The sequence below is a fragment of the Mastacembelus armatus genome, chromosome 16 (assembly GCF_900324485.2).
Source record: "Mastacembelus armatus chromosome 16, fMasArm1.2, whole genome shotgun sequence".
NCBI lineage: Eukaryota > Metazoa > Chordata > Actinopteri > Synbranchiformes > Mastacembelidae > Mastacembelus > Mastacembelus armatus.
In genome coordinates this window covers 5,601,284-5,883,490 of record NC_046648.1, presented here as the reverse complement: position 1 = coordinate 5,883,490, position 282,207 = coordinate 5,601,284, and the positions used below count along the sequence as shown (strand labels likewise).

Here is a 282,207-nt window from a genome sequence, read left to right as displayed (position 1 = left end):
CAAGTTTATCCTCCACTTCTTTAATCATGTTCCTACTTCTTACTTTCTCTTCGTTTACGTTTTCCTTTCACTCCACATTCATCTGTTTTTTGTTGTTACCTCCTTTTGCTTTTTAGTTCATTAGTTAAAGCTTTTTGATTTATGATGGGTGTCACCAACTAGCAAATCCTCACATCTGGACCTCTGCAGTACCTCTGTGTGCACACATAAACAAGAAGCACACACAACACTGAGCCTACAAGTTCACGACAGCAAAGCACAGCAACAAAATCGTACAGATATACAATAAAAATCTACAGATACACTGATATGCTCATAAACATACACACAGCATAACCTTCTGAACACACTGTAAGGTACATACATTTTCATTTACTGCAATGACAGAGATCAATAACATTTCCTTCCTTTCTTCTATGTAAACCCTCTGAAGTCTCTCTCTCTCACACACACACACACACACAGACATATGTGCGTGAGGACATTCACTGATATAATACATTTCCTAGCCTCATACCCTAACCTTATCCATTGCAGTGAACTATCTAAGCCCAACCTGTACCCTTAACCCTAAAACCAAGTCTTAAACTTTAAACAGTCCTTTGAAAGGGTGAGGACCCTGGTGTAAAACTCAAACCTGTCCTCACAATGGAAGAACACACACATACACAGGACAATGGTGCCATTACAAACACCACAAAGTACAGACCCAAGACCTTATACAAGAAAAACAAGCATAATAATGGTATATTGTGTTGCACATTTATGATGAGTTACCATTTAGTTTGTTGTTTATGCAGGATTTTACACTTTCTGCCTGAAGGAAAATGCAGATTACCAAGGCCCATAAGATTCATCATCTGGGAACCATGAATGTGATAATATTAATATTTCTCTATCAACCAAATTGGTGGACCAACAGACTCACAGTGACATCCATACAGCTAACAGGAGATGAACTGCTCCTTAAAAATTACATGCTTATTTAATCAATGAAGCAACACACTGACATTAACTACACCGCAGTACCTGGAAATGTAAAATTAATAATATGCCTCACATAGTCAATGTCATTAAATAAGATTTAGACAAACACCACGTCATGAGAGTTTAGACTGAAATGTGTGTGTCATGTTATTGAGCTGATTTAATCTCAGTTTTATCATCTAGGAAATATTTCCAGAGTTAGATCAGTTTAGGAGTTTGGACAACCCAAAATATGTGGGATAGATCCACATTAAATGAAGTCCGAGGTCATGAACTCTATAGCTAGACAGATAGTTTATTGTCTTCATGGAGAAAATTATTTTCCACAGTGAGTTTTAAAGCATTAAATATGTGCTAAACAAACATTTTGCAGCCATCAGCATGTCAACTATTTTTTGTTGTCATTTTCTATTAGATTTCCTTTTTGTATGTTTCTTTTTGTTTCTTTTTTCTTCAGAGACCTGGTTTGCCCCCATGAGGGAAACCCAACCAGTGTAGTCCAGCTTTTCTTTGATTGGTCCTGTCTGAAACTGACTTTAGGTCATTCAGCTCACAGTTGCCTGCATTATGATGGTGTTTGTGTCTTTATATGGGGTGTGCTAAGGTATGTCTAAAAATACAATCTAGACAAAGATAAGACCTTCAGATTTTTTTTCCTCTGGGGCTTCACTGGATGGGGGTTTGTAGTTCTCATCTCATTTTTAGTAAGGTCATATGTTGGAATCATCTAGTCAGTGAGAAAACATCAGCTCCACTCTGTACAGCAGGTTATTGGAGGACATTTATTGTATTAAACACAAATAACACCAGAGAGACTGTCCTCCACTGTGCCACTCTCTATCAGTCATAATCTGTCTTTATCTTTGTTCTTCCTCCCTGTTTCACTCTTCATCATTCATTTCTTCCTCATGGTTTGAACTCTGCCATGATAAATACATTGTTGCTATGGATATGTTTCTCAAGGAAAACACAATAGAGCCGCACTTCTGAGAAGGAGAGCCACTGAAAGTCCCTCAACTAGAAAAATGGTTACTCTGTTTAAAAGGCCTGCTTTTGGGTCTCATCTTTATTTTAGTGGGAGGGGAATTTAACAAGTAATACTTCTGTTGTGTTAATCTTCTGTCCAGTGCCACAAAATACTTTCTTCATTTCCTAACAGAAACCCTAATGTTTTCTCTTACATCATGCTGTGTCCTTTATGATTTTACCAGATGAGCTCACCTACTTTCTGCTCCCTAACACCCCCTGACCAAGGCTGTCGTCTGGTTAACATAACATACGTCAAGTGTGTATGAGGGGTTTGTAATGATGAATGTGTGCGTGTGTGTGTGTGTGTGTGTGTGTGTGTGTGTGTGTGTGTGTCTCAGTCAGAGAGCACAAACCTTTGATGTCAGCTACTGAAATTTACTTTACAGTGCATCATTTCTCACAAAATCAGTGATATATCAATGTACATACATGTGTTTGAAGCACCTTGTTTTCATGTATGTGTATGTGTGTGATGTCTGTGTGGTTGCAACTTCCGTGGGGTGCTGAGTTGAGGGGCAAAGGTATGGCAGGGTTAAGAGGTTAAAGGTCGTCTTCTATGCTAACCACTGTCTCTCCCTGAGGAGTGCACCATCCAAACTGCATAACCTTCAGGTCTAGATGGTAAAGATATTCATAATCCCCAGAGGATAAATCCTACTGACTCTGCTGATTCCCTGTCTTTTCCATTTGCACCACCATGAGTTTTAAATTTGTGGTTCAGAGTAAAATATATTGACAACTATTGAATGAGTTGCTGTAAAATTTGCTACAGGCATTCATGGTTCATAGAGTATAAATTTTACTGACTTTGGTCCCTCTGAGCACCAGCAACAGGTTTTTATTGCTTTAGCATGTGTCCATCCATTCATATCCGTTTATACCACTTACCACTTATCTTAGCAAGGATTGCTCAGAGAAGCAGTATGTTTTCAGAAACGTGTGTTTTCAGACCAACCCCTTGGGCAAGTGGGCAAAATCATCCAGGGGTGATACATATTGAGAGAAAGATCCATTTATAAAGGATAGAAAGGCTTTAACTTGAGCAAAAACCCTGTTATATCAGTGCTTTTTGAACCTGCTTTGAAAACAACATGGCCTAAAGGAAAATGACAGAACTGGTTCAAACACACACACACACACACACACACACACACACACACACACAGAGCAATGCTTAGATACAAGCACTTGTACAGTCACACACATATAAGTGCAATACACCAATGCATATGCAGACATTTGGCCTTTTCAAAGTTACTATAAAAGCGTATACGCACATTCTGTCAAGCCAAGCTAAAGCAAATACTGCTCACCCCAGAGCTCCTCTCTGGTCAAACCTTATAAAATGTGACATCGTCTTTAACAGACTCAGCTGAAACAGTATTAAACGCAGCAGTCAAAAGCTGAGTTTCTACTGGGGCTTAAGTAAAGATTTTACTGTAGCATTTGTGGAAGCCTTTGAATTATTAACCTATTTCATCAGCAGATGTAACACTATAAGCAGCTCAAGTCTCATCAAAGGCTGGCACTCGCTTTAGCGTTGCTCAATGAACACAATCTAAACACAAACCTAAATTACAGCCAATTGCTGAATGATAGGTTAATAAACAGTAAACCGTACTTTCCAGATTCAGCCTTTGAAATGACAGAATAATGGTTGCAAGGAGGACAGTGGAAACTGAACTCGTGTGGCGTTAGGAGAAGGTTGACATGAGGTTCAGAAGTATTTTGGAAAGGCTGGTGAGCTAATGGAAAACCTTTACAAAGAGCTGAGACAGGGTTCCCTTTAATGGCTGAATCACAGGATGGCAACAAACTACTGAAATGTATCTGGGGGCAGCAGCAGCCAAATGATTAGTACAAGAGACATTTACGATTTCAATTCTCACAATGGTCTGTGTGGTGGAGTAGAAAGTCCAACGGTTGGTGTCCATCAGCAAACAGGTCAACAGCTGCTCAAGAAGATCAATATGATGAATAAATAAGAAAGTTTACTGATTTATCAAACCCATGGTCAAATTTAATCACTTTTGATATTAAATACAAACGACATATACTGACATATGTACTGACATATTCTAATAGAATTGCTGGATGTTTTTAATCGAAATAAGTCATATTACAAATCATCAAAACTCAAAAGTAATCTGTATCTCAGTGTATAACAGGTGACAAGACAATAATGTGACATCAGACAGTTCTGGCCAATAAAATAACTTTGATTCGAGTGAGGGTATAAATTTAGCTCGTGTTAGCAGCACACACAGGGCAGCATTAGAATTAGCAAATTTTACTTTGTCAGAAAGTCAACAATGGTTTGTCTTAACTCCTCTTGGGGGGGCCTTAAATTTCATGGGTCAGAGATGCACATCCAAAGTATTTACTAGCTGTTTTTCCATTCCATTTACTTATACAGTATGAGGAAGTCTCATGTTTTTGAACATAGACAAAGTGTTTACATGTCTCTTACCATGTATCTTCAGAGCTATGAGGTGTGTTTTGGGACAAATTAAAGGGAGTGTTTACTGCTAAGCAGTTTTGGGCAGTGACCCACTGACCCAGAGGAGAGATGTAAGAAGACAGGAGGGATGGATGATGGGCAGAGACTTAATAAGAATTAAAAATGTATTTTGGCTGTGAAATAAACAATGTACTGTGACTGACTAGTGACCTGTCCAGGAATGGATGGGTGAAAATGGATGGATGGGTGGATAAACAATGTATAGCCCATCATAGCTAACTAATGCTCTTAAGCCACACAGTATGTGAGGTCCAGAGGTGCTCAGCAGGACAATAAAAACTCTACTTTTGAGGACTTCGCTCAGTCCTCCCAGTGTAACAAACTGGTCTGGGGTTAAATGTTGGGATTTAAACTGGGTTAGGGTTTGTATATATTTCAGTCTGTTGCTATGTGTAAGTTTCCACTACTTCAAAGGTCTCCTGTGGCCCCTGAGGCCCTGGTAGACACAGTGCAGGTGTTTCCGTTGAGTAGACACAGACTGTCAACATTCATGTCGGAAGCCAAAACTTCTCAAACCATAAACCCTGGAAGGATACCCACTGCTCAAAGCATAAAGGTTCTTCAACCAGCGAGCACTTGAGCTTTAGCTTACAGCGGTCCACATCTGCTGCAGTGCTAGAGGTGGCTCCTGCTGCTGCTGCTAGAACACATGAAAGCCTTCTTAAAAGTTCACTGCTTAAAGTTATGCGCTGTCACAGCCTGTTGCTTTGATAATAAAAGCATTCTTACAGACACACTTTCTAGTTACTTAGCTGAGAATAAATGACACAACAGTTTTTACAGACCATAAGACAGACAGTTACTGAAATAAGAAAGAAATGAGTGAGAAATGAGTGAGCCTTTCTATCTAAGCTCCCTGACTAGATTGCCCTGTCATGTGGCCCCAACGATGGGGTTATCAAGCCATGCCTTCATAAACCTGCTGTGCTCTGAGTCATTTTTTTCTGTTAAGGAAAGTCTGTGTGAAGCACACATTAATGGGAATGGGCTACTGACCTCTTCCACCTGGAGGGTGAATTCTAACAGGGCATGTTGTCCGTCTGGTCGTCAGGGTGGATGATCTAAGGTTGGCTACTTGGCAGTCTGTCTGCCCACGTCTGGCTCTCTAACTCAGTTTACCCTGTCATTCTGGGTCATGCTTTCTGTCTCATGGTACATTTATATAGACAGGTGATGAGAAAAGAAGTTGTTGTTTTACAGAATTTCATTAATGATGGTTAAGCCACCTACAGGGAAAGTCCCCTGTTACATTTGCCTGTGATAAAGTTTTGGTGCAGTACAGGTATAGCTACTGATCCACAGCCACACAATATGTAAAATATTGCAGTTAAATCTTTTTTTTTTTTTTTTGCTTTTCTGGAGAACTGATTTATTTCAAGTTTAACGGAATCTCTTTAGCCTGCAAGTATGGAGAAATCAAAGAATGAGTCATGAGAGGCTCATTACAACTGTGTGATGTGTGGGAAGACATGACTCGGGCAAACAGTCAGCTCATATCACTGTCAAGTGATAAGAAGCTACATCTCGGAAGCTGATTACTCAGAGTTGACCATCGGTGGATATTTGGAAAATTGAAAACTACTAAAATGTACATGTCTTGACTCCAAAAGACACGTTTGAAAATGTTTCATACATCTATGATACAGAAAAGATGAGAGAAAGAAAGGAAATGGTGAAACTGAAAGGAGACAGTTTTGTCTAGAATTAACCTCTGGATCTAAAATATGCTCACAGCCTAGATCGTGCACCTCTTATATTGGAGTTGACATCACTGAAATTCACATCTCCAACAGGTATAACAGACCTTTGAGGGTCTACCTATCTTCTTCTTAAAGTCTTCCCAGGCCTGGATGTGTACTGGAATACCAGCACCTTTTGGTCAGAGGTTTACCCATATAGGATCTAGTGAACTATTTGAGAGCCCAAACTGTACAGCTGAGTGCTTCTGCATAGAGAAACTCAGGCCCAATCACACGCTTTAACGATAACATTGCACTGGTGACATCACTAAAGGATTTCCCTCAAAATCATTCACAGACATTTGATATTTCACCTTTGGAACATTTTATTTCAAAACAAAGTCTTGAGGTTAGGATGCAAAACCCAAACAGTCTGTCAATCCTGGCACTCTTTCTTTCCCACGCCTTGATGAAGGCCAACTGGCACTGTTTGTTCATGGTGACATGGCCAAATAAACTCCTCTACCTTTGGTGTTATTGCTTGAATACTGACGGACAATAAAATCTGCACAAGATTCAATATAGAGCCTATGGTAAAGCATATATACAGTGATGACAGTGTATGTTTTACATCAGTATGTATGTAGGTGTATGTATGGAAAAGTCATTTAGCGCACTTTCTTTTTTCACTAAATAGACCATATTATGATGCAATATTCTATTTATAGCGCACATTAGTTTTTGGTTATTTTAGTGTATCCCAAAGGTGCTTGTATCGCCAAACAGTAAATTTTTCAGTTTCTCCCTTTTGACACTCATGTTTTTTTAAGTGAATAATGAATGCTTGTTAAGGGTCATGAAACCTTTTGTGCTCACAACAAATTCCAAGCAGTTGTTTGCAGACCACTGAAAAGCAAATTTTAGTTCCTAAGCAAATAAACCCTAACCCTAATACAAATAACTGTATAACTGTCACCACACTTCATAACAATAACATATAAACAGATTTGATTAGAAATAGCAGTGAAAAGCATGTTGTTAAAATGTTGTTAAAAATGTTTTTTAATTGAAACGGTGAAGTCAACTGGAAATAAACTGGTGGAAATCTGTAAAATACAAGAACTTTCTCAGCTCAGAGAACATGAATTCTGTAGTGCTGTGTGGATGAACTTACTTATGGCAGTTGCCAAATTAATTACAGTTTTTCAAACAGAATTAACAAATTAAACAACACAACTGATTTAAATCATTTAAGATATTAATCACTGCTCAGATACACTTTTTCAGTGTTAAGTGCTGTACATCTGAACAAATGCCCTGTAGTTTTTTAGCCTGTAATGTGCATGGGACAAAAACATTGCCTTTATGACAGCACAAGCTTTGTCTCATTGAAGCTACATGAGATTTTCTAATGTCTAATTGAAGTAATCTCTATTCAAATCTTTAGTTTTTAGTCTATAACACTCTAGGCAGTCTCCTACAGTGTCTCTGTAACTATAATACTATACAATAGGTTTATTGGCCTAGATGCACAGAGGTGATTGAATTTGTCCATTTTAATTGATGATTAAGTTGTGAATGAGATCCCTCAGATACATTCTCTTACTTATGTCAAGACCTTAGCATGTATAACACATGATTAGTTTAGACTATAGATGAATATGAATTTAGTTCCTTCAAGCAACAGCAAATATTGTGCTACAAAACAAAGTTATATCTACAGTATTGTAAAAGACTTAATATACACCAATAACCAAAAATACATTGGGTAACACAAAATCACATACAACACACATTGTATACATTCACAAAGCTTCTGTCTGGGTTCTCACACTGATATTTCCTGCGCTCAAAAATAGTTCAAGCGCACAATCTGTGGTGTCATCCATTCTGCATCTCTGTCATAGCCAAAGAGAGTGAGCCCATAAAGTAACCTCCTCTAAGACATGGTCCATATTCCCCCTATGGTTTCCATCCAAACCTCATGCTGTCTTTGCAGAGAATGCAACACAGAGAGGTGGGTTGTGTATAGACAGTTATAAGAAAATTAGATTTGCTGCTTTCAAAACACTGTGCCAGACAAAGTCTGTACATATGTGTGTATTTATGACACATGGGTTACAAAGACAGGAAACAATAGAAAAAAACAGGGTACATGAGCAGGTGACTTATGAGTTATGACACATGGATTATACACAATTAAAGATAAAAGAAATAGAGAGAAGGGGCAAACCATATGCACAAAAAACATAATGGTTTGATTCCACTGTCCAGTGAAAAATGGCATTGTTCGGTTTCTCTGGTTTCCACACTGCTACCCACATCTTCTCTTTGCAGGGATTATCAAAGCCTGTAAATATGTGTGCATGAAAGAGTCAGAGTATTGACCATGTTCTAAGAAACATCAGTCCCTATGACTGATATCTTCTGTTCTTTGTGCTATGGAAAAGATAATATGTCCATGCTGTTTGCATGGACATATTATCTTTTCCATATATCTTTTCCATAAATATATATATTTCCAAATATCTTATCGTGGCACATGACAAGCTGCACCTCTTCTCTTTGGGTGAAAGGCAGGGGTCCACCCTGGACAGGTCCCCAGTCCATCACAGGGCCACATAGAGACAAACAACCTCACACACTCACACTCACTCCTATGGGCAATTTAGAGTCACCAATCAACCTGACATACATGTTTTTGGACTGTGGGAGGAAACCAGAGTACCTAGAGAAAACCCACACAAGCACAGGGAGAACATGCCAACTCTAACCAGCAGAGCTAACCACCAAGCCGCCCCACACAATTTCCAATTTTGTAATACAATGTCCATTTTTAGTGGCTGCAATATTCTTCAACTTTTTTATGATTATGTTTTAATGCTCACTGCACTTGGTGAGTTGCAGAAAGATTTTGATCTGGTTTAATACAGAAAAGGGTTTCAGAGTGACTTCAGACATAAAAATCTTACCTTAAGCAAAGTGCTTTTGTTGCCTGAACCTAATCACATGCAGGGCTGTGGATGTAGACCCCAGCAATTACTCACTTCCAACTGCTCCAACCACCTCCTGATAACATCACTGCTGCTAATAAATGCAGATCTGGGTTGATTATAAAAAAAAAATTACTGGTCATTCTAGCCAGTGACTTTAATGCAGTTTATTGGCCATAATATTTCTTTGGCCTTAACTACTTGCCATGCAGAGATATTGCACAAAGCAAAAAGTCTTCATGAATGTTGGCAATACATATTTTAGACCAGTTATGCAGTCACACTTTATGTGCAACATTTTAGTCCAAAGCCCATGTCCATTTTGATATTTCCCTGTTTTGTCCTTGAATTTCTAAATACCTGCCAAGCTTTGTTCTCACTGTGAATATACCACTAGGCCTCAAGTGCTTAAATTTGAGGATTATGTGTGTGTGTGTGTGTGTGTGTGTGTGTGTGTGTGTGTGTGAGGGTGTGTGTGTGTGTGTGTGTGCGTGTGTGTGTGTGTGTGTGTGTGTGTGTGTGTGTGTGTGTGTGTGTGTGTGTGTGTATAGGAGGGGGATAGTAATTGCAATAGACATAGAGGAAGAGAATTAAACAATTAAACCATCTTTGAAGTCACTGTCTAACTGGTTAGATCCTACAATGTGGTTCCCATCAGTTCCAAATGTTCCTCTGCAGGGGGCAGAGACAGGGAGCAGTGGAAATTGTGGTAGCAACAGCAATTACAGAAGTGCATTATCAGTCAAAGGCTTGGCTTCTGTGAAGTCACAGGATAGAGACTGACTTTATATTTATATTAATATCCCAGGTAAATCAGCAGGAGCCAGAAATAGAGAAAGAAGAGGGCACAGAGAGCATGCAGTGGCTGGAAATGATTAAGTGATTTAGCATTTTATATTATACACACTGTTTTTGCTCTGGGAAAGCTCTGGGAGATACAAGGTCAGCACAGAGCAAACTATTAGCCTTAATCAGTCCTGATCTACTGGCTCTGAGGCATTTTAGTTTCATGAGTCACAGTACGCTTTAATGAGTCCTGCTCAAACCTGAGCCATGGTATGACCCTATATGTGGCCCAGTGTATGTCAGGATATTCCAAAAAAAATCCCTTTATAGAACTTCATTATGCACATTTTGATTTGACCCATTATTTCATGTATGGTAAAATTAATGCTCATCCTCAAAATGACACAACTTAAAATCTATTTGCAAACACATTATTGCATGAACTACATGTTGAAGGCCTCTATCCATATACTGGATATCATGTATTTCACTTGCTGCAATTATCAGACTGTATAAATCTGTTACTACTACAAGCTCAAGCCTAATACACATGGTTTCACTGAAGCTGATGTGAACATGCTGATTTTCTGATTGTTTATATAAGAGACGTGTGAAAGTGTGAGTGCAAATTAAAATTCATATGCTCTTAAAACCTGAAATTACTGTGCAGAGTTTATGAGAAGTTATCAAAATGACAAAGGGAACAATGTAACTTTATGGCACATTAGGGTAACCTGGACAGAAAGTGGTATTAAAATGTCTGTGACTGACTACCTGAGAAAGATTTTGTTCCCTCTGTAGTTGCTATTGTAGTGACCCTCCCTGAGGTCTGTCCCTGATGATTCACTTACTTTAAAAACACACCCATAGGCTGGACTTCACTTATGTGCAAACTGACTTGTGTGCATGTGTTGTTACATGCACACAAGTATGGGGTGTTCTGTGAGTGTTGGGACTGGGCGACCTGTTTTGACAGGCAGCTTAAATTCATTGAGCGCAGGGGGGAAAAGATGAGAAGAGGCCAGCAGTTGATTTAGTGTGTGTTGTGAAAATGGGACCATGTTGTGTTTGTGCACAATCTGTCCCTGATTAGCACAAGTGGATTTGTGTGTATTCATACAGATAGAATATGCACGTTTTGACCAATCTTTGTCTGAAGACCTTATCAGGAAATCATTTTTAACAACTGAAAGTGCCACAAAGTGCATGCATTATGGATTAAATGTTGCTCATTATATATAATGCTTGCAGTTTAGCTTGGTTTCTGCAATGACATATCATTACACAGCATGTGGTACAATACTAAAATCAAACCACTTGAGGTGGTGATTAAATATAACAGAGAGGAAATGAAAGTAGCTGAAACACAGTCTTTTAGTTTATGCTAACAATTTCATGCTGTATTTGGTCACGGAACAAATGCACCTGGGCATGGACACATATGCGGTTTAATGAATAGTAGATGAAACCTTGAATGCATCATTCTGTGCTGTTTCAACCATAGCGCTGTCACATACGGCTCTTTTTAATACAAGGACATGAGAAGATTATAATGTTTCTTTGTAATAAATAGTGCTATATATATCAACTCGAAGAATCTGTTAAATTACACACATCTGCTGATTTTAATGATACCATATATTGTATTTACAGTCATCTAAATGGAACAGTATCTGTGATCAGATTAGTCACAAAACCGGCTATGCAGCTCTTTAAGGATTTTGAGGGAAATGCACTAAAATGAAAACCATCTTGATTGATTTTAACAATGCAACATGTGTGTGATTTGGGAACCCTGCAGTGATGGAAAGCCCCAGAATATAATACACTCCAAAGGGTATCCAGTGTGATGTAAATGACTGTTTTGCTTTATCTAGCTGCCCTTCGACCCTTCTGGCTAATGTTTATCAGAGCATTGAGAAATTTCATTGAGAACATTTTTGCTTGATTTGAATTTTGGATTTGGCTTTATGTCTACCTGGGTTAAAAAATGTTTTGTTTGTTCTTTGCAGTCTTGTCTTGGTTCTCTTTCAGAAAGCAGATTTTAGTAGATTTTTCTTAAAATGAGCAGCTTGTCTGTGACAGCTTTCTGGGATCTTCTGCAGGTACTTTTCTTGTGGGTCACTGAGTAATAGCACAGGAAACATATGCTATAACTAATACTGACACAAAGGAGGTTCCACTCACTTCCAGTGAACTAGAAAAACAGAAACCTGAAGGACAGTGGCACATGACAGCTCCAGTTATCAGAAATTATGCTGAAAATGTACTTACACTGGGATCTCTCACTCCAACACTAATCTTCCTGACTTTAGTTATCACGAACTTGTCTTTTAATAAGGCAAAGCTTGCTAAATTACCTCATTCTCGTCCAGACACTTTAAAGAATTTTTGCCTTATGATTTTATCTGTTTATAAATTTTCTACCATAATAAAAGAAATGATGCAACTCACTTATCCTGTAGGCGTAACAATGGGGCTTTCACCTACACTGTCTGCCTGTCTTTGGAATATTACATTTAATTAAGGGGTCAGGAATACAGATTAATATGGCTGGTTCACTAACAATTGGAACCAGGGTGGTTTCTCCACTAAAACTGTTATGAATGAATGAAGTTTTGTTTTATTCTCAACCATGAAATCTGCGTATATATACCACATGTCGACATGAAGTGTGTTAGTCCTCTACCTTCTTCATATTCTTAATGTCATTTTTTCTTCCTAGAAAGAGATTTAGCAGCATCCCCAAGTGCTGTGCTACTACACTACCCTATTGCGTCAATAAGCCAAATGGCAGGTTACAGCGTTTATCTGATGGTGAAAGGCTGCCAAAAAATGACAGATACTTTGTCTGCAGTGTGTCTGCAGTGTGCTAACAGAAAACTGATGTCATTTTCATCACCTTTATTTTACACTGGAAGGATATGGATTATTAGTCAAACATTTTGCAACGTTTAGAGTTCACAATTACAGTAAACTAGAAGCTACAGTGACGAAAACATTTAACAGTAACGTGAAAGTGGCTAGTTGTGTAGTTACAGTGTTTTTCCATCTAACTGAGTGATGCAGTAAAAAAAAATGAAGTGCTAAAACACAGCAGGCGCATGTAGGGATGCATCAGTCATAATGACCATTTTAAAGGGTAAATCAACACAGAAACAGGACATCTGAACACACCCAGTTTAACATGGGGCTACAGGTGTTTCCCATCTGCTGTTAAAGGAAAAACACCTGCTGTGACATCACTGAGGTGGGGTCCTCAAAGTTTCAACCTTTAACATATGATGTCTACATGAGGTCACTCACTGAATTGTTCTTTAAAACATACACTCAAGGAGTGTTTAGGTAGATAATTGGTCACCTTTCTCTGCAAAATGTAACATTTTTCTATTATTATCTATGATTTTGGATTATTATTATTTTTCTTTATGATAATAATAGTGTATTAATGTGTTAAATAGATGGAGTAACATTTTTAAACGTAGGACCAAAACTCCAGTTTTTGCAGAGCTAATTTAATTTTTAATTCATGTAACATCATTCAGATAATAGTTGTTTTTTGGACTCTAATCAAATCTATTGCAGACAACTAGATTACAAGTCAGACAGGATAGATCATTATGCTTTGGCAAGAAATTAATGTTTAAAACATTATATATTAAAACAAGTAGTTAAACCAAGTTTACCGTGTGAATTTGTTCTGATAGAGTACCTAAGCCAAGATATACAAAGGGTGTATTCACACTAGGTAGTTCGTACTGTGCCCAGGCACGTTTGACACCCAAAGTCCAGTTCATTTGACTAGTGTGAGTATTCTGTGGAATCGGGCGCAGTACGCACACTGTGGTCTCTAACGCTGCCTGGGCATGAAAGATCAACACTACCAGCTAGAGTGCTTCTTCAACTGTATTTTGGTGACATAAGCTTGCTCTACCTCAGATCGTTTTAAGTGAAGTTTGATTACAGGCCAGCGGGGGAGTAGGGAGGGAGCAATCATGCATGGGCATGGCAAGCGGAAACCGTGCCTAGTGTGAGTACACCCTAAATCTGGTCACACAATTCTCACAGTCTAGATGAGTCATTAATTATTCTTGCAAAACTACTGACTATTCTGCTATTGACTGGAACTTCCTGACCTGTGAACCCCAATGCTGCACCATGAGAACTGGTGCAATAAAAATTTACTGTAATAAGCTTATGAGAGATTCAGACCAACTGGACAGAATGTAAAGCTAACTGGAACTTCACATTAAATTTGTTTTAATTTTCTGGATTATTTATTAAATGAATCACCAAATGAACCTTTATTCTAGGGGAGGAATAAAGATTGAAGTGGACTTGAGGACTTGGTTATTGTCCAAAGTTGTGCACAGACTTCATTGACATTTTCTGTAGCAGTTCCTGAATATTGCTGTTTTTCAACTCTTTGGCACCTCTCAACAGAAAGAGGTTCTGTGCAATATCATGCTGCAGTTACCATAATTACACCATAATCTTGTTTAAATGTTGTCTGTGTGAAAACATGCAGTTAGGAATACAAATTTATTCTCACAATTGCCAATAACACTTTCTTTTTCATCACTAATTACTTCTAACTAAACATTGGAATTGATTTTTAAAAAAGTGTAACTGATGACGTTCAATAGGGAACATTAAATTATGTCCTCATGTTTGCTATATCCAGGAAAAAGGAAAGGAGCGTATGTTTCATTTAGTGATGTTCTGTCATAAATCAAACCCAGCAAATCCATAAGCTGTGGGGGCATCCAGTGATTGACCATAGTGCAGTGTGGTTTGTTGTTTTAAGGCCTGGCATCCTTTGTTTTGTCACTGTGGTCTCCATCACAAAGAAGCCCAGAGCTGGGTTACTACTCCCTGTGTGATTTGTTGCTCAACATCTGTTCAAAGTAACGACACTGACCACAAAACTCTGGGCCAAAAGGCTGGTTCGGTCTAAGTATATGTAAAGCACCGTGCAAGTGAAAGTCTGCGGAGGATAAAAACATGCAAATCATGTCATTTTTTAAAAAAGATTTCTGCAGCTATACATCCATACTGTCCTTTGGCTCTGTATTTTACACTGCTGTGCTGAAAAAAGCAATTGCGTAAAGCATTTTGTTTTACTTAAGCACTCTATAACTATATTATACAGATGTAAGCACTGCATATCTTTCTTGTATTGTCTATACTGACCTCCTCCAACCTCACAAAGGATTTCTTTAGAAAATCAAATTGTGTTGAAGTCTCACTTGGAAACACATTTGAGAACAGCCGACATGTCACTGAAACTCAGCAGATGTAGGATTGGCAGTTTGGCCATGGCTGCCATAGCATTTAAATTGATTACTGCACCAGTAGTTACATCAAAACAGCATTACTGTGAGCAGCCCTGATGCACAGGAGTGATAGTGCTGTAGCTCACTACAGAGACTTACAGAGAGCGAGGGGAGAACAGGGGTTTTCCATTGCCCTAGTTTCCATGAGCTTGTGTGTGTGTGTGTGTGTTTGTGTGTGTGTGTGTGTCTGTGTCTGTGTCTGTGTGTGTGGATTAGTTCTTTGAGAACAACGACAGCTTTAACTGGCTCACATTTAATAGAGAAGAGTGAGAGAGAGAGAAAATGTGAGGAAGATGCAAAAGGCAATGTGTGTGCATCTGTGTCTGAGTGTGTGTGCTGTCTCACAGGTGGCCTGATGCACATCATTCCTGTGAAGTTACTTTGCAACCACAAACTCTCTCACGTTACTTCCAGCATTGTAGTTGCTGTAAAAATCTGCAGGCATCAAAGAGTATTCCCATAAGCGCACTAATACAGTGACAGTGACTGATGCTGCCGCTGGTGAGGAATACAGATCGGCGGAAACAAAAGAGTCAGGCCTGGATTTTTGTGGTGAATATTAAAGGTTTTAAATTCCAAGGAGTAAACTAAGAACCTCTTCCTCAGTTCTCAAAGCCAAACGATTGTGACTCACCGGTTATGTACTAATGTACCTAACCATAACATTGTCTTCAAGCAATCTAGAAACCTGGAAACACCATTCATTCCCATATATAGAAGGGCATTTTAGCCCCTACTTTCTATCTGGTAACAGTAAAATTGAAATTAACGCACCAAAATCACACTTGGTCATGTGTTCACAGGGGCTTCGACATTACTGTACTGTAAAAACCCCATTATGAGCTTTTTGCTTTAACAGAATTTTTACAGCTGCTGATACTTGCACTCACAGTTTCACCACCACTTACTGTACCTCTTTTTGTTCTCTATTGCATGGTGTCAAATCAGATAGGACCCTTTCTTTTTTGTGACTCTTTGTGTTGCGTCACACTTTTCTTTCTGTGTTTTAGTTTATTTGCTTATGTCTATCATTGGTGGAACTTTTCACTTTAGAAATTTCCCTGTAAAAACTGAAAATGTAACTCTCAGCATAAAGCAAACCTGCACTGTAGCAGTGTTTTATCAGCTCATGTACTGCCCCAGCAACCTGATCTGCTCTGTTATTTTAGTGAGTAAAAAATATATTCTATAAGAATACAGCTAAACCTAAAATCACCCTCTGTGCCTAGAGAATTTCTGTCTTTCAAACTAAACCCTTTCCACGGTAAAATATATGCTGTTTGTTAAAAAAAAAAAAAAGCATCAGGCGCAATGTGAGGTTACCCTGTTGACATCCTCACAGTCGTTTTCTCAAATTTCTGAAAGCTTTCTCCAGAGCCACAGCTGGCCTGCAGCCTACTGCTCTACACATAACACTTGTTCCACATTCATCATGTCAGCCTCCTCTACATTGCTGTGAATGTGTGTATTATGGTTTTGTGCATCTTAGGTTGTCGAAAACTGCCTTGTGCTGAGCTTTTAGAAGTAGGAAATAAACAAGAAGGTGCCTATAACCCCTTCAGAAAACAGGCTAGTTGATTTATAGTCAGCTTCTTGAGGGAATGTTCACAAAGAAGCCATTTACTTTAGTTTACTCCTGGTTTCTGTAATTAAGGGTCAAGACCCCCAAAAATTAGGTACTCTACATGACAAGAGTCACAAGTCACTTTCAGGATAAAATCAATCTCTTTCATAGCCCTAGAAAAACTAAAATAAAAAAGAGATCATGCTATAAGGGTGGATTTGGGTTTGGGGAGATATAGATACAAAAAAAATAAAATTAGCAAAACAGAATTCTATTAAGAAAATTTGTCATTTGAAGGATCAAGCTGCTTCTTTAAGATTTGATTCACGATGGTGGCCACCACTTACTGCTAACTATGGCTAAACTAAAGTAACAACACTCTACAGACTCTGTGAGGCTGTGCATATTCTAATATGACACACAGGAGGTTTTGCAGGTGGAGCCACTGATAAACTGTTTCAAAATCCATCCATCCATTTTCTGTACCCGCTTATTCCTTAACCAGGGTCACAGGGATCTCCTGGAGCCTATCCCAGCTCTCTTTGGGTGGAAGGCAGGGGTACACCCTGGACAGGTCACTAGTCCATTGCAGGGCCACATAGAGACACACAAAGACAAAGAACCACACACACTCACACTCACTCCTATGGGCTGTTTCAAAATCACTGATAAAAATAATAAAATAAAATAAATACCTAACCCTTATATGATGTAACAATACTATGGTTAATGTTTGGTTACAATTAGGAACCTAAATAATAGATTGAATGAAAAATGGTAAATGGTTTTGGTTTAAACAAACCATTGTTTAGCGTAGAGGATGTTTGTTGCCACGGTTACAGGGTTAACATAGAAAGGTTGAAAGGAACAACTCAAGCCAACGTTTTGTCGACTCCAACCTCCATCCACCCCAACCTTCTCCCAACGTAGACTTTTAGCTCTTTAACACCTGACTCCCTCCTTTGTTTGTATTTGCTTCCTCCACTAAAGGCCTTGTCCGTTAAATAGAAACATCTTATTGGGCCATTTGCTGATGATTTACTGATGCCACTGGATGTCTCTGAACAATAAATTGTATCAAGGGCAGTGAGAGATGCATGGATGACACTGACATGTTTCTTATTTCTGATTTTTTTTAAAAACTGCATTAAGTTAACTGGTTAGTTTAAATTGTTCTTACATGTGAAGGTGAGTGTGAATGTTGTGTGTCTCTATGTGTCAGCCCTGTAATAGACGCAGAGCCTTGTTTGTATAAATGTCTTCTTCTTTTCCTTTGGGCTGCTCCCTTCAGGGGTTGCCACAGCGAATCATCTGCCTCCATTTAACCCTATCCTCTGTATCCTCCTCACCCACACCAACTATCCTCATGTCCTCCTTCACTACATCCAAGAACCTCCTCTTTGGTCTTCCTCTAGGCCTCCTTCCTGGCAGCTCTAACCTCAGCATCCTTTTACTAATGTATTCATTGTCCCTCCTCTGAATATGTCCAAACCATCTCAAGCTTTTTCTCCAAAACATCTAACATGAGCTGTCCCTCTGATGTCCTCATTCCTGATCATATCCATCCTCATCACTCCCAGAGACAACCTCAACATCTTCAGCTCTGCTACCTCCAGCTCTGCCTCCTGTCTTTGTCTCAGTGCCACTGTCTCTAAACCAGACAACATTGCTGGTCTCACCACTGTCTTGTCCACCTTTCCTTTCATTCTTGCTGACACTCTTTTGTCACACATCACACCTGACACTTTCCTCCACCCGTTCCAACCTGCTTGCACACGTCTCTTCACTTCTACTTGTTTGTATAAATGTGATTTTGTTTTGTTTGTATAAATGTGATTTTATTATTTTTTAGATCTTATCTTATGGGACACCTTTGGGTGCATTGTTAGAGCTTCTGGCAAAGATTGTTAAACAAAACCCAACCCTGCTCATTCATACCAAAAGTGTATTGCACATTTTGTCGAGGTTGTGACAGGATTCATTTCTATAATATTCTATTAAACTAAGGTGAAACAGCTAAGGTGAATTACATGCTTTTTACAACCAGCCACCCAACCACCTCTTGCATCAAGATAACATCAAGCAAGTCTGCTACTGAGAGAAAACAGCCAGTATTTACACAATCTTAAGAGATCACTTCTTAGGAAAATATAAACCTAGATTGTTTTATGCATTTGAACAAATGGCCAGTCCTGCTGCCTTCTTGGCTGGACTTAGTTCTCCCTCACAATAGCTTTGGGGTATTACCTCTGGATCGGCCCCAGTTTTTTTTGTACATCCATCTGTCCATCATTACACATAAAATACAGTATATCTTAAATATGACCAGACTAAATCTTACATTCTTGCATTACAGTACTGAGTTTGCTAGGTTTAGTAACTCACACGTGTCACTCGGGACATCCAAAGTGCTAGTGTTCCAGTTTTGATAAAACCACAGAAATAATGAGTTTCACCAGTGAATCCCAGCATTTAGATAGCACTAAATGATGAAAGTTCAATTACTGTGCATTTCATACGTTTACATATTAGTGGTCCACATGAAGACTTAATTAATGCAAACAACACTGTTGGTCACATACTGTAGTTTTCATTTCTTCGAGACACATGAGTGTAAATATTAGTATTGCAAAAGTCAATTTCAGCAAATGAGGTGATTCTGTTCTTGTGTGACATTTTAGGGGTACGCCAGCTTTTTTTCTTTGTTTATAAAGCATCCATTTCCATAGTGATAAAAATAAAGATTGTCCAAATCCAGATTTGATGTTGCAACATTTAATCTTCTGATTGAATTACCAGGGAGGAGCAGGGAGAGAAGGGGAAAGAGGAGCTACTCTACTTTTATAAACATTTACCCTGGCAAGGTTGCATCTAACAGTGTGGAGGTTCCAGCTGTCACTAAGGAGGGTGCACCATTATCAATACCAGTGAGATTTTACAGGTTCAGCTTTGCTGTCATTGTTAATAGAGTTCCTTTATTATTACGTCACCCTGGGCCTATTTTATCTAATCCAAAGTGAAAGCCCTTTGTGAGAGTACACTGAACTAGGGAAAACTGTTTATATAAAGCTTACTTTGTTGGATTTTAATGCAGTAATAATCAACATTTTACGATGTTTAATGTAGACATGGTAACTCCTAGTAATAAAGTTTTAAAACAACCACCCCTGCTGTTTTGAACACAGGTGAAACAGAGGTAGTCAAAAAGCGGAATATTAACGAGAAGAGCTGTGCATTATTTATTCAGGATTTTGCACCATCACCAACCATGCCATCAGCCCCTGTTGATTATCTTCTAAGCAGTTTCAGCTCCAAAGTTATGACTGTTATTGATTCCATTGCCCCAATTAAGACCAAGGTATTGTCAGCAAGAAAAAAGTCACCTTGGAGAAATGCCACAGTGGTTAAAAGTCAGAAAAGAATATGCAGACAGGCAGAACGCAAGTGGCGAAAAACCAAACTCCAGGTTCATTTCAACTTGTACAAAGAGAGTCTTCACAACTATAACCAAAAATTAAAAAATGCAAGGCAATCATTTTTCTCAGAGGTTATCAATAGAAGCAGCATTAATGCCCGCACATTGTTTTCTGTTGTAGACAGACTCACAAACCCAGCACCCTCTGTTCCTTCTGAACTGCTGTCCAAAAAGTCATGCAATGAGTTTGCAGCTTTTTTCACAGACAAAATATCAAAGATAAGACAAACTATATCTAGCTGCAGTCCAAGGAACATGACAATATCACCTGTGCCTCCTTGTTCTCCAGTGAATCTAGAACATTTTGATCTCCTTGATCACAGAGCTCTGGCAGAAACGCTTCTACAAATAAAATCTACATCATGCTGCCTTGATATTTTACCAACAAATTTTTTTAAAAATGTTTTTAACAGCTTAGCTCCAGATGTATTGCAGATTGTCAATAGTTCTCTTCAGTCAGGGCAGTTTCCCCAGGCCTTAAAAACTGCTGTCATAAAACCTCTTCTTAAAAAGCCTAATCTAGATGCTTCAGCAGTAAGTAACTACAGCCCAATATCAAATCTTCCATTTTTGGGAAAAATAATTGAAAAAGTAGTTTTTCCACAAATTCACAAATTTATGGTGCAAAAAAATCTTTTTAATGCACTTCAGTCTGGATTTCGCGCACACCACAGCACTGAGACTGCACTTATTAAAATTTTAAATGACTTACATTTGAATAATGATGAATCCAAAACCTCTGTTTTAGTACTACTGGATCTCAGTGCTGCATTTGACACAGTTGATCATGATGTGCTGCTTGATAGACTAGAAACGTGGGTGGGAGTTACTGGCACAGTGTTAAATTGGCTAAAATCTTACTTACAAGATAGAGACTATTTTGTCTCACTTGGTAATTATGAGTCATGCTGCCCCTTGCTCAGATTATGGAATACTACAACATTGATTACCATACCTATGCAGATGACACCCAACTTTATATATCAGTATCATTTCATGATTGTAGTCCTCTAATTTCATTATGGATGTGCCAGAATTTTCTCCAGCTCAATACAGACAAGACAGAAGTGATTGTTTTTGGCCCCAAAACCTCATTGCTCACCTTGACTCCATGTCATTGAAAGCTACAAATCAAGCCAGAAACCTTGGTGTAATCATTGACTGAGACCTGATTTTTAACAACCACATAAAATCCATCACAAAATCTTCCAATTACCACCTGAAAAACATTGCCACAATAAAAGGTTTTCTGTCTAAACAAGATGCAGAAAAACCTGTTCATGCATTTATCTTCAGTAGGTTAGATTATTGTAATGGCTTGTTCACAGGTTTTAGCAAAAAGTCAATCAGGCAGCTGCAGCTAATCCAGAATGCTGCTGCCAGAGTCCTTACAAACACCAAGAAACTGGGCCATATCACACCAGTTCTTAGATCACTACACTGGCTTCCCATTAGTCAAAGGATAGATTTTAAAATCTTATTGCTAGTTTATAAAGCACTAAATGGTTGTGGACCAAAATATATTCAAGATGTATTAATTCCCTATGAGGTTTCCAGACCACTCAGGTCATCTGGGACAGGTCTACTGTGTGTTCCCAGAACCAGAACCAAACAAAGTGAAGCAGCATTCAGTTACTATGCTCCTCACTTGTGGAACAAACTTCCTCAACACCTGAGGTCTGCTCAAACTGTCAGCTCATTCAAATCAGGACTGAAAACACTGTTGTTTACTGCTGCCTTCAAATAATTGTTCATCCTTGTTTTCCTAATGTGCTTTTATGTCTAATTTTAATTTACTTTATTTGATTTAAATTTATTTTATGTTAAATGTCTTTTGTTTTTTTTAAATGTTTTTTTGATGCTCTTTTCAATGCTTTTAATGTAATTATATGCCTTGTAAAGCACTTTGAATTGTGTAGTGTATGAATGGTGCTATACAAATAAATTTGCCTTGCCTTGTCTTGCCTTACAAATATTTATCAAATAAAACAGCTTTGTAATGCTTGTAAAATGTGTCAGAAGATGTTTACAGGTTGCTCTGCTGTCCCCAAACAGCATACAAATTCTGGTCTCTTTTATGAGATTTTGCAGAATGACAAAGTTGTGATTGCTGAAAAGTGATGCTGCCACCTCTACTGGGAGAGTGAATAGGCTCGATAATGTGGAAGTGAAGGTATATTTTTAGCGGTAAGCATATGGGAGTAAGATATTGTGTATTGTGTGATTTGCAACTGGCCACGTGGTGGCGCCACTGATAACGTGTTAGGCACTTCCCCATGGGGCATCTTCGTACCAAGCCAACTTCTTTAATATATATACTTGATGGTTACATGAACTCTGTCAAAGACCACCATTCAAACTAAATATCAAAATATTACTAAATAATCATACCCAATATGACCGATCTGAAAATATATCATGTCCAACATATGGCCAATATGTTGCAAGTGAAAATATGTTTCTGAAGTTGTGCTAATTAGCTGAGTTGTGTTAATTGTAGCAATTAAAATATTTTTGAATATAGTGCCCCTTAGTGGTGAAACTAATAAATGAATAAAACTACAGACTCATTCAGCATCCCATTCTGGTCATATGAGCCAAATTCAGTTGGATGAAGCATTCAAAAGTTATACAATATATTAATTCCTTTTGATAGCCACGATAATCAGATACCACTCAAGCTCTTCAGCCTTGTCCACATGTATAAAATGATAGCCTACACATAACAGCACCTAATGTTGAGATTGCAGAGTTGCAACCTTCTGAACATCCTTCCCATGCGTCACCTTGTGTGTGTTGAACATGATGATTGTGACAACATTTCCAAATTGACCAAAGTCAAAATTATTTTCATTTGTATTACAAAGTATGAGCTGTTAGTTAGATATGGGGTAAATTATGCCATGAGAACAGGTCAGACTGAAATTTTTATATAAAATCACAGAAATATGCTTCTGATACCAAAAGTTGTCTTCATCAATCACAGCAATTATGTTAGCAGAAAATACAGAGCTAACTACCAAGCAACAATGTGACAGTACCTTCGCCTTATTTGGCTGAGTGACAAGGTAACATGTTCTTTAATTCTGTTTTTCTAGCAATTTAACTCTCTTTCGTAAGCACACACATTTTACACCCCCTCTTTACATCCTACTCTCTCTGTCTCTCATTTTTCTTCCACTCAGCCACTCATCCCCCATCTCTGAGTAGGTTGTACACACAGTGTGGTTGCAGTTTCCTCAGCCAATTAAACTGTATGGAACCACTTCGAGTCCCTGTACTGGTGCTAGTGAAGGCCAGTCCTCTGAAGATCTTGTGTGTTATCGCACAAAGTAATCATCATTAGGCAATCATGGTGGAGCACTCCAGTGTGGTTTAAATACACATTCAGAGAACGTACATACTTGAGTAACTTTGTATGTGATCTGAATGTGTGACGTGACTGCATTTGTAACGGTTGAGTGTAATGTTATTGTTTTAGGAAATTGTTCAAATATGTAATGGGATAGCCCTGGAAATATATTGATATGCTTTTCTTTTATTCTGACAATTAGCAGACACAAACACCTAAAAAGTGAAAAGAACATTGTATGTAGCTTTGGTTCTGTAAGTCTGTTGAATACTGTATTTTATACAGCCAAACCCTTTTTTGTGCTGATGGCGCAATAGGACCATTGCGTATACAAGAGCTGACCAAAAGCAGACTCTCCAGAGCTGTAAATGTAAATGCGTATTTGATTAAACAACCAGTTGACAGACTGTGGCTGCAGTAAAATGACCAAAAGAGACACTTTTTGTCTCAGTTCCAAGTAGTGAGGAATTATTTGGTTGATGGAAACCATAAGGGTAATCCACTGCACAGCACCAGTGCCTTTTCACTACCATAATAACTCATGCAAACATGTTATCATGGATTAGAGAACATGAAAATCAATTAGAAATTTGAACTAAGCAAGCTAAGTGGGAGAGAAAGAAAAGATAGATGACGGACGTGTTGGTACACAGGCCTTCCCCACTCTAGCTACACAGTGTTCATGTGTAAAAGTCTTCTCATCTAAGACTTCCTGAAAGCTCAAACCACTTCTTTGATTGCAAAGGGAAACTGAGCTGAATATGCTCTTTGAGTGTAGGTTGGTAAAACTACAAAGAGCCACAGGAATTCTGCAATATTTTACATGAGTCACCTTTTGAAAAGCCTCAGTATCTACACTCTTGTAGACCGGTGAGCTGTCAAGAAAACCATCCTTTAAATTACAGCCCTGTCTGACTGCAGTATGGTTAGACAGTAGCTGAGTGTAAGATACAACTGATTATGGGTTGGAAGTTAAAAATGCAAAGACAGTAAATTGAGCAGGTTTATCTCTGCAGAAGTGCATTTAAAACTGTGGCATATATCCACAAATCTGACCTGTAAATGAAAAACAAACTGAAAACACTTAAACCACATTGGTCACGCCTACTGTACAACAATACAGTGATTATGAAAAAGAAATTGAGCTGTAACTCTAAATGTTGTTGAGAAGCCAAACGTTACCTCACAGACCCAAAATGTTGTTTGTAACCCTTTACATTACCCCTCCCCATGATAGTCCTGGCTTACTCTATCTGATAGCTTCATACAGTGGCCTTTGCTTCTACCCAGACCTGCGTAATCTTCCACAATGCTGCACCACACACACAAACACAAAGAACACAAGAGAAAGTATTCTGCCAAATAGACTGTTTATTATCTCACTCACATTATTTGTGTTGTTTGTCTTTGAAGGCTATTCATAGAACCACAGCTGCATGTAAAAAGTTATTGGCGTTAAATGAATATTAATTAATATATTAATATTAATATGAAATTATAATTCTATTTTTGTGTTTTTACATAGTAACTATGACAATGTAATGCTCACTGATTTAAATGTGTAACTATATTCATTCATTATTTCACTGAATTACTAATAAGCCTGTACAGTTTAAGTACGAATAATCACAGCACACACAGTCAAATGTTACCAACCCATTTAAATGCTGATCATCAGCTGCCATATTATCAATTGTTATGTTGTATATGGGGGAAAATGCAGTTACAGGCCAGTAGGGGCAGATTGATACGTGCTGCAATTATGGCAATATGTGACTGTAATTGTAACAGAAGTGAAATTTGGTGATGTTTATAGAAGTGATGGACTGATGGGCAACAAAACACTTTTCTACGTTTTTTTTTTTTAAATCTAAACCATGATCATTATAACCAAGTACTTTTTTTGTCTAAACTTGGTATGCTCTTCCTACTGATGACCTCTGAAACCTGGAAGTGTTACTTTGGGAATAAGAGAGTAGACCACACACAAAGAGAGTCACAGTCACACACACAAATACAAATAAATACAATCACATATGAAAGACTTTGTCCCATGGGAAAACAAACTACCCAAATGGCAAAGATTAGTAGTATCCTACCAATCACTACAGCCCTCTTCCAAACTTTCTGGTCATAATTTAACAGCTGTAACTAGCCACTGTGGGCCTGTAAAGTGCAACGTGTGTAGTGAGAATAATACCTTTTTTAGTTTTGTGGCTTTTAGGATGCATTTTATCGGCCACATAAAGCATCTGTGCTTACAAGAGAAAATGAGAAAAATTTTGTCCTGGTTTTGGGCGTCCTAATGAAAAAAAAACCCAAACGGAATAATATTTCAGAGGGAATTTATCGTACTCGTTTTACTGTTACAAATGTGTTGAGTTTGATTTATCACAATAAGTAATTGTCCTTTTAAGCTGACATGAAGTAACTGCTGATACTAAGGTAAGCTTTAAAATTGTAATATTTCAGTACGATGCTAAAATGTTTTTATTTATAAATCAGCGGTTTTGTTTTTGTCCTGATTGTGTAGGTTACCATAAGATATATATATTTAACCCTTTGGAGTTTTATGCTGTTTTGGCCATTCTGAATACTTTTACTTTCAGCTTTATATACCACATTACTAAATGTTTACAATGTCAGTGTTTTACTTGGTTTATCCACATCAAACAGAAAGAAGCATAGCATTTCAAGCCTGTACTTTCATAACATAAGTTGAAGCAATGCTCAAATTGACTTGTTTGTATTTTGAATTCACCAAGTGATTTGATCACACCAGCGTGATTAGAGACTCCTAAGGGTTTAAAAATAGGCATGGATGGCAGCACTGAGGAGAAAGTTGCCATTCAACTGTTACACTCAAGTTCTACACAGCCCTGCTGATACTTACTTAATTTGAGAGCCCAAAACATTAACTTAAGGGCACAAACTAGTTTTTGTATCCTCCATGACACCTCCCAGGCTGATGCTGTCAGATGAAGATGATAAGCTACCCATTAGAAGAAACATGCTCATTCACTGTCACTCGTAATTATAAACACAGATGCGCATGCACACTCACATGCCCTCACACATACACAGTCCTCTCTGTCTGTGACCACCCACCCACTCCCTTGATCTCAGCAGGAAGTTACTAATCCCTTGGTCAGACCTGATCATGATGTAAACACAGACGGTGTGCTCCCTCTCCTAAAACCTCATGCTCCTGTTTCTGCCTTTTAACAATATGGTTGCCTGTCATTCTCTTTAGTAGCAAATTACTGGCATCCAAGAATTATCTTACCCCCCAGCCCTAACTGCATCATTAACTATGGTCATTAGTGACTTATTTGCAGCGGGGCTTAGTGAATCCTGCTACAGCCAAAACAAGCTTAAAAAATTAGAACACAGAACAAATGCATTATTACTTAAGTCCAACTAAACCATGCTGGCAATGAAGTGCATTATAAATGTGACCATAGTGGTTTTTTAATAAAGCCATTTCTGCACAAAATCTTAATGCTGCATTCTAAGGTGTGTCAAATTATGTGTTTTGTTAAAATACATCAGATTTCTCATCCCCTAGAAATTTGTCAATTGCTCCAAGTTCACTAAATGTGCAGTCTCTGGCAATAATGTCTCCAACATAATGGCATCTGTCTTAAATTGTACATCACTGTCTCACCACTACACAGCCTTTGGTGCCTGCACTCATTAACATACTCCCACAAGTTCTCCCATCACCCGTCATGGGAAGATGTTGGATGTAGTGGGCATGTATCAAAGTCAGCATGTTCAAGTACATTTGTGCACCCACTGTTCACCCTAATACATTGTGGACAAATTAAATCATGTTTTTTAGAGAAGCTGTTTTGGACCAGAGTTAAGTAAAAGGACGGATTTCAAACTAAAGAGATTTTAAGTGGAAAATTGAAAATTACAAGGGAAATGAGAAGCAACTCATTAGATCAGCATGGGTCTTCTTTGCTGACTTTGCAAATAGCTTGACAGAGGTGATTTCCAGTGTGTACAATATTATTGGTGTTAAGTCAGAAGGCTTACACTTTCATTGAACCTGGTATATAACTATAGTGTAGTAAGCACTGTCTTTGAGTCAGCCACGTCACCTGGTTCACAGGCCTCCTGGAATTAAATAGTGTAACCAGGGACACACAAACCTTATTTAATGACACAGATGCAATGGGAACTGTCAAAAACTTGGCCAGACATAATGGTCCAGAACCTAGTTCTTGGCTGTGAGACAATGTTATGCTTGATTTAGTTTTCATCAGAGCAACAGTACATACAAACATTTGGATAAGCGTACTGTTAAATCCAAACTGGTTGCAAATGCTGCTCTTTGCTGTTTGGTAGCTGTGGTTCGTCATAACAGAAGTGTGGTGTCCAGAAATAAGTGACTGTGATTGTGTGTGAAGACTGATAACACCAACAGTGATAATAGTGGACCTTACCCATCAGTGGCACCAAATTTCAATTCAGTTTCCTGACAACCCAAAACTTTTCAAAATACTGTGCATCATGTCCAAATAAGCTTCCTGTTGATCTACCAATGCACATATATAAAACCTTGACTCTGCTTTTACTGCCAGTAAGAGTGTATGTCACAAATGAGTAATCAGTGCCTCCAAAAAGGATATCAGTTTGTTAAAAGCCAGAAAGATTGCAGCACTCATGATATAATACATAATCCCACACACACATACACATGAATACAAACAGGCATACAGATGTACATCTGTTTTGCTTTGTTTTATTTTTTTCTTTTCTTTTGTTTTTTTTTAAAACTAATCAATCACTAATAATGCCCTTCATGAAGTTTTCCCACAGGAGACTGAACCTTCCAGACACACTCAACATCAACACTTGGCTTCAGTCTCTAAATGATAATACATTTCATTTCTGATTCTTTTATGATCTCATCACTTAGCAGCTGGAAAATAACCCATACTCTGAAAAACAAACCCCCCAAAATCTTTAAAAAGATTAATCAGTTGTCTTACATTTAATACATTGAAAGGCAATGAATCATGAAGACCCTTTTTGTTATCACCTTTACTACTTACTTTGTAATTTGCATTAGAGCTCAGGGGAGAAATTTATCCCATATGTTGAAGCTAATCCAAGTGTTTCAGTGCTGAGCCTGTTCAGAAGTACATTTAAACTTTGGCTGAAACATACTATTTCACATCAAGAACCCAATTCAGTTTCTTACCTGGTGTCCTCTGTAGGTGACAAATTCAAATTCAGTGCCTTAAGTTTCTGAACCTTAGATAATGTGACTGACAGCTCAGATTTTGTTGTGATTGAATTGCATTGAAATGTGCAAAATAAAGGTGACGTTACTTTAGATGTCAATTTTATTAGTAGACTATATGTAAACTGATTAAAAGACTACTGGTTTGTGATGCTGTAGGCATTTCACTGTTCATTCTATGCTCCTGGTAAACAGTAGGTTATCTAGTTTTCATTCCTTTCAGTTTAATTTAGATTAATTTACTTGAGACTTACCTTGATCTTAACTAAAACCACTTTATTCCTTACCCTAATTACAACTAAACCCTAATCCATACCCTAACTATAAACTAGCCCTAAATATAAACTAATCCTCAACCTCATCCTAACCTTAAACCAAGTCATCCCTCTAAAATTCAGTGATTCACATTGGAACCAGCACGACATAGGCTGAGTCTCCCCATGTGATGTGAGTAATAGTTGGCATGTACACCCACACATGAAGGATCAAACAGTAGGCACACAAACACACATAAAGCGTCACTTTTTTATATAATTTGACAGTTTTCATTTAGCCCCAGCGGGGTATTTTGTATAGATGTTCTGTTTGATTTGGTGGCTGCACTCCACTGCTCACCTGGATCATCAGCTCAAGCAGGTGGATTATGCACGCCTCTCTGGAATCCCATAGCATTCCTCCACTGTGTGCACAAGCTTACACTGTGTCTGTGTAAGGAAAAATGTGTCTGTTGTCTGATTATGTGCCTGTATTGCTGCCTGTTCTTCCTCATCACTTAGAGTCTGCCACAATTAAGAGCTAGTGGGCTAATTAGTACTTGGCCTTTGTCTTTTCTCTAATGACCCCATGTTGCTCTGTCGCCTGATTGGCTCCGACACTGCAGGCAGCAGTTAATTGGATCAACACAATTACTCACATTGTTACCATGTTGAAATGTTCTTTGGTTCAGATACTGAATAGTGAAAATACACAGACAGACATGTATTTGCTGCATACAGTACATTCACAATCTTACTTATGTAGCCTACACATAAATAAATATGTGTACATATAAATTCTTATCCTGCGAAGATTTTTGGTAGACAATACGGTTCTGTAAACAGTTTGCAGGAAGCTGTGATTGTGCTGTATAAGGGTGTAAAGACAAAAAGTCAGGTAACTCCTTTGCTGACAGCTGGAGCTTATAGGAAATCGTGTATGAACTCCTGTTTCATAACTGTAAAACCAACATGTCAAATATTTCACTACCTCTCTGTCTTGAATGTTTTTACAACCTCCTAATTACATCTTGCATTTACCAGTCTTTCCCAAAGTTTCCCTTTCCCCCTCTTCCACATTTTCATGTTTTTGTTTTTCCAGTGGGTTTTGGGAATACTTATAAAATCAGCAGATTTAAAATTATATTTTAGATTTAGAGACATTTACATGTCACCACCAGTAACATCCCATTGCTCTTTTGTCCCTCCTCATTATTGGTTTGGATTCATGATTAAACATTTCTTTTCTGATCCTAATCTAATGTATGTATTAAGGTATATATGTTGCCATATAAACCTTTATATATCCAAAGCATCCGACCAGGCTACTTCAGTTACTACTACTTAAAAGGTTCTCTCTCTCTCCCTCATATCTTGTCTATATTCAGGTTCCATGTGGTCTCACAGCAAGAAGGTTCCTGCTCAACCTGGGACTTTTCTGTGTGGAGTTTGCACGCTCTCTCTGTCAGGACTCGGGAAACTAATATAAGTTTCGGACCAACAGATGCACCCACGCTGGTACTTGATACTTAACACGAGGCTTTATTTACAGAATGAGGAAAAAACCAAAACTACAAATTAGGAGGGAAACGTTCTAGGTCGGGAGCACAAGGACATGAGACAAACATGACATCAGGAACCAGGGCACGAAGTATACATGAAGACATGAACAGAGGACAAGGGCACAAGGAGACACAGTCGGAGGGATCCGGGTCACACACACTTATTAAGGGAGACGCACCAGATCAACACACACCGACACAAGAACATGAAAGATTAGGAAGGGAGCATGAAAGGTCTAGACCACAAGACACAAGGACATGAGCAGGGAGTCAAGGCTTGAGGGAATCTGGGTCACACACACAAATTGGGGAGACACCAGATCACACAAACACTTGCACATGAGAGACAAGGAACGGGGCATGAAGGTCTAAACCACAGGGGACATGGACATGAGCAGGGAATCAAGACTAGAGAGGATCTGGGTCACACACACACACATTTGGGAGACGCACCAGATCACACAAACATTAGGACAAGAGAGACGGGGGTCGGAACATGAAACATGACCGGAGGCAGAACACACAAAGAGGAGACAGGAGGAGGAATCAGGAGATAGACCAAAAGAGACAAATACTTAACTTAATTCCAAGAAACAAAAGCCAGTCCATAAACCAAACAAGACTAACGAGAACTCAAACACTGTCTCGGCCGTACATGAAATCATACGTAGCAGTTCGTTGCAGATCCTATTGCAGGTTCTATGGCTGCTGCTATGGCAGGTTCTAGGGCAGCTTCTCTGGCAGCTTGTAAAGCAGCTGGTAAGGCAGACAACCCGGCCACAAGACAAGGGACAAAACAAAGTATATAAAGCCGGGGAGCAAAACTAGGCACAGGTGAAAACACTCAAGCAAATTAGACTACATAAAGAAACAGAAATAATCCACAACCAGTTCCTGTCAGGATCCTTCAAAATAAGAAACAGGAAGTCCATAGAACATGGATCCTGACAGTACCCCCCCCTCAAAGGCCGGCCCCTGACGGCCTCCAAAAAACGTCCAAACACAACTGGGTGGGCGGTGGGGGTCCCAGGAGGAGGGCTCCTGAGGGCGGGTGGGTCGGGCAAAACAAACATGGTCTCAGGCGTCACTCCGGAGGACAAAAGTCTGGAATCGTTCTGGTGGACGACCTCTCCGGCGGGCGAAGGTCCGAGACCGCTCTGGTGGACGGCCTCTCCGACGGGCGTGGACTCGAGGTTGTTCAGGCGGACGGCCTCTCCGGCGGGCGTGGACTCGAGGTTGTTCGGGCGGACGGCCTCTCCGGCGGGCGTGGACTCGAGGTTGTTCGGGCGGACGGCCTCTCAGGCCGCCGAAGGGTCTGGACCGCTCTGGCGGGCGGCCTCTCCGGCGGGCGTGGACTCGAGGTTGTTCGGGCGGACGGCCTCTCAGGCCGCCGAAGGGTCTGGACCGCTCTGGCGGGCGGCCTCTCATACGGACACGGGTCTGAGGTGGAGACTGTGGAGGCACAGGAGGCACAGGAGGCACAGGAGGCACAGGAGGCACAGGAGGCACAGGAGGCACAGGAGGCTGCTGCGGTGGCTCAGGAAGCTCCGACAGCTGAGGCGAAGGCTGAGGTTCAGGGAGCACAGGTAGCTGCTGCTGCGGGTCAGGAAGCCCAGGTCGAGGCGGAGCAGGAAGGAGAAGCCAAGGCGGATCCGAAAGCTGAAGCCGGGGCGAATCTGGGAGCAGGAGCCGAGGGGAATCTGGAAACTGAGGCTGGCGCAGATCTGGAAGCTGAAACTGAGGCAGATCTGGAAGCTGAAGAAGACTCGGGAGTTGAAGCCGAGGCGGGTCTGGGAGCTGAAGATGAAGCTGAAGGTGAGACGAATCCGGAAGCTAAAGTTGAGGCTGAAGGTGAGACGAATCTGGAAGCTGAAGTGGAGGTAGATCTGGAAGCTGAGGCGGAACTGGAAGCTGAAGCGGAGGCGGATCTGGAAGCTGAGGGGACTGTGGTGATTCGGGCCAGTCCAGTAGTTCTGGTAGCTGAGACGCCGGTGGGTACTCTGGAGGATCTGGCTGCTGCAGAGGAAGCTCTGGCAGCTGAGGCGGCTGTGAAAGCTCTGGTGACTGCAGAGATGACTTAAGAAGCTGTGGAGGAACTGGCTGCTGCAGGGGAAGTTCTGGCAGGTGAGACAGCTGTGACCGCTGTTGCGGAAGCTCGGGCTGATGTGGTATCCGTGAATACACTGGTACCCCTTGTAACTGCTGTGGGAAGACAGGTGGCCCTGGAAGCACTGCAGACTCTAGTGATGGTGAGTCGGGCGGTTCTGGTGACGGGAGGAACTGACAGTCCAGGAAAATCTGGCAGATCTGGATACCATGGGGACTGCAGAGATTCTGATAGCCGTGGGAGCTGTGCGTTCCTTGGTGGCTGTAGAGTTGCAGACTGAAGGTGAAGTGGAGACTCTGGGGGTTGCAGATCGGTGTCCTGGGGTGACTGGGGATTCAGAGGTGGCCCTACTGGTCCGGACCATTCCGGCAGCAGTGACCATTCTGGTGGTTCCGGTGGTACCGGCCACTCTGGTGGTTCAGGCCATTCTGTGGGCCCTGATGGCTCGGACTCATCTGGCAACTCTGGCCATCTGAGTGGCACTGGAGGCTCCGACCCCTCCGGTAGTTCCGGTTCGGACCGCTGTGGTGGTACTGGGTGTGGAGACCGGCGAGGCGGCACTGGAGGAGCTGAAGGCAGTGACTGGTGAAGCGGCACTGGATGCACTGAGGGTTCTGGTAACTGCAATGGTGCTGGATGAGACGGCGCTGGATGAGACGGCGCTGGATGAGACGGCGCTGGATGAGACGGCGCTGGATGAGACGGCGCTGGATGAGACGGCGCTGGATGAGACGGCGCTGGATGAGACGGCGCTGGATGAGACGGCGCTGGATGAGACGGCTCTCGGACTGGTCCTCTCTGGCGGCGACTCCGCTGCTGTAGTCGAGGTAGCCGGTCAGGTGGACACTGGGGCGAAGCAGACTGCTGAGGCCAGGAGGGCTGTGACACTCCTCTCCGCGGCGGCTCTCCGGACCTAATAGCCAGCCGGGTACCGCGGAAGGAATCTCGGTGGAATCCCCAGACAAAGTCGTCCTCATCGAAGGACTCCTCGTCCTCTTCGTCGAGGGTCTCCCAGTCTGAGTCGTTGTCAGGGGGCTGATCCAGGATCTGATGCCGATGCCGGCGGTGATTTCGGCATCTGTAGGTAAGACGTGGAGCTGGTGAACCCCAATGGCCTGGATAGTCTGAAGAGTGCCTTCCAAAATGCACTGTGGGATTGAACACGACCGGGTCATCGTCGGAGGAGTACTCGCTGTCCAGCGGATCGTCCAAAAATGACCCAACTGAGTACCTTGGATCGTACTTCTGGGCCTGTCTGGCAAACCAGGTGAGGATGTCTACTTGGTCAGGGTCTCGGGCGTGACGTGGTGGTGAGGTGGGAACGGGACTGACGAGATAAGTCCCCATCCTCAAACAGTCCACGGCTCTGGACAAAGGAGGGCAGGAACGGAGCTGCTGCATGGTCTGTAGGTGAGTGACTATGGCACGAAGAGTACATGGTGGGAAGGAAAAGAGCGAGGAGAAAAAAAACTCCTGGGTCTGCCTACGTGACTGAAAAAAAAAAAAAACTCAAACGGGGAACGTGGTGATCAAAACTACTAAGAAAACTAGTACCAGGAAGGGAAAAAGGGCGTGGTCCGATTAATTTTGTGTGGCCGGGTTGTACTGTCAGGACTCGGGAAACTAATATAAGTTTCGGACCAACAGATGCACCCACGCTGGTACTTGATACTTAACATGAGGCTTTATTTACAGAATGAGGAAAAAACCAAAACTACAAATTAGGAGGGAAACGTTCTAGGTCGGGAGCACAAGGACATGAGACATAAACATGACATCAGGAACCAGGGCACGAGGTATACATGAAGACATGAACAGAGGACAAGGGCACAAGGAGACACAGTCGGAGGGATCCGGGTCACACACACTTATTAAGGGAGACGCACCAGATCAACACACACCGACACAAGAACATGAAAGATTAGGAAGGGAGCATGAAAGGTCTAGACCACAAGACACAAGGACATGAGCAGGGAGTCAAGGCTTGAGGGAATCTGGGTCACACACACACAAATTGGGGAGACGCACCAGATCACACAAACACTTGCACATGAGAGACAAGGAACGGGGTATGAAGGTCTAAACCACAGGGGACATGGACATGAGCAGGGAATCAAGACTAGAGAGGATCTGGGTCACACACACACACATTTGGGAGACGCACCAGATCACACAAACATTAGGACAAGAGAGACGGGGGTCGGAACATGAAACACAGGGACAAGAAACATGACCGGAGGCAGAACACACATAAAGAGGAGACAGGAGGAGGAATCAGGAGATAGACCAAAAGAGACAAATACTTAACTTAATTCCGAGAAACAAAAGGCAGTCCATAAACCAAACAAGACTAACGAGAACTCAAACACTGTCTCGGCAGTACATGAAATCATATGTAGCAGTTCGTTGCAGATCCTATTGCAGGTTCTATGGCCGCTGCTATGGCAGGTTCTAGGGCAGCTTCTCTGGCAGTTTGTAAAGCAGCTGGTAAGGCAGACAACCCGGCCACAAGACAAGGGACAAAACAAAGTATATAAAGCCGGGGAGCAAAACTAGGCACAGGTGAAAACACTCAAGCAAATTAGACTACATAAAGAAACAGAAATAATCCACAACCAGTTCCTGTCAGGATCCTTCAAAATAAGAAACAGGAAGTCCATAGAACATGGATCCTGACACTCTCCATGTCTGTGTGGATTTTCTTTGGATTCTCTAGTTCCCTCCCACAGTTCAAAGACATGCAGATTGGGTTAACCATGGACTCTAAATGGCCCAAAGGTGTGAATGGGAGTGTGAGTGTCTGTCTCTGTGTGTCAGCCCTGTGACAGACTGGTATATACCCCACTTCTTGCCTAATGTCAGCTGGGATTGGCTCAAGCCCCAGCCCCACACCACATTGGATAACAGGATAAGCAGTAGATAATGGCTGTGGATGAATAAAGGGTCCTATGGGTTCACATAAATTTCTTCATCTGTCCACAACTGCACGCAACTCTGCAGCTGTCCCATCCAAGTCCATCCTGAAGTCCATCTGATCAAAGCTTTAGTGAGTAAATCATTTAGCACCTTAAGAGAAAAAGTCAGTGGTGACCAAATCAGAGCTACAATGAGATGTGAATGTTGGACCTGCCAAAAAAAATAATCTACAAATGCTGAAGTAGCTGCATGTCTGTTTGCTAATGTATTCATTGGTGCATTGTTCAACACAATTCACTGCTGTGTTTATAGCTTTATGTCCTGTCCTACGGAGGCCTGAAAATAATCATTTTAGGTGTCTTTAGTTGCACTAATCTGAGCCCAAGAAAACCTTTGGCCATGTTCCTGTTATAAGCCGCATAGGTATAGGTCAGTATATCATATGGGTGGAGGATGAGAGACAGAGAAAGAGGAAATGTAGATATAAAGCACAAACTAAATAGAAATATGTTAAAGAATAGAGAGTAGTGGTGCAATGTGTGTGTTGGAGTAGAGTGTGTGAGAGACAATGAGTGTTCAGACTACATAGCAAGCCACTTCAGTTCATCTGCTGCCCATTTGTCTCCAATTAGCATGCAGCCCCCTCTAGCTCCAGCTTCCTCTTTCTCCACCTCCCTCCTTCCCTGCCTGTTTTCTCTTTGCAGCTCCCCCCATCATTCTGCTTCCTATACCATGCATCTCTGACACAATTACCTCCAGTAGCCTTTCTGATCACACTGCCTGTTTGCGTAAGAAGAAAAAAAAGAGTACGTGCCTGGCTGCACATGTATCTGCGTCCGTTTTGAGGTACATATGTGTGTGTGTGTGTGGCTGTGTATCTACCCTCCTGATGTTTTTTTCAATAACAGGCCACCACTGAGGCAGAACCCCCCTGTCTGTTTTAAAACATAAGCACACACTCTCATAGACTGAACAAAGCCCCCACAGTTACTCAGTTAGTTCAGTGAACTACGCAGGGGTTAGGCTTTGTAAATGGTTACATATTCCCTTAGCTGCATGGTCATAATGAGCACTTATGGGGATTTCAGTATGTTAGATCCAAAGATTGCTTCATGCTGATCCATTATCACATGTCCATGCTGCCCTGTCCAACAGTGGCTATCTAGACAATGCAAATGCTTGTTCATTTTCTTAATTTGATGCCAATATAGTTTAGTACACATTTTGAATGGTTTACACTTTTATTATCATGTCATGTCTTTGTGCATTTTATCAGTCATTGTGACATCATACTCAATTAAAATATCAAATATTATCTAAACCTGAGTGTAGGGGAATGTGTTTATTTTACAGAGCATGACTCCATAAGTGATACATTAGTTGGGTGTTATGACTGCTGTGACTTTTCAAGTTGAAATCTCCCTATATGAACACACACCCACACACACACACATACATAGGCAAGTAATTAATTCGGGTTCTCTCATGGTCACTGGTGTTTGCCCTTACTCTGATTGAGGTTTCTTTGAGAATGAGCTCTTACTGAGTCATTTGGAATCTATATCCTGTGAGACCACCCAATGATGAATACTGGAAATGACCCCTGACTCCTGCTGCATATTGTGCCCTTTCTCTCTCTCTTTCTCTCTCTCATGTCTTGTCTACATTCAAAATTTAATATAAAGAGAAGGAGTCATTTAAAAAGACATGAAATATCATATAACCTGAATCCAGTCCCAAACCCACTCACTGAATCCAAATTCTTTTAAATCACTTATTGAATCTTATTAGCTTGAGTCTCTGTTTAAAAAATAGTGTTATGGTTTTAAGTACGCAGTAGCAAAACAAAATTCAACTATTTTGTGTATTTTGTGGCGTGATATTTAAGAATCAAGCTTCATATAATCAACTGAAATAATTAATACAATTTGTCCTTTTAAGTGTAGTTTATGGGTCAGTTACCAGAACAGCCTAATTAATTATCACACTAAATCTGTGAACATTTTACTTTGTTGAGTGTCCATGTTTTTCACTTTGTCATGTTTTAACCCTTTCCTGCCTCATATTTCTTTTTGCTGTGTTTGCTCCACACTGGAGGTATGGTGCTGCTATAGATTCAGAAGCCATAGAAGCTGAAGTAAATACAACACAGTAGAAACAGTAATAATTCTACTTTATGGTTATGTTTCAGTTTCAGCTAACATTATATAATTTTAACAACTCAGAAACTCATGGTCTGGCAAGAGTTTACTCCTCACTTCCAGGTATTTTATGTAGATGGAAGCATATACAGTATATTCTCATTACCCCCCAAGAAAATCGCAGTTTAATTAATAATAGCTTTTTAGATGTGTGATTGAGGTAGCCAGTAGTTTCCATTAGTTGTAATAAAATATAACAATAATCTTGCATTGCAGGAAAAAAATCTGACCTCATTTTCAGAACACAGGCCAAGATCAGTGTCAGCCAGGAAGAGTCCAGTTTGTTCATCCATGTGTCACAAAGAGTTTGTGGTTATGTCTGAGTTAAGGAAAGAACTGTGAGTGGCTCAAGCAGAATTTGTGGCATAGAAACAGTTAAGTACTACAGAAAGCCAGTTATAGTCATGCATTGAGCGCTACATCCACTTTGCTATCCAGTGACATCATTTGGTTTTAACAAAAAATATATACTGTAAAGCTCAGGCTCTGTTTTGTCATTCAGAAACCATGGAATTGCCTACAGACAAGGTTAACTCAAAGAGACCACCAAAAGGCATAAAATGGTCCAACCTGCAGAGAGAAAGTACAGCACTGTGGTTCACCTTCTGAGAGTCGCCACAGATGTACAGATGTTATATAGGGTTAGTGTGGGGACAGAGGCTAACCAACAGACAGTTAACAAATGGTCTCTCAGCTTTTATAGAGGTGGGGAGAGGAAACCAGAGTGCCACTTAACTTCCACTAGCTGCTACCACACACACATACAGAGAGGCTCACATACATTCTACTATAAAAGGGATGAGGAGGTGATTGACTGTGGTCACATTTACAAGAAGGCTCTACACGTGAACAGCCTACAACCTCGGTTTCACAGGATTTACGAGAGATTATGTTTCAGTTTTGGCTTAGAGAGTGTCCTAGTATGTTCAAATACTCTGATCTTACCAGCTTTTGTTCTTTTACAAAGTATGTATGTATATGTCTTCTAAGGATATGACAATTAATGTTAAAATACATAAATGATGTCAAACTATTCAAAATGGCTGTAAGCCTGATGTAAATGGATATGCATAAATTAAAATACTAATTGTTAATTACACACTAAATACTGTCCACTCACCTTTTCTGGAGCGTTTGACCTCATGCCATAGCAGAGGGCCTTTTATGCAATAAAAATCAGTTACAGCTGCCAGGATCTCAGGGAGATTGGAGTGAGGCTAAAGGTTAACCCCACAAGACCTGCTCTCTCATCAGTCGTGTTGGCAAAAGGTAGCTTCACTAGACAGTAAGTTGGACAGCAGGGTGGTGTAAAACCACAAACTTTTCCCTCAACACAGTGAAAACAAAGGATGTTATGATATGTCCATATCATATAATCCTCAACAGCAGAAGACTATAAACTTCAATCACTTTTAACTGTACTTCTGTTACCTTCGCCTGCCTTCAGATCTTGGCCATGCCCAGTACACCCTGAATAGATACTACTAGATGACATGTCTAAAAAATCAAGAAAAATGAAATTGTAATTGCCAAAACAGGATGTGGCGATGTCCTAAATGACCAGCCAAACTGAACTTGTTACAAAACACTAAAAGGAAACAGCATGAAATCAGTAGCACTCCAGATCCCATGCTGGACATCAAACAATGTTCTCGGGGCTCAAACAATTTTCCCCCTCAGTGACCACATATCCATTCACTTCTGTTCCCATTCATTATTCAAGGAAGCTGTTTAGCCCGTGTCTCTGATGACGGGTCGGTCATTCAATTAAACCAGTAAATCTGAGTGAATCAAGCTGGAATAAATCCTACTTCCAAGGTGAGTCCAATTCAAATTGACCGGCTCAGGCTGCGGTCGCAGCAGTGCCTCCATTCGTTCCTTTGCTGGGTTTGGTTCACTTGGCTGTAAACAGACACCATTAGCCTGTAGGGCTGTTAAGCCACTTTAGGCCAATTAACTTTTCTTTACACGCAACACACCCAGCTGGAAGGCCCATGTTTGGGTTTTTGCAAAGAGAAAAGGAGACACAGACAGTAAGGAGAACAAGATGTGGAAAGATTTTCTTTTCATGTTTTTACAGTTACATCTTTTTATCTTCCATTTAGCATAAAGCCTGTTATTGTGTGGTGCTGGTATACTAATTAAAGACTGACAAGACCATCTTTTGATATAGAGGTCACCACAGTTAGTGCTGTGGTATAGACGAGAAAGCCATAGGGAGTGAAAGGAAGGACAGGGAAATGAGAAGACACAGAGAAGGGGAAAGGTCAGGTGAGGTGAGATCGAAACATTAACATGAGTTAGGGAGGAGTGGGAAAGGAAGACGAGAGGAAATGAGGCAGTGAAGTAAAACTCTGCTGTCGTGTTGAATCCCACAGCAATTTGAAATCTTCTCAGTCCTAATGGAGGATTTCTTTCAGGATTCTGACATACCTAAACTGACTAAATGTACACCACTGTTCATATAATACATAGTTCTGCTTGTGCTATGAAAACTCTGAAATCAGATGTGAAAGTTGAAACTTTAAAATGGATTGAAGATATCTGTAATCAGCAACCACAATGATAACACAGAAAGACAGATAAATTACAGAAAAAATGTTGTGGCTTCCAAATAACAGACGAGAGAGGAAGATGGAGAGAGTGAAAGAGGGAAGCACTTTAATGACTCAGGGAGAAATACAAAAACAGGCATAATCAGCGAGGCAGGCAAATGCTATGAAGATATAGTGTTCTTCAGGAGATTATAGCCTCACTCCCAAGCCCTGCAATAAAAACTTCATCTAAACTATTTACTGAATGTACGCAACACACTGTTTACAGTCCTGTCTTAATTCTACTGCTGCATGCATGTTTCATTCCTGCCAAACAAGCAAGAAGAGGCTCTATATACAGAAATGACAGGGGAAACCCTGTAAATAGCCAGCACGTTGCAACAGTCCTTTGATTACAGACCAACAGCCCAAGTGCATCATGTGCATGTAAACCAGGCAGACACACACTGAAACCAAAGAAACACATACAGATGTCATGACTGGGAGCTTGAAACAGTATCAGTGGATAACTGTCCAACACAATAAGGCACCCATTATGATTTGATCTAACACAATACTTTGATCAAGAACTGTTTTTGTTAGGCATGTTCATACTGCACTGAAAGAACAATGACCCCTACTGACATAAACTTACAACCTCATTATTTCTAGTTTAGAGGCCTACAAAATGTGCACGTGAGAACATTATTGTTCTTGTTGTTTGTTCTCTTGCTCTTTCTTTTGACTTCCTTGGCCTTCTTTGATTACTTTCTATAAGAACCACCTTAATGACCAAACCAAACACGACAGGAACAGACTCCAGCAGACAGTCGAGTAATTGCTGCCAACCTGCCCTCCGCTGAGAACCTGTAGACCTCATGGGTCAAGAGGAGGGCAGAGAAGATTTCTGCAGACCCTTCCCAATCCCCAGACACAAATTGTTTGAACAATTCACCACTGTACATTAGAACAACCTGACACAAGGACAGTTTCTTTTGCCGTTCTATCACTCTTATGAACAGTCAATCTATGGTTGTCAGTAGACACCCAAAAAGTGCAATAACTAAATTGTAAATATACAAAACTCACCTGAAAGCTCTTCATCTTCACTTATTTTATTTTTCTTTTTCCTACTTACAAATACATACAAATACAAAGTCCTTGTATGCGAAACTTACAATAAAGCCGATTCTGATTCTGATGACTTACTGTACGTCCTATGCACAGATGCAATAGTTCTCCTCCTTGTTATATCTTGAAGGGTGAGCCAAGACACAATATGATGCAAACTCATTTTGGCCACTAATATCTGTAAGCTATCTCTTTTTGCCTTTACTCAGAACTCCTGACCACAGCAAAGGACTGGAAAGTCCACTGAGTGTTAAACTAAGAGCCCTGCCTCCAGGCCCAGTTCCCTCCTCACCATGAAACTAGGTACAATGTTACTGTTGGTCCAACACCAATTCATCTTTCAACCACTTTTATCTTAAGGCACTGGTATGCACAAAATGAAGTGTTTGTTGGATGGCTAAACTGCATCTCCACCAACACCTTTCAGACGTCAGCATTGGAAGGGACTGCATGCAAGCCTGCAAGTATCTCAGAATACCTGGCCTCAGTTTCAATTGGTGGTGATGGAGAGAAATAGATCAGCAATATATATACCATATATTAAAACATGAAGTAACAATCCAAAAGTGAGGGAAGAGATATTTCAATACTTTTCACCCAAATTTCATTATACGCAAGATAGTACAGCAGAGACAAATAACATTTTTTAAAAATCTATACAAATGCGCACACACAGTGCACATTTATGCCACTTAATTAAAAGATGGCAGAGAAAGTGAGACAATTTTTGCTCTTCATTGTCCAGACCTGAAAGTATATTGGTGATTTAAAAGAGAAGCTGCCTACCATCACATTTCAGCTTATATGGATATTTTTTTCTTTGTCCTTTTATCTCAATATTTCAACTCCAGTGGCTTCACTTCTTCGCCTTCATCACTCTTTCTTTCCCTTTCTGCCCTTGTACCTCCGTCCATTTACCTCTCTTTCTAACTTCACTATGTTTGTTTTGCCTCCACTGGCTCCTTTCCTTTTTCTCTTTCCTTCTGTTACTTGAAGCCATATGGCACAATTGCAACCATGTGTGTTTTTGATGATTACAGTGGTAGCTCTGTCACTCTCTGAAAAGCTGTACTATAACATATAAAAGTGGTGCCGGCAGACACACACCTGTTCACATACATGCTGGATGTAGACGTGCATCATGCCATTGATGTTCCCAGGCACATTTCAAACACTCAGAGGAAGCAATTTCAAAGCATCTCCTGCCAACTGATGTCATTGTGGTAAATATTTTCATATCATGGTTTTGTGAAGTGACAATACCCTAAACCACAAGGATAAGTGTTTCACAGAAATGGAAATGGGGTGATGAATCGTTCAATAAATGGCCCACTTCCTCTTCTTGTGCGCCTTGGGGAAACATAATACTGCCAAGCCTTGTGCATTGTGCTGCTGCCTTGCCCAATTAGAAAGAATGCTGTTTTTGTCTTGCAAAACAAAAGAATTATGTTGATTTAAAATCAAAGAAAGCGGAGCCCAGGCAGGAGCAGGGGACTGAGAGAAGAGAAACAACAGTGATCTCAGGAGTGTCTTCCTTGTAATGACTTATAGAATTTCAGGCTGACAGAAAAAGGATTTTCTCCATCACATTAATGGACTGTGATTTCACACATGATATAAAATCATTTTGAGGTCAAAGGAAATGATCTGGGAACTGTTGATCCTTTGAACAGTGAGCCATAGAGTTGGATTTAAGCTCTTAACATGAACAAATATCTCGCCTGAAAAAGAAGAAGCCTGCTGTAAAAATTGGTTAATCCAGCTTACAGCATGGTCATTTTCTGTAAAACTAGCCCCAGTGATTATGTATATTCACCAAGTCTACCAGCACAGTGAACTTAATTGACCTCCTGAATCTCTGGACTTAATTAAGCACTTATCTCCTGTGACTGCAAAAGAGTTTGTGCAGCAGCCTCTTCCAAAAACGCAGTCTGCCATACTTGTCTGCTCAGCTCTTCATCCTGTTTGGTTTTTAGACACTTAAGCAAGCCACTTTGCCAGAACACCATGAGAGAACAGCTGCAGCAGGATGGTCTCTCTAGCCGCTAGGTCATGCCTTCTTATACTCTTGTGACACTTAGAGAATAGTCACAATCATTTGTACTGTTCTTGGTGGTAATCCTCTTTTCTCTCATCATTTTACGTCTCTCTTGCTATCCTCTCTTGTTTCCTCGCGACTCCTATCTCCTCCTCTGCACATGCTGTGTCATGGTTGTGTCACCAGCTGTCTCACGGCCGAACCTGAACATGGGAAGTGGAGGGGTTTCAGTGGAGATAACAAGATTTATAAACCCCCAGTGGATGAGCTGTCTGTGAATGCATTGTTACCAAATGCTTCTTGATTATGTTCCAACTGTCTACTGTCTGAATGAGCCAAAACTGCTCACCGGGGAAGTACATACACACTCTGAAGACACACATATAAATAAACACATTCACAAATGCTCTCCAAAAGTAATTTGAACTACAGTACTGCCATTATAGAGTGCAAAATCTCAACCATTAAAGCAGCAGTAAAACAGTACAAGAGGCCAATTACAAGAAACACTAAACTATGTATTATTTTTGCAATTGTAGAACAGGTCAAGGAGGGTCCAACTGCAAACCTCATGTCTGGGGACCCCCATGTCTGTGAGCCAATGAGAAGAGACATTCCCAGGCATGAGGTGCGTCACTTCCTTTTCTGACAAAAATAAACAAAAGCAAAGTGAAATTAAGTCAAAGTGAAATTTTCAGTCATATCTGGGCTGATATAACTTTAATTTCAGCTTTGAAATATGATTTTAAATCACTAACATTAGAATTTTAACATTGGTAAGGTTATGAAAAAACAGAATAGAATGCAATTTATTTTCAACATTAAATGTAAGCCGCTGTGCTGTTAAAACATTTTTATCCTGAAAAGGAAGGTGGCTTAAAAAAATAATTAAAAAATACCTGAAAGTATGTTTTAACTTTTATTTCTGTATCCAACCTCTATGTTTTGTTGCAGTGGTAAAGCACTAACATGAAAACCTGTCACTAACAATGCCGGAGTGGCCCAATGAAAAGAACTAAAAAACAGCTGGAGGGTTCACATGCATGTCATCTATTATGGAGTAAGCCAACTTCCTTCTGACCACACTGACACTTCAACACTTATGCTACTGTGAGTCTTTTCTAATTCAATCTTCATTAATTCTCTTTTCCTCTTTCTCTCTCTTCCTTTATCACTTGGTCACATCCCCAGCTCTTATTTTCAAACTCGTTTCCACGTCCTGGCTGCTCTAGTGATTTTAATCCTGTCACAATATGCCATGTTGGTAAAGCAAAGCAAAACAGTTCTATGTTTCTACAAGAAACAACAGTTCAACAAAGCACACATTTTTCTGTGTTTCACACACAGCATACTACAAATATAAGCAAATGGATTAATGGATCTACTGAAAGCCAACAGCACTTCAATCATATCAGCACATTTATTCCCAAGTATACAACCAGTCAGATCTAGGAGGCTGAGAATTCTACACAGGAGTGATTGTACAGCTATTTGGCGCCATTTAGTGGCCATTTATAGCTATCACATTTATCCTGGTAGGAGGCCAGGCTCTGATATTGAGTCAGAAAAACCTGTGTGATATAGCATAATGTAGAAATGCATATAAAAAAGTATAAGCCTGTCAGTCAGTACAATTATACTAATTAATCAAGTTCACTCTTCCTTCCGTCGTCAAATAATCAAAAAAGCATCTAATTTTTCAAATTATTTTTATGAATTATTTGGAAATTATTTTCACAAAGTAAATTTTCTGCATGTGGGGCAGCATGGCAGGTTAGTGGTTAGCACTGTTGCCTCATAGCAAGAAGGTTCCCAGCAGGGGCCTTTCTATGCAGAGTTTGTCCAAAAACATGTATGTCAGGTTAATTGCACCATAGGAGTGGGCTGAGTCAGGAAGGGCATCCTGTGTAAAACTGCGCCAAACAAAACATGCTCATCAATTGATCTGCTCTGGCAACCACTAATTAGGAGCAGCCGAAAGAAAAAAATTTCCTGCATGTACTTGCACAACTATAACTCTGTTGTTAAACACATTTAACTTCTAAGCATTTGTTCAATTATTTTAATTCCGTTATCTTGAAAAGTGCAGCATTTACATCATTTCCTCATTGTTACATGGTTTAGCAATATTTTCTGCATGTAACAGTTAATTTAATGTCTGGAAGTGCCAGCAACAGAATATTGAATTCAGTGACTGCATGTCAGCATAACTTTGGCTTAAGATCCAAACAGTACTTCAGTGTGCACACACAGAGACAGTTTAGCTAAATCTGATATTATTAGACCAATTTACATTTTCAAGCCATGTAAATATCATGTGAAATATGGTGACAAATTTGTGTCTGGTCTGTGGACTTAACATCTCATGCCTGTCTGCTTTGACCTGTGGAGGCGTAATCTGCCCTTCAGCTACAGAGTAATTGTTTTGTCCTTATTAGTGTTAGATGAAGGTCAAGGTAAGGAGCTGCTACTATTGTGTCTGACCTACTTTCACAGACCAGCTGAGATTTACAAGAAAACATCTCCCTTTCATATTTTATTTTCTAATCTTCTCATGGATATTTCCTGCCGAAGACAGCTTGTGACAGCTTGGAAGTTCAAATGCTTTCATCTGCTTAGAAAAAGTGTCATCTAATATACCCTGAGTTTTTAAAAAAAAGCTGAACATCCATCCATCTATCATCTATACCTGCTTATTCCTATTTAGGGTCACAGGGATCCGCTGGATCAGCCCATCCCAGCTCTCTTTGGGTGAAAGGCAGGGGTACACCCTGGACAGGGCCCCAGTCCATCACAGGGCCACATAGAGACAAACAACCTCACACACTCACACTCACTCCTATGGGCAATTTAGAGTCACCAATCAACCTGACTTACATGTTTTTGGACTGTGGGAGGAAACCAGAGTACCTGGAGAAAACCCACACACAGGGAGAAAACAAGAACACAGAAAGGCCCCTGCTGGGTTTCAAAGTGCTGAACATTTGCATGTATTCAATGATATGCATTCAGAGTCCTAGTCATTTGGTAAGACGTAATTATAGATCAAAACATATGTGGTATAAAGTTCAGCCACTGCAGAGAAGGATTAAGCAAGCAGAAAAAACTGAGAGTCAACTGACATAAGAAATAAATTGCTCACTCTTCCTCCACAGCTTAGAAAGAAGCTTTGTGGGGAAAGACCTGAGCAGACAGTTGGACAACTTCACAAAACACACAACTCCTCATTTCCTCTTAGCCCATTTCAGCGAGCTGAGAAATCCAAAACTAGACACACCTCGTATGTTTAGGTCATGGTTGCGACACGTTCACTGTTTGGAGGAAAAGTTTAGCTAACTTGGAAATCTGCATTTTTAAATTAAACTGGTCTCATTTGAGGCTCAAATGTGAATCATTGCTAATTTTCACGGTTCAATGTTGGGACAAGAAGGTATTGATACAAGTGAATTAGTAACACAGTAAAGCATTCTGGAGATAAATTAGTCCTTCAGAATCGGTTGGAGAAATACAGTGCTCTTTAGTCATTTGTGGTTGATGTTGGCAAAGTGTACCAAACCAGCTAACCTCACCACAAGCCTCCCAGCAGCCAAGGATGGCACTACAGAAGAGGAGACTGTGCACTCTGTGAAGTACATATTAGAATAAATTAAACCAGATTAAACCTCACTAGACTGGCAAATGCCATACAATACAGTGTTTTACACTGATTGACTATGGGTCAATCAGCCATCAGTACGTCTGGAGAAGGGATTTCAGCTTGTTTTTTGCAAGGCCCCAGTTAGTGAATCCACTTTGTTTGTTTTGTCTCCTTAAAAAAAAAGATGTTTGGTTGTTTTTGTGTTGCATGTCTGTGAAACAGAGTTTATAATGTGTGTGGTCTCTAAGTGCTAGAAAGATTGTGACACCCCAAAGAAACAGAACACCTCTGTCCTGGTAAAGTTTTCTTTATGAAGACAAGGAAAACTCCAGGCTCTTCACTTTGACGTTCTGTCTCTGTGCAGGTAAGAACAGGCTTCTCACTTTAATAAAAACACTTTTATCTGTGATCATACATTTTCTATTCCTTTAGTAGTTTTCTGAGCATGTGCAGTACAGTGTTTTTGCATTAGTCCAATCTGTGTAGTCAGTTAAATGAAGGGCGTGACAGTACATGCATGGGCCAAGGTCATGATCAGTTCTGAAGTGGATCCAGTGGAGGTCACTGTTGTGTGTGAGCTCGCTGAGCCATCGGTGTCACTTCAGGCCAGTCTCTCAGCGCTGGCCCCAGACGAACCAGGATGCGGGTTTTCTATGTGCGATGCAGGGCAGGGATGTGCTCAGGTTCCCCTGCTCCACGGAGAACGACAGCCTCCACTTGAGCAAGCACTGCAGCAACTGCACACCTCAGCTCACACGCACAAGCATTCAGGGAGGCAGGGGAGAGAAGTGGGCGGAGTAACACACGCCCCCGAGGTACTTTAATATGCAATGAGCTCCAAACAGGCAAGCAAGCAGCAGCGCAGGGACAACTTCACGGCAATAACACGCAGTTCATTCATCTTTACAGCAGCAGACATGCCTCATGGAGCCCCCAGCAGTCCTCCGCATGTCTGGACGCAGAGTTGTTTCACTTTCGTCCGTCTCTTTCTGAACTTTTCTCGGATAAAATACCATGGACCCGCTATGGACGGACACCGGCGCTCCGGTACGGCATGCAAATACGTACTCTGACGTCGGTGATCATGTGGCTTTTGGCGTAGATCCTCCTTGTGATCGCCAATTTTTCCTTTCCTGTCGCCTGTTGTCTGCTCGGCTATTGGACCGCCGTGAGAGCGTCTGAAACAAAACTGGCGTATTTCTTGTCTTCGCACTGGCTTTGGGCTCGGCCCCGCACTACCTGAGCATCGCGCCAAAACGGTGGGCAGGTAAGAAATGGAGAAACTCTTCCCCTGGTTTTGAGGCGGCTCGCCGCGGCTGCCCTCCCAAGTCCCCCAAGTTAAAACTGCATGTAGTTGTTTGTTTGTGCCTCTCTCTCCCAGCCTGCTCTGCCTCACGCCTCTGGTTACACATTTTAACTTGTCCAGCCACAGCAACTTTGCGCGGCCCTGTCCTTTACACCTGCGTACCGACACAGTGAGGCCGCTAAGTTGTTAATTGGACGTTTTCGCCCGGGTGTTTGTAAGTTTCACTTAGGCACGAAGCGACCATGGTGGACGGAGGCAGCGAGGAGAAACACCGTGTCTACTTTTCCTCCTCCCCGTGTCGACATAACCAGCAAAACATGGCCGTCCTTTGCCGACATGTTGTTACGTCGATGGCGAGAGGGGCACATTTGGGGAGAGTGTTTTTTTTTTCTGCGCCCCTCTGTCACATCTCGGGCTGGCCGGTGGACGCCAGCGTCAAACTCCGCACCGCCGCCGGTGTAGCCGCCCGCTCTCAGCGGTACTGAGGTTTGAGCGCAACTTCTGGACTCCGACGTTGTTTATACACTTTGATTTGTGCGACTCTGATGGAGGCGTAACGGCGATGTCTCCTCCCCTCCGACACCTCGGCTCTGCCTGCAGACAGCCTGCACCGTCGGAGCCCTCCAGCCCGCTGTCATCGCAGTAGGCCTGTAAGTGTTGGAAAAAGTCAGGCGTGGTTCGTTTTATTCTCAATATTAACTTTGTTTACGAACCCGGCGCTCCAGACCGGAGGCAGCCTGTGATCCGCACACTGAACCAGGGAGAGTGTGTTCTCGGTGGACCCTGTAAAAGCCTGTGCGCGGTTAGTGGTTGGTTGGTGTCTCACTGTACTGCATGCTTTATGCTGCACTGTACAGTGTAACATGTGTGAAGTCACTGAGAGTGCGGTATGAAAGTGGGAAACATATAGGCTGTGCATCAGACTTAGCACAGTCAGTTTTTTTTTTTTTTTTTTTTAGTTCCATCAATATGTCATATAATAATGTGTACTATGTCAGATGGGATAGGAAACATTTGAGTAATGTGTGTTGCATTCACCTGTACAATAATGTGGGTGTCACATTACACATTCATTCCTAAGGAATGTACCCTGTTGCCTTTTGGGGATCTGACATTATTCGGGTTGCCTATATACAACTTCACTAGAACTATGTACTATCCAGACACACAGGTGGTACCACAGCCTTTCCTACCTTACATAACCACGACTGCTCTGACTTCCATACAGTAAGGTATGAACATCTGCATTTGGAGAAGAGCACACTGGTATCAGATTAGTGATGATGACTATAATAAGAAAAATGATTTAAAAAAGCTTAACATTTCCAAGAACGGAGACGTGCGGGGACAGTAACGCCAGCTGGCTCTCAGTGCCAGTTACAATTAGATATTGACTCTGTCAGGATGGAGGCTGTGATTAAAGTAGTGTTTTATATCTACCCTACTGTAGTATTGGTCCCTGGCACAGATTTACTATGCAATAATTCAGTGCACCTGTTCACTAGTGTACAGTCTCAGACATCTGACAGGTCTGCACACTCAGTCCCTACAGGTGGGCCAATTAATTGGAAAGCATTTAGTGCCTGTTACGGATATTTCTTTTCTAAGTAAAGCTGTCAGTGTCTTGTATTCACTTAACTTGCTGTGCGTGTGATGAAATAATGCATGTAGACCATTAGATGATGTTCTCTCAGCATGGGGACGACCTGTTATGTTGTATTTCTAAACACTGTGTGATCAGCAGTCTCAACCTCTGTGAAAGATGTAAGTGATTTTGATCACAGTGCAGTTAACCCTCCTGTCATACCCGTTACCAGCAATTCCTCTGTGTGTAAACGTGTCTTCGCTCACTAAGCCATGCACTTTTGCTCTTTACATGTGAAGAGAAATTTGGCTCATGTTTTGTTCTTCACATGGTTTCGGCTTGTGATCTGCCAAATCACAGATAATGTTATATAATTTGTAATGACAGCCAGCTCGTTTTTATTGGTGGCTGAGCAATCAAAGGGTTTCTGATAAAAGTAAACCATCATGTATCAAATCAGACACAGACAGTTGCTTGCTGTGTCAAGCATTTTTGCATAACAATGTAGGGTATACATCTAAAAATAAGTGATATTAATATATGTTTTCTTTCACTTAAACCTAATAAAATAGGTTTGTTTTTGAACTATTATTTGCTTCTTTCTTCAACTAAATTGATGAAGAAATCAGTAGTAGAAAGAAGTGGTAAATCTAAAATCTAAAATTCCTATTATTATGTAGTGTTGAGTATATAGGATATTTTGACAGATGCAAGATTAAGTCTGTGTTTAGATATGATTTTTGGGGAGATTGTTATTTCCAGTATTGCTCAGGGGATTAGAGGAATGCACAGATGTCACATCCTACCTTGTTGTCCATAGCATTAGTGATTGTTCCATCATTTCTACATGGCAACAGGGCAAGAGAGAGCTTCAATATGTACAGCCTAAAATTATTTTGTTTATTTACAGTAAGATGGCATCTATTATTTTTGAAGAAGTTGCATAGAAAATAAGTCTACCCTCAATGAATCATCTGTTTTCCCAGCCATAGTTTTTCTCTATGTACTGTGACCTCCTGAATGTCACAGCTGAAACATCCAGCTGTGAAGCGATCCGCTCTATTTGTTCCTAGAAACAGTTATTTGCTACTGTAGTCAGACAGTGGAAAATGGACAAGATCTAGACTGTCGCCTTCATTTAAAAAGAAAATTATAAAACATCAAAAATTAGTGTGAGATTATAACCCGATAATGTAATAAAAAAAAAAAAAACACAAGGATGTTACTGTTTAGCTAGATTTAATCAGACAGCAAGTACACTAGTCATTTCAATTCAAAGCAGCAGGTATGGTTTCGTTCATAATGTCAAGTTTAACTAATTATGTTTTTGGAAAAGTCAAACATCATGTGGCATCAGAGGCAGTTTTATTTATCTGACAGAGAAACAAGCGCACTGTAGTCAACTATCATTTGTATAATGACATGTGAGATCTGATTGACAGTCATCGTACCAGCTGATGCTTCATGTGTCAGTCATGCTGGAGAGAGCCATTGAAATTATCTGATGCAGTTTCCGACTGCCAACTGGAACTAACCTGAGAAGAAGACTGACAGTAGCACATTTGACTGAGAAATTATATTTGTCCTCAGTAATTGAAAGTGGCCATTTGGCAAGTAGTATATGTGGTCTGCGCCCTGCTAATGTTATAGACGCGCTACAAAATAATCTTGGAATATTACAAAAGATGAACTGGGGCATATGAGGGTCCATGGGGCTCACTGTGACTTTACTGAGCCACTAGAAACATTTTGTCAGTATGTCACATTTAGTCATCTTCAGGACAGATCTAGACATCAGGACTATTTAGTGTTGTTCACATGTAATGACTGCAGTGCCAAAAATTACTCTTTTTTTTTTATTCAAAGATGGCACTGTATGACTTTTAGCAAAAACTGGTACAGGAGTGCAGGTTTACTAGATAACAGCCAACAGCTCATTTTGTAGTTTGGTTGACTCGCAGAATAAATGTTTGTGAAGCGTGCTAACTGGAGCGATCCTGCCCAGACAGTTGGGCACAGGGTGCTTGTAGTAATGGGCCATGTTTAAATTTAGCTTTTAATTCACTGGCACGGTGGCGCTATCTTGCTCAAACCCTGGCTGTTCATAACAAACTTTGGTTAATACTATAGGAGTATATTGGTGTGAAACAGAAACTCAAGTTCCTTATTTTAAACTCTCACTGTTGTAGTCTGTGTGTGATATAAGAGAGTCTGTTGACTGGCCCTTTTATATTTGACTGTTTGTTTTGGCCCACACTATATATGGCTCTTATTTTCAGTTGACTTATGGTTGGTTTCAACACATTTTTGTTTTTCACATTCATCAGGAACATCCAGGCTTTCCTGCCTGCACATCACACTTCCACATCCATCCCAGAGCTGTATAATGGCTCCCCATTCTCTTGTTGAAACACTGGAATGAGTCATCATTGGTTGGAGGATGGAGGTTGTTGTCATCATGGCCCGTCGTGCTCAGCTTGGCTCTGTGATGACATCACCAACATCTACTCTGTGCTTTGTTCCAGTGTTTTTTCGGTTCAGGTCCTCTTCTCTGCTGTGCCTCCGCCGGCTTCTCAGACGTGTTGTTAGGTGACTAAGGCAACCACAGAGATGAGCTCATCACCTGTAGGTGGGGCTGAGAGGGAGAGTGTGATGGAGGGGTGGAGACAATTAGAGAGGCAGAGGAGTTACACAGGGACAGATGGAGGGGGAGCATGAAATAAACACTGTATGAGAGTATGTGTGACGTCTGAGACAGAGTGGTACGGAGGAAGAGACAAGTGACATGGGATGAGAGTGACTAGATAGGAAGACGAGTGAGAAGCTGATGGAGACTAAAGCTCCACCAGCACCTTAACCTGTAAAAGCAGCTTTCTCATGTAGGTGTTGTGTTGATTTTGGTGTAAAAAGTCTGCAATGTTACTAGCTCAGATTCCTAGAAATCTCCACCACAGCTCTAGAGGAAACTGAAGTATCAACATTTCCAGGTAAAGCACACAAAAGGTCACAGCATTCTTGATTGTAATGGTTTTATGTTTCCACTCAGGCAATATGTGTCTCCAGTAATGTACTTGATGTGAGGATGCCATTTGGCAGCATTGAAAGTCTTATTGGAAATTTTAATTTTAAGGATTGAATCTAGGGCTGGCGTGTTGACCATGTCGCAACCAAACCAAAGGATTCACCATAGAAAAGGTAGCTGCAGAGCAAAGAAAGAACACAGTCACATTGTCTAAGCAGTGTGAAAGAGAAACAAGAGACGACACAGCAGTGAGAGCCTGAAAAGATCAGTGTGTGTGTATGCGTGTGAGAAAGCAGGTACACTCGACCCCACTATTAGTGTCTGCACTCAGGCAGTTCATAAGATTTCACTGCTTCATTGCTGCATTGATTATTATTTAGGTTTATGGTTGCATAGCAGTTTGTACAGCAACGTGCTGCATTTGCAAGCATGAAGCACCGTTCACAGGGCTTGTGTGTGTTCAACATACTTGGCCTGTAAAGTTGATTCTGGTTCTTGTAACCACTGCAGTCTTTTAGAACTTGAAGCTGCTTCTGCAGTCGACAAATTATATCCTCTGGTTAAATCCGAACGTAACAACCACTACATGCAACTGTCAAAAAAGTTAGTCATACCAATTCACACGGTCAGCATCTCTATCTCATATAGGTCATGAGTGCAGTCACTCCCTGCTCCCCTTCTCCCATCCCGATGTGTCCTCCAGATTTCAAGTTTGGAGTAAAAAGGGAAAGAGGGAAAATGGAGAGAGAAGGCTTACCAAAAGGCCTTCTGCACTGCACCACGTCAGCCACTGGCAGAGCTCAGGCACGCCCCTCCTGCCAGCATGAGACCAATGAGCAGAGGCTGGAGACAATTCACAAGCCACACCCACTGCAGGGAAGGCAGAGATTGACAGGTGGGAAATCTGGTCGCACAGGAGCACCGAATGCTCGCTGAGACTCTAACAAACACGAAATAAAGAACTCCAAAGTCTCAAGGCTGTCTGATTTGGACTCTGCAGGACAGTTAAGACCTAAATCCTTCTTACCTACTTATGCATGCACTCACACATAGATAAATATAGATACTGTGGATAATAATATAAACCTTTCCCCTAAACATTATTTTGCATTATGATGTGTGTCGTTTGTAGTGATTATAAGATGGTAGCTGTTAGACTCAAGTTTAGCTGTGCCTCTCCCTTGTCCCTTGTCATTGTTGACCTAATTTGTAAGCTGCTGGTGGGGTCCAAGATGACCATTGCCCCACTCCACTGGAGTCCCTCAATTACCGCAACTACAAAAACTCACATTTTACCCTGCTCAAACAAAAAAGCACTTTTTAGCAGCAATTCTAGCTCTTGAAAGTTGACATTGTGGAGTACAAGGTTTTCATGAGAGTCATACACAGTTAACAGCTGACTGGCTGTGCACAAGGCCGTGAGGGAAAGAGAGAAGCTAGACAGCAGGAGTGTTAAAAGGACAGGCGAGCATTATTGTGGAAGTCATAAAAATGAAGAAGGATACTTTACCCCTGTATTAAGTTAATTTGCTGGTATGAGACTCTGCCCTGCAGTCCATCTACTTTTCATTCCCACTTGCAGTGAATGCATGCGATTTGTTGGCCTGTGTCACTGCGGTAACTTTGACTGTGTAGGAGCTGCATCAACAAACTGAATCGAGACAGACCATCAGTGCAGATGTTCCATGACGACAGTTTGGCCATTGGACATATGTTGGTTCCATAATAATATCAAGCACCGCAAAAACTGCTCACCATAGTGCTCACAGTTATGTAAATATTCATGAATGTGTTAAAGATATAGTGCAGCTGTAAGAGATGTTAAAGGTTAATGCACAGTCACTTGCAAACAAAAGTAGAGTTACTGTGTATGCCCTTAATACAATTGTTTTTTTGTTTTTTTTTTGTTTTTTTTCCTGGATTTTAAACATTGCTGCTGTCGTGACACTGATTGACCTCTGCAGGGTTTCTGCTCCTGGATGCAGGCACACACGCTTTCTGTTGGCTACGGTGTTACCATGGTAACGCTGCCATCAGCTGTGGAGTGGGTGACACTTGGATATTTTTATAGTTTGCCCTTTGTGTGACGGTGCGTATGTGTTCAGTGTGGAGACAGGTGTGGTGGTGGAAAACTTGTGTGTTCAGTGTTGTGTGAACCAAATTAAACAGAAAACTGGATTTTTAATTGAGTGCAGTGGAGCCTGCCTGACAGTATCTCTGTAATGTAGACCACTGTATCTCTTGACAGTGTTTGTAAACTGATTACAGTCCCAGTAATGATTATGGGGATACTTTCCTTGAAATTCCATGTGAAAGTTTGGAAACTTGTCACAAAAGCTGGTCGCTGCAAATGTAGTAGATTGATTAAAGTATCAACAATTTACAGCAGCTAAAATCTGCTGATGTGACTAAATATTTCTAAAATCTGTTATGCCACTTTTATACATACATCACTATCAGTGTATAGGTACCCTGATAAGTAATTTTATAATAAAAATGTTTGAGGTAACAGCCTGCCATCTCAGCTTAGCATAAAAACTGTATACAGGTAATGTGGAACAAGGAGACATCTAGCATGGACCTGTCCAAAGGTAACAAAATCCATTTAAAAACATTATATGTTGTTTAATCTGTAAAACAGCAAATCATATAAATGATAATTTATCAAATTGCAGGGGGTTTTGAAGAGTTGAGAAAGTTACTGCTTCAGTATTTGTTCATTAGTGATCTTGGGAGGTGCTGGTAGGCAGAACCAGTCACTCTTACTCCATTTGTCTCATTTATACCTTGGGACAAAAGCAATTACGTGTATTTCCCAAAAGGTCAAACTGTTCCTTTTGGTGGATCCTAAATGTTCATATTTGTTGTCTTTATGCAACATGCATGATGTACACACACTTCAGTATCAGTATTTGCATTAAACCCAAAACAGTCGCTATTGGTTGGAGAACAGTGACAGTATAATTTATCTGTGTTTAGTCTTTATCCCAGCCTAGTAAAAGTAGCACTTGCTCTGTTGCTATGCAGAACATAGCAAGCTCTCAAACACAGTGCAGCACTTTGCTTTGCTCTAGAGGAGCTGTGTGATGAGATTTAAATTAATTCTGCGACGGTCCGAAATTTTGCCTGGTCTACCCCTGCTGGGACATGTTTTAATGGTAGTGGTGCCTCTCGTCCCCTACACAATCTAGACACACACGTTGTCCTTCCCACTGCAGTGTCTGACTTGTGGAACAAGCAGTCAGGAGGGAAAACACACTCAAAACAGCCGGCGAGAGAGAGAAACGCACCCCTTATTGCAGTGCCAACAAAGCTTGATATGCACTTTCTCTATGCAGTATGTTTCCGTGATATAAAATGTATGATGGGGCTTCAAAGTTTTAGGTAATGTGACAGGAAAGTCCTATCACTGCTACAGCCAGTGCCTCTGCACCTTGTGGTTTCTAAGCTGCTTTCTTGTCTTGTTTTGTTTGTCTTTTCACAGTCCCTGTGTAACTGGCTGGTTTGTACTTAATTCAAGGCTTCCAGTGCAGGAGGCGCAGAGGTTGCCATTCACATGCCTTTGTGATTGTGATGACTGTGTGCCTGAAAACTCAGGCACCAGGTTCACAGCGTCTCTGAAGTACACTCATTTCTCTCACCTTTTTCAGCAGTAAAAGTGAACCCCACCAAAATCTGCCAGCTGTTCAGCTTGGTCTTTGTTCGTTGTCTGTTGTACAGGAGAGAGCTGTGGCACAGGACATGCTATTTCATACGTCAACGCAGGCACACCTGATCAGTCTGGCTGCATTATATTATTTCATATTTACTTTGCTTACTACTAGTTTAGTAAAAATACAGCTGTACCCATTTACCTTTGCTCTATTACCATAGTGAGCCAGCTGTTTGCCAATAGTTACAAGTCTTTATAAACACCAGTCATTAAAAGTTTAACTGGGGGCATATGCATTTTTTTCTTTATATCAGATAGATGTTTTTAACAAGATATCTGCAACAAAAAAAAAGTGCAACTTATGTAGCTTTTCCAGAATTCCAGTTTTTGAGCAGAGTGTGAGCCATGTTTTTTCCCCCTACTACATTGATTACGCTAATGATACCCAGAAATAGGATCTGAGTGGAGTGTGTGCTGCTGTGACTCATCTGCTCAGTGTCATTTCTTCTCACTGCTTTTTGAATAGGACTGTTCTATAGCACCACTGTGTTTCTGTCGTGTTAGATCATATGTCTCTCTTCATACGTTAGACAGGCTCAGTGGTACTGAGGGTTTGTATCAATCCCTCCCGCACTCTCTTCAGTATGTCTGCAGCTTAAACTGATTACTGCTAGTGCTGATAAATGTATTTGGTGCCTGGCAGCATTAAAGGGAACTCCTTCAAAAAGATGGCTCCACTATTATAATGCAGCAATCAGACAGACAGCCAGACAACAGTCAAGTACAGACAGACGGGCAGGCAAGGGGCTGCCAGGCTGAGTATTCATACAAGTTTAATGAGCATCCAGACAGTAGGGAGTTTGTGGCTCCAGCACTGTGCTCACTGTGCACACACAAGCGAACAGGCTGACTAGGTTAGACACACTAACAAACAGGTGGGAGACTGACTACTTGACCCGGGTTATGAAATCAGCCAAGTTCGATATTCAAAATAAAATGAAATCTATCACATGGAAAGCCCAGGAAGCAGCCTGAATCATTATTTTGTACATGTTTTTGTCTGTGATGCTTACAGCCAATGAAACGGAGAAAAAAATTCTTCTCTCAAGGACACCGACTGATTACCTTTTATTTGTAAGACTGAAGCCTATTAGTAAGGTTATCAACCAAGTTATTTTCTTAAAGTTTCTTAAGTTGATTATGTGACTGTACCAGTTATCTTTTCCATGTGGGCATTCAGTGCTCCCAAGCTGCCAGCCAAGACAGCAGGAGAGCAGCTCCTCCCTCCTCTAGTGAAATGATAGTGCAGACAGAGGAGAAGTCTGCTGGTGCCAGTGTATCCTCCGGGTTCAGCACTCTTTACGTTTTACTATCATCTTCGTTTGAGAGAGTCAGGGCACACAAGTTTAACCCAAACTGCTGCAACCCAAACCACAGAGCTGCCTGTATTTATATCAAGTAAGATAATGTTCCATTTTCTCACTCAGCCTCTGCCTTGTAGTGAGCGCTTTTTTTCTGTGACTCAGTAGGCAGATTAATAGGCAAGCTCATGTCTGATGTCATCCATCGACTTGAACGTGATTATGGAGGAGCCAGTGGCAGGGTTTGTGAACAGCAGAGGTATTATTTAAGTTCTGTAGCAGTTGTGTTTACAGCTTACTAATATGGATGTTGCATAAATGGTATTGCTCATCCTCCCCCCCCCCACTTGTGTGGGTTCAACACACCAGTAGGAGGTAGAAGCCTTTCTCTTCTGCTTTCTGCAGCTTTTGCTCATGAGTACATCCAAAAAGTGTGCAGGGTGTGTTATAGCAGTGAGGCAGCAGAAGTTCAGCAGGTCATATAAAGAGGCACTTGAGATGCAGCTGACAGATGCATCTTGAATTCCTTCTTACCGGATCTTGGCTATATTCCTGCGTTTTGGGCAAGAACTGACTTTGAGAGACAGAGCCACAGTGAATGCTGCACTATGCCACCTTATTTACTCTGAGGTGTTTACTTCATATGTACCCTTACAAGATATTTATCAATGCAATACCCACTACAAGGTTAATTGTCAGGAAGTTTGCAACTCCCTAAGAAATCTTTGTAGTGCTCTTTATGATTAGCGTGGTTGTTCTGATGTCTGGAGCCTTTTCCGATCATTGTGACTGTTCCTTGACATTCCCCATCGACGTTTCAGTTAGTGGAGAAATGTCACAAACTCAGCACACCACTCTGCATCCTAGAGGAAAAGCTTTTAAGACACACAGCTTGTCTACTATTCCTGCCATATTCCCATTTTCATCAGGATATCTGTTTTTTTCATGTTGCTAAAACACCAAATATAGACCCACATGCAGTCGGGTCATCCCTGTATATACAGCCTCTGTTGGTGACACGGATGGAGCAGCTACTTGACTACAGCTCTACATCCATGGTTGCTATAGCGACGCCATGGTAATGAGCCTGCATTCTAATGATGCCTCGGTGGGTTGTTCGAGGAGTTGAGATATCTCGGGACACTGAGTCGAATAGCGATGACAGCCTTCAAGCCTTGAAGGGTACAATAGCATGTGATTAATGAGTAGCTGTTGGACAGGTTCAAATTAAGTCAGACAGTCCTAACCTGCTACAGGGAGAGAATAACCTAAAGATTTACTTTTCTCATATATACTGTTGTTCCACCCATGTGCAGTATAACTGTACATGCTTAGGTATTTTCACCCCATTAAACGGGCTCTTTAAAACATTTTCTTTTGTCAGCGTTTGGGTAGTGTTGTATACAGGGGACTGCATTTGAAAGAGGACCTTCCCTTGTCCTCTGTGCTGACTTAGTTTTATGGAACCTCATTATGTCCTGACAGAAGAGCTCTGCTGCTGCATTGACCCATTTGATTTTTACTCATGTGAATATGAGTATGAAGCTTTCGCATGAGGCCTCTAGAATATCAATAGACTTTCAGTGAGATAAGCTTCTCCCTCTCCTCTCATTACAATATCACCCTGGGAAAGTTTTCTCTGCTTTTTTTTTTTTTTTTTTTTTTTTTGATGGTGTCATTTACACAAAGCCCAAATAAAGAAGCTTTTGCCATTTTAGGCGATGTATCTATTTTGTCTCTGGTTCCTGACTATTCTCACACTGCAACACAGATTCATGATTACTCCATATTTCAACTTGTCTTGCTGACAGCCTCAGACCTGTCAACTGCATATATTTGCATACCAGCTACATTGTGAAACTGCTGTTATCAAACTGTGATGATGAAAGTTTTTAGTCTACTTAAAAAGACACTGAAATATTGCTTTTAAGAAACTTGTTTTATAGAGAATCAGGTAAGTTCATGTCCGCTTTAAATCAGTATGAAGCAGCAAAATCGAGCTAATCTTAGCCCTGTAAAACTGAAAAACTATCTGTCAGAAAAACTGAAATACATGTTTACACCGAGTTGATATAAACGTTCTGTTTACTGATCAGTGAATAGTTAGGTCAAATTTATCTTAAGTATATGCTTAGCTGTTTCTTTTTGTTTTTTTTTTTAAATCATTTTTAATATCGTTATATTAATACAGATACTTGAGGTGGCACCCGAGGACATTTTCTAATGTTGGTAGTTTTGCAGAAATCACAACAAAGAACATAGAAATTAAGAAGTGGTGCAAACAATGATTATCTTCCTGATTAGTCTGTAAAATGTTAGAAAATAGTGAAAAATACCCATAAGATGTTTCCAGAGCCCAAGTGGACATATTCAAATTCAAATTATTATTATTTTTTTGTCATGGTAGAAACAGTCACATGTTCACACTTGAGAAGCAGAAGCCAGTCAACTTTTGCTTAGTAAATTACTTAAAAAAAGGACTTTTGACTATCATTCAGCTCATTGTTGCACAATCACTGACTTGTGTATTGTCTCATTTCTATTCCATATCTGTAACGTCGTCCTTGAGATTTTCTCGATCATACATACACACTGAGGTAAAACATGAGAATTTTGCCTTTTGTCCGTTTGCAATGTGTGAGGTTATGGACTCATCACAAGGCTGAAAGTTCTGGTTTGCTGTTCTCTGCACACACTGTTCTTTCCATTCATTAGCACGAAACAACAAATACTCATTAGACACGGCAATGCTTTTTCAATCCTCCACTGTTCAGTAATTTCATTATTAGTCAGCTGCAATTAGTTTCTAGTTCTTTGTGAGGTCGCTTTTTAGCACCGGCAACAGTGTTCTGTCTGCTGTGCTTCCACTGTTTGTCAGGCTCGTTTGACCTTTTTTTTTTGTGTTGAGACGTTTTTGCCTACTGGCTTGCTGTTGACTCTTTTAGGTGGTGGCACACTGCTGTGCTGAAATAACCCAGCAGGTTGCATTACTTAAAACGCCTCTTTGAAAGAGTGCCTATGTTTCATTTGTTGATTTTCCTTTGCAGATAATTTAATTTCCCAATTTCTGAAACAGACAAAATAAATCTAAAATCATTTACATCAATTATTAAAACCATCTGCTCTCTATGTTTCTCTGGCTTGTACTGTCATGCAGGGTGATTCACTGATTAAATGCACTTAAGTCAAAATAGCAGAAGTAGAGGAAAAGGTGGTTCTTAATCAAATTTAGGCCAAAATTAAAATGTCTTTCTAATATGTATAATTGTGTGTGTGTGTTTTTTTTTTTTTTTACTCTGGTTCTTGTCTTCTTTATCCCAACCAGGTAGAGTCCTGTCATGTAGTTCGAGGAGGCTGACCAGCACCACAGCTGACGCTGTCAGCAAGCCCAGCCTAATCAACACTAGAACAATCCCATCTCTATCAGACCTTCACTTTCCACTGCCTCCATTCTCCCCAGCCACTAATCTTACCCCAGGGGAACGCTTCAGGCTCCTTGGCTGCTGTTTCCCCACAAACTGCCCAGTGTTCATACCCCTCTCAGGCCAGTGCTCCTGGCTGTCTATACACAGGACTCCTGAATCTTGGGCACCTTGTTTATAGTCTTCTCAACATCATCCCTGGCCAAGCACAAGCACCAAGTGAGGGCACCTGTCCACCAGGACACAACCAGAATCTACCATCATCATGTCCAGTCGACGGAAGACTTCTACTCCCTGTATGATCCGACCAGAGCAGACCATGGTGGAGCTGGATGATGAGGCAGAAGAATCGCAGGACATGGAGGTATACTTCGCATATGTTTGGCAAGAGCACCTGGCTTTTCTTTAATAGTGGCTCTTGTTATTTTACAAATAAAGCACCCTGCTACATTTGAAAAAACAAAAGGCCTTGGATGAAAGTTGTGAATTTAAATTTGCACACAGAGTGGAAACATGGGTTGACCTTTTTCTTTTTTCTTTTTTAAACACAGACAATCATATAAAAACATTGTAAAAACATCAGCCATAATGCAGTAATTTTAAGTATTCTATATATATATAATACAGTTGTTTATGTATAATTCATTGGACGTACTAATCTTAGAATTCAGGTTCTAAGTCTAGTGGATGATTCAACAAATACATTGTATCATGTGCACATATTTGAAAATGCCATTTCTAGTCATTCCCATGAGAAAACTGCTTTTTCCCTCTACCAGACAACAAGTGAGAACCATACTCTCGAGGGGCCTATGGAGACAGATCTCTCAACAGACACAGAGCCATCTATGGACTCACATCATCCCTTCCCTACAGTGGATCCATTAGGCAAAGCAACAGATCCCACCACAGCTCCAGAAAAACCAGCAACAGAGCCACCAGACCTTTCTAAGCCTCAGCGGAGGCAGCAAGGTGGCTATGAGTGCAAATACTGCCCCTTCTCCACACAGAACCTAAACACTTTCAAAGAACACGTAGATGCCAACCATCCTAACGTCATCCTCAACCCTCTGTATCTGTGTGCTGTCTGCAACTTTAACACAAAGAAGTTTGACACCCTGACAGAACACAATGAGACGTGTCACCCAGGGGAGAGCAACTTCAAGTTCAAACGTATCAAAATGAACAACCAGACAATCTTAGAACAGACAATTGAGGGGTGCAGTAACAATGCAGTCATTTACAACACTTCAAGCGCCATTTCTGGCAAAGGGGACGAATTAGGCCCTCTGCCACCAAGCAAACCCACAGCAATCAAGATTGGCAAACCAAAAATTATTCCATCAGATAATAAACGGACAGACTCTCAGCTGGGTAAAATGACACAAGACCTGGTCAAGAAACCAATCACAGCAGTCAACGTGAACGGGACAGTCATCATCCCTGAGTCAACTCTCCTCAAAGCTGATGGCCTTTCTCACATCATGCCTTCCCTACAGCGGCCTTTAAACTATACCCAGGTAGGACATGCAGTGGAGGGAGGATAATGTTACCTGTTTTATGTACAGTTTTTGTGCTATTAACTGGATTTTTTTTTTTTTTTTACAATTCAGTTTTTGTACAAATTAAGCAAGAGCAGGAGCTTTAGAGGTGCTAATAACCATTAGAACCAAGCTAAGTGTATCCTTTTGGTTGCAGTTTTTATGTTACCTAAGCATAAATACATTAGACTGGTATTGATTTAATCTACCTCATGATGAAAAAGCAAGCAGTCACGCTTCCACAATGTCAAGCAATTCTTTTAAGAGACTTCAGTAACTTAAATCCATTTATTTTATAGTATAATCTGTCAGAACACAGCATGTCATCCCAACCTAAAAATGTAAAATGCATAGAATTTAACGTTTTAACAATTTCAAGATAATAAATGAATTAGAAATCGCTTTTTATTTGGGTTTGAAGTAGCATCCTGTTACTGGTGCAAAATTACCACCATGCTAAATTTCATGCTTTTGTATGAACAATGCAACACAAAATACTACATAGAAAACATTATTTACATTGTATAGGAGGAGAAATAATTAGTGTTCACTTTTCATTGCTTCCATTCCAGGTTCCTAAGATCGCAGTGCCCCTCAATACAACCAAATACAACCCTTCGCTGGATGACAACCTGACCCTGATCTCTTCCTTCAACAAATTCCCCTACCCAACACAGGCTGAACTCTCCTGGCTCACTGCAGCCTCAAAACACCCAGAGGAGCAAATCAAAGTCTGGTTCACCACACAGAGGCTCAAACAGGGCATTAGCTGGTCACCTGAGGAGGTGAGATTTATTGTAATAATAATATTTTTTGTTTTCAATTCTCTCCTCTTGAGTGTATTTTGCTGTATCTTTTTTATGACTCAAAGGCAGTTTAAGCTTGAAAGCAAATGCACCCCAAATCACAGGTATACTCATTTCTGCCATAATAACCAGAACTTTTGGGCTTTTGATTTTGTACCAACACGTGGTAGATTCTAAGTAATTTTACATTTCCATTTTGCAGTAAATCGTACAGAACTGTAAAATGAACAGAAAATTGTTAGAATGTAGTGCATATATTTAAGGAGAGACATCAAATTATTTTAGCGCTCTATTACTAAAGATAAAGATGATGGTAATGTTATATAAATGTTTAAGCTTATGAGACATATTTACGTGATATTAGTGTTAAATGTACAAATTTAACAGGTACTTTCTTCCTGACAGGTGGAAGAAGCAAGGAAGAAAATGTTCAACGGTACCATCTCCTCTGTGCCTCAGACCTTCACCGTGGTTGCTCCTCAGCTTAACTCCCAGTCATCCACCAACCCATCTGCTGTCACTGCAGTCTCCAAACCCCTGCAACCAGCAGCTTCTGTCCTCCAGTCCCTCCCTTGTCAGCTCCTGGGGCAGACCAGCCTGGTGCTGACTCCTGTTGCTAACGGCTCTACTGTGACTTGTGCACCACTGGCACTCACAGTGGCTAACCAGGTAGTAAATCCCTGGGTGGAAATATAACTCCCTCAGCCATTAATGTGACTCAGCCAAACAATCTGAAACTTAATGAATTTTAAATTTTCTACCATGATTATCACAGGTAGCACAGTCCCTCAAGCGACCCCTGGCCTCTCCTGTGATCGCCACAGAGAGTAAACGACCATCCATCATTCAGACCATCTCAGCGCCCATGGCCTCATCCAAGCTGGCATCACCCAAAGTGCTGAGTTTTACAGTTGACCCCAATAAAACAGCCGAGCAGTTGTCGGTACTGAGGTCCAGCTACACACATTGTCCTTTTCCTGAAGAAGATGAGGTAAGGCAGTTTTTGTGACTATCGCTGATAAACATTTGCTTATTGCTTATGTTGTATAATATGTATAATATAATATTGTATGATATGATGATGTATAATATTGTATGATAGATCTACAGACTGATAGAGACCACCGGGCTGTCCAGAGGAGAGATAAAGAAGTGGTTTAGTGAACAGAGGCTCCTTAATCTTAAAGGTATGTGCTGTGATCAGACATCCAAAATTATGAAAGAACATTCATCACACTTGTTTCCATCGATTTTAAACAAGCTTATTTTTGTTTTAAAGAACAACCATATAAAAGAATAAATATAGAATACTGAGAAACTAATGTAGTATATATTTAAAATGCATGTTATAGTTCGACCCTCTCTCTTGGTCTCACTTGAAGGCGTCCCTCCACCTCCAGTGCCGGTAAAAGCAGAGGTGACCCCAGCACCAAAAGATGGTCCTGTAAAGAAAGCGGTTCCCAGCCATTTTCCCCTGTTGGAGAGAGTGAAGGGAAAGTCTTCAGAGCAGCTGAAGGCACTGGAGGAGAGTTTCCAGAGAAGCAGCTCGCCAACTGAGGCAGAGCTAGGTACAGATCCTTCATCAAGCCTCTCACAAACTAATGCACTAAATCCATGTGACCTCAATCCTAGGATGTTTTATTTTCTTTGATTATATCATTTTGGTTCATAGTTATATAGAGTCGGTGCGAAAATTACAATAGGGAAATGTGTTAGAAGGAAATGTCTAGGGCTGAATTTAAAGTATCAGTAATAATAAATTTATGTTTGAAAGCAGTAAAATATCTTTAAATTTAAACAGACATCAGTATAACAACCCAAGAAGAAATCAAGCTACAGTTATAGCGATTCCTGTGATGAATCATCTGTACATCTGTCGGTCCGAGCTGCAGTCCCTCATTCAGATGCTTAACATGAGCCCATTAGTTTTGCCTTTGCTGACAGAAATATCTTTTCTGTACATCAGCTAATGAGGCAAAGATCTGCTTATTAGATACATTTTTAGATCAGTTTCTGTTGTAAAGTCAAGGAGAAAAATAATTACAGAACTTTTAAACTACCTAAAAACTTAAAGTAGGATAAACAGGGTGACATTCAGTTGCTTGGCTGTGTTTGTGGCAGATTTAGTATTCTAATTTGGATGTTTAAATTAGGTGAGTTTAAGAATTTCAGTGGTGTTTTCTTCTGTTTATACAAGTTCACAGCATGTGATTTTAGTTTTCTTTCACCCAAAATGAGCTGCAGGCCCATCGCTGGTGTGTGTCTGCCTGACAGGAATTGCAGAAATGTTTTTAATGAGCCCAGGTCCCCTGGAGTGAGATGCACTTTTCAGTTCAAGGTAATGCAACTCATCAGATCCATTGAACTCTGTTCTGCTGCAGACCAGCTGGCCCAGGAGACCAGGCTGTCCAAAACAGAGGTGGACTGCTGGTTTTCAGAGCGCAGGGCACTGAGGGACAACATGGAGAAGGCTTTACTCACCATATCCTCCAAGAACACAGAGGATAGAATAGACCGGCCCAGAGTGCTGCTGAATGGAGCATCTCATCGAGAGCAGGATGGGAAACCTCCACGCTCCTCTCCTCACCCACCTGTGCTATCCTCTTCCTCCTCCTCCTCCTCCTCCCCTCCTGTGCTCGCGGCCTCCTCCCCTCACCCACCAACCCTGTCCTCATCAGCGTCTCCTCCCATCCTTACTTCGTCGTCATCCTCGTCTCCCCATCCTCCCATCCTGTCAGCCTCAACCAGCCCAGCTCCCATCACAAGTCGTTCGCTCACTCTGCTCCGAGAGGTAAGAAAAGGTGATGAGAATGTCAACATCAAATATGACTAGATGACAAACTTATAATATGCGACAAGTCAGATGTTTAACATAAGCTGTAGTTATATAAAGATAAAGACTTTTAATTGCAGAAATTCTGCTAATGGTGTCAACTTAGTAATGAGTTGTGATTTTGAGATTAGTTGAGACGGAATCTTTTTTTATTATAATCTGAAGTGAGATGCTATGTAAAAATAAAAATTTTATCTTGAGCTTGTGTTGTACTTGAGGGGAAGCAGTTTGATCGACACGACACGATTAAACTGGCTGATACCTGAATATTATTAGTGAGATAAGACACTAGAGGACTACAAGGTCAGATCTGACAAAGTAAAGAAAAGACAGTGGTGTTGTGCATAGAAAACAATAGGATCCCTATTGAATAAGAAAGTCTTTAAATGGAACATATATCAATGAAATGTCTCTTGAACATTTTCTTGAACATACTTTTTTATGTTGTGTAAGTCAGGCACAGGCTACTATTTAAAGATTTATACAACCCATATGTTTCCATTACTGGTGGCTGAGTTTAAATCAGACAAAAGCCACAGATTAAGCCTTAAACAGTCAATATATTTTAACATATAGGTGTACCTGTACTGTATATACTACATAAAGGAAATTTGAGAAGCTGTCTTAGCAGTAAAAAAAAAAAAAAATTTCTGAACAAGATGTCCAAATCCAAATTAGCAGCAATGCTTTAACAGCTGTAATATTTACCATTGTTATAGTCATGCCTTATGTCTATTAGAAGTACTCGGTGCCAAAAAATGCCTGTTTGTGGTAAACTATTATTTATCATGTGATTACTAATACATTTGGCTATTGTAGTTAATGTTATACAACTCTTACATGTAAATCAAGGTCTATATTTTAAGTCATCAAACAGATGTAGAGGTGTAGAATTGTAGAGTATGTTTCAGTGGAGTAGAAGTATAAAATAGGTCATATATTTATAATGTAGGTGAGTTACATGTTTCTCAAAATTGTAATTTAAGCAAGTACTTGAGTTAATGTACTGGTATGTGCCTTTTATGGAAAGTATACAAAGTTGCAAAGTCCAGTTGCTGTTCCTGTGTGTTCATTACACAGGCTAAATAAAGCTAGTTGCTTTTGCTATATAACTGTGCATTAAATGTTTTTGTGGTGTAAAATTCTGCCCTGTGTCTCGTCATGTAATGTGTCTTGACAGATGTTCTCTCGGACCCAGTGGCCATCTCCTGAAGAGTATAGCCAGCTGGAGGTCCAAACAACCCTGGGCCGCACCGACATCGTCCGCTGGTTCAAGGACCACCGCTCGGCACTGAAGAATGGTGAAACTCTGGAGTGGATGGAGGGCTTCCAAAACCAAAACCTTGCTGAGCAGCTGAAAGCTGGCCAGGAACAGAACGGGCAGAGTCCTGAGAAAAGCCAGAATGTTTCCATGGAAGTCAAGGCTGTGAAAGGTGAATTTTTGCAGAGGAACATGGAGTAGTGTTTCTTTACCTCTAATATCATCTTGCAAAGTGTCTTGTTTGACTTTTTGCTTTATCTGTTTCTGTGCACATGCATCATACATATCATCATGTGTCATACAGTTGGTGGTACACTGGAGGCAGACGGTGAGAACACAACAACTCCAGAGCCCTCCAAGCTGTCTGATCAAGACAAAGTCCAGTGGTTGAATGACAGATTAGCCCACAGTGTGACGGACCTGAGCCGGACCAGACCGGACCAGACCAGCTCTAGCTCTGCTGACAAAGGGAGGTGGGTGGAGAAACAGAATGTCATTAATGATTTTTCTGGTCAGGGAATTAAAATCGACCAGCCAATAATATTTATATTTATATTTATTTCGATTTTTTAAAAGGAATATGTGTAAGTGATGTATGCTTAATGACTCAATTCTTTGCACTTGTTATTTGTTGAAGCAAGTAGATTTCACGCAAGGGCACATTTCACAGAACCATTCAAGGTGCAAAACAGAAGAAATGTTTCTATGATTTTTGTTTCCAGTTCCTGGAAGGAGTCTGTTTTGTGTTTAAACATCTGTTTTCATGCCAGGTGGGTAAAGGTGACGGTGGCTGTGGGGGAGGATAGTGAAGGAGCTGTGGAAAGACAGATCCTGGCAACAGACTCTGATGTTTTGACCTCACAGGTCACAGGCTGATGGTAGGTTAAACTGGTAAAATAGACTAGTATGAACTTATTTTAGTAACAGCAGCAGAATTGAGTGGGGCGATGCAGACAAATACCATACGGTGGTATTACACTACATGGACAAAATGCAAGGGGCCACTTCTTTCCTTCCTAGCACTGGTGAGATTAACAGAATGTAAAGCTGTTTCCTTTCTTCTTGTTCGGCCACTTGGGTTCAGAAAAACACACATTTGGTATATTTTTATGGCCTTGTAAAAGTTATATGGTTATCATGTTTGCAAACTATTACCCATTTACACACCCAGCAATATAAAAAAAAGGGTTGTTGGCCACCTGATGAATGTCTGGGAAAAAATATGTGGTTTTTAAGCTAGCCAGATATTTCACTTTGCAAGTGTGTGTATGTGTTTGCTAGTTGGTGGTATCATTGCATGTCTGCAGCATGTTGCTGGGCAAGTAATGCAGAGCCCTAAGTCTTTGAGAGTTTTTTTTCCAAAAAACAGCTGCCTGACGTGGCTGAAAGCAGTTGGAGTGAATCAGAACAATAAGATGTAGGTTGTAACAGGAAACCAATGAGCTGAAAGATAGACAGCGCTCCATGAGCTGGGGGGCAACTGCAGTCAGATAATGTGAGGATTCATCTCCATATAACATTACACACAGTCATTCTTTATACAAAATATTTAGTGCTGCTTTGAAGTCTGAAAATTTGATTACAACTAGAGAAGCCACAGACTGCTGCTTTTCACTGGCTTCCTCGCAGTGCATGCTGGGATAGGCTGCAGCCCTATGTGACTCTGACCTGAAAAAAAATTGGCCACAGAGAAGGGATTGATTCGTTGGTGGGGGCTGGAGTGTATGTGTGCCTTGGTCTGAACAAAATAGATAAATAAATGGTGAACTGTTCCTTTGAGATGCTACAGCTGCAGCCTCCCACTACGCAGGAAGTTATTAGTTTGTAATTACCTCTGATTGGTGCTTCAAAAAGATGGCATGCTGGGACAGCAGGATGATATTTGGACCACACCATCATTAGCATTGTACAACAGGCCTACACACACATCATTACTGTCACAGGAAGTCAGAGCAAAGTGTACAAATGGTAGCCAGATTTGTTTTTCACTTGGAAGTGCACCACATCTCCCATCTTCCCACTGGCCGCTGCAACATAATGAAATGCATTTCCTTAGAATATACAAGTGAGAAGTGACCTTCCTCTTATTGAGCCCTGATGGTGTTTTCTTCCCGTGTTCCTGATTCTGTTGCAGATAGGGAGTCACCAATAACAACTTAAGATGACCAAATGTGGATGACCCAGAAATGTAACTGTGATGTCATCACAAAGCGCCAGGGACTTTGAAGTTCCACTGTTAAAGGACTAATATAAGGTGCAGATGTTGGGAGGAGTGCCAAAGCTGGACTTGATTCATTGTTCTTACTATTAATACCCCTGCTTCCCCTCTTTTTTTTTTTTTTTTTTTTTTTTTAAAATAAGACACACCCATGTAAATATTTTTCTGTATTACAAAAAAGTTTGTACAGTTTTACCAGGAGGGCAAGTTTTGTTACATTTTTTAAAAAAGGCAGACTGCTGCCCTAAAACCTGGAATGTTTTTTTGTTGTTGTAAGATCAAAGTGTATGATAATCTGTTATTCGCTAAAGATCAGTCCTATTTTTTTGAAAAACACATTTGCACGCTACTCATCACGAGTAGTTTTTGATAGCACTTGCATATATCCCTGCTGTAGTGATAAGATATTCTCATGTTAGGAAAGTGTCGTTTTTTTCTTTCTCTCCTGCAGCATCACAGCATCACCATGACTCTTTTACTCTGAGTTACGCTGGTGAAGGTGGAAAACACTCAAAAGGGCTTGAGTGGCATTTAGGAGGAATGACAGTGTTTTGGACAATCTGAACACAGCTACAGCCTCACTGCTGAGAGGCCAAAGAATGAACAGACCAAGACTACCAGCATTAGGGCGAATGAACAAATGCACTGTACTTTTGAACCTCTAGCTTCCTTTCTAATCAGCCGGTTGTTGCATCAGTACTTGAGGCATGTTCAACAAACAGTATAGAACATTCCTTTTTTGTTTGTTTGTTTGTTTGTTTGTTTTAAAGGTGGCACTGCCTTGTCAGCTCTTTTCTCATGTCTCCTGTCTGCCTCAGAACTGATTAGAGCACAGACTGTTAGTATTTCAGCTTATCGGCTGTTTTGAAAACATGACTGAACATGCGAAGAACATTTTGGTGGAAGTGTTTTCACGCATGATAAAATAATCAAAGCTTCTTTATTTGAATCATTTCAGATTCCGATGTTGCTCAGCTATGATTGGTGAACACACCTTGTCTGCTCTTTATGCTTTCTGGCTTTAGGTAGGTCCTTCTGTTCAAAGCAGGGTTTGGTTTAGTTGAATTTTTTTTTTTTTTTTTTTTTACAGTCAGTTCAAAATGAATGTATGAGGATTTTATATTTGAGTCAAAACAAAATATTTGGACCTTTTCCAAAAACCAGCGAAACTAGTTGGAATCTTTGGTAAATATGAACTGTTTGCATGTGCTTCAACAATTATAATTTTTAACAACTTACCATTTAAAAAGGTTTCTGTGATTTCAGGGTCAAACTGCAAGTCCCTGCAACATTTGCTTAAGCAGGAAAAAGTTGAGTTGTTTGGATTTGACGATAAGCCTGGTTATAACAGCAGGCTGATTGTTGGCAGAACGTCTAATGCTGCTGCTTTAGGTTTTTGTTTAAACGAGTATCTGGGATACTGTACATTTGGTTAACTTCTATGGAAAACGGCTTACATTTTCATTTTCTACTTTAAGTCTGCTGTAACTCAATAAACACAACTGACGGTAAAACCCTTCCCTGTCATCCTGTTTGAATGATGTGCATCAAATTAGAAACAAACTGAATGTAGTTAAGTCCATTACAAAGTTGTTTCTTGTCTTTGAAGTGATGTTTAAGGGTAATAGTTGCTCTAGGACGTGATTAACAAGCTTACCAATTATTTTATCGATTAATGAAAGAGTTTTAGCCCTAAATGATGTATCGCACATATATATAATTATTAAAGCGTTGTCTTAGATTTGCAGTATGTTTAGCTATATAGTGAGATAATCAAACACTCAGACTCTGTCTTTTCAATAAACAACTGTTATATTTACAAAAAAAAAAGACCAAAATCGTATCTTTACATCATTTTGGTTAAGATCTGATATGATGGAGAAAAATGAGGTCTGTGCCACAGAGGCTTAGAAAACCTTTTACACCAATGTAAATTCAGACCCAGAAACAGTGTTCTCTAAATAGCTGTGTCCATGTTCTGTGAAGGGATGGCTGAAATCACACTCCCACTGCGTTCGTAATTACAACGTAATCTGATATGGCATCACAGAGAGAGAGAGAGAGAGAGGGGACAGGAACACAAGAATCAAATTCAACAGCATGTTGGTGTGCAGCTGCAACATCTCGTCTTGACAGTCCAATGACAGGGTGTGGAGAAGGGATAAGAAGAGGTAAGGTGGGGGTGGGGGGGCTCAAGAATCATCACTTTAAAAGAAACTGATTTATTCATATTTTCTTCTATCTGCTTGACATGGACACATCCACGGTAGTTACAGCAGAGCTGGCTTCACTTCACTGAACAGAGCCTATAGCCACAGTCTGTGTCCTGCTGGTTGGTGTCTTCTTGGTTAAAATGTGTGCTTTGTTAAATTTCTTCCTGTTACATACTTTAAAACTAAATGTGAATTAACTATAAAGTCAAGGCTTTCATTCCCTCAAACAGAAGAATGAAGAAGCAAACATTTTAACCTGAATTATCAGCCACACAGCCATCTGTTACTTCAGCTGAGGACTGGGCTGTAACTTTCTTTCACCTCATTCATCCCCCAGGCGGAAGCCTTGGCCCCAGTTGTGACGTCCTCCCCCGCCTCCTCCCGCCTGATCTTGGGCAGCTGGTCTTCGGCTGGGAGGGACCCCAAAACCCGACACGCCTCCCCTCCTGTTAGGGAAGAGCCGATACCTGGGAAGACAAGGAGAGAGGTGTGCACAAGGATGAAGGGGGAGTTGTCAGAATATGATCTTTCCAAAAAACAGGGGACATTGAAAACGTTGAAATTAAGAAATTTTAAAATTATAAGAATATTGTTTTTGCCGTTCCTTCCTGAGAGATAGAGACAACATGCTAATTCTGTGGCTAAAAAGGTTTCTGAGCCACACTAACGTCCTCTGTCTGTTGAGGCTGTATGTTTTTCCTGTGTTGTCAGATGTGCTCTATCTGACTTGAGCTGTTTTTGTTATCCAACACTGAACATAGGGGACAAAACTAGTTTCCCCTCCCCCAGTTTGACTCATATATCCAAACGGTTTGGAAGTAAAACAAAAGCAAATGCAAATCTTTGTTTATGTTTTCGTGGAAGTGAGTGCAGGAACTGCATGCAGTACAGATGAGCCAGAAAGTTTCTCTGCAAGATCCAACGAACATTTGGGGTAATAATATTGCCCTTCCTTTTTCCATTTGTTTTCTTAAACTGGTTTAGGCATTTCAGACGACTTCATCCTGTCCGCTAACTGTACTGGCCCCCCCCCCCCCCCCCCCCCGTGCACAGAATTGTAGAGTGAATGAATCTTTAGCTTAACAGCAGCCATTGTGGCCACAGATGGAAATTACAGTACAATGGCTAACTGACTCAGCAACAAATCAAAATCTATCTAAATTTGCTAATATAAGCTACAGTAACAGAACTAAAGCCCATGCTATGTGGGGGGAAAAAAAACAAAACAAAAACTCACAAGAACTCTGGTGTGGTGAGGAAGGAACGTCCTCCCAGGTCCATGGGGTATTTGAACATGAGAAAGAAGTAGAGGTGACCCACCAGGTTCCCTGTCAGTTCATTCACAAAACTGCACAGTAACAGCACAGAGAAGATAAAAAGTCCATATTATATGGTAACATGTATGCATTTAGGTATAATTTGTAAAATATTATTAGGCTATCCCCTAATTTGGAATATAGAAACAAATCCTCCATTTTGCAGTGTGAAAATATAACAATAAATAAACAGTGTCTTCAATTCAGCTAATTAGAAGCAGTTACTTACGAGCCTCCAATGATAAAGTTGAAGCCCAGGATGACCCAAGGTAGGTAATGTGCCTAGGACAGAACAACAGAAAATATTATAAATATTGGGCTTATCTTCAGTATGAGTGATAACACATCACATTCAGGTAGTAGACGTTAGAAAACTGTTTACTACATAAAATGTGCTATTTGTGATGTGCTGGATGCTAAAGGCACGACACCTTAAATCGTGTTCCAAACCAGAAAGACACGACTGTGTCTTTGTTGAACTGAGCCCAGACGTACAACACAGACATGATCAATGGGATCATCAGCAGCTGAAAACATAAACACAAGACCAGAAAAAAAAAAAAAGCATCAGCAAAACAATTGTGTACATTGTTTTCCACAATCATTTTTTAAAGCCCAGGGTTTATTTAAATTTAGGTCACATCAGAACTTGGGGCTTGTATCATGAAGAAATGCATTAGAGTCACGATTCCTATGGAATCCTAACATTGGGGGGGGAAAAAAAAAAAAAAAAAAAAAAAATCAGCAACAAAAATGAGCACAAAACATAAGAAATTTTGTTGTATAATATTCCAATATGCTTTGGCAGCAGATGCAGCATTAATTTGCTATTACTGTTTTTAAGTTCATAACTTATTCATGAAATTTGTTCATCATGAGGCAAAAAACACCAACATGTCCCAATGGAAAATAAACAGACAATCCAATTACATATAAACTACTGAATTAGCTGAAGAAGGCAAGCATATTTTAAAAAGCCTAACAATTTCCACACTTCTTTCCAACCTTGGTTTTTATTATAGCTACACAGGGTAAACCTGAGTCAACTGGTAACCAGTTACATTATACCAGTTATTCCAGATCACCATTGTTAGGCTGAAGTTGCCTCTTCGTACAGGCTCCTGGTTTGAAAGCTTAATTCCACAAAATATCAGATCACAAAGGTAGTAAATTAAACTGATATAACATTTATGTACTAGGCCTGTGCAGTGGACATAATTTCACATCATGTTAGAAAAAGAGTGAGGAGGATCCTTACCCGCATGTTCATCAGCAGTCCAGTTATCTATAGCTACAGAGTCAAGGCCTATAAACCTCATGGCTCAATACAATCACAGCTATAGCTTTAAGATTTACACAGCTTCAGCCTGGAAGTTTGCCCGTTCAAACCCCCACATCAGCTGACTCTCGCCCACCACTTCTGCCTCTTTCCCTTGAGCAAGGCATCTGACCTTGGCAGATCAGACCTCACATTCCCTCCCGAAGCTCACTTTTTTTTAGCCCCATTCATCTCCACAATGTGGCTGAGGTGAGAAACACTGTTGTGACAAAACCTTTTTGGTTTATTTAAAAAGAACAGGATTTTGTTGGAATGTATCGTGTCATCAAGAAATGTCTGTGACTCAAGCTGAACTCCTGAAAACAAAGACACTGGGATGGGATGAGACAAGACTGTGGTGCTGGTGCCTGCTTGCGACCTAGTTTAGGTTTCACGGCTCTGCAGGGGTAGACTGACACTGGGCCACTGGCACAGAGCCACCCTGACATGACACAGTGCTGCAGAGAGACAGAGCAGGGTGCAGCAAAGACGGATGAAAGATAAATGCAGAAGGGAAAGGAAGCAGCAAAGTGTAAGGTTGATGGAATAATTAACTGTACAATTTATAGTAATAATAATTTTGGCAATGTTTAAATTGGTTTGTCATTTGTGAGGCCAGTCAAAAGATACAACAATGCAGATCCAGTTGAAGAGGAGCATGAAGACATAGTCTGCAGGTCTGCCATCAAAGGCCCCTGGAAAACAATACCAGGGGAAAGATTAGCACAAGACAAGCATTTATTGTGACTGCATGTGTTTAAACCACTGCAGTCAGTAGTCTCACCTGTCTCTAGCCGAGTGGAGTAGTGGTAGAGGAAGTACAGGTTGACGAGATATAGAAACCCAGTATTGGGGGTTATTGGGAAATACAGGGTGGCTGTCACTGGTCTCCAGAGCTGAAACAGAGAGGAAAGATAGTCACTAATACACAACTGCATTAAGATGTGAACCTGTGCTCATGCACAGATACAGACTATCAAGATTGAGCTTTTATATTTATATTACGTTTCACACCATCCCACTTTCTACAGGAAGTGTTATGATTGTTAGGATAACCATTCAGACCCTAATACAAGTGCAGAAAATGATTCATCTTAGACTAAGTTAAATGGCTATTACCATATGTTATAGTTGGGTAATGTGGAGCATAAGGTTTGGTAGCTGATTGAAATCACAAAGTATGCAGTATTTCTTTGCACATCGTTTTTCTCGGTCACTGCAAATAACTAGTCGGACTGCGGCTGCTTTCTTCAGCCGTTCAGACTAACCCTGTATAACCTCAGTTTACCTGGCTTGTGGAGTTAGTGACATACCGTAAAAAAAAAACACCCCTTAAGGGCTCATGTCACAGCGGGGACAACCCGCCCTCCTTTATAGTAGGTCCAAAGTTCTTTGGCCTTGTTGCAGGAGCAACAGCACCAACTACTTAAATAACAGTTTGAATCAAAATGATTTAATGAAACCTCCCAGTCTAAATCTTAACATTTCGCTCTCTGGTAAAAATATCTCTGTTATATTTACACTTCACGGCAGAGTTGCTAAATTAAGTAGCATTTTGACAGTATCCGGAAGTCCGGAGCTCCTACGTCTCGGGCTGTGATTGGCTGTCACACAGCTCCGGCCTGCTCAGTGTTAGCCACCTGCTAACTAACCGAGCGCATCCAAAACACGACGACCCCGTCGTTTTCAGCTACTCCAACGCACACAGGTGAACCGAGACAAATCAGACTTACATGAAACCTGCTATAGACCAACTCTGGGACCAGCACGAGGTGTCTAAAGTCCACCAATCCTAGTTTCCCAATAAAGGGAACAGCAATGGAGGCAGCAAACCAGGACCGGGTGACGAAAGGGATGCTTTTAAACCAGTCCCCGATATCCGACATCTTTTTATAGAATTACTGCTCCTTTATAACAAGAGCTTCTCTCTGAAAAAAAAACTAGTATTCCCCACAAAAAACTACAACTCCTCGCTGCCTTTCTATCACAACTGCTCCACTGCTAACTAAGTTTACATGACGTGGCTAATCATAGGGAGCTAGCTCTGTGTTTGATGAAGTGAGCATTCACATCCGGCTCAGCTTTTCAAAGTAAAACACCATGGACATATTCTGTGGCTTCTATTAATCAAAACTAACTAAACAATGAAACCAACCAATGTATTCAAATGAAGAAAATATTAAAAAGACTAGACAGAAGAAATAACAGAACAATTAATATAAATGGAAATTATTATTACTCTATATGCCATGGACATACATTACACTAGGAAAATAACAAGATAAAATACTGTTTTTTAAGGTCAGGGAAACTGTAGTACTATTACTCACAATTTTAAAAGTCATTCAGTTTGTTACTAAGAAACACCCAGTGTTGATTTATTTTATACAAATGTTAGAGAACAAGATCATGTTAAGTGTAAACTAAAATGGCCTACTTTTTACTTGGGGTTTATTCTTCTCATACTGGACAATTACACATGTAAAATAGTCATTGCGTTGTTCATGTTATTCAGGATGTTGACAGTGCATGCTAACTTGCATGATGATGCAGGCTTATTTAGTTGAGCTGGTTTATTAATTTATGTTCACTATATACCATACTCTTAGTTTGAAAGGGAAGTACTAGAACCGGATGTGGTGTGTTAATTCTAACACTAACATTTTTTGGTTTAGCTTTGTGTTATAGTACTTCCTGTGAAATTTGCAAAAGCTCCCACTTGACCATCCAGATGCAGCCAGCAACAAGCAGAGGCGTGCCAGTACTTTACTTGTCATATACTGCAGACATTTGTGTGTGGAGAGCATTGGTCGAGCCAATAAAGCAGGTGGGCAAGCAGCAGTATGATTTGGAGTGCAATGGCATTCATTACAGAGGTATGGACAGAATGTAAACATTTAAAAGCATAATAAGTATTATGAACAATGGTGCAAATGATCTGTTTTTAAGTAATGTTGTGTTCACGCTCCACAGCTCTGCCAGCAGATAGCTCATGTTTTGGGAACTGAAATCATTTCTCACCTATTTCAAGGATACTGTGCATCTTCATACATAGAAACTATGTAAAATAGAAAAGATGCCAGATACAGACTGGTCTATATATGGGAAGAGGAGAGGGAGTTCTGGCAGCATGGATAGCTTCTGTCAGGGCAAAGAAGTCTGTCTTGATTGAGTGACCCGCTTTAAAACTTATTTGGGATCAGGTTGTTCTTTCTGTGTTGGTTATAAGAGCGGCAAATACTTAAAGACAACATGCTCTCATGTTTTGGAAAAAAAGTGAAGAAGACATAACAGGTCTGATTTCTGGGTCCACTGTTTCTATTTTTTTCTATTTTTCTCAAGACTAAGATCCTGAAAAGTTGTCATGGTAGTTAGGAGTCAGGTGTTACACACTACTTGATTTATGTGTCCAGTCTGCTATCTGTATCTTATTTGTTGTTTCAGATATGGGATGTGAAAACCAGCATGAAGATGATGGATGTTAAGTGTTAAGCAAGAAGGCTGCTCAACTCAGCAGAGAGACCATCCTTCTGATATTGCCTTATATAATGAGCAGCACACTTCACAGTTGAAAAATGAACTTGTCAATGCACTCTGGTGGACAAATCGTGCAATGACAATACTTTTGCTAAACAATGATAAATATATTTATGTCATTCCTGTATATCAAACTTACCAACCAATATATACACTGATATTGATATATCAGCAATGGTTTACTATCAGGCAGTTTACTGGTTTATATCTAGTTAATTAGAGAATGTAACTACTCAATTTGAAGTGTAAGGATAGGGTTAATGTAAAGTTTTTCAAGCCATCCATAGAGATCATCTTGAAGAAAAACATGTTTATTTCATTTCCTTTTGAAACAAAGTATTTACAGTTACAGAAGATAGCTGTTCAATTGATGAGTGTGATCATAGTCTGTTTTTAAAATAAGTAATATGATGAGAAGCATCTAGGCAGCCTAGCTATTAGTAGTAGTATTTCTTCCTGCCAATGAGACTTTGCATACAGTTTTTACATGTTGCATCACAGTAAGTTGTGTACAATCTACTGAATTTCATAAACTGCACTATTAATTTAATCTAATATATTATACTATATATATACACATTACTATATACACACACATATACATACATACATATATAGAGTTTCTCTCTGAAATACATACATACATAGATAGACAGATTCCATATCAGAGATTCCACATTATATAACACAAATAGTACAATTTTAAAAAAATGAACATTTTGTGATAAGACCATAGGTTTATTTCAAAAGTACAATTCAAAAATGTGAAATATATGCCTGCCTATTTTATGTAGGCTAGCTAAACTATTAAACACCAGTAAAAGTTTTAAAAAAAGCTTACATTTTGCTGCTAAAACTATCCTTCTTCTGTTAACTGGAGACCTTAGTGTTCTCATGTTCACCGTATTTTTTTCTGAAATACAATTTAGACGTTTATGTTCCATGAATTACATTCATAGGGGAGAAAAACGTCTTTGAACTACAACTCCCATAGTGCACGCCTCTGTTTACGTTTTACGTCGATTTGGGGCGACAAAATAACGTCCTCGCAAAAAAAAAAAAAAAAAAAAAACTGAAACTGCAGTTTGAGCAAAGCTCTTGTATGCTATCGGTAAAACTTTTAGGGGACTGTCAAAGACTGACCAGTGCTAATTGATGCTAAATTTTAAACTAACATTTTATCGATAATTTTTACAGCCTCTCTAACTTTTAATAACTTAATAAACTGAGTGTTGCGCTTTCAAATTTCGCGCTGTTTGTGCCGCCTGTACACGGATTAGACGGTTAGCTAGCCATGGTACTCTAAACTGAGACGTTTACGTTAAAGTAAGGATTATTTCTGTCTTAATATATCCTCTTAGTTTCTACAAACGTTAAAATGGAGGTGACAGACATCGGAAACAAAGACGAAGGAAAAATCTGGCATCGAAAGCTAACAACAGGCAAGGGGTAGGTTTGAAACGACGCTTGATTAGTGCTCCTTTGCACCTGATGCTGAGGAGAGAGCTGGATTAAATGTTTGTGTGACATGTAACTAAAATAGATAACTGTTTATCATTTAGTTACGTTGAACCACACTTGTTGCACGTTTTCATGTCCAGTATTTCCCATATGTCTGAAAAGACACGTGAGCTTTCACACAATATTTTGATTTATTTGATATTTCACTTAATTTTACATATCGAACCCCCAACCCTCCCCTCCAGCTATACACATGGGCAGAGTGAGGCAAAGTCAGATTAGATTAAAACAGTCTGTGTGTATTGACATGGCATTGTTTGTCAGAGCACCTAATCTTTGCCAAGGCAGAGTTTCAATGCCCGACCCTGTGGGAATGCCCCAGGTGCTGGTTCATTTATCAGTATTGGCAGACATGCAGACAGGTGCTCCCGTTTTGAGTCTGTCTGTTCAGTCTGTCATCACTTTTTGGTCTGAGAGGCAGGGCACAGGAGCACTCAGTGTAAATGACACATCTAGGCCGAGTTCACACTGAACCAGTCTTAATATCTCACTGAAAACACAACACAACCCATTCTATCAAATGCATTAATTTCCACCAAATGCACTATATTTATAATATTGTGGTCGTGGTCTTTTATTACCAAGACATATCATTTTAGCTCTATGTTAGTAATTTGATTTTTGTTGGTCTAGTCTTGGTCAAGTCCTTGTTGTGCACAGTTGTCAAGGGAGAGTCTGCATTACTGGATGGCAGGTGTGGTTCTTTAGTGAACATCTAGAGGAATATGTAGATTGTTGACCACCAAGTTGCTGTTTGGTGAAGGTGAGTTGTTGTATGGCACCATCAGTGTGAGTGAATGTTTAGTGTAAAGTTTTAGAGCATAGAAAAGCACTTTATGTCAGTTTCTCTAATTGTCAGTGGTACAGATACATTTACTTCATAAACTCATTACTTCCAAAAAGCGCCAACGTTTAGTTTAACAGCTCTGACATCAGAGTTTTGAACGACAGAAATTTTAAGCAGCAAAGAAAGCTTTTATTGTACAGTATCTACAGTTTGACTTTGTATTAGGTCATTACATCATGTCCATTTGTCTGTATTTTGAATTGCTGTTTTGCTTGTTAAAAAATGTAAAATATAGATGTCATTTTCAAATGCTGCTTTTTATTTTGATGTATTCTTGTTTTTTGCATGACATTTTAAATCTCACTTAGCATATAGGCAAGGCATAACTTTATTTATTTGAGGTAAGAGAATAAAGATGAAAAACTTGTAATAATTATATATTTATCATTTTTTCACTCACTTGAAAGAAGAACAATATGTATAGAAGTGTGTATAGAACTGTTTCCCAAAAACATGTTAAAGATAAGATAATCTTTATCTTAATGTAGGTAATTATATAGGCAAAGATCATTTTGGTCTTTTTGTCTTTTTGTCTTTTGGGTCTTGCCAGTAAAGACATTAAATATCAGAATCCAGTCAGTACCTTTAGATCACTATTGTGACACAGTCGCCACATTTATATAGCGTGAGTGGAATCTGTGTGATTAATAAAGATGTAATACTCAAATCAAGTCCAGATGAATGTACTGTATGATGTCACTGTTTAAAGACCAGGAAAATAAAAGTAAATAAAATCTTCTCTGCATGAGATGATAATCAGACAGTTGCAGGTGGGGCTTCAACTGTTATTTGATTCATTCATTAGTCAGCTTTGCAGCTGAGCTGGTGTTATTGATCATGAGAGAAGCTGTTGCAGGAAAACATTTATTTTTTAACTGCTATTTTTAAGATATATTATAAACACAAGAGAGTAGCCACAATCCACGGCATTGTGTTGCTTATAACCTCAGGACAGTCGAGAGTATGTGGCACTTTTAATGTGTGGTTTATTGTCCTCAGGGTGTTAGTGACAGTGGTGCGCACTGCTCAGCAGGCCAAGACGGTTCGCTTCCTCCATGTGACCTTTGACACCACAGGAGAGTCCTTCCTGGCTGGAGATCACCATGGCAACATCTATGTCTTTGACGTCAGCAGAAACAGGTGATGGGACTTTGTTTAGACATCTTAAAATAATGTATTCAATCTTTATCATTCAAATTATATTTTCTTGGTATGTACTCTGTAAAGGTTCACTAATTGTAATTATTACATGTTCACAAGTTACACAGTCTGCTTGCTGTCATTACTTCACTCAATTTAACAAAAGAGCAATGTAAATATCTTCTGGCCCTTACTAAAACTTAGCCTGCTTTCTCATTTAACTGATCTTATTGTTTTTTTTTATTGTCTCTTTCTTGGGGCAGGTTTCGTCTGGTGCAGAAGACAGGACAGGCATGCACAGCTCTGGCTTTCAACCTCCGAAGGACCACAGAGTTCCTTGTAGCTCTTGCTGACTACACCATCAAGTGCTTTGACAAAGGTAAGATAGACACATCCAAGCATTGTATTGTTCTTGTTATTATAATTACTATTATAATAACATATAATATATAATAACATTCTTTATTATGGATGTTCTTTATTTTGTGGTTTTGTATTTTCATTACCACTGTTGCTCTATTGTATTGTGCAAATGATATCTTGTTTTGTTCTAATGCTAGTCTTAGTCAGCTCTATCCTTCCTTCAGCTACAAGCAGCTACATGCAGAGCAAAGAGGGACTGTGTCAAACACTTCTGTCCTCTCCTCTCCACAAACTATGAATTAACTAAATTAATTCTCGACTATTTGCTGTCTGTTTCTTTGGACAGACACAAAGCAGCTGGTGAGTTGGATGCGAGGTCATGAAGGAGCAGTTTCATCCATCTCCATCCACAGTTCAGGCCGCTACGCCATCACCACATCGTCAGACACGGCTCAGCTTTGGGACCTGGACACCTTCCAGAGAAAGAGGAAGCTGAACATTAGACAGTCTGTTGGCGTACAGAGGGTAAACATGTAGACATACCAAGTGAAAACAATATTTATAAAGTGTGCTCGGTCTTACACCTTAGGTTTGAGGTTCATTTTAAATTCTGAATTATGTATGCACTAAATTTGTTCCTTTTGTTATTAATGTCATGGCCATGGTATACTGTGGATTGTGTTGCAGGTGTTTTTTCTGCCTCTCAGTAACACCATCCTCAGCTGTTTCAGTGATGACTCTATATTTGCTTGGGAGAGTGAAACACTGTTCTGCAAATACCAGCTCCCTGTCCCTGACTACGGGCCCAAAATCTCCTACAAGGCCTTTGCTGTCACACGGTGAGTCTCTCACATCTCCACCACCTCAGTGACTACGTAGCTGTTCAGTGTATTTCTCTATGATTACTAAACAACATTTCATAAGCACAGTAAAAGTTGAAGTAAGTAGGGATCTGAAGGCTCCGCCAAGCATTGATATACCTGACTTGTATTGACAGTGATGGTAAGAGCCTTGTGGCGGGTGGCCGCTCCAACCTGCTGCACTTGTGGTGTCTGGACAACAAACAGCTGATCAGGGTGATTCAGATGCCCACACAGGTTCGAACCGTCAGGCAACTGGAATTCCTGCCTGACAGCTTTGATGGAGGAGCCAGCCAGGTACACAGACACCAGGACCAGAGAACTTTGAAGCTATTTCAAAGAATTTGTTAGTGGTTTGTTAGCTCCCACTCTCATATCTCATTTTAGTGTGCGTTGAGTTTGGTGCCACTTGTTTGGAAGAATCCCCATCTGTGTATCTGTGTTTGTGCCTACAGACTGTTGTATGTGAACATTTCTGTGGAGTAACACTTTAGTGTTGATGGCATTTTGTTTTTGTCTCTGTAGACGCTTGGTGTATTGAGTCAGGACGGCATGATGCGTTTTATCAACATTCACACCTGCAAGTTGCTTTTTCACATGGGTTCCCATGACGACGCCATCACCACAGTGGCAGTAAGCCCTAACGGCAGACATGTTGTGGCCATCATGGATAATGGCAGCATCAATGTGTACAGTGTCCAGAGTCTCACACAGGAATTAAACAAGGTAACAGCGAGTTGTTGTGATAATATGTAAAGTTGCAAAAATTGTTTGATGTGTTGTTTATGATGATATTGTTCTTTCTGATATTGTTTGGCCCCAACCAGCCTCCGCCCTCTCAGGTGAAAGTAGTCTCAGCTGGTGAAGCTGATCAGGATTTGTCAAACCTAAAGGTCCATGTCAGATCAGAGGTTATTCAGAGACCAGCCAAGAGTTCAGGCAGGCGGACACAAGTGAAGATACTTAGACCTCCTCCTGGGTCTACAGCTGAGGATAAAGAGGTAAGAACAATACAGACCAATATTTTTAAGTGTTTTTTTCACTATATATTTCTCAGATATCCAACCAAAAATACCCACAAAGCATTTCACTTACTCTGACTAAATGCAATGGGATCATAATTTTTTATTTGACTGGCTTTGGGTTCGTCTAGAATGAACTACCAGCTGGTCTGAATAAGAAGAGACTGGTGGCTCTGCTGAAGGCATTTGGAGAATATCCTGCTAAGTATAGGTAAATGTCACTGGCATATGAGGCGGATTCATGAGTGAATCAGATAACTGAACAATGCACATTTCTTTTTCAAACACTTTGAACATGGAGTTTATATCACATGTCTGTGTATGTGTTTTTCAGGATGTTTGTGTGGCGGTCTTTGTTGTGTCTCCCAGAGAACCATGCGGCATACAGCAGTCTGACTGATAAAGGCCTGCATTCAGCCTATGTCACTCTGCATGATAAATACCCCATCAAAAGTCACAAGCTGGAGAGGGGACTGCAGAGGTCCAGTCACATACTTTCTTGAGCACATTTGACCACAGAATTTGGCAGATTTAACGTCTGAGGGTTTTTCACTTCTTTGAAGCAAGTCCAGTCATCTTTTTTTTTCCACCCGCAGGGTTTTGTCTGCATTAGCTCAATGGGCTGCCATCTTTGGAGAGGTGGAGTACCTTCCGTTGATGGCCTTCCCTTTTGTCAAACTCTTCCAGAACAACCCAATGCTCTGCTTTGAGGTGGTGGCCACTGTCATAGGTACATGTTAATTTGAATTATGAGATGTAAGTTTTTGAATAAACACATCATTATTGCCTATTGCTACAATACTTAATGAAAGCTTTTAAGATTCTTTTATGATCGTTGGTCCTATTTAGAGGAACATTTTAGCAGGGGATTGATTGACTCATCCCTGGCTTCCTCTGTAGTCACATGCAAGTTAGCCTAATTGGTGACTCTAAACACAACCACCTATGGGCACTCTACAGAATTAATGAATTTATTGGCTCTAATGCTGTTTTTCAGCAAACTGGTGCCAGCATTGGTTTGAGTACTTCCCCAATCCTCCTCTGAATGTCCTGAACATGGTGGAGAACGTTCTTGCTCATCACGACAAGGAGCTGTTGCAACACCTGGTGGACTGTGGTATCACTTCCCAGGTACCAGCTTCAGACAACAGCCTGAACACGTCTCTGCCCTGTTTAAGTTTGTACAGTTTATTTTGCATCTCTTTGTGTCTCCCAGCTTTATGTTTGGCCCCTGTTGGAGACCTTGTTCTCAGAGGTTTTGACTCGTGATGAGTGGCTCCGACTCTTTGACAATATATTCTCCAACCACCCATCATTCCTCATCATGGCCAGCGTGGCTTACATCACCTGCTGTCGTGAGCCTCTGCTGCTCTGCTCCCAGAAACACGACTTTGAGGTAACTGCCTTACCCTTTCTTTTCCACTCCTCTCCAACAATAAGAGTAAACACAGCCAGTTAATTTTTCAGCTTCTCCTCCTCCTTTAAATTTTTCTATCTTTATCAGTACTTTTTTCATCATCGTAACAACCTGGATGTGGGCGCTATGATAAAGGAGGCTTACCGGCTGATGAGTAATACGCCAGCTGACATCCACCCCAAGACCTTGCTGTGTGACTTTACACCACTGACCAAGGGTCAGTACCCTGTGTTCAACCAGTACCCAGAATTCATAGTGGAATATCAGAACCGGGAAAGGGAGAAGATACGATTGCAGGAGATGGAGTATCTCCGTGAGAGGTGAGATTTAAAGTCATAATTAGACAATAAATATAAGTGTATATATTTATTTAGGTAAATCCCATGTTGTATTGTTAAATTTGAAGTGAGTGGTAAGCAAAGATGCTTTATATACATGTGTACATGTGCTGTTAAACAGGCAGGAGGTGTCAGCGCTTCGTGCAGATTTTGTGCGTCGTCAAGCTGAAGAGGAGGCATATTATACTCAACAGGTAATTGGGTTTTTCAGCATTGATTTAAAGCAAATGTTATTGTAATGCATATTGCTGTCTTAATCATTTAGTGCACGTGAATATAAAATGCAAGCATGGAAATGAAGTAAATTCATTGTCTGAATTTGAACACAGGAGCTGCTACGGAAGGCAGAGGAACAACGTAGAATCATCCTGGCACAGGAAGAGGAAAAACTAACACAACAAAGGGCAAAGTAAAAGCACAAGACACACACAGTTCCATAATTGAGTTATGAGGAAATGGTTTGCTGACACTGCCACATCTTTTGCAGATTGGCAGCCATGAAGAGAGAGCTGAAGGTGAAGGAGTTACAACTGTTGGATGCAACTAGAAGACGCTTCCTGAAACACCAGCAAGACTTGAGAGCCTCGCAGATTCAAAGACTGGACCAGGAGATCAGCAGAAAGGTGTCAGCAGTCTCCTCTGGCTACACAAACAGAGATACAGTTTATAGCTTTTTAGTGCCTGTTTGTTTCAGTTTAATCACTTATTTTTTCAGATGGCTTATGATGTGAAAATATACACACATTTTAAAACTGCACCAAAACATACCAGCAATATTATAATAAAGATTCTCAATTGACATGACAAACTAAAAGGGCTCAACAGAGAAATGTGTTTATTTCCATATGTGAAAGTTTCTACTAAAAGATTCAGTACCTGGACAGAACATGGCATTTAGCAAATGTAGGCAACATTTAGTCAGTTTCTGTCTGAAGTATAGTATTTTAAAAATTTTGCTTCATGTGTGTACAGGACAAGTGATTACACCCCACAAGTGACTGCTGCATCACTTTGTTGTTAGTTTGGTCAGTAAAGCAGATGTTAATCACATGCAGGATCTTGAGTTGTACCCCCATGTGATTCTTAGGTCAGTCACAGGGATCGTTGTACCTGCTGATATTTCTGAAAACTATCAGCAGTTTCCCAATAAACATGCCTCTAATTTTATTTCTGCCACAGATGGATCTCCGGGAGCGAGAAACGGCCACAGCAGTCCAGGATCTGGAAGTCAGACAGATGGAGCTGGAGGCTCAGAGGAAACGACTTGAACAGGTAACATCCCATATTGCACTGCCCTCCTTCCTCTCTAGTGTTTGTGTTGCTTGTGTTTACGCTTTTTCCTAAACAGGGCCTCCTACTGACATAGACAGCTATTTGTAATTGTAATACCATCAAGCTATAATATGTGACACCACTTTCTTACTGGATACTGAATAAATGAAAATGTTTGACAGTAATAATATGTGAAGTAGTTTTTGTTTCTCATTGTATCAAAACTGAACAGAGCAACCAATCTATCATTGCAACCCTGACAGAGAAACAGTTTGATGATTAGCTGTTCTATTTACATATGACATGTAGTTACACTGATGGTAATGTCCCTTTATAAGTGGTGAATTTTGCTGCCTGTTAACTGATTGAGGGCATAATCTGACCAAATCCTTCATTTAATGACCCTTTTCCTTCAGCATCTACTGAAGGAGCAGGAGCGCCTGGGATGGGAGGTTGAGGAGGAAGTGGAGATGAGGATGAGGGAGGTTGAAAGGAAGGAGGACAGTTACACAGAGCTGGTGCACGACACAGAGACCAACATGCAGGTTTAGTGAAACACTCCAGTGTGGAGGCTGTCTTGAAGACTAACATATGTCAACACATGATCTTGATGCACTCATACATCCATCCAAACTACAATTTTGGCACAGGTACCTGTGATCTCTCGTATCTGTTAACACATTCTACACAAACAGGCTCTGGAGGAGTCCCTGGCGGAGGCGTGCCAGCTGGGCTTGGAGTCAGACTGGCAAAGAGAGGTGGCGGAGCGCCTGCAGCAGGTTGACGCTGAGCAGGAGAGGAAGAGGCAGAGGCTGGCAGAGCTTCACAGGCAAATGTTGGCAGAGGAGGAGAGACTGGCTGACACCATGAGAGATGTAGCAGGAAGGAAGGTGGGAGCAACAACAGTATGTTTGTCAACACATCAGTTTACATGTTGTGTGGGCTTGTCTGTTGTGTCATGTGAATTTAATTACTACAACATTTCTGAGCTTTTCTGTTAAACCTAAAATCAGTAAAACAAAATACAGCTTAATAAAACAAAATAATTAATTTGCATTACCAGGCTTGTGCCAGTGCCTGAAATACTAATAATGAAACAACTGTGGACAGATTATGGGATTTGGAACACAATGCTTACTGGTTGGTCATTACTTCATTCATTTGCAGTGGGATGAAGTGATAACTACCAGAGCTCAGCTACAGGTGCAGCGACAGCCCATATCTTTAGCAGACACAGGTATTATTCCCCACACACACCACTTGTGTTTATGACTTTTGAGCTGAACAATTCATTATCCACATATAGATGTAATACCAGGTATTTGCTTTGTGTCAGAGGGCCACAGACAGGCGAAGATGAGGCCACCGGGCTCGATCAAAGGACTTCCTCACAGACCCAGTGCCGCCTTTGCTGTTTATCCTGGAACCAACAACACTGCTGCAGCAATCAAACCCAATGCTGTCACCACCCCACGACAGACACGAACCAACATGATGTGTCTGAACAGCAGTTCACCTTCTGAGAGCACCTCCACCAACTGTAAGTCATTGTACATATGATCTTGTTCTGTTGGTTTAGTTTTTAAAAACGTGTAATCTTGTGAAACAAGACGGAAGAACTCTTTCTTTTGAAATCTTCTCTGTTGAAAGTACTATTTGTGTGGACGTATTGCTTAAAAGCTAATCCGTGTTGTGGCAATGTGGAAAGATTGTGATCCATCACATATTTGGATGTCCTGGCACTGCCGCAATATAATAATCAACTCCACTAAACAACGTCTGACCCAGAATGAGTAATTTCATGGAAAAAATTTCCATAGTGGCTTTCCTTCCACTGTTTCTGAAAAGTGCAATTCACAAGTCCTTTTTTTTTCAAGAATATGCATTAAAGTACCATTATTTTATATTTTCACGTGAACAATGTTCCTGTTTGTCCTTCTTTCTCTTTATTCCATCAGTCTCCCTGGATCGAGGACGTACCCAGCTGGACAGCAGTGAGAGAGAACTGCTGAAGGAAATCAGAGAACTAAGACAGAAGCTGGCAGCCAGAGCCAGGGAGGGCAGCTCTGCCTCCTCACAGTCTGTCCACACACTGTCCTTTGTCTCCCAGTGACCACAAACTGTTGTCATTCCTGACTCCATGTCAGGAAGACATATACTCTCTATCAAGTGAGCTAAAACAACTGAAGCAATGACTCAGAGGAATATGCTGACTAGCTGCTATTTGTTTATCCATTCATATGGATTCCTTCTCTATTTAATGTTCTGTTGCATATATTTAAGGTTTTCATTGAGATACATATATACAAAATGACTCAATGTGTAGTCATTTTTCCCATGTACTCATTCTCCATGCTGGACTTTTTATTTCAGTGTTTTTTAAGGATTTGTCATATTTAACACCTGTTTTGGATGAAGTATTTTTAAAAGTCTTGAATTCACCTTTTGTCTCGTACCTTTTTAAAATGATGCATGTATTACTTCTAATATTATCATCTTATTGTTGCTAAGTAACAGTAGCAATAATTCATTTCTAATGCAGCTCTTTAAACAGTTTCATTATCCATTTATCACATTCAGATTGAATTAAGAAAGGAATGGAAATGGTAACACATAGGACGAATTTGTTCTGTTTCTGCTTGTGTCAAGACTGTAGGCATGGATGGTTTGTGAAAAGAGTGGAGAGAGAGCACCCAGGTTGGAAGACCAGCTGGAAATGTATAGTCACTGTAAGGCACATGAAGGTTGTGTGTTTCAGCACTGTCAGGGTGTGCCCATGATTATTTTTGTTTTGATCCCGATGTTTGACACGAGCTGTTGTGACAGCCATCCCCATTCCTGTCACTCATTCATTTCTGTCTCTCCGCCCATCTTTTCTTTGTGCTCAACAGCTCTTAAGAACTCTAACGCCCTGGAAGGAAACCCATAATTTTTTTGTTTGCATTTTGGACCTAGTTAAAGAACCATAAACACACTCAGTGCTTTGTAGAAATATGGTGGTGCATGTCTTGAAACTAGATTCCAGTAAACCTGTCTTCCCTCACACATGATGACATGCACTTACCTCTGAACGTTTGTTTTTACAGCTTGGAAAAGTCACATCAACACCTAACAGCACGAATCTTACTGTCAGTTCCCACCTGTCACCTCTCATCACTTGTAAAACTATCTTGCCCTTAGCAGGGGTGTGTCTTCCATTTACACCTTACCTCTCTGTCCCCAGCCAGTAATGTTTTCATGGTTAGTCTGATTCGGGCTCTGAGGGTCATGCACAGCTGCAGCACTAACCTATTTGTGGTGTTAAGTCGTGAAGGGGGTGCTCGATTTTGAACCAAAATTACCGCCATGGATGGCAGCAGCGTGGCCGTGCTATGGTACAGGAAGTTCAGACCTATGGGGAAGGTGAGACGACGGGTTCAAGACCTTCGCATCCCATCCTCCCATCACTGTGACTTTATACATGCATCAGACCTGAGCCACAACGAGAGCACTCGGCTGGCGGTGGACTGCCTGCTCAGCCAGGGCCTAGACGGGTATCACGAGGTGCTGAATGCAGAAGGAGAAGTAGACTTTCTGTCAGAACCGGAGAAGAATTACATCCTGGAAAATGGAAGAGATGGCAACACAGGTTGTACATGTTTATACATTTTTATGCCATTTGCCTTTCTTGTTGATGCCAGTTGTATTTGAAAACATAATACTGGTTTATCGTATTGTTTCATCATAGCGTTATTCATTTTTTCATATTCCTTTATTTTGTGCTCTACACAGCTAATCCTGATGCATCTGATGATGATGGCACAGACTTTGAGAGTTTGGCTGCTGGCTCACACTCGCACACTCAGTGCTTTGCACTGGCCACAGACAGTGAACCCATTGTAGCAGGTTTGAACCACAGTAGCCAAAAAAGTCATGTACTTCCCTCAAATTTTGTATTTTCTTTATCTTTTGTTTTGTGCTGCCTTCACTAATTGTATTTATTTCCCTTTCAGATGTGACGGACAGTGATCCTGTGTTGGACCAGCCCAATGTTGAGGTTTATTTCCAGACTGACAGCAGGGCAGCTGGCATGAAAGACCTGGTCAGGGAATTCATCAGAAAGGCTAAAATGGTAGGTTTGTGTGTTTGTTGTATTATAAAAAGGAATATCATACCCTCAGATACAGAGTGAAATATCTGTGTTGGTTTGAGTTTAGTGATTGACAGGTTTAGTGCCATGTGACTGTGTGCAGGCCCTGGTCGTAGTGCTGGACAGCTTCAGTGACGTAGAGCTGCTGTGTGATCTTCTAGAGGCGAGCAGGAAGAGGAACGTGTCTGTTCATGTGCTGCTGGATCATCTCAACTTGAACCTGTTTGTCAGCATGTGGCAGGACCTCAAGCTCAACAGCAAGAACTTCCCTGTGAGTGTTTTTCTGCTTTCCATCCACCTGCTAGTCACACCCTAGAGATGGAAAATACCTTTGGCCACTGTGCACGTCTGCTTTTTTCTTTCTTTCAAAATCTGCGTCTTGCTCATTAGCATGGTGTCTGTGCAGTGCCTGGAGAAGCAGGGGGCTTTTTCTGGGATACTGATACTGATCTGTGTAACCAGAATGAATCAGTTGGGTCTTTATATGGGTTAATTAGAAGTAAATAAATGGAAAGTAAATACATTTTCCAGTGTGTCACAGATTTTATTGCACTTTAAGAGTCCCATAGGTGTGATGCTCACAGTAAACATTTGACTTAATGAAGCATAATATTTAACATTTTTATTGATGTTTTAGATATTTTAATGTAGTTTGTTTTGTGCAAAATAACTGGCTGCTAAAGAAAATTCATATTTTATCATCTAGAAAACAAATTATACAGCATCTTAGACAAGCACACAGATACAGCAGAGGAAGTTAAAAAGTAAGAAATTGCACAACTGAGTAACTGCTGCCTTGTGTGTGTCCAGAAACTGTCGGTGCGGAGTGTTGATGGACAGACCTACTGTGCCAAGACAGGCAGGAAGCTGAGAGGTCAGATTGCAGAGAGCTTTATCCTGACTGACTGGACTGAGGTTCTGACTGGCTCATACAGGTACACACAAAAATACAAATACTAACATACATGTACTAAATTTAGACACAAACAAATTCAAATAGCTACTTTTATATAAATGTTTGCTCTCTTAAGTGCATGCCTGTGTCCATTTTATTGATTGTGTAGTAACTTTGACATTTTGGCTGCTTATAACTTGAGATTATGTCTATAACCCTGGTTCTCTGATTAGCATGAGTGAGTGTCTCAGTATGGGGAATGCCTCCAGCGTGACCTCATCAGAAGCTTAAACAACACTATGCCAAGCTGGGCTGACACCGGTGATGACTGTCAGAAGGGGCGGGGAACATCCTCCTATATAATAGGCTGACATAGCGTCAGTTGTCATTTAAACAAGCTCACCTATTCCTCGCTTCCATCACAAGGAGGGTGGTCTGGTGAGACACTCACTAATCGCTAATCAGTGAACCGGGGTTATAGCCATAATCTCAAGTTGTCTTTCATAGCATTCGTTTTGTGTTTCACTATGGGAGATATACCAACTCCCGGATTGTCTGTAAGAAAGACAACTGTCCCTGGTGGTGCATCACATGACGGGGGCCGTACTCTGAGGTCCCAACACCAAGGACAGAATGGGCTGGATTGGAGAGGGTTGAATGGGTTGGAGCTGTAACAGCTGTAAAACCACCCAAAAGTGTAGGGCGAAGCCCAACATGCAGTGGCACACAGTTTCTGAATAGAGGCCTCTTTAAAAAGAGCCCAGGAGGTTGCCATACCCCTAGTGGAGTGCGCACGTAGACCACAGGGAAGCAATAGCCCTCACAATCCAATGGGAAAGACGCTGTTTTGAGACAGGCTTCCCTAGGTGTGGCTTCGCCCAGGACACAAACAACTGATCCCCCCGCCTGAATCCTGAGTCCTGTCCATATAGGTCAAGAGGGTGTTGGCCTACTGTCTTCCCAGCAAACCCAACATGGCAGGCAGAAATAGCCATCAGGATTTCATCCATCAAGCCCAACAGCCTTTGACACTGTCTGAGTGTGACCATGTTGCCCCTGCGAAACAATGTCATGCTGGCATGCATGGCCACGACTCTTTCTGGAGACAGAAAAGCTTTGGCTTGGAGGGAGTCCAACATTAGCCCTGTGAAGGCGATGTGCTGAGTAGGTGACATCAGACTTTTTTCTATATTCAGTTGGAAACCCAGACTCGCCAGAGGTTTTATGATAACAACAACGCCCCCAGTTGCATCTCTGGGGATCCGGAAAGCAGGGGCTGGATGTGACTGGACTGACGTGACATGCCAGGAACGATGGGAGCCTTCATCAGCAGACAAAGCTTCAGCGCCTCTTCATCTCTCTTTTTCTCCTCACATTTCTTCTGCATGGAGGCACCAGCCGCGCCAAAGAGACCAAGGAGTGTCAAGGAGTTCCTCTCTCTTCCCTTGGTCGTGAGGTTGGTGACCCCAAGCCAGCGCGCCCTTTCCTGAAGTACCATGAGACCCGTGGCTCCACCGATGGCTTGGATGGCCACCTTGTGGAGGACATGGTCTGTCATGATGCAGATTTCCTCAAACTGTCTTCACCGTGGTCTCCCACAGTGCACTATCTGGTTTAGCCGTCATGTTTTCTTCTAATTCAGCTTGGTAAGCCATCAGGATCAAAGGAAGCATTAAGGGTTCTTGCTTTACAGAGCCAATGCCTTATAGCACTTCTCAGTGGTGCCGAGGACGACAGAGCGGTCTTGGGGTGGAGGTGGGTCGCGACCCGTGGCTCTAGGCACTGCATCTGGCAGAGCCCGTGGTTCTCCATTCTCTAACAATCCAATGGGATGCTTCTTGCTTTGCTTTTCCATGTTGCCGTTATCTCATCCAGCAGCTCTGAAAAGATTGGCAACATCTGTTTCCCCGTCTTCTTCACCTCTGGCAGTTTCTTTCCATCAAAGCTGAGATTTCACTGCCTCAGCTTGAATAGCGGGCCCTGGGGTGTTAAGCCTAGCACCAAGCCTAGCACCAAGCCTAGCCTATGTACATATCCTGCATGTCATGATCCAGAGGGGATGATGCCTGCAGGATTTCTCCCACCATGGTGGCGAGGTTTGCAGCCTCACCCGGGTAAGTGTTCCAGCTAGACATCTTATTGCCGCAGGGGCAGAGCTTCAGGCTTTTCCTGGCTTCAGCTGGGTTGTTAGCTATGGCCATGACTAGCAAAGGGTGTGGGGACGCTAGCAGCTCCGTGAGTCAGCCTAACAGTCTGTGCAGCTGTCGGATGGGGCCAGAGAAATGTACTGTTCTCTTGGCTTAGGTATTGCTACCTTGTGTGGGGTGTTAGCGTGTGGTTATTGCTACCAGCCAATACCGCTAACTACTGCTACTGTCAGCAGTTAGCTGTCGAACGGTATCGCTACTGCTTGTCAGCTACAAAGCAAACGTACCGTTAAGCACAAAGCGTTCACCCGAATGGGTGGACAGTTTAGCTTTAGTGCCAATAGCACAGTTGTCTGCAGACTTCTGTGAGAAGCAAGAAGAGGTTTTTGAATGACAACTGACGACATGTCAGCCTATTTTATAGGGGGAGGGTCTCTGCCCATCCATCCGTCCATCTTATTCAGTTTATCCAGGGCTGGGTCACAGGGTCAGTAGCCTAAGCAGGGATGTCCAGACTTCCTTTTCCCTGGACACTTCCTCCTCATCCAGGGGGACACTGAGGCATTCCTAGGCCAGCCGAGGGACATAGTCCCTCCAGCGTGTCCTGGGACATGTCCGGAACACCTCCTCAGGGAAGCGCCCAGGAAGCATCCAGTACAGATGCCAGAGCCACCTCAGCTGGCTGCTCTCAATGTGGAAGAGCAGCGGCTCTACTCTGAGCTCATCCCGGGTGACCGAGCTCCTCACCTTATCTCTAAGCGAGCGCCCGGCCACCCTGCAAAAGAAACTCATTTCAGCCGCTTGTATCCGAGAGCTTGTCCTTTCGGTCATGACCCAGAGTTCATGACCATAGGTGAGAGTCGGAACGTAGATTGACCGGTACATAGAGAACTTCGCCTTTCGGCTCTCTCCGTCTGTCAATCTCACACTCCGTCCTTCCCTCACTCGTGAACAAGATCCCAAGATACTTAAACTCCTCCACCTGAGGCAGGATCTCTCCTCTGACCTGGAGATGGCAAGCCACCTTTTTCTGGTTGAGAACCATGGCCTCGGACTTGGAGGTGCTGATTCTCATCCCAGCCGCTTCACACTCGGTTGCAAACCAGCCCCAACGCACGCTGGAGGTCCTGGGTCAATGGAACCAACAGGACAACATCATCTGCAAAAAGAAGAGATGAGCTCCTGTGATCCCTGGACTGAACTCCCTCTGCACCCTGGCAACGCCTAGAAATTCTGTCCATAAAAATAGTGAACAGAACCGGTGACAAAGGGCAGCCCTGGCGGAGTCCAACATGCACTGGGAACAGGTCTGACTTACTGCCGGCAATGCGAACTAAGCTCCTGTTCTGGTTGTACAGAGACCAGATAGCCCTTAACAAAGAGCCCCGGACACCATACTCCCAGAGCACCTCCCACAGAATGTTGTGAGGAACACGTTGGATGCATTTTTCAAGTCCACAAAACACATGTGAACTGGTTGGGCAAACTTCCACGAACCCTTGAGCACCCTGAAGAGGGTATAGAGCTGGTCCAGTGTTCCACGACCGGGACGAAAACCATATTGTTCCTCCTGGATCCAAGGTTCTACCATAGGTCGGATCATCCTCTGCAGCACCCTGTAGCCTCCGATTCCCCAGCCTATGCTTCCTGTATGGAAGGCGTGTCGGTGGGGTGGAGATCCTGGAAGTATTCCTTCCACCGTCTGACAATATCCCCAGTTGAGGTCAGCAGCTCCCCGCCTCCACTGTAAACAGGGAAGGAATAAAAAAGGTCTCCGCCGCTCCTGACACTGGTGCCAGCCCCCCAGGCTTTTTTTGCTGTCACATAAAACGAATGCTATGAAAGAGAACTTCAAAGGCAGTTTTAGTGTTAATGTTAGAATTATATTAGGGTAAGGGTTGGGGTTAGGTGTTTAGCTGTGATGGTTGTAATGGGTTAAGGAATGCATTATGTCACAGCAACATGTGTGTCTGTTGTCTCTGCAGTTTCTCCTGGCTGTCCTGGCAGGTCCATCGGAGTCTTGCTGTTCTTGTAAAGGGCAGCGCAGTCACACCTTTCCAACAGGAATTCACCAGACTCTACTCCAGCTCCAAACCAGTTCCTGGATTTGTTACTTTTATCACCGTGCCTCCCACTCTACCTTTTTACAGCTCATCTCATGCAGCCCAAAGTAAAACCACTGGTATCAGGATATCAAAATCCAGCCAAACTAAAGCAACATACCACTGGACTTGGACTGATGATGTTCGAAACAGTCAGACAAAAGCAAACATGCAAACTTTTTCTAGTCCACAGATCCCAGAACAGGAGTGCAGCCATCACAGAGCAGGTATAGGTGCACAAAACCCTACTAAACCTCCACAATGGTACCTGAAACCTTTGGTTCAACCAGGAGCAGTGCAGAGTGTATCTGTAAAGAAGCCTAAGCAAACAGTTGGCAGAGTCTCTACCCAGTATGATGTACAAACCTATGTGGAGAAGGATCAAAACCAGATCCAGAGTCATTCAAGCCTTCTTGGTCAGACCCACAGCTGCAACATACAGTCTCAACTTGCCAGCCTTTGCATTGGCACCACAACTGAACAGAATACAAGAGTTCAAGAGTCAAACCGTTTACGCACTGTAACCCTCACACACAGAGCACACAGGACTCTATGCTATCAATCAGCTTTGAACAAAGATTCAAATCCTGATCAAGTGTGTAATGAAGGACTTTTCTTTCGGCGAAGGAATGGAAACAGACTGACAAAGCCTTCAGGTACTGCTGCAATCCAAAACACACACAGAGGACAATGGAACTACTCACTAAACTTAAAACCAAAGGTGGAACTTCAGTGTGATTTTCCCAAACTACAGTCTGTGTATACAACACAGCACGAACAAGCAAAGACAAGCCTACACTTCCCTTTTAGCCATTCAAGAAGAAACACATCTGACTTAGAAACCAACGTGTACTCTCTAGGAACCAGGAGACATGACCACTGCCAACCCCACCTCCAGTCACACCCAAACACAGATTCTCCAGGATTAAATTCAACATCAGCAGCCATAGGGACTCATCTTAAACCTCAGCTGAAGACAGACCTTCGTGAGCTGTTCTTATCAGATACCAGTTACCTCGTACCAGGTACGAGAGCCAAGCTGCAGCCACAACCCCTAACCTCCCAGCAGGCAAAGCCCCCTCCACGGCTAAACTGGACACCACAGAGTCACACCACAAGACCCAGACCAGTGACCCGAACCAGCTCCTTTGACACCACCTACAGGACAGAACAGAAGAGCTGGAGGCCACTTCACAATAACATGACATCGTTGGGAAGGAGCAAGAGCTTGACTGAAAGATGCCAAGGAAGAATTAATCCAAAATGTTGATTTCAATACTGCAACAATACCGTGATCAGTGCTTTTGGTTTATTAAATATTTGGGGCTGAAAATGTTCTTTTCAAGTAAGGGTTTAGGAAGGTATTTAGGGTGCTTTTGTGCTGGGACTTAGGTGTTTGCCATGAGACCAGAAGGGGACAAATTAGACCTGTGTAATCTCCATCTGCAGTGAAAAATGCAACAGAATTATAAATACATCATTTTAATGTTTCATGAACATTTTAAGGCATAAGTTACATTTCAGGTGGAACATTAAAAACATAAATACCTTACTTTGTTTCCTGTCTCAGTGCAGAACAGAATCACTGCCATAAATGAGCTTAAGATAGTGTGAGGTGGGCGAAACATTTGTGGCTGTTTGCTGTTGAGGCATTGCAGTGACAACTACAGTCACTACACATTTTTTCTAATGTGCTTAAAGATGAACGTGAAAATGATACATGTTAACGTTTGTGTAATTTGGCCATAGTGTAGTTTGGCATATTTAAACTTCAGCACTAAAAGTTAACATCTGACCTGTAGCATCATGTGCACTCCTGTTTTCAGTTTGAACTGGCTTTCAGGTCATTCAGTTTGTTTCTTCTGCTTGTTGATGGGATCTGACCTGCTACTGAACCATCTTCAGTCTGCACTTCCTCTGGAAATATTCAACATCAGGACTCCATGTCCGCCTGACGCTGACGTCCATCAGTCTTTAACAGTCCGATCAGTAAGATCTTGTTCCACCAGCGCTCTCTAAAGCTCTGCACATGCACACTGGCTAGACTCTCGCCATCCTGGTAGTCCTCCCTCATTTTCTCTGGGACCAGGTCCTCTGACATCACCTGGGAGATCAATAAGAAACTGAGCAATGTAAAATCCATTCACTGTCACCTTGGCTCGTTTTGACTTCCAGCCCTTGACACAGCATGTATACGCAAAACTGGGAGTGTCCTCACCTCAGTGAGAGTCTGCACTGTTGTTTCTTTGGGATTTAGCCGCTGTAACACGTCTTCTGTCGTCTGCAGGGCATTTTCACTGCGCTGCAGCACAAAGGATGCCTGCTGCTGCTGAAGGATTCTCAACAGGAGTCTGAGGGAGACAAAGAAATGAGACACTGAGAAGCTGTGATTTATACTTATGCTCTTCATAAAGATAACTAGTCTCTACTTCCTGGAATAATTATTGATATTTGGTAAAACGTGTACGTGAGCTCAGTGCTTAGAATCACATGCTATACCTGGTCCTGATAAAACAAGTGCACGCTTTCAGCCAGACTCTGTCCTCATTGAGCTCCTCTGCCTCCTCCTGTGTCTCCTCAGTCTCTCTGTCAGTCTGCTCCCCTGCTGATTCACTGCTCTTGGAGGAACAGGATTCTAAAAAGGTCAAAATACCAGAGCACATCATGATCAACAGCTCACCTGGATAACTGACTTTTACCAAATAATTTGGCTGTTAAACAAGACAAATAAGGTCAAGTGTACCTGTAGTTTTGTTGTTCTTATCAAGCAGCTGCAGACACATCTGGCCCAGACTGAACCAGTGCCAGGGGTTGAAAGGCAACAGGCTACACAACTGCTGCAGAGATGACATCTTGGACCCTACAGCTCCAAAATGCTGGTAGATGCTGACCTTTAATAAAAATGTTATGTTTATGACATTTCCATAGAGTGCTGATGAATGGGTGAAGTGTGTGTGTGTTCTGGCTACATCACCTTAAGCAGCAGGAGGCTGGACAGGTGACAGGTGTTGGAGGCTTCTTTACTCTGAAGAGAGATGATGCTTAAATTACTTCTGAGGTCTGCTGTTTTCTGAGCCTAAGCCTTTACAATCATTTCATAGACTTAAAGAGACATCAGTTAGAACATTTCAATTTATGTTTTTAGTTTGTGGATGGCAAAGTCTGCAGATGTGACTGTGAGACACTGACATCCACAGTTCAAGAGACAACACACAGGCCACTACAATTTACACCAGAATGACAACAAGCCACTAAAGGCTCTGATATCTTTGTGTACTAAAAGATTCATTTTAACAGCCCACTTGAAATAGATTTTACTTTTTTAAACAATCTGCATGTTCAACATTATTAGCACATATAAATAAATGATAAAATGATGAGGAAGCGGTGAGATTTGGCAATCTGACTTTCACAACATACTATTGATAAAAACTAAAAACTCACTGAAAATCATCTGCCTGGGCATTAAGTAAACTTATTTTCCTATGCTGTTTTTAATGTAACATTTCTTATAATTATAGTCAGTTATAATATAATACAAATATTGTATATAATTAATCACAGTTAGGCCCATAAGGTTTTGGACAGCAAAAGGTTTTGGTGATTTTTCTGTCTACACAACCACATGTGTGGAAGTGAACTGAAGTCAGGATGCTGAGGTGTAAATTTTGACCCTTAATTCAAGGGTTTTAACAAAAATATTGCATTAACTGAACAAACTAACATCATACTATACTATACACACTATACTATATATCATTTTTAGCTTTAATATTTGGATGCAAATCTGTTGCAGTCAAGGACAGTCTGAAGTCAGAAACCCATGAACATCTCCAAGAGTTTCTTCTCTTGAGATGCTTTGCCAGGCCTTTACTGTGGCTTCCTTTAGTTGGTAAAACCCTTGAATTAAAGCGTCTACACTTCAACAACATCATCAGTGTTTCATTGTAATCTGTTGTTGGGCTTTTAATTCTATATGCTGAATGAATAAAGAAGATAATAGGAAGTAAGTCTGTGTGGGATACTTTTCATTATGTGTTCCTTAATCCTTATAGGGTTGAGGTGCCTTTTTATGTAATGTTGTGCCTGTATGGGACACTGCTCTGCATGGAAAATCTTTGAACAAAAACTCATAAAATAATTACCAATAAATGGGCCAGGTCCAGCGCCCTGTCTTTCTGTCCCAGTTTGGTGCAGCATCTGGCCATTCCCTCCAGCACATCTCTTCTGATGGTCAGGTTGTTGTCAGCGATCCACTCCAGGCAGCTGCTGTATGCTTCATAGGCTTTCTACAGCCACCACAGCACAAGGACAGAAACACAACAAGGATTAACAGCAGCACACTCCTCTGATGGACAATGCAAAGAGAAAAACATTTCAGATTGTCAGGTTTAGCAGGTCAGCAGACTGTGTTGGTAAATACAGCAGTTAGAAATAAAAAGCCATTATGGTTTTTGATCCAAGGACACAGTGTTGAATGCACTGGCTTTTGCTATAGTGGAGACCCACAGGAGTATTTATCAGTATCTGTAGTTAGAAATGACTTCCTGTTTATTTACCTGATAATCCCCTTGTCTCACAGCCAGGTCACCTCTAAACTTAAAAACTTTCTGCTTCTCCAAAGAATCGTCTGTGTCGAGAGCAGCGTTGTCACAAAACCACTGCAGAGACAGACAAGAGAGGCTGCTTTAAGCAAACATCCGGCATAAAAAACACTGAATCATATTAATGCTCAGTTTGAAATACACACAGGTCAGTCTGCAGTATACACAGCCAAAATATGCGACTATACAAATACACAGGGAAATGCTGCTTTGTGTATGTAAGTAGGCCTCTGTTATTCTGCCCTAATGTTACAGCCCATATCAACTTTTCACTGTTTATTTCACGAGCTTGTAGTCGCCTCATGGTCACAAACAAACAGAATTTGTCACAGATTTCTCGACTTAAACTCAAAAAAACATTCATTATTATTGAACTATTCGCCTATCCACTAGCTCATTCGGTTTGCGTATATGCTCCTATTGTTTCTTGTGAAGGTTATTCATAAGAATTTAAAAGAGTTCTTAGGAGAACTGTGATAAAAAAACCTACGGATCCTACGTGTGTTAGCCTAAGCTAGCTAAGGGCAGCTAACGGCAGCTAACAGCGTATATCTGTATAAAAGCTTCATGTGAGTGTGAATATTGTTGATGCTCTTAAACAGGGAGGTCAGTAAGTTACTGAGACTTTCACCTCTGGCTCACACACTTTGGCGCTGTAAGAAGACAGACACACACACACTCGGTCTCTGGCCTCCGAAAACACCGAGTCGTCAAACGTGCTTCCAAATATCTCCATCCGGAGCACACACAAACGAACAATCCCCAGTTTTCAACAAAAAAACAACAAACAAACAGCTAACTGCAACTCAAAGACTTTGTTTACGGTTAGTCTAGACCCTCGTGGTTACACAGTCCGTAAGTGTATTCTGCACAAAAAATATGGAGTCCGATGATTGTGGTTCCGGGCAGAAAGGTTCCTACGGATCGAGAAAATGAACGAGTAACATATGCAGCAACACTCAGTTGTCAGGGGCAACAGCTTTTGCTGCAGAGCCTATAAACTAAATGTTGTAAAAGGGCTGATTGTTTTCATAGTTTCTGCCCTAAAAACACAGATTATCCTGTGCAATTACATACAGACCTGCAGTAAATGACCTTTAAACAAAAATACACATTAGTGTCTTCAATATTTCATATTTTCCAAAATATCTAGTATGCAATTTCAATTTCTATAAATATCCAAAACATCTAATTCATTAAACACACAATGGACAGGCCATGCCAAACATCTAAAAAAAAAAGTATTATTCTGAAATTCACAATTACAAAAAATGCACGCAAAGGTCTTACAAAAACAAATAATTGTAGTGTCATAGAGTCATCATGTCGACGTATCATGAAAACCTCTACATATCCTAAAAGTGAAGTGCACATTTGGCCTCAAGCAGAGAGGGAAAACAATCTGCTCTGTGTCATTCCAGACATGTTCTCTGAAAATCTGATGCACCAGGAAGCCATCAGCTACATGAGGGGGGAGTTTGTGACACAAAAAGACCATTTCTCTTACTTTCCACAGATGAAATTAAACATCTCATATTCAGACTTACTGAACCAGTGATGGCTGTTGCTTGTATCCATGGCAGCACTCATAGAGCAGGTTTTATTCTGCTCTGAACCCCAGCGTTCGAAGTCTAAGCCATGATCATCGACCCAGAACCAGAAATCCAGGGTGCAGCGGTAGTGAAGACCCAGCCACACAAAGGGAGTGTCAGCCTTCTGGGCCTCCAGGCCCACACAGGCCTGGCTCTCTTCATCAAGAATGGAGACCAGGTCCACAGTAATGTCCTGTGTCCATTTACACTGCCCACAAAACACATCCTGTGTTTTGTGATGCAATAAAAGAAGGAAAATAAGTATTTTGTTGCCATGACACTTTAAGGCTACTTAAAATTAAATTTCATTTCATGTTTTCATTCTCCTGTATGCTTACAGTTCATCAAAATTGTATGAACACATCAACACACAACTGCAGATAAGACCTTCTAGCCCACATACTGTAAGTTTGAAGCTAGAAATGTTGGGGTTATTTTTGATTCAAACCTGAACTTTGGGAAACGTGTTTGTGTTCGTTTGGTTGAGAAGCATTAAGACTGAGATGTCTTTCCTTTCAGTGTCAAGTCTGTGTTGCAGTTAGCTGCAAATGAAAACAGAAAAAAATCATTCAAATTATTGGCCCTTACATACTTAGTTTTTTTTTTTTTTTTAAGTCATAGTCAAAGTTACTGACAGTTACAATATTACTGCTTGGAAATACAGCAGAATATCCATCCTTCAATACTGAGTCAGTACTTGAGACAAATACTGACATTTATAATTTACATAACTCACAGCAAACTATCAGCTCTACATCTCATTCTGTACATCAATAACCTCAAAGATGATTAAAACGCATATGAAGGCAGATACGTACCAAACAGAGATGAGCAACAAGCTCCACAGCATCATTCCTGCACAGGAGAAAATACAGCAACATCAGCTGGCCAGGGACAATTTTAATGAAAAAGACAAACAATCACAGACCACTAAACTGGGATCACAAGTAAATCCTTCTGTACATGCATCCTACTAGATCTAAGAAAAGACAAGTTTGAGTCTACTAACCTCTTTCCCTTTGTTGGTAATCGTCTCTCTTCACGGAGATTTTGATATGTCTTGTCCCAGTTACGGCTGTATTTGCATTTATCTCCCTTCCCTCTCGGCTGCCTGTATGAAAATGCACTAATCCCAAACAGCATCCTCCTTACTGGTTACCACTCAGAATCCAGGGGGCATTTCAGTAGCCAGAGCACAAACATATTTGCATGTCAGCATATCAAAACGGCAGTGCTTCCTCCAGAGTAAGTGCATGTTCCACCACATCCAAATATCAGCTTCATCTCAACATTTGCTTTGACAAGGGAAGTTTGTGTGTCGAACAAACTGCTTTTGTTTTCATTTGCACATCTACCTCCACTGTTCCTGGAAAAAGTGCTGTCATTTGTATAAAGCAAATTTGATTATCAGTTCCATGTTACGCTTAAACATGTTGGTGTTTGACTGAATCACTGCTGCTTTAGTTGAACCACTTAAAATTATTAACAGTGAGAATGAAATCAGGAAATTATTTTGCTAAGTCTCTCAACAATAATTCATCAGATAAGAAGCTACAGTAACGGATGGTAACAAATGACTGACAAGTAGGTTTTAACCAGACACAGTGTAATACTATCTGCTCCGCATCTGCATTTAGCCCACACTGACACACACTATCACATTTGCTTAATCAAAAACAGGCAAAATGCGTCTCACAAGTGGACGTCTTTTGATCCAAATTTATTGGGTTTGTCCGCAAACAAGTATAAAATATAAATCTTTTCTAAATCAAGCAAGAGCCTCAGTAACAGCTGGGATTTTAAATTAACACTGCACAAGATGTCTGCCTCACAACTGGTAACTACAAGCTGGTGACGGCAGGGGCCACAACGGTTTTATTTTAAGCTTTTAAAGCCTGCAGAGGCGATCACACATACATACTGTGTGTCTTAAACACATTTGAGATGTACAACCAAAGTGCAGAAATAGCTTAGATTGAGATGTTGGATCCATAGACACAGAATAACAACAATTTCTTCAAGGGTTTGCTCATTAACATTGTTGACAGAAAAATAACTGTTGTCTCCAAAATATCCAACTTATCATCCAAGTATCATCCTCAGAATCAGGTGTACTGAGGGAGACATATGGGACTGCAAAAGAGCTTTTTTGTTGTTGTTTTTAAACTTGGTCTAAGAGACTAAAGTCAGGAGTGGCAACAATCGAAATGGCACAGTAATTATATGTTGTCTTTAAATGAACACTTACCCCTTTATTAAGGGAGTGTATGCAGTTAGATCCATATCTGTGTCTAGGGAATCAACTGTAACACAATACAAGAGCTGAGAGATCATTGTCATCATTCAGTAAAATGGGTCTGGAAATATGAATAGTACTGAAGCACAAACAAAGAGATACTGTTGAGTATATGATTAAAAGCAAAGCACGAGCATTAGAAGCATCGGTTTGGGGTAAAGACTGTAAACTCAGAATTTTGAATAAACACAAGGTGAAAATTTCACTATAAATGAGAGAAAAAACATTTCCATTAATACATACAGTATATTCAATTTCTGACAAGGTGTTTTTTTTTGTTTTTTTTTTTTCAAAACGCTGGCTGCTTTACAGTGGAAATATCTGTATCTTTGATTGCTGTAAGACATTCAACCAACATGACTAAATACAGAAAACAAGTGAGGACTATAGCAGAAGTATAGCGAAGGATACAGATATGACATATGAGCATAATAGGACAGCAAGTAAACTACTCCAACCACAATGTTAGCTCTTAGCTCTAGCGCACAAGGTTAACTGGGATACAGGATGGATGTTGGCTATAAAATCACAACTCAGAGAAAAGTCATGCCACCTTAACAGAGCCCGGTAAAATATTTGAATATATGATTTACTGAATACAGATGAGATGACCCCAAGACACCACCAGGGTGTACAATATTTTTAACTATTTATTTATTTACTTTTTCAACTTTGGGACACTGATTCCAAAAAACGTCACCTAAATGCCTTCTAAGGCAGAGTGGTACTCTTTATGGCAAGTAAATTGAACTTGGTGGAGTGCCCCTTTAAGCAGTTAACACCAGTTTAAATACACCAGGTGAACTGTGGAGCCTCCTAGTTGGACATTTTAGCAAAAAAAGCTTCAAGTGCATGTCTTTTCTATTGAGTTCTGATTCTATGTTTTTTTGCAACCGAAGTACCAAAAAGCCACTGGCTGAACTCTAAAACAGATACTATTTCAAAAACACTACTCTATTGTACATCTTGTATGAGTCAGTATAGTTCACAAGCAATTCACCGATGTCTGGACAGAGTTGTAATGACACCATTTTCAAAGATAAAAACATACGAAACCATCCAAAACAGACTGACCATAGTGAAGACAGCACACTGGGCTGGATACCTGGGGCTTGGATAGAGCCTAACCTGTGGACTAAAACAAGCCAACTGTGGACAGGCATTTTTGTAGCACGTTAGTATTCAAGGACTGAAACCGTTATAAATGGGCTGCTGCCAGTTCCCAGCAAAGGGCTCAGGTTTTAGAAAACACATACAGGTCCCATGTGGCAGTCAACTTGCTAATAAAAACTAACTGGCATTAAATCTACACAAGCAATTTAGCCCACATTAGGCTTCCACTGTGCCAAGTATACCAACCCAAAATATTGTATGTACAATGTGAGCAGTTGTCTTGGGTATTGCATGCAGTACTAGACTAAAGGTATACCTTAACATTGAGTCTGTTATTTGTCACGGCCAGGCACTTGTCACATCGCGACAAAATGGTTGTAGTTAAAAGCTTATGGCTGCACGTGCCAACCTGTATGTGACAGGTGCTTGCTGACAAAATACAGGAAACAGCTGAACACCAAGGTAACCATGTAACCGCATACTACAGAAGTTTACATGGTCAACTTCAGTGTATGTAGGCAACTTTAAGAATTAGCAGATCTCAGCCATGCGTCACACCTTAGTTTAAACAACCACCCAACAATTTCTGACTTTTCACAAATTCTCTCATCTTCTTCTGTCAAGAGTTGGTGAAATTCGGTTCAAACAAGTATAGGGGCCATGTAGGCACATAGGTTTATTTGCAAAGCTTCATCAGAGTCTCTCCCCTAACTGTGACGAGCTGCAGTTGGGACAGTTTTCAGTCTATTGTCCTGTCATCTTATTGAAATAAAGTGAGACAAAAGCACGTACAATGAGGAGAGTTATTTGGTAGACTTCCCACCACAGAGGGAGTGCTGTGCTGTTTCTTCAGGCATCACAACAATTCCCTCCACGAGAGAAAGTGAATTTCTGTTTCCATTTTCTGAACAGATTCAGTCTTTTGAAGACGTCCCTATCAGCCTGTCTGTCTGTCTGTGTTGTAGACACTTCAGCGAGACAGAGAACAAATGGGACACTGCTATCTTACTGGAACATGTCTTGGGAAGTGCACATTTTAAAGTCTAAGCATTGATATTACAAAAGTGGATTGGAAGGGTAAGGAGTCAGGATTTAAAGCAACGATACAAAATATAACAGCAAAAATAACACGTGTATTTTTGAAAGAACAGATGATTAAAAATGGGGCTCAAATTGTGCAAGTCAGTGAAAGAAAGCAGTGGGTGATTGTTCTGCTAGTTTTTTGAGCCATATATAAACGTTCAAATATGAAACAAGTATTGTTAGAAAAGTGGATAAACTGGTAATATTCCTCCTCTTGAAAACACACTAAGGATAAAAAAGGCAAAATACTGGTTCAGTTAGTCATACAAAACAGATTTGGTCTCTCAGAGCCATTTCATGGTATAATAAGAGATTAAGGTGCCTAATCAGGATTTAGTCCACTATGAACACAAGTGGACAAAGTGCATTTTCTTTTTTTAAACGTTTAGTTTAGGTGCTTCACGGTTTTCTCTTCAGTGCAGACTGGAGTCAAATTATGATTTGAAATACTGTCAAACAGTGTTTCTTAAAGTACAGGTTGGTCTGATTTACACAATTAAATGATTTGGGGGAACCTCATCAGAGCTGCATCCCCACCTTAAAACTTCAATCCATCAGTCAGCCACCACGACTGAATTGAGTGAAACACTGCAGCACAATATTTCTGTCAGTCGTCACTTCCGAGGACCCAGATGTCTGCCTCACAGTGGCCATTATTCAGTTCACCGACGGTGCCTGTGCCTCAGGCTGTAGCTCTCTGCTCAGGAGACGACACATTCAACTTTGGCACAACAGCCTAATAACGTGTGGGTCTACGTAATCCCCTTTAAAAAGTCACAGGATGAGTTCTATCAAAAGCTGAAAAAACGGTTTAAAAACATTAATAGCAGTGCATATTAAACACATACTGTGGCAATTTTCCATCAGATCTGTAGGTGTTCAGTTAATAACACTAATAATACTAATGAACAAAGAGTCACTCTATAGGGAAGACTTGAGTAGACATCTTGCGTTATTTAAAAAGCATTATGGCATTGGCATTAATTCGGCATTAAGGTACTTTTTCTCCTGTCACACCATTCATGCTTACAGAGACTGACTTTCAATGTCTTTAGTCAGCTCACACCAAGTGATCGATGCAGTTGATCCTCACAGGTGCAAGAAAATGATACTGTAACATGTTGAATCAACCAGTGTCACTAACAGATGTATGTCAGCTTCACCCAGTGCTTTGCTCAGCAGTGACATCTAGCTCTGGTAAGTTTTTAAGCACCTTGTTAAACACAACAGGTAAATTTGTTTTGCGTGTCCGGTTAGTTCGGGACCAAAGGTGAAACATTCGTAACTCTGGAGCATGGAGTTTAGGTTTAGGTCTGTGCTCGCAGTAGCACGGCGAATTCTCCTCAAGGAAACGCAGCATGAATATGTGTGTGTGTGTGTGGGGGGGCCCTTCCTGTCCTCATTTAAGCAAACAGGGACTGCAAATTTAACAAGGTGCAGGATGGCCGTTAAATCTGTCAACTCCTCCTAAAATCCCCCGTCAGCAACAGTCAGTGGTCATTAATGTGTATGGATGGACCTGGATACGCTGTATTTTTTTGGGGAACTGTTTGATGGGAAGAGTTTTCGTCTTCTGCTCATCTTGAAGACTGTACTTCACCATATTTGCAGTGACAAAATGTTGTGGAAGAGCTGGTTTTTTTTTTAAGCTCCAACAAAGTTTGGTGTGTGACAGAAGATTTGTGGGGTTTGCTAAAAACGTCTTTATCATGATTGTTGTCTAACCTGTTACACATTACTTACAGTCAATAAGAAAAGTATTGAGAGTGAGCTAAAGCTAATGGTCCATCTGTTAGTCTCATGTAGACGTGATTCAGAAGTAGTTGAAAAAACAGGTCATAAATGTGTACACATGCAAATCAGTGGCATAAAAAAAGACTTAGTTTAGCGAACTGTCATCCAGCATTAATCATCCTAGTATTTTCTAACATTCTGTAATGTTTCACCGTACTTTCCACAATCGTTAGTCTTCAGAAACAGACAAGGATTTCCTGACGCTACGTGACGGTTCCCAAACCTCACTGTCATCGGTATCATTGCCATCGTCTTCCTCATCTTCGTCATCATCAACATCATCATCATCATTGTCCTCCCCCGTCCCCGCGCCGGTCCTCTCCACGGCTGCCGTCGATGCCTTTCCCTGCGTCCCCTCCCCCTTGTCTCCGTCCGTCCTCCCTGCAGTCGGTTCCTGGAAGGGATCTAGGCCCATGTCCAAGCGTCGCTGGACCTCGGCGAACCACTCCCTCACCTTTTCAAGCACAAAGAAACCTGTTAACTGTATAATGTTGGCAGGACTGTACATACTACTGAGGACAGCAAAGACCATCCACTGTGTAAAAGTTATGGAATTTTGGCAGGTTTCACGACAAGAAGATGAGTTTACATTGGACTAGCCCCAGGCCAGGGTGGAGACAGAAAAGGAAAAAAGACATTAGGTGTGTCAACTTGCAACGTAAGATCTGAACCAGGGTTTTTGCAGTCATGTGGTTTGTCAGGACTCTTAGAAATCTGACTGATTTTGGGAAACTGAATTAATTAAAGGCATCCTGTGGAGTTTTTGGCCTCTAGTAGGCCCATGTGACTGTTTTGTTTGATTTGTGCACCCAGGTGACATAGGCATTCCTGCAAGTGGTTTCACACTACAGAGAAACCAAGAAAACAAACACACCAATTCACCAATATGATACTGGCATGACTTTTAGAATATAGTGCAGGGAAAGGACAATAACAGGAAATATGACTGAGAGGGTAAATACATCTACTTCAGTTTCTTTTAAATGCTCTGAAGTCTAGTTGGGTGAGTGGAGCTCCGCTTGGGGAAGTTGGCTCCATTTCAAGTAGCCTATAATTGTTCGTTACCTGTTCATAGCTCATGTTGGTCTTGGTGACAAGTTCGTCCAGATCTTGCTCATTGAGGAACCGGTGTTTCAGGTAGTACTCCTTTAGTATCTCCCTGCCACTCTTGAATTTCTTCAGCGGGGGAGATTTGTCGACATCTGTGCCAGAGGAGGCAGACCTTCTTGGCTGCTTCCTGGTTCGAGACCGACCCCAGCCGCGATTTCGGCTCCGTCTTTTTCGCCCACTGCTGCTGTTCCCCAGTTTATTGCTCCCAACGATAGCTGCCCCCTCAATGTTGCCACTTTGGTACTGAAAGAACCATTTCAGGTTCCCGTTTTTCCAGGAGTACCGAGAGTCCCCAAACCAGCTGACAATGTAGGACCGAGGAAGGCCGCTCTCTTCTGCCAGCTGGTCGTACTCCTCTGGTGTGGGCCACTGGGTCCGCACAAAGGCACTTTTTAGAATATGGAGCTGCTCTGGAGACTTTTTACTTTTATCTTTGTTGTCTTTGTTGCTGCTGCTGCTGCTGCTGGTGCTGGTGGTGGGCAGATGTTTACTGCGACCTGCAGGAGGAGTTAGACTACCTTTACGAGACGAGGAGGCTGATGGGGACGTAGAGGCTGCTCCTCCTCCATCTGCAGATTTCGCTCCGTCTGTCTCCATTTTCCCTCCCTCTGAGGAATCTGGGGAGGAGGTACTGACAGATGGAACTTTGCGTCTCTCGGTGAACCATGCGTCAATCTCCCTCCGTGTCAGTTTAGTCTCAGTCCTCAGGCGACTCAGTTCTTCATCTGACGGGGTGCTGCTCTTCTCAAAGCTCTCCTCCAGCACCACCAGCTGCTCCGGTGTCTTCTCCTTGAACTTCTGCAGGGTAAAGTCTGGGAACGGGTTCCATGTTTTGGGTCGTGTCTCCTTCTCCTTCACAGGAGGAGTGCGTGGAGGATGGGGGGATGCAGGGGTCTCATCGCTTGAATCAATAACAATGGTGGTGCTGGCACTGGTACTACAGCTGCCCCCTCCTCTACCTCCTCCGTCGTGGTAAACAATGACATGGCTGTTCTTGGAGTTGCGCTGGTTGTACCGAGTGTCACTGAACCATTTCTTGATCTCTCCCTTTGTAAGGTTGGTGAGCTTCATCAGTCGTGCAATTTCAGCATCAGTGACAAACTGGTTTTTCAGGTAGCTGGCTTTTAGCTCTGCCAGCTGCTCTTTGGACTTCTTAGGCCGCATACTGAACGTGTCAGCGCTGAGGGCAGAGTTCTCCTTAGAGACAGAGAGAAAGGAGAAAGGTATATATTAAACAAGTGCTACTTGCTCATTAACAGCAGAGACAGCACAGCAACAAAGTGTGTTTGTGTGGACGCCTGTGTTAACCCTTGATAGGACACTATAATGGGTTAACCCATAATACTGCAATGATTCACATGTGGTCCACACCTGAGGAGAAAGGGACGGAGGTTGGACAGTGGTGGCCCGTTTCAGCTCACTGTTCGTTGGCTGGCACAAAACTCTGCTGGAGCTCTGGGACTGGCTGGGCAGCCCGGCCACTGTCAGGGTGATGGGACTAGTCACTGGAAGGTTCGCCCCTGGGCCGACCTACGCAGAGCCACAGCACGACAAACACAAAGTGAAGTTGAAACACATAGCCAGGGAGGTGTGTTTGTTGTTTTTGAGTGATCATTATTCGTAACAACTTACTTTTAGAAATAGCACTAAACCGAGCTATGTTGCTGCTTTTTGGGTTACAATTTCTCTCTCCTCTACATCGTAAAGTGTGAATGTGAGCAGAGAAAATCAGCACAGATCAGACAGCTAAAACATTTCAATATCCACACAGACACTGTATTGTTTCACGAATTCACAAGATACACTACTTCAGATGGCATGACGCGAGTTTTAGTGTTTCCCAGAAGAACCCAGGGTTGTCTATGAGACTTGTGATTAGATACATGGTCAGCCTCATAAAAACTAGATAGAAATAAAATTTAGAACGGAAGGTTCTGACATTAAATTTCAACATCTAACTATTTGTTATTGAGACTACTATATATCATATGATCATTTCTATTGCCAATCCCTACTGCACAGCTAAGCATAAATTAAATAGACATCACAGGAGCTAAAAACTTATACTGCTCAGAAATTTTTGAGAAGCACAAAAATCATGTACTTTTAAAAATGATGTAAAAGGTCTATGGGCAAATATATGCCATATTCATAAAATGATCACATGTCCAAGTCAAACCAGTTTTAAGGTGGCACATTGCATGTTTCCTGTCCTCACATACCTGTGTGAACACCAGGCCGGGCTGGCCCACGATCTGGCAGGTCTGAAGAATGGACTGCAGGCCGTTGGCAGCAGCCGAGAGCTGGTGAGCAGGTATGACAGTGATGGTCTGAGGCACCGTGTGCACTGTGCCGTTAAACTGTTTCCTCCTGGCCTCCTCCACTTCCTCTGGAGTCCAGCTGACACCGTGCTTCAGCCGCTGAGCTGAGAACCACACCTGAGTGTAGAGCAAGTAGGTGTGACAACCATTTAAAGAACATGGAAAAAGGTCGTATTTAGTATACATTCAGACTTGTACTTTAAATTAAAATTCAAATGGCATTTTATTTAAGTGATCTATCCAGGGCATCAGCCTTCACTCCTTCACCTTGATCTGCTCCTCTGTGAACTGTGTCTGTGCTGCCAGGCTGCTGATCTCAGCCATGGAAGGGTAAGGAAACTTTTTGTATGTGGTGCCCAGCAGAGGGTTGGTGTCCATGGCTGCACTGTAGGAGGGGATGCTGCTGAGAGGAATCAGTAGCTGAGGCTGTGCTGCTGCTGTTGCGGCTGCTGCGCTCTGCTGGGCCTGGAAGGCAGACAGCACCTGGAATAGAGGAAGAGAAGGGAGGTAAGAGAGGTCTGAACCTGAAGCCTGAATTGTTGTTGAAGACAATGAATATCTATCAGACGCAGGACTGTCCTGTAGCTGAAGATGAAATGTGACCTCTCTGTTGAAGACATTTATATTATGGTCACCCATTATCCAAAGCATGTGAGCTGTTTTTTTAGTGTCTAAGCTGCTGTTGAGTCTGTAAAAAGGCTTTACTATTTCACAGATAGGGGCAAATAGAATATTCTTCTGATTGTGTTGCTGAACTGAATGTACTTAACACATATATAATAAAGACCCTCTACCTGTGCCAGGCCAGCAGGTAGAACTGTGGGGTTTAAAATGGATGACTTCCTCTGCTGCTCTGAGGGTGGGCTGACCAGCAAGCCGCCTCCTCCGAGCTTCATGGAGTCATGCAGCAGCATCTCCACTGGCGTCATCGGCCCTAGAGGAGCTTCTATTGGCTCCTGCTCTCCACCCACCTCTCCCTCACCGCCTCCTCCAAAACCTTCAACAGCCTCATCTGCTGATTTCAGGGACACAGCGATCCTCTTGGGTTCAGCTTTGGTCTTCATCCTCATGATGGGGGTCTTGCTGAGTGAGATGGCAGCCACCGACGCAGGGTCTGCTCCTCCTTCCTCAGGTGCATCGCACCGTTGCTCCTGGGTCTGCTGTTCGCCGCCAAGAACATCAGGCGGGTTTGTACTGCTCTGCTTTTGTGAAGGACCAAGTACTTCACCATCTTTGACAGCAGAGACACTGAGCTCATCTGTGACAACATTAAAGCATACATTGTGACAGGGATTTCATTTGTCCTTCCCCTTAATTCTTATTTACAGGTAGAAATAGGTGAAAATGACTATTAGAATATTATAGTACCTGCATCTGGTGGTGTGGGGACAACCACAACAGCCTGACCCAGCTCCTCCTCTGCTCCCTCCTTCACCTTCCCATCCCCTTCCTCAGCTTCGCCCTCCTTTTCCCTTTCTGCTTTCTCCTCCAGCTCTTCTTGCTCTACCACATCAGATGGCAGCACCATGCAAGGTGTGGTTGATTTCCGGCGGCTTGACATTATCAAACCAAAGTCTGTTTACTTTTCCTTAGGGTAAATGTGCCGTCTGACAGCAGTGTCAAGGCTCACATGTCTTGGATGCCTGTGTTCACATGCTAAAGCCCTTAAACGATTTATTTCCGGAGAAAGAAACAAAAATTAGCATGTCAGAACCAATTTAACACAAAACAGTATTCTGTATATATGATATATTCTTTTTGAATGAGTATTGACAATTTGTAGTAGTAGTTTGTTTTTTAAAAACATCTATCAACAGAAACTGAATATTTTTAGGATTTATCATTAATAGATCAATTTAAGGGTGCAATGTGTGAAAGACTGATGATGAGTGATGAGTTTGCAGAATGCATCCCTCACGTCCTACCCCTATTGTAGAAACATGGCGGCACAACATAGCTGCCTCCATGAAAGGAGACCTACTCCCTGTATAGATTTCTAAGCCCGAGTGTAATTTTAAAATGCAGTGGTTGGTGTTTTCTAGTGATTACACACTGACAACAAATTTATAAATACTATATTTCTGCTAATAGATCTCTGTAAATGTTACAGTGATCCTTTAAGATCTTGTGTGTTAAGACAACTATTGTTTTTAAACATTAACTATGACTCAAACAGCCTACCTTTAAAAAAATTACATTTATCAAAGTTAAAGTTCTTTTAAATTGCAGTCCCAATTTCAACCATGATATAGTAAGAATATTATGATATAGTAATCATGATATAGTAAGAGACTAAAACGTGTGCATATGTAGCCAATTATTTCTGGAATTCAATAGGTACTGTACATATTTAGTATATATAAACAAACCCAAAATACCTGAAACAGTTTTTTGTCTACAATAAAAAAAAACCCTGATATTTCATAGTTACTATCATCACACAGACACATACGTTGTGTTTGTGCAGCAGACCCACAGATTGTAAAGTGCACACTGACACTGGATTGCATAAGGTGCACAGGGGGAGGAAAATCAAATGGTGCGCTTCATTCAGCATGATGACTAACAGCATGACTCATGTGCGCCTGTAAACACAATTAACGAACAGTTTTGAGATTTGTGATCAGCACCATATCTGTCTTGAATACATGTTTACAATATGTTGGTTATGCTGGTGAATGGGCAACATGGTTGAGATTAAGGCCAAGACAAAAGGAAGATTTTCTATCCACTATATATACAAACATCAATAAATGGTGAATGAACATATGTTTACATTAGTGGTTGTGAAAGAGAATCAGTTGGTTAATTGGCACAAGATTATCTGTGTTAATAAAATTAACATTGTCTATCAAACAAAAACACAAAACATTTGTTTGTTCCTGCTTCTCAGATGTGAAGATCAGACCAGTCTCTATATTTACAAAAGGCTTTTGAAGCATAAACCAATATGAATTTACAAAAAAACTAAAACAAACACTTTTGACTTTTATTATCTGGCAATGTAGGCCAGAGCCCCAGGGCCCTACACTGTCAGTAGGGGCCCCACACTCACTGTGTGTTCATTTGTTTTGGTAACTTTCTTTATTGTGGCAATGTGTTTGAAAAAAGAGCATGTCTGGCCGTGTACAAAGACTCCCTGTCAAAACTGGCTGTTATCTGTGCTGTAATGCATGTTCTGATTGAATATGTGTTAAATGAAATGTCCACAAAGCAAACATGGGTCCAGGTGCTATCCCAGCTCAGGATTACTGTACACAGTGACTGCACTGTGGGTTAGAAACTTATTTGTGCCCTGTTTCACCTGAAGCTTCACAGTAACACAGGCGCTGCCACACAGCAGCAAACAGTGTCAATAAACAGACGCCTGAGTAAACAAACAGTGAGACTGTAGCATGCTATGTGGCACCATGTGCAGTAACACACGGCGGCACCATCACTTGGAGGTGTGAGCTAGCTAATTCGTTCTTATTAAAGTAGTGATAAGGGGGAAATTAACACTGCAGGACGTGTAACGTAGCTCAGTGGCGTGTGGGTAGCATGGATTTGTAGTCCAACCAGCGGGTGTTAGCGGTGCCGGTCATTATTATTGATCAGGTCTGGCGATAAACTTACTGGACTGCTGAAATGTGCACTGTGCAGCTACCAGGCTGTCGAGACGAGGCGACGGGTAATTTCCTGGGTCTCGACAGATCAGCCCTCAGGTTCAGTCCAGTGGTGTCTGTCGGTGTCGCTCCTTCCCCCGGTTAAACACTCAGCCCCTGCCCGGCCGGGACCAGGAGCGTTAGGGGATATTTGGGTCTCCCAAAGCCGCAGAGGGAGGCGGACAGATGGACGGACCGGTCTCACGGCTACAGCTCCGGTCTGCAGATGCTGGAAACACCGGACATATCTCTCCCCGTCGGAGCAGGTTATTTTACCGCCAGGGCGCGTCTTTGTAGGGTTACCAGGCCAAACGCACGGTAGTTACATTCATGCCGAGGCGGCCGTAGCTTTCTGACCTATTTCTGTGACATTTTAACGGCAGATTTTTTTGTAATGATCAAACGGCGTCATCATTCAATGTGATACGCCCTGACGTCATTCCTCGGCGACTCTCGCTGCTCTAACATTTCGGAAAAAATTTGCGAAAAATGTGCACAATTTTACCTCGATAACACACGGACGAGTGTGATTTAGTCACAATCTGGGCAGAAATTATGGGATGTTAAGCCGGGTGTGAAGTGGGCCGTAAACAAACTGGTTCTCCGAGCCGGCTCTCTGCCAAAATGTCCTTACATGACCTGTCAGCGCAGGCTGAGGAGCTACTTGAGGACAACACTGACATTGTGAAGTTTCTGCTCACTACACCTGATCCTGCCCGACCTACCGAGGACTTTCATCATGTCACCTTATTTCTAAATATGCTCCACGACAAGAGGCTTTGGATGTATGGCCGATCTCTGTGCCAAAATAAAATACCGTCGGTTTAGGCCTAATTACAGTAAACCATATACCACACTGCTGCCACAGGACAACAAATGTGTTTGTGTATGCGCCAAATATATTAACTCAAAGTCAGACAGGGACTGGGCTTTGAGACGACTGCAGCCTGTCACTTTTTGATTCTGTTAATCTCCCTGTGCAAAAATCACAAGTTTTTACACACTATGTAACTATATTTCCACACTTTGTGCAGAGATCTTTTAATAAAATCAGCAATGGCAGCTGTTGAGACAGCAATACATGTTCATTTTTGCACTTTGTCAGTCATTCTGGCCTCTAACATTTCACTTACCACTGCTTTTAAAAATCAAACACGTCATGAAAAACAGGAATCGAAAGTAAACATTCTTTATAAATTAACTTGAACAAGTGAATCAGGGTTTGAGGTTAAAGTTATGCCAAAGGTCAGACCATTAGCTGTAGGAGATTCTTCACAACCTGTAGGATTAGACTTAAAAGTTTCCATTATTAAGCCTGAGGTGAAAAAGGCACACAACAGCATTTATTGGTAAAGTGTTTAATTAAATATAATTCGAAGTGATACAAAGTTTTAGCTAGCTGTAGATTTCTATGAAAATAGAATCTATTTTTGTATATTTACACAACTGAAATGAAAAATGTAGTCAACAGAAGTCTTCAATCTCCTGTTCCAACTCCTAAAAAGAAAAATAATAAAATTTATGGCAATTGTCTGTTAAGGCTATCTGCAAAAAGCATAATCCCAGATTTAAACAACAATGCTAGAATAAAATCCAGTTTAAACAGAATACTATAGACTTTCCTCACTGTTTTGTGCATAAACCTCATACCAAAAGTGGATGTGCACACAAAAAACAAAACTGACCAAAAAAATATAAATACATAAATCTTGTAAAATGTTTGTACACACCTACACATAGTTTTCCCTTTATAAATCGGTCAAGAATGGGTGTAATACTGAGAGTGTAATATTCTGCCCAACACTCCCACAATTAGCATAACCATAAATGTCAAAGCCCTTATGCACATTGACATACATGTTCCTGTAAAGAATGGGAGAAGCAGTAACAACAAAAACTCAAGAGACTGGCAGCTGCAGCAGATTGGAAGGTGGTTGCCGTAAACATTTTACTGCACGCCAGTCAGTTGTATAAACAAATGACAATTATTTCAAGAGTTGATGTGGTTGAAATGAATATATATATACACATAACAATATTGTGAAATGTTGAGCCAGATTTTTCAGCCACCTGCCATCACCTGTAGCGTTTAAGCTGCACTGTGGTACATGCCACGATTGGGTCAGTGTCAGCATCAGCATCATACGACCTACTCTGAGCTCTGAGGTTTTTAATGTGGCAATAAGTCAGTTCCAGGCACCCAACTCTTTGAATGATTTACTAACAACTCACAGACATAAATGGTCTGGGTTGGCCTGCATCCTTTGAAATATAGTGCTACTTATGGCGTAATTACTGTGTAACGAGCACCAACACAAAATACGGAGCTGCCAGTGGTGATTTAAAATTAAAGCTGTAAAAATAATCATAAAATCTGACTTCAGTTCACTGCTGGTTAGAAGTGGCATAAGCATCTTTCAAGACAGGCCTACACAGACACAGGACCCTTCTGTTGTTCTCAGGCATGGCTCACAGCCATTGCTAAGGTTATAGCTTAAACTTGTGCTTGCTCACCTGTGACAACTCTCAATATGTAGTGACAAAGGATTCATGTGCTAATAAGTATAATGCAACACTAACCTTTATTAGTGCGGTTTTGTTGTAGTCTCTTCTGTGTCTATAGATGCTCTGGCAGAGCAAAGCATAAAGTTTCTCCAGCTTGAAGACCTCATAGCCATCAGTCTTCGTCACAACTCTGTTCAACAGCTCCTGAACAAACATGAAAGCCAACAACAAAAAGAATGACCATTTTTAGGTGGTGAACTTCAAATGCTCCTCAGGAGATAAGAAAAAAACAACAACAGAGCCTCAGCTAATGTCATCAATTCTTTTGAGGTTTTCTGTGAGAAACAAAATATATAACACTATCCTGACAGGTCATTATAACATTCAGCACACAGTCACCACAGCATGCCACACCTTTAATTTGTCTCTGTCCACTACTAGAGGAGGAGTTTCCTGGTCCAGGATCTGAAGAGCTTTGCCCACGTCGATCATCTGCTGCTGCAGCACAGCGTTCTTTAAAGCCCGAGTTATTGGCCTCACACTGCGCTCTGACACAAAACACATGCACACAAAGTATATAGATGACAGTCTGCTGACACATTGAGGCCTAAAAGCATACAGAAACACTGCACCTTGCTCTCTCTACAAACAGTACACTAGTGATTTTCTTCTTTGAGGCATATAGTGGACCAAACCATTTCCTGGATATGGTTTTTGATATTGTTTTTCTACACTGTACATTCCAGAGCCAAACTGAGTGTGAGGCAGTGCTAATATCCAACCTGTGTTCACGTCCTCCTCTCTGACAGCTGCAGAGGTGTCTGTGGTTGAAATTTCAGTAGCTTCCACCTCCATTGGCTCAGCGTGGCTGTTGAGCAGAGCCTCCTCTGCTCTGGCTACCTTGTTGTTCTTGATGTCTGCCATACTCACAGTCTGACATTTCTCACTCTCAGTTTCTGTCAGCTTTTGGTTGTTGGTTTTACCACATTCCACTGTGTTGGATTGTCCCTGGGTATCCCCCTGTGTTTCTTTGTGACTGTCCTTGTTAATGTAAACTGAAACTGCTCCACTATTCTCATCTCCCTTCACTTTTTTTTGTTCCAACTGTCCTGATTGATCTGTAATCTTTTGATCTTTTTCATCCTGTATCTGGTTGAAATTTTTGTGTTTTCCGTTTTGACACAGAATAACTTTTTCAGCTACTTGACTCCTCTCCTCTCTCCCCTTCTCCTCTGGGCTGTTCTGCTCCACTGTACTGAGCTGAAAACTACCTGCTGCAGACCCAGATTCTACATCAATCACTGGCTGATCATCCTCTTCTTCATCATCTCCATCCTCCTCATCCTCATCGGACTCTAACTGTGTGTCATCTCTGAACACATGAGGAGAGGAGGACTTCTTTTTTGCCAGCAAGCCATTGGACCAGCGACTCTTCCGCCTTTTCTTCTTCTGGGCTGGAGGAACAAAAGGAAAGATGTATTTATACAGTTATAGGTCTTTTGTGTAAAATGTTTTTGTCCTCTAGGGGTATTTTTACCTGTGTTTTTAGGTGTTGTAACAATACAGACACTTGTATTGGGGGTAAAAGCAGCAGTGGCTCCAGGCGGTACGTTTTGTGCAGTCATTTCAGTGATCTTGGCATCAGCAGGAGGCTTGGGCTGTTTGGGAAGGACGTGATAGAAAGAGGGAGCAAATCGAGCAGTGGCACAACCTGAGGTAGTCAAAAAAATAAATAAAAAATAAAAATACAACACATTTTCCTTTTTTTTAAAACAAGGTATCTGGTTCATGTGGATGCAGCTGTGTAATCTTGGTTTAAAAAAAACAACACAAAAAACTGAAAGACCTATATAGCAAAATTTAATATGACAGTATCAAATTACAAGCACAAACACTGTGCAAGATGAAAATGTTTTCAAAATGAAGTGCTGAATTTTAGTCAAGTCAATCCATGGGTGACTAAAATGATCAAGCTAACACCCTTCAAAAGGAGCTCATTCATAATGTCATTGATAAATGTCTGCCTCTGAGGCTACAACAAACATACAAAAACACATAACCTCTTGAATTCCGTGACGCTTTAATCTCCTCACAAATCTTCTCAAAATCTTCATCCAGTTCATCCCTAATAATGGCATGGACGGTATCCTTCAGCGCACACGCTCTGTGACGGATCTGACGGTCTGGAAGAACCGCATGGCACACGAAGACTGATTTTACTTCGCTAGCATTTCTTCCATCATTTCAGACCAATCTACTCGGATATTTGAAGCATTAATCTTAACACTGTCTTGTTCATTTAGGTGGATACAATATATGTGTATGTTGTTCACTGACTGTACCTGAGGGATCTCTGTCTGGGTTATATTCAAGGGCATTCTGCCAGATGAGATCCACATCTTGGAGAAACTCTTTTACAGTCCCATACTGATGGAGATCAATCCTGGAGAGAACTGTTGACAGGTCCATAGGTTTCTTGATCACCTCGGCATAATCTGGAACCTGAAACGCATTTCAAAATAGTGCTTAGAGTACAACCATAGGGGCAAAGAAATCTCTAACAGTGGATTTCAGTATATTCAATCTGCTGATTTGAGCAATAGACTAAGTATCATATATTCACTGAGTTGCAGATGAGCCATTTATTTCAGATTTTAAAGTCACTGTATGCGAACATGAAAATGTCTGACTCTGGCATCCCCCAGTGGTAGTATCAAAAAACGAAACTGCAAGACATGAGTTGAGACGTGGCAATCAGTCATCTCTCCACTAAGTTGATATTTGAGAAACTACCTCCTCCAAATCTACAGGCTTTGTGAACGCCTTAAACCGTTTATCTTGGGACAGACGGTTGGTGACATCACGCAGGAAGAGACGGAGCTCCCTGAGGGTATCTTCCTCCTGCTCCTCCAATTTTTGTATTTCTTCTTCTGTCAGCTGACGTTGGGGAGGGGGAGGGGCAACAGGCAGCACCTCCAATGCATGGAGCACTGAGGAGAAAGGGTCAAAGGGTGTAAATGACACACACTTCATATACCCAGCATGTCTGTCAAAGTCTGTCATGATTTTGTTAATTTAATTTTTAATTAACACACTTTTGCTCGATCGACCATTATGATAAATTATAATGGGTAATGATCACAGACACAAAATGTCCAAATAAAAATAAAACACATCCCAATATATGTTCATGTGAGTCAGTCCTTCAAGTGGTCAGTTAAAGATTTCATTTTTATTTTTTTCTGAACACACGAATCCCAAGTTTAAAAAAAAGTACCAAAGCCCATGTCAGCTTCATGCCACAAAAAACTACACAGGTACTTTGTTATCAGGGTCATTCCTCACCTGCTTTCTTTTTTGACACAGGGGCCCTGGCAGCTTGGTTGAGGATCAGGTCCTCAAAGAAGTTTCTTTTTTCCCTGCTGGTGGGGACCTGGATGTGGAAAACCTCCCCGTACTCTGCCCGAAACAACTCCTGAATCTGAAAAAAAAAAAATGGTGAGAGCACAGGACCCAAGGAAATCAGGTGCCGATACTTTTTTTTCTTTTTTAAATACGTGCCTTCATATGTGACCACCCTAAGTCAACAGAGCATCACTGTTCTTTCCATACCTCTGTACTGAGTTGGTCATAATGAAGGTCGCATGTAGCCAGCAGCAGTATAGGAGAGAAGGCAGGGATGGAGCTAAGCAGGCTCAAAAAGGTTGCTCTTAATGCAGCACCCACTGTCTCCCACCACTGTCCAATGTGAGGGATGTACAGGATGCTAGGAGAAGTCCGTTTGGCTTCAACAAAGATCTGCACAATGTATATAACACAGAAACAATGTCAAATATTGATATTTATATGCTGAAGAGGATGGATGATGAAAGATAAATGAATAATTATAGATACCACAACATTAAAACACACCTTAAACTAACACTAATGTAATCAAGTGAGTGGCTTGACCAACCATAATGATCATTAATTTGTAGTATTTGTCTGTAGTACATATTTATCCCCAGTGTCCATGATTTAAGGAGGTGGGGCCCATGAACTACAGTCTCTGTGGCAGCCATTTTGGCCAGTGAGGTCCACTATACAGAACACACTGAATTTGACAAGGCTGCAAAAAAGAGAGACCACCTCTAGTCCACATTTCTCCTGTGACTGTCAATTTTATCAATCTCCAGGCTGTTTAAATGTGAATGAGCCCACCCCAAAATACCCAAAATGAATTATTTCGCATTGCTAAATATCTACATAAATATCTGATTTACTTTGGCACAGGTTTCTTCTGGCGCAGTTGTGCTGGCTCCAAACAGCACGGCCATGTCCAGCGTGTACACAGTGAATTTCTCCAGAGCATGGAGCACAGCGGGAGCCAGGTGGGAACTCTGACCTGAGCCTGGTCTGCCCTCTAGCAGCAGCCTGGGACGGTAGGAGGTCGGCTGGCTCAGTACACTCCTACACATTGACAGAATGATAGTGGTTGTTCCAACTGCTTTGTGATGAACATTGGAAGGGCTCATTAAGTTGTTGAAATTGTCTTCAAAAAGATTTGGGTCACCAGGACAACAGATGGCTTAGAGCACTTTTAAAGCATAAATAAGTGGAGTAGAAACAGTATAAGACTAGAGAGTATAAACTCCATGAATAATACATGTGGATACACACTAGACGATTTTCAAATGTTTACCAATTTTAAAAATGTGTGAGACCACAGACAGCTTCAACTGATTTTTAACATTGGATTATATACCCAGAATGCACAGACTAGACAATTCAACCAGATTGGGAAATTACACATTTGCCGTTTGTAGTACAGTTTTAAGTACATGTTTGATATTTACAATTCAGATTCCAACTTGATCATGAGCAGTAAAAAAGTCATACTGACACTACACATCTTAGGATTGTTTAGACAATCGTTTGCAACAAGCCTCGAATCAGACCAGGACCCTATGATCACTGGACGGGGAAAATCAGGCCCAAAATCAGATGGAAAATTGTCTAGTGTTTAGCTAGCCTAAGACCCAAATATTTTTATGAAAGATTTCAAATCATACTTAATAAATCTGAAACAATGAGTAGACAAATGTAGCTCCTAAATATGAATTCTCCCAGAATAATGGCCAACCAACCTGTGGAGGCTGAGGAGGTCTTTTACAGCAGGTGTTTTGTGTTGAGAGTGAGTGGTCTGTCTGTTGGAGCAGAGCTCTTCATCCTCACTCAACATCAGGTCATCCTCAGACACAACATAGGACACATCTGGAAATGGGCGCACGCACACACACACGCACACACGCACACACGCACACACACACACACACACACACACACACACACACACACACCAGCAATTACTCCTGATGCCCCAAAAGAGTTTGGCAAAGGTATAATCATTCTGGGTGTTTTTCTGTAAATGCTTCTTGACAGAGGGAAAATAACCCTGTTAAGTTAAAAGAAAGAATGTAGGACCATGAATGGAGCAGAAGTGGCCTTGATCAAATGAATGAACACGAGAGGAGAAAAACTACACCTTGTTGTTCTCGTTTCCTCTTTAAGCCCTGCTCTGCATGCGGGAAGACTCTCCTGACTACGTCGAGGATGTTCTGCAGGGCAGTGCTCAGCAGAGGACGTATGGCAGGAATAAGGGCCTTGGCTGGTGACACCACGACTCTAAGAATCACAATCAGCATCATCTTAACTAAGCCATATGAAAAAGCTTTCAGCCAAGGGGCTAAGTAAAAACCTACTATGTAAGTGTCTTGGTCATACCTCTGGGCAGCTGGCACCATCTTGGACATTGCAGTCATAAAGTCTTTGTTTGTGATGGTGATGGAGTTGACATCAAGCACAAGCTTCTGCGATGAGGAGTAGATTTGGGGGTAGCGACGGCGCAGTGCACACAGAGCCGCCTCTGAACACACTGCCTTAATGTCTGCTCCACAGTAACCTGCCAACCAAAGACAGCTTGTTTTTAAATGGCCAACATCTGTAGCCCTGAGTCTAAAGAAGTCTGTACCAGTGTTTCCTGTACCCATTCACAGATGGAGTTCAAGGAAAATTTTGTTTCTGAGGCACAGGCTTTGTCCAGGGCCATTCCAGGATCATATCAAGTACAGCCACATAGAAATCTTTGTTTATACCACATTATACAATATGGGCAAATGTGATCTAATGAGATTGTCATTTGTACTGCTGAAATTAGTACTATGCATATTTTTTGAGCTGTTCTGGGTCATTATTTGAAAACATACCAACACACTTGTCAGCAAGTTCCTCTAGAAAAGTGTCAGAAGGTGGAGGAGTCCATTGTCTGGTGTGGATCTTCAGAATGTCCCTTCTCGCCTGCCATACAAAAATGAGGTCACTGCATTTCAACTTCAGAGCCAGTAGTTTGCAAATTGAAACCCATCTCCTCTGGCAGCCTCACCATATATAAAAGTGTTCAGAGTTGCTGCTCTTTTTCTACAAAGGTTCTGAACACTTTTAAATAAAAACTATACACATCAATTAGCATAGTAATAGAAACAATATGAAATTACATCTCACATGATTCTTTGAAGAGTAATCTAAAAGACAAGAGAGTTTAAAAGACTAAACTTACTTGGCATCTCATGTTTCTATGCATATAAAAACCCACAAAGAAAAAAAAACAAACGCACACCACAATCTGGAGTGATAGGTGCATCAGCACAGCTTCATTATGATTTGATTATAATCATATTTTATGATCTCTGCCAAGCATTAAAGTACATCTGGAGTTTCTCACCTCTCTGTCTGGCAGGCCAAAAAGAAACTCTCTGTCAAAACGTCCCGGTCTTCTCAGAGCTGGGTCAATGGAGTCCAGTCTATTTGTTGCTCCTATCACAACAACTTCTCCTCTGCTGTCCAATCCATCCATAAGAGCCAAGAGTGTCGACACAATGGAACTACAGTGAAACAGAAATGATGAGACTAACTCAGTCAACTGACTCTGTCACTCTATCACAGATCCAATCCTTGCAAAGACGACAATATTTATGAAGGACAATGTCATAGCATCCTTGAAGAATGTTACTCCCACATTCCCAATTCAAGACCTGAAGAAATCAGGACTTTGAAAATACTATTGTTATAAATGTATCATCACACAAAAATAATTTCTACTTATGACTTACTACTTATTTATTTTGACTGGTAACCAGTTACCTTAAACAATAAATGTTTTGTGTAATGACTGCACACTTTCTTGTATGCCTTGTTTGTTTTAAGTCTCATTTTAGCTGCAGCTGCATCCTATTTATTTAAAATTTCCAGTGGAGCACAACATTAATCGCATACAGAAAAATTCACAGTGCACCTGTGGATCTGGTCCTGACGACTGGACCTGACTGGAGCCAAACCATCAATCTCATCAAAGAAGATGATGGATGGACGCATCTGGTACGCCTAGAGACAAATCAATAGAAATTCAATCATTAACAGTTGGTATTATTGCCAGAGCTCAAACATATGTAAAGCTCATACAGGAATTTTTTTTCCAATTTACAAGTTAACGTGTCAAAATGTAGTACAGTAAATGTTTCCTGATAAACAAATAAAACATGACAATCTTCACCCACTAGTATTCAGCACAATAAGTTGTTTGATTTACCTGATCGAACAGCAGACGCAGCTGCCTCTCAGATTCTCCCACCCATTTACTGAGGCAGTCAGCTCCTTTCCTCATAAAGAACGACACCTTTCTTTCCCCTTGGCTGCATTCGTTGGCCAGTGCTCGAGCCACAAGGGTTTTCCCTGTGCCTGGAGGACCATAAAAAAGACAGCCCCTAAAAACAAGAGCAACATGACAATGATCAAAAATGGGGCTTTCAACAGTAACCACTGAATTTCAGTTTCATATACAAATGTATCTTTTTTTTTTTTTTTTTTTTTTTTATAAACCAAATACATTTAAAACACATTCATTATGATGTAAGCACTAACCGGCTACCAATCAACTGTTGAAGTGGCTTTATGCTCTCACAACTTTTTTTTTTAGAAACTTGATAAATTTGCAAAATGTCAACTTGAGAATAGCCAAAAGCAATAGACACATGCATATGAGTCCATCCGTTTTGGCTATTCTCAAAAGAACACACATTGTTTACCTGGGTGGTTGTATCCTGAACCTCTCAAAGACTTCTGGGTAGAGGAGTGGAAAGACCACCATCTCCTTCAGTGCCGAGATGTGCCTGCTCAAACCTCCAATACTCTCAAAGCGCACCTAGGTCAGAATAAATTGTTATATTTGAGTTATTTTTTAATTTCCTCAGGGTAAATACACTTCGTGAAGTGGGATAGTATATCTGTGTACTTATACCGTCTTGTCTATGTGCATTGGGTCCACATCAGCAAGGCTAGCGCCGATCTTCATCCTGTCTTTGTGGATCCCCAGCAGGTCTTCTTTCAAAAAGTTCATGGGTAGACATCTACAGGAAAACAGGAAATTCAACAAATTCAGTGATTCACTAGTTCCACTCGTAAATATTACCATAGGTTAGGCAGTTATCATTTTCATTACATAATAGGATGAAGATTTGTAACAAGCATGGAAATATTAAGAGAGCCATTAAGTCACTAAAATATTGAAAATTCCTCCAAAGAGATTTTTTAAATAACACAAGCTTTGTATGTCTTTAGAGTACTACTATATAAACGTATCCCAGATTGTGCAGGCCCCTACTAGATTTAACACCAAAACCATGGAATCTGGTACACTCAGACATCATTCTCACCAATAGGCCAGAGAGGTATACAGTCCGAGCGTTCTGCCAAAGCCTTAGCTTTACAAGGACAAAAAAAAAAAAAACAATGCCTCAGCCCCTGGTTCAGTCCTGTCTGAGTTTATTTGCCATAAACAATCTGTGGCGTAAAGCAAAAACCTCTTACTGGGAACCATATAGGGCAGTGAGAAACAAATGTACTCCAGTCTCTTAGGCATGCAAAATCAAGCTAATTCAAACAGCAACTGAGAATAAAAATATGCCTACCCACCTGCCGACTGTGATTAAAAGCGATGGAAAAATCCAAAAATGGTGGCCCACTTAAACAAACACTATGTCAAAGCCGGCTCAGTCTATAAGAACAATTCCAGTACTCCTACTCCCTCTCTTCTCCTTTCAGACAGTACAGGAGTCTACTTATGGAGCTGCTCAGCCTGGATAGTCACAAATCAGCTGGGCTGGATGCAGTGGACCCACTGTTTTTAGAGAATGCAGCTCACACCATTGCAGTACCTATTTCCTGCATTTTCAGCCTATCTCTCCAAATAGGTGTGTTCCCACAAGACTGGCGATCTACTGCTGTCATTTCACTTTTCAAAAGGGGTGATAACTCATATTTGAACTGTTACAGACCAATCTCCATCTTGCCCTGTTTCTCCAAGATATAAGAGAGGCTGGTCAACAAGCAGCTCATGTTCCATTTAGAGACTAAACATATCCTTAACCAGATTCAGTCCTCAATGACATCACAAGTGCCATTGAAGAAAGAAAAAATAAATACATACATACATACATAAATAAATAAATAAATAAATACTACTGTGTAGCTTCAGTTGTCGATCTGGCAAAGGCTTTTGAATCTGTGGACCATAAAATATTGCTGGACAGGTTAAGAGACATAGGACTTTCTGACTTGACTTATGGCTGGGTTCAGGAGGGTTCAGGTCTTCTTTCAGCAACAGACCCTTAAGCTGAATTCATTCATCCTACTCTCTTATTTAAAAGATTCAACTAGAGGTTGTAAACCTGCTTGTTTACCTTTGTCTACATCTGCTGCTCACCTGTTGATAGATCTGCTCCTGTTCTTACTCCGCCGTCTCTGGAATTTCTCATCATCTGAAGACGAAGAAGTGGAGTCGCTACTGTGGATAGCATGTCTCCTTCTGCAAGGGATGTCAAAACAGCATCTTTTAAGAAATCCATCATCAAGGCATGTCACTTTCTGCAACAAAGATGCTACTAAGTGAAAACATATAGGATTTAAAAACTACACAATGCAAATGCACAACTTCTGAAAATAAAAATATACAATCATGCACAACAACATGAGTGACTCAGGCAACCACTTCAAATTACACCATCACCGTTAATAACAACTGAATAATACACCACTTGTAGAACACAAGGAGGGGCTGCAATAAAAATCATACAATTTTTAAATATGTTGAGATGAGATTCTGATTAGATGCACATAAAATACACAAAGCAGTAGCTAAAAGAAACTCAACTTTAAAACAATGGGTCCTTCTTTGGTTAAATAATGCTTAAACAAGAATGAAAGTTGGTTCACCATCTCTGTACTTCGGGCATATATGCACCAAAATGCACCACACCTACCAACGACCACAGTGCTTGCATAGAGAGACATCACCAACAGTAAACACCAACAACGACAAGTACTGAAGTTCTTACCTCTCACAACTACTCCTTAGGGTGGGAGGAATGAGAAAAAAAAAACAAACAACTATATGTGATGACATGATTCATTACTATAGGCGTAAATTTCTGGCCAAAGTGCTATCTGTCCAACCATGTGTATGAGTATGTGAGGTACGAGTTAGTTGTCACACTGTGAATATGTGGCTTGCCAAAAAGCTCTTACAGGACAAGCTTTAATAAACCTGAGTGAGAAATGTGAAAATATGCCTGTCAAAATGTTATTTCTGATGTCTGTTCAGCTTGAATACATTTTTATTACCTACAGATCTGAGAGTGATTATGGATGACATAATGTGTGTTCTGGTTAGCAGCAGACCGCTTTTGTTGACTGCCACATTAAGTTAGACAATTTATTAAAAAGGTACTGATCAGACAGCCAAATGTTGAGTGAAAAATGAGACCACATGACAGAAAATGTTTTTATATCTCTATTTTAGTTTAATGGGTGTTGATGGCAGAGCTGCCATACTAACCGGTTGGGTCTTCTCCTGTTGTAAGGGCTCCTGGGAGCCGTGGAGCTGAATCTGAACCTGCGTCTGGTAGGAGATGAGTGATCCTTAAAGTACATGCTGCGCTTCCTGGGCTCTCTGGGTTCTGGTAAAACATCACACAAACCCCACATGTTGAAGCCAAAGTAATACAAGCAGAAATTCTGATTAACTGGGGATTTTCAGCAGGATGTGTCTTCATAACTGCTTTCATAAATGTACACATTATGTTTTTATTGGCATCTGCTTATTGCTAGCACTGCTAGAAAACTTATAAGTTATAAATGACTTAATATAAATTGAAAACATTGCATTTTTGACAAAAGACAGATGTCCACCTGTTGGCGCATCTACCATTTTATCATCAGTAGTTTGAACAAAAGCTGTACCATCCTGTGCAGCCTGGTAGCGAACCACAGTCTTTCGCTGTCTGAAGTCATAACGCCTCTGGTTTTCTTCTTCTTCATCCTCGCCATCCTCATCTTCATCATCATCATCGTCATCTTCTCTATCTTCATCCTCCTCTTCATCATGATCATCCTCATCCCCTCCTGTTTTTTTGGAAAAAATATAAGAGCATGCACAAGAAGCTATGATGGCCATCTAAATCTACATACTAACTTTAAGGTACTTTTACTTCATTTTTACAGAGGCCCATGCACATTTAAAAGTATACCCGGTTTAAGTTTCTGACCCAATTACAAAGCAAACATTTCCTTAAGGCCAGAATAAAAGGTTTCGGGAAGGCTTTGCAGAGTTGTCATTGCTCTATAAATAGTTCAAATTAAAAACAATTTTTGTTTTCATCTAACAATAACAATTCTTCTCATCAACAGACAACAATACACTAATGCTACTAGAAATTCCTTCTATCACTGACATAAATATCAGAATATTTTAATGCAGAATCTCCAAATCATACTATACTATACTCCACTACCTAATAAGATCAACCTTTATTTGTCCCACAGTGGGGGTCATTCTCTTTTTCTTCTCATAACATATGGAAAGAGCAGCAATAAAAATCAAAAGATACACACAAGGCATTTATAATAAATATATTATTAAAAATGCAATAAGTAAAAATAATGAACTCATTGAGAAGAATAGAGATCCTAACAGATGCAGTGGAGAGCTGGTGAGACAAATCAACTGTGCAAGATCACAAAACATTACCCCAAAAAGCAAACTTACTACAATGTTTAAACAAAAATTTGTATTCCATTTTTGTGTATTGCTTAAAAACATCCTGTCTTTACTATGTCTGTTAACTAGTAGTAGTTGCAGGAGCAGTAGTAACCTGGGGCCATCAGGTGTCCAAAAAAAAAAAAAAAACTTGTCTGACTTGTTTGCAGAACTGAAAGACTGCCTACTCGGTCTCACCTCGGTTCTCCTCCTCTGTGTCCTTACTCTCCACATTTGTCCTTAGAGATCTTTGCATCCTGCCCCTTGTGTAAACACCCAGCTGCTGAGAGGAAACAAGCCAAGTGCCAATTAACTTAACTGTTTTGATTTTTTCAGTTCTTCAGCTTGAAAATAAAAAAGCATTGATTCCTCATTGTGTTTTTACCTCTTCTTTGGTGTCTCTATCTCTGCTCCTCAGTCTGCGTCTCATCTTCTGCATATCATCCATCTTCTGGAGAACAGCTTCAGCAGTGCTGAGGTTGAATCAGAGGAAGAATCTATTATCTTATCAAAATTTGTCACTAAGATAATTAATTACCATTAAATTTTTAGCTTTCAACTCAGCATAGGAGTTGATTGTGTTTGTGTGTCTCTCTACTGTTTGATGTGGTACTGCAGCTTTGTTTTTCAAATTGTAGTTGTAGTATTTAGGAACAAAGTAAATATTGCAGAACTCACTTGGTGATAAGGCGGTCATAGAGCACTGACTGGTTGCGGGAATCCAGTTTGTATCTGGTGATTCGAGAACTACGTCGCACTGACCGATCCTCCTCTTCCTCCTCTTCTTCCTCCGCGTCTCGACTCTGTAGGTTAAAGCGGCTCCTCTTGGGAGTGGAAGACCCCTCCAATTCATCTGGAACATCTTGGGCACCAACAGAAGAAAAAAAAAAAACAAAAAAAAAAAAACAAAAAAAAAACAATGAAGCTGAAATCTGTTTAATATGGTTCTTGTTCTGTGTAATCTAAGCAGGTAAGTGTTGTATGAAGAGACATGGTAGCAAAGTGTACCTGCTTGCTGCTTGCCACTGGATGCTTGCCCCTCTCTCTGCAGCCTGGAAGATTTCCTGAATTGCCAAATAAAAAAATAAGTATTGGATTAGTTTCCTTATGTGGGTGTGTAATGTTTTTTCCAAATATGCTTCTTTTGTGCACGTTTTGCCGTATTTTGCAAAAATGTAAAATAGCCCCACTGTAGAATTTAGATCAGGTTTGGTATGCTGAGGGACACTGTAATTCATGTCACAGCTATGTGGTTGGCAGTAAAAGTATAAACTTGAAAAAATAATGCTAGATAATTATTGACATCCAAGCTCCAAAGAATCTGTTACCACACTCTAATGACACTGAGTGAAAGTCTTGTATTTAGTGCTTACCTTTATTACAGTACCCCTGCTATGGCAGAGTCATTTTTAAGCTGCCACAGTACTTAATTTTTGCCAGCATGTACATGTAGACAACAGCTGCAGCACCAGCGTCACTGTTCACATACTTGCTAGCATGTTTTGTGTTTATCAGTGTATTCTCACTAGGGGGCAGCTTAGGGCCTAATCATCCTTGGCCGAAAATAGTATCACCCAATCTGTGGACAACGTCAACGGAAGCTATGACAACGCTTCTGTATAAAATTGTTGAATTTGACATCACGGCAGAGACAACAGCAGTATTGTAGGAGGTACTGTGAGTCAGCTTGACAAACTCGGAGAGTTTCTCTTCAAAGCTTTCCACACTTTCTCTAATGATTCAAAACTGCTGCTAATCTCATGTCTGCCTGCTGCATGTAGCAAAAGCATAACAATTTCTGAGGACGTGCACAACCAACACCAGGAACGCAGCATATGCAAGTTACCCATGATCCACACAAGGATGCATAGTTAAAAGCAAGTATAGCAGTGGCTTTGCTGTTTAAAGTTTAAGATCCAACATTGCAAAACTACAAACAGAGAACTGCCAATACTTAAAGTTACCCAATGACCCCATATTACCTAGTGCAGCACCCTCCAGCCTTGTCTTCATTCACAGGGGAGCTGGTCTTTGGTCCTGTGTCAGCAAACGAGACCTCTAGTTTGACTCTCTGTCCCCTGGTCCTCAGGGAGTGATGGAGACCACTGGCCCCCTCCTGTTTCATTTCAGCATGTCCCTGGAAGAGTAATAACATCTTTTGGTTTATCATTTACAGTATAGCAGTGTCTGCTTTCAGGAATTCAAATTAATCATGAGCTAGGATTAAGAATATTTACCTGATTAACTTGCATCTGTGCAAAATTTTAACATACAAGTTCCACTATGACTCTCTACTTTAGGATTTACTAAGTCGGTAGAAGTGTAAAGCCAGCTGTGTGACCTAACCACTTTTCATGTGTAACATTAGTACATTTCATTTATTCTGTTTGTTTTAACTTTATTTCAATTTGTAAATGATCATAAAACACATACATTTTAAACACCTCCCTTAACAGAATTAATGTGGCTAACAATATTTAGTTTTCTATGAAAAATATTTGATAGAAACAAAAGTTATTCTAACTTCATATGACCCCCAAGAACTGCCTGGTGGGTGGTAGAGTCTGCCTCATGACTGGAAAGCTACAGGCATGTTTCATGAGTGCCAAATACCACATTATCTTTGTGTTTTTCTGACAAAAGCCCACTATTTGACCCACGGGTGCAGTGTCTGCAGGCACTTTGTTAAAATGCTTATGAAACTCTGAGGTCACAGTTAATAGAAAACTACCAGTCAGTCAGTTTTAAGAAACTGATGCAGTGTGAATTTTCTGGTTACAGACTATCAAGCACATTCACAAGTAAGTACCCGAGATGAACTTTAATCAATGAATTAATGTTAACGGAATAATAATTAACACCAAACCCTCCCTGCGATCAACCCTCTACCACATTACACCACTTTCCATGTAACTGAACTAACGTTAAGACATCTGCTAAATATAGCACTGCCCTATGGCAAAGGTTCAAAATAGTGAAACTTAGAATTAAAATGATTTGTGCCCTATATAATATTGACTGAAATTGTTATAAATGGCTGTTACCCGCCGTCGACATATGTGCAGGGGAGATGCGGGTTTGGCTAAACTATTAGGAGAAACTAACGTTACTGTTTACCACTCAGATAATTTCTCAGTAGCGGTAACTAACTCTCTAACGCTAAGTCACAATTTGACAAGGTAGCTAGTTAGCTTAGCATGCTAGCGAAACTAGCACAGCAAAGTTGCGTTCACAGATCATTTTTCCAGCTAACATGTGGAATTCTAGAGGGGTCTAGGTGTGTGCTCTCACATTAACCCTGTTGTTTTCGGGGCTGCTGAAGCTGTCGTCCGCAGCCCGGGTGGACCGGGTCAGTCGGGCGGACTTTCTCTGGGACGCGGGAAGCAGAGACAGAAACTCGGAGCTTGTATCCAACTCCATCGTCCTCCTCTTCAGAGTTGTTGCCACCGGCTCAGCTCCGACATTGCCGCTGCTGCGTAGTATCACCATCTTGACTCCGACTCGGCCTTACACCAGCTCGAACGACGGATAATTACGCTACTCTGCCTCAGTGTTGAAGGATTATGGTAGCGCCAACATAGCACGGGTAATGGTAAATATCCTCCAGCTGACACACACCAGCTCCTCGCTAAGCCCTTGATTTCTGGCGCCATAAACGTCATCAGTGGTTATGAGGTAAGTAGGTGGGAGCTGCCGCCACAAAAAAATAGATCTGGTAGCAAAATCGTAACCTAATCAAAATAGAAAATATATTTTCGTGTTAACCATATCCACAATTCACAATATTTTGATTGTAATTGTTGTCATCACCATACCAGTCCTAGTATTTATAAACATGACATAAGCGGAGTGATACGGTTACATTTTCAAAAGGTGTTCCGGTGTACGTTACAGCGCGCCCTGGAACTCGCGCTCATACGTACACAAAGCATGTGCTCATTGATAGCACCTTCTCAATTTGCCAAAAATGGTGCGCATATGCAATCAAAGCCATTTCGATTTGAAATACAGAGCCACCATCAACTCATCATCTTTTATTTGAATAAGTGACAGATTACAGAAGAGAAAATACAAACTCTAGAATTATTTCTAGCCTGAAAAAAGTACATTGTGTTAAACTGCTGTACAGCCAAACAAACCCTGGCTGCAAAATCTCAAAAGTTTTCACTGAATCCCCTCTACTTGCTTGCCTTTGTTTTGTTTTTTTTCTCCTTTCTAGTTGCTGAAGAGAAACAGATGAAGTGCAGTCAGGAGATTTTAGCGATAGATGATAATAAATCAGCCTAGGCCAGATGTGAGGGCAAGGTCTTATCTGACATGTAACAAGTGTATTTGCTTTTATATAGGCTTCATTTGTAAACTACAGTCCCCTTTGTGGTAGTAATGACAAATGAAAACTGATGGATTCAGTGGAAGAATTGGAGATTTTACTCATTTGAGACCACATTTCATATGCACAATAGCCAACGGCCACATGTCACTATACCAGTGTATGTTTGACAAATAAGGCCAATTAGTTATGTGATGACATAAGTTGACACTCTCTTGGCCACCGATTAAATTTAGTAAATCCAGGCGTGAGAAACAAAGGGTACCTTTTTAAGTAATGATGTTTGTGTATATTCCAAAAAATGGTTAATTAATTATTTGGAATATACTTAAGTTATGTCAGGTATCCTCCCATGTTTTTCGGGGATAACAAAATTGGGTACAACACAGTTTGGTCAAAATCTGTGGGTTATAAAAAAAAAAAAAGTGTCATGATACTGTTGGCTATTGTACTGTTTTTGACTTTGTCTTGAAATGTGTCCTGAGAGCCCCATGATCAGGTACAGTGTGTTCAAGCAATGGCTGCCAGGTAGTCTTTCACCTCTGCTGGGGTGAGTCTTTTGAAGCCAGCCTCATTACAGATGCCCACCTCAATGTTCTCCTCAGTCATCTGACCCTCAAAACTCTCCTAAGACACAAAGACAGTGTAAATGACTACAAATAAAAAAATGATGAACACTACCAGTGAAGCTAGATTCCAATGTCTTTGGAATTTTTATAACAAACAACATACCTTGAGTGTCAAGATGGCTGTGTGGATGGCATCTTCCAATTCGAGATCATTGTTATACCTGGAGAATAAAAGTGGTCATCTACCAATCTGTGCAGTGTGCATCAAGTAGAACTCCAAGAGTTAACACCAAACATTTCAAATCTGTACATTATATTTCTGTTACACTATAACAAGTACTCGTTTTACCCCTGATTCTTGATCACTGAGACACCTATATTGTGAAGTTTGCCCATTCATCATAATTGAAATCTATACATTAGCTGTGTAGAATGCCTTGAATGGCAAATGCTTACCTTTTCTCAAGGAATGTTTTTCCATTAACATAGTTCTTTCCCATTGCTGTGGCTTTCCATGCAAAATATGCACCCTACCAATAAAGACAGAAAAAAAACCTTCAGGACAGGGAGAAAGATATGTGGCTCAAAGTGAATGTAAGTGTTGCATGACAGTCCTGAAACAACTGACATTTTAGAAATATGAAGGTATTATTTTATCTAACAATATCTGAGCAAAAATAATAATACAGTACATAACACAGCATTTGAATTATACATGTATTTTTAACAAATATGTAAACAAGAGATATAACGTACAGAGGGGTCTGACTGGAACAGGTAGGGGTGGTCTTCATCCCATCCAGCTATCAGCAATGATACGCCGAACGGACGAACTCCACTGGTGAAGAAAATAAGACAAAAGTTATAAGTGCAAAAGTTCTGACTGAATACACTTAAACTCTGAAAGGGTAAAAGTAACATACAAGCATGTTTCTTGTGTCTGCAGATACCTACCCAGACTGTGTGTACTCCTGCATTACAGAGGCCACTCTCTGGACAAGCTGGCCTGTGGGGATTGGCTCCTGGTATACCAGGAAGTACTGTTGCGCCAATTTCCGGGCTCGTCGCACTAAAACCCTGCAAGGAAGACACAACTCATAAAGCTTTTTGAATGTGAGGTTTCATATCCAGAGCCAACAGTCAGTGGTGCTGACACGGACAAAACCCAAAGTTTGAAACTCAGAAATATGCATTTGTGTGAGCACAAAGTTTAGGTCTTGTTTTATAGTGTTCGCATATATTAATACAAGTAGTTGCCAACACTCAATCCATTCAAACCAGTTCATTGCTACTACGACTTTCTGCATTAGTATGTGTGAAATCCCCACTAAACTTAACACACAACTCGTAAAAGAAAAATGACATCTAAGAAAAATCCCAGAAAAAAACACTGTAAAATATTAGTGGTATACTACCAAGATATTCGGTTCATAAAGAATGTGATTCTGAAATCTGTCTCAACAGGTATATGAAAAGTGGCATATTAATCTAAAACCCTGATGCAAATACACAGTTCAATGAATAGTTAGAATATGCCAAACCTCCTAGATATCTATTTAGAGGAGGCTTGATAAGTGAAAACATTGTTGCTTTAACATGTAAACAACTTAAGTGCAGCCCATTTTCATGTTTTTCTCCTTCTGTAGTGGATTTTAACCCATAATTTTAAAAATTCTGTTTGTGACACCTGTATTGCATTGGGTTGTTGTCAGTTAAAACTGTTAGACATCACAGAGAAATACTACTTGTCAAAAGGCAAGAAAGAAACCTAAGCTGGTGGTGGTATATTTTTCTTCCAAGCACACATAATCCCCACCTATAGTCAGGGCCCATGCCACTGTAGACCATGCCAATGTGTTTAGTGATGGGCTCCACTTTATGGACACTCTGCTCATCATAGAGAATGGACTTCTGTTTCTTCTCTGTTGCCAGAACAACTCCATTAGACGCTAAAAGTCAAAGAGAATATCACAGTTAGTATCTTCACAAACCCCAAACAATTATTTATTTTTTACTGACCAGCTTCAACTGTGCCATGTAATGCAGAGCCTTAAATGACCTCTTATGTTTCTGCACCAGAGTCTGGCAGGCTGGCCCATTGACTTGCCTGGCTAAATAACACATCCATCGCTATTATGAAAAAAAAATACTTCAGGGAGAAAGACAAAACTATAGTGTGATATTACTTAACATAACTTCTTAATCTGAAGTTAAGACTGTCTGCTTAACCTGCATTATATCAGAAAATGTTTACATGTAGCAATGGGTTTCTGTGTTATGCCTTTTAATTTTTAAACAACAATCATCAAAGGCCAGTGGTCCACTTTTGCTCCAACATACGCAGGTTTCCTGGACTCCATACCTTTGATGCCAACCGAGGGCGCTCCGGCTGCTACAGCTGCCAGCGCATATTCAATCTGAACCAGTTTCCCCGAAGGACTGCAGGAAGAAAGACACAACATTAACGTGAAGTCAGGGGATGGGAAGAAAAGCAAAAGAACCAAATGCTGCTACGATAACCCCACAGTTAGTGTAGTTAAAAAAAAAAAAAAACAGATGTAACGTATGACAATCAGCAAAGACGAAACTGAAAGTAAAGCGTACTCATTTGACCTAGCTTAACGCTAATCTCTGTGTTAGCATAGTAAAATAACCTGTTTCGTCCTAGTGAATAACTATTTCACACACATAACCATTTAACACATTTTACTGTTGATATCAGAAACAGTGAGTCGCTTGACTGTCTGGTTTAAGAATGGACTAGCTACCCTGCTAACAGCTAACGTTAGCCGATTCATTACTACCCAGCAATGACAGTGCATCAACTTAGAATGGCCCCCAGGCCTTATTATCATATCAGACTAGAAAACCACATATACTTGTTATTCAGCTGTTCTTTATTAACAACCACCACAACCAGCTTAGAACTCGGTTTCGTTAATTTATAACAATTTGGACAACGTTTACCTAAATGTGGTGAGAGAGAAACTGTAGCCTCGCTCCGCCATCTTGATCTTCTTCTTCTTCTACTCTGTGTTGACGGCAGACTTAACAAAGCCGCTTCGGAGTGTGTATACCGCCACCACCCGTCACATAAACCTCGACCCTACGGCTTATTACACGTTATGATCAGAGACCAAATCACGTTTAGTAAATATCCGTCAGGGGACTGGACACAATGTCATCTTAGTTCATATAAAATAAAATATAATCGGACGTTTAAAATTGTTAGAAGCCTGTCAGCTTTATGATTTTTGCAATAGAAGTATATAGAAATGTTTTTAAAATATCACGTTTATCCTTTCGCTTTTAAAGTGTATAATTACATTACACCTAACACATAGTAATATATTTGCATTGTGATATTAAACTAATGGAGCTACAACTAATAAGAGATAATGAATGGAGGAAAGGCTGTTTCAGGCCACAATAATGTCACAGGCCCTGTCTGGTGTGACCCTAAGCCTGCGAAGGCACGGGAACTGGTCCATATTCATAATGAATGCTAAAGGCCACTATTTACCTGTCCATTAATGCTGTGGAAGGACTTCCCATTGACATAATCATAAGCAAAAGGGCACACCTTACCTGTCTCCTGCCTCTTCTTCAGTCTGAATGCCAATTGGCTCAGAAACAACAGGGTTTATAAAACCTGCCAGCAAGCAGGTTTGGTACACAGAATCAATTTGAACCCTCATCTCAGGGTTAACAAACTCCGGGTTTTCACTAAAGCCGCTTTCTGAAACAGGCCCTTGCTTTGTTTATAACGTTATTTTGAAAAGCGTGAATTTCGTTGTGTAGTTCAAAATGTTGACCGCTAGATGCCGCTAAGACACTACAATTGGTCTTGTCTGTGGGAAATTAGACAGAAGAAGAAGCATATCTTGTCGCTGTTTAGTGACGTGCTGAACCACAGTGACCGTGAGCTATTTGACATGTAGAGAAAAGGAAACGTGCTGACAACAAAATGATGAATCTAGCGGCTTTGCTGCACAGCCTCAGGTGCTCTCTGCTGCGTGCTGAAAGCAGACTGCTGCAGGCAGCGGGACTAGACCGAGTCCTGGGTGAGTTTTCCCATTGTAGCTGTCAAAATTGCAACTGAGTCAATCTACGGTTTATTACATAATCATCTGTCAGGCGTCTTTCTGATAAAAATATTACATGTGTGCAGCTCCAGCGTTGGCAGTAAATGGTCCCAGCCTCCTGCCTCAAATCGACCAGGAGGAGCAGCAGAGTCCGGAGCAGCCCCCTGGTCTCATGGACAGCATCCTGTGGATGGCAGCGCCCAAGAAAAGACGAACTATAGAGATCAACCGCACCAGAAGAAGAGCTGACGCCAAATTGCTAAAACTCAAGGTACCGTGAACAGATCTTCTCTGGGGGAGTCACCTCAAAACACAACGATAACCAGTTAATGAGTACATCACTACACCTGTCATTAATCCCATTAATCTTCTCCTGTGTTGATCAGTGTAATTGATTGGTCTGTGCCTGTGTCTCCCTCTTCCTCCCTCAGACCAACATTGAACCGTGTCCTGAGTGCGGCCACTTGAAACAGAAACATGTCCTGTGTGGCTTCTGCTATGCTAAGGTGTGCAAGGAGACAGCTCAGATTCGTCATCAGATCCAAGGAATGGAAGGTGGCCCGCTGAGGGCCCCAACGGTGGAGACAATTGTGTTGTATGATGGTGAGACACCAAGCCAGCAGGATAAAGACAAGAGGATAGTGGAGATAGCCAGGAAGAGGCCCACCTGGTTCAGCCAGTGATGCTGAGCTAAGGCTGCGCTGGCTTCATACTTTAAGTGAGACATAGGTCTGCTCAGATACACACTGATGCTTTATTTCAGAGAGTGAAAGCATATGTTTTCCAGGTTTCAGTAAATGAAAGGGCAAGTCTGATCTAGTTATTTTAACAGAACTGATACAAGAGCTCTGATGAATACTGGATCATCAGGCATTGATTTTCATATGTCTGTAGTCACTCTACACTGTCAGTAATGTGTCAGTACAAAATTGTTGGTGTGTGTATATATATATATGCCATGGTATATATATATTTTTTGTCATTTTTTGTTTCAATAGTTTGTCCGACTTTAAGCTGAGCTTATCTTTTTCTAATGAGAAATTTCTGTAAACTTTTGAATGACAATAAACTAATTATTTAGGAAAAAACATTCATTGGTCATTTTTTTTTAAAGTAAATGAGACTGTACAGATAATATACAGGGTCATGAATGCAAAGTTGCATATTTATTAGTTGCGTTTCTTTTATATTTATTTACTGCTTCTACTTTATGATACAGTAATAATTTGTATTTGTACTCTGCTCTAATTGGCAATGTGAACAAAATTTTAAAAAAAAATCAGTAGGAACATTAGCATCAATTTGGCCAAGTCACTGAAGTAGCTTTGAATTACTGAGGACTACCCCTGTCAGTCAGTGATCTGATTGCCTTCAGCTGTTTCCTGCCTGCGCCATGTGGTCTATGTGAGAGACATCTGAGGAATGAGACCTGATGGGATGAACCCTGGATCCATCTTAACAGATTGGGCATTTAATATCCCTGTCAACACACTACACACTGATAAAAATACAAGTACTCTTAGGTTAATTGCAACATATGTAGAATTTAATAAAAACCAAGGGTTTCATATTCATCTAGTTGGGTCACATCATGGAAAGAATTAAAGCTCCTTTTCCAATGAAAGCCAACCTTCAGGTTGCTTTAGGTGGGGGCATTCACTACAATGTGATGCAGACAAGTAAAAATAGAAAGAAGATTGGATATTTAACACATTAGGAAACACACAAATCACACTGGACACACACACCGTTGATAACACTTGATTTGATAGCTTGTAGTACTTTTCCCATGAGTTTTTAGGTCAGGTATAACTCGGATGAAAGACACTGTTTGTGTCAGCACAGAGCAACAGTTACTGACTTTTACACTTTGTACAATCACACCATGAACTGTGTGAGCAAAGAAGGCTGTTCCCAGGTGACCTTTAAAAAGACAATGTCTGGAAGAAAGAGAGGATGTAGGATGTTTTCATTTGAAAAGCCACTTCAGTCAGAATTTACAGCTCTATGTTTACTGCTTCCATCTGCATCATTCTTCTTGGTTAGTAGGTATGGCTTTTTTATGGTATGGTGTTCCCTATGTTGTTTTGAGATCTATTGGGATTGGAGAGATTAATGGAACAGTGCATGTGCTCATTGTGTTTGTACTGTAAACACATTGCAGGGGCAGGATGTATGTGATCCACATTCAGTAGAGTTGAAACTGCTGAAGTACTGCCAAGTTTCGCTTGAAACTTTCCTGCAAGGTGCACAACGATCTCATCCTGATCATGGACATCACTGCAGGTATGTTGCAACTATAATATGTGATGTAGTCATGCCAATCCTGCCTCAAAGTTTCAACTACCAGTGTTTTTCTTGTGTAGTTCAGTTCAATCAATTACAGAGGCTGAATAAAAAAAAAAGATAAATCTGATGTGTTCCAAGCTGATACTGTCAGAGATGGACAGTATGCGCAGGGATGGTTATACACACCAGCGGGTCATCTGCTTCATGGATTAGAAAAGTCCCAGATGGACTCTGACACAAATTCTAGGCATATCACTAATTGTTACAGGAATACACTGCACCTTTGTGGTTCTCAGTAATTCCCACTGTTTGTGAAACAGTACCTGGAACACAGTCACTACCAATTTACATGAACTGAACAAAATACAAATAGACACGAGACAGAAAATACCACAGATAACCTGAGAAAAATTGTGATTATAGTTATTTCTGTGCATTCCTGCTGCTTACACTTTTGTATATATGTAGCAGTAGTTTCGTTACTGTTACATTAGTAGTATAGTATATATTAGTACATAGCATACTCTACTAGTATCACAATGCTAAGGAAAAAATATAGACAACATGGAAAATATGCTTTTAAATGTATGTGACGGTTTGAGTGGTTAGGGTCATTACATTTAAATTCATGGCATTACATCCAGCACTTATTCACCAAGGTATGGTCAAAACAAAAACAGTACAAAAAGGTTTAGTTAGTTAAACCCTTTCGTTAGAGGTGTAAAATAAAAAGAATCTGATAATATGTTGCAGCACTGAGCACTACTTCGCACTCTGTTCCCTTATTTTGATTCACATGCTCCTTCTGTAGAATCTTGTCTCCCTTATAGTTATAAGTGCCCACAAACTGAGATCAGACAAGAAATTTCAAAGCAGTGAAAAGAAAAAGTCACACTATATCATTCATGGCAACACAATGTAAAAAAAGATGCCATAGAGGGAGGAAACTCAATGGACAGATGGAAAAACAAAGTACCAGTGTCTTTATCAACATCCTACAATTTCATCAATATAATAGAACCAAGTACCAACACATGACATAAACCTAAAACACATTTCCATTAAATAACTGTGCTGACAGTGTGATTTGTTGCAACATAGTAAATTATACTATGTTAGTAAGGTACTGATGAGAAACGTGTTGTCAAATGGGATAATGTAAAATTAATGGGATCCCTCATTCCAGCCCCAAGACAGGGAAAACCAAAACACAGCCCACTTTCACACTATCCTCACCTTACAGTAAGTCATGGCACTGAGGCAAATCTTCTTAAACTATTCCAAAATTTTAAGTAAACAATAAATCTTAAATATATTTGTGTAAACAAACAAATATAAAATAATTATCTTAACTATTTATAATTATATAATATTATTATATTTCCATTGTTAATTTAAAGCTTGTGCAACAAGGCAGACATGCGCGTGGCAATCGGGGACAGTACCCCTGGATTGGCAGACCGGGGTGGTGGTCCCTCTTTTTAAGAAGGGGGACCGGAGGGTGTGTTCCAACTACAGAGGGATCACACTCCTCAGCCTCCCTGGGAAGGTCTATGACAGGGTGCTGGAGAGGAAGATCCGGCCCGTGGTCGAACCTCGGATCCAGGAGGAACAATGCGGTTTTCATCCCGGTCATGGAACACTGGACCAGCTCTATACCCTCTCGAGGGTGCTCGAGGGTTCATGAGAGTTTGCCCAACCAGTTCACATGTGCTTTGTGGAACTGGAGAAGGCATTCGACCAGGTCCCTCATGACATCCTGTGGGAAGTGCTCCAGGAGTATGGGGTCTGGGGCCCTTTGCTAAGGGCTATCTGGTCTCTGTACAAACGGAGCAGGAGCTTGGTTCGCATTGCCGGCAGTAAGTCAGACCTGTTCCCAGTGCATGTTGTACTTCGGCAGGGCTGCCTTTTGTCAACAGTTCTGTTCATTATTTTTATGGACAGAATTTCTAGGCGCAGCCAGGGGCCAGAGGGAGTCCAATTCGGGGACCACAGGATCTCATCTCTGCTTTTTGCAGATGATGTTGTCGTGTTGGCTTCATCGAGCCAGGACCTCCAGCATGCATTGGGGCGGTTTGCAACCGAGTGTGAAACGGTTGGGATGAGAATCAGCATCTCCAAGTCCGAGGTTCTCAAACAGAAAAAGGTGGCTTGCCATCTCCAGGCCAGGAGAGAGATCCTGCCTTAGGTGGAGGAGTTTAAGTATCTTGGGATCTTGTTCACGAGTGAGGGAAGGACAGAACGCAAGACTGACAGACGGATTGGGGCATTGGCAGCAGTAATGCGGTCGGTATACAGGTCAGTCATGGTGAAGAAGGAGCTGAGCCGAAAGGCGAAGCTCTCGATTTATTGGTCAATCTACGTTCCTACTAACACCTATGGTCATGAGCTTTGGGTCATGACCGAAAGGACAATGTCTCAAATACAAGTGGCTGAAATGAGCTTCCTTTGCAGGGTGCTCCCTTATAGATAGGGTGAGGAGCTCGGTCACCCAGGAGGAGCTTGGAATAGAGCCGCTACTCCTCCACATCGAGAGGAGCCAGCTGAGGTAGCTTGGGCATCTGTTCCGGATCCCTGCTGGGCGCCTCCCTGGGGGAGTGTTCCGGGCATGACCCACCAGGAGGAGGCCCCGGAAAAGACCCAGGGCACGCAGGAGGGACTATGTCTCTCGGCTGACCTGGGGACGCCTTGGTATCTCCCCCAGAAGAGCTAGAGGAAGTGTCCAGGGAAAAGGAAATCTGGGTATCCCTGCTTAGGCTACTGCCCCCACGACCCGGGCCCGGATAAGCGGAAGAAGATGGATGGATGGATGGATTTAAAGCTTTGGGGTGCCTTAAATTACAGTGGTATTGTATTTTAGCATGCTAAAACCTGATATCATGTCCCTTGATTTCTTTACAAGGATGGAACTTGCAGAGGTTGAATATTTTCTTGCTGAGGTTACCTTTGTTTCTGTAACATTGACATCAACAACAGATTATTCACAGAATGAAAAATACATACATTTTCCATCTCTGATGCACATAATTTCAACATTCTTTAGGGTTAACCAAAAACACCACAGTGTGTTTCTCTGCCATCACTTTGTGAGATTTTGAACCTTTCCTCCTAATATGGCTTCCTCAGCTCTCTTGTATTTCTGGACAGTGACCTGCAGCTGCCAATATTTAAGATACACCCACATGAGGCTTCCATTCTTCCTCTTGTCGAGGTTTAGCAGGTCCGCACAGTGCTTATCTCTCTTAAAAATATCTTTCATGTCAGACTCTAGATTAAGTTCGGCTCCAATGGGGTCTTTGACAACCTTTAGCAGCATGTTCTTCTCCATTTCCAACCGCTGATCTCGAGGTTGGATGAGGGAGCAGTACGCGTTCTGTCGCTCCACAAGCAGACCTTCTAATTCTTTCAAAGTAGCAGTGGCTCGCTGGTACCACTCATTCTCCTGTTCCAGAGCATGACGCAGCACAGCACCTGCAGTGCCAGATCTCACCAGCCTTTGCTTCTCTCCCTCCAAGGCCTCTCTCTCCTTGTAAGGAAGAAGAAAGTTTTGGGTTATGAAGAAGAGGCTGTGGGTAAGGAGGGAAATGTGCACACTATTGGAAATGGACAGGCTGTCAACATGGGTGCAAAGCAAGACTTTACCTGTTCTAACTGTTTCCGCTCTTCAATCAAATGCTGGCTCTGTGAGATGATTGCCTGCTTATAGCCTTTGACCCTCTGTCTCTCTTTCTCCAGCTCTAGCTCTAGTGCAGCCGCTGCCCTGCGGCTCTCTGTCAGTGTCTCTCGATACTGTGCCTCCATGTCACTTTTTATTGTGCATACATCCGTGTCATACTGTGCTTTGCCCTTCTGGATCTCTCTCTGAGACTCTCTGGTCCAGATCCAACCTAAAAATAAGGGAAAAGTTATATTGCACTGATCTTAAAATCAATTTTTGCTCAACTGACTTTAATTTTATGAAACCCACTCATGATTGTATATAATCTCAACCTGCTTTGAATTTATTCACGTTCCACTGAAAGGCTCAGATGTTGTTATCTGTTACCTCATCCAAAAACACACTTACACACACATTTATTTGTGTTACTTACGAAATGCAGCCAGTCCCAGCATTGGGACCAGCAGGGCGTAGTTCCATTGGTTGCCATCACCGGCCCCCACCCCTCTTTCTCTGGGGCCTGGTTGGATATTCCATCTGGGAGGGTCATTCAAGTTGTTCATGGGGACTGCTATCACACACACACATCAGGGAGACAAAACAGTACTTGCACTATCAGTAAAATGACTGGCTGCCTGTAGTTTATATGCAGTTATAACCTCTTATAAAGTCACGTAAAGTTAACCACATGGTTATAAAATTAACTAATGTAGCGTTAAGTCTTTCATTTCTACACACAAAGATGATCCTGGGGCCCATTGGTTTGGTTTAGAATCACCTATAATAAAACCTTCATGTCGGAACAAACAAACAGATGTCAGTGTCTGTTAGCAATTAGCTTCATAGCATTAACCAAAACACTGCTTCAGCAACAACAACAGCCTGACATGACCTGCAGGTTTGACATCCCAGAGCCAAAAACTAGTCAGCTATGAGCTAACGTGCTAGCTAACACTTAGCCTGCTGGCCTATGCTCGCTGAAGTAATAAATCAAATATAACACGGGGCGTAGTAGCTCTGCGAGTCCTACAAAAGTCAGCATTTATCTGATAAATGTTAGGCGCTATGCCTCACCTTGAACCAAAAGTGTAGGTCACTTATACATGTTCCTGCAGACTACACAAGTTTTACGGTTTAGCAGTCCAATCACCCTGAGGAAGCGGGATTTCTGGAAATTCACTTAAACAAAAGTCCAAATAGTTGTTGATATTAAAATATTTACATAATTACTGGGAAATAATATGCGGTTTAAATCATGCTTCATTAATTGATATGCGTTAATATGTGATTTTATTGGTTCATCTTGGACTGTAATATAAGCAATACTCCCCATTTTGGAGGTGTGTGGTTTCGCCCAGTGCAACAGCGTATGTGATCCTCCGCGGTGCTTTAGGTTCCTCCAGTAGACAACATGGCAAGTGTTGGTGCGGCGTCCCGGCTCCTCTCCAAGAGACTGCTGTCCCAGGCAAAAGCAGTGAGTGCTAATAACTGGATACTTACTCTTGTATATATGTATGTGTGCGATATTTGTCCCCACTGAGAGGAACCTTGTAGAGGTTTCAGGTTTGTTAGCTGGCGGATTGTGATTTACGTAACGTAAGTTGTGCAGCCTAACGTCAGGGTGTTTCAATGTGACACGATGGAAAACGCACTATAGAGAGTCCAACAAATTATATCCAGCTGTAATGTGTTTTTATTTGACGTTACATATTGAGAGCAATGTTTTAGCTGTCTCCTCCTCCAGCATATACCCCAGTTACTTTAGTTGTTCTTGTGGATAACAGTCGTGCTAACTAACTAAATGTTAAAGGATCATATATTTAACTAAGGTAACTTTAGGAGATGGTAAGATTAATGGTAATTGAAAAAAACAAAGTGCACCACAAACGAGAGAAATGATTGTGTTATTTGTGCGTTTTTGTCTAATGTAATCGTGGAGTGCCGTCTTCAATATGTGAATAAACAAACTGTTAATGTGCTTCAGAGCTCATGTTTTCTGCTGGTGAGAGGTTATTGTGTCCGTTTGAGACATGGTGCTGCTTTTGTTTTATTTTTTACCTTTTATTTTCTGCTAGGTCCCTGCTGCTGCGGTTCAGGGTTCCAGGAATTTTCACTTCTCCATCTATGGCAAGAAGAAAAACGCCAAAGTGTCAGAGGATGTAAGTTTCATCGGCTCTTTCATGTAGATCAGCATTTAATGGGATTATTATTATTATTATTATTGAATGATATGATCCACTGTACATATAGGTTTAGTGTTTATCTGCATATGGTCATTTTCCTCTCTGTGTCAGGTGTTGATATCTAAATTACTGTCTTAAAATGTAAACTCATTGCCTCAGACTTGCCCTGAATTAGGCAAACTCATGACATTCCTTGGTTGTTGTGATATGCTCAAACTTTTACTGTACCTTTTCTACTTTGTTGTTTATAGATATCTACTCAGTACCCAATTGTGGATCATGAGTTTGATGCTGTGGTGGTTGGAGCTGGGGGAGCAGGACTTAGAGCAGCCTTTGGCCTGTCAGAGGCCGGCTTTAACACTGCCTGTGTCACTAAGCTCTTTCCCACCAGGTCTCACACTGTTGCTGCACAGGTATAATGACAAATTCAAATTTTCATAAATTCTGTGAAAATCTAAATTATTTATTTGTATTTCTGTAGAATTTCAGCAAGGTCAAGCCCACCTGCGTTCAGTAGACTGGGGTTTAGTAAACTCCTAATACCCTTTTGTTATAGAACTCTTAAGGGTTAAGTAAACACATCAGTGATACTAGTGGTGTTTCTCATTTTATTTCATTGTTAAATGTTAACCTGGTTAACAGGGTGGAATCAATGCTGCTCTGGGGAACATGGAGGAAGATGATTGGAGGTGGCATTTCTATGACACAGTGAAGGGATCTGACTGGCTGGGTGACCAGGATGCGATCCACTACATGACCGAGCAGGCGCCTGCTGCTGTAGTGGAGGTAAGGTGGTTTTGGCACTAAAGGATAAGAAGAAATTCACAGCATTAAACCGTGTGTGTGCACAGTACACAGCATATTATGACAATGTGTCTCGCACCAGAAAGCTGTAATCCATGTTGGCATAAATCAGCGCTTCCCTAAAGCTGACATTAGGTAGTCAGTAAATTGCAACAGCATGCAAACTGGTGTGGATTGAGTTTTTTCTTTAACAATATGAAAGTGGCAATTTTCAATTTTAGTAGCTTATAGTTCTGCATATTAGTAATTAAAACATTATGAAAGGAAAAATGAAAATAATCATCATAAGCGCAGGTTTCCCTCACATCAAAGATGAACTTCCATATTGTAGTATAGATTTAACTCTCATTCTATTTAAAAGTTTTTTAAAGTTTAATTATTTTCCTTCATTCTTGCTGTAAGAAGTTTGACAGTTTTTTTTCTAAATGAATGAATGTATTTATTTTTGATTACACCACTTAAATTTTAAAATTTTCCACCAAGGGTAAACTGATAGAAAAAAAGCTGCAGATTAGGATCTCATGTTTTTTCCTGTTTTTCACAGCTGGAGAACTTTGGGATGCCGTTCAGCCGCACTGAAGATGGGAAGATCTATCAGAGAGCCTTTGGAGGTCAGAGTCTCAAGTATGGAAAAGGAGGCCAGGCTCACCGCTGCTGCTGTGTGGCAGACAGGACAGGGCACTCGCTTCTGCATACACTTTATGGACGGGCAAGTCTCGACCTTTTCTCCAACTCAGTCAATGCATAAAGGAAATCTGCTTTTAGACCATTTAACTTTACTTTATGTAATAATATGATCTTGTCTCTTGTTTAGTCACTCCGTTATGACACCAGTTACTTTGTGGAGTACTTTGCCTTGGACCTGCTGATGGAAAACGGAGAGTGTAAAGGAGTGATTGCTCTCTGCATGGAGGATGGATCCATTCATCGTTTCAGAGCCCAGAATACTGTCATTGCTACTGGGTAGACATCATGCACAAAAGACAAACACATGACATTTTGTTGTAACTTGTACTCTAGTTAGCATAGTTTCGCTTAATATGAAACATTTCTTAAGATGTAAACTTGGAACCAAACGTGTATGAATGTTTCTAAATGAGTGTTATGTTTCTTTCCAGGGGTTATGGAAGAACCTATTTTAGCTGCACATCTGCTCACACTAGTACAGGAGACGGAAATGCAATGGTGACCAGAGCTGGCCTGCCCTGCCAGGATTTGGAGTTTGTACAGTTCCATCCCACTGGTGAGAAAGAAAACAAAAAAAAACATATTAACTTATTAAACCACAGTCATTTGATTGCGTTGCTGCTGTTTAGTTTTATTTTGAAAGACAGTTGCTTGAAGACTTTACATTACATACCTAAATACATACATTAAAAACATGTCTGGATTGCTAATAATGATTTTACTAAAAAATTACTCTATCAATGACAGCTCAAAGTCCATTGTTTTATAGTCTGGCTGTAATGGTGTGATAAACTCAACCTGTTTGTCCTTATGTCTAGCTGCCAATGCAGTTCTCCGTTGCCCTTTGCTTACTAACTTTAGACAGTTTCCCTTTTGCTGTAGTCTTCTTTTTACTGCTCCAGGTACTTTATAGGACAGTGGTATCTAGTTTGTATACACTCAAGTGACTGGTTCATGAGTCTGTTCAGGCTCATTCACACTGAGCTGCAAAAATAGACCTCATTTGCATTAGGACAAATTGTCATAATGCAACGTTTAGTCCCTGCTGGACATTGGACACCAGACTATTCTGTTAGGTATGTAGTACTCCAGTGATGTGGCCTGTGAGAGATCAGTAAAGGGTGAGCTACAGGTCACTGAGTTATAGTGCTGAGTTTTCTGGCATTTAATATATGATGCACCAGCTTTTAAATAGTTAAGGGGTTTGGTTACATACATACAACATACTTAACATACATTAGGTAAATATTTTGGGTACTGATAAAAATTCTTCACTATGAAGACTGCAGCATGCCCCCACACAAATACGGTGCATTCAGAAAGTATGTGCTTTTTTTCAATTTTGTTATGTTGCAGCCTGATACTATAATTGTTTAAATTCATTTTTTTCTCATTTATTTACACTCAGTGCCACATAAGGACAAATTGAAAACAGAATTTAAGGAATTTTTGTACATATAATTAAAAAGAAAAAACTGATATATCACATTTAAATAAGTATTTAGACCCTTTCTCTTGATCTTTTCTGAGATGTTTCTACACCTTGATTGGAGGATTTTCTGCCATTCTGTCATGTTGAAAGGTGAACCTTTGGCCCAGTCTGATTGAACATTTGAATCCTTCACAGGGATCTACGGAGCCGGTTGTTTGATCACAGAGGGTTGCCGTGGTGAGGGAGGGATCCTAATAAACAGTGAGGGCGAGCGCTTTATGGAGCGCTACGCACCCAACGCCAAAGACTTGGCCTCCAGAGACGTGGTGTCCCGCTCCATGACCATAGAGATCAGAGAGGGCAGGTATGAACTAAATATGTATGTGTTTGTCTTTGTGAAGCGTAACTGTGTGCAGACAAAAATGCATGTGTGTTTCTTGCACTAGGAGTTGAAAAACTGAAAAAAGACTGTGTTAATTCCTTCAGGGGTGTCGGTCCAGAGAAGGACCATGTGTACCTGCAGCTTCACCACCTGCCTCCTCAGCAGCTTGCCTCAAGGCTACCTGGAATCTCAGAAACAGCCATGATTTTTGCTGGAGTCGATGTTACTAAAGAGCCAATCCCAGTGCTGCCCACTGTTCATTACAATATGGGTGGAATACCCACAAACTATAAGGGACAGGTAGATACTTTATCCACAGTTTCATGCATTTATGCACATTCCATCATCACTCATAATTACTGTAAGCATTCTCCCAACGAAACTGCGAAACTGACATAATATTCAAATATTGCCAATCAGGTGATCACTCATACCAACGGAGAGGACAAGGTGGTTCCTGGACTGTACGCATGTGGTGAGGCAGCCTGTGCCAGTGTCCATGGTGCCAACAGGCTGGGTGCTAACTCCCTGCTTGACTTGGTGGTGTTTGGCAGAGCCTGCGCCCTCACCATCGCAGAGCAACACAAACCTGGTAAAGACTTTTGAGAATAAGCATCATCTGAAAGCTTTTAAAGTCGATGCAAGATAAATGACGATGCAACAGATGTCTATAAATTTAAACAGATACCTCATTCATTTCCCAAGATAGACTTTACATGTGGTGTAGTTTTTCAGCTGTTTATTTAAATGCAGAGGAAAAGTTAGTTGTGTTAGTAGTACATTTGAGAAAGCATGACCTCCTCTTCTCTTTTGCTTTCAAAGTAAACACCACAGTCCGTAGTTTTATGGTCTGCAGACAGAATTATATTAATATCACTACATCAGTACACATTGCCCTTTTTCCTTTTCTACTCATGTTGTTTCTTTTCTCTTTAGGGGAGAAACTGTCCCCCCTAAAACCCAGTGCAGGGGAGGAGTCTGTTTCCAACCTGGACAAGCTGAGGTTTGCCAGTGGAAGCCTCAGAACCTCTGAGATCAGGCTCAACATGCAGAAGGTACACACACACACACACACACACACACACAATGATGTGAGCTGTTCATAAACAAGTACTTTGACAGCTTGCATGTTTTTCTGTATGATAGCCTAACATGACTATTCAGAATGCTGATTTCAGCATGTCCCGAGGTGTGCAGGGACTGACAACAGACAGTCTTCTGCTGAGATTTTGGTGAATTGGAAAGCTTTTGAGTTCTTGGATCAATGAGTCATTAGCAAAACATTGTTACAACACATACAATGCCTTTTACAACCATCATAAGGCAGACAAGCTACAAGCTAAATTTTCATCTGAACAAGCTGTCCACCACATTAGAGACAGTCCCAGTTTTTACAGCTGGCTTCTCACCGAAACCAAACCAGTTTGTTCTGCACCGATGACGGATTAGTTTGAATATTAACTTGAAGCTTGTTGTCTGCCTTACTAAGCGTGGAGGGAGGTATTTGTGTTCAAATCTGTGAATGTTTTTCTAACTTTACTCCAGTGCTGCTGACATGAGATTAAAATCAGTGTGTTCAAATTGTTAAAATCACTGAAATCTTTGGACTTAAGTGTCAGATCAGTGATTCTCAAGGACAGCGTTCCTCCTTAGTGGAACACTGGCCATTGTGTGGAGAGATGGTATAGGAGGCTGCTGAACTCAGAGCATAGACTCCTATTCAAAGTGAGGGTATGTGCTGCCAATGTACACCCCCCCCACTCTTAGGGTGTACTCAGACTAGGCATTCTAGTACCCAAGCACTCACCAATCGTTTGCTAACCTGCAATCACAATGCATTTGAAATGATCCATGCCGGAGCATGCTGACATCACGACAATACTGCTGTAGAGAGGTGCTCTGTTGGTGTTCTATACGTTAGTGGTCACACTGTGCATACCATGCCCAAGTCTGACCTCTTGAAGGGGGCCTGGGCCTATATGGTACACTTGTATGCAAACACTCATCATATTTCTCTTCCTACCTCTCTCTACAGACCATGCAGGCGCACGCTGCAGTGTTCAGAACCGGCTCTATTCTGAAGGAGGGATGTGATAAAATGGATGCTATTTACCAGACCCTGGATGACATTAAAACCTTTGACAGAGGTACTGCACCATTTGGCTTTTTCTTCAGGTTTTCAGTTCCTCCAGCCTCTTTCTATTACTTTTTGACACACTGTAAATCATACTGTACAATCAGTGTCCTTTGTATTTCACTTCTCTTCCTTTGCTTCTCTGTTCCAGGCATTGTGTGGAACACAGACCTGGTGGAAACACTGGAGCTGCAGAATCTGATGCTGAACGCTGTCCAGACCATCCACTCTGCTGAACAGAGAAAAGAGAGCAGAGGAGCCCATGCCAGAGAGGATTTTAAGGTCAGTGTATTTTATCTATATCTTACTCGACATTTTTCTTGCAATGTTCCTCTACATCTGCTTTCTTTGTCTTTTCTGAGGTTGTCCTTTTCTGTTTTCTCTGCAGTCCTAAGACAAATGTATATTAATGGTGTCAGTAAAATAAAATATTTATGATTAATCACGTTGCCTGAAGTTAAATCACTATTAATCACAAGTCATTTTATTTATTTATTTATTTTTTAAAATCTTTCCCAAATGTACCTTAAAAGGATATTTGACGTTTTTTTTTTTCTTTACTTTAGAGTGGACAAATATGCTTTCTTTATGCAAATGCATGTTTATTATTATTACAGTCATCAAAAACAATGACAAATACAGAATATTCTCCAGAATAAACTTAAGGGTACTGCATGCTCAAAAAATACGCTGAAAGCACAATATGACAAACTCAAGCCCAAGAAGCAACACTGGATACTATGGGTGGAGAAGGGACAGGGAGAAGGGACAGGGAGAAGGGACAGGGAGAAGGGACAGGGAGAAGGGACAGGGAGAAGGGACAGGGAGAAGGGACAGTGATTGGAGTAGAAAGTTTAGCAATATTGCAGAAATACTGAAAATGTACTTATGTTCAGTGTGCATTTAATAAATATTATGCAGCTCCTTAAGACCCACACTAATTATTCAAGCCTTGATTGAGAGAGACTTTTGGGAGAGTTAAAGCTGCAGATTTAGCAGCATCTAGTGGTGAGATTATAGAATGCAACTCTCCTACTGTTTGCTCTTTAGTTTTTCAGGTCTTATCTCATTTTCTTTCTATAAACTGGTTGTGTACTTCTTTTTTACGCAAACAGGCAACTGTGACGTCTTACTATTGATTTTCTTCTGACGTTATTCCTTTTAACTGCATTCCAGGAACGTGTTGATGAGTATGACTACTCTAAGCCGCTGCAGGGTCAAGAGAAGAAGCCCTTTGATCAGCACTGGAGGAAACACACCATGTCCTATGTCAACTCCAAGACTGGCAAGGTACACAACCCTTCTTCAGTGTGGATACTTATAACAAGATATCAGATTGTACTTATAACTATTATTAACTTTGAAGATTCTATATGGTTTGAAAAATCAGATGATACAACTTTTGCTTCTGTCCAATTACAGGTGACCCTGGAGTACCGTCCTGTGATTGACAGCTCTCTGGATGAGCAGGAATGTGCCCATGTCCCCCCTGCCATCCGCTCCTACTAAGATCTCGTCTCCTCTGCCTGATCCCTTCATGCTTACTCTCACATCCATCTTTCTGTAATCGAGATGGCATTTCAGGACAAATCATGCTTTTGGTTCCTCTTCTGTATTCATTTAGAATGGTTAAAGGATATTTCAGGTTTATTTTAACCTGGCTTGCTTCTCATCAATGTGGCTCTTGTTTCTCTGTGGGCAGTGCTGCCACAGAACTACAAACAACAATATTTATTAGAAATATGGTTGGCATTTAAACAATAATTATGGTTTCATACTGTCTTGTGTCATCCCTTTATATCACCTTCATTTCCTCCCACCCAGATGTGTTTTGCCTTTATTTAATCCGTTTGCAGCAGATCGAGTTCAGCTCGGTCCTGAAGCCTCTCACACTGTCTGAGCTGGTCTTTTGGGTCACAAGAGACTTAGCAAGTAGGTAACTGAAGATTTCTCAGCCTCCAGCTTAAGAACAACAACATTAACAAAAAAATATTTAACAATGTTGTACCATTTAAGCTTGACTTCTTGTGACAACACCATAATCTCATTTCCTGGGCTGCTTCTTCTTTTTTGGCTTTCTAAAGTGCAGAGTAAATTGAAAGTCACGTGTTGCTGTCTAACTGCAGATGGAAGTTTAAGTTGCTGTGTAAATACTGCCTAACTGTACAATATTAAACAAAGCAAGTTATTCTGTATGTAGTTGTTAAAGGCTGACGTATTTTCTCACTCACTATGGCCTTCAGTTCTTGATGGTATTTACTTGTGATACTTTCATGTGTGTTGTCTAAGTTATTAAATACATCTATTTAAAGACCATAATCGGATTATAGACTTAATCACACACATGCTTTAGTTCTTCACTACAAATGATAAGCAAATTCAGCAACTTGAGTCTAGTTAGCTATAAATTGGTGTTTTTAATAGTAACTCCATGCATTTTGATGTGGCTGTTGCTTTCTTATGAAGGTGAACAGTGAGGTCAGTGTCAGTGATTTACACTGAGCTGTTTGAATTATTGGGGTCAATGATTGTTATTCCAGAAGTCACATATTTTCTAAATATAATATTTGGTGCCAGCTAGCTCCAAGTTCTTTAAAAGCAGCAGTGAGTGAGTGGTTTCCATTAAAACAAAGTGGCTGGTGATTATAGAAGTTATGTTATTGCATAAGTATTGAACAAATTCACGCTTCTTGTACCAAATTGTTGGGAGGATGACTTATTTGTTCTGAAAATAGTGTGAATTAACTTTCTGCTGGTGTTGTCATTTACACATATTTCATAAATAAAGTGTAGACTACATGTAGAAACAAGCTCTTGGTTTATCTTCATCTAATGGGCAGATGGGGGACATAAAAACATGAAAACTTACATAGTTTCATTCTATGTATTTAAAGCGTACCACAGCCAATCCTATATGTACAGAATCATTTTGGACCATTTCAGAGAAATGCATCACAATTTCTTTGGTCTTATTGTGACCTGTGTTGATTTTTGTCCACTTGGGGGCAGCAGAAGAACACCTTGTTAATAAACAGCATGGGTAGCCTGGCTGCTCATTTTGTAATGACTTTTGATCATCTTACTACCACGTTGGGTGTTCTTCTGATAAAAGTAAGTAATAGGCTACAGTCAGTGGTGCATTATTACCATAATAGCTGCTGTAGCAGACGTTATGCAGACAAAGTCTTGGTCAGTGATCACTGAACACTTCTCTGTAACCTTAGCCATTTTGCAACCTCACACTACCTCAAATGAAAAACAGTCATCAGTTTTCCTTTGTGCCCCACCCTGTATTGAATCAGCTGCAGGGCTGCACCTGTACCTGGCTCACCTGAAACATGATTAGTACATGTTTTTGTGAAATTATACTTTAATACCATGTTTGCATATTACGGTTTACATTTAACTAGAGTGAATCAGCTGAGTTACTGAACAGTGTGAATTGCGTGAAGCGCATCCATAATTTATGTATTATGGTTAATTAGCTGGGAAACAGGTCGAAGAGCATCAAATTGCCCTTTAGTAACATGGTGTGACTTTCAGCAGTGTACCTGTTTTCTTTAAAAGCATACATATTTTGCAAATGTAATATTTTTTAGATTTATTTCATTCTTCTTGATCAGACATTGTATTGTATCAACTACTGTTATGTAAGACAAAGAGCACTGTGGTAATAGGACAGTGCTGTGGTAATACGACAGATACAAATGACAGTTGGCTTCTGGCAAATTTCAACAGCTTTATGTACCTTTGCAAAGCAGTTGATATCAGGGACAAGGATTTCTACATGCACAGACAGCTTGAACCATGTAAACAGAAAGCTCACATTTATTTTTAGGAGCAAAGCAGCTTCATTTTTAAAGCTATAATAAAAATGCATTTCTTTTTAAGCGGTAAACATTTACTGCCTTGAGGAATTTTGAAACATGAGATTTAATTGAGACAAAGAGCTGAGATGTTTTGTGACTTCCAACCATTTCTTTCCCACTGTGTCAAATGTGATAGTCTTAATCTGTTAATCTGGAGTTTCATTGATATGCGGTAGCCTATATTACTAAAATACTTTTAATTCTTAGAATAGAATGCATTCAATAGTGATTTGCGTTTTCATTTTAACATAATTTCTTAGTAGCAACAGAAGTATCTTAATGGAATTTTAACTTGGATGTTTAAAATATTAAATGAACAGGTTCATTTCAACTCATTATCTACTTAGTAACAAATTTAAGTTAGAAATAAAATAACAATGTTTGGGTTTAAACAACCGAAAAGGGACAATATTATTAAAACCAACTATTGTCTTTTACAGTAATAAAACACTGTAGAAGATTGGGACAGCAGCACTTTCCCCCAATATTCTCAGAAGACATTAAAATATTCCCAAAGGAAGCAATGCAGACCTGAAGGGTTTGCCAGTGTGTGTAGGAGTGATCACCTTACATGTCTGGATGGAGAATAGGATAGAAAGACTGGTTTGAAATTATAAAACGAGAAAAAGAGTTGGGATAAAAGAAGATGTGGGGCAGAAGGAGAAGATTTAAGTAGGGAGGAAAACCAGGGATGGAATGGATGAGAACAGAGTAATAGAGCAAAGGAAAGATGAAGACTGGGTAAGTATATAGACGGCACAGAGTGAGAAAAGGGTTATTTTAGGTGGGGAAGGCAATAGGGAAGTGGGATAAGTACAGTCTGATAGAGGTCAGAGATAAGACATTTACCATAACAGCCTTATCTTGCTTACAGTTACCTGTGACTCTCACATGACAATGCTGATCTTCTTCCAGGTCCAAATATTGATGTCAGTTTTTTGTTTTTCTTTGACACATACAACAAATGTCACAATGTGGAAAAAAGAAACCAAAATCACTGAATCAGTTATAACGTCTGCCTTACACATACGCTTTCACTTTTGGAACAAAGGGGCCTTGCATCTGGTATGAAAAGGAAGAAATCTTGAAATCAGAAACTATTTTATCATATGACATGCCAATAAAATAAAATGTATACAATCTCATTTCCAACCTAGGTTCCTGTGAACACCAGCTCACACTAATTTCAGTTCCTCATTTCAGATTTAAAGATTTTGGGCTTTAGACAAAAAACATTAAAACTAATCACAGCACAGAAATGTTTCCTAATATATTTTACATTTATTTCAAAAGACCTTTGATATGCAGTAGAATTTTCCTTTTTTGACTTTGGTTAAGAAAAACATGACAGTCAACAGGGGACCGTGATGAGTAACACACCACAGATTTCAACACAGGTGAGTCGGAATCACTGATTGAGCAACTTCCTCTCCCGCCATATCGGCCCCACTGAGGCCAAGTTCTTCTAAAAAACGGTGCATTCCTGTTGAACTGGAAAAAAAAAGAACCAATTCCAGTGTGACTCCAAAACCAGTAGAAAAAGAAGATTAGACTGCACACTGTGAGATCAAATACACTCTGATGACGAACAAGCTAACCCTTCACATTTTTTTACTTGTTAAAGTATCCTCAGTGCATATATACAATCAAGAGCTCTGCTGAAAGGCAAATGTGTTTTGCTCAAACAAATCACTTTAAAGTGTACATCCAAACTCAAAATTAAACATGCAAAGCAAATCACAAAACACAAAAAATGTTCATGAATATGGATCTTTGGGAAGGTACAGTACTCCCTATAATGTTGGACTGCAATGGATTATATATAAATGTTACAAATTATCAATAAAATTCTTTCCAGTAAACAGTAATTGATCCTGATTACTTGATGTAGGAATGAGCAGGAGGGCTAGCAGATTTAATGGACAGAAATACTCGTAACCACTGAAAAGATGATGACGACGACGGTGAGCCCAATGCCGAGTCCCAGGGCCACATGGTTCAGTGTCCTGGCCAACTTGCTGGACCTTTCTGCTGTTGCTCGGTCCCCAGAGAGGTTGGCTTCACGGGCCTGGAAAACAAGAAATGCTATTTTAAAAAATGAACTAATGCTTATCTTAACTTTTTTTGTAACAAAAAAAAAAAAAAAAAATCATCAAAGTATCTGTTAAAGGCCTGACCTACAGTTCTTTGTAAGACCTCTTACAGTAACATTTTTCTTTGTGCCCATTTTTAGTTTCTGTTGGTCTCTGTTAGTACTGTATGTCCCTGACCCTGCACCCTCTTGTGTGTGAGTAGTCACAGCCAGTAATCCATGCCTTGTTGAACGTCTTTTCAACAGGGTTAGTATGTGTGATCTCTTCAAATGAGCTACAGCAAAGTGGTGGAAATCCCCTATATTGTCCTGATGAAATGTCAAAAGCTCCATAACTCTGTCTTCCAGTCATAATGCAAGTGAAGGTCTTGAATTTCACAAGGACCTGTCACGGAGGACTTGTGATCTGTTTACAGGCCCAATTCAGTGGCGTTTAAAACAATTCTACTGCAGTTGAAACTAAGGTGCGGTCAGTCCTGCAAGTGTTACACATTTCTCAATCAAACATGCAGGAAGTGAAAGTGAATTCACAAGCTCTACAGTCCTGAGAAGTTCCAAAGTTCAAAGTGGTTAGAAGAAGCTCGTATCACATCTCAATGAACATGTAGGAGGTTTGTAACGTCTCTTCTACTACAGTGTAGGAGTAGCTGATGTCTGACTGAAAACATTTATCTCAAAGCGTAGATAAGTCCTAAATCAGAACTTCAGAAATTCAAAACATTCAATGATTTGAAAATTGTAGCAGATAGACATGAGTTCAACAATACAGATAACGTTTTATATTGTGGTGCCATAATTACTTTACAATTTCTTTAAGTTTTTAAATGGGCACTTATGGGAAAATGGACAAAAGTTTTTTATTAATTGTGAATACTTTCTAGCACAGATTTGCTGCACAAGTCAGCTGAGCATGCAAATATGTGGACTATAAGATACAAAAATCACCATGGAGAATAAAGCTTCCAATAATCAAAAATGAATTGATTAATGTTAACATTTGGCTGATTGCCTCTGCTTTGTCCCTGTTGTTGCCTGTCTGTCTTGTTTTCGCCAACATACTACTGTATGTCTGAGAGAGTAGGCCTATATGGGTGTAAGTGGTTTTCTGTCCTCTTCTGTGGGGTACAATGTGACAGATTTGGGGAAGCAGGTGGATGCATTTCTGAGAAAACCGCAGCTTGGAACAGATACCAAAAGCCCACAGGACCCACAGAACGTCACATAACCCTTTATACACACAAACAGCAAGGACAGCAAGCACAAGGTGCTTAACCTTAACATACAAGCAATTTGATACATTTAAACCACAAGCAAACCAAATCACACAGACACACATGCGTCAGCCATGCTCCTAAGAATTTAAGTTAGTTGTTAGTTCACTACTCATCCAAGTATTTTCATCAGTCTCGACTGAAGATACTGAAGATACTTAGATGACTCAACCTCTAGAAAATATAGTCAACCAAACAACTGCAAAAGAACAGCAAAGAACAGCGTCTTTTTTGTCTTAGCGATCATGATGTGGTGATGCAGGGTATAATTTGAGTCAAGAAATTTGTAAAACATTTAAAATTTGAAAACATAAACTGATCAGTAGTTGATTTAGTAATAGTGGGAGTGAATTCAGCCTATAATATAAGTCACTTCTGTAGTTATGCGTTGTTGTTTGTTGTTTTTAATGTTTTGCAAACAGGAAAATTATATTTACTCAGTATTTCTTTACATATCTTATTGTATATGGTGTATATGGTGTCAGATCTGTCCTGCAGCAGTGTATTCACATGTGTTCAGGTAATGCTACCTTCAATGTTTTATAATGCAAGAAAAAAAAGAGTGTGGATGAGCTAAGATTTGGTGGAGAGTCAGGTGACAGTGGATAATGAATTTCCAAGCACAGGTATAAAATAAAGTCAATAAATATCTAAATAATAAATTAATTGTCATGGAATATTTAATTTTTTTTAATAGAAACATGATGATGTTTGGTTTCATTTAAAGTCCTGTTGACTTTGTCTCCAACCAATAAAAATGCCATAAACGCCATAAAATGTGATCCAAGTGAGTCCCTTTTTTTTGTGTTGTGTTCCTACACTTGTTCATGGCACAGTTGAAGGTTTCTGCAGAAAAACAGGAAGTACAAACTCTGTCTTCATAAGTTAAGGTCTAGATGTCTATCCACTGTCAATAAGGGCTACTGTGGGATGTGTGGAAAAGCTTACATGCTTTGACACAAAGGACCGTTTGATGGCTTGGCACAGAAGCGAGGCATGGCTAAGCACAAAAGACACCCATATCTAATTCTGACAAAAGCATCGCTTGTCTGGACATGCAACTCAGCTCTCCGCATCTAATCCTGGGTCCAACCAAAAATCATTCTCATTTTCTAGACATTTCCAATTGCTCAGAGCAAAAACCCAAAAGCTACATCACCACATTTTTTTTTTTCCTCATTTTGGAACAGTGGTATCACCTTGGGCCCTTGTCAATGGTGGCTGAAATACCACTGAGAGGAAATGATAAGTAAAACAGTTCCAGCAGGCAGCTCCATATCTCTCCACCACTTCAAGACTTGTCTCTTATTTCCACACTCCGTTTTGAATTCCCCCAACATCCGCCCAAAACCAAAACGTGGCTTGTCTTCCCAAAAATCTTCACCTCCAACTCTTTTTCGTTCACTCATTGTCTCATCACTCACAATTGCTTTCTCTCGTTTCCTCTCCTCCAGTCTTTCCTCTGTATCTTTCCTCTGCATCTCTCTGAGCTCCATCTCCTTCCAGTTCAACCAGCTCCATCATTACATAGCAACATAAGACAGTAATGAAGATGGAGCCATCCACTCTCATTGGTATATCCAAAACAACTCAGCAGAAGACCTAAGGACAGGTGTGGAACAATAATAGTCATAGTTTCCTCTACTTTCTGGCTTAGACCAGGAGAAAAAGGTGTCTGAAGGAAGGTGAAGACTGGCAGTGTAGAACGGTTTGGGGTGTGAGAGTAGAAAACAGTGGCTGGAGATAAACCAGCTTGTCTGAGAGTGAAGAAACTGTAAAAGCATAGACGGAGGGCCACAGATTTTAAGAAAGATGACATAAATGTGCAAATGACGTCAACTTCAGACAGAAAGCCTAAGGAAAAACAGAACAAAGAAGTGGGCTAGAGCAGCTTACCATGGTAATGGAGGCTCATTCAAACTAGAAGTATTTACTTTGCTTGGGGTAAAAGCAGCTCAAAAGTACATTAAAGGTATGTTTAAAGTCACTGTAGATTAGAGGTAGACAATGGCATCACCTGAGATTGGGTCAAGAACATTTATGATCACAGTCTGATACCCTGTGTGGAGCCCAGTAACACAGTGGCAAGAAAATGTTTAGTCCTTTGAATTAACTGGTTTTCTGAATTAATTCGCCATAAAATGTGATCTGATCTTTATCTAGGTCACAACAACCGACAAACACAGTCTGTTTAGGCTGATAAACAGTTAGAATTCTAATTTCTCATGAAAGCCATTTAATTCCAAGGAGTTCACATAGTTTTTTTTGTCACTGTGGGTCAAAACAGAATTTAAAACAACTATTGGCACATTTAAATAATGTACAACTACTACTCAGGCAAAATGACCCTTTAATACAGTGAGTGAATATTACACAGTGACACAGTATTATCATGAGCAATAACAACCAGAAGAAATGAGGCGATTAGAAATGCAAGAATCTTAGTAATGGGAATCCAGCAACCCAGAGTTCAAAAGTTTTGAACACTGTGTTGGTATGTCTGAAGAGAAATGAAGTTTGCTGTTGGTTTGTATTTGCACTGCTCCTTCACGGTGGTTGTTTGCATAGCAGTAGCCTCATTCACATGAGACTGTATCAGTAGCTGGTTTACCAGAAGGGACAGAGGTCAAAAGTAAAGTTTCACTTTTATCAACTGGAACAAGTTCAACTGGAACAAGTGACTCATAGAGCTGAACTGAAGATAATTAATAATCAACAGTTAAGGAAAAAATACTGATGGGAACCCAGGACTTTAGGCATACATGTGATTTTGTCGTTGCCTACCTTTGTGTTTTCATACTGAAGAAAATCTAACACAGCACCTTCCCCAAACAGGGGCTAATATTAGCACACAACAGCTGTAGATTCTGTAAATACTTAAAGCCCTCCTTGCAGCAGCTCAACTCTTCATGCTAAAATGGCAGCCTACAGTTCAGCAGTCTCAATGCTGACATAGATTAACTTTTACAGTGTTAGTCTTATCTACTGACAGCCTATAAGAGCCTGAACACATCATGGAAACCGCCAATGTGCTACAGCTGTGCACATATGTGCCTTGTTGTTACAGAAAGTACACAGCTTTGTACCAACAACTTTATTTTATTTGTTCCTGTCCCAGACTGCCAGCTGCTAATCTAATGTTATCTCATTACTTCTGCACTGTACATTAAATGAGTTCTGCTGTGTTTTGCTACACAGGCCAGTGTGGAAGTGCCAAATAGAGACACAGTGGCGAGCAGGCAGGTAGATAACTTAAAAGGCTTCACAAGCAGACAAGCACAAACAGGCTCATGTAACAGGGACCGCCAGCAGGACAGGAAGGATGGCAAGAAACAAAACCTACCACATGAATAGCCTGAAAGACAAGACAGACGCATCACAGACAGTAGGCGAAACAATCAGGTTTAAATACATGTTGGGAAAATAAGGAAACACTGAACAGGTGTGTGAGTGGGCGGGGGGGGGGATCAGGTGACAGGATGTGGAGGGAAACGCTGGGAGCATCTGGCCAAAATAAACAGGGTTGAGACAGGTACACAGAGGAACAATATGGAAGCAGCTATCCTGAAAAAACTAGAAAAACTACACTTTTAGTGACAAAATATATTATATCCATTCAGCACATCACAGCTGAGACAGAGAGAAGATAATTCAGTTTCAAGTTCATCATATGATAAGTAATTATTATTTTCTGAGAGCTGAGATTTCTGCTTCCAGTTTGATACTCAAAGGGAAGCGCGACCACTCCACATGCCATATTTTGCTTTTAATGCTAAAAAAAAAACTGGTCCAGCTAGTTAATAGAAATGTACTGAGTGAAGTTTGTTGACACCACATTATGTAAGTTTCTACGTGCTGAAGTACATGTTTTCTAAACAGTTACTCATTGGAACTGCGGGCTGTATCATTACCAACATTTCCTAAAAAATCAATACAGATCCTCTTTCATAGCTTTGTGCTCACTTTATAGCAGCTGAAATAGTGTGTACAATTTAATCATCTCCAATTTTCCATCTGGAGCAATAATACAGACATGAAAAAAATGATGATTTGTTCTTATTTTTATTTGTTTTTAAATACTACCTTGTAACTGGTGAGTCATTCACGTAGACATGCTCAGAACCATTTTGCTCACTGCAGTTTGCTCAGTGAATGTGTGTGAACGCACCATTTTGTCTGCTCAGCTTTGGTGCTCACACTCTGATCTCTTCACTACTATAAAAGCCTTGGGAGCTGAGGCCAAATCAGGCTGGAAGTGACTGCTCCAAATGAAAGCCACAGCATTCAGCCTTCAAGTATAGATGAAAACTGAACTCATTTTTAAATATACATTATCTCACACATGACTTTATCAAAGCTATTGCACTTTAACACCATGCTAATCCCTTAAGTCACCATATAAAAACAAGCTCATTACAGTATTGAGTTAAAGTAAAGAATGAGTTTAAGGTGAGGTATAACTTTCATGTCTTCCACTGCAGTGATTCAGAGGAAGAAACATGACACTATAATGACGGATTAAACAGAAATGTTCCGCCAACAGGAGAGAACATAAAAATTAAGCAAAAAAAAAAAAAAAAAATACAGAGATGAATAAACAAATCACCAGTTTTATAGAAGAAGCAGTTTTCTGCCACAATATTTTCAGGCAAGTCAAATTCACTGTCTCGGTTTAGAGCATGAAAATATTCTGTGCAAGTCAGGCCAGGGTATCTCTGGACTAACAACGTTCATGACCAGCAACTGTCTTTTTTAATTTGATTTTTGTCATCATCTCCTCTGTTCTCTCTCAGCCCTCTTCCTTTCCAGCAACTCTCATTCACCTCTTCACTCTCTTGTGTACACACACAAAACCACCCACACAAATTGTTAGGCTGCCCTTATTAATTATTTACAAGTGTGGAAAACTGGAAGTACTTATTTCCATTCTTTTTTCTTTATCATAGTGGAAGTAATTTCCAACGCTAAAATAACAGTCTACAGATTTAACTTCAATGAGACCCTGGCTTATTAAAAAAAGATGTTTGTTTTTTTTTGTTTTTCACCCTAATCTGGTCTGGAGCTATAATGCATCACTACTTTGTGAGCAAAAAGGAATGAAATTTCAACATGTTTAGCTGAATGGAGGCTCCTTTTATTTTGAAAGGTGATCTATTGTCTAATCACAACTTTCTTAAGTGGTGTTGTTTTAAGGAAGGTAATGTATTTTTAAATGTAAAGTTGATTCTATATCTGTATATTTTCTGAATTAAATGACTTGAATGTGGGTTTGGGTGATTTTTTTTCTGTGTGAGTTTAAATATAAATACCAGTGTGTCAAACTCACTGAGATGGAGTAGATGAGGGCAGCAATTCCAAGCGGCAAGCAGCAGCACAGCATGGTGAAGATGGAGTAGCCCAGGTAGTCGTTGACAGGTTCAGCCAGCGGGGCCCGAGTTACGTACACTGTGGGCTGGATGGTGACGGTGGTTGGCTGACCTGGGTACTGCTGACCTGGGTACTGCTGACCACTAGGGTATGGCTGTTGTCCATATCCTGCCCCTGCATACTGTGTTGGAGGCCCGGCAGGCCACAGACATGAAGAAATATAGAAACTCACTTTCAGGTAGGATGAAACAGGAACATAAGAAGCAGAAGTGTAACTCAGGGAACTCCAAAATATGAAAAAACAAAAAAGGCCATATGTCTGATTAGTAGTTAGCACAGAGGAAGTGGATTTACTAGTACCAAGAAAGCATGCCTGAGCAGTGATTAATGATTTCATTTAAAAGAGTAAAAGAGTTCCATTTTACAGCCACATGTATAAAAATATAACTGTGATAAAGATTTGCTGAGTGAGTTAATTTAACATTGTCCTGGGTCAACGTTTATAAATAATAATATGATACAGTTTTATTTCCAGTAGGAGCAATAAAAATACTTCAGACTGTGTCACATTTCAGGCTACTTCATTAAAAACATAATAAGAAGAGAAAAATATAGTTCTTTAAATTTCCAGCAAATGAAAAACTATTATAATTGATAACAGACAAATAACTGCTTAGTTTTTCTATTAGGTTACTAAAAGAACTCCACAGCTGGCATTAGTTTGGCACCATGTTTAGGTAATAATTATTTTTAAAATCCCTGGAGGATAAGTCAATTATTTTTTGACGCTATGAAATGATTTGTCTTTATTTGTGAGGTCCATACCTGTGGCTGCGGTGGGTATCCCGGGCCGGGCTGAGGGTACCCCTGGTAAGACATGTCATGGTAGGGCGGAGGGGCTGCCTGGTTCATGGAGGACTTCTCATCCGTCCACTGAGGTGGAGGAACGTTCGTAGATCTGCTAGGGTCCACAGCAGAAACTTTTGGGTCCATTTTAAAAAAAAAAAAACTTAATAGATTTGTTTAAAGAATTTAGTTTTGCTTTATTTTGCAGTGTAATTGTAAATGTCCAGAGTTTTCCCTGATATGGCCTGTCCCTGCGGCTGCCAAGTGAATTGTCCTAGTAATGCTGAGTTGTGATCATATTAGTGTCAGGTCATGCACAATAAACTGATGTCCGCTCGGGAATTTCAAAGTAAAAGCACCACGCCTTCCTTTCAGTTGAGTTTTTTTTGACTGGAGGTTCGTGACAAAACACCCTCTGAAGCGACAATATGAATGGCCTGATACGAAATGAGGTCGTCTGCCTGTGAATATTTAACTAATCAAATAAAATCTAATCTAATCTGGAGAAATAAACACGAGAAGAGTTTGTCTGAGTGTAGCCAGTCGCCATAATTAGTACAGGCATTTATTTAGGTTTTCTGGATGCGTTTAGTCTTTTAATTTTACAGGACTGTGAATACTAGAAGCAGTACTAGCTATGTGGTGTAAAAACAGTCAGCTTACTCCACACTATGTGTTGTAGGTGTGTCGTGAGCTAAACAACTACACGCGGAAAACATTAATATGAAATAAACAGAAATAAAAGCTATAAGCTTTGGCTTGCAGTTTAAATCTGAACCAAAACTACTGGAACTTATTTTTTTTAAATATCTCTTGCTCCAGCCCCACCCTCTAGCAGAATAAATAAAGGATGGGTGGCTTACATACACACAAAAGGGAGGTGACCAATGGGGATGTTTACGTACCTTGTATGTACAGCGAACATTTATATTGCAAACATCGACACAACTGCTCTGAATTACGCTCAACATGTGTTTTACATATGTTGTTATTTTTCTCCAATATTACAGACTTTTATTTTAATGTCTTATTTCCGGTCCTATTCCTGCTACAAAGTGTCTCTCATTAGATGAAGAAGGAGGGGGCGTCATGAGGAAGATGGCTCTACCATACACACATTATGAAGTGCAGTGTCTCTATCTATGTCTATATATGTGGAGAAACATAACAAATGCAGATGGCCTGAGTGTGGTCCAAACAGTTTGATATATGAAAATAGAAACACATCTCAGTGTCCACTAGGTGGAGCCACAGTCTTTTAAATACAAAGGGGCTCACAGACACTGAAACATGTCATACAGGAGCAAGCACTACTGTAACCTGCTTAAATGAGAATGATTACATCTTTGGGTTTATATGATATACAGTTTATTAGGAACAATCAGGTGAAAGTAATGTAGTTTAATATAACAGTACTATAATACATTCTCCCTTCACCCTCTCAGAGAGTTGTTGATTTAACTGATAATGATCATTGTTAAATTGTGTTGCTATTATTTTATATTATTTTAATATCAGTATTAATGAGGCTAGGGTTGGGATGTTACATAATAAGGTGGTTAATACAGCCAGTCTAAGTTTTGTGAGATCACATGAATTACAGCAAAACTCAGCTGTCAAAACTGACTTACATCCACATTATTCACTTCCCATTGTTGACTCTTATAATAAATCAGCATTTTCCTGATTTTTTTCTAAGTAAATTAGTTGAACTGATTCCATGTAAAGTCACTGCTCCAATGTTCAGCGGTACCATTTCCTCCTGTAGGAATGTGGCTTGGTGAAGGCTTACTGTGGTGTTTTACCTAAAATACTAATAAATAGTAAAGAGTAATAGCCCAGTTTTAACATGCTGACTTGATATAGTGTGAGTCTGTTGTTAAATTAATATTTCAGTGGCTCCCATGATCTCTCTCTCTCTGACACACACACACACACCAACAAAAGTACAAAGCTCATATACTTGTTTTAACAGTTCTTTTATAGAAACATGACAAACTCATCACATTATAATCCACTACACTTTTACATACAGCTAAATGGGATAGTTAACAGGTTATCATGAGTTATGAACAGCACTCTAATCACTAAAGACTATGTGGAATTTAAATGTCTGACGTGATCTTGACAGTGGGCTATGTTGGTCTCTGCAAGCAGCTAATATCTACACCAATGTTTACCTTACATATACAATACAGACAACAGAAGTACTGTGAGATGCTGACAGAAGAGACAGTATGTAGACACTTTTTTTGGTAATAGATTTGTGTTACTGTTGTATGAAGCCACCTTCACATGAAAGTGGCAAGTGTGTGTACATGTGTTTGTATGTCTGGGTGTGTGTGTGTGTGTGTGTGTGTGTGGAGTTGTAGGCCGCAGGCAGGTCAGTAGCTCAAGTTAACCAGGCGGAAAGCATCACACCTCACAGCAGCTACACACAGACTACTTCCCGTTGATCTCTCTAAAGAAAAAACAAAAGCCTCTCATTGGGTGACACAAATCCCGCTGCAGCTCCTCCATGTTTTCTGCTGGTTGCAGGTTCTTTGAAGTCAGTGTGCATTCTGGTTGACATCTAGCATTCACAGGCACGACCTACAGACAGAGATGATCAAATGCTGCTTAGAAAATATGATTCCATCATAACAACCAGAGTTAAGCAAACAGATTATATCCAAACATACAACATTTACAATAGATTTAACATGCAAATAATCAAGCTCATCTATCCTCTACATTATAATTTCCTTATTAGTTTCACATTATTTAATTTTGCATGTATTGGGCTTCTGGTTTTCTTCCACACAACTAAGTTACAAGCCTTTTGGACTTGAATTACTATGCGGAAAAAAAGGCAGAGAATTATCACACTGACACTCATTCTTAGATCATGAACAACGAAAAGAGAGAGTGTATTTCTATCTTTGTGCCTGCGCGAGTGGAAATTCAGTGAAGTGTCCCTGTAGGCTCCTGCTGAGTGGCACACACACTGTTTTTCCATATGGGCCACCTGTGTATTTAGTCTACATCAAAGCTGCTGAAATCAAACTGACGCAGTTTTCCAGTAGCATCTGACATCATCACTGTCATCAGGGGTTACATTAGCTTGAGCCTCGAAACTACAAATTAATGACAAATTCTCCATTACACAGTGGCTGTGGATAACATTGGTTTATGCATAATATTAAACCTGAGAGAGCATTTTCATGACCGCACTACTACATAAAAAAGGAGCCCTTCTTTGCCTGCCAGACACCCAGAGTCCCACCACCTGTTGAACAGCGAGGTCCATGGCGTCTCTGCTCAGCATTATGGGACCCTTCCATATTGTGTCAGTATGTGTGTGTGACATGATGCTGTTCTTAATTCGAAACATGTGATCAGAGTAAATATAAATTTACAGCTTTGCAGGATGTCAAGTAGGTGAGGAAATATAGTCTATAATTTGAGAAATAAAAATGCTCTGCACTCCTGTCCTCATTGCCTTTGTCCTGTCTGAGGTTAGAGGTGATCATCTCTTCCTTTGCAGTAAACTGGAGTGTAACTAATGATTAACATTTTGTCATTGTGTAATCTACCTTGGTCAGTCAGCATCGGCTGAGAATGACGTCCTGTCCTCCTGCAGAGAGAAGAGAGCAAGGGATGACAAAAACATTAGATTTTCAATGACTTCTGTAAATCTACTAGTGCTGAAAAGCTGCCACCTTTGGGAATTTGGTAACCTGGTAATACACATTGCTTTTACACTATTATATTAAATGTGAATTGTTCTCACTGTCTGTTTATTTTCCACTGCAATTTCACAAATGTTTATGGTGAACAGTATGAAAGCTCACCTCTTGTCCTGGTTAAACTTGCACCTGCAGTGGCCACCTGGAACAAAAGATAACAAACAATAATGCTTTTCTGTGCTTAAAGTGTTACTTTGGTCTGCACGTGTGAATTAGTGTGTGTTTAATTTGCATCTTACTGAGCAGGATGGTGATGCCAATGAGACAGAGGACGGCAGCTAGAATCAGGCCTCCAACACGCAGTCTGTGGTAGTCTGCTCAAACACGTTTACCATTAGACCATATAATAAAAAGTACTTTTAATCAAGAAATGCATGTCACAAACATACTGCTCAGGCAAATTATACAGTAATACAAAAAAATGTAAAAAATAAATGAGTTTACATGTGAATTACAGCAAAAATGATACTAATTAGTGCATGTAGTACACTTCATAGCCATAACAATATAATAATAACAATAATGCCAATGGCATTTACCATGCTCCTTGTTCCATTAACTCATAAGTAATACAAATAAAAAGATAATTGAATAAAAAACAATGGATTACCAAAGACAAATGGGTCATCTTCCGCTGAAGGAACAGAAATGAACAGTGTCAGTTAAAAGCTGATATGAACATCAGATAAATAAGGACACAGAGTAACATTAACATATACATGACGTAAGAAAGTCAACAGCACAAAGTGAGGTGAGCGTGCACAATAGTCCAGTTTGATTTTCTCACTAATCATTGACATGCAGCATTGACAACAGGTCGATACATTTCAACTGGAAAAAAAAAACATTATACTAATTTAAGTGAAAGAGGTTTTTGGATGTACAGTAAATAGTCTACACAGGTTTGCCTTTAATGAAACCTATTTACCTTACTACACAAATGAAAAAAATAAAAACAAACACCAGATATGAGTGAACATATAAAGTCACTGTACTTACAGTTCTGTTCCTCTGCAAACACCAGGGACACGACTGTATGAGTCCAGAAACAGACACACATTACAGATGCAGCCTGAGGCCTTTCATTTTGTAAAGTATAAAGAAAGTTGGACAGAGCATAAAAACATTTTTGTTTCACTTCATAAAGGCAAAATACACACAATTTCACTTGTTTTCATTCAACTGATATTGCAATGGCTTAGCTTTCAGTGAAGAAAACACCCCTTAAAAAGCTCTTAGATCTGTGCTGTGAAGTCCAGATCTGTTTAAAAATGGCACATAAACCTCTGTTTCACCTCTCTTCCTGCCTTCCAGTTAAAAAGGGATGTTGTTACCATCACCTTTTCCTTTTCTGTACTGTAACTGTACACGCCACTGCCCACCTTAATTTCAGTGTTATGGATTTGCTTTGTACACTGTATTTCTGTAGGACACATAATCACATCAGATGTCCAGACAGTTTAAACTTTAGAGTGAAGGGACAGCCACTAACGACATTATCACTCCTTTGTCTCTCCTCAGACATGTTACTTTGGGTCACAGAAATATATACTTGGACAATGTGCTGATGTACTGAAGACAGACATTAGGGCAGTTTCCTCTGTAAAAAGGAAGTTGAGGTCACAAGCATTTAGTAACTTTCTGCCTTATAGAAGAAAATTTGATTTGAGGAGAGATTCTTTAAGAGTTTTCCTCTCTTGGAAAAAAAAAACCCCATAATTAACTTTTACTCACGTGTTATTAACACCAAAGCACAGATCTTGGACATTTTCAAGCTTGAGGCTGTTTACCTGCAGAGATAAATACAGATGAGGATATCAACAGACATGTCATCAACAAAAGAAGAAGGCAATTACACTAATGAACAGCTTTACAATCTAACTTAATTATCATAAAGATAAACCTAGTGGCTAATGAAGATATTAAAACGTAAGCATTATATTTGACTAATGGATGCATGTACTGTACATAAACAAGAATCTAAATGGTCCATTAACATGAGGCATATAACATTATTTCTATCTCCAATTGCACAAATAATCAAATTTTAAATGTGTGTGCATGTTAGAAAAGTGATTACAGTACTGCAAACTGACATGTACCAGCCAACAAAGTCAACATGTTGGCTGGTCAAATGTCAGATGCCATGCATTTCACATTTCACAGGACTTAAACAAACAGGACTTGAACAAACAGGAGACATCACTTTTGCAGAACATGCATCTGGCCCAATAAAGCACACTCAGAAAACATCTGACTGAATTTAGACACGCAGAAAGTGGTCTCTCTCACCCTCTTTCACACAGAAACCTGATCTGATGCTGATGGGCACAAAGTGCTTTAATGGACACTTAACAGAACCGAATCTCTCTCTAATGTATTACAGTGATGCCATGTAAGAGCATCAAAGCTTCAGCCTTCGTTCTTCTTGTTTCTATGATACCCTTTCATTTTTGCTATACAATTATTATCTGAGATATTTTTCTTTTCCAATGCATTAAAACTGACAAAGAGTTCTTATCCTAAAGACGTCTGACACAGTTTTCACAATAATCCCATTTTTTTATCTTCCTTAATAAACAAACACATTTCCTGAAAACTGTGACCACATCCCCCACAGTGTCTGAGCTGCTCCACATTGTGTTGGCTGCCATATTGAAGCAGCAGCAGAGGTCCCATGTGTGCTGGGAGGAGACACACCTTAGATAACACCGCAGTGATTTTCCACTTACTGCACTTTTTCCACTTAGAGTGTACAGCAGTAGGACCTCTCTGGCTGCTTTTTTGAGAAAACCTAAACTTCATCACAGTTATGGAGGTAAACCTGAAACAATTTCCCTTCCGTTATCTAAAATTTGCTCTATTTGAAGAGGACGGTAGCAACTGTGAAAAATTGGTGGGAATGACCTTTGAGACTCACAATAAATGAGGATTTAAACAAAACAGTGTCTATCCCCCCGGTTGTTGGTATTTGGAATTTGGCAGAAATGGAGAAAGAGAAGAGCAGGATGAGTGCTTCTCTGCTGGTGTCTCTGCCTCAGCAACACAACGTGAGGCAGGGGGAACGTAGAGGATGGGAAACAGGCCAACAGCCACTAGAGAACGGTTCACCTCAGCGGAAAGACACACAGAGAGAAGAGAGAGGAGAGAGGGGGTAAAGAGCCAGAGGGAATAGACGGAAGTGTGAAAGAGTCATAGAGAGCAGAGAGAAAGGCACAGAGGACAAACTGAAGGTGAGACTTGAAAGGGCAGGCGTGAGAAGAGGGCACAGGGAGAGGACAGATATAAAAGACCTGGCGCCTCCCTGTTCCTGCCTGAAGATCATATTCTAAAGCAAATGTTGGTGTAAGGCAGAGCTGGGACGTGATTGCTGGAGGTGTGCACCCAAACCCCTGTGCTTATGGCTAACAAAAGGAAGGTGGATAAGGTGTATAACATATCTTTGTACAGTTGAGTTCCCAGGCTGGCCATATAGTAAATCTGCAGCAAATATAAAAAGTAAATGAAAAGGTTTGTTTTCACTCACGAGCACCTCAAAGCAACAGTGTTTGACAGAAAATGAAATAACTAAACTCCTGGAACTTACTGTCTCATAGATGGACGAGGGTCAATGAATTTTACTGCATTAAAAAGAGTCATGACTGGTTTTAGAGTCATGACTTCATGTCTTGTGCTCTGTTGTTCACGTTATCTTTCAGCTTTTATTTGTTGAAGAGTCATAGTTCATAATTTTTCCTCTTCAAAAGATACTTTTTACTTAGTTTGTCTCTTTTTGTCATTAAATTTGTTGATAAAATGAACATTTCCATCAAGTGATTCATCAACTAGTTGTTTCCAGGTACACTTTTAGACTACATACAACTTTTATAGTTAGTTTTTTATAGTTGAGGATATAGTTTGATATAAAGCTTTATTATTTATATAGCCACCTCATGGAACCACTTCACCGTTTCCACGTGGTCCAAGGATAAAGAGCTTTCTGTTCTGGCTCTGTCATGCTACTCTGCCAGTCTCTGACTGTCTCGTTTTGTTTTGTTTTTTTGTTTGTTTTGTTTTTTGTTTTCAGCTCTCACTGAATCTCTTTTACTCCTGCCCTTGGGAGTTTTTTTTAGTTTTTTTTAATCTTGCCTTCTACACACCCTCTTTCTTTGCCTCTCTGTCTGATACGCCTTTCTACTCATGTGAAATGAATCGCCTGTTTGTTTGAAACCACTGTTTCCCACTGGCTCTAGTGCTTTTGTCAGACTTCTGTCTCCTCTCATATCCTCTCATATCCTCTCCAGCCTGTCTGAACCTCTTTTCTCCTACATCTTTCTTTTGACACCTTTACACGTCCTTGCTCCTTCATCTGTCCCCTCCTTTTGCCAAGTCTTTTCGACTCCTTCACAAACTCCCCAGAGCACAGGCTTCATTTATATATCATCTTCTCTTTTCCAACTCAAACTTCTTGTTCTCTATTATCTATTAGTGAGGTTACACAATAAGCTGCAGGACCATGGAAACAGCCACAACTTTTATATATATCAGCTTTTCATTTCCCTAAAAAATGTCTCACAGGAATCTTTTGAATATCCATTTTTTAGATTATCATCGGGCAAGATGTTGATGCTGATTTTTTTAAAGGCATGTTTTTCTTTTTGGTCTGAGGTTGAGGTGGAAATCTCAGAGCCACATATTTCAAATCTTCTCATTAAAGAAGATCAAAGCTATGTACTTGGCCATATACCACCAAAGACAATTGAGCAAATAAGGGAAAAGTTTGTGTGGTATCTAAATTGGAAATAGATTCCTCCCTTAGGCAGCATTACTGTGTTTGCTGCTACCAATTAGGTTCTTATACTTTTAATTTGCAAGTCATTTTTCCTGCTAGTGCCATGAGAGAAAAGATCATCAGATCACCAAATATATTAGGATTAGTCCTCTGTTGTCTATGAATATCTGTAACAGGTTTATATGTACTGAGCTGTTATTCTGACTGGGAAACTGCTGCTCACAGTCCCTTCAGCCAACAGACAACACACACAAACACACACACATACGGAGTTCAGACATACAGAGAAAGGCCACTGGTTGGCTTTGAATGTGACACAAGTGTTAACTACCCCCTCCTCCTGACTAAGTTAGGTGACAAATATTTGCTTATACATACACACACTCCTGTGTTCAACTCCTGTGAATCCCTAACATACGTCATTTTAAACTCCTGAAACACGAAGCAAATGTTTCTATTACAACACACAGGTGTCTAATCCACCACCTGTCCATTCTTTACACTTTGTCTCTGCTTTGTGTGCACATGACCAAGTGTGTTCTGGGATGTGGTGTGCGCAGCATGTATGTGTGATACAATCCTTGTTTCTATTTTTCCAACACTCCCCACGCTCACACATTTGAACGCTGGACACTGGTGTGTGTGTGTGTGTGTGTCTGTGTGTGCGTGTGTGTTCCTGTACTGCACTACAAAGACAGCTGTCTATTCTCAGTGGTATTTTTTTATTCCTAAATTAGCAGCACTGGATTCCAGTGTGCAACACTTCCCCTATGGGACACACACACAGACGCAGAGGAAAGTCTCTGACACTGTCGACTAAACACACTCAACACAGTGTGATCCTGCCTTTGTGATGAATAATTTGCTTTTATCTTAGCCGGGACTTGAACTGATCCTCCCCTTCACTTTTAAAGTGCAATCACAAATTTGTCATTTTTCTAACTTACAGTACATGATGTCCCTCCTGGGAATGAGTGCCAGGAAATGTGACTGCTGATGCATATGGCCTCAAATGTATTGCTGAATTATTAAAGAGCAGATGTCTTTGTCTCTGTGCTTCTGAACAGCATAGTGATAACAGCTACAGACCAAAGATGAGTTTGCAGCCACAGTGTTAAATCCATTAAAGTGTAAGAGGAAAAAACAAGCGGGAGAGATAAGGAGGAAGAGAAACAGGGTAGGGAACCACTGAAGAAGAGAAAGGAAATTCAAACAAGATGTCAAGTAGGGAAATGCAAGTGAGCCAGAGAGAGAAGTGAAGGAAGAAGAAGAACTCAAGGCTGAAAGAAGGAGAGAGAGAGAGAGAGAGAGGGAGGCAGTGCTGCTGGAAATGAGGGAATGAGGAGGGAAACAAAGAGAGAAACTGAGGGTAACAGGGAGTGGAGCATACTAGAGTCCTGAGTCACACATAGTAACCACAAGGCTAACAGGGAGCAGCTAGCAACAGACCTCATACTCCTCACGCTGCAGTCCTGATCAGTGGGAAAAAAAAGCACAGTATATTTCCATCATTTCATCTCTTGATCAAACTGTTAATCTCACACAGACTGACTGGTTATAAACTTTGTATGAGATGTTTAATCCTCTTGTGGTTCCAACATATTTAGATTTCAATAAAAATAACTCTGTGCCTCTGATGGTTAATGCTGTATTAAATGTTATTATAAGCTTTACATAAATATATCAAGGCTGGTTAACAAACCAGAAATGATTAGCACTATCTCTGCTAATCCTAACCTTAATCCTAACCTAAACCTAATTCTAACCCTAACCCTAAAGAGAGGAGAGGAGAGGAGAGGAGAGGAGAGGGAGGAGAGGGAGGAGAGGAGAGGAGAGGGAGGAGAGCGTCAGTTGGGTCTGTCTCACCTGAGAAATGAAAGACAACGCTGTCTATCATCACCTTCGCTCACCTTCTCTCCATCACTGTCATCCTGTAACCCCCCTCATCTCTGTCTTTTTTCTCTATAAAAAACTTGGTCCTACAAATAAACTTGAGATGTGTTTGTGTTTACATTTGTCAAGAACACAGTAGTTTTACTATTATTACACTGTCTTCTTACAGTCTCAACATCACGCCTATAACTTTATATCATAAAGGTCAAATTAGGTGTGAAATTAGCATTTTCTCCATTATTCTGAGGAACAGTCACTGAAACTACATTTCCAAACACATTATTGGTCCTCTGTCAACAATGTAATAACAATAAACAAACCATGAAAGTATTTGATAATCAGTTCACCTGTTTAGCATCTTAGTTTCCACACATCACTTAATTACAAACATCAAATTCTTGGGGATTATAAATACGAAAAATACGAAGTTTCCTCCCATTGCAAACACTAAATAACTGAAATAAATAACTCAGTTAATTTAACAAATAATCAGAGTTTTGCAGCCCTGTCTGTGTTACATTGCTACATCTGACAGCACCTCTATCTGTCCTTGTCCCAGTCTACCCTTGTGCCACATGGTAGCAACTGTTATCACCACTGCCCTTATCAGCTGACCCTACCAACACACACACACACACACACACACACACACACACACACACACACACACACACACACACACACACACACACACACACAAATTCGTATTTCTATCTTTATTTGGACCCTCACAGACATAATGCATTTACTAGACCCTAACCCTAAGACCTCATGGCTCAAACAGGAGTCTGAAAAATGTCCTCAATTGGATGCAGTTATGCTCAAAATGTTAGGGTTAGGGTTAAAGTATGAACAGTACTGAAAAACGCACAGTGGGTGGTGAAATGTGAGGAACAAAATATGTCCAGGTGCTGATTCACTACAACTGTTTACCTGAAACACATGAAAAACAAAAACACTTAGATGTATTTACTCAGTGTTTTCCTCTCGGGTTAAAACCAAAGCACAGACCCGGGACAACCTTTCCACTGAGTAGCCTGACCAAAGCGTGTGGAGCGGGACTCGATGCCTGGCACGTTACGCACGGTGGGCGCGTGCCGTTCCGTTGTCCTGTTAATATTGAGCTCGAGAGGAAAACATGACATTATGTCATGTGTCGTACTGTGTCTTTAATGACTGACAGACATATCCCCGCTATAAATGAACCTTTAGCTCTCTAATAGTTGACTCTGATGATAACTGACTCTGGGAAACACATCAATTTAACATGTTTTCCTCCGCAGCTAAAGCTGTTTCGAAACATTTCATCATTAAAATGACTCTAGTGTTAGTTCAACTCTGCGCCACTTGTCTAAAAAAGATGCGCACATAAACTTCTTTATTAAAATTTCCTCAACCAAACAAGAAGCTTAAGGAGCCAATCTTCTAACTCATAGAGTCAGCCTGGTCAGCGCTTACCTCCAACTTGTTCACAGCTGAGACAAAAACGAGGAAACTTCTCACAGCAGACGGATTTGTGAGTCAGGAGCAGCAGACTTTTCTCCACGCAGTGCGCCCACACCCTGTCTTCGCCGTGACACTCAACAGGTTGGCTCGGTTTTAGAAAAGTGGGCCGAGTTTAAAGAGCTACACTTTTGTCGAAGGATCCTGATCCCGGGTCGGTTTTCGGTGTCTGGTTGGCGGCTGCGGAGCCACAGCTGGAGAGGGGCGGGGAGTGGAGGCTGATCCAGAGTCAGGACCGAGCGGCCGGAGGCGGAGTGGTGATTTAATGTTTGCTTGTCGAGCACGGAGATGTGGAAGTTTGGGCTGATTTACTTCCACTCTGGGATCTAAGTTAAGGACTCTTAACTACGGTGGCCCGGAGCGCTCAACGCATTGGAAACTCACGGTAACACATGCAAACTAAGAAAACAGCTTCACCAATTTGACAACACCATTTGTCAACAGGCTCCAAAGTGAGTAAACATGAACAGATACAGAAAACAGAAAGAAGAAAGACTGAAGATGAGTTCCAAATACAGAAAACACAACCAGACAGCCTGTGAAATGCTGCAGGTTAACCAGCAGGAGTCTGTGGGAAAATTCCAAACTTCCATGTGAGATCATTTTCCATCACCACTGAGGACAGGCAACTCCAGCAGCTTCCCGGGTCATCGTGGCCAAAGAACACTGTCCCAGCTGTGTTCATCTGGTTTCAGGGTCCCCCAGTAACATTTTCCTGGTAGCCTGAGCTACCTGCAGCCCTCACTGTCTGGTTGTGTTTTCTGCATTTTTGCATGTTTTCACATTTGTTTTCTTAATTTGCTCCTGTCTTGTCTATTTGCATGTGTTTTTCCAAGCTGCAGCGTGTTGAGCTCTCAGGGCTGCTGCAGTAAACAGTTAGAGGCATAAACACAACAACACCATGACTGGAACAAAGATATATAGCAACAACAACTGCTGTTTTCAACGGGGTAACAGACTAAAACTATTTAATCTGCACCAACAGAAACACTGAAATACTACAATACTACACTTTTGATTTAACATAGTGACCTTTATTTTAACTGTGGATGTACACGCTAAAGGTTTCTAACACACTGCTCCAACAGTTACTTTTTCTAGTTCTCTCAACGTGGAAATGGTTGACCACAGCGATGATCTGATTATACAGTTTATTATACAGCAAAACTCGGAATAAACAGCGTGAAGGATAAATCACAATTTCTGAAGCTATGTGCAAAATAAACTGAGCATCATACTTCAGGCAGATTAAATATGTTGTGCAGGTCCCTTTGCATTTACTGGGAGAAACATCTTGGATGAAAATGTTAAAATAATAAAAGTAGATATGTGTTAAAGCAGCATTAATGCCATCTCAATCATGGTGTCAGTATGAGAGGCTGCTTTCAGATCTTGGGGAATTTCATAGTTTTCTAAAAAAAAGAAATTGTATTTCTTTGCTCAGGTCTGTACAAATATAATCATAGGAGTTGGTGGATTTCCTGTAAGCTCCCCAACATGCACCCAGTGTCTCCGCCCCTCGCCCGTCTTCTTCCTGGTTGAAACCCATTTGTCAGGCATGATATTAGATTTCACTGCTGCCGTCTTCCACTTTTCTGCATGGAAAAGCACAAGGGTGGGGCAACAGTTTGCATGGCAGTTGAGGAAGAAAGATAAAGAGCAACAACAGGAGAAAGATCATAAAAGATGGAGTGAGCCATATAAATTAGGAACAACATGCACACACACAACTGTCAGTACGTTGTCACAGAAAAAACACTTACCGGCTCTTTCTGGGACATTGTTTATCTGTGAATGCAAAGCAGAATCTGTTACAGAGGTTACACACATGCAAATGTACAGTTATATTTATTACAACTCTGATTATACTTATGGTGGGATATGACTTAATATGGGATTTTAAAAACACACAAAATCTTGGACTTATTCTCCACCATGAATAGCTAAATGTCTCGTTTCAGCCTCAGCTTAATTGCACTGAACTATTTTTTCACAGGTTTCCCATAGAGGCTTGTTAACACTTACAGAGTAAAACGCTGACTCCTCCAGCCACCAACAAGCCGGTGCAGACCAGGCCTCCAATCCGTAGACTCTCATAGTCTGTTAGGCAATTAAAGTTACTGCACTTCACAATAATCTAAATGGATATGTGACACTTTGAATTTATCTTTTCGTGATCCATACAAATAAGTGAGATGTTTGTGTATTATAGAGTAAAAGAACTGGGAGACAAATCTGTACTTACTATAAACAAATGGATCTGTAGACCAAACACAAAAAGGGAAGAAGAAATAGTTACTTTTAGTATTGTGGGCATCCATTTTAGGATGATAACAATAAATCTATCCTCATGATACTGTATATTAGTGGTGGGCAGAAGATTTATTAGTGTTAGAAATAGCTTTAAAGATCTATTTTACATTAAAAGTTATTAAGAGACTTGCTGACCCAAAACTACTGAATACATTCATTTCACCACTCTGTTCCATTGTGGAGACAATGGAATATAATGTCTCAGATTTCTTCACAAACCAGTTCTACAACAAACTAGTCTCACAGGAGGAGTTTGGCCTTACTTGCTTCAGCTTCCACAAAAAGGCTGAAGAGCACTGCAAGAAAATCACAAACATGAAAGGTTAATTTTGTTGAATGGCCATTGTCTTAGCACACAGTTTACCAGGGCGGTGGTATGCACATATGTGGTAAGAGCTGGTTCTGTATTTTATTTACCTGCAATTACAGCCAGAAAGTTGAGTTGCCCCATGTTCAATACAACTAAAAGGGAGAAAACACCATTGTGAGAGAGAATAAAGAGACAGAGAAAAAGCCAAGTGTATATTTTTCCTGTCACTTTTCCATTTTCTCACACACATGCACACAGGCACCAAAGTACACATTTCTGCCTCTCCCCAGGAAGAATGTCCTTGTGGCGTGAGAGGTCAGTGTCTCGTCAGCAGGGGTGCATTCTGGGTGTTTGGAGAGTAAACAGCAGATCATTTTCTGTCTCTAGGTGAAACCCAGCAGGTTTCCAGACAACGTTACTTCACCCTCCACTCACACTGCAGAAACACTGTCATGTGCTTTACAGTATCTACAGAATTTTTCATAACACCTATTTTTCTTCCTCCCACTTTGAACCTTTTATGTAAATAGATTTTTTTCAGCTGGGTTAGTATAATGTCTCTGTGACACAGAGCAAGCCAAGCCTTTTCAGTGACTGTCCAGTTTAGTTAATAATCAGTTTTATGGTTTTACAAGATGTATTTTTGAATGGAAAATGTACAGTAATAAGACATTGTTTTCTAAAATGATCAACCTGAATAGTCTTCCTGCTGGTGTCGTGGTCTTTTTTATATCTTACATCTTTTATATCTGGTTAGTTTGAAGGTTTTTAACTAAGAGTCATCAGTCTGCCTGTTGCTGCTTGTTAAAAAGCATAAAGTATATTTGCCTGACTGCATTCTTCCTTCTCCATATGCAACTTACTATATTCACAATTAAAATATAGTAGAATATCCTGTTTCAAATATTATCAATATGGTACCATTTTTACCATATTGATAATCTGCAGGAATAATTACTTCTAAATGTCTCTGTGAGTCACCTCTAACTGACCTTGGACACCCTTCGACCTTCATGGAGGTTAGATTCACTGCATTCTGGGAAATTTGAGTTCTTCCTCCTTCATTTGTTTTGCTCCTTTTAACACAAACTAACTTACAATCATTCATCTATTATCACCAGTGTCTGTAATTTAAGCCATTCAGTGGACTGAACAACAGAGAAAACAGGTTCAGTTCTAAATACATGTTTGTAAGTCTGGCTAAAAGAGCTGATACTGCTTTGATACTGGATTTTCTATGTTCAGTGTGCAGAGATATAGTGTGATAACTACAGGCTGATTTTCTGAACATCAAATGAAAGCAAAGATAATACAGAGATCAGTTATTGTCTCATTTTTGCACTTTTGACATGATTTCTTACCGATGCTAGTGTGTCAGCAGGTTTATGCACTTTAAAATCCTCAGTCTTAAAATCTCTCATAAATCTCAGAAAACAAAATAGAAACTGGTAGAACAGAACAACTTTGGTGTAAACTGGTGATAACTTTTGTCTATTTTAGTGGAATTTTTTTGACCAGCGTCAAAACTGTTTTGTTTCACTGTACCATGCATCATTATATATACAAAACATTATCAATTAAAAAGACAACTCTCATGCACATCATAAAATATGAAACATTCACTTTTGATCCGTGAAACCATAATTCATCATCACAAGGATTTGTGGTATTTGATTGAATTAAATTTATCTGATATTTTATACCCTGATTTCTACACACACTGACCCCCAAACGCTGAATCTCTGTGCTTACCTGAGCTGATGGATCGAGGAGCAGACAAGTGCGTGTGGATGTTTCGAGACACTGTCTGGTTCAAAATATGTCTTTTCTCTTTTACCTGAATACGTAGTAACTGCTCCTCCTCTTTGTTTGGGATTTAAACTTTTCTGTGTGCATGTGTCCAGTGTAAATGTGAGATGGTTGCAGGGGTGACACGATAACATGTATAGGAAATAAGGGCATTATTCCATAAACATCCATTAATGCGTATGTGCAAAACAGAGTGAGAAACGTTTGTAATTTTCCTTACATAAAGTTAATGCACTATACAGTCTACTTACTACACTCAGTATTCTAATAATAAATCCAATACTGCTTTGACACACCAGTAAAGTCTTTATGCCAGTGGGTTTTTTTAAAATTTATTTACTGCTTGATGTCAAATGTTAAATGTTGCTGAAATTCCATAACTTGAGCTGAAAGGATGTTAAACTCCTCTCTGTAAAGACAAAAGCACTGCTTTCATTCTGCTCTGTATGTTTTAATTCCACGCTTCTGTAAAGTGTGACGTGTGAACTCCATGGAAGCCTAAAAATGGACATATGGGCCTCAGCACCAGGTTCAGCATGTCCCAACATCAGATCACACCCACAGAGCACAGGTTGAATGGGCTGAACAGACAGCAACAATAGCAAATAGAAGAAAGTAGAGATGATTTGTGTTTGTTTTGGACTGACACAGGATGTGGGGTGGGGTGCTTCAGGAGTAAATAAGAGCCAAAGAGGCACATTTCATTAAACTAATGTCAAATATTGCAAGGAAAAACCAAAAGCTCATAAATTTGTAAAAGATTTTCTAATTTGGTGGAAAATACAACTTGGAGTTGATAGACAATTACTTAATGACATTAATATATGCATGGTCCCTGTTCAGGGAGCTGACCAATCAGCAATAGGTGGGATGCCTTAAAGAGACAGCAGCTAAAAATGACCCTTTCAGAGAGATGGTGAAAACAGGTGGTACATAAATACTTTATAAGAAAAATAATGTGTTTTATAGATGTTAAAGAACGTAAGCATTTTGTAGTAGCCCCCTGAAATAATATGGGTCTGAGAATGAGTATTACATGGTCCCTTCATATTACACACTGAAGTAGCAAAGTCAGAGTCATAATAAAATCTATGAGAGATGAAATGACTAAAAGTACTGGAAGGGTTTTTGGCTAAAACTTTACAAACAGTGAAAATACGATTATTTTATTTTCTTGTTTTCCAAATGTATTCTGTAGCGTTATTTGATAGAGGGTGTGTTGTACAGTCCATTCCTTCCTTCCTGCTTCTCGTTTTGCTTTCTTCCACGTGGCCTCCATTGAATTAATTGTTCTACTCTCTGTTCCTCTCTCAGGTATCCCAGGTATCCCCCTGTTCTCCTCTCTCTGTGGAAGCAATTGCACTGTGTTGATCTGATCGTTAACAGGCATTTTCCTTTTTACTACACCTGGCCACAAGGGACAGATCGGAGTTATCTGTACTTACATTAAACTATCAGAGGAAAAATGAAATCCAGTTTTTAATGGCACAGTGCCAGTCATCCCTATAATGTGCTGTATGGGTGTCTGTCTGAGCACATTTGTGCATTGAATAGATTAATCTGTTGAAAAAATATGTGAGGGCATGCACAAGTGGTGATTTGGGACTATTTTTATCCTCCTCACAGACTGACAAAGCTGAAGCATGCATCAGCCTCTTAACATATGATAATGACAGAGGAGACAAAGAAAGGCACAGACGTAAACATACATAGTTTATTGCGTGTGTGGTTGCATGTAGGTGATAAGATAATAAAGTGGCAAATAATAAAATGGCAACTTGTGACGACAAAGAAGAGAGATACAGAATAGACAATATCTGAAGTATTAAAATGTTCATTAACTCATTTTAATGGCTTTTATAAAGAGATTTTATATCATGACTTTGGATGCACAGGATTCATAGTATTTAAAATCTAAATCGAAAAACAGTAAATCTGCAACATGTTAAGAAAAAAGTAATGCACTTCACAGCTGTGATGGACATTATTTGTCTGTTTGCTGGTGTCTGTCTGTATAAAGTGGCAGTTGGCAATAACTTGGTAGATTAAATAAAGGTCATTTTGTTCCATGACAATGGCATGTCCCTGATTGAATTAGCAAAGCTAGAAAAGACATAGAGAGGATATGCTGTGTGGGATTCTTTAACAAGGCATGTTTCTATAAAGGGTGAAAAAAATGTGATTATTTTTCATGTAAGGAGCCACTTTCCTTAGGCTGAGAACTCTGAAGTCCTGATGTTTACCATTCAAAATGCAATCCATTAAAGGAATTTGTTTTATACCCTGTGATGGACTGGTGACCTGTCCAGGGTGTACCCCTGCCTTTCACCCAAAGAGAGCTTTTGAGAAGTGCTTGAACTGCGGCTGATTTACAGTAGGGCACGTGAACAGATGAAAATGAGGAACTGATAATGGCCAAGATAAACTGAAACAGATATATAAATAGAAAGGATGAATAAATAATTTGGAAGTGAGAGCATCCGGTGAAGAGGAGGAGAATTTCATTTTAATTATGATATTGGTTAGATGTTTCATGGTGCATTATAGAAACGGTCAGGGAGATTTCCAGAGGGTGGAGTTATTTTGTACATAAATGCTTTGTGGTGTTGAGGTGGAATCAGAAATCATGCTAATGTTTAGCCGCAAGATCAGAAAAAAACTTTACATGTACATTGTTAAGGTACAAATCAAAATTGTGTTCTGCTTTAAGACAAGTTTTCTTGATCAGATCTATTCATTAATGACACAGTAGTAAGAAGCACTTTATGCTTTTTATGGCTGAAAAGTGCAACACTGTCCAGGGTATTTAAATGACTAGAATTAAAAATGATGTTCATTAAAGTGGAAAGATATGGAAGGAAGTGGTTAGGGCTTTGATGTATTATAAATATGAGTGAGTGACTTGAGCATTTCAACTAATGGCACTGGACAATAAGGTCCAACCATCCATTAGCTATATGCTGTAGAGAGCTGGGGGCGTGGGGTGGGGGAGGAGGGCTGCAGCCAGTCCCAGTTGACACTGAGTGAGAGGTGGGGTACGGCCTGGACAGACTGGCCGTCTATCCCAGGGCTGAAACACAGAAACACAAATACAGGCAAATAAGAGTCAGCAGTAGTCCATCCCATATGGCTGTGAACTGTGGAATAAAACCAGAGTACTGAAGAAAACCCACACAGACACTGGGAGAACATGAAAACTTCATATAGAGAACCAGAGAACCAGAAAACCTTCAGCTTGTGAGGTGACTACTAACCACTGCATCAGATGCAACCTACTGGAAAATGAGGTATTATTCATTCATTATCTTTACCTTCTTATTAGGGTCACAGGGATCTGCTGGAGCCTATCCCAGCTCTCTTTGGATGAAAGGCAGGGGTAACACCCTGGACAGGTCACCAGTCCATCACAGGGCCACATGGAGACAAACAACCTCACACACTCACACTCACTCCTATGGGCAATTTAGAGTCACCAATCAACCTGACATACATGTTTTTGGACTGTACACGTAAGCATGAGGGGAACATGCAAACTCCTCACAGAAAGGCCCCTGCTGGGTTTCATACCAGGAACCTTCTTGCTGTGAAGCAACAGTGCTAACCTCTCAGCCACCGTGCTGCCCAATGAGGTATTAAATAACATAAATATATGGTCATAAACCATAACCTTATATAAGGTCAAGACGACCTTATTAAAGTTCATTTTGAGAACTGAAACAGGTTATCAATGGAAACACACACACCACATGCATTCATTTGTAATATGTGGTTACTTGTCATAGTTGGAAATGTCGAGCCTTGCTAGTTAGTGGCGCGTCCTCACATGAAACGAAAAATGACCTGAACATCTAAACACACCACATTATTGTCTCATTTGATCTTTTGTTATCCAAACACAAAATGTAACCCAAAAAAAACCTTCAGGTACACAAGCTTCTATTCATTTTGTAGAGAATATGAAGAAAACAGAGACAGAGACCTATCATGGAGTGAAGCGAGGTGTAGCTGAGCAGCTGAGTCAACACGTTGCTCCATACTACTTCTGTTGTATCAACTAAAAGACCAGGGAGAATTTTGTCCTGCTGATTGACCTGTGTGTGTGTGTGTGTCTGCGTGTGTGTGTGCCTTGCTGGCTGTCCATGCTGCTCTATCAGGTGTCACAACACAGTCAGGGGAATAAAGACCACACTTGAAGTCTGTCAAAAACCATATAACTATGCATTTACAGTAATCACCAGGTCAGTTAATTGAATTCCAATGTAAAGTGTATATGTATATATAGTAGTGTAAAGTATATATATATATATATATATATTATATGACTTCAACACCAGTGGGAGGGAAAAGACATAAGTTGTGATCATGTGGTCAAGTGCATCATACCTCCATGTTGTCTCAGTTTATTCTGGCAAGGACTCTCTCTTTTCACATGCTCTTGCACATCATTGTGGCTAATGATGCAGAGGTAAGAATAATCATAGCACTTTTTCTAATATGAACGATTTTTTTCTTTTTTTTTGGAAGAATTTTAAATGCAGCTGGGCACAGTTTTCCAGGTCCATTCACTTTTATTTGGTCATCTGGATGCTAGGAGGAACCGCTGACTGTAAGCTTTATTTTATATACAAAGACAATAGGCAACAGGCAAAGAAACAAGGGTGTGTAACAGTAATGTAGTTAGTAAAAAACAGAAATTAAAAGGCAGAGTTAAGTGCTCAAACAACAAACATATGCCATAGCAAAGAAACAGAAATGCATCCCTTCAGTAACTGTGGAACCAACCAAAGAGCTACTGTACTTTCCCTTTATGCAAAGATGAGGACAGTGTGACCATAAGACTGAAACATTTACTTAACAATGCAAATTAGCACTTGAGCATTATTACTTCTAACTACTTTTAATGAATAAATGTCAAATGAAGTCATAAAAATGTATTCATTATAGATTTACCTGATCAAATGAAGAGTGTGACTGTTTTCTAAAGGGAATATTTCTTTCTGTTACAACTTACTGGCTTGTGTCCACAGTAAGTGCTGCCCTCAACTGGACAAACTGGAGAATGAAAATGAATTTTCAAATTTGGAACCTAACCCATCAATGAGCTGTCAGTCACATGAAGTAGCCCAAATATCATCTAATGTCCTATTCCTTGTTTAACTGCCTCCTGTCTGCATGTGATCTTTTTATAATCACTTACTCAGCACTTTCATAAAATGTTGAAGTGGTTGATACTATGTTAGGCTGCATATACAGTAACATGTACAAGGTTCAGTAGCCAAAGGCAGAAAGGGGAAGTGAGGAGGGCATTAGACCAGCTAAGACCTAGACCTAAGACATTTCAGTCATTCAGTCTCAAACACAGTCTTCCTTGACTTTCTGTCCATATTTAGTCCTTTGTTACTATTGTGTTCATATCATCTTCTTCTGGTTCATCACCCCCTGAAAGTAAACAAGACATCACATGTTAAATATGGATTTTCAATGTCATTTATGCCTTTTGAATTTTTACAGCAGTGAATTAAAGCACAACTTACTGAAGCACTCCTGGACGGTTTTGTTTTTCTGCAGCACAAGGTAAAATATACCAGCCATCACCAAGGCCCCAAGGAAGCCTCCAATAGTGCAGCCAATGAGAATCCCTTTATTACTCCCAAAAGCTAGGAGAGGAATAAACAGCACAGACTGAGGATGGAGACAGGCAAAAGTGAGAGAGAAAGAAAACTGGATGGAAGATGTTTGAGGTGAACACATTTTTTCCCTCCATAGTCTCTGATATTTCTAGATTTACCAAGAGGAAAACAAGCTAATAAATTAAGAATCAATAATGCTCTGTTCTTCTAAGAAGTACTATTATTCTAGAAGGACATACTGTTGCATATGCAATTTTGCTATTCATGTCGCTATCCTGTTATTATAGTATGTTTTGACTTTGCATAGATTGGTCAGAGGTGACTAAACTGGATTGAAGGCCTTAAAACAAAGTTCATGTGCAACTGATTATTCGTATATTTACATACAGAACAACATGTAAACAAATTAAAGAAATTAAACAAGTTATTTGAATATGCATTTTTGCTGTATGGACATCCTGAGGTCAGTAAAAATCAAATAGTTGATGCTTGCTTTTGCATCCAGAAACGTGTACCAGAAAGTGGTGTTTCCTCTACATGTGATATTGGCAGGCTACACTATTGCCTTAACACACTGTGTTTTGCGTATCTAGTGGTCAAAACCAAACAGAATCTATAAAATTAAAAAAGACCAGGCAATAATAGTTCATTTGAATGAGGTAGGGGATTATTCACTGTAAACATGTAGGACGGCAGCGGGTGCATCCAGGTTATTTGGCTGCTGACACACGACATGTGCTTCGTTGTCAGACAAAGAGGTTCCATTGAGGGTCCACACAGCCAGTAACTCTCTGTTCTTCATAGTACAACGTCCATAGAGAACCTGAAGAGAGAGACAGAAATGGAGCAGAGCTCAAAAAACAAGCCTGGGAAGAAATAATAAGAGAACGAAATGAATATAGTCATGGCATAAGCTGGAACAGACTGGTGGAGTGTGGCTAGTAGGTATAACTAGAGGACACAGTGAGACATGTAGAGTCAGTACTGGGACAGATGACCATGACCACCTCACCTGGGGGACAGCGTCCACTTGGCCATTAGGGCAGGTGAGGCTGTAGTTGCCTTTACTGCTGTGGAAGCTGAATGTGAGGTTTGAAGAGGCACTGGTCACTCCACAGTAAAACATCACAAGTTCACCGGCTGCCACGCTGACGTTAACTGGACGTGTGCTGTAACTGTTGGCTGTGCTTTGAGCTGGAGCAGTGAAAAGGTGTAAATGATGACATGAAAATGTATTTATTTTTCTAAAATCTATATCCTCTCTGCACCCATCTCAATTATAATCTAGCTCATTATTAAAGAAAAATATCTGGATTTTTACCTTATTAGTCTTAGTTACCTTAGTCTTTCATTTTTAATTTGGTTTTGTGTTTACTTGCAGTTTGGTTTGATCAAGGTCTGAGGTTGCACATTACTCAAGCAATCCTTGAGTTATGTGTGCTAAATGCTGAAAGCTACATGAGACTTAGCATCTGATATGTAAAGTCCCTGCTGACATAAACATTTGAATATGCTAATAAATCGATACTGGGGTTTGCTTCAGTGATTTTCTAGGAAGGGTGGAAAGATTTGTGTGTTACAAAACAATCAATGCATTTTGTTGTTTTTGATGTAAGTGCTAATAAACTGAACGATTACATGTATATAAATCTCATGTGGATGTGGTCAGATACCTGAGGAGGGGGCTGTGATTTGGAGCAAGGTCAGAAGCACCAAGCAGATGTGGAAAACCATCCTCTCCCTCCACATATCTCCTTTCCTCCGCTTTTCCATTTTTCCTCCACTCAGTCTCTCTTATTCCATAGGTTATTCTCTGGTTTGAACAACGTAAGTTCATTTATCATACAACACAGGAATACAGTGCATGTTAAACTATAAGTGTTCTTGCATGTGTGTTTTCCTTGCAAGGATTAAAACACAGAGAAAGACTTGTTGTAGCTGGTTAATGTAGCTGCCAGTATATTAGAGGTTTTCAAGTTCATCTTTTTTAACAAAACATTTAAAATGTCAAATTGTTCTGAAAGTACCTCTTTACTCTTAAAACCATGTACAGATTCAAGGCCCGGGTGATCTTATGAATTAAGGAATGCTTTACTGATTGACATCAAAAGGTTTGTATGTCACGTTTCAAACTTGATGAATTCAACAAAACTATTAGCAGATAATAAGCACAGCTGTATTGCATTTTTCTTTTTTTCATTTTCTGTACAATTTCTGCACATTAATCAATAATCATATTTCAGGCTGCAATTTAGACAGCAAATGCACTTCAGAATAGCATAGCAGGTGAGTAGGTATATGGAAATATGAGAAATAAAGCAGAATGGAAGAACTACTTGAAATGTAAAGAAATACCAATGAAATGGAAGATTATTACCACTGACACACACTCACAAAATCAACTGGAAGTTCCTCAGAAGGTCTGTTGTCAATTTCCCTATTTGCCGATCTCACCAGTGAGCCTTTAAAAATAGCCCTGTTTTCTCAAATGAACTTCTCAGAAGCGCCAGCACTTTCCGTATCAGTTAGTTTGATATTCACTTACTGACAGTGCCTCAGTAAACAATGAAGAGACTATCAGTGTCCCAACACAGTGTTGACTGTCTGCGTCATTCCATCCTCTGACTCTAACCAGGCAGGAAGGTAATGCACCTTAAGGAACGTGGATATCTTCCTGATTTACAAGACAGATTTCTGTGAATGAGAAACAGGTTGAACAGGCCTGGCCTGAGCCAAATATAGCTGCTTGCAGTAATGTCAGCTAATCATCCAAGGCTTCTTGCGGCCCCATTTACTCTGCTTCCCCTCCCCTTTCTCTCTCTCTCGCACACACATACGCAAACACAAATAAGACATATTTGTTATTCCTTCCCCCTCCTGCCTTTTCTTTCCCACCTCTTAGTCTTTGTGAATCAGATTTAAATTATTGGGTAACGACATTTTACTTTCAAATATGTTCCTTTTTCTGAAAGGCAAGTCATTTCCCCTGCATGCTGCCACCACAGCAGAAACACCAGCACTTTTCACTGCATACTTACTGTTCCTGTTACAGTGTCCTGTGTCAGTTAATAAGTGTGCTGTTTATTGTTGGACATTAAGAAAAAGGATTGTGTTAAGCTGAAAGAAGAAGATCAGATTTAGATTTTGCCTCTTGCTAAATAACTAGAATAAAGAGTTAAGCCAAGCTAACAGCTCCATGAGGCCCAACTTGGACAGTGTCATGCTTTAAGGCAAAAGGAAATGTCATCATATTAACATGCTCATAATGACGACGCTAACATGCTGACGTTTAGCAGGGTCACCCTTTTACAGTTTACACAGTTCTTAGCTTCACATGTGTGGGTTTCAATTTTAACCTGATGGTGCATGAAAAACCTGGGCTCTAAAATCACAGAATGAACCTCTCAGGAACTGAATAAAGTAACAAAGCTGATTTCATCATAACCTGTCGCGCAGTTGTCATGACATTTCACTCAAAATAAATGTCACTGATGATTTTGAAGCAGTTTTAAGTTGAAGGTGTTCTCCAGCAGACTGCATATTTCAGCATTACCTGGTTTTAGTGCAGATAGCATTTATTTCAATGGAGAAAAAAAGGCAATAAAGGAAATAACTTTTAGAAGAGAAACCATAAAACAGCAGTAGAAAAGGTCTAGACAGGATGGGGGAACAGGCGTGTCATAAGTTCCCTGTTTACAGATGAATACTTACCATCTGTTTCTATTTCATACAATGTATGTTTTTTTAATCACACAACGTGGGAATGCAGAACGTGTGATGGCACAAGAGTACTTGCATCTGTATTTTTCTGTAGGAGCAAAACACAACATGAAAAATACAGATTTAGCTTGTAGCTGTGTATAACTTGAAATGTCGCTAAATGTTACGCCCACTTACAGTATAACGCATGACAAGCTCAAACTCATCTTCACAGTTTGTGATTTGCATTGACATGGAGCTGACGATTGCATTGCTGGTTCTTCTCGTCATGAAGCCAGGTAAGGAAAGACTATTTTTGTATTTAAGAATAGATACATTTGGCTGCTATTTTGTTTCCTTTAACTGTGAGAGATTGTTTATAACAGACAAATTAAATTTCAGAAAAAAAAAGTTAATGTTAAAAACTAAAAGTTCATTATTTTATCACCACAGGGGATGGGGGTAACACTCTTCACTTTCCAAAAACCTAATTTCTGCAAAACAAACGGTTTAATTTACTCACATCTTCCTTTTCATTTCTTCCACCCCAAATGTAAAAAGAACATGCAGACGTATTGTCTTGACTTATTACTGTAGTTTTTTATTAGCAATATGCTTTAGCGATATCTCCCCACAGCTCTGCAGAGGTTGACAGACTTGCAGCACTGTGGTTTTCTGGCTGCAGCATTATTCTGTTGGTTCATTCTTGCAGAGGACCCGTTGAGATGTTGACTGAATCTGAAAATACACTGGCACTGAAAGCTTAGACTTGAAACACACTCAGCATTTACTTTCCCACTTAGTATTCTGGGAATGAATGACACAACTGCAGCTTGAGCACATATGTCTTTTCCGCAGCCGGTAAAAAAATGTCTCATGTTTCTCATGCTATGTTTCATCCCTAGCTGGTTTCTGATTGTTAAAGCCAGAGCTGTACCCATTGCATTTTGTCTGCTAGCTCAGTCTGCTCCTCCTGCTCCTCCGGCTCCACCCGGGGGTTAAAGAGGCTGTCAGAGGGCACGCTAGACGATGGGTGTCAGACTAAATAAATACTGTGCAGCCAAGCTTATGTATGGTGTTAACAGTCCAACTGCTAAACCCCCACCACGCCCTTCAACTCTTTCAAAAGAGCCCTTCCTTAATTTGGCCCCAGTTCATCATGAACTGGGCTCAAGGGCTCAAGGGGCCAAAGACAAGCAGGCTCAGTTTGTTTGCTTTTTGTGCCGTGATTCTTCTTCTACTTCTACATGTAAATGCAAAATTACTAAAATATGTTGCGTGACTTGTTTCATGATCTCTACAGGAAGCATGACTGCCAGTTGGTCAGTGACCTTTAAAGACCCAGATATTTGCGCTGTAAGGGGATCATCTGTGAAGTTCAGGTGCTCGTACAACTACGCTGATGGGGAAACTGTTCAAAAGACTGCATGGTACAAAGGGCAATCAGAAGGCGGCATCTGGAGACGTGTTGAGCTCTCTGTTCTTCCTTTGTATCAGAATCGTACTGAATATCAGGGTGACCGGCATCATGACTGTAGCCTTGTAATTCATGACCTGCAGCACAATGACACTGGATATTACTACTTTAGGTTTGATACAGACAGATATGGATGGCGTAGTAAAGCCTCTGTACATTTGTCTGTCACAGGTAAAAGTATTCTACACTCAGTGCTATTTTTCAAGTTTGATATTTTCAGCTATTACTAATATCACCATCTCAATATCTTCACCTGAGTGATGTACAGAGCTGAGTGTCAGAGTGTACCCAGTGACAGTGAGAGCAGGAGACAACGTGACTCTTCAATGTGGAACAAGTTGCCAGCCTTCCAGCACAGTCTGGTTCAAAGATGGACGTCCAGGAGCCAAACCAGAGTTCCAGGCGCAGGCAGAGGACTCTGGGAACTATATGTGTGCTATCGAAGGGCAGAAGTTATTGCGATCAGGCCCTGTGGCTCTGGATGTTCAGTGTAAGTAATGTTGACACTTGGTTTCAATGAGCACATCTGCATGAAACCAGAGGTGTTAAAAAAAAGAAGAGCTTCATATTTTTGGAATTACACATATTACAGAGTTAGATGAGATATTTGACACCATATGAACCTGTTGTTAACTGAACTTCTTATTAACTGCTGAACTGAAAACAGGGGAAGCACCTGACCTCTCAAAATGTAATATAATCTACCAACAGCAAAGCTAAATTTTACTGATGACCATTTTACATCTTGTTTATTTATGCAAACTGCCTGGTTACATTTGGGCACAGCCAGGCTAACTCTTCCACTGTCTTCAGTCTTTTTGCAAAGCTATGCCAAAGCTATGCCAACCAACTGGGGGCACTTTTGTGTTACTATATTCTCCTTGTTTAACTCTGGTCAAGACAACAGATAAGCCTATTCCCCAAAATCTTAAACAGTTTTTAAATACTTTATTTTAAACCTTTAAAAATATACACTCTGTAAGTGAATGTATATGGTACAACATGATGGTTGTGTTTTTATACAGATCCTCCCTTAAACGTGTCCATTGAGGTGAGTCATCCAGGCCCTCTGGCCAATGGCAGTGTGAATCTGACCTGCAGCAGTGCAGCTAACCCTGCAGCAGACAGCTACACCTGGTACAAGAGGACAGACTCCTTCAGCTCCAGCTCCCTGCTCCAGGTGGGCTCAGGACAGGTGCTGTCTCTTCAGGTTGTGGAGAAGTCCCACAGAGGAGCCTACCTGTGCCAGGCCAGGAACAGCCTCGGAGAGAACAACTCGACTGAGGTGCCCCTGGCAGCGGAAGAAACAGACAGTGAGGATGCATGGAAGCTAAAGCTTTTGGATGATTGATACTCTGAGCAGCTGGGGCACCGCCAGAGATTTTTGATTTTGTTGTATATATGTTTTGTAGGCCCCTTGTAGTCCTGGGCCCTTGGAATTGTCCTAACTTCCACCTGTTATGGCACCCATGCTGAGCAGTCATGTGGGAATCTTCCAATGCTGAATGCTCACATTATACTTACTACTAACTAACATGATTGGAAGGGTTTTTAGTAAGCTGAGTAAAGCAACTGCAAATCAAAATTTTATTCATCACATATGCAACTATATATCTGGAGGTAGATCAACAACCCATTTACACAAATATACAGATTTTACAATATATTTGCTGAACATTTTAGCTATATTTATTATATTTAGCCTATATTTATTATTTAATATAACAAAAACTGAGAACTTGTTAATTTACCTTCTGACAGATTTTTTTTATATCTCTCCCTCTCTCGGCAGTTGACCTTCAGATCATCCTTATTGGTATTGGAGTGAAAGTTGGTATTTTGGTGTTGCTTTCACTGGCACTTATCTGGGTTTGGTGAGTTAAGTTACAAACTACAGTTTTATGCTTTTACCAACTGGCCATGATTCATTTTGTTATGACTGTCATGAAATGTTAAAGATTTCCATGTAGAAATGTTTCCTATTTCATTTCATTGTTAAAGGAGGCACAGATGTAATTCTGCTGTGGACGAAGAGGTAACAAGGTCACACTTCTGTTTTAAAAAATAATTGAGAGTTTGTCACAAAATGTTTAACATTGTCTTGCTATGTTTCAGGAGTATGTCAATGATTATGAAAATATCAGCATCTCCCAACCACATGGTTTCACTGAAAATCATGTATGAATAAAGGCACATTCAGAGAAGCATGATGCCATTTGATACGTGAATTATCAGAAGAATCTGGTTTGTATGCAGACCTGGTACTCATCTGACTTCAACTAAGAAACACCTGGAGTAGGTTTTAGCAGCAAGGTTGTTGTCAATCTAGGATATGCTGCCCCCTTATGTCTGAAGGTGTCATATAGATCTACCAACTTCTATGTACTGAAATGAGCTATGACCAACTTCTGTATAGACTCGTGGAACAGTTAAAGAGAGACACTGACTGTGTGTAAGTGAAGATGTAGATGGAACAAGAAATTCTTTTAAGTATGGAGGAAAATGAAAATAAACACATTAAAAATAAATTGAAGCCAGTGATACTGATCTGTTGTTTGGCTATAATATATATGGGTCAAACCAAAGACCTAGATATTTGACAGAATCAGCTTTAGTCAACGGTGAACCATTATCAGAATAAATATATAAATTGGAATATGATGTGTGCTGAAGAGTATATTACAGGATTTTTTTAAATTTAATATTAGCATATTGTCACAAAGCCAATTTTGATTATAATTAAAGTCAGACTGTAAATGATTTTGTAACTGAGACAGGTCAGAGTTTGAAGTAAACCTGTTGTATACACAAACAGTAACATATCACAATACAACTGGTGTAATAACTATAAATAATTTTTTTGTAAGGTATATTATCATGGTGATTTGATTGACCATACTGTAATAGTTTTTTCATGTTTTCCATGTAATTAACTATTTTCTTTTACTGTTAAATTGAAAAATGGGAAGTACAGCGCATTTTTCTTTAATAAATGGAGCATTATACTGAAAAATGCATTGAAAAATAGATAATGCATGCATTAATTTACTCATCTGTTTTTGCTTCAGAATATGGTTAAAAATAGACCGATGAGATAAAGAGTTGGTATCCCAGTACATTTTGTAAATGGATGTCCTGGTGTTAAAGTCACTGTCCTCCCGGTTTTCATCCTCCTCCACTCTCCTGAGGCTCTGGTCAGTATCAGCTGGTGCCTTATCACACTGAAGAGTTTACTCAGACCCAAAGAGATGTGACTCAGTCTGGACTGCTAACAGCTTTTAAAGGGATTATGTCAGTATTTTCCACCACCATCTTCATGCTCATTATCATCAATAGCAAGTTTAATAGCAGCGTCAGAGTTTCCGTGTCTGCACATTACGTACACAGCACTTGGTATAGTTTGTGCTATGTTGCTCATATGCAAGAAGAAAATCAGAGGTCACAGTAACTCCAGATGTCATTTGTGGTCTTCATGTATAATAAACCGTGGAAGTGGTATTCAAATTCACATCTGTTACTTTCAATTGATGTTGCAACTGACTACAGGAAACAGAAATGTCTGGCAATACATAGAAATAAGACAGGCTTTTCTATTTTGTCACTTAAAATATTTATTCTTTAAAAATTCCAAAAAAAAAGCCTAATTATTTTGAATTAAGAAGTTGCTCTCCAAACCCAAGTCAGTCCAGTTCAGCATCATTCAGCTCAATCCACAGACATCACAGACATCCAGGTGTCAGGTCTTCTTTAAATAATCTCAAATTTAATAACTGCTGTAACAACTGAATTTCCCCTAGGGGGTTAATAAAGTACTTCTCCTTCTTCTTCTTCTTCTTCTACTGTTGTCTCCTGGATGGACAGTACTGTTCATGATCTTTAGGTTATGTTTGGTGGTTGTAGGACGTTGGATATGAACAGAACAAGTCCTGGTCTTACTAGGTTCCTACGGCTCTGTAGCAGTTGTTTCAGTGAGGACATATGCCTGGTGTGTGGATGACTTCCATTTCCTGACAGAACAGACAAAAACACTGTGATTTACATTACTTAAGTTATTTTTTCATGAGTTAATAATGTATTCATGTACAGTATGTAACACTGTATGTAAGCCAAACCTAGTGCCTGTAGCACCTGTGAGGATTCCTGATGATGAAATATAATGAGCTGAAGCAAAGCGCTCACCTTGTCATGAGAAAGACAGCTATGGCAATAATAGCCAGGAGGACACCGACGGTCACTCCGATAAGCACCACTCTACCTCCTGCAGAGTCAGATGGGGTCATTGCTGCAGTGGACAAATAAATAGGAAGAGGTCAGGCAGTGTTTTATATACAATGCATGTGAATGCACAGAACCTGGACCCAAAAAGTGATGTAGCCGGCTTGTATTTCAATTACATACAATAGATAAAGACAAGTACAGTAGGTTGTAGATGCATGTATCAGAAGGCTGATTCAAAATCACAGATGAGTGTCTGTGCCATCACTACAGTATGGTGTAAATAAAAATTGTAATACAAACATTATGTGAAAAACAGTCTCTTCATTCACCTACTGACCTGAGAGTGTTACAGAGTAAGTCTGTGATCCGTGTCTGTTGCGTGCTACACAGCAGTACTGCCCATGACCCTCAGTAGTGACGTTGGTACTGCTGACAGTCAGGCCTCTTCCTGTGGCTGTAGCCAGGGATTGCCTTGCTTGATAAAAGCTTTTGTCTGCTGTAGGGAGACATGCTGCTCCTTGGTACCAGGAGTATGTGTGGACAGGTGGGTTGGCTTTACTGCTGCAGGTCAGAGTCACAAGATGCCCGTCCTGCAACTCGCCAGCGGGAGAGGTTGAGACAGTTGTGTTTTGAGGTGAATCTATACATGAGAGAGGTCAAAGGTCAGTGATGCCAACCTTCAAGCCCTTGTAGATTCAAGACACTGACTGTTTTTACCCACAAAAGTGTCCTGAAATGTCTCAACATATTTCCAGCCAAACTTTACATAAAAGACAGAACAAACTGATAGGTTAGGAATAAATGAATGACTTTGTAAACTAAAGCTGTTAGATTTCAGTCTTGACGACTGAAGACTCACACATGAATCATTTTACATTAGTATGAATTTAGAGCAGGATTAAACTTCACTTACACTGTACGTCAATGACAAGCATTGTTGAGTCCTGCACTATATCACCAGTCTGTATCTGACAGTAGTAGCTGCCAGAGTCATTAGGTGTAACTTCACTGATGTTCCACACCAGTCCAGTGTGTCTTGGAGTGGTGCTTGCCTTCTTGTACCATCTGAAAATGGCTGCTGGACTGGCTGCAGGGCTGCAACAGGACAGATGTAAGGCTGCACCCTCAGTGATGTCACTGGAGGGACTCGCTGACACTGTGACTGTAGTAGGGGAGTCTGGAGAAAAGGCATGAGCTTGTATTACTTATGGTATGCAAGATTGTTTCCATAAAATACATCATTTATGATATCAACTTTGCAAAACCACTCAACTGTTTGACCCTGTCATTTTGGTAGCCCTACAGGTGAACAAATCACAAAGCATGACACAGCATGGTTAAGAATGTTTTTATGGTGGATAATAAAAACACTATCATGTCCCAACACTAGTCATCCTGCCCTACACTGTTCTACAAACTCTAATACCTCAAATTACAAACACTAATTTGGTTAGAAATTGGCCTTCGATGTAATCAAACTGGTTATTTTGTCACGCTAAGTCTAAAGGATATCTTGCAGAGGAAGTGGTTTGTACTTGGCATGTAAGATGTGTAATAGTGCTACAACATCAATGCTGGTCATCAGGTTTACAAAAAACAGAAACACTCTCAGTTCCACATTTGTTTCTTAGACAATAATATTGACCAGCCAACCAGTCAGTCGATGTGGCAATAACTGAGACAGACATTTCACATTTCCTTTGAAGCTTAGTAGCATCATCTATTGTTGATTGTGATGATATTAATGATGATGGTGATCATTATAATCAGTTGTAATAGTAAATCAATAATCCCACCTGCCACCAGCAGCTGTAGGCCTCTCTGTTCAGGCATCTTCTCTGTTGGATGATTGGTGATCAGGTAAAACACGTAGGTTCCACTGTCTGACCTTTTCAGATCAGAAATCCTCAAAGAGCAGTTTTTAGTTCCTGTTTGACCCAGGTACTGCACCCTGTTCTGGTAGGATGGATCTGGGAAAATACCAGCACTGTGGAACACATACCTGACACAGACAGACGGACAGACTTAGATACTTAACTCTGTTGCTCTGTGGCTTTCTTCCTGGTCTGGTCTTGTGTGTGTTTCTGTGTGTATTAAACAGTACCTTGGAGTAATACAGCGACTGTCTTCGAGACACCACATCTCAGACAAAGCTTTGTATTGTTGTCCTTCCCCTCCTCCATCCTAGCAGAGAATAAGCAGAACTCTATAATCTCTGTTATGTTAACTTGACTCTATATGTTGAACCTACTCCCAAGACCTGGAGTGGAGCTTGTAATAACTGGTTAGCATTAATCAACTAGCTGCACCTGCTGACATCCATTCATTCTCATTAGCCCTTGCAGAAAAAGTCTTCAGGTTAGCGACACACAGCAGGACATACACCATCAGCTAACAATGGCTCCTTTATCGAATTACCTGCTGGAACCGACCCCCTTCCCTTGTGTCATCGGAACCTTTTGGGTAGTCATAGGAACAAGGGAGAACCACAGAGGAACCAATCACAGCACAGATTGGACTGTCAGGCAGATGAACTGACCAATCACCAAGAATTCCTGAAGAGCATTGAATTTTTGTTAATAATGATAAAAGAGCTACCACACTTCCAGATGGGGGAAACAGCTCAATAATTAGTCCCCTGTGATGTTACAGAACAAATCTGTGAAAATAAGATCTTTTTCATGGCAAAACCTAATTTTGTCCAGTCAGTGAGGGAAATACAAACAGATGTTCGCAGTACATTATATGGATGGATCATGAATGCTGCAGATACTTCTTTACATCCTCCTACCTTTCAGAAAGAGTGTGAGGAGCAGCCAGCAGCTCTGCATCAGGCTTTCATCCATCTTCTGCTCTTTCTGCCGTGGCTCTTGCTTGTTGCTGCTGTGGCCTCTTTCTTTTTCTTTCTCCTTTGCGCTCCTCACCTCTCCTCTGTAACAGTCTGCTTCTCTTCTTTCCACTGTGATAAGTGTTGTGTGTGCTTCTCTTTTTCCAGTGGTAACACTCATAGATCAGATAGTTCAGCTTCTCTTTTATTTTCTCCACTGACAAGGAAGTGCTCTTTTATGTCAGTAAGGGAACTTCTAGAAATAAATAAGTGGTGGCCTGGAAACACTGTGACTTTGCTGACTCTGATACAGTTGATGCATCTGAGGCATCACCTGCCTGTCAGTCCCTGAAGGGTGTGTACTGTCACGGTGTGTTCACCTGTGCAGGTCTGCAGCTTCAGCTCTCGTGGCCCTTTCGTCCACTCAAAAACGTAACATGACGTCACTCGTGCCCCTGCGCAGCAGACCGCGCACAGCACGAGCTCAGAAACAAACTGCGGACAAACTTTGATTCAGTTTCTCTCAACTTTTCCAAATGTTTTGCTCTTTTCTAGTAGAAGCGGACGCAGGTGGCTTTGGTTGATTAAAAAACACGTTAAACTGTCGCTGGAAAAGTTGCCGTCGTTTGTTTCTCTGGGGTCAGTAACCTGTGAAGAAGAGAGCAGAAGATTTACTGACAACTGGGATTTTTCTGTCGTGGCAGTTATCTGTGGTTTCAAGCGCCTCAAGAAAAACAAAATAAAGGACAAGGACAAGGTTCCACCTGCTTAAAGAGACGACAGGTGAGTCACTTTCTGGAAGGCGACTTTAAGAGGATTATTAAGGGTATTTCACCAATGTAGTTTTAAACTAACTCTAGCGTATTTAGCCTATTTTGGTTTCATTACTTTATACTGAAAAAGGTTTCATGAAACAAGTACCTGCTTGCTTCTTCTTTGGTCTTTGCTAACCATCTCTGCTCCAATTAACTCTTACTAGTCTTTAACTGGCCTAAAGGCCAAATATTAGTAAAGAGATACAATACTAGTTATTAGAGACTGTAGTTAACATATTCATCCAGCAGCTTGGGAGATAAAACATTTCTAAAAATAAATGCTAAATATACACCTAAGCTCTCTCTACTATAACTGGCATAACATTTGTTGATGGTTAATGAGGCTAAAATCCAGTTGTCTGTGCTTACATGTATGCTTCACATGAAAAGATTAAAAAAATCCAGGTCAGGTCAGTATATGAAGGAATTTATCACATTGGCTTAAAGCATGTATTTGCTCAAATGTCAATGTTTTCACTCAGACATGATTAGTTACACGTGACAACTTGTCAGTAAATCTGGTTATCCAGACGGGTCAGCCCTTCATTGGGTGGGTCTAGTGTGTGTGTGTGTGTGTTTGTATGTATGTATACACTTATGTATGTCTTCTTTTATATCGTAATTTTTATTGTAAATGTTATTTAATTGTAATCTTACATGTGTAAAATAAGCTACAATATGACATTTGACACTTATTACTACTTAAGCAGGCTAAAGGGACTGTTGAGGGCTCAGACCACCTGCCCTGAGTCACCAAGGGGAAAAAGAAGGAAGAAAGGAAGGACAGATCATTAAATACTGTTGCCCTCTACTTCCCACTGTACACAGATGTATGCTGAGAAAGTTGTTACGGAGGGGAAGATGGGTGAGTGCACATACGCTGTTGTTCTTGCTCCCTTTTCTGCCTACCCCTTTCTGCTGCCACACACACACACACACACACACACACACACACACACACACACACACACACACACACACACACACACACACACACACACACACATACACATACACGCATATAAAAATGCTGTGCTGGTCACACTACAGCTCCTGCTGCCTGTTCTGTGTATTTCGGACCAGACATCAGTCCACTTGCCAGTTAACCATTAACAGGTTTTCTCATAGCTGGATGGTTGTATCTGTGATTTTCACTGGATTTATTTTTTTAGTCTGTCTTTTAGCTTGGAAAACATTTCCCTGTACTGGTTGTAATATTCATCCACTAGGTTAGGTTATTAAGGTCCTAACCCAAATAAAAGTGTGATTGTCACATTGATAACTGTTACACCCAATCACACTTATAAGCTCATTATATTTACAGAAATAACAGCACACTCTCCTGCCATCACAAACAACTTACTGTAGCCACATCACTACAAGCATGAAGATCTCCTACCTCACTCCAGTACATTCCCATCAGCAGCAGAGAAACCCAAGATTAAATGGAAACCAGAAAATCCACATCTCTCTACTCGTTACTTCATGTTAGCAGTGTATTGTTCAAGTGTTGACCAACTGTCTTCCAGCTTTATGACTTCTATTGAGTTTCCTGCAAATTATACAGAGCTTTTATAGAAGGACAGATAAGATTACAGGCTGTAATTCGTTGTTGCTAGAAAGCTAAAAAACAGTGAATTTCTGTTGGTGGTGTGTTCAGAAATATGTTGATCACATCTTCCTGTGGTGTCTTGAAAGTCCATGGCTAGTTTTTGATACAAAAATTCAAATGTAAAAACCTAATAGAGACAGTACTGCAAATTTACTCTTTACATGTTTTTACCCTGGTAGAGAATGGTATGACTGCTTACCTTATGTTGCAGGGGCAAATCGTGTGCCAGTATATTAAATCCAGTTGTTCAGTAGTGGAGATATCATCATTTTCATCAATATGTCTCCCTGTCTTCTTGTGCTTGCTTTGTATGTCTTCACATGGCCAAACAGACATTTGCTTTTAAAGTTTCTTTTGAGTGGAGTCAGTCCACCCAGATGCAGTGAATCATGCTGTGCCTTTTGTGTGTGTACAGTAATTACAAGGAAGCCCCTGTCTAGTCAAGGAGTGGTGCATATGATGTGCTTTATTTTAGGTCTGTGAACACAGATATGCTCACAAACACTTCCTGACCCCAGGGAGGATTATTTTTCTAATCAAGCTAGTATTTGGAGTTGAGTATGATTGTGTGTATTTTTACTTGCCTACCATGACAACCTCCACTAGTATGAGCCATGCATCTGCTCTGTCTTCATGTCTGTTTGTGTGAGGTCTCCTTTAAGACAAACATGACGACAACTTTGTTATTGATGAAATCATGACGGCTACTGATATTGCATCTTAACAGATCCATCTGCTGATGAAGCTGTGTGATACACTTTAAATCTCTGGAAACTATAAGTTGTTAGTTTATTAGTTTAGACTTAAAGTTTTTCATAGAGCAGTAGACTACTTTGGGACTTCTCAGAAGTCAGTGACTAAGAAGTCATTGACTTTTGAGAAGTCAGAAGAACATTATTTCTCAATGGAAAACCATCTGTGGTGCTATTTTGTAAGCATACTGTATTAGCCATATACCTCAGGTGTATTTCACAAAACTGGGTCTTATTATTGAATGTACACATGTGTCTGTGTGTTTTTGTCTCAGTTTTGGTGTGGGCGTGTACAGCCACATATCTCATCTGGTACACAGCTGCTACAGAGGGAAGTTGTAACATGAAATGCCAGGAGTATCCCACCCAACATCCCTCAGAAAGTTTTCCACCATGCTGCCTTTGGTCGGTCATGTGACTCAGGGTTGGGGCCAGAAATAATCCAAAATAAAGTCAGTGTACACACAGTCTGTGTGGATGAGTCATATACTGTAAGGGTAATTCATTCTTGCCTCTCATGCCAGCCTTATTTATCAGCATGGCAACAAACCATAACAATAAACTATCCTTTCTGTGTAAATGTTGACTTCATTGCAAAGTATTCCTGATTCAGATCAGTGTGGCACTATTGCACTTTTGTCTGTTGTAGATTTCATTTTATTGTATTTTGGTGTCTCAGAGAGACTATTGTTTGTGCTGTACTTTGTTTGTGCTCACATTAGTACTCACTGTGTTTGTACTTTGTTCATTGCTTTTGATTTTTTTAAACAAATAGACTGCACGGAACAAGAGCAGTTATGTGAGTTGATAGAAAAACATGTTGGAGTTGTTGGTGTTGGTCAGTAACATCTAATGCAAACTATAACATTCATCAGTGTTTGCGATACAACAATTGACCAACATTTAAAATTTCAGCATACCCATCAACACATTTCAGAGGAGCCCATAGAGCACGCATGCATGCAGTCACACACTTAGACACAGGAGAAGTTGGTCTCAGGTAGAAAAGAACACAATAGAGTTCTTGTTCTCTCTGGCAGGGTTACTGGGAAGAGCGCTGTGTTGGGGGGAAGAGAGCAGTTTGGGAACAATGTGGATGGGCAGCACCAGGGTAGGTACAGAAGCTGAGGTGTTGAGGAAACTTAGGGGATTTCCTGGAAAATACTATCTGAAACAATGTGTTGATTTAAAAAAAAAAACACTGGGTGTCATATAGTGATCAGCTGTTCAGTCCTTTTTGTTTTTTCAGGTTTTCCCTTTACAGCTTGATTATTTGTCTCTCTCTGGATCCGCATTGTTAAATATAAGTTTCAAATTTGGTACTATTACAATGCTAACTGGACGTTTCGATGGGAGGAGAAGGCAGATGCACAAAGGTTGGAAAAGAAAATATGAAGCACAGAAAGGGGAACAGAGAAAGTAGAGACAAGTACAGATGGACGCAAGAAAAAATAAGGAGTTTTTATTGAATTTCAAACCTAGTCAAAGTGCAGGTATGGTCATGGAGAGACTGTGATGTTGAGGTACAGAGCCAGATGTGAAGCCATAGCAGAGAGGAAAGTGGGGGTCACTGGTCTGGCAGGTCTACACAGCTGATGTTTTTCTTGATAGCAATGAATAAATTCAGCAACTGTGGGGCCGAATAGCGTCAGTGGTTCTCTACATTACTGGTTTCCTTGTTGGTCTTTGAGTTGCTTAGTTCAGCAGGCTAAGACACAGGAGTATGGAGTTTACAAATATGATAGAGAAACTGATTTTGGGTTTTGAACTGTGCAGGATTGTTGCTGTTGTATATGCATTCCAGCAGGCCCTTTTCTTTCCAACTAAAAACATAAAACTGCTTCCTTACTGATGTACAACTCAAAAACAGAGGCAACAGATAACATGGTGAAACACTGTCATGTGTAGCATTTTGACCATGTCTAATCAGTCTAAGGGTGGAACTCTTGCCGCCTGCCTGTGTCTGAACTGATGCTCTAACTTTTATGGTAATAAAAACAATGATGACTAAATGTTGATGTACAGTGTTTGGCGACATGGAGTAAAATGATAAGTATTTAGTTATAAGGGGCATGTTTGGTAGGCTGGCAGGCAGTTTATATACAAAGAAGCTTTTTGTATGTTCAGTAAATTGCTGTGGAATTCAGAACACTCCCTCGTGCACGTTTCGCTTAATGCATAAAAAAAGATGGAATAAAATATTAGTGGACCTTTTTTACAGCAGATTGTCAAAGCAGGAAACAAGAGGCAGAATGAATAATATTAATTAGAGCTCTATACTCTGTAGCAATACAAATGTCCTAGTAGGCCCTGACAATGATCCAGCATGCACAATACCGGCATCCTGGAACTGGTGCACATGAAGGAATGAAAAATGTGCATTAACTCTTAGCTGTGGGTGAAGTTGTCAGCTCAGATATGGCACCATATCAAAGTTTGGCACTATATCTAAGTTTGTTCTTGCTTTTTGGACAAATACTAGACTTTAGACTATTGATCTAATTTGTGTCATTTGTACTTATCAGTCTGTGCCAGGGAATGTGCTGTATGCTCTTGCTTTTTGGGGTAGTGAGCTGAAAACAGTAATTTTGCTGCTGTTTATTGTAGGGTGGCTGAAGAGAGCGAACGAGCCCAAATGAAATATTAGGAGTCTGAACTTTTGTGTTACTTTGTCAGATATCTGCATGTTTATAATAATGTCAACAACATAGTTAACTTTTGTTTACTGTTGTGATATTTCTTTGATTTTCTCACCATCTGTGTTTGTTGGCATGTTATGTAATGTTAAAGGCTTGAGTCCTGCTATATGTGTACACCAGCATATTTGCATTCATGTATATGTGTGACTGTGTATACATAATGCCTTGTGGGTCTGCGTACACTTATGCAAATGTGTGTTTCTGCAGGGAGCAGGGGAATCTCTCTGACCTGTGTGTTGACCCCCTGCCGGGTGATCGGTGTCTGTGTGACACTGATGACCTTAGGAGCTGTTGGAGCAGCTGTCTGGGCCGTAGGTCAGACCACATGCTCATACACACATACATTTCTTAGATATATGGTGACGATAACCTTGATAACTGTTATCATACAGCGCATTAACACTAACAAAGGCCTGCTTTTCTTTGTTACCCTGCTGTAGTTACTTATTGTACAATGGAGGAAGACATGGAACTATATGACGGTGAGTACAAGATGATGTGCTGATGGTTTCAGATTCAAAGGTTTCTAATACCTACTATAGTCTTAAATCAAATTGTATAATAAACAAGTGTTAGTTTCGGTTGTCTACAGAATAGCTGCAAGTTCTGTGGAAACAGTATCTTTTGTACCAGAAACATAAAAAAATGTTCACAGAATGTTTTGCTGTGGGCCAAGAAACACAGATTCATTTTGCTGTGAATGCAGGATTTTCTTCAACATTAAAGAGGCTAATGCTGCGTTGACAAAGCTCATTTCAGAAGACAAGAACAAGTGAAAGAAAGTTTCATCTATAGTCTGACTGTTTTAGGTCACATGTTGCTGTCAGTCAGCTGTCTGTGGACTGATTAAAATTTACACCAATAATCATAGCAAGTTAGAAAAGACAACAAATATATATATAGCAGGTAAACAGCCGTGTGTAGTATTCAATCAACAATCTTGTGTTGAAAGTAGACTGATATCCCCTGTAGTTCAGGTCAATTCTGCTGACCAACATCTCAGAGTATTTGACTCTGCCCAGAGGAGGTGGCGCCAGGTGTGTTCCTCCTCAGCCAATGAACTGCTTGCTAGCATCAGCTGTGAAGAAGTGGGCTTTGTCAGGTGAGATGTCCATACATTTCTATCTCTGTCTTTCATAGAGCGCTGTGCACTAATGTGCATCTGTGTTTCAGTGTGGTGAACTACTCGGTCACATCAGTGCCAGAGGCCAGTGGGGATGGTGGAGAGTTCTTCTGTGTCAGACCTGAGGAGCTCAGCTACGGCAAGAAAATCAAAGACTCATTGTTCCCATGGTAACAAACACCTGTCTGTTTGTTCTTGCACACATCTCACAGCAATCTAACCTTCGACTTCACTGTCCTCTCTGTTGTTCTTGCTGCTGTTACTAACTCTGTTTTTGTTTCAGTGACTGTGAGAGCAGGGAGGTTCTCACACTGTTATGCCAAGGTAAGATGTGAACACTGATCTAAACTTGTTCAGTTTGACACACTGGCACACCTTTCTCACATGCTGGGCTTGTAATCTTTCCATACACTCATGTATATATTATTTTATTGCTCCAATTTTCTATTCTTTCATTCACTCATTCACTTTCTCCTGCTTATATTTTCTTTCAATGACAGCAGGCAGAGGCATTACCCTTTCTGTTCCTCTTTGTAAATCTTTCCTTCCTCCTGTTTCCTTGGCAGACTGCGGCAGGCGTAGTTTTGCAGCAGACCGTATAGTTGGTGGCGTGGATGCCAGGCAGGGCAGCTGGCCTTGGCAGGTTAGCTTGCAATATGATGGAGTGCATCAGTGTGGAGGATCCATCATCTCAAACCGCTGGGTTGTCTCTGCAGCTCACTGCTTCCCTGAGTGAGTAAGCTGGATTTTATGCAGAAATAATTACTAGGACACTGGTTGGTTGATGATTTTTATGAGTTATACTAACAGCAAAAACATAGGTCCATACTCTGCATGCAAGCTCTTATCAAAATGCTGGTATTTTTGTTCATTATTTTTCCTGTGTGAATGTGCCTCATTTTCAACACAGCTCATTTTTATACAGATTTAGCATGTAGTGTTGAATACAGGGATTATTTGATTATTCTGGTATGAACATGTCAGCCATGTTGTATATGTGTAGATGCTTGCCTGTCTGTGTGGAGAGCTGAATAAGCTTAGAATGGGGAAAAAAAATTGTGAGACATCATTGTGTCTTTCTCTTTCACTCTTTCCATGCTAGACGTTACCGATTTGTTAACCGCTGGCGTGTGCTGCTGGGCTCCATCTATAATAAACCAGTCAATGCCAACGTGGCTGAGGTGAAGACCATTGTTTACCACAGCAGTTACCTGCCCTTTGTGGATGCTAACATTGATGACAACAGCAGGGACATTGCTGTTCTGGCCCTCACCCAACCACTCACTTTCAATGGTAGGACCCACAATGACACGTCAGGCATGTATGTATGTATTCTGAGATTCATCTACTGTCACCTGAGTATTTAATTGGATGATGAAAATCGTTAGAGGGATAGAGAAAAGAGGGTGCAGAGAGGCAGTCATTATGACACTTTTCCTTTTGTCCTGATGGTTAGACTCAACAGAACAGGGGTTCATTTAGCCAACATAATTAATTAACACTGAACAGGATACAACCGGCAGTTCCTCTCGTCTCTGAGGCTTTTGTTCTGTCCTGGATTCTCTGGACTCCTTTAATAAAAGATCTTCACTAATCTGTGGGCTGTGGTAGTTCTTACTAGAGTTGTCTGTCCGTAATGTTACTGTAATCAAGCAGAATGATGAGGAGAAATAAAGTGTGACTTATACCAGCACAGTTGTGTCCTGTCATGCAGTAGAAGGAAGTTGTAGTAAAAACTCTAAAAACAATGTTGCGTCTGACATCTAGAGTTTGGCATTCAGATTTACAACCTGGAGAGAAAACAAAAGAAGTAAAGGATAATCTAAGGTTAAATGCATGTTTCTGTGTATTTCCCAGAGACACAGAAAAAGCCAAAGTCTTTCAGCTTGAATCTTCTTCTGTAGTTTTTTTATTATGTTGACCGGTTGAACTCACCTATTTTAAAAATATTTCATCCATTGATTCAGTCTTGACATTATCTAATAAAATTAGTTTTCTCCATGTACAGATGACAGTGAAAACAAATCTCTCATACATCATAACTGGGGTTACAACAGGCAGGAGCAAATATGAATTTAGATGAAACTTGGCTGAACTCTGCAGTCTCTTCACTTACTTCTTCACTACTTCTTCTCTTACTACTCTTCACTTGTGAGGAGATTTTAGGCACTTCAGCTGTTTTATATTCTTATTACATCAGGTATCTGACTCATTCCAGGCTCACTGCGTGGGACAACAAGCGCATAAAGAGCCCACTACTTTCAGAGGCAAGAAGAACTGGAAGTCCTGCAGCACATAGTTTGTCCCCCACAGAGCCCTAGTCTGGGCAGTGTGGAGTCAGTCTGGGATCATATTAAGAAACAGAAACACTGGGACAGCCTGAATTTACAGAAGAACTGCAGCAGCTTCTCCAAGGTGCTGCAAAGTACCAGGAGAAACTGTGTGCAGGTCAAACCAAAGAGAACTGCTGCTGGTTTAAGGTCAAAGGACAGTGCTGAAAATACTGATTAGATTTAAGTTTGATTCCTTTTACTAAACTTTGTATAAAGTTAATTGATAAATGTAAGACTATGAATGTAATTTATATTAAAGCATCCCCTCTGTATTGTCCTGTATACTGTATAAGAGCTGCTCCAGGCCTGTCACTGAAGGCTGATGATGAATTGAGGTGTCATTTGACTCAATGCAGCTGAATAGACATGACCTTTTTGACCTTCACAGTTGCTTATCATGATTCAAGTATTATAATTATGTGTTTGTTTCAAAGGTAGATTTTATTTCACCTTTATTTCACCTTTTGTGTTTCTGTCTTGAGACATGTTGTAGTGCATTTTATTATGTTGTTGTTCAGGTGATGGCTGTATGTTTTATGAAGTAGTATGATGTACAGACGTCTGCTTATATCTTAATACATATGTTTGTGTGTAGAATACATCCAGCCTATTTGCCTGCCAGCATATGGTCAAAGACTGATAGATGGACAGATGGGTACAGTAACAGGCTGGGGAAACGTTGGATACTATGGTGAGTCTGCATTTCGTTACAGTTGTGTTGCGTTGTGTTTACTGGACTACACTGTTTATATACTTTGACTTTTTATTGAAAATTGTGCTTCCTGGTGGTTGTTTTTGTCTTTAAACATATGAATATGCTTAATGTGTTGTTACATTGAAATTTGTCATGTGCAGGTCATCTGGCAGATGTCCTCCAAGAAGCAAATGTCCCCATCATTAGTGACAGTGTCTGTAACGCTCCTGATTACTACGACAACCAGATCACCACCAGTATGTTCTGTGCTGGTTATGAGAAGGGAGGCACCGATGCCTGCCAGGTGAGAGTGCGTCTGTGCCTGCACGTTTGTGTTTAGGTTTTTTTAATAGGAAACTCTAAATGTCCCTATGTGTGTGTCTAATGGTGAGTCTGCTGTGTGTTTTCTTGCTATTGGTGTATGACTGTAATCTGGCACTGTATGGGTCCAGTGCATGTACCAGTTTGTTTTAAACTTGAATTTCTGTTTATGATTGCCTTGAATGGGCACTTACAGTGTGTGTGTAAACTGCTATCTTGATGTGTGGTTTCAGGGAGACAGTGGTGGTCCTTTTGTGGCAGAGGACTGCTTGTCTAAGGCCATTCGGTATCGTCTGCTGGGAGTGGTGAGCTGGGGAACAGGCTGCGCTATGTCGAAGAAACCTGGTGTCTACACTAGAGTGTCCCGGTTTCTACCCTGGATATCTACTGCCATGAGGGTGAGAGACCAGATATTTTGTGTTTTATTTTATTATTTTACTGTACTACTTGTTTTTTTATTGTTCTATCATAATACTATAATGACAACCAAGAAAATGCAGGTACTAGTACCTCTGCTGCTGCAGAACACTTTATCATTTTATCATGAAGAAATGATAACTGAAAGAAAAGGTAACTGAATATAGATTGACAGCAGTACACAGACTAGTTCTAGTGTAGTGGTTGGAATGACTGTGCCTGCTCTCAGTAAAGCCTCTAACATTATTGATCAGGACATCTGCGCAGTTATTTGTTATTTATCATGACTCATAAGCTCCGTTCATGTGTTAGGTTGTGTGTCCTATGTGCAATCACTGTATGTGGATTTGGTGTCAGATCTGTGATTCTCAGAGAGTCTGGAACCATCTGTTATTTTTTTTTTTTTTTTTTTGTGGCATTGTGTCTCTCCAGAACTATCACAATTCACCAGGGGTCCACAAAATGGCTCGGACATGAGATTCCTGCTCCCATGTTTCTTCTTTTTCTGCTTTCGGATGACAGTATGAACAGATTCTGTGGATGGGAATGTGGAGTGTTACAACAGGGGAGATGAATGGCTGTGATGCACCCCTTGTATCACAATTCCAGATTCACCTTTTACCTAAAACCTTTTACTGAGGATTTAGCCACTTGTACTATCTGGGACTGTTAAATTTATGGCAATATCTTACTCCCTTATATAGATATCCTTTGTGTTGGCAGATAAACACAGACAGTTTCCTTTTAAAGAAGCATACGGTTTTAATAAGCAAAGCATTATCGAACTTAGCTGACTTTAATATGAAGTTATGAAGATGTTATCATGGTAAATATTGATTAAAAGCCAAACGTGAATAATATCAGAATCACTTTACTGGATATGGACAGTTTTATCAAATATTCTTGTAGGATTACTATTTCTCCTCTTGTATTTTGGAATGACAGCAGAAAATGTGTTAGAAATAACCATTATGAGCCAAAAAACAATAAGATGAAGTAAAACTTGGTAAAGCTTAAGTTTATCTTAAGCATCCCAGATGTAATGTCAAATGTCCTTACACAAAGATATATTAGTTCTTTATCTAAAGATTTAATCCTAATAAAGAGTTAAACCTGTTTTTTCAGAAATGAACAAGCAACAACGATTTGTAATGAATGCAATCTTCTTGTGCAACTTCCACATTGTAGCATTTTTACATTCACAATCACAAATTAAGGCCAATCAGTTTTAGTATGAAAAATGACAGAACCGATCAAACTGTTTACACAATAGAGATTTCATTTTCTAATTAAACTCTTCGTGTGATGCATGCTGTTTTTCATAAAACAATATTCATAAAAACTATTTTACCAAATTTCAGTGTTTATGATAAACTGCTGAATCAGTATTTTGTTGTTGTTTTGTAAATATTAGTCAATATCTTGTCAGTGTAGATGTTTTTGTCAGACATGTTACAGATCTAAATGATCTATAGGTCTTAAAGCAGAGTGCAATAACAACATAAATCATGTTCTCATAAAATTTTAACCCTTACTGGCACTGATCCTTAGCTTTTAACTAAACAGAATTTAATGTAATTTGAACAAATCTGATTCTGATATCACTTAAAATCATATGATTTATTTACTAGTCACTGCCAGTCCCTCCATTCAAATGCAACTGTTTGTACATTTATCGGAAGAGATTTTGTAAAAATTGTAAAATGCACAATGTAGCATTGAATGTTTCATTAAAATAAGCCTACACCAATTTACAGTCACATGTGATAATATCAGATTTATTTGCAGTACAGAGTGATTATGCTGTAACATTTAAGACACAATAGAGAAAAAAATCAGTGCAAAAAACAGAATAAATAAATAGCAAAAAGAAATTTGAACACTTTAACACACTCTAACATTATTGCACATAGGCTCTCTAGAGACACTAAAGTTTGAAGAAAACTTTGATAACTATCTGAAGAGGACAGCATGATGACGATGAAACTGCACACAAAGTAGTGCATGGGTCCAATGAAACTCAGCTGGATTTAACTACAGTAGCATAGATCACATCATGCTCCTCTGGTCTGGACCTGAACAGAAACAAGCAGATACTTTACTTCATGTACTTTAGCCAAGAATTGTTGATTTTCAGAAAGTTTATCTATTGGTGCACAGGCAAATATTAGGCAGTGTAGTTGTGTTATAAATAGGGCTGTGACATTGAGGACCCAAATGTTGTTTCATCAGTAATTATCTTTTTTGGTCATTTGTCTGTTTCAAATGTCCTGAGATGTTTACATTCTACCATTGTGTTCATACTACATTTCTACGTTTTAAAAACGCATTTCTGACATTTTTAGCTTGGCTAGTCATTCAGGCTGAGTATCATAAATGTTGTGAGTCTGATTCAGTCATGGTTGCTGCAGTAGAAGAGAATGCAATGACACAAATGATGCAACTAGATCCAAGTGATGAAATACGAGTGTTTCTGGCCATAAATTGAAAATTGAAAAAACACTGGTTATCACAGGGACATTTTGACGGTCTCAGTAAAGGTCACAGCTGTGTTCCTTTTTACATTGTCATGTCCTTTTGTAACTTGGGAATATGACAGTGAAGTGACAAAAGTGAACTTGACTTGACTGACAGCTAATGTCACAGTCACTGTAGTGATCGGGTCAACATAAACCTACCTGGGGTTCTGTGGCACTCTGTTGTTTAGATGACTGGGGTTTCTGGGTTTTATGGTCACTGCTGAATAGGTAACCTCATCTTCAATGAGAACCTTAAGGAAGAGCAGAAGAATATAGCTGTTCAAAATCTGCAGACATTTGATAGTGAGAGGATCAGTGTAGAAGGGCATTCATGTTTGAGCACCATATTTACATCATGTTCATAGTGCGAGTTCCTCTGTGGGGCAGACGTGATGTCCTGAGCAGCTGTAACAGGTGGAAGAGAGTGTGGTAACATGTAGACGTTGGCGTAAACACTCTCAGATTCTTCATTGGATGTAGAGTTTGAGCTCCCACTGAAACTGAAGTCAGGTTCTCCAGTCTGCTGGAAAAGAAATAAGATAAATTATATATATATATTTTTTCTGTTTAGGTACTTGTAAGCATAATTTGGTTACACTAAAATGTCTGATTTGAGCCATCATGCAGAGGTAAGTGAAGAATGAAAAAATCCTAATAAAGAAAACCAATATAAGAAACTTCACATCTTTAAATCCTTGCTGATAAAACAAATACTGAAAATTACACTAAGAACTATCACATCACTGACAGTTAATCATCAGTTAATTATTTAATAAGATTAGTGACTTATTTCATGACTTTAACTGGATATACTCACTTTTTTCTCTGTGTCTCTGTGTTTCCTCCTAGCAAAATAAAAAATATATGTATCCATATAAATAAAAAAGACAATAAGAACAAAAACAAATCAGTTAGTTATGAAAGCTGTGTTACTCCACACAGGACAGAGCGTTCTTGATTGTTGCTTAATCCTGGCATCACGTTTTAGAGAACGTGTTCTGTAATAATGGGGATCTTACTACCTCTATAAATCATCATCTTAAGTAACTTCTCTTCTTACTAGAGTTCATCATTCCAAGTTGAGAAAACACAGCTTTAACATCCACATATTCAATACACACCTGAGCTAATAGCATAGAAACCAAGTTTGAGTATTAACTAAATTACACATTATGTCATTCCAATATTCTGTAAAATACTTTTAAAAAAGTTACGTAACATGGAACAAACTCAGATGCTAACAGTCAAAGTGACAAAATGAGTCACTGAGTCACACTCAGTGTCACTGACTCACCAGAAGAACAGGATGATCACAAATGTCAGAAAAACAGAAGCTCCAATACCAGCCAAGACTGGCAGGGCCTGGAGGGGCTGCCTGCCTGAGGAGAGACACAGTAGCTTTAGATTGATGGTGTTGGAACATGAAGCACTTCTACCTTTAGCTCTTTAAACTATTTCTTTATTGAATATATACTGATCGAGGAATTTTTAGAAGTCAGAAGTGATATTTCTGTCACAAACCATATGCCATTTCCTTCAATGTCAGCAGCACCTCAGTTGAGTTGTTCTCTCCCAGGCTGTTCCTGGCCACGCACAGGTAGGCCCCACTGTGGGACTTCTCCACAACCTGAAGAGACAGCACCTGTCCTGAGCCCACCTGGAGCAGGGAGGTGGACCTGAGGGAGTCTGTTCTCTTGTACCAGGTGTAGTTGTCTGCTGCAGGGCTAGCTACACTGCTGCAGGTCAGATTCACACTGCTGCCCACAACAACATCTGGTGGATCCACTGAAACCCTGGTGTTCATTGGACCGTCTGAAAAAAAAAATGCAAACATTGTTAAATGAGACAATTGAGAGAGATGAGTCAGTATGAACATTTTGCCAGCATTTCCTTTCACCCTGAACTTTATACAGTGTATCCTGTCAAAAGTGATGACATATGTGGGTGACACACAGGCAAGCACACTGGGACAGTAATAAAACTGTAGAAGTCAAGTGTTTGAGATTTTCCCCACTTGCAGTTGTCACTTGACTCTGACTTCCATTGCAACCTTTCTACCATCGAGGATGAAATACTGACTCATCTTGAATGCAACATGAGAACCAGCTAAATTCAGTGTATAAGTGTGTGCTTATATTAACAACAACACGCTTTCTGTAAGAAGTGAAAGCACAGACAGATGTGTCAGTGTAACATGTCAGCACCCTTACACTGGACAATGATGTGAACCTTAGTGGAGTTAATCAAGTCCACACCCATCCTGCTGATGTTGTTCCGGGCCTGACAGTGGTACCATCCACTGTGGTTGGGCTGCATGTCAGAGATGGTGTGATTCAGTCCTGAACTGATCAACTGTCCGTCTTTATAGAGGCTGTATCCACTTTGAGTCACAGGTGGGCTGGCATGGCTGCTGCAGCTGAACGTCACAGAGCTTCCTCTCCTGACGTCTCCTGATGGGCTCACTGTCAACGTGACGTTCTTGGGAGCATCTGACATAGAGGAGGTCAGGAAATTTAGCCAAAGGGATTAACAAGAACTCTGATCATAATGACCAGTAATTTGGTAGCTGTGTAAAATAACACCACATGTTTTTATGCTTATTAATTCATCATTGCAATAGCCTTTTTACACTGCATGGCTTAAACTTCACTGAATTTAACATTGATTGTCTTGATTTACTTACTTGCACACTGAAATAGAATGGATCTGTATCTGCTGTGAAAAAAGTCTATTAATTGAGCTGAACTGTTAGTTTAGTACTCACACTGAACATTCAGAGCCACAGAGGCAGATCTGACCCTCTCTTGGCCCCAGGTGGCACAGTAATAGCTCCCAGTATCCTCTCTCCTGGCTTTGAAGACTGGATTTTGTATGAGTTCTCCATCTTTAAACCATACGATGGTTGTAGCTGTGGGACAGCCTGACATACAGGTCAGCCTGACATCATCTCCCTCTGTCACAGTGCTCGGTACATCAGCGATCAAATCTGATCAAAAAACCAAACAGATTTGTTTTCACTAAAACCATTTGAGTTATTAGAAATGAAATCTGTTCTATTTTTTGTTGTTGTTACCTTTTACTGTCAAATAGCTGTAGGTTTTACTTCTCCATCTGCTGAGCGTTGTTACAAAACTAAAAAAGTACCCTCCTTCATCAGTGTGTTGTACATTGCGAATCTCCAGACTGCAGTCTCCCCTGTAGTTGCCCACATATTTGTGATCTGGGGGTGAAGGGAGACTAGAAAGGGAAAACAGCCTCCAGTGGCCAGAGACAAGCTTGGCTTTGGACCAGCTCACTGAAGTGACAATATGACCGTAAGGATAGTCATACTCGCACTTTATAAGTACTGATTCTCCTTTCAGAGCACAATGACTTTTAAAGGTCACCCTCCAGTCTCCGCTCCAGACACCTTTGGGCAAAATAATGACACACCCAGTCATTTTAATAATTTTCACATAGGAACTGGTAATAACATCCTATATAGTTAATTGTATGTTAATGTCCTTCTGTATAAGCTGCTTAAGATAATATGATGTCACTTTAAATAAAAAGATATATGCTTCCTTACCTGGTATTATGACCAGAATCATCAGAATCCAACTGTCCATGATTACAATCAACCTTGAGCATGATGAATTAAAACGCAGCTCATTAACACAGCCTGCAGACAGTAACATGCATTAACAATTGTCAGGGTATGAAAGACTACTCACCAGCTGTGGCAAACTGATTTGCTGCTTATTGTATGGTGCTTGTATATTTTGTAGTGTGAAAAGCAGAAGTGGGAAGGTATCTCCTCCCTGTTTCCTCTCATACAGTATCATCACTAATTCACACTATTGATTTAAAGAGTTTGCTGGTTTTCTCTCTGTGGGTCCTTGTGAAAGATGTACATGAATATTTCAGATTTGTGGATGCTGAACATTTTGTACTATTATGTAAACTGCAACCAATCAAATAAGTGCAGCAAAACACTCGGCACAGAGGTGTGAGATAGATGTTTGGAGCCTGTGGTGTGAAGTAAGGAACTTGTCTAAAACCTCCGCAGGTTTGGTAAACACTGAGCATTTCAAGGCTGGTAGGAGTGAATAAAATATATCTATATACCTATGTTCCTTATACTTTCAAGCAAAATACATGAGTGATTTGGAGTGATCTGAATTGTGATTTTTTGTTTTTTAATTTAAACTTGGCCATGGTGGTCTCTTTCTTCCTTGGATGCTGTGATAATTGAGACAGATAACTGAACATTTCTAATTTGGAAAATATTTCTATTCAAATTTAAACTAGGAAACTCAAGTGCATGGCTACAGAGTTTCTTCTATGAGGCCAACGTGTCAGAAACAGCTGGCTTCTCTCCTCATCCACAGGGTGGTGTCACTGGACCACATAACAGTGTAGACACTGCAAACTGTCTGATTTCCCGGCTCTCGTCTTTCTCCAGGTTGTTTTTTGTACTTTCATTATTCGTCCCTCAGTATAGACCTCAACACTGTATTTATCACAGTAACACCATAGTACAGCATTGTAAATGATTTTGAGCCCTGCTACATCAAATATTTGCACTGCTCCATGTTGAGAGGAAATGTCACAATAAGTTCATGATAGTGACACATTTATAGCATCAAACTTTAATAAAAAAACATATTTAGTTAATGGTTTAGTTGAATCTGTTTCTGAGGGATGTTCAATGCAGTCAGAGTCAGTGTGTGATGGTTTTTGTCAGAGGCATCAAAATGTTGAGTTTAATGTTTACACATTTTGTAAGGCCATGTTTTGGTGTGAGATGCCATGTTTGGCAGTTTAGCAACATGTTGCAAGACTTGTTTGAGCTGATCTGTGTCTCTCTGGTAATCTTCAAATTTGTAGTGAGATAGAGGTGGTTTTCTCAATAAATATAATCTAGAAATTGTCAAAAATCAAATCATTAACTAGGTTAATATAGGGAGGATTGATTCCTTAGCAATAAATTAGGATGACAAAAAATCTCAACAACAATAACAATAATAATACAATATATTTATCTATATATCTGTTGTTAGGGGAAAATTTAAATCAAATGAGATGAACTCAAGCTAATACAGTTTCCCTCTAACATTACCGCTGTCAGGTTCTTTAAACACAACATGTAATGGCTGTGCTGTTAATTGTGAAATGAAAAAAGTTCAACATACATTCAGGTTTTATGAGCTGTTAGTTTTATTTTTCCTTATTGTAACCAACTATAACATGTAACGTGCATTAATGCTGGCTTAGCTTGCACTATGTAGAAATGGAAAGACTGATTTAATGGAAGGAAGCTCTAAATAAGCCTAAATAAAACATTGCTGAATATTGTGTGGAAATGCACATTTTAAATGTAGCATATTCTTTCTAAAGGGTTAATTCACGATTATGTTTTATCACAGCACAGTTTTTCACATATTGGAGACAAATATGTTTAAATACAAATGGTAATGACTTTTCAGGAGTCTGATGATGCAGTGGCTGATGTTGTAACCAATTATAATATATCATCTGCATATTCTTGGTTTGTAAAGCATGATGTTAAGCATCATCTGTAACTCTTCGGTATTCATACCCTGTTCTGTGACTATGACTGCAAGCAAAATGTTTTTTTTAGCCTTATAGGCCACTTTCACTTCATCAGGCAGCATACAGTACTAAAATGCATAGAAAATAAGACATGCAACACAGTGCAGAGACTTGACTGCTGGACAGCCGCAGCAGCAGGACCACATGTGGCCTTCATGGTCTGGAGAAGCATGGAGAATCCCATACCAACATTTCTGACCCAGAACAGTATAAGGCAGCTTTAGAGTTCACAAGGGCTTGTTTTGTGTCTCAGAAACCTCTCTGGGTAGATGGAAGCTGATGTGTTGTTCATCTGAGGAATAAAGCGGAGAAGGACAGTAGAGAATCGTAGAATGAATCATCTCTCATATATATTGAACTGTATCCCCATTTCAGACTATGAATACACATGAGCTGTATCAAAATTGTATCACTGAGGTTTGCTGAAATTGCCTAAAGTATTATGGTGCTCTACCAGAAGAATATTTACTGCCCCATCAGTGATGGAGCTGGGGCAGTAAAGCGTAAACAACTTTGGAAGAGTCCATTGTTTTCTTATCTCCACCTAGTGGCAGGTTTTGGACCTGCACCTGGTCTGCACTGAACCAGCAACAAACAGAAACCATATGAGATCATCTGGACGTCTGACTCAGGTTACATCATAAACAGAGATATTATTTTGTGTGTCGAAAACGGAATGAGAGATTTATTGTCCTCTCACAAACAGAAGAAGGTGCTGAAGATCACAGATGTGAGAGTAAAAAGAGGAGGAATGAAGCAGAAGAAAGAGTAGGCGATGGCAGAAGAATAAAGATGAGACCAGCAGAGAGATGGGATGGATAAACCAATGCAGTTGTAAAATAAAATTGCCAAGACATGAAACAGTAGGTTGCTGCTGTGGTCAACAGCTCCACAAGGAGACAGATGATGTGGACGGAGACAGATAATGACAGAATGATGCAGAATAGAAACAGAAGAAATGGGAAGGATGGCAAGTGAAAGAGACAGAGAAAAGGATGTAGTTCAGAGCAGAAGATAAATTGACAAACAATAACATGGCAGGTACCTGGACAACCTGGAGTAGTGGACAGTGATGTAGTTGGGGGTGGTGCTGCAAGTTTCAATGTCTGTGATTGGTGGAGCATCCTTCAGAGGAACTATGGAGGGGTGGGAGCTGTCACTCAAGTCTTCTGGCTCTTCCTGCACTCACACATACAGAGATGCATTTATATAATTTGTAGTATTATGTAAGATATTGTGTAATTGTCCTCTTCCATGATTATACCTGACTGAGATTGTGTATTGAGCTGCTTACCGGTATATCAGACATCTTGCCCTTTCTCACTGGGAAGGTCTCTTGGGCTGACTCATGGAACACGGTGTCAGCTGTCACTGATAGACGCTGGGATCACACATACAAACAGACACAGAAAATAGGGGGCAGTGTAAAACACAACAACTGTGCATCATAGGTAACTTCAGAAACTTTCAGCTATCATTGAGAAAGAACACAACAAAACATGTGAAATTTGTGAAGTGTGAGTTAACTGTTCAGTCATTTTAAAATAATCAAAAGTCCTTAAACGGTGGTTACTGTACCTTGTTTGGTACTTCTACTGACTCCATGTCTACTCTGTGCATGTTCTTACTGGGAAAACACAGGGACAAGTATCAAACCATAAACAAGTAATAAATCCTAATGCAAATAAACCAGTAAACTGAGTTAAAATGAGTTAAAATGACAAAGATAATTGGCATCCACTAGTTTCTATGTCACATTTGATGGAATAGACAAATTTGTTTGTTGACATATTTTGTATAATACATCATATAACATGGGAAAAATATTGGACCTTTAGTATGTTTTGCCCCACAGTGCCCTGCAAATCTTCTGATTTCATTTTATTTTCTGAGAACATTAAGCTGATGTGACTGACGTATCAGTCCACACTGAAACACAGTCCACACTGAAACACAGTCCACACTGAAACACAGTCCACACTGGCTACAGTCTCATGGACCTTACACTTATTAATATTATCAACTGCTGAGCAACTGTTGCAGCATCAAGCTGCTTGAAGATGTCTTGTATGATTTACCTTGATCACGCACAGCAATAAGTTTCAGTCTTATCTCCTTAGCTTGCTTCTTTTCTTTCTCTTATCCATGTTCAGCATGGTGCACACAGTGATACCAAACCACCACAATAAGCATGTTTCTCCATCTACACGACAGTCTATCAGGGTTTCTGGACACTTTGTAGACTAAAATAAGATTTCATTTTTCCGTCACACTTTAATTGTTTTCCTCTATGGCAAACCAAAGGCGTGCTGATGGGTATAATAAAAGAGCTTTTAATTCTACTGTTGCAATGAGTTACCAACACTTATAGGATCATTGTAAAAAGCTCATTCAAATAACATTGTATATTCCTACCTACCTAATTTTTTAATCATGTGTAAGATGAATTCATTCACCTGATCATAATGGCCACAGTGAGAGTGATGAGTCCAGCAGACACTCCCACTGCAGATGCTAGAGCAATAACCTTAAGACGACCTGTCAATGGGAGAATAAAGGTCACCAGCATGAATAGAGGCATGAAGAAAAGAAAATGATGGATTGATTAGAGGCAATAGGGCGAATATAAATAGAAGTGAAAAAAGAAGAGCAGACATAAAAATAGAAGTAGAGAAAGCGAGGAATGGGGAAAGAGCTGTTTGCAGTCTAGACCTGAGACTTGTGTTTCCAGTTCTGATTTCCAAACCTAATTCGGCTTCTTCAGCTGTCTAGACTCAAATAGTAGTTTTCCACAACACCTCATCACCTCCCCCCTCTCCCCTCAGAGTGAGAGGGTTTTACATGACTCACCATGACTCATAGAACAACAGTAAGAAATCATGAGACCATACACAACAAAGACCAGGGCCTGGACCTTAAGCTGTGATAGTGACAGGGAGGTTTCATCCCTCATCATTTCAAGCAGAAACCTTTTCAGACATCCCCTGTGCTATCATGTCAAATAAACACTTGAAACCGTGTTTTTTCAATAGTTTGAGATAATCAGAAACATAGATGTAAAAATGGGGCCTGAGTGTTTCACTAAGTCTGTCAGTGACACCTCATATCTTCCACCAAAAACCCCAAAGACCACTGAGCAGCAGGTCTAATGTTTACCATGTTCACCAGCTTAGTTTAGTATGTTAGCATACTGACATTTGCTTATTAGCACTGAATGTAACATGCAGCTGAGGCTGATGGGAATGTCATCACCAACAATGCACTACAAATAAACATGATCCCTGAATACCTCTGACTCGTACAGTGAGGACAGGAGAACTGTGGGCACCGATTCGATTTCTGGCCTCACAGTAGTACTGGCCGCTCTCTCCCGGGCCGACCTCTGAGAAGGTGAAGACAGGACCAGACTTTGTACCCCAGGCTGCATGATGGAGCACAGACAGGAGATACATTTAATTGTTTCAGCTAGTACAGTTGGATACAGATAAATAGACAGAAAGAGTCACTCACTAACTACGAACACTGGCCACAGGTTATAGAGTTAGGTATTGATGATTCAGTAACAATAACCTTGAGTGGAACCACATTTTTTGGATGCTAACATTGTACAGAGTCCCTGTCCAGAACTAAGCGGTGCCATGTGAAGTTGTCCACCGCTGGGTTGGCCTGACTGCTGCAGGTCAAAGTCAAGGGTCGGCCAGCATCCACCACACTGGAGGGATGAGCCAGAACTGAAGTGTTCTTAGGGGGGTCTGGAGAAAGAGAGAGAGAGACAGAGAGAGAGAGAGAGAGAGAGATTATTAGAGATTTAAATGTTCACGTTTCCATTTTTGAAGGTAGTATTCTATATTGCTGTGACTTTTTGGGACAATAATTTGGATTTAACAGAAACAGGCCCTGGAGGAGGTCTGGGGAGGTTGTGGGAAAAAGAGCACATAAGAAGGCAAGCAGACAGAGAACGGAGACAAGGAACAAAACTTAATAGGTTGACAAGACGTTACACAATACTGATGTTTCCAGCACTGCCATAGAGAAATATGGGAATGTTAGTATACAGAAGACAACAAACTTTACTCTCAAATGTTTTAGACAAATCTACCCTTTACAAAAAAAGGACCTAAATTCCCATCATGCACAAACAACACAGCCAGTACTTACAGAGAACAGTGAGTGTAGCTACAGGAGATGTTTGGGATCCCAGTCGGTTGAATGAGGTGCAGTAGTACTGACCACTGTGGTGAGCTCGCACTGATGGGAAGGTTAGGTTCTGAAATGTTCCTTTCGCCAGCACCTGATCACCTAGGATCCGGTACCAAGAGTACCTGCAAGAGAGAGGGTGGTGATGATGATGATTATGATGATTAATTGGACTGGGCACTCACAATATTATAATTTTAACGTTAACTTTAACTTTAACTTTATGGTTTAATGATTACTTTAGGATTTAATGTACTATAGTCACCAAACATAAAGGTAGATAAATAGTTAATTATTAAATTGTTCATCTGTGATGGACTGGTGACCTGTCCAGGGTGTACCCCTGTCTTTCACCCAAAGAGAGCTGGGATAGGCTCCAGCTGATCACTGTGACCCTAAATAGAAATAAACAGGTATAGATGATGGATGGATGAATGGATGAATAATTTGTTCATATTGCCCAGCACTAATTTTCAATATGAGGGATAGAGTCTGGTTTAAAAGAAAATAATTAGAAAATTTGATAAATTAATGACAATTAATGACAATGATGAGGGAAACAGAAAAACACTTGGAAAAGGCCAAGAAAGTAGGGTGAAATAACTCCAGCATCATGTGTCCTTGTTGAGTCCTCATACCTGCTGGCAGGGGGGTTTGCGTAGCTGACACAGCTCAGATTTACATTTGAGCCTTCTCTGATGTCTCCAGGAGGACTCAGCAGCACATGTGTGTTCTTTGGAGAGTCTGAACAAGCAGACAGCCAGAAAATCAATACTTCATTACCAGAATGCTCTAACTAATTCAAAACAACCTTTCATTTTTAAGCATGTAAGCAGCACTATAGTCATAAAACACAGTGTAATATCATTACAAGAAAAATATTAAAACAACTGTTTTTGTGTAGGGCAGCACAGTGTATTGGTGGTTAGCACTGTTGCCTCACAGCAAGAAGGTTCCTGGTTTGAAACCCAGCAGGGGCCTTTCTGTTTGGAGTTTGTAAATGTTCTCCCTGTGCTTGTGTGGGTTTTCTCCAGGTACTCTGGTTTCCTCCCACAGTCCAAAAACATGTATGTCAGGTTGATTGGTGACTCTAAATTGCCCATAGGAGTGAGTGTGAGTGTGTGAGGTTGTTTGTCTCTATGTGGCCCTGTGATGGACTGGTGACCTGTCCAGGGTGTACCCCTGCCTTTCACCCAAAGAGAGCTGGGATAGGCTCCAGCAGATCCCTGTGACCCTAAATAGGAATAAGCGAGTATAGATGATGGGTGAATGTCTTTGTCTAAGATGATCACGCCTGAGTAGAATCCCAGAACAACTAAACCAACAAACAGATATTTAGTGCTGCAACAAACAATTGTTTTTGTACCAATTAACTACTTTTTCTATTAGTTTATTAATTGTTTTGAATATAACATGTCAGAATAGGCCTGTTCTGTCACACCAGTGGTGATAAACAGATCTTCATACTTTTCGGCAGACATTTCAACACAATTTTCTTAAAAAACTATAAACTATTTGATAAGTTATATTAATCACTTCAACTCACTACATTTTGATGCAAACTGTTAGAAACAGGAAAGTATGGAAAATCAGCAGATAGAAGGCTAATTTGAGTTTGTATCACTTCCTCTTGACTCAATTATTCCCTTTGTGGCTAGAGTTCAAAACAGTCCTGTTGCCTAACAGGTTTCACTCAGACTAACATCTGACAGATTTACACAACAGGACCTAAGATACAGTCAAATTAATCCAGAATTCATTACAAAAGTTCACAGGTTTCTCACAATCAAAACCAATTTCTCTTTAAAGCATTTACTTTTAATTCTTATCTGTGCTATTGTTTGAAGTGGGGCAAAGATACCGTGTGTGCGTGTGTCTGTGTGTGTCTCCGTGTGTGTGCTGGGGGGGTGTCTCCGTGTGTGTGTGTGTGTGTGTGTGTGTGTGTGTGTGTTCTACTAAGGAAAGCATACAGCAAACTTACATGTGACATTAAGTAGCAGCGGTTTGGAGCGGCCTGTTCCCAGTGAGTTGCGTGCAACACAGAAGTACTCTCCCCTGTCAGTGTGTTTGAGGTGGGACAGATGGAGCTGAGGCCTGAAACTGTCTGGGATGCTGCCACTCTCCATGTCTGGAGAGCAGACAAAAGCACATACGGAGATCATCTTACATATGGCTTTACAGGATACCATAATCCAAACACTATCTACACGAAAATATGCATGAAACAACCACACGCTGTACTTTGATTTTTTTTCTAAATCTACTTCTTGAGAAAATGCCCAGAAAATCAGCTGTTAATAATTCTCATAGAAAAACTTTCTAATTAAAGTTAGTTCTAATCTACCACCCCAAGCTCAAGGCCTGTATTGAAAAGTTAGTGCAGTCATCATGTACTGTATATGGTAAACACACCGAGCTGTCGTGTACCTTTGAACCATGCAAAGCTTTCTACAGGTGGAGCTGCGTCACTACTGCAGGTCAGTGTGGCCGCTGCCCCCTCAGACAGCTCCCCTATAGGAAAGACTGCTATGGAGGTGGAGCGAGGCCCATCTTAGGAGAGAAGAGAGAAATGAAGGATGTAGAAGAATAATGTAAAAATAATACACATTTAAATACAGTTTACACTATATCAGACCTGTTTAATAAATTAACATCATGGCCATTAGCAAACATGTAGTCTTTGACAAATTTTCCACAAAACAGATGTAATAAAAACTCACACACTTGAACATATTGAAAAACTATTTTCTAAAAAAAATCTCATAAACAGCATCCAAAGTTTTATGTACAAGTAGATTTCATAATCGTGTGTTTTGAAATGCTTTATTTACAACTTTTTAGCCCCATTGGTTCAGCTGTTTTTCAGAGAACATGTGTGTATTTTTGGCTTTGGGGTTTTGTTTCCTAACAATAAAAAACATTCGAGTAATATTTTACATCCAACTAGTCCCAGATGCAGCTTCCTGCAGGAATGTGAACATGTTAAGATATAAGCAGGTATCGTGAAAGTGTTCTGTGTAGTTTGGTTCGATTGGGCGATGGATTACTCACGGCCCAGAGCCAGGGAGAGGGATGGAGACTGCACGTTCTGTGGTGGGATTGGTCGACAGGTGTAGGCTCCAGCATGCTGCTGGTCAAAGCGGTTGACAATCATCCATCGCTCATATGAACCGAGGTTTAGTCCATTCCTGTGTGCATATCATTATATCATATATACATTGTTATAAAGAGTATTTTATTAAATTGTATCTACCATTCACTAACCTGTACAGGGAAAGGCTCCTTCCTGGAGCAGCACATCCTGTGGCCTGGCAGCCAACGAACACAGTCTCTCCAAAGCCAAACATGTTGGCGGGCCTGGCTGGATGCACCTGGACCTGGAGGTCTGAAGCACACACAGACATTCACATATGCACAGAGATTCACACTAATGTACAAAACCACTGGCTGCATGCTGAGACCTTATCCCATTGTCACTGTCAGAGCTTAGACAGTTTCAGTTTTACCTGTAACATCGAGAGTGATGGTGTCAGGGGAGGTCCATCTCCCCAGTGGCTGGTCTGTCTCAAACCTGAAGTGGTACTGGCCCGCGTCACTCAGCATCACACCACGAATCTGGACCGAACAGCTGGAATAGCTGCCCCCTGTGTAGCTGAAATTTGGGATTCAGCTGTCAAACCTTATGTCTAAGTTGTGTTAACTCTGAAAACATCAGTTTCTCCTACCGTGTGCGTCCTCGATATGACAGGCTGATCTGGTTTGGGTCGGTGTGGTGAGTGAACTCTCTGCGTCCCTCTACAGACACGCGGAACCACATGACCCGCTTCACAGTGTGGCCTGTCGAGTTAAACACACACACACACACACACACACACAACAAAACTGCACTTAAAAACAAAATTACTGTAATAAATGCAAAGAAAATTGAAATAATTATAATGGAAAACAAATGAATTAACACCAAATAAAATATAATAAAACATATTTGGACATTTAAGAATAAAAATATATTTATTGCCTACATTTTAAAAACTTGATAATAAAATAAATAAAACTAATAAAATAATAATAAAAGACTTATGCTTTGCTTTTGCACCTGGTGGGTAGTCATAACGACAGGGCAGAGTGACAGTTGTTCCTGCCCACACACAGATCTCCCTCCTAGGAAACGACACACTCCACCTGCTCTGAATACCTGTACGCACACACACACACATACACAACAGACAGACACACACACACACACACACACACACATAGAAAGGGGTGATCAAGTTTTGATGAATTTAACAATCACAAACATACAAAACAATAAATAGCATATAGCAATAGGAGCTAAACATTATGATGTTCCATCAGACCGTGCTGATAGAAAGAGTGTATCTGCACTTTGCTGTCTTTTTAACAGCTGTTCTAATGAAAAACTACTTCTGAGTTCAAAATGAATAAGCATCCGTGTCCATTGGCTGTTACGTCTATTGGCTGCTGTAAGTTTAGGGAATACATATTTGGAAAGTAAAAGAAGTGTAAATTTCAACCACACACAAGTAGAAATTTTCCTTCCATGCGACTCCTAAGAGGAAAACTTGTCAAACCACAGCCTTGCTCAGCTCAGTGTGACACATAAAATTGAAGCAGTGAGAATGAGCCTTGATGTGCAGTCATGGTGTCATCCTGTTTTGCTAACTGCCTGCCAGGCTGACTAGCTTGCACAAAAGGCAATCAATACTTATAAATAACCTGAGTGTAAAGGCAAGGGCACCTGGCTGCAGAACTTTATGTGCAATTTGTAAATGTGGAGCCAGTAAGTGAGTCATTATTTTTGCAAAGATTGTCACTTGTTTTAAAGCATATATGACACTTTTTGTTATTAAAATCTGGAATAAAATCCAAATTTTTAATGGTTAAAGAGTCTGCCAGCTCATATCTCAAGTGCTTGAGAAATGAGAGTATGATGTGGAAAGTCTTATTCACTTAAGATTTACACCTCATGAAGTAAAAAGTTAATAATCCTGAGGGATCTCGGTGATTTCTTCTTACCTGGTAAAGCTGTCAGGATGGTGCTCAGAACCAACGCACCTGCCAACATCTCCGCTGACACGACCTCTTTGATGTCGGAGAAGGAGAAAAGCACAGGGAGCTAGATGGATGAATTTACTAGGAAAAAAAACTTAGTAAATATGAAGCACTCACCTCTTAAAGTACCTTCATTCACCTCAGCCAGCCAATCAGAGACCTGTGGGATGTGTGCGAGTCGGACTGTGATGGAGGTGTTTTTTATAGTGATGAGAATTGCACTGTGATCAGAATCAGGTGGTATGAGGTGGGAGGAGGAATGAGGGAGCAGAAGGAGGAGGATGGGGAAGACGAAGTATACAGTATGTATGTAACCTCCCTGCCTTCCATCGTTTGACCTGTTTCTATTTTAACTTTTCTTCACTTCTGCTTTTGCAAGACTATGAGGTCTTTTTTAAAGGTCATCACTCTGAACTCTGGGTTATTGTGAAGTGTGATGTGCTTGTGATCATGTTGCTTTCACAACTGTCACTTTTAATTGGATGTGAATAACCTGTGGTGTCACGACACAACAAAAGATATCGAGTGAAGTAAAATAAGGACATGGAGGAGAAGTTAAAACACTTTACGTGCTGAACACAATGAACAAAGGCATCAGTGCTTTTTTCATCACAGATGTCTGCTGTTGGTTTGATCATTTATATATCTACTTATCATGACAATAATCAATGACATAACCCTGCAGGAATCATATAATCTGTCAATGTTCAGTACTTGGAGAAAAATCTTGGAGCAAACTCTGAAATCACATGAAATTTTAAAACCAGCAATAACTGATTTTTTGGCCACTTGGGCTCAGTGTGAACGTGCTGTCAATAAAACACTGGCACTTTATGTAGCTGTTGTAGCAAACATTAGAAAGCCTTTGCATATTCAAACATACAGCAGACAGAAAACATTATTAGCATTCATACAGAGTCATGTTTCTGGACACCTGATAAACACAAGTGAACTGTATAACCAAAACAATGAGCTGAAAGATGCTAAAACCTCTGTTGCCTATTTCAGTACTTCTTCTCACTCATTTACTCTATAACATGGATGTTAAAGACTGATTATTTAGCATTTTGCTTATTATTCATATAAAATACAGTGATGTTGTCCCTTTAACTAAATGTTCATCCAGTCATCCACAGAATATTTGCTGATCTGCTTTTATGGTATTATAAAAGTGAGTCAGTTTTCACTCTACTCTGACACTGTGACAATATTGGTGCAAACTTCCACCATCATGGTTGACTGATTGCTAAAAAGACAGACATGTATGGTTCATTTGGAAAATTAAAGCAGGGCCTTTGGCGTACATTAATATACATAAGTCAAGCAGACCCAGCAGTCCAGATGTCCTCTCATCCACTGCTCTAATTGAGAATTGCTGGCACTGAAAACTACCCACAACCAGACGTGGGGAGGTTCGAGACCTCTCAGTCAACTGTGTCCACTTAGCCTGATGAGTCTAAATGACTTTAACATCCTACTCTGCCACAACTTGGCCAATAGATGTCAGTTTAGCGTCGTGACTCGGCCAATTGGCTACTTACCCCAGCTTTGACCCAGAGGTAATGATGATGTACAGTTTAACATTTCAGTCAATCTCTAGTCACAGGCATCTGAGCAGAGGAAAGAAGTGGGAGTTAACTTTGAGGTTTCAAAGATGATATCTTGATTTACATCTGGAAACGAACGCTGATGTTTTACTTATTAGCCGATTGATCGAAGATGATGGAGGGGGCAATACAAGGAACCAGTCCTGAAGTTAGGAAATGTGGATCCTCTGATCTGCAGGCCTCTCTTTAGCTGGTCATCACATAAAAGCTACAAACATTACTGGTGGTTTTAATGAGTTTTATGTTAATAGTTAACATTTCTCATCTGGGTCATAAATAACACTATATTGTACAGGTCTGCATTATAGTTGATGGGGAAAATGAGCTTGGCTTTGAACTACAACTCTAATATGGAACAGAAATTCTCCGGTTGGGGAAGTTACTTTTAAAATATAGTTAAAATCTTCAGGATATAGAGTTAAACGAACAGTATATTCCAGTTCACAGATTGCTAGGTTGGATTATAGGTTGGGACCTAAAATGGGTCACAGGCACTCTTCTAGTGGGTCTCCACATGACAAAAGCTCTCATATGATTTAATGACCCTGGGAAATAAAACCCATCATGGGCCCTTGCTGAAAAGCTTTAAGAACCTATGCTGATTTTACTCCTCCAAATTCTGTCTGTATTATGTAGAGTAAAAAGGGTGGTGGGCTTTGAGCTTAACCTGTAACCACAGAATTACTTCAAAAGGATCAGGGCACACTAATAGGTCAAAGCTTGATGTAATCTTAATCGAAAACAGGCTGGACTAAGCGCATGAAGAGAAACAGATGGATGGAGCTAGATTATGTGTGACTGACCACAAACAGAAAGAGAAAGAGGGTGAGAGAAGGAGGAACGAGAAAGTTTGAAGGCGAAGGTAAGGATGGGGGAGGGTGGGGAGACAAAAACATGATGAGGTAAGGTTGCTAAGGAGGAAAGAAAGACGAGAGAGACAGGACGTGGAGCAAGAAAAGAAAAGAAAGCAGAGAGGAAAAGACGGAGGAGAAAAGAGAAGGATGGCAAAAGTGTAAAAATAGAGAAATGTCAGACTTGTCAGAGAATGGAAAAAAAAGTGTGAGAGGGAGCAATAGATAAATGTATGACAGCGTATCCAGCCTTTACGGCAGGGAAGGTATCCATCCGCTGACCGCAGCCTCCAGGCCAGATGAAGTGTGACTGTCTGGTGGTCAAACTGGACCTGAAGATTTTCCGCTGTTGCAAAACACTTCCTGCCTGCTGTTTTCATGTAATGTGACCGCTCACAGTTTGCTCCCCTGCCATACTTTAAGTTGTACAATATGTTATTTCTATGTTATTCCTTATGCCCACAGATTAGACTCTTGGCTCTCCAGGCCCTACAGCCTTGGATGGACTCCACATAAGCAAATAATGATTGGACTGTCCAACATGTGTTAGTCTTCAGATTGAGTGCTGCTCTCCATGGGGGAAGTCTGGGCAAGAATGATGATGATCAGAGCTACAATCATATGTGACAAGGTGATATGCTGTTCCTGTGCTGTCGTTTAGGAGCTCTACATGATGTATTGATGAGCGGGATTTTTGCCAAGAGAGTCACTGAAAACCAGTGAGGTATTAAACAAAAGAAATACAGAGAAAGTAAAAAAAGAGAAAGGAATCCATTCTTAGTTACACCGATGCATCTTGTCAATAAAACACGCAGCATTTAGCCATTTAGGCAACTGCTTTTCATAAATAAAGCCAATGAATTTTTAAAACTCCTAAATCTTTGAAACCTATTTGCTCATTCTTGTCCCATTCACAAACTCTGCTGCAGAGTCGGATTTCTGTTCCTTGTCTGCCAGAGACCTGTCTGTGGCTGCTGTGGTATTCCACGCTGAATGAGTCATGTCTGGTGGTTATTATGGGTAGGCGTTTGGCTCCCTCCATCTCTCACCCCGTCTAGTGGCAGCAGACAAAATTACATCTGTTTTTGAGTCTGGTCCAACTGAGCAGACTAAGATCAGGTTCTTATTTAACCATGCTAAATATGTTAAATACACATTTTTGGTTAGTGGTGTAAGAATACATTGCTGTTTTAAATGATTATCACCACTTTCTTGTTTGAACATTAAAGCAGAAGATGATAAAGGGTAAACCTGCATATAAAGGATATGCATATGAATAACAGTGACCTGAGGAGGAAACATGGAGATTGAATGATGCAAAAGAAATGCATTGTTCTTTAATGTGAAAATTGTCATGTTTCTTATTTTTAAACCTTAAATTTATATTTGGTGCAAAAACTGGTTTATTGGCAACATATTACTGTATGTTGCTATTTGGCTATAGGTTGAGAAAAGATCTGTGTTTATTCACTTAGACATACTGTAGCTAAATGAGAAGCTTGATTCCTCTCTGACAGAGGGAACAGGAGACATGAAGTTACCATAAAGAGTTAAAGCAGGGAACCAGCCTGACTGACTGACAATAGTAGCAAGAAACACCTAAAGGTTACTGTTATACCTAGTCATATCTCTCTGAGTTTGCCAGACAACAAGAGCCATTCAGTCATTTTGCAATTATACAATTTACATTATTGCAATATCATCAAATATCAGCATTTTGCTTGCTGACTATGGTGAACCATGCTAGACCACTAAGAAAATGAATTTGCTGACCAGATGTTTCACTAGAAAGGATTGATAGCAGCTACGGTACACACACATTAAACTGTCAGGGATCTGCTCCTGTGAGCAAAGCAAAATCTCTGCTCAAATGTTCACAGGCTGGAGATGTGAAGAAGAGAAAGAGCACAACTTGTTCACTGCACTGGTCCAGGTTTTCCCAGCTGGGAAGACTGAACTCTGTCTGCAGTGGCACAAACTTTCTGTTCAGAGCCAAATGACTTTCAGTCTGTCTGTGTCTCTCAGTATTTTTTCTATTTTCAGATATGAGTAAAAACCATTTCCTTGAGGAGTCGGAGAGAGAACATGCATGTCTTCTGTACATGTACAAGAGAGACAGCCTGTGGGCGTCTGTGTGTGTGTGTGTGTGTGTGTGTGTGTGTGTGTGCGTGTGTGCGTGTGTGTGTGTGTGTATGTATTTGGTGTGCCTGTGATGATTTTACCATGTGCAGGGTCCCTGTATGGGACTAGATGAAGATGGATATGAAGGAACCTGTCAGGTCTGGGCTACTGTCTGAAACGCTCCCTCTCTTACCTCCTTCTCCTCTTCTTATTCCTCTTCACTTCACTTTTTACATCTGCACTTTGTACAGGAGATCCAGGTTAAGTATGATGTTGTTAACATAATATATTATATAGAAGTTTAAAGTGATGATGTAACATGAGGCAAATATCAAACCCAAATGGTGTAAGACATTGTTTGTAGAACACTGGTAACTTTACACTTATTATATTGCTTCTTTTATTTTGCAGTAGACTGTTTTATATTGTTCATAGTGTTTAGCAAACATTCATTATATCAGAATGGCCTGTGGATGGTGATATTAGCTTTACTGGTCTAAAATAATTGTTTTTGTTCTCAGGTGCAGGAGTTTTCATGAGTGAGGGAAGGATGAGCTGACTGACAGACGGACCCAGGACCAGTTGGAGGGACTATGTCTCTCGGCTGGTCTGTGAACGCCTCGGTGTCCTCCCGGAAGAGCTGGAGGAAGTGACCAGGGAAAAGGAAGTCTGGGTGTCTCTGTTTAGACCAATGCCCCCGCGACCCGGATAAACGGAAGAAGATGGCTGGAGATTAATAAAATATCCTACGGTAACAATAGTCCTTTAATGTATCACTGTTACTTGTTTGCTTTTTTATTGGTTAGTCAGGTGTCATTCAATGGTATCGGCCAGTTTGTTTTGTTGTAAGCTACTAATCTCCTCTGTGTGCGGAACCACACGGAGCTAAACATGGAAACACACTCATTTCAGTCGTTTAATGTGATGTTTGAGCTGTATCGTAAGTGACAGAAGTTAAAGGCTTCAGGTGTTTGTTTGTTTTGAATAGTTTGGTACAGGCGCTGCTGCTGTGGCTGAAGACCAGAGGAGCCTGTGGAGGAGACTATAAACCTTTATTAGGATTCAGATTCATACACGCCAACCACAGCGAAGGTAAGTTACTGCACATTTCTTGGTTTATAAATTGGTTTCTGGGTTCAGCTTTTGTCTGTTTGATTTAGAGCGAATCCTCGAGGAAATCAAGGATTTCAATTACAAAAAATGCTCGAAGCAAATTCTTTGCCTCGATGATTTGTTTATTTTCTATTACTTGGGTTCGGACCTGCTCATTGTTCTACACGGACCGTAATCACTGTCGCACAACGCATTTCAAAGTTGGTGCTATGGCAGAGAGCGAAATCGGCCGTAAAAGGCAGAACATGTCCAAAGTTTGTGATCATTTCAAACTTAAATAAAATAACAACACGGTGCAATGTTTGTAAAGTAGAACTAGTGAACCACAACAGCACTTCGTCAAAGCCTCGACATCTGGACAGGAAGTAGACTCGACAGGACAACTGTTCACCCAGCAGAGCCGACACAAGGTAACGTCATTTCAAGGTAACCTGTCGTTTCTGTCATGTATTAGGCAATAATGTAATTGTTTAAAAATGCAAGAGTCTATTTTATCCGATTACTCGAGTAATCACAGAAATATTCGATAGAATACTGGACTCCAAAAATAATCAATACCTGCTGCTAGGTTGCTTTAGGTTGTTGTAGAAATGTGCAAATTGTTCAAGTTGTCAGGTTTTTGCAATTTAAAGTATTATAAATATGTAAGTATTACATTCTCTGGTGTCTTTTACACCTGTGCACTCACATCTCAGTGTAAGATTGTAAAGTTCAGGCACATATGAAATGTGGAAAGGATCATTGTGAATAATAGTTTATTATTTATTACACTGCATGTTCAACACCATTAACAATTTACTGAGCATAAGAAAATGTATTTCATAGCAGAAAATTATAGCTCATTGTTAAGATTTACATTAGCCACCTAGTTAACTACCTTACAGAGACGGGGCTCACACTTTTAGTGAAATACTCTCACGTTTTAGAGGTTTTGGTTATGAATGTGTTGCCATGTGTTGCCATTTGGCTGAGCATCATTTATCATTGAGGAAAGTCTAGAAGAGTCATAGGATGCACCTTTGCACTGCAGTCAAATGTAAACACAAACCAAGTTTAGTCATGTCTTCCTGAGTTGTAGACCTGTTGTTGAAACTTATTGTGATGAAAACGTTTTCAGCATTAGCACTTCATTAAAAGAAAGATGGTGGGTAAAATGTTATGATCAATGTGGTTGAAAAACAGGCTTTTTTTTTTTTTTACCAGATGCCTTTTCATCAATTTACATTCTTCATTTGGACTTAAGTGGCTGTAAACACCCAGAAAATGCTTCAGAAACTATTCTGCTGGATTTTATTTGATGTCAAGTTTTGATTCTAAGCAATACTGTACATTTCAGGCTTTAAACCACATTATCATTTCCACGAGATGAAATATCAAGATAAATACTAATAAGCATGAAGTTGTCTCCCACTGACATTCCACTATTGACCAAAAAATATTTGGAAGAAAATACATTGACTTAGCTCTTCGTACTGTAAAAGGGATTACTGTAGTGACTGAAAACAATAAACTTTTTAAAAAAGACCTAAATAAAGCCTTGAAACCTTGGGGTGGTGCAGAGACGGAGCAATCAGATACGCCCCTGTTTTCATGATATCCACATAGACCAAGCTCAGTTCAGGACTTTCCTGCAATTCCAACCCAATTCTAACCTTAACCCAAACTCTATAATTAGTTTCTCTGGAGGGAAAACGGTCCACACAAGTCATTTTCTGGTAATTGACTGCAAGTTGAGTTTAAATGGTCACAGAAGCACACACACACAGACAACCTACATGCACACACGCAAATACACACTTACTGATGGACACAGTGGTCGAGTAGCTGCGGCGTGTGTGATAATGAGACAATTCTTGGAGGGACGCATCTGGACTGTATTATATCATCTCCCTGGAAACAGTCCACAGCTCTAAAATAGGAGTGTTTGCTCCCAGTCAGCTGCAGCATGATGTCATCCAATATAATTTCTAAAATCAAGGGGAAAAAAGGATATTTGATGACATGTGAATGTGCAAATAACAGTGGTTTCTTGAAATATGGACATTCTTATGGTGTAGACTAATTCAAAATGTTGTCTGTAACTGTTTGTCAACTTGCCATAAACAAACAAACAAAAAAAAAACTTGTTGCTTAAACCGTTGCACCTGTCTTCTATTTTCTTAAGTGGACAAAAGCTGGAAAAAAGCTTTGTTTTAATTAAAGCATATTTTCTATCAGTATATTTACTTGTTCCAGTTCCACTAATAACCTTGGTACATAGACAGAAACCAAAAAATTACACTTAGAAATCACTGTAACCAGTATCCATGTAACAAATGTACCTGAGGCTAGTGTTTCACAGGGTCCTCCATGTGCTTTTCTAATGAGTTTCACTGAGCTACTTACTTCATAGCACTCACTGTGAATTTTTTAACTATCTTAACATCTGGGCGAGGCAGTTTTACAGTACATTTACAGATTTACAGTAGAATTATATTCAGACAAAAGTACTTATAATTGCACACATCCCTAAGGAAACTTTCACAAAAGACCATATTTTCTTCTTTTCTTTATTTTTTCTGCACAGTTAAAAGTTTGGTGTGTAAGGTTAAAAGTCAGACTAATGAGGCTCTTCTGTAATGACTGATCATTTTCTTTGGCTGAGACAATGTGAATCTATATGAATGTGAGTGTGACCGTGTCACTCTCGCCTTAAAAGAGCCTCACGTTGGCTGGGTCTGGTCTGTTTCCCGAGCAATAGCTTTATTAAAGACTGCGTGTGTGTGTGTGTGTGTGTGTGTGTGTGTGGTTTACTAGCTGGCTGCAGTGGTTCTCAGGGGACTGCCCCTCTCCAGCTGCTGCTTTACAAGACTGTAACATCAAACACACACTTAACACAAAGGTTTGACTTCACGTATCTATCACGTCAACCCTCTGCCTCCTTTAACAAGTTCATCAAATGAACTCTTCTCACTTCTTCCTTTCCCAACATACCACTGACCTTTACGCTCACACTGCCAGCAACTCATAGTGCATAAGAAATCTGTGCAGTATGAGCTCAGCAGGAGCACCCGTCTCTTCTCTTTAACCCCTTGCTGCCTAGTCATTTTTTAGAGATGGATTATTTTTCACTGTACAAGGTCTGCTCTGTGAAAGTTGCCTCACTGCTTCGCCACAGTAGTAGTGTCATAAAATGCAGTATGAAGTACAAAATGTTTGTACTTGACCTGACAATAAAAAGGCTTTTGCACTTAAATATTTGCTTATATTACGCCTCCACTTTCAACATCGTTTCCAAAGTAAAACCTTGGAAAAATCTGGCCATCTGAATAGAAGTCTGAAAATGAATGTGCTGGAAATCTGTTTGTGAGAACTAGGGGGTTTAGAGCAGGTGTGGGGTACTCCAGTCCCCAGGGGTCACTGTCCTGCTTGTTTTCCAACTAGCCCTGCCCTTCAGCTTCTGATTGGCTGAACATACCTGGTCGAGGTAATCAGCACTGTAGGGAAGGGATAAGTGGCCCTTTATGACTGGAATCCTGGTTAAAAGCAATAGTTGAACATTTTGGGAAATATTTTTTCTCTTGTTTTCTTGCCAAGGGGTAAATTTGGAGATTGATACCACTCTTACTTCTAGTTTTAAATTTATTTACTGCTCCAGGCAAAGAACTAGTCTGGCACACAATTCTCACACATTGGTTTTTGTACAGATTAAACAAACAAGTTATTTTAATTTGTGAGCTTTAGAAGTGCTGGTATGTGGATCCTGTTACCTCTGGACTGAGCCAGACTATTTTACTGTTTCCGGTCGTTATACTGAGCTAAGCTTAGAGGTTCAGATTGTGTCTTCAAATTTACCATACATGGATTTTTCTAACTTTCAGGAAGAAACCAAATAGCTGTATTTTGCACACTGTTTGATTTTTGCTTTAAGCTACAGTATGACACTTCTTTGGCTAGAGAACTGACTGCATAAAAGTATTTATTTCAGATTTATTCAATTGGCATTTTAGTTTTTGAACAATGTCAAAAATACCTAAATCATAAAAGTGAGAGTCATGCTCTGCTGTCACTCAAATGCCAGCGGAGATGACAGTAATGTAATCTGTGTCACCTACAGGTATGATCTTTGCATGTCCACAGGTTTGAGTGGTGGTGTGCACAGCAGTTGAAGATAGTGAAATAATACCAAAGAAAGGTAACATTAGTTATGTTACCTCAGTGAAACGGTTATATTTTATGTTTCGTTTTTTTTTCCAAAAGCAAACAGGTAAATTTTCACATTAAAATCTTGCCTACAGCTCAGAAACTCGTACACCTTCACATTTTCCCTCTGTCTCCCTAAATTCCTGTCCTTATTTTTTTCTGTATGATATTGAAATTTTTCTACTACTTTTACTGATGATTGTCTGTAATGCCAACTGCAGGAATTACTCTTAGTTCTCTGGCTTGATCAGACTTGGTTTCTGTCAGAAGGCTCCTTACTACCCCCTAACCCCATGTTTCCTTCTGTCACACTCTCCACTCTTTGTTTCTCTCTTTCTCAGTGATGTGATCTCCCTGGCATCTGAGGCAGCCAGTCATTACACCATGGAACATAGTGGAGCCAACCGGAGGCCTTTAGAATTTGGAAAACCACAGAGTAAAAGCTTTTCTTTATCGTTACCTTTCCGCTGATACGTGTTTATCACGACAGACCAGTTAACAGAAGCTGTCCGTTTCACAAGAACCTTTTGTTACCCAGTATCTTTCTTTAGTTTTGTATTTGTCCCAGTGAGCTCCAACTGGATTGAAGTGTGGTTCTGGAAATGGCAACTAGCATGATGGCCTGACTAAGCTCATATGTTACATAGCCCAGGAAAAAAGCACGAGTGGTAGGCCGAGATGGTGGCAGAGGAGGGGAAGAAGAAAAAGCGATTGGGAGAGTTCAAGTTAAAAATACAGAGAGAGGTGAGGCTGTGAGTGACTCAGTTGGTCAAATCGTTCCTGCCACCTCATTAGTGGCGATGACATCACAGCTGATTTCTTTTTTAGTACGCTACTACCTGTTCCCTGCCGCTCTTGCAGGAGAAGTAGAGCTACTGGCCGCAGACTTTAACTGCAGAGACTGGGGAGCTGCTTTTATGTCATCAGTAACTCAGAGCAAGTAAAAAGGAGGCTGGATATGCTCGGATTGGAGAAGTCTTTTTTTGAGCTAAGTAATCGCAGCTCATATTATATTAGTTACTCCTTTTCATGAATCGAGCGTAGAGCAGCTGCAGCTGTCGGTATTAAACCGATTCAGTTGTAACAAAACCTTTAACAGTTTCCCTTGAGGATATGTTTCATGTTAAGAGCTTTCAAAGTTGTACATAACCGCAACCAAGTAAACATCTCGCAGACGATGTTTCCAAACTGGCACCAATCGATCGCTGTATCTTTGTGACCAGGATTCATTCAGCAGGAAGCAGAGGCCTAATAATCATGAGAGGAGATTTAAGTGTTGTTCAGGGTCTGGTTGGCTGCAGAAGAGTGAATGGTGTCTTCATTTTTTTATGCTTTAATTTGAGCTACTTTAACTTTTTTGCTTTTGTTAATCACCCATATTAGGTTTGTGTTAGCTTTAAGTGTGCTGCCAATTTGAATGTCCAGATAACCGAGTGAGTAACCCTCTCCTGACTGTGTGTGCACTGGAGGTGAGATGTCCTCAGTGGATTAGATTAGTGGCCAGTAGCTCTTTGTGGAAATAATCACTGTTGGTGTGAATGTGTGTAATTGTTATCCTAAAACAGAGAGCATCTGTGACAAAAAAAGAACAACCTTCAAGGTTAAACGACAACTCAAACAAGCTGCAATAGAAAAGAAGAAAATTACAACATCAGATAATCAGATTTCAGATTAGAAACAGACTTCCATCCTTCAAATTGTCTTTTATTGCCCCATTGTGTTCACAAATACTGTGAGATTCAAACAAAGTAAAGTAGAAGAGACACCCTCATGCAGCAGGGCCCAGATGTATGACGACAGCCTTCAGACACACTCAGACCAACGAGATAAAAGTCACACAGATTTTAATTTCCCAGCATTTGTTTCATTGTTTAACAGCGTTCTGAGGGATGTCGAACCAAACAATGGCTTTTTACTATGTGTCTGAACCCAGTGCACCACGAGCGTGTTTGTGAGAAACTCCATCATAAAACGGGATATGAATGGAAAAACTAAGGGAGCAAGCACAGTTTCAGCTGATGTCTTCCAGTTGTGTGACCTCTCTTTCCTTCTTTCTTTTTTCTGTCTCTCTGCCTCTCTCGGTTTAATAAGGCCAGCTGTAGAGTCTGGCTCTCTTGGGAAACACAGTAGAGTGTGGCTGGAGCTGAGGCTGAATGATCCTAAAATTGGTGGTGGTGGGGGTGCAAAGTTGGGGAGCGAACACTTCCGACCATTTTCCCCATGCGATACACCGTATAGTCTGGAGCGCTGGCAGGCCGCCGCCAAATCTCTCTCCCCTTCGTCTTCTCCCCCCTCTCCTTCATTTCCTTCCTTTCCATCCTACTTTTCTTCCTCTCTCCCACAGCTGCTACACCGTCCTCTTTCCCCTCCTACTGGTCACCATCCCTCCTTCTTTTCTTCCTTTTCCTTGTCTTCTTCCTGCTCTCTTTTCTGTGTTCATTACCATGGAAAGTAGACAATTAATTTCAGCACCCTTGTCCAAATGTCTGCTCACTGGCACCATAACAAGTTCACAAACTCTTTTCCTCTCCTTCTCTTCTATCGCTAAAAGTGACGCCAAGGACTCTGATAAATAGCTCTGTTCCTTGGAGTCTCTCTCCCCCCTATACGCCTGCTCTGTGGTACCATATCGGATCCAGACCTGCTTCCGAGTTTTGACAGGTCCCTGACCCGCGCCAGAGCAGTTCAGCTGGGTTGGGACTGTGGGGGTGTGCATGTGTGAGTGTGGATGTGTCTTTGTGTTAGTGTGTGAGCCAGGTTGGACCCGACCAAGTTGGTGGGTGTTTTTCATCAAACTAATGAATAATACGTCTGAGCTGAGAGAAGAGTATCGAGCGAGAGAAGAGGAGGAGAAGGCAGAGGGGAGGAGCGGGGAGGGGTAATGACTATCAGATGGTCTTCAACTACTGTGCTGCTGCTGCTGCTGCTGCTGCTGCTGCTGCTGCTGTGTCTTTAAAGGAGAACACCACTCAATTTTAAAATTCACATATGTGATTATTATTCTCTGGAACTGTGCAATTACTGGTGTGAAAACAAGAAACTCAATCCCAAAGTGGGAAGAGAGAGCTAAGGAGGAAATAGTTGTACATGAAGTTAAATGATGAAAATGCCCCACGACTAATATCTCACTATGGCAGGCAGTCGAGTTGGACGTGACACAGAGATATACTGATGTTATGGGGTCAGGTTCAGCAGAGGACAGTGACCTGTAGAGACTATGAGTCAGCTCTAATTTGCATTGAAATTGTTCTAGTTAGAGTGGGTCTTTACACGAGACCCATTGTTTTGTTTTTCCTACTACAGCAGCTTTACGTATTTACTCGCATTGTTTTACTGGCACCTGTTTTCTGTGTAAAAGCCCTAAAAAAAAAAAACAACAAAAAAACACTGCGTGCTGCCTGTCCAGTAACAAATGACTTACAGAGAGTGAGTGACGAGCTAGTGAACATTGTGGGAATACCCACCACCTTGATTAGTAAAGCTGCACACTCAAAATCAAAGATTCAGTTTTTTTCTTTTATTTTAAAACTTACTTATAGGTTTTGTATTGCAGAGGTTCGTATATAGGAAAGCAGAGAACCCTAGGAAATCACTTGTAATCACATGAGCAATGGAAAATGTTTTCTAATGCAACCTTGGGAACAGATATTCAGGTCACATCCAAATCATCAACATATGTATATTAGTCCTCATACAACCTGTCAATCAGTCCTCTTTTTTGGGCACATTCGATGTTGATTATATAAAATACAGAGTCTGTGTTGTGTGCTTAGGTCAACATTTTGTATAGTTTTATGTAAATGTCATCATTAGTGTGCTGTAGCTATTTCCTTTTTTGTACAACATTGTTCCTGGTAAATGTAGCCGATTGTGCGATGAACGATTATGAAAAGACATGAAGTCTACATTATACCCAGTGAAATGTTTTCTGGCCTGCGGGCAGTGATTCAGAGAGAAATGGATACTGTGTTAGACCAGCCACATGCTCCTGGGAGATGCAAATCATTGGAAGATCATGCTAATGCATGTAATAACGGACCACAGTGAAGCTGCTTTGGAAATTCCATGGTTGGTGGGCAGTCAAAAAGAAACAGACTAAACACAGTCTGACAGTCAATCAAGACATTTGGGTGAAAATATATATTTAGATCATATATTAAATAGGTTAGCCTGCCTAAACAAGATGTAGCACACATAACAATTCTGTCACATTGTTTTGAACCAGTCTGTTGCTTCGAGTTATAATCACTACAACACCCTGAATGGTATTTATTGTTTGCTAATTAAAATATAGGGCAGTGAAAAATTTGATTAGGATAATGAATTCATCATTCACAGTATTATACTCAGAGGCAGCTTTAGAAGAGAGACAGAACCAAATCTCTGTTTACCATGAGCACCAAGCTGCCAGATTGCGTTGTACTGTTGACTCTTGAAAGACAAAGTTTGTTTTCACTGTGTCCACTTGCTTAAATATAGCAGCAAAAAGTGACTCACTGAGAAGAGGCCCAGGTGTGTCACAGTGGTCTACAGTAAAGGCCCCGGGGCGGTGGTTGCATGAAGGTAGGGCACATTGATAAGTGACGTATTCTAATGTAGATCCAATCTGCCTCTTAGATCTTTAGCGTTAACAGCCAGTCAACTGTTTTCAAATACATTTGAAATTTAGTAACCAGATGTGTTCGATGAAAATTGCAGGAGAGGAGTAAAGGGCTTAAACCTTTAGCATGCAGTGTATTCTTAGTTCCTACAGGTTCATGTTATGTTTGGATTCATTTATTTTAGAAATTTCTTTTTTAAAGAATTTTATTGTGACATCCTGTGTCTAGCCTGGATATCGACAAGTGGTGTAGTGCTAGAGTGAAAAGGAAATAATTACCTAAGACTGAAATACAATTTTGAGGTGCTTTATTTCAGTATTTCCATTTTATTCTAATTTTTACTTTTAGTCCACTTCGTGTCAGAGGATAATGTTGTAATTTTTACTCTTCAACATTTGTTTGAGAGTATTGATTCTTTTTACTTCAAAAACATAGTTGTGGCCCCTTTTTGTTGTGTGTCCAGAACTGACATCAGCTTGATGATCTGTAAAAGCATTAGTACAGCAACAGCAAGAATGTTGCATTGTCTGAATGCACCTGTAGTGGGGATCAACTGAGTTTCTCTATGAACCAAGAAGGGTCATATTTTACCCATCCTGTTTGAACCCACCAATAACCCACCCATCCTGTGTCCTCTGTCCTTGCTGCTCCAAACACTTCCTACACATGCTGGAATCAACCACTGCACCCAACACTGGCCTCAGCTCATACAGTCAGTAGCACAGCACAAACAGAATCCGTGTGATTGAGGGGTTGAGGTGGATACGGAGGGGAGGTAGATAGAAATATAGACAGAAGAAGAAAAAATACTAACCGTAACTCTGACAGATTATTCATTGTGCTATTAGTTTTCAGCAGCAGCTTACAGTTGCCAATCTACACAAAAGATTCATACCAGCAATGGCAGTTGGGTAATAATGCACTACTGAGGATTGTAGACTTCATAGCTGAGTTTTACATATGTTGTCAATATTAAACCACTGTACATTTAAAGCAGGAAGCACAATTTAAGGTCATTCAGTTCCCTGGAAATAAGAGTTAAGTTGCACAATCATGGCTAATAAAATCCCCAAAACCTTAAATCGGAAAAGCAGATTAGAATTTGATGAAGGCTGTATAGTGCTTTCAGTAAAATTTGAAGAAGAGCTTGATTTTCCAAACTGTCTCTTGCCACACATTGATAGAGCTTTTTTATTCAGTTCTGTCTCTCATTAGTTTTCTCCCACTCTTGTCTTTCTTCCCTCCTCTGTCTTTGCTCCCTTTGCTGTCTCTTCTCATTTTTTCCTCTCTTTCCGAGGAAGACAGATTGTTTAAGGGAGTGTAAGTGAGTAAAGTAGCAGTTCCTCTGCTACAAACCCCTGAGCCTCCCCTTTGTCACCAAAACACTCCATCCTAAAAATCAAAGTTGCTTGAAGCCAAACTACTTGCAGGCAGCCCAGCGTCACAGCTTGTTCAGATAAAAGGTTCCAATCACTGCTGAATAAACCCAGTTACCAGCTTCTGGCCTGAACTGTCAGCTACCAGCACTGCAGCCGCCCGCCTCCCAGCCTGCTGTCCTGGGACAAGCACAGCACAGAGGGGGCTGAGGAAAGAAGAGACGCAGGGAGAAAGGCAACTCTTACTTCACCACTCAAGCTTCTCAGCTTCATGCTGTCAAGAAAGAAGGTGAAGAAAACATGAGAGCTTGCAAATCATAGTCTGGTCTTAAGTAAATCTAGAAAAAGAAACAGGAAGAATGGAAACTTCTGTTTTCTGATCCAGCAAAACCTGATAAAATCTGATAAATCAGAATATTAGCACATTAAATTGAATCATTTGTTCCCATTCTTCATCATGTGAAGAACTGGCCTTCCATAGAGGTAAATATCTAGGGAGTTCACAGAGGTCATATAATTAAAAAAACAATCCAAAAAATATACACTGAGTAAGTGTATATTTAAAAAAATATACACTGAGTAAGTGTATATTTTTATTGCACTGTCCAAGATCATGGCTTTATTACTCCTGACAGATGACAGCAGTTTATTTCTGTTTCATTTCCATTTTTATGTACCCATCCAAAAACGCCAATAAGTGTTCATGCCAATAGGATTGTGTGTTTCCAAGGATACATGTCCTCTATGGTCACCAGACCAGCCTAGCAAATGATGAAAATGATGCAGGTTCTGTTTTAGGGTGGATTTGCCTTGAAACACCATTGTGCAGCCAAAACAAACTCCTGCTGATGGTTTGCCTCTTGCCTCCGGTCTCTCTGGTCTGCTTCTAGACAGCAGCTGAGGGACCCTCAACACTCAGAGGGAGGAGCAGAGGAGTCCTCTAACCCTCCCACCGGCTATAAGACCGGAGGCAGACGGAAACACTCAGACAGCACGCACACGTGGAGCAAAGAGGCAGAGAGGGAGAAGGACGAGACCAATATAGAGCAAGAGAGAGTCAAACTGCTGCCACAGACCGAGTCATTTTTGCAACTGGAATTGAAACAGGCAAATATAGAAACACAGGACCAAGAAAGTGGTTCAGGGAAGAAAAAGGACAAATAACCACTTGACTTCAACATGCCATTATAATCTTTTTTTTTCTTCTAAAGGATTAACTCAAACACGAGCTGACTTTTGGGATGTGAAGTGTTTTTGTTTTTTTTTTTTTTTCCATTATTTTTTATAACCCAAGAGAGAAAAAAACAAGAGGCACCTTGAACCTGCATCACCCTGTGACACAGCAGCTCTGACGTCCAGTCACTCTTGACTGCTGGCTGCAAGAAAATCTTTAAAACCAAACCTAAGTCCACATCATAAAGGCTGCATTTAACTCAACTAGCTCAACAAATTGTACACAGAAGAGCAGTTGGAGTAAAGTAACTTTTTGATCGTTGGAAGCCTTTAGTCTGCAGCATCAACAGAAACTGTTTCAGTTACAAACTCAGTTACAAACGTCTAAAGTTAAACCTCAACAAGTGGAAGTCTCACGAGGATTGCCCAGTAGCTGTCAATCTGTTGTTGCTGTGAAGATGACATTTGCCATGCTGCGCACAGCGCCCCCTGCAGGCCGCTTCTTGTACGGCGACATCGCACTCCTATCTGAAGATGATGACGAGAATGGCAGTGAGGGGTCAGGCTCTGAGGAGCATACCACCAACTCCTCCAACTCCACTTCCTTCCGCCTGTCTTCCTCATCCCCGTCTGCCTTTCACATCAAGGTGAACAGGAAGAGGAAGCTGTGCGGCGGAGGAGGTGGCGGTGTGGTAGGTGTAGGGAGCATGGCAGCAAGGCTTGTCCCCACCGGCTCATCTCCCAATGTGGAGGTTCGCCAGAGGACTGCAGCCAATGCACGGGAGAGGGATCGCACTAATTCTGTCAACACAGCATTCACAGCACTTCGCACACTCATCCCCACTGAGCCTGCAGACAGGTACAGAGCAGCATGAGTCAAACTCTGTCATGACATTTGGCCTGATGCACAACTAAGTGATGAAATAACCTCCATCTGGAAACCAAAACATATGATGAGTAATCCCTGATGTAGCTCTTGATAACATGCACCTTCATTAGCAAATTATTACTTGGAACAGGCTTGTATTCTTATGGCAGCATCACTGCAATTAATTAGGATTTGATCATACCCATAATAGATGTGTCAAGTCAGAGTTAGAGTGCAGCAGTGCCAGATGTGTGCTCAGTTTTTTTTTCAAATTGCACTTTTTTTTAACTAATAGTATAAATCTTCTGATTTAATGATTAGGAAGCTGTCAAAGATCGAGACGCTACGTTTGGCCAGCAGCTACATCAGTCATCTGGGAAACGTCTTGCTTCTTGGTGAGGGGCTTCATGACGGTCAGCCGTGCCACGCTCCCTCACCACCATTTTTCCACGTTAACTCCTCCCCCAGCCGAGGATCTGAGCAGTCAACTCAGCCCAAGCACATCTGTACTTTCTGCCTCAGCAATCAGAGGAAAATGGTGAGCAGGCAGTTGTCAGTCGGTAGAAAAGTGAAGTGACGTGAAAAGGTAAAAAATAAAAACACTTGTTATTAACACACTCTTTTAAAATGGCACTAAAAATGGTAGAACGTTTGCACAATGAATAATCACAGCTTTTATTTCTTTCAGCTAAACAATTGCTATAAATATTGTTCTTTGGTTATATTTTAGGTGTTATAAAGAGAACAACATTTTTTCAAAGTTACAAAAGAGAAAATAACCCTAACCTAGATTAATGACTGAAGCTACTTTTGGGAAACTGTGCAGTGGTTTTGGGTCAGTTTGGTATTTAAAGCTGAACTGAGATCAGTGACTGGGCCTGTAAACCTAATTGGCCCTGAGGGATTTTTAAAAGCAAAACCTTTTAAAGTTCTCTTTCAGGGTGAAGGACGGAGCATTATTGTACTGTTGGGGGTTAGTTCAACTCAGGCAGGTGGCTTGAAGGTTCACGGTGGTTTCTAAAACTCGCTCGTTTCTAAAACAAGGCTGTTTTTTTGTCAGAGGAGCCAAGAGAGGACTGACCAGAGAGGTGGTTCTAAAGGCATACAGCATTTTTCATCAAAACTGACAGAACATGCACAGCCACTAGATAAAACAAATGCTGTTTGTGGTGTTTTTTCTTTACTCTTTTTAAAAATATGAATTCAAAGTTACAAGTGTAGTTACGCAGTGAGCAAGATTTATGACTAAGAGCCCATGAAATTCATCCAAACCCATGTGTATAATATTAAGAATGTATTGACGTCAGCCTGAATAAGAGGGTTTTAATCATAAGTCCTAAAAGACTGACCTGTGATACACAGATTGGTAAACAGAGAAAGGTTTATTCCACTAAAACTAGATGTCATAAGATGAACTACAGGTATGTTTCCACTTAATCCGCTTTTTAGTATCATGGTCATTTTTTCATTTGTTTGTTTTTATATATACCTAGATTTATTTACAACTTGTCTACACTGATAAATCCACAGTCTGATTTCTTATTTCCACTCTTCCTCCACTATCATACCGTCTACATCTTAACACAGATACAGAAAAAAGAACTTGCATTTGATTGATTCGGCACAGGAAATAGACATAATCAAGAACGCTTTCAGCATAAAAGCATAGTGATGATGAGAAACAAGAGGGATTGAAGAGCTGACATCAGTTGATTGAAATCAAAATGTATATGACTCCAGCTCTAAAGATGATAGAGAGGTGACGTCCAATCAGCTTTCCCCCTTTAACCCATAGCCGCTGCCGATTTAGCAGGATTTATGGGTAAGGAGCTGACATCTGGCAGACTCCCCCGTTACCCCGGCAGTGTGTGAAAGCTAATACCCTCTTCAGTGTCTAAACCCAGAGACCCTGTAGCTGCGGGATAACCTAAGTCTCTGCAGTGTGTGTCTCTCTCTGCCTCCTGCCTCCCCTCTGAACCCCTATGAGTGAAAGCCTAGAAGTCCACAGTGTCTAATCCCAGACACCTCGACTGGGAGATAACTAGCCTGAAACCTGTCTACTTCTCTCTCCTTTTGTCTGCCATTCCTTATTGCCATTCCATTACTTATTGTCTTCCTTCTTTGCCATAAAGTCAAACACTTCTCATTCTGCCTCACTTTTTTCTTCCTAAGCTTGTTTGTCAAGTTCCTCTTGTTCCCTCACTGCTCCCTGCATATCGATCAGCCTAGTGGAGGTCACAGCTGTCAGTAGGAAATGTGTAATACTATCTGCTGCTGTCAACTCGCTGTGTCAGATGCACAACTGACCTGTAAATGCATGCTGGGTAGAAAATTTGAGACTTTCTCAAATCAAAACCCTTCAACACAGACACTTTGACTAAGTCTGTGTTATGCAGTGTCAGCAAAATTGTTCTTTTTCACTTTAGCTGTATAAAACATACACTAGTCTTGTGTTACAAGACTGGGCTTTTACTGCAATGCACCGATGAAGTGAACCCAGCTAGATGTCACTGTCTCTTAGTTATCTCTCCATTGATATCTCTCAGCTTGTAACAACTATAAACAAAGAAGAACAGGTGTTTTAACAAGATGTGTACATGTGGCCTATCATACATGTATCCACCAGAATAACCCCCTCCACAGTCATTAACAAATTCTACACAACACATAATTATTTAGAAATAGCTCATTAACATATATTTTCATTTAGAAACTAGGTTAATAAATTCTTTAAGCTATTAGGCACCAGTATTTACCAAACTACTGGTGGAAATTGTGTGTTTGTTGTGGACTATTTTTTGGAGTGAATTAACACACATACTCCTGTTAGCATTTATACCAACCAGGACAGTATTCTTCATGTTATTGAAGGAATGTGTCACTCAGTGCAGTACTGTGGCTCATGGTTGTGTTCTTAATTTTGGACAACAATTTTTTAATAATTTGACGTGTTAATAGCAAGAAAAATACAAATATCATCACACCTAAATTTGATAACTACTTCTTGAGAATTTATAACAACTAGTTAATAAAAGCAAAAAATGGTACAAGATGACCTGCAATTTAATCACACTGCAGTTGTGCTACTATTATAGGTAATATCTCAGCTTTGGGTACAGATGCCAAACGAAATTGATATTATTGCCCTGAAAGTCATTTAAGGAAAAAAAACAAGGGAGTCTGGAATCACCTGGCATTTAAGTGGTTAACTCTGATTGGCAGAACCTGAGAGCATTTCATTTTCCCTGGAAAAGTGGCTACACAGTGCATTTAAGTGAGCTAAAGGGCAGTCAGTGCTGGTGATTACAGAGAGGAAACAATTGTGAAGGTAAAATGAGACTTTGTGTCCTGAGTACTCTTTGTATGTTTTCATGGTCATTGAGGTTCATCAGAGCTGTCAGGTCTGCTTAGATCAGTCGCTTCAATTACACTTATTTCCAATGTAGGAGAGGGTGAAAGTGAGAAAAGTATACGCTCATTTCCTCTTATTATGTGTGTATATATAGTATAACTATTTCAAAAGAATCGTCTATGTTAGTAATGACTACTGCACAGAGAACTAAACAAATACTTGACAAAGTGGAATAGTGTGATCTGTGACTTCATGCACACGATTTGGAGATTCAAGGGTGTATGATAACCATTTAAAAGTTAATTACCTTCTGTTATGGGAGAATACTTAAAATGCCTAAGATATAGTTTTCCACTTCTGATCCTTAGAAGATCTTTGAGAGGGTTGTGAAAGGTCCATGAACATCTCATCTGTGCTGTATGTTCCTGTGATTCATTGCATTCTTTACTTCTGTTAGCATCCATTTCCCTCCTGAAATTGACAGGACATTTTTTACTTACTCTCATCTTTTGATGAGAAATCAAGCTATTCTTCAAGCCTCCACATGTAAAGTTATCTTGACAAAAAAAAAAACAGTTTGGGGGTGGAGCACCAGAAGTTTGGCATAGACAAACTGGAGGAGCCCTCACGTACTGGTGCCTTTGATATATGCAGTAAAAAAATAAGGGGGGGACACTCCTGATAGTTACATCTGTAAATGAAATGTACAGGGCAGGAGATGGAGGATTGAGGTGAGCTAAGGGACTCTTAAATCCCTCTGCTGTCTGGTTGATTGATGCATATATCCTGTGTTAGGCCTCTCTGCTGATCAGTGCAACTGTCAGGTGTCATACAGCAGGAGCATTGCCCAATTACAGCTTTTTTAATTAGCACATCTTTACCATCTTAAGATCATTACCTGCAGTGGTACCTAAAGATGTGTTTGTTTGTGTACTGTGGGTGAAGTACTCCTAAGCTACTGAATGACACTAAGTTCTGTGATTCTGGTACAAAGGAAAAACAGGTTTTGCGATGTAATAATCTGTTTTTTACTTTGCTGTCTTCAGGCTATGGTGCTTCATGCATTTTTACAGCTTCCTTGGCCAATGTGTCTTATTTCTGTGCACAGCAGAGAGGAGGTTCATTCAATACAATAAATATAAATGAAAATACTAATTCATCTGACAGTGCTGAACATTTTCCAATGTTTGCCAAATTAAAAAGAGACTTAATTTGTTTAGAAGCAGAGATCTAGGAAAAATGTAACTACTATGACACTTATAGTGTGGTTTTTGTAAACAGACCATTGTCCCTTTGAGACAGTTAATTTTAGTTGGCTTTACAAGCATTTTAAGGCACAACCCCAATTTTACTCCGGAATCTGATTTATGTGGAATTTTTGACAAATTAAAAAGAAATGTGCAAATTTCATGAAAACAGAAAACACAAATGATTTCTACTGCTCCTAATATCACAAAGAGTTTTAATTTACATCAGGGCTGCTGTAAAACTTTTATATGTGATGATTTTTGTGGGTGGCTGGAAAGCAGGGCGGATGGAAAGACAGTGGCACTAAAACTGTGTGCATTTGGAAACTGACTTATCTCTTCGTGTGTGTGTTGTGTCTGTGACAGCAAATGGATGTTAAAGACAGCTTTTGGTGAATGGATCTGTGTGTGTTTATGTGTATAAGACAGCAAGACAGAGTTTGTATGGATGGATGGGAGTGAAATTTTCTATATGTCCTTACACATACACAGTACAGTCACACTCTCTCACACACACACACACACACACACACACTGGCAGAGTCTCTATGTCTGGAAGTCATTGGTAGTGCAGAGCGGAGCAACAAATGAGCTAATTGTTCTGTAAATGATTTATCCTCTGCTGAGGCCTGTTCAGCCAGTGTTTAATTCAGCTGCTGCTATTAGAAACACATTGACGCTGGGCTTTGATGGTGATGTTAAAGAAGCCTGGAAACCACTCTCTGTGAAACGCCCACTCTCCTTACACACACACACACTCACACCTACACAAATGACACACATACACACACACACACACACACACACACATGCTGGCACATGTTCTTAAAAATGCACAACAATACAAATACTAATAAACCCATGGATCCAGCGCAGCACACTCAGAGACTCTTAACTGAAATATTTTATTCCAGTCTTTCCAGCCAGACAGCAGTTCCTCACTTCTTTCTAGACACCCAAAAAAACCTCATATATGATTGCTCAGTTAAGGAGCCTTGAATGACGACTGCGCTTTCAACACTTTCTAAACTAATGGTGTGCAGGAAGTTGTGGAAACCGAGCTGGAGAAGGAGAGAAAGCGAGAGAGAGAAATAGCAAACGACTCAGCAGGATAATCAACTTAGCTATTTATCCTCCAGTTTAGACAGTTGGTTTTCGACTGTGCTGAGACTACACTTTACTTCTTTATAGAGATCTAATGAACCGTGCACCTTAAGAGGGTTTAAATGCAAGGATACAACATGTGCAGGAGCACGTAAATGACTGTGGTTTTTATAGTCATTTGGATATTAGCCTATTTTCACTGGAAAAAAGTATTACATCACTAGTGTGCATGGAGTAGACGTTTCAAGGTCATAGATGAAGACTAAATTACCCTCATTTACTGATAATGCGGGTGTTGACTTGCAGTTAATGTTTTGTGCCTCATGAGCAAGAGGATTACCTGTTTGCTTCTCATTTAACACTATGCTATTGAGATGCTTTGAAGGTAGCGAATAAACTAGGCAGTTTTCAGATGATTTTGTGTGTGTGTGTGTGTGTGAGGCTGGCTTTGTGTATGACTGCCTTCATCCATAGACCTGTCTGTATATTGTCAGCACAGATGGAAGCAGTTAAAGCCTAATTTAACACCAACAGAAGAAGTCGGGTCAGATAACTAACAAAATCTATTAGCAAAACTATCATTCTGTTGTCCTTTGGTCTGTAGGGAGAGGGGTGCTCACAGAGCAAATTAAAACAAAACTATGGAAAGTTGAGCCAGCCAAAGAGCAAACCTAAAAGACAGCTACAAGACAGAGAAAAGCAGAAATTGTTGGTTTTAACTACCCAGTATCTACTGGAGCTAATGACATATTGGCTGTTGCACGGTGCACATTAGCACTGATGATGTATATATGTATGTAGCAGAATTAATTTACCAGAGACTGCTGATAATGAAGTTGGGCTTGTTCTGGAGACATAGAGCAGATTTTATATATATATATATATGGGAATAATTAAATCCATGTGTGGTCCCCTGGTGTGAACTACGTCTGATTAGACAGACTAAGATGAATCAAATGTTTTTTGGGGGTTTTTTTCTGAACATCAGGACGCTTATTAGCAAACCGAAGTGAACATCAAGTACATGTCTGATGTATCCAAGCCACATAATGGTAGGCTGTGGCTTATATGGTGTGTTAGTTAGCTTAATGTAACTGTCTTATGTGTTATGCATTGCACCATTTTAATGTGGTGATCTTGTAATCGAGGATCATTCATGAGGGTAATTACAACTTCTATTAGCTGCTCGAGGCTTTGACGCATATTCGCATATTTTCACTTGATAAACCAAAGGGATATTAGCAGTTTTCATTTCATTTTTGAATACCAAACGTCTTATATGATTGTCGGGCCGGTGCCCAAGTGAAATTATTTTTTCCAACCAGTCATTCCTCTCCCCATGCAGCCAGGACTAAATTAGATGTTTGTATTTGACAGAGCGGCTCAACACAGGAAGAGAAGAGAGGGAGCGCATGGAAAACCCAGAGTTATAGGTAAAGGAACAACACAGACTGAGCCCTGGATGTGAAGCTGTATGATATTAGGGTCCGAATTTGTGGAGCTGATGAGATGCTGTGAAAAGACTCTTTACTATCTTCACGTTAAAGTAAAGATAGGCTGCTTGCACCTTGTTAAAGCAATAATATTGTTCCAGTGTGGTAATATCATCATATCGTATCTAAAGTAAACATCATCAGGTAATCGTATTAGTGTTGGACAAATCGCCCCCCTGGGAGATCTGTGTGTGCGTGCATGTGTGTGTGGAGGTGGGTGTTTGGAGAAGGAAAGAGACAGAGAGCAGGGATATCATCCGACCATGCCCTATTAGTCTTCAGGAGATTGTTTTGACTACGAGGTAAGCCCTAAAGCCCCCCTCCCCCTGTTTTGACTGAACCAGCTCCACTCCAGCTGAAACGCCCTCGCCAGTTACAGCTGTGCTTCTTGAACTGTCGTTGAGCACTCACAGTTAGACGTGGGCCGATTTCATGGTAATTTGATGTAATTTGCTAAATCGTGCAATTGTCATGCGCAGTTTTCAAAGTCAGAGTTTTTATGTACCCACTTTCTTTAACCTGCATCAAATACTTTTGTTTCTGTTGATAAATACTCAGAATTTTCCACAGTGCCTTCCAACAAACGCCATAGAGCATGGCTGCAGTTATTTCTTCCAGCTCTTGGATTTAGTCATTGTGTTAGTATAAAGCACAATAACAGCAATATCATAGTAAAGCCAAAAGTTTTCCAGGCTCTGTTTGAAACCATTTACTTATTCACAGTTTATGAAGACAATTCCATGCATATTAGATAATGCGTCAGATGGCAAAATTATAGTAGACACATCTCAAGTCTGGCTCCTCAAATTTATGAAATTTCTACCTGGCTGCGTCATTTGTGATCAGTTGGATCATGACCATTGATTCTTACGCTGCATTGTGAGATCATTTGAATGTGCTCCCTGCATTCCCGTCTCTTAAATTTAGATTTATATGATACTTATTTGTTTTGTCATTTGCGTCTTTAAGAAATCTCTGCCTGGGATATAATATTTCTTCTGGTGAAGAAAGTGTGTAATTTGTGTAGTGTATCATTTTATAGAGAGGTGATCTGGATGAATGGATTGGTGTCAAGCATGTGTTCAGGTTTAAGCAACAAAACAATCTTTAAGTTAGAGAAACATTATATTTCTGTTAAATGTGAATAAAGTAAACCTATAATACCTTGAGCTTTAAGTTGCTCAGTATTTTTACAGTCTTTCCATGGCATTAACTTCAAGCTGCCAGTGCCTTCACATAATCTTTCTTCGATGTCCAACTTTTGTGGTGAAATAGTCCTGCTACTGTGACCTGCCAGACACATCTCAACATACAGCCCATCATTTACATTTGGCACTGAAGAAGTATCCCTGGAAATACGAAAAACACACTACTAAACAACAACCTGTAACATAGCCAACCATATAATGGTGATAGTCCATGTCTAGATAATAGTAATCTAATAATGATCCTCTGTTCTCCGTGCAGCTGGAGGAAGAATTGACAGTAATAGTTCCTGTGTCTCCTCACACTCACCTCAATCAGTGGGAGGACCAATTCCTGTCCAAATGCTATGATCTCTCTCTCTCATTACCGCCTGATACCCTTCCAAACACCTACCCACCTTTGCTGATGTCAGTCAAACGGATTTTTCCAAACACCTACACCTTGTGCACGGTCTGAGAGGAAATGTGTAACAGGTGTTCGGCTGATGAGAGGAAGACGGGAGGGAGAGTGCAGGGAGAGTTGAGACCATTCGAGGGGGGAGTAAAGTCAGGAGAGGACAGGAGTGCAGGGTGATGAGAGTTTTGACTCAGCACCTTTGTGTACTTATGCCACCACATGAAATTAAAGTTATCTTGTTTTTTATTGAAATAAAATCGAATATAGAGATGAGGTTTATATTTTCATCTCTGAGGTCATCTTTTAAACATCTGTCCAAAAATTATTTACCAAAGCTGGGATGGCGTGTGTTGCATATTGCTCAGAGGGGTGTTCAATAAAATCTCTTGACTGTTTGAGTGAGTGGTGGTGGTGGATGGCCTGACAAGTGAGCAGAGCAGAGGTTAGGTGAGAAGGGAAAATATGATGTTATTTTCCTGGCCAGATAGTCTCCTCACCAGCCAGGAAATCAAGGCTTCTGTTCTGATACCACAGATAAATGAGAGACATATCGTCTTTCAGTGCTGTCATACAACCGCTCATGATGTCGCTGTTCAAATGATAATAAAACTAGAGAAATACTTTACAGTCTTGGCTTGATGTAGTTGTGCTGTACAGAATGTGTTCGTGTGGGTTTACTGCATGCAGTCACGGTTGATTTAACTCTTCAATCCTGGAAGCACGTTAGCAAGCCTGGAGACAGCGATTTCTGTAAAACAGTGTTTCCACAATGTGCAGAATACGCTCCATTTTTACTGACAGCCACCTGCTAAGCATATTGAAAGAAAGTGAGGATTGTAAAATGTCCCATCCCTGTACTCATTTAGAAACTTTGTAAAACAGTTGTTTCTCTCATGGGTTTATGCAAATGAAGCAGGTCTTGTCAAACATGGATGTGGAGCAGAATGTGATTAAAAGATATAAAGACAAATATAGAAATGATAAATAATTGAAGTTACCATGTCTTACTTGTCCCAGTCAGTCCTCTATATTTAAAGAAATAGGTCAATACATAGGAAGATATTTTACATAGGATAATATGTCTGTTTCTAACTGTTACTTTAAATTGATCTCAATGTTAAATCCTGGATCATCTGAGATGTTGTTTTTTTTTTTTTCTCCTGTTGCAGAACAAAGACAGAGACAGGAAGACGGCCATCAGAAGTTAACAACAAGGACACAAACCACACGAATAAAATGCTCGTCGCTTCGACAGCACTTTTGGTGATTTTACATTTACTGCAACTTGAAGACTTGTGATACATGTCAAAGACTTTTAAAGGATTTCTATAGCACTTCCAGGACTTTTCAAGGAACATCATAAAGCATTTCTTTTTATTGACTTCTGTATTGCTTTACAAGAACTTTTTTTTATTATTATTTTTGAGGGTGTTTTTATGTTTGAGACACTTTTGAGCAGTACTTTTAAAGGGTTCAACTTTTCACATTCTTATTAACACCATGAAGAAACTTTCAACAACACTTACAAGAGACTTTTTACTGTATCGTTCAGACTCTTTGCTCAGAGTCTAAGGAACTTATGGCACATGATGGAAAAAAAAAACACACAAAAACCTATGAAAGACAAATTTGTATTCATCAAAAGCTGTGTGTTATTAATGTGTAAACCAAATATAAATGTATATTTATGTGACATAACATTATATCATGAAGCTATGTTATTTAACAAGCATATGACATTCTTGACAAATAATGAGGATCGTGTTAAGGTACAAAAAAATTGGCTATTGACACAGTTTGTGACGTCACAAAAAACATGCTGGAGCTTTTATGGTAGTTTTAATTATTCTTCTGATGCTAGAAAAAAAACTCAAGATGACCAATACATTTTTGTATATCTGGAAGTTGATTTCATTCATATGTTGGTATTTTAGATTGTGCTTTCAAATCCTCTCCAGTTCCAACCAATAATCATAATAAAAGTTTCCACTGTGAAACTCTCCTGTGCCGTAGAAATATTTTAATACCAAATGGTGGTTTTATTGCTCTTCAGCTTATTCAGGCAGCTGGGGGAGAGATAATTTTGAGAGTTTCAAATAAATTCCATCACCAAAGAAGCGGGACAGTACTATGTCCGAGTCCCACAGTAATTACACCTGTAGTCCACATCATCCTAATTGCTGAGTTTACCTTCGGCGCTCGCTTTCTCTTTGTCTCACACTCCCTCTCTCTCACTTTCTTTTTCTTTTCTGAGGACGTAAGATCAAAGCAGACAGACACAGGGGCAGAGGATGAGGCAGATGAGAGGGGTTAAAGGAGCAAAGGAAAGAACAGAAGAATGGGAGAAAAAACAGAATTGAATCTGCAGGTATGACTACTTAGACATCTGTCTGTGTCCCTTCGCTGTCCTAATCTTTACCTTTCCACATGCTCTTTCCTTTCCTCTCCTGCTCTGCTCTTCCTTTCTTTTCCCTGGAGTGCCACAGGCCAAAGTCTAGGTTGGTGATGGCTTTCCAGCGTGTTTAGCCATGCACCATTTACCTTTTCCTTACCTTGTTTATCTATATACGCACCTATCCATCCAGCCATCATTTTTTCACAACTTTCTCCACTTTTTATCTCTAGCTACCTAGTCCCTCTCAGCTTCTCTCCATGCTATTTTTCTCCAGATCTATCCACTGGCTTCATGGAAAATGATCAGGGCATTAGCAATGTGGAATTCTGCCCTTTCTTTTTTGAACACATTTTCCATAATAAATACCTTTTTTGTTTTTTTTGGTTTTTTGCTACCTCTGCCTGCCATACATTCATTTCCAAGCGATGAGCTGTAATATTACCTTCTCGTTTTGTAGTTGGTAAAAACGACTTAAAATCTACATCATCTAGATGCAGTGGTTCTACGCTGCTTTGTGTTTTTAGCAAATCTTACAAATGCAATCTCAATGAAAACCAAAACTGCCGAGCTGATACCTGAGGGGTGCTAGCATTCGATTCTCTTCATAGTTATCCTAAGTTTTATTGCTGAAGCTGCCTTGGAAAGTTACGACCTATCAATGCAGCCTATACCCAGTCTATGGTGTCCTGTTCCAAACCACATAACAGCAGCATTTCTCAAGCTGTTTTCCAGCATTAGGTGAGATGTAAATGAGCCGTTCTTTGAATGGAGTCTAGCCCCTGTGCACTGGTTTGATGTTTCCAAATTATTTTTTACAATGCTAACAATCTGTTTCTGCAACCGAGGGGCCAATTATAGAGGTTTTTCCTTCACAGTGACAAATGCCTGATGAAGAGAAACAACCAACAAGAATTCACGCGTCATTTGATCAACCTGCCAAAACACAGTTTGTAACAGTTTTTAGTGGAAGGGAGAGTGAAAAACAAATCTGATTTACTGTCTGCGTGTGTATAATCTCACAAACACCCCAGAACTATTAACAGCACTAAACTCTTGCGGTCTGTGTTGAAGTTAATGTGTCCTAAGTGTGATGTCATTTAGAAGACACTTACTTTAACAAAATGACTCTCAAAGGTGATGAAAGCAAGCAAGGTGTAGATTTAAATTTGCGACTGAATAAAGAAAAATATTGTTTTATACTTCCACTAAAGGAAGCATTGCCAAAAAATGAACTATTGATAGTTGCAGAATCCTTCCTGCACATTCACTCATGAAAAATGCCCAGTGTTGGCATATTATGTATGAACTGCCCCCTTAGCTCAAGTAGCAGAGCTGGTTTTTGCTCGCAAAGCGTAACACTGGGGTACTGGGGTACAAAAGACTAAATCCCAGGGCACAGACTCAGTGTAAATGCTCCCTGCTGCTCTCTGGTTCCCAAAGCCAAGATTTGAAAAGCACTGTGCATCTTTTTGAAAGAAATTTTAGTTCTATCATGAGCTGATGAGATGTAGATAATCTTACAGATGAAGGTTTCTTAAAAGAAAGGAATAGCTCTAAAAAAAAAAAAACAAAAAAACGCAGGAGAGTGTCTGCTGTGTCCTAATGACTTCTGGTCCAGTTAGCCCGAGAGTCTGATCTCTCTAGCAGGCCGTCTGTCTGAGCAGTGGAAAGGGGGAAAAAGGAACTAGTTCCTCCCACACAGACCAGATCAGATTCCCCCTACGCCTACACACACACTTTAACACACACACACACACACACACAGATGACCATTTACACACTCGTATGCCGATGAACTTACATTAAGCACAAATAGATGGACGTTTGCATAAATGTGCAGTCACACATTCACATGCGCGCACACTAAGCAGAAGGATCTGTGATACAGCTTAACTGTCTAATGATCTCTGTATTTTACATCGATGAAAACAGATCAGCTGAAAGGGCAGACTGTGGCGTATTTAAGTGGGCGGTTTTGGACCAAGGTGAACCGGAGGTTGGACGATCGACTTGATCTTATTATCAATATAATGGTCTCTGACGAAGATGCCCCCATGGAAATCTGGCATGTGAATACTGATAGTTGGGAGTAATAAAAAACAGCTTTTGTCTTAGTATTTGCAGAGTCTTAGGTGGTACCAACGCCAGAGGGGCTGGAGGTTGTAGGCTGAATTAAGGTTTAGTTACAGTAAATGAGACATATCGGGAATTTAGTTGAAAACTGGCTGAATGTAGTGAAGGCCTCAATGTGAAAAACACAAACTTGTTTGTTTGAAGCTTTATGAACAAAAAAGACATCACATCAAGGCACTGTGGTCTCCGGTGAGCTCAACAATACGAAATACCCTGCCAACTGATTTTCCAGCTCCATATTGACTCTGTGTAGTGTAACTGACTTGTGGAGATACACACAAATACATTGTTTAAGATGATTTGATTTTTCATTACAATTTTATTGCAGTGTCGTGAGCTGCACTTCAGTCTCTGTTTTCCATCCTCAATCACTTTCATTCTGTACATTTCTGATGACAAGTTGATTTATTCCTTAAAAAAATAGTGTCTCTACCTTACTCCTACTTGTATTCTCAGAACAACTACAATTACAGTTTGCAATAGCTGTGGCTTGCTGCATGCTGCTGGGAATACTCGGTGCAAAAAGAATGATAATTGATTTTTCTGGCAGCCTTCATGCAGTACAGTATAAAGACGATATATATTGCTTAGCAGAAATTGCCAATATAATGTTGTTGTTTACATCCAATATTCATGCTGTTTTGTACCAAATCCAGCACAAATGTCTGTTTAGCAGCAGTAACAGCAGTGAGACTGAACCATGACAGTAAAAGTTTGAGTCATCAGCCTAAACAATGAGTTTGAAGGCACTAAATTGAGGAGAACTGTGGGTTTCTCACTACCAGTGACTCCTTTGACGTTACACAAAGCCATTTGACCCATTGTTTTTTATACAATGCATGTAATAAATATTAGTTAAATATTAATACTAAGACTAATAATATTATTTACAACATTAAGAAACAAAATCATACAAGAATTAAGAAAGGCAAAAGCAATTTTTTTCATCATTGCTATTAATTCAAAAGGAAATGCTAAGGAGATCTGGATCAACATAACTAAAAATAGAGGGGAAAGTATATGATGATGTAAATATAATTGCTAATGCCTTTAATCAATATTTCATCATATCAAATATAACACTAGACTTTAATCAATCAACATTCTCAGTCACACCAGTAAATACTAATGCTTCTATACTGACTTTCAGGTAAGTGGACCCTGTGTTTCTGAAAACAAATAAAAATGTCTCCATCTATTTGTAAAAATTAGAAATTGGTCTATTAAAGAATGAGTGTTTCCCACAGTGGGAGAACAGCAGTAATCACAGGTGAACAACTGGACATAAGCAACTAGACTGATAAGTATTCTTCCAGCAATATCAAAGGTTTTAGAAAAATGGATCCCTGAACAAATCATCGCACATTTAAACTCTTACTCTTAACACTCCATCAACATTACATGTCTCATACAAACTAATTTAGTTATGTCATAAATAATTAAACAGCAGATAGAAACTGAAAAGTTAGCTGTGGCTGCTCTGTGAGGTTTGAAGTTTTCCGCTGCACTCCTGAAGTTGCATATATATCTATAGTGAACCGTGATTGACACAGATTTGTTGGTGTCATAAATTTTGTTTGCCCATGTATGTGTGAACCTCAGATTTCAGGAGCAAACAGCCATCTGCCCCCTTTGACAGAGGAATGTGAAAACAGCCTGTCAGTGATAAGCTATGCACTTAGAACAGTCAGTATAGTGGCAGGCAGATATTTATGGGGTATAAAAATTAGAAAAAACACATTTTGAGTGGAGGCTGAACAGCCTCTTGGACTTTCTCTCAAAGCCAAAAACAAGTCATTTCTACATTTCTCAACTGTCATAACATGAGAATCAGTGGAGGAGACAGGACACTTCCTGTTTTTTTTCCCAACTCATCCATGTTTTTGTGCTCAGATGGTACCCAGGTGAATAAGGTCTATTAATTAAAGATGGATAGGTAGCAGTGCTTTTCCTGAAGCATGACCTCTTGTTGACATTGGAGCCTGAGTTTCCTCTGGTGTCCTCTCCTGCTCTGTAGGCCTGTTGGCCAACTTCCTGCCTCTACTTGAACTGTCTCAATAAAACATAAAGAACAAAGATATAAAAAAGCATGGAGGAAAGAGTGAAATGCACCTTTAGGAACATTAGTCTTTCTAATTCAACTGGGACATGAGCTACACAAACACACACACTCACACGCACAGTCGCACACGGCAGGAGGCTAACTGCTCCAAGTGGGAGCTGTGCTGCTGAGGGCCGGATGAAAGGAAACACTAAAACTACAACGAGGGAAAGACAGGTGGCCAGTTTGGCAGGTCCACACACTCATGTCACACACTTACACAACAACATACATATACACATACGCATGTGTATATGTATGTACGCAAGCTCTTTCCTCCTCAGCCCCCTGTTGTGCACACCTGTGACAGATCTCTCTGTGACTAGGACTCTACCTAGTTCAGCTCGCCTGCCTCCTTCTTACCTTCCCCTTTTCTATACCTCACCCGTCTCTCCACTACAATGAATCTTATCCCCCTCCTCCTCTCTTTCTCACAAGTCCTCTGTGTAAACATTCCCCTTTTTAGCCAGCAGCCAAGCTCACCTTTAATTAGTTGTTAAAAAGACATTTCCTCCTGATGCCTCTGGAGGAATCCACCATGGAAGCCTCTATAAATGTGCATGTGGGTTATTTGATTTCCCCCCAAGTACATACAACGTCAGGTTTGCAGTGTCCAGATGTGTATCCATATCCCGTATATTTGTCCCTGTAACATCACCAAGTGCTGTAAACATCAGCCACATTCAGTTAGCTGATAACCATGTCATCACAAAATACTGGAAAATTACAGCCGAACACTGGACTGGAAAGCAGAAGTGCTGTTTTATTTGAAAATCACAAGGAGAAACAGCTTTGTGGCACAGCAAAACATCAGCATTTCTCATCATCTGAAATACTGTAATCCTTGCACAATGTTCTGTATTCTGAACATATTCTGAATTTTTAAAAGCCAGTTGTTTCTCCTCAGCTCTTGTCAGGCATCTTTTCATACACTGAAGCTTGTGGTTGAGGGCGATCGGGGCAGGTAAGCGGAGCTGATGTTCTTTCTCAAGCTGATGATTGTTTCCCCATTGTGCTGCTCCATTGTTATTCCTCTGGCCTCCCCACTGTTTTTAAAGAAGAATTCTCAGTGGCTGCTTACAGCAACTGTCTAGACTCAGTATTAATGTCTGTCTGGAAAATATACAGAAGCCTTATGAGCAAGACAAGGACACAAAAACTCAGAAGGTTCTAAAGATTACTGGTGTCTTGTCCAATATTTTTAAATGATTGAACTTTAACTAGTGATTATTTTCATTGTCTTCATTGTATCGGCTAAATCAGCAATTAATTTACTGTTTAGTCTGTTTAGAAAATAGTGAAAACTACACCTTTTTGCTTCAAAATTACAGTTACTCAACTAATCATTTCAGCTCCAAAACCCTGGAGGCAGGGCTTAATTAGCTTTGTGTATGGAAATGTTGATCTAATGGTTTTTACATTAGTGTAGTCCAAACTGAAATGATTGCCATTAAATCTGGCACCGTCATCTCACAGCAGGAGGGTTCTTTCTGTGTGTAGTTTTGCATGTTCTCCGTGTTCCTGTGTAGGTTTTCTCCATTTACTCTGGTTTCCTCCCACAGTCCAAAAACATGCAGGTTGGCGTTAAGTTAACTGGTGACTCTAAATTACCTGTAGGTGTGAATGTGAGTGGCTCTATGTATCAGTCCTGTGACAGACTGGTGATCTGTCCATGATGTACCTCATCTCTCACCCATTGCCCCCACCCTCCCATTGCACAGGATCCTATGTGTTCGAAATTACAAGGACACTAGTCTTGAGCCAAACCAGTGCAACAGAGGTACAGTTGAACATTAATAAAAATGGGAGGCTTTAATTAACTGGATATGCACATTCAAACCTTGTCCAGTCACATTTTCCAAACACTAGCAATACTGTGAAGTAGAAAGTAATAAAGCTATACTGAATGTTGTGTATCATACAGTATAGATTAGAATATTCTAAGTGTTAAAGAGATTTACATTTGACATCAAAACCCTATGCTGTCAGTGATAGAAAACAGAACCAACCATAACCAAGTCCAGGCTCAGTGACCGCCAGCTGACAATCAGGCAACCAAAAAAAAAAAAAAACAAAAACCAAAAACAGGATATCTGGCAACTGTTCAGCTGGTGATGTTAAGCTCTTCCTCTATTCCTGCATTAAGTTGTCAACTGTAAGAAACATTAGGTGACCTACACAGACTTTTCTCCTTCATCTGGTCTGGTGATACTGAGAGAGTCTGGAGGAGACTCACCCTGGAGCCTAAGGTGCCTGAGTTGCATACACACACTAGGCTACATGTGTTGTGGGTATTTCCTCCTTTTACAGCTGTGTGAATCAGGAGACACTTTAGGTTTTATTAGCCTTTAAGCAGATGTCTTCAGATCTATGAATATGTTCTGTCCTCCACAGAGGATAACCCTGGACACAGCGATTAGGCCCAAGACCAGACATCAAAAATGAGTAGAAAACTGAAAATACCTGCTTTTATCCATCCTTATGTGATAATATGTTTGTGTTTGCAGTTCAGATTAATAAAAAAAATGTCTTTCATGAGGAGAGTAGTGGAGGTTTGGGTGGGGTGAGGAGGAGGAGCAGGTAGAGACTGCAGCAGTCCTCTCCTGCAAGAACGACATGGTAAAAAAAAGACAGAATTAGAGGAGAAGCCAAGCCTTCAGTCAGTAGCAGCTTGCCAGAGCGTTGCTTTGCTTCGCCAGGTCCCTGTGCTCTCTGCTCTGTCCTCTCCAATAAGACCCCTAGTTTAATGCTGGAAAATTCCCTCCAAGCTGTCAATCATCCCCTTTAATAAAAACAAAGTATAACATTGCGGTCTCGCTCGCTCTCCGTTCCCCCTCGAGAATTAAAATGCAAGGTTTTGTCTGCGGAACTGTGAAAATCTCCTCTGCTTTTATTAGCAAAGCCCTGGTTCGACCAAAACTCTGGAAAAATCTGGCCACTCTCCGTTCAGCGTCTCCCATCTGGACTACATTAAAGCCAACCACCTGGACCCAAACCAAACCTGAAATGAAACTGGGGGTATTACAGAAAATAACTCCAGGATCTGCCTGCATACACACACTCACACACACAGATACATATCGTCCTTTATTCACTCAAACACACATTTGTGTGTGTGTGTGTGTGTGTGTGTGTGTGTGTGTGTGTGTGTGTGTGTTTCAGACCAGACATGGTTCATTCAGACTCCCGTTTCTCTGACTTTCTATTTCATCCTTAATCAGATTTCCTTGAGGAAAACTAGTCTTAACCTGCGTACGGGGATATGATTTGACTGATTGGTCAGGTGTGTTTTCTTTTCTCGATTTTTTTTCTGACAAGCTGATGGGTTAGTTGGGTGCTGACAGGCTGGCTAACAGAATGAGGGATTGAGTGGCTGACTGATGAGCAACACTGACTGAGTGGCAGCTGGCATCGTACGATATGTGTGAGATGAATGAACTCTCTTTTACCTGTTGAACCAAGAAAAAGTCAAGTCGTGGGATTTGTCACTCAGCAGCCATGTTGTCTTTAAATATTTGCAGTAAATGCTCATCATAACATATGAACCCTAACCTTTCAGCCATTAATCATATGCTACTTACAGATTTTTGCCTTGTTTTTTTTTTTTCAATTTAAGCATGTGTAATCTTCTACCTCTTTCTTACTCTCAACAAATCACCTGAAAAAAGATCAATGTTACCAAAAAACAGCAACCGAAACAACAATATTGCCAATGCCAAACCCTGACATACAGTTTGTTATTCATTTGTGCCATAGTCCTCCATTGCTGTCCTAAAGCTCAAACACACATCAGCGAGCCGTGCCGTCCAACTGGATGACATTTGCCTCTATTATGATCAACATGGGCACTGTAGTTTATTTTAATCCCACGTACACCGCCCTGCTGCTGTATGTAACCAACAGAGCACCAAATGTGTATTAATCTGACACTGAGAGTAGTGCCCAACTATAACAGACTTTCCCTGGTTCGATTGTTTGCTAAAAACTGCAATGCCCAGCTGTTTAAATAAATTACTGAGTCTTTTTACAAGATGAAATTATATACTTGTGACCAGGATTTACATCTGCAATAGGAAAGATCAGTGCAAAGAGCCACAGACAGTCTGAAAACATCAGCCTTATACTTAAAAGTAAATTATAGTAAGGATAGAGCAAACAAGAATATTTTACACTTCTACTCCAGATCAGATGCATAACAGAAAAAAAACAGCCTATGGTATAGTACAGTATATAACTTAGAGTTTATACACAACTTGTCAAAAAGTAAAATAAGAAAATAACTTTAAACAACAAAATGCAGCAAATAAACATCACTATGCTGATCACTGGTAGAGATCTACTAATCTACTACACAGTTTACACAGGATATTCAAGATATATTCTGTAGAAAAACTACAACAAAATATCTTATAGACAAAAAGTGGTGCATTAGTGACATTAGTGACAGCTAATGAGCTGCAAAAATGTTGCATAATATGGTCAGACTAAGCAGCAGATGTTGGATTGACAGGTGCACACTGTACAACAGGTGAAGCTGTACCCTCTCACCTTATCACCGACACTGTAGACTTGGGTAAAGCAGCACAACCAAAGAGGAATCAGTCGCTTAATGCTTTAGAGGACATGCAGACACACGCGCACACACACACACACACACACACACACACACTGCCAGCTGAGTGTAGTCCAAAACCACTCTCAGCCTCCTTAAATCACCAAGGTAAAGTGTTGTAGAGGCAGAACAAAATGAAATGAAAATAAACATGGCAGAGCAACGTTTACAGCCCAGAACCCTGTATCACTCCCCTCGGTGAAAAACACACTATAAATTACTGCAGATCAGTTTGTGGAATTTTGGGAAAAATTGTTCTCCACTCCAAGAAAAAATTGGGCAGTTGATTTATATCAGCATTAATTGTGCGTGCATGAGAGTGAATGTGCTGTGCATGTCTGTGTGTGTGTGGGTGTGTGTGAGAGAGAGAGAGAGATTTGTGTATATGCCTGCTGGGTGTCCTTGTGTGCATCCACTTGTTTATGTCTAAGATTTGTCTTGCGTGCGTGAGAGAAGAAGAGTGAAAGACAGTTTAAGCTGTGGAGACTAACAGCGCTGTGGCTTCTGACCATATGATCCTGTACATTTGTTGCTCTGTAGGCAGCTGGACAACTTCCACTGCTCATAACAACAATATGTTCCATATGAATCCCAGTGCTCACCACTGTCAACATTTGGCTACAAATGCAAACCCGGCTGTACACATTTGTAATAACCCACTAGTACTAGTCTGGAGCCAATAAAAGAAAGGCACAAGACAAAATCATCAATGTCAAGGCAATTGACTATTTATTGTTGTACCACAGAGGGTATCGTTTTTCTAGGAGACAACATATGTAAAACCAAATGCACAGTAACTGAAGTCCTAAGGTACTGTTTGGTGCAGTTATAATCGTAGGGATGTAATGCATGTTAATTTATCCTTTGCTTTCCTTAACCAATTACAGCTCATACACTCTCAAATGATTTGGTCTTTCCTGATCACTGAGAAAAAACATGTTTATTTATTAGTTAAATGCTCCTTCCTTGCTAACTTTGTGTGACTGTGGTTATGTGTGAGTTTTTTCTTAAAAAAATGGAAATGAACTAAAAGACTAATATATGATACAGAGTAAAGCAGTAGCATACTATGGAACACTTCAGCCAAAATATTCTTCATTTGAATATAATGAAAAAATAAGATATAGTCCTTGGGTAGCAATTGCAGCTGTAAGCCTATATTGAATAATCTCTACTTTGCACATCTGGGCCCTGCAATTTTTGCCCAATTTTACATTTCTAAATTGCTCCAGCTCCATCTCAGTGAATGGGAAAAATGTGCTAAATGAAATTGTCAAGGCCTCAGCTACATTCTCAGTTCAGCTGGCTGAACTGCTCTTCCTCTGCTTTGGCTGTGTGTTTGGCGTCAGTGCCCTGTTGGAAGATCAATTCTCTGCAACAGGTCTTTTTCCTAAATTCCTGGCTACAATATTGCATTAATTTTGATTTGAAAGTGACAGATGCTGCTGCTGCTGCTGCTGTGCTTTTGGTGTTAAGCTTGTGCCCTACATATGTAGAAATGAGCACAGAGGCCAAATAAGTTTCTGATTAGACCAAACACAAATATAATCTTTTTATTATTTCTTCATAAGATCCAAGACAAATTAAGAAAGCTTGTATTATTTACCTATTTAAGCATCCTGAATAACACTAGAGTATATATGAACTAAAATACAAGACTGAAATATTGTATTTTTGCACTTAACTACAAAAGTGGTGCACAAACGAGCAGCTTGAAAACATAAGGTTTGTGTCAGTTTCTTCCAAAGGTTATTTGTGCAAAAACCTTGTGGCTTGGGAAGCTAATGAGTATCTCCGATTTTTAAGTACAGAATTGAAATGCAATGGGCATCTTGGCGTAATGTTATAATATGAGCAGGATTGTACACTGGCAGTGGCTCAAATGGAAAAAGGGGCATCAGTCAGAGACGTGTGGTTGGAAATTTAACACACAGGACAGTCTGCACATTTTGAGTTCCTTGAGTGTTGCTCACTCAGCTGTATTGGTCATTTTATGAGACGGTTAACACTTGGGGACTTAAAAGAATGGTCCTGTGGAGAGGTTGCATTTCTTTGGTGTCAGAGTGTTAACCTGGCTTTTAGCCTTTTGCCCTCAGTCCAGTCCAGTTCAAATTCTTGTGTGCTTGTCTATGAGATTAATGTGTCATGGACATAAACTGAAGGGATTTGTTTGGTCAAGACGCTGTGCCAGTGGGTAGGGAAGGTGCAGGTTTGAACATATCTGATTTCAGAGTTGATGATTTAAAGGAAAATTGGTTGGAATGTGCTGCAGCTGTGAGTGGTGTGGCTCCAAATTCACTCCAGTTGTGTGACCAACTGTTGTGAGAAACTCTGACAAATGCAACATAAACGGTATGTCTCGATGTTAAAGCTGGGTTTGTAATTGTCTAAAATACCAGCAGAGCTTGTGATTTCTGAATTACTGGAAAAAGAAAAACATGGAAAAGTCCAAAGACTCATGACAGTAGAGTGCTTCAGAATGTGTTTTCCCCTTGACCCAATGCATCAACAAAACAATTCTAAAAGAAGGCACAGTTTGGCTTCAGATGGTCTCAATGTGTCATTTGTATGCATCACCAACATTAAGAGCAGCTGTCTGAGTGTAATATAGAAATAAGTTGATCCAAAGCCAAGCCGAGGAAGCTAAGATTCCCTCCAGGTAACCTATAATATATGTAACAGTATGTCGTATGTGTAATTCAAACAGCTGAAGGGTCAAAGTCATGTTATAATAGCCCACCAAAGTGGAGAGTGAGAAATGCAAGATCTCTTTCCACACAGAACATACTGAACATACATATATACACAGAACATTACTCAATACAAAATGCACCAAATGGGTCTGTCTAACACACTATGGGTGACTCAGATAACTCCCTTCACTCTTTATGGCTCAGTCCATCCATACCAGATAGGTCTCTAAGGTGGGAGTCGGAGTCAAGTCTCAAATCTCTAAAGTTTCCAAAATAATCTGTCCATTCCAAAGTATTCTCTCTTTTTCTCCTTTTGACTGTCTGTATTAACTGGAAACTTGTTTAACTGGTGCAGTCAGTGTCACTTTTGTTATGTGTTTCTTCTGTCTTAGTCCTCTCCTCCTTCTTTCTTCCTCCTTCCATATCATTTATGCATTATAACCTTTATAGGGATCCATTATTTTAACCATGAACTTATCCAGATACAAATTTTTGCAAATTAATGGTGATGACTAGTACTATTGTAAATTTGTCCTTACTTTTAATACTATAATTATAGTATCTGTAATATCTATGATCTAATTGTTACACAAATAGTAATACAATTATGATATATTATTTAAATCATTAAGAACAAAAAACTCATTATTAACAGAGTCAGGATGTTGCCCACATATGTTGCCCTACTGCAAATTAACAGACTCCTATTATGAAGGTACAGTCATATATGACCTTGGTCAAATGCTATATTAAGCACTGTTTGCTGTGGGAAGATATAGTAAATGATGAATACTGTATGCAAAGAAGAAGCTATACCAAACTCACAAGCAGCAGTGAGCGGGAAACGCCCTGTGGAATTTGGGTGCCACAGTTTTGTAGCCACTTCCATGAGCAGTTTACCGAAGCAGTTACAGGAGGGTTTTGTGGTCAGGGCGGAGGTCAGAGCAAACTGGGCTGTTCTACAGAGGAGGGTGAAACACTGGCTGAAAAAAGAAAGAACAACCCTCATGGATCCATATCAGATAGATAGGTAATGATATACGAGAGCTGGAATCATCTGGTAGCGTAGTAGCAGACGTTAATAGATGACCCTAGATGAGGCTGTGGGTGTCTCTCATGACACATTCACTGTTTTATAAGCAACCCAGAGTGGGTTTGTAAGTTATAGTTGATGACTTTATTTATGGTTAACTAATCATTTACTGGTGTTTTAAACTTCAAGCTAAACTCGACAAATCATAAGAACAACTTTGGGCTCATTAGGTTTTTAAAAAGTCATCATGACTGTGCTGTGTGTTTGGCAGTAATGCAGCTGGAAAGTCATTAATAAATGCCGTGTTTATCACTTTATACAATCACGTAAGCCTGCAGTTGTAACTGTTAATAAGCTGATAATAAACTGACTTTGACCCAAGTGAGTGATCAAACATCGAAACATAAAAAATGTTTATCACAACCGAGCAACCAATTGTTTTTTTTAGCATGATCCTAAGAGGCACAATGGCCACATTTATAGGAAATATGCCAGAAAGAAATGAAGGCTTCCCTCATTGGCTGTGTACCTCTCAGAAACCACTGTCCATATATATACTGACTCTGACTCATTTTTGCTCCTGTATATTTCAGTGCTGCTTCAAGGACAGATGGTTTGGACAAGAAGCTAATAGCATAGCATAGCACAGCAATGTGCATTTACTTGACATTTACTTATTTTACAAGGCTTTATTATTTCTCTATTTTTATCAAAGCCATGAAACATTATAGTCAATGAACAAACACACGCACACATGCACTTGCAAAATGAAGCTGTGGTTTAAGTGGAAAAGATTATATCCTTCAGAACTCTAATTTCCCAGAAGGCCGACTGACTCAGACTCGTGTACAGACTCAAATGGCAAAGCAGACAGGACAGGAGGCGAAACTCAGGGGGATCCAGATGTACAGAAAGTACAAGCCAGACCCACATGGACATAATGAATGGAAGATGCTTCCAGTAAAGACACAGTGACCGATCATCCTGTGTTAATTCACTGTATGAAAATGACCAAAAGTGAGTGACAACTAAGGATGTATTATCTCACTTTCATTTCATTTTTGGAAGTCTTTTTTCTTCTGCATTTGGCTTTGGCACAGTGGAAACTGGTGTACTGGTTACAATTTTTATGTTGTTATTGGACTGATGTCATTGTGTTTGGAAATATGAGAACACAGTGAAAACACTGAGGGAACAGCTTCTGTTTACACGTTGTACAGACCAAGAGTCAAACAGTGAAGACATACCATGGCAAATGTGGAACGATGGGATTATTCGTCCCACTGAGTTATGGAATGTGCTTCTGCCACTTGTGTCTGTACGGACCATAAACTAACCATGTCCTCCATGGACAGTGAGCCTCCGTGTGAGAGGGGAAAGATGTTCGGGGAGAACGAGATGCTGCTTGCCAACAGAAATAAAAATGGAGGACAAGGAGTAAAGGTGGAAGCTTTCAAGTGAAAGAAAGAATAGGATTTCCGCTTCACTGTGAGCCATCAATCAGTTCAGAAGGCTCTCTCTTCTCTCTACAACAACAAAAGATAATATTTTTTTTATCAACATAAATTTGATGCTGTACGTTACGAAACTTTCTATTTCTTTGATGGCAAACATGATTGCTCTTAAATGGAGACATTCATTGTATTTTATAAAATAATGAAACTATAAATTTCATCTGGCTTCAGAAAATATGTAACAAGAACATAAGGGAGTAAAGAGGATAAATTGTGTTGCAGAGTTCTTTTGCTTTACTTTGTTTCCTACAGGAATAAAAAAGTACAGTAGATCATTTGACTTTTCATGTATAATCCAAAATGTCTCCCACACAAAATATTTATTTTTAGTATTTTTAGTTCTTTCTATAGATTAGTTCTTTTGTTGATGACAGAGTTACAAAATAAAAACAATAAAGCACATATCAAAGGTTAACAATGACATAAATAATATGATTGTTCTAACTGAATAGCTAAAGCATCAATTCAACATTTTGGGAAATATGTTTATGTGCTTTTCTGACGATGTATATCACTGACTCAGCAACATGGTAGCTAAATTTGAAGTCATGGCTAGCAGCAGGTCAGCTTAGGTTAGTATACAGACTGGAAACAGCTGGCCAAGTAACCAAAACTTACTGTATGTAATTCTCTAGAAACAAGAAGTTGTCATTTTGACTTTTCTTTACACATGTACAAACACCAGTGAGAACTAATTTGTTAGCTAATTTTGTTTAGAGATGGGGGTAGGTGTATTTTTAAAGTTTGGACCAAATTAGGCCAGCTGCTTCCCATCCATCCATTATCTATACCTTCTTATTAGGGTCACAGGGATCAGCTGGAGCCTATCCCAGCTCTCTTTGGGTGAAAGGCAGGGGTACACCCTGGACAGGTCACCAGTCCATCACAGGGCCACATAGAGACAAACAACCTCACACACTCACACTCACTCCTACGGGCAATTTAGAGTCACCAATCAACATACATACATGTTTTTGGACTGTGGGAGGAAAACCCACATGGGCACAGGGAGAACATCCAACTCCACAGAGATGGCCCCTGCTGAGTTAGAACCAGGAACCTTCTTGCTGTGAGGCAACAGTGCTAACCTCTCAGCCACCATGCTGCTTTCAATTAATCTTTATGTAAGTAAAATGACAAATTTTTATGTTTTGTTCTAAAACCAAAAATAATAAAGGTCACTGGAATCATAAAATAAACAGATTGTTTTGTCATGGGCAGAGATTGCAGGGTTATCTGCAGGATTGTGGTTTCACAATACAGAATAACAGTTTAAGACAACAACAAGCTGAAATGGAAAAAATAAGTGGTAGGAAAATTTCTAGTGGGACCCTTATGGGAACAAATTGGCCGTGGGACGGGAGTTTCTGTAGAGTGTTAGAGAGTTAAATATACTGTGGGCTACTGTTTAGGGCAACTACAGCCAACAGGCCTTTGTAGAAACAAAGTGAGCAATGGATGACAAGCTTTTTTTATCAGCATAAAATGTGACTAAGGCAGCACTATTTCTACAGCAGAAATGTCCAAACTATACCATTACACTTTGTCAGCTATGATTTCAGGGAAAGTGCTGCTGGTTGGTGTGGTCTTTGGTGAAGCCTTGTTTTTTTTTTTTGTTTTTTTTTAATGTGGACCACACTTTGTCATGGCTCTTGTGTGATGTAGCAACACAATACCTGCATGGCCATAGCATGCCAGGAAAGACATCAGCTTTTGATTTAAAGCCGGTTCTACTTTGAAGACTCCTGCGTAATGTGCCTGGCCCTGACCAAACTCTCAGACTTTCATCTAAGCTTTTTTAGCCTTTTGTGATGGCTGTTGCAATAGTGTTTCTATTGTGGAAGGTGGTGGTTTTAGCCAGAGTATTATGGTTGATATTCTTTTTATATTCTGTCATGTCTGTAATGTGTTTTGTCTTTCATCCCTTCTCTAAACCTCCTGAATCACACAGAGAAATGGTGCAGAGGGGCCTTGAAGACAATCTCTGGAGTTCTGCTGGTTTGTTTTGGTGCTGTTCCTTTATGATTGTGGTTCCAAGTAATGGGACAGGAGCCAAACCTACAACAGGCTGCTCCCAGTTATACTTTTTATTATTAGTTCTTGTTCCATCTAATTAAAAGTGTCTGTTCATTAGGTCATTGGTTTCCACCCTTACAGGTGAATAGACATGCAGTTAAGTCTCATGTTACGATTGAATTTTTGGACAGGTAAAATGCTTATGCCAGGTTCAGTGGAATTACTGTTACTGCTGCAATGAATTGCATCTGTTTAAAATAAAATGGTTGCAACATTAAGGAAAATTCTGTCCTTTGACTGATTGGATGTGATGATTGTTTCCACTCGTTATTTTCCTGCAAGGTACATAACTGTAGCTTTTTTTGGTCATGTTCTTCTTGTCCTCATGCGAGGTTCTATGCCTTTACTCTTTTCAACCTTTTGCATCCAGTGCCTTTTTTTATTTTTTCACCAATTACCCTCCTACCCATTAATTCTCTCATCTAATAACAGCTAATTGCTTAAACTAACTGCAAAACTATCCATTTCTCTCCTTTGAGGTTGGTTTCAATCTTGAAATATGAAGTTGGTGCATTTTTAGTGATGGAAACCACCAGAAGTGCTAAAAATACCTCTGCCAGTCTGGTAGCCACGAGTCTCCATCACACACTCATTACCACACGACCTGAGGTTGGGAGGAGAAGAGAGAGGAGGGGATGTGGTCAGGAGAGAGAGGCATATAGCGTGTGTGTGTCCGTGTGTGTGTGTTGAAAGGGTTAGAGGCAGAAAGGAAGGGATGTGGTGAAAAGAAGAAAAGAAGTGCAGAGTGAAAGAAACGAAGGGGAAAAGAGGGATATGAGGTGTGTGTGTGTCTGCACAGAGTCAAGAATGGTTGTGGTCAGATACATTAGTATTATATGATATTTCCTATGGTCTCCTGGCATTTCTGAATGACGGCACATATTGCAGCCTAGTGGGCTATTATTGAAATCTTACATCACATCATTTCTGAAGAATTTGCAGTTTGTTTAGCTGCTTAAATGTCTTTCTATGATCCCTCTACTCCTCATCTCCCCTTTCCTCTCTCTTCTTTTCTTCATCCCCCAAACTTTAAGCCACCTTCTTTTTCTCCTCTTTTCTCTGATTTATTTGCCCATTTCTCTCCATCCGTCTGTCTGTCTGTCTGGGGTTCTCTGTTCCAGCTGCTGTGTCCCTCCAGGACCATCAATCCTTCTCCTCAACCCATACCTGGCCCTTGTTCAGCACACATGCATACACCAACATGCATGCACGCATACAGTAAATATCCACACACGTGTACAAATACAAATCCAGGTGCGCGCATACAGACACATGTAGTATATATGCTCAGACAAGCACCAAAAAAAAAAAAAAAAAAGTACACACATGCATCAGGAAGCCACAGGGGCAACTTGATCCTCCAGTCAACCTTGGAGAGAAACACACAGATGGAACTTTCAGGTTTGGGTCAAAATCTGAAATCAAGACTAACAAGGTGATCTGTGGCTCAGTGGGCTGAGGCCACATGCTGGCCACAATGTGGGTTTGAACTCAGTTCATTACCAGTTGCTTTGTGTTCTCTCTCAGCCTAACACTTTAAACAATAAATTAAGTATGCAGATGACAACATGATTAAGCGACGCTGCTTCTTCACATTCAAAATCTATTCATTTAGTATATCATTGTAATGGACACACTGTTATGAGCATAGCATGAGCAAAATAAAATATTAATATACAAATATTATTAGGTTATCAATATGAAGTTAGTCTTATGTACATATAGTTTTTTTAAATTCCCACCTTTTACCATAAGTGTCAGTAGTGCATAGTGTATACTGGGATCCTGCAGAACCCAGTAATTACTGTCCCCTCAACCACAAAACAGTCCAAAACCCAATAATGTTGTGTAGTTTTGAGTCAAATATACAAGTAATTTTCCTCATGATTGTGGAACAAACTTACATTTTAAGGTTTGTTATTGTCGGTGGTTTAGTGGGAGACATCTACACAGGTGGTCCAGGTCTTACATAATAACCATGTTAACCTTCATCATACCAATGCAGATTGATCGGTGTGTTTGATTGGGGGGGAGGTGTGTGTCGACATATAATGGAGAGGAGGGTCTGTGACAAGTACAATACACCTCTGTATTTGGCCATAAGAAATGGGTGTCTTTGTTGATACAATAGATTAGCTGCCATGAAGAAGCATTCTGTGGTGCAGAACCACTTGGCTAATGTTCAGCACTGTAGGACACAGTTGCAATAATACATAAGAGAAGGGAAGGCAGTAGATCTGTCCTCTATCTTCAGTAATTTAAAGTAATACCAAACAGAGTTTTTACAAACAACCATGTTTTCATCACAAGCATATTAATTCCTGAAAAATAACATAAAAGCATTGCATTTCAAAGTTTTGTTTTGTTTCAAGGAGATATTGTTGCCCTAATCTCAGATCTTCAGCTCTCGTTCTGTTTTGCTCAGTCATCAGTCTCTTTTTTCAAAAATGTACAAGCGTGAATTATTACATTTGGACATTTAAACAGGCAATTAAGAGTGCTGTCTGGGTAAACATTTTCACATGTTTTGGACCATGTACATGTCAAACAGTGCAGGGCAGCCCAAGGCAAACACATGACGTCAGCATACAGAGAAAGAGAGAGACATACAGGAACCAGCATCGAGAGGAACTGAGAGATGAAGTGTGTGAAGATAAGTGGGCAAAGAAACATAGTGAAAAAATAAACAGGCAGGATTATGTGAAAGAGAAGAGGAAGACGATGTAAATGTGGAAAGAAACACTAAGAACAAATGAGAAAGAGAAAAATCTGAGAACAATAGGAAAGTATATGGAGATGTTTCATAGGTGATCAACTGCTGGGTGATGTGTTTGATACATTTAACAGTCCCCAAGTGGCAGATGTCAAGAGAGAGATGAGAGTTGAGGAGTAAAACAAAGGAGAGAGGTCGCATGCAGGACTGGGTGTTGATGCAAGATGGCAGGAGGAGGAGAGAGAAGGATGAGATGAGTAAATTGAAGGTGTTAATGAGTTTTATGCTAGATTCCAATATTGAAAGAAAAGAGGAGATAAATAGCATGAAAAACAGGCGAGAAATGAGAGACAGACAGAGAAATGAAAAATAAGAGAGAGAAATGAAAATAAGTATAGAGGAATGAGGAGAAGACTCTGACTTAGCAGCTGTTTAAACATCATCGTAGCTCAGAGTTTATGTGTGCTTCGTTATGAATAACATATAGTCTACTGAGCACATTAAGAAATGTAAGTCTCACATGTATAGGTCTTTCTAGAGCTGAAAAACACTTTATAGATCAGCACTGAGAAGAATGCATTCCCTCATCTTTACCATCAGTATCAAATGTTTCAACATGTAACGTGTGATACAAATTTGTGATGCTGTTGACCATAGTGAACTTTTTTCCAAACAGTTGTGGTGCAGCTATTTCCTAATATACAGCAGCAGCAAAAAAAAAAAAAGAAAAAGAAAAAACTGATTGTCTTGTGGTCATATCCAGCTCCTGCTCTGACAAAATAGCCTGTTTGTTCATCTTTCCCCTTATTTATAAATGAAAGTATAGGCCTTTTTGACTGCCACATTTAAGAATATAGTTTATTTATTATAACCATTGTATAGATTTTTACAGCTATCCAAAAGAAGTTATTAAATAACTTGCCCCCATTTACATCTTCTTAGTTTTACTCTGGTTTTACTCTCCACTAAAGTATGTTTACTGAATTTATTTCAGTTATTTTTTCATTTGTAAACTGGTGGTTTCTTATAGTCTAAAGGTTACACAGAAACAGTCATTAACTCTTTTTTTGTTTTTCTGACGCCAGCCCCGCCCCTCTTTCTCCCCCTCTCTGTTCCTCCAAGAAATTTTGCTCATCTCTCCGGAGATCCACCTGATGTTTTTGACAGAAGGTGTGCAAAAGAGAAGAGACACGTTGTACTCTCAAGAATGTCGTCTTAACCTTGCCATACCACAGCTTACACACACACAAGCTCATCACATTTCTCGTTTACACACGCGCATGCATCCTCATAAATTCCTTTAGTCTTTAAACCCTAACCCTTACACTTACCCAAACCACTATATGACTGAACATTGGCACTTGTGCTGCACAGTTTGATCATTCCTGACACATAGTCTAAATATCAATATGAATCAATATCAAGAGAAAAAGAGCCTGAGAAATTGGACGGTAATTGCAATAAGATACATGTGAGGGAAGAGGGAAAAAAAACTGCAACATAAAACATAAAGCATTAGTCTGCACTATAACACTGCCAGACTAACAATGAACTGATCTAAATCAATGCAGCAGAACCAGAAATTTTAATTTTTTTATTTCACACAATCTTCTTCCTTGTCAAAACCTGGTGCCTACATTGTCCAGAATGCAACCCAACCATCAACAGTGCAGATCTGGGTGTGTTATTCTAGTAGCAGTTAATGTAGCCTCTAAGGTCAAGCTAGAGATTACATCTTCTCTTCAGAGACAAGAGGCTGCTGCAAGCGAGTCACTTCAGGCAATTTATGCTGATTCCTTTGGTGCTACAAAAGACTTTATGCAGCTGTAGCTTACTGCCCAAGCTCTGTAACACACTTTGATTTGTTAAATCACTGGATTTCCTCTTAATTTTGTCAAGTTCATTTTAATTTAAATCACTATTCTCATTTTTTGGAGCAATGTTTTGATGTGTCACATTCAACATAAAGTAAAAGGCTGTCAGAAAAGTCTGAAATCATTTTAAGTAATATTACATTTGAATCAACAGTAGAGGTTTGGCTGAAACATTTTTTGGTTGTGCCTGAGAGTTAATACACTGCACGCGTTTGTATTGTGCAGCTAGATGTAGTTCCTGTGTAGAATAATCGTTCTTTACCTACAGTAAACTGAAACCTTGTTCATTCAGTTGTTTTTTATTTTTTTAATCAAAATGTCAAATCCATCATTGTGGCAGCTCACTGGAATTTGAGTACAATTTTATTGCACAATACCTTGTTTGCTTTTACTGTGAACCCCTGCAAAAGAAGCAATGGTTAAAACTGGCAGAGTCCCACATACCGCTCAGGCTGATTGTAGCGTTATTACAGACCGTCTATCTGTAAGATAAATGCTGTAAGATGGACTTCATAGAGTCATTTCAGAGCCAGCAATGTTTGTAGGAAGCTGCCAAATCCAGGTTGAGAATTTCAGATCAGATTAACAGACATCCTACTGCAGTCTCCAAGGGAAACAAAACTCTGCTGTGATGAGGTGACACTTCCAGTCCCTCAGCGCCAGGCCAAAGAAAACACAGCGGAGTGGAGAGGAAGTGGAAGAGATATATACAGGAGAGAGACGAGTAGGTAGGAATGAAGGTGGATGGATTCACAGACACTGGATGTTCAGTCTCCCAGCTCAGTGTGTAATTTTAATGGTGCCCCCACAATAATGGAAACCATTTTACAAAGACAGGAATTCTATAATAGGAAAATGACATCAGTATTTGACATTTTAAAAAGGTAAGTGAACATAACAGCTGGATTACTGCAGTCCAGATGCAGAAACTAGTATTAACATTTGTTTTCTTTTACACACGATGTGCCTAAAGAGTTGAATGCACACTGTTCCTTAAAATAATTTCTGTTTTTAAACATTTGGTAGAAATGTATGTAAAATGCCATCCAAGTTCATTTTAATGTCACTGAGGCCAATGCAATGTTTGCCTGAATAGTCAACCTGAGGCAAACTGTTCACACGCTCTTTTTCCTGCCTCACACTGATATAGTTTGGATGCATTTTCAGAAGCTGTATGGTTCAACCATAGTTTCCTCCTGTTGGCCACTGAGCAGCTCCAGGGGGGTAAAGCACTGTCCTGAAGACAATCTTGATGTTGTTCTATTCTTGTATTGGCTGTTCAGAGAGGAGAATCATACATTTTCCTGGCAGATCTAGTCAGCCAGTGTGAGAACTCAAGCCAAGGCCCTTCTACCTTCACGCAATCTTCTCACCTTTTGGCATGACTTCCACCATTTCTGGGCTCAGTGTAAAAGTCTGGAAAATTCTGGAAATGTGGCCTTACATTTAAATCAAGACTAAAGATTAGTTTGCTGTATTTCATCCTCAACCCTTCCCTTCTTTCCATTTATTTTCCACTGTATACTTTCTTAAAAGGCAGATATGCCATAAAAAATAATTGTTATAATGAATGTTTTAGCTTTGGCTAAAACCTGGCCCTCTATCCAGACTTTGTGGTTCACTGATGCTAAGCAGCTCTTGGCATGAGTATAACTCTGCGATTAGTGCCCTTTTAAACACTTATAATTCACAGCCTATGAAAATATTATCAGAGAGGGCCAGTTCTCTGCCTGAGGGGGTCAGGAGGCTGTTTTAATGGTACCGTGGGCTCAGTGTGTTGAACTGTTCAAGCTCGTAGCATTAGAGTTGTCTTAAATCACTTTCATTGGAAGAATGTGAAGAAAAACTGTATGAGATATAATCATATGTGTATGAAGTAATGTAAACGTGAAAATTAGGCATAATGCCTTGGCTATTAAAACCTTGACATAAGTGGAACATGTGGAAATTATTTTAAAAGTTTGAATTATAATGACAAATGGTTTGTTTTTTCAGTGGTGTGCATGTAGGAAAGCCTGGATTCTCATATGTTCACATCCGCACACACACACTCACACCCACACACCTCTGCTCAGACCTAAATTTCCTGTTAAGTAGTGGTAGGAGGTGTATATGAAAGATTTGTCATTTGGATAGTGGCTCGTTTCAGCTGACAGTTTACATAAGGAAGTTTAAATATCAGTAAATACTTCGGTCTGTTAGATAGCTGCTTTCCATTTCAGATCTACAGTGTGTAAAAGAAATAAATAATGAAAAGATGACTTTATGACAGCAGGGCTGCACCACACAGTGATCTGCATATCTCTTCATGTGGTCCCGAGCTGACCAATAAATAAACTGCAGAATGTCTCTAAAACAGAATTTGGTATAATAGATCCAAAAAGAGACAATTTCTTATGGTTTAAGTGTGTAGACTGTGATGTTTTATATGTATTTCATGTATTGCAATGTATATATAGAGTGTATTTCACCTAAAGATGATGTGGAGTTAATATAAACGTAATACAGTATTAGGTAAATTAGTAAGAAAATTGCCATATCTGCGATGACAAAACTTTTAAATCTTTTTAAATACCATTAGCTCATACATTTTTGTAAACCTTGCTCTTGTCGTGGAACATCAAATCCTCATCAGCATAATCCCAACAGTGCACAGAAGACATGGCCTATACATTGTATCTGTCTCTGTTAGACATTGCTTTATTTCACATATTTATTTACTCATTTATTTGTTCTTTTGCATATTCACTCATTTGTTTGTTCTTGTTAATGTAAAACTAGATTCAAGTGAAAGTGAATTAGCACTAAGCAACAGTGATACAACTGTATCACTGTAAAGACAAGTTTGCCCTCTGGTGCACAAAAAAGAAACTGACTGAAAGTGCAATTCAATTGCCCACATGTCGAATCCCTCCTCTGTGTCATCCCATCATATGGCACACTGCCCATGATTGTATCGCTATTTTAAAGAAGGTCTAAGGAACTGGAAAATAATGGGAAATATAAATAATAGGAAAAACATTTTCACAGGATTATGGATCTTTCTGAGTCA

General features: G+C 40.3%; 21 protein-coding genes and 1 non-coding gene across 41 annotated transcripts; 8 read left to right on the top strand and 14 right to left on the bottom strand.

Annotated features, from left to right (window-relative positions):
- The first annotated feature begins 48,195 nt into the window (after positions 1-48,195).
- On the top strand, positions 48,196-73,052 carry zhx2a (zinc fingers and homeoboxes 2a). Of its 3 annotated transcripts, XM_026293679.2 has the most exons (15): positions 48,196-48,626; positions 61,611-62,071; positions 62,487-63,227; positions 63,821-64,033; positions 64,460-64,723; positions 64,830-65,045; positions 65,157-65,241; positions 65,437-65,622; positions 66,436-66,845; positions 68,068-68,320; positions 68,453-68,621; positions 68,919-69,026; positions 70,283-70,402; positions 71,325-71,391; positions 72,917-73,052. In XM_026293679.2, the coding sequence occupies exons 2-12, from the start codon at positions 61,973-61,975 to the stop codon at positions 69,022-69,024; spliced, it is 2,742 nt and encodes a 913-aa protein (XP_026149464.1). In that variant the 5' UTR covers positions 48,196-48,626; positions 61,611-61,972; the 3' UTR covers positions 69,025-69,026; positions 70,283-70,402; positions 71,325-71,391; positions 72,917-73,052. The 3 variants fall into 3 exon arrangements, with proteins under 3 accessions (XP_026149464.1, XP_026149465.1, XP_026149463.1); XM_026293680.2 differs by having other exon boundaries at positions 62,490-63,227; positions 70,283-71,391; XM_026293678.2 differs by having other exon boundaries at positions 70,283-71,391.
- derl1 (derlin 1) lies at positions 72,167-77,276 on the bottom strand. Of its 2 annotated transcripts, XM_026293684.2 has the most exons (9): positions 76,947-77,276; positions 75,998-76,109; positions 75,844-75,908; positions 75,154-75,180; positions 74,327-74,422; positions 74,125-74,177; positions 73,817-73,927; positions 72,901-73,046; positions 72,167-72,399 (listed from the first exon to the last, which is right to left on the bottom strand). In XM_026293684.2, exons 1-8 carry the CDS (start codon positions 77,097-77,099, stop codon positions 72,902-72,904), a joined length of 762 nt encoding a protein of 253 aa, XP_026149469.1. In that variant the 5' UTR covers positions 77,100-77,276; the 3' UTR covers positions 72,167-72,399; position 72,901. The 2 variants fall into 2 exon arrangements, with proteins under 2 accessions (XP_026149469.1, XP_033181499.1); XM_033325608.1 differs by lacking the exon at positions 72,167-72,399 and having other exon boundaries at positions 72,573-73,046.
- tbc1d31 (TBC1 domain family, member 31) lies at positions 73,374-90,752 on the top strand. Of its 3 annotated transcripts, XR_003294854.2 has the most exons (24): positions 73,374-73,513; positions 82,118-82,258; positions 82,522-82,637; positions 82,968-83,146; positions 83,309-83,460; positions 83,619-83,778; positions 84,007-84,207; positions 84,309-84,482; positions 84,635-84,714; positions 84,838-84,984; positions 85,100-85,233; positions 85,501-85,634; positions 85,720-85,899; positions 86,008-86,240; positions 86,380-86,452; positions 86,588-86,667; positions 86,746-86,881; positions 87,438-87,530; positions 87,947-88,075; positions 88,226-88,420; positions 88,698-88,767; positions 88,867-89,070; positions 89,489-89,699; positions 90,617-90,752. XR_003294854.2 is itself a non-coding variant. In XM_026293676.2 (23 exons), exons 1-23 carry the CDS (start codon positions 73,413-73,415, stop codon positions 89,641-89,643), a joined length of 3,267 nt encoding a protein of 1,088 aa, XP_026149461.1. In that variant the 5' UTR covers positions 73,374-73,412; the 3' UTR covers positions 89,644-89,971. The 3 variants fall into 3 exon arrangements, 2 of the variants coding, with proteins under 2 accessions (XP_026149461.1, XP_026149462.1); XM_026293676.2 differs by lacking the exon at positions 90,617-90,752 and having other exon boundaries at positions 89,489-89,971; XM_026293677.1 differs by lacking the exons at positions 73,374-73,513; positions 90,617-90,752 and adding an exon at positions 79,830-80,199 and having other exon boundaries at positions 89,489-89,971.
- An 85-nt stretch (positions 90,753-90,837) lies between these two features.
- Positions 90,838-100,813, top strand: LOC113122376 (protein FAM83A-like). The gene is made up of 6 exons (XM_026293681.2): positions 90,838-91,158; positions 91,302-91,415; positions 91,523-91,641; positions 91,763-91,930; positions 92,470-92,594; positions 96,687-100,813. The coding sequence occupies exons 1-6, from the start codon at positions 90,876-90,878 to the stop codon at positions 98,071-98,073; spliced, it is 2,196 nt and encodes a 731-aa protein (XP_026149466.1). The 5' UTR covers positions 90,838-90,875; the 3' UTR covers positions 98,074-100,813.
- Positions 98,270-102,278, bottom strand: c16h8orf76 (chromosome 16 C8orf76 homolog). 2 transcript variants are annotated; one of them, XM_026293682.1, is made up of 8 exons: positions 102,039-102,278; positions 101,363-101,464; positions 100,949-101,092; positions 99,778-99,828; positions 99,547-99,694; positions 99,303-99,438; positions 99,022-99,154; positions 98,270-98,907 (listed from the first exon to the last, which is right to left on the bottom strand). In XM_026293682.1, the coding sequence occupies exons 1-8, from the start codon at positions 102,141-102,143 to the stop codon at positions 98,737-98,739; spliced, it is 990 nt and encodes a 329-aa protein (XP_026149467.1). In that variant the 5' UTR covers positions 102,144-102,278; the 3' UTR covers positions 98,270-98,736. The 2 variants fall into 2 exon arrangements, with proteins under 2 accessions (XP_026149467.1, XP_026149468.1); XM_026293683.1 differs by having other exon boundaries at positions 102,054-102,278.
- A 2,280-nt stretch (positions 102,279-104,558) lies between these two features.
- zhx1 (zinc fingers and homeoboxes 1) lies at positions 104,559-116,785 on the bottom strand. 2 transcript variants are annotated; one of them, XM_026293045.2, is made up of 8 exons: positions 116,332-116,785; positions 114,085-114,380; positions 113,511-113,974; positions 112,984-113,199; positions 112,618-112,833; positions 111,767-111,925; positions 110,351-111,592; positions 104,559-109,739 (listed from the first exon to the last, which is right to left on the bottom strand). In XM_026293045.2, the coding sequence occupies exons 2-8, from the start codon at positions 114,275-114,277 to the stop codon at positions 109,455-109,457; spliced, it is 2,775 nt and encodes a 924-aa protein (XP_026148830.1). In that variant the 5' UTR covers positions 114,278-114,380; positions 116,332-116,785; the 3' UTR covers positions 104,559-109,454. The 2 variants fall into 2 exon arrangements, with proteins under 2 accessions (XP_026148830.1, XP_026148831.1); XM_026293046.2 differs by lacking the exon at positions 116,332-116,785 and having other exon boundaries at positions 114,085-114,390.
- A 917-nt stretch (positions 116,786-117,702) lies between these two features.
- On the bottom strand, positions 117,703-134,781 carry atad2 (ATPase family AAA domain containing 2). 4 transcript variants are annotated; one of them, XM_026293042.2, is made up of 30 exons: positions 134,284-134,781; positions 132,975-133,129; positions 132,001-132,056; positions 131,671-131,854; positions 131,378-131,465; positions 131,191-131,272; positions 130,197-130,358; positions 129,793-129,913; positions 129,293-129,307; positions 128,662-128,763; positions 127,198-127,306; positions 126,986-127,101; positions 126,490-126,664; positions 126,196-126,284; positions 125,626-125,785; positions 125,111-125,201; positions 124,629-124,806; positions 124,390-124,529; positions 123,992-124,118; positions 123,128-123,314; positions 122,478-122,663; positions 122,211-122,346; positions 121,659-121,855; positions 121,208-121,367; positions 120,926-121,048; positions 120,403-120,576; positions 119,648-120,319; positions 119,280-119,413; positions 118,941-119,069; positions 117,703-117,857 (listed from the first exon to the last, which is right to left on the bottom strand). In XM_026293042.2, exons 1-30 carry the CDS (start codon positions 134,479-134,481, stop codon positions 117,825-117,827), a joined length of 4,479 nt encoding a protein of 1,492 aa, XP_026148827.1. In that variant the 5' UTR covers positions 134,482-134,781; the 3' UTR covers positions 117,703-117,824. The 4 variants fall into 4 exon arrangements, with proteins under 4 accessions (XP_026148827.1, XP_026148826.1, XP_026148829.1 ...); XM_026293041.1 differs by having other exon boundaries at positions 131,191-131,275; positions 134,284-134,780; XM_026293044.1 differs by lacking the exon at positions 134,284-134,781 and adding an exon at positions 133,230-133,259 and having other exon boundaries at positions 131,191-131,275; positions 132,975-133,147.
- Positions 122,844-122,978, bottom strand: LOC113122860 (small nucleolar RNA SNORA5). Its single transcript, XR_003294910.1, has one exon. It is a non-coding gene; the product is annotated as a small nucleolar RNA SNORA5 (small nucleolar RNA).
- Positions 134,782-135,006: 225 nt separating the features above from the next.
- Positions 135,007-138,940, bottom strand: psma2a (proteasome 20S subunit alpha 2a). Its single transcript, XM_026294296.1, has 8 exons — positions 138,859-138,940; positions 138,254-138,330; positions 137,708-137,840; positions 136,846-136,968; positions 136,648-136,729; positions 136,348-136,421; positions 136,055-136,112; positions 135,007-135,949 (listed from the first exon to the last, which is right to left on the bottom strand). Exons 1-8 carry the CDS (start codon positions 138,897-138,899, stop codon positions 135,833-135,835), a joined length of 705 nt encoding a protein of 234 aa, XP_026150081.1. The 5' UTR covers positions 138,900-138,940; the 3' UTR covers positions 135,007-135,832.
- Positions 138,941-139,770: 830 nt separating this feature from the next.
- On the top strand, positions 139,771-141,064 carry mrpl32 (mitochondrial ribosomal protein L32). The gene is made up of 3 exons (XM_026293902.2): positions 139,771-139,955; positions 140,063-140,247; positions 140,408-141,064. Exons 1-3 carry the CDS (start codon positions 139,859-139,861, stop codon positions 140,657-140,659), a joined length of 534 nt encoding a protein of 177 aa, XP_026149687.1. The 5' UTR covers positions 139,771-139,858; the 3' UTR covers positions 140,660-141,064.
- Positions 141,065-144,736: 3,672 nt separating this feature from the next.
- On the bottom strand, positions 144,737-147,083 carry LOC113122465 (coiled-coil domain-containing protein 127). Of its 2 annotated transcripts, none has more exons than XM_026293848.1 (4): positions 146,998-147,083; positions 146,357-146,494; positions 145,908-146,152; positions 144,737-145,791 (listed from the first exon to the last, which is right to left on the bottom strand). In XM_026293848.1, exons 2-4 carry the CDS (start codon positions 146,484-146,486, stop codon positions 145,345-145,347), a joined length of 822 nt encoding a protein of 273 aa, XP_026149633.1. In that variant the 5' UTR covers positions 146,487-146,494; positions 146,998-147,083; the 3' UTR covers positions 144,737-145,344. The 2 variants fall into 2 exon arrangements, with proteins under 2 accessions (XP_026149633.1, XP_026149634.1); XM_026293849.1 differs by having other exon boundaries at positions 146,357-146,491; positions 146,998-147,040.
- A 217-nt stretch (positions 147,084-147,300) lies between these two features.
- sdha (succinate dehydrogenase complex, subunit A, flavoprotein (Fp)) lies at positions 147,301-156,128 on the top strand. Its single transcript, XM_026293188.2, has 15 exons — positions 147,301-147,397; positions 147,999-148,082; positions 148,358-148,519; positions 148,749-148,892; positions 149,455-149,619; positions 149,725-149,873; positions 150,029-150,153; positions 151,225-151,393; positions 151,516-151,711; positions 151,832-152,003; positions 152,348-152,466; positions 153,447-153,558; positions 153,697-153,827; positions 154,722-154,835; positions 154,968-156,128. Exons 1-15 carry the CDS (start codon positions 147,335-147,337, stop codon positions 155,052-155,054), a joined length of 1,992 nt encoding a protein of 663 aa, XP_026148973.1. The 5' UTR covers positions 147,301-147,334; the 3' UTR covers positions 155,055-156,128.
- A 1,142-nt stretch (positions 156,129-157,270) lies between these two features.
- LOC113122136 (proline-rich transmembrane protein 1) lies at positions 157,271-167,286 on the bottom strand. The gene is made up of 3 exons (XM_026293189.2): positions 166,970-167,286; positions 166,104-166,325; positions 157,271-159,482 (listed from the first exon to the last, which is right to left on the bottom strand). The coding sequence occupies exons 1-3, from the start codon at positions 167,135-167,137 to the stop codon at positions 159,330-159,332; spliced, it is 543 nt and encodes a 180-aa protein (XP_026148974.1). The 5' UTR covers positions 167,138-167,286; the 3' UTR covers positions 157,271-159,329.
- A 1,666-nt stretch (positions 167,287-168,952) lies between these two features.
- On the bottom strand, positions 168,953-179,183 carry fxyd3 (FXYD domain containing ion transport regulator 3). The gene is made up of 8 exons (XM_026293647.2): positions 178,841-179,183; positions 172,453-172,508; positions 171,718-171,750; positions 171,329-171,352; positions 170,958-171,032; positions 170,824-170,860; positions 170,566-170,606; positions 168,953-169,582 (listed from the first exon to the last, which is right to left on the bottom strand). Exons 2-8 carry the CDS (start codon positions 172,484-172,486, stop codon positions 169,563-169,565), a joined length of 264 nt encoding a protein of 87 aa, XP_026149432.1. The 5' UTR covers positions 172,487-172,508; positions 178,841-179,183; the 3' UTR covers positions 168,953-169,562.
- A 714-nt stretch (positions 179,184-179,897) lies between these two features.
- Positions 179,898-183,350, bottom strand: fxyd11 (FXYD domain containing ion transport regulator 11). The gene is made up of 7 exons (XM_026293648.1): positions 183,261-183,350; positions 181,616-181,660; positions 181,462-181,494; positions 181,131-181,145; positions 180,911-180,985; positions 180,649-180,673; positions 179,898-180,480 (listed from the first exon to the last, which is right to left on the bottom strand). The coding sequence occupies exons 2-7, from the start codon at positions 181,647-181,649 to the stop codon at positions 180,450-180,452; spliced, it is 213 nt and encodes a 70-aa protein (XP_026149433.1). The 5' UTR covers positions 181,650-181,660; positions 183,261-183,350; the 3' UTR covers positions 179,898-180,449.
- A 4,529-nt stretch (positions 183,351-187,879) lies between these two features.
- LOC113122544 (uncharacterized) lies at positions 187,880-191,716 on the bottom strand. Its single transcript, XM_026293967.1, has 6 exons — positions 191,342-191,716; positions 190,621-190,760; positions 189,960-190,141; positions 189,623-189,770; positions 188,852-188,974; positions 187,880-188,756 (listed from the first exon to the last, which is right to left on the bottom strand). Exons 2-6 carry the CDS (start codon positions 190,718-190,720, stop codon positions 188,704-188,706), a joined length of 606 nt encoding a protein of 201 aa, XP_026149752.1. The 5' UTR covers positions 190,721-190,760; positions 191,342-191,716; the 3' UTR covers positions 187,880-188,703.
- Positions 191,717-192,717: 1,001 nt separating this feature from the next.
- Positions 192,718-196,651, top strand: cd22 (cd22 molecule). Its single transcript, XM_026293562.1, has 7 exons — positions 192,718-192,945; positions 193,950-194,294; positions 194,392-194,613; positions 195,149-195,436; positions 195,916-195,997; positions 196,125-196,158; positions 196,239-196,651. The coding sequence occupies exons 1-7, from the start codon at positions 192,855-192,857 to the stop codon at positions 196,305-196,307; spliced, it is 1,131 nt and encodes a 376-aa protein (XP_026149347.1). The 5' UTR covers positions 192,718-192,854; the 3' UTR covers positions 196,308-196,651.
- Positions 196,652-197,775: 1,124 nt separating this feature from the next.
- LOC113122308 (V-set and immunoglobulin domain-containing protein 2) lies at positions 197,776-201,680 on the bottom strand. The gene is made up of 8 exons (XM_026293557.2): positions 201,133-201,680; positions 200,760-200,896; positions 200,446-200,525; positions 200,138-200,343; positions 199,255-199,518; positions 198,679-198,981; positions 198,303-198,405; positions 197,776-198,130 (listed from the first exon to the last, which is right to left on the bottom strand). Exons 1-8 carry the CDS (start codon positions 201,347-201,349, stop codon positions 198,067-198,069), a joined length of 1,374 nt encoding a protein of 457 aa, XP_026149342.1. The 5' UTR covers positions 201,350-201,680; the 3' UTR covers positions 197,776-198,066.
- On the top strand, positions 201,629-213,615 carry hpn (hepsin). Of its 3 annotated transcripts, none has more exons than XM_026293560.2 (13): positions 201,629-201,951; positions 202,812-202,848; positions 207,254-207,361; positions 207,487-207,528; positions 208,019-208,148; positions 208,220-208,339; positions 208,453-208,493; positions 208,736-208,901; positions 209,272-209,462; positions 211,098-211,193; positions 211,358-211,500; positions 211,751-211,915; positions 212,367-213,615. In XM_026293560.2, the coding sequence occupies exons 2-13, from the start codon at positions 202,812-202,814 to the stop codon at positions 212,409-212,411; spliced, it is 1,284 nt and encodes a 427-aa protein (XP_026149345.1). In that variant the 5' UTR covers positions 201,629-201,951; the 3' UTR covers positions 212,412-213,615. The 3 variants fall into 3 exon arrangements, with proteins under 3 accessions (XP_026149345.1, XP_026149344.1, XP_026149343.1); XM_026293559.2 differs by having other exon boundaries at positions 202,694-202,848; XM_026293558.2 differs by having other exon boundaries at positions 202,691-202,848.
- Positions 213,616-213,684: 69 nt separating this feature from the next.
- Positions 213,685-218,263, bottom strand: LOC113122306 (B-cell receptor CD22-like). Of its 4 annotated transcripts, none has more exons than XM_026293556.2 (11): positions 218,167-218,263; positions 218,022-218,074; positions 217,527-217,862; positions 217,218-217,439; positions 216,709-216,942; positions 215,975-216,265; positions 215,748-215,832; positions 215,271-215,298; positions 214,806-214,976; positions 214,613-214,704; positions 213,685-214,009 (listed from the first exon to the last, which is right to left on the bottom strand). In XM_026293556.2, exons 2-11 carry the CDS (start codon positions 218,059-218,061, stop codon positions 213,955-213,957), a joined length of 1,554 nt encoding a protein of 517 aa, XP_026149341.1. In that variant the 5' UTR covers positions 218,062-218,074; positions 218,167-218,263; the 3' UTR covers positions 213,685-213,954. The 4 variants fall into 4 exon arrangements, with proteins under 4 accessions (XP_026149341.1, XP_026149338.1, XP_026149339.1 ...); XM_026293553.2 differs by having other exon boundaries at positions 216,664-216,942; positions 218,167-218,262; XM_026293554.2 differs by having other exon boundaries at positions 214,806-214,973; positions 216,664-216,942; positions 218,167-218,262.
- A 5,105-nt stretch (positions 218,264-223,368) lies between these two features.
- LOC113122650 (B-cell receptor CD22-like) lies at positions 223,369-229,484 on the bottom strand. The gene is made up of 13 exons (XM_026294135.1): positions 229,439-229,484; positions 229,286-229,351; positions 228,342-228,440; positions 227,971-228,082; positions 227,752-227,897; positions 227,510-227,630; positions 227,297-227,433; positions 226,673-226,795; positions 226,227-226,373; positions 224,884-224,989; positions 224,207-224,370; positions 223,619-223,800; positions 223,369-223,469 (listed from the first exon to the last, which is right to left on the bottom strand). The coding sequence occupies exons 2-12, from the start codon at positions 229,332-229,334 to the stop codon at positions 223,646-223,648; spliced, it is 1,359 nt and encodes a 452-aa protein (XP_026149920.1). The 5' UTR covers positions 229,335-229,351; positions 229,439-229,484; the 3' UTR covers positions 223,369-223,469; positions 223,619-223,645.
- Positions 229,485-245,523: 16,039 nt separating this feature from the next.
- Positions 245,524-274,462, top strand: LOC113122027 (basic helix-loop-helix transcription factor scleraxis-like). 4 transcript variants are annotated; one of them, XR_003294820.1, is made up of 5 exons: positions 245,524-247,204; positions 247,535-247,751; positions 257,181-257,274; positions 258,274-258,379; positions 274,444-274,462. XR_003294820.1 is itself a non-coding variant. In XM_026292928.1 (3 exons), the coding sequence occupies exons 1-3, from the start codon at positions 246,804-246,806 to the stop codon at positions 257,217-257,219; spliced, it is 657 nt and encodes a 218-aa protein (XP_026148713.1). In that variant the 5' UTR covers positions 245,524-246,803; the 3' UTR covers positions 257,220-257,863. The 4 variants fall into 4 exon arrangements, 2 of the variants coding, with proteins under 2 accessions (XP_026148713.1, XP_026148712.1); XR_003294819.1 differs by having other exon boundaries at positions 247,535-247,799; XM_026292928.1 differs by lacking the exons at positions 258,274-258,379; positions 274,444-274,462 and having other exon boundaries at positions 257,181-257,863.
- The last annotated feature ends 7,745 nt before the right edge of the window (positions 274,463-282,207 follow it).

What these genes read in the sequence shown, in the direction of transcription:
- zhx2a (XM_026293679.2), top strand. Translation starts at nt 61,973, where the DNA reads ATGTCCAGTCGACGGAAGACTTCTACTCCCTGTATGATCCGACCAGAG. An exon ending in CTTTTCCTGAAGAAGATGAG is followed by an intron (nt 65,046 to 65,156) that starts GTAAGGCAGTTT and finishes ATTGTATGATAG; the next exon opens with ATCTACAGACTGATAGAGAC. An exon ending in AGCTCTGCTGACAAAGGGAG is followed by an intron (nt 68,622 to 68,918) that starts GTGGGTGGAGAA and finishes TTTTCATGCCAG; the next exon opens with GTGGGTAAAGGTGACGGTGG.
- tbc1d31 (XM_026293676.2), top strand. Translation starts at nt 73,413, where the DNA reads ATGCAAATCTTTGTTTATGTTTTCGTGGAAGTGAGTGCAGGAACTGCA. An exon ending in ACCAGGAGATCAGCAGAAAG is followed by an intron (nt 86,882 to 87,437) that starts GTGTCAGCAGTC and finishes TTTCTGCCACAG; the next exon opens with ATGGATCTCCGGGAGCGAGA. An exon ending in GAGATGTAGCAGGAAGGAAG is followed by an intron (nt 88,421 to 88,697) that starts GTGGGAGCAACA and finishes ATTCATTTGCAG; the next exon opens with TGGGATGAAGTGATAACTAC.
- derl1 (XM_026293684.2), bottom strand. Translation starts at nt 77,099, where the DNA reads ATGTCGGATATCGGGGACTGGTTTAAAAGCATCCCTTTCGTCACCCGG. An exon ending in AACTTTATCATTGGAGGCTC is followed by an intron (nt 73,928 to 74,124) that starts GTAAGTAACTGC and finishes GTTACTGTGCAG; the next exon opens with TTTTGTGAATGAACTGACAG. An exon ending in CTCACCACACCAGAGTTCTT is followed by an intron (nt 73,047 to 73,816) that starts GTGAGTTTTTGT and finishes TTGTCTTCCCAG; the next exon opens with GTATCGGCTCTTCCCTAACA.
- LOC113122376 (XM_026293681.2), top strand. Translation starts at nt 90,876, where the DNA reads ATGGATGGCAGCAGCGTGGCCGTGCTATGGTACAGGAAGTTCAGACCT. An exon ending in CAGTGAACCCATTGTAGCAG is followed by an intron (nt 91,416 to 91,522) that starts GTTTGAACCACA and finishes TTTCCCTTTCAG; the next exon opens with ATGTGACGGACAGTGATCCT. An exon ending in GTTCTGACTGGCTCATACAG is followed by an intron (nt 92,595 to 96,686) that starts GTACACACAAAA and finishes TTGTCTCTGCAG; the next exon opens with TTTCTCCTGGCTGTCCTGGC.
- c16h8orf76 (XM_026293682.1), bottom strand. Translation starts at nt 102,143, where the DNA reads ATGGAGATATTTGGAAGCACGTTTGACGACTCGGTGTTTTCGGAGGCC. An exon ending in CCAGCCTCCTGCTGCTTAAG is followed by an intron (nt 99,695 to 99,777) that starts GTGATGTAGCCA and finishes TTTTTATTAAAG; the next exon opens with GTCAGCATCTACCAGCATTT. An exon ending in ACTTGTTTTATCAGGACCAG is followed by an intron (nt 99,155 to 99,302) that starts GTATAGCATGTG and finishes TGTCTCCCTCAG; the next exon opens with ACTCCTGTTGAGAATCCTTC.
- zhx1 (XM_026293045.2), bottom strand. Translation starts at nt 114,277, where the DNA reads ATGTCAAGCCGCCGGAAATCAACCACACCTTGCATGGTGCTGCCATCT. An exon ending in CCCCACACCACCAGATGCAG is followed by an intron (nt 113,975 to 114,084) that starts GTACTATAATAT and finishes ATGTTGTCACAG; the next exon opens with ATGAGCTCAGTGTCTCTGCT. An exon ending in CCAACATGAGCTATGAACAG is followed by an intron (nt 109,740 to 110,350) that starts GTAACGAACAAT and finishes GTGCTTGAAAAG; the next exon opens with GTGAGGGAGTGGTTCGCCGA.
- atad2 (XM_026293041.1), bottom strand. Translation starts at nt 134,481, where the DNA reads ATGGTGATACTACGCAGCAGCGGCAATGTCGGAGCTGAGCCGGTGGCA. An exon ending in ATAGAGACACCAAAGAAGAG is followed by an intron (nt 131,276 to 131,377) that starts GTAAAAACACAA and finishes GTTTCCTCTCAG; the next exon opens with CAGCTGGGTGTTTACACAAG. An exon ending in GACCTCCTCAGCCTCCACAG is followed by an intron (nt 123,315 to 123,991) that starts GTTGGTTGGCCA and finishes GTCAATGTGTAG; the next exon opens with GAGTGTACTGAGCCAGCCGA.
- psma2a (XM_026294296.1), bottom strand. Translation starts at nt 138,899, where the DNA reads ATGGCGGAGCGAGGCTACAGTTTCTCTCTCACCACATTTAG. An exon ending in TTCTCTCTCACCACATTTAG is followed by an intron (nt 138,331 to 138,858) that starts GTAAACGTTGTC and finishes TTCTTCCTGCAG; the next exon opens with TCCTTCGGGGAAACTGGTTC. An exon ending in CAGCCATCTTGACACTCAAG is followed by an intron (nt 135,950 to 136,054) that starts GTATGTTGTTTG and finishes TTTGTGTCTTAG; the next exon opens with GAGAGTTTTGAGGGTCAGAT.
- mrpl32 (XM_026293902.2), top strand. Translation starts at nt 139,859, where the DNA reads ATGATGAATCTAGCGGCTTTGCTGCACAGCCTCAGGTGCTCTCTGCTG. An exon ending in GGGACTAGACCGAGTCCTGG is followed by an intron (nt 139,956 to 140,062) that starts GTGAGTTTTCCC and finishes ACATGTGTGCAG; the next exon opens with CTCCAGCGTTGGCAGTAAAT. An exon ending in CCAAATTGCTAAAACTCAAG is followed by an intron (nt 140,248 to 140,407) that starts GTACCGTGAACA and finishes TTCCTCCCTCAG; the next exon opens with ACCAACATTGAACCGTGTCC.
- LOC113122465 (XM_026293848.1), bottom strand. Translation starts at nt 146,486, where the DNA reads ATGAACAACTTGAATGACCCTCCCAGATGGAATATCCAACCAGGCCCC. An exon ending in GCTGGGACTGGCTGCATTTC is followed by an intron (nt 146,153 to 146,356) that starts GTAAGTAACACA and finishes CCTTATTTTTAG; the next exon opens with GTTGGATCTGGACCAGAGAG. An exon ending in AGCGGAAACAGTTAGAACAG is followed by an intron (nt 145,792 to 145,907) that starts GTAAAGTCTTGC and finishes CTTCCTTACAAG; the next exon opens with GAGAGAGAGGCCTTGGAGGG.
- sdha (XM_026293188.2), top strand. Translation starts at nt 147,335, where the DNA reads ATGGCAAGTGTTGGTGCGGCGTCCCGGCTCCTCTCCAAGAGACTGCTG. An exon ending in TGCTGTCCCAGGCAAAAGCA is followed by an intron (nt 147,398 to 147,998) that starts GTGAGTGCTAAT and finishes ATTTTCTGCTAG; the next exon opens with GTCCCTGCTGCTGCGGTTCA. An exon ending in AATACTGTCATTGCTACTGG is followed by an intron (nt 149,874 to 150,028) that starts GTAGACATCATG and finishes GTTTCTTTCCAG; the next exon opens with GGGTTATGGAAGAACCTATT.
- LOC113122136 (XM_026293189.2), bottom strand. Translation starts at nt 167,137, where the DNA reads ATGGACCCAAAAGTTTCTGCTGTGGACCCTAGCAGATCTACGAACGTT. An exon ending in GATACCCACCGCAGCCACAG is followed by an intron (nt 166,326 to 166,969) that starts GTATGGACCTCA and finishes CCTCCAACACAG; the next exon opens with TATGCAGGGGCAGGATATGG. An exon ending in CCCTCATCTACTCCATCTCA is followed by an intron (nt 159,483 to 166,103) that starts GTGAGTTTGACA and finishes CTTGTTTTCCAG; the next exon opens with GCCCGTGAAGCCAACCTCTC.
- fxyd3 (XM_026293647.2), bottom strand. Translation starts at nt 172,486, where the DNA reads ATGTCCAAGATCTGTGCTTTGGTGTTAATAACAC. An exon ending in GTTTGCAGAGGAACAGAACT is followed by an intron (nt 171,353 to 171,717) that starts GTAAGTACAGTG and finishes CTGTTCCTTCAG; the next exon opens with CGGAAGATGACCCATTTGTC. An exon ending in GCCGATGCTGACTGACCAAG is followed by an intron (nt 169,583 to 170,565) that starts GTAGATTACACA and finishes CTCTGTCTGTAG; the next exon opens with GTCGTGCCTGTGAATGCTAG.
- fxyd11 (XM_026293648.1), bottom strand. Translation starts at nt 181,649, where the DNA reads ATGGGGCAACTCAACTTTCTGGCTGTAATTGCAG. An exon ending in CTTTCTGGCTGTAATTGCAG is followed by an intron (nt 181,495 to 181,615) that starts GTAAATAAAATA and finishes ATTTTCTTGCAG; the next exon opens with TGCTCTTCAGCCTTTTTGTG. An exon ending in AGGAGTCAGCGTTTTACTCT is followed by an intron (nt 180,674 to 180,910) that starts GTAAGTGTTAAC and finishes TTGCATTCACAG; the next exon opens with ATAAACAATGTCCCAGAAAG.
- LOC113122544 (XM_026293967.1), bottom strand. Translation starts at nt 190,720, where the DNA reads ATGGAAAAGCGGAGGAAAGGAGATATGTGGAGGGAGAGGATGGTTTTC. An exon ending in AAGTGGACGCTGTCCCCCAG is followed by an intron (nt 189,771 to 189,959) that starts GTGAGGTGGTCA and finishes CTCTCTCTTCAG; the next exon opens with GTTCTCTATGGACGTTGTAC. An exon ending in AACCGTCCAGGAGTGCTTCA is followed by an intron (nt 188,757 to 188,851) that starts GTAAGTTGTGCT and finishes GTTTACTTTCAG; the next exon opens with GGGGTGATGAACCAGAAGAA.
- cd22 (XM_026293562.1), top strand. Translation starts at nt 192,855, where the DNA reads ATGACAAGCTCAAACTCATCTTCACAGTTTGTGATTTGCATTGACATG. An exon ending in TGTGGCTCTGGATGTTCAGT is followed by an intron (nt 194,614 to 195,148) that starts GTAAGTAATGTT and finishes GTTTTTATACAG; the next exon opens with ATCCTCCCTTAAACGTGTCC. An exon ending in ATTCTGCTGTGGACGAAGAG is followed by an intron (nt 196,159 to 196,238) that starts GTAACAAGGTCA and finishes GCTATGTTTCAG; the next exon opens with GAGTATGTCAATGATTATGA.
- LOC113122308 (XM_026293557.2), bottom strand. Translation starts at nt 201,349, where the DNA reads ATGAGTGTTACCACTGGAAAAAGAGAAGCACACACAACACTTATCACA. An exon ending in CCTCACACTCTTTCTGAAAG is followed by an intron (nt 200,897 to 201,132) that starts GTAGGAGGATGT and finishes AATGCTCTTCAG; the next exon opens with GAATTCTTGGTGATTGGTCA. An exon ending in AAGGGGGTCGGTTCCAGCAG is followed by an intron (nt 200,526 to 200,759) that starts GTAATTCGATAA and finishes ATTCTCTGCTAG; the next exon opens with GATGGAGGAGGGGAAGGACA.
- hpn (XM_026293560.2), top strand. Translation starts at nt 202,812, where the DNA reads ATGTATGCTGAGAAAGTTGTTACGGAGGGGAAGATGG. An exon ending in AGCAGCTGTCTGGGCCGTAG is followed by an intron (nt 207,362 to 207,486) that starts GTCAGACCACAT and finishes ACCCTGCTGTAG; the next exon opens with TTACTTATTGTACAATGGAG. An exon ending in GGGAAACGTTGGATACTATG is followed by an intron (nt 211,194 to 211,357) that starts GTGAGTCTGCAT and finishes TGTCATGTGCAG; the next exon opens with GTCATCTGGCAGATGTCCTC.
- LOC113122306 (XM_026293555.2), bottom strand. Translation starts at nt 218,130, where the DNA reads ATGTTACTGTCTGCAGGCTGTGTTAATGAGCTGCGTTTTAATTCATCA. An exon ending in GATTCTGGTCATAATACCAG is followed by an intron (nt 217,863 to 218,021) that starts GTAAGGAAGCAT and finishes TTTTGCCCAAAG; the next exon opens with GTGTCTGGAGCGGAGACTGG. An exon ending in GGTTCACATCATTGTCCAGT is followed by an intron (nt 216,266 to 216,663) that starts GTAAGGGTGCTG and finishes TTTTTTTTTCAG; the next exon opens with ACGGTCCAATGAACACCAGG.
- LOC113122650 (XM_026294135.1), bottom strand. Translation starts at nt 229,334, where the DNA reads ATGTTGGCAGGTGCGTTGGTTCTGAGCACCATCCTGACAGCTTTACCA. An exon ending in TCGTTATGACTACCCACCAG is followed by an intron (nt 228,083 to 228,341) that starts GTGCAAAAGCAA and finishes TTAACTCGACAG; the next exon opens with GCCACACTGTGAAGCGGGTC. An exon ending in GCTGCTACTTAATGTCACAT is followed by an intron (nt 224,990 to 226,226) that starts GTAAGTTTGCTG and finishes CTGCTTGTTCAG; the next exon opens with ACTCTCCAAAGAACACACAT.
- LOC113122027 (XM_026292928.1), top strand. Translation starts at nt 246,804, where the DNA reads ATGACATTTGCCATGCTGCGCACAGCGCCCCCTGCAGGCCGCTTCTTG. An exon ending in CCCACTGAGCCTGCAGACAG is followed by an intron (nt 247,205 to 247,534) that starts GTACAGAGCAGC and finishes TTTAATGATTAG; the next exon opens with GAAGCTGTCAAAGATCGAGA. An exon ending in TCAGCAATCAGAGGAAAATG is followed by an intron (nt 247,752 to 257,180) that starts GTGAGCAGGCAG and finishes CTCCTGTTGCAG; the next exon opens with AACAAAGACAGAGACAGGAA.